The sequence below is a fragment of the Bos grunniens genome, chromosome 1 (genome assembly GCF_055505025.1).
Source record: "Bos grunniens cultivar Pamir isolate PY7600 chromosome 1, Bosgru_T2T1.0, whole genome shotgun sequence".
In the NCBI taxonomy this organism is placed as follows: Eukaryota; Metazoa; Chordata; class Mammalia; order Artiodactyla; family Bovidae; genus Bos; species Bos grunniens.
In genome coordinates, this window is record NC_141165.1 from 143,326,788 (window position 1) to 143,615,145 (window position 288,358).

The 288,358-nt window shown below is 36.5% G+C and overlaps 1 long non-coding RNA gene across 20 annotated transcripts; it reads right to left on the reverse strand.

The window, feature by feature from the left end:
* Positions 1–52,561: 52,561 nt before the first annotated feature.
* On the reverse strand, positions 52,562–155,560 carry LOC147380258 (uncharacterized). 20 transcript variants are annotated; one of them, XR_015135083.1, is made up of 6 exons: positions 154,439–154,797; positions 145,120–145,180; positions 97,288–97,341; positions 69,224–69,269; positions 67,762–67,902; positions 52,562–53,442 (listed from the first exon to the last, which is right to left on the reverse strand). It is a non-coding gene; the product is annotated as an uncharacterized LOC147380258 (long non-coding RNA). The 20 variants fall into 20 exon arrangements; XR_015135082.1 differs by lacking the exon at positions 52,562–53,442 and adding an exon at positions 63,805–64,109 and having other exon boundaries at positions 154,439–154,798; XR_015135088.1 differs by lacking the exons at positions 52,562–53,442; positions 67,762–67,902; positions 69,224–69,269 and adding exons at positions 73,053–73,200; positions 76,645–76,748; positions 146,269–146,308 and having other exon boundaries at positions 154,439–154,800.
* Positions 155,561–288,358: the final 132,798 nt, after the last annotated feature.

Genomic DNA, 288,358 nt, shown 5'->3' on the forward strand with positions numbered 1-288,358 from the left:
ATAAGAAAGCCTTCCTCAGTAAACAATGCAAACAAATAGAGGAAAACAATCGAATGGGAAAGACTAGAGATCTCCTCAAGAAAATTAGAGATACCAAAGGAATATTTCATGCAAAGATGGACTCAATAAAGGACAGAAATGGTATGGACCTAACACAAGCAGAAGATATTAAGAAGAGGTGGCAAAAATACACAGAAAAACTGTACAAAAAAAGATCTTCATGACCCATATAATCATGATGGTGTGATCACTGACCTAGAGCCAGACATCCTGGAATGTGAAGTCAAGTGGGCCTTAGGAAGCATCGCTATGAACAAAGCTAGTGGAGGTGATGGAATTCCAGGTGAGCTATTTCAAATCCTAAAAGATGATGCTGTGAAAATGCTGTACTCAATATGACAGCAAATTTGAAAAATTCAGCAGTGGCCACAGGACTGGAAAAGGTCAGTTTTTATTCCAATCCCAAAGAAAGGCAATGCCAAAGAATGCTGAAACTACAGCACAATTGCACTCATCTTACACGCTGAAAATTCTCCAAGCCAGGCTTCAGCAATACATGAACCGTAAACTTCCAAATGTTCCAGCTGGTATTAGAAAAGGCAGAGGAACCAGGGATCAAATTGCCAACATCTGCTGGATCATTGAAAAAGCAAGAGAGGTTCAGAAAAACATCTATTTCTGCTCTATTGACTATGCCAAAGCCTTTGACTGTGTGGAGCACAATAAACTGTGGAAAATTCTGAAAGAGATGGGAATACCAGACCACCTGACCTGCCTCTTGAGAAACCTATATGCAGGTCAGGAAGCAACAGTTAGAACTGGACATGGAACAACAGAGTGGTTCCAAATAGGAAAAGGAGTATATCAAGGCTGTATATTTAACTTATATGCAGAGTACTTCATGAGAAATGCTGGGCTGGAAGAAGCACATGCTGGAATCAAGATTGCCAAGAGAAATATCAATAACCTCAGATATGCAGATGATACCACCCTTATGGCAGATGGTGAAGAGGACCTAAAAAGCCTCTTGATGAAAGTGAAAGAGGAGAGTGCAAAAGTTGGCTTAAAGCTCAACATTCAGAAAACTAAGATCATGGCATCTGGTCCTATCATGTCATGGGAAATAGATGGGGAAACAGTAGCTGACTTTATTTTTCTGGGCTCCCAAGTCACTGCAGATGGTGATTGCAGCCATGAAATTAAAAGACCCTTACTCCTTGGAAGGAAAGTTATGACCAACCTAGATAGCATATTCAAAAGCAGAGATACTATTTTGCCAACAAAGGTCCATCTAGTCAAGGCTATGGTAGTCATGCATGGATGTGAGAGTTGGACTATAAAGAAAGCTGAATGCAGAATAATTGATGCTTTTGAACTACGGTATTGGAGAAGACTGTTCAGAGTCCCTTGGACTTCAAGGAGATCCAACCAGTCCATCCTAAAGAAAATCAGTCCTGGGTGTTCATTGGAAGGACTGATGCTGAAGATGAAACTCCAGTACTTCGGCCACCTGATGCGAAGAGCTGACTCATTTGAAAAAACTCTGATGCTGGGAAAGATTGAGGTCAGGAGGAGAAGGGGACAACATAAGATGAGATGGTTGGATGGCATCACTGACTCAATGGGTATGGGTTTGGGTGAAATCTGGCAGTTGGTGATGGACAAGGAAGCCTGACGTTCTGTGGTTCATGGGGTCGCAAAGATTCAGAAACGTCTGAACAACTGAACTGAACTGAAACAAACGTGATAAAATAAATCTATTTTCATACCTAAAAATCCTCTGAATATCTTCATAAAATGTCAGACTAACTTTGAAGGAATAGATTTTTTCCTAATTCTAATACTTCTATCTCTTTGGAGTATAAGGACTACAGATTTAAATTATATTGTCTCTGTTTAGGGAAAGATAATTAAAATCTATCGTTCCCAACTCCAATTCAGTGCTCTTCTCAACACATCTTTATAAATGTGTTTGTCTTTGCAATTCTGCCCTAGTTAACTGCCTGACAAATTGCATGTTCACCATGTGGGAAATGCATTTAAGAAATCTTTCTGAAAAGATAACTGTCTCCTTTACATATAACATTCTTAAAGAACAACAACCACAAAAACTCCTGTGAAGAATGATTTCCTTTTTTAGTCTTTAGATCACTTGGGTTTAGTGAAATAGATTCAGTATTTTAATCCCAACATAAACTACATAATCTTTTTCATCTCTGTTTTATTCCTCATTGCCCAAATGTAATTGACTAAAATAAAATTAGTTAGCAGATTTTTATTCAGATTGTTGAAGCTGCAAACCTTGATTCTTGAACTAATAGCATTTTTCATAATAATGATACAGATAACGATCAGCATCATTAGATTATGGAGTACAATTGCACAAATATTCTTAGAAAAAATAAATTGAAAGTGATTATTAAGACTATCCTCACTACAGTTTCTTGAAAACATCGAATATCCATTGCAAACTTGGATACAAACCATTACTTTGATATTAAACAATTCTAGTCTAAATGTCTATAGTTTAACATAATTATTATTGCATTACACAGGATGTTTATTTTATGTAGTATACAGCTCAACTTATTTTCTATTTCAAAAGTGAAACATAAATTAGAACTTCAATAGACAAAATGTACAATAATTAAGAGGAATTAAATCTTTGAATAAGTGAAAATTAATTTGACAAAGTCCTTTATGATGCTATCTGTTTTAAAGTAACTAAAATAATCAAAATAACTAAAATAAGTAGTCTCATCACAGAATAAGTCAGTTCAGAAAACACTATGAATGAAACACTTTAAAATATCAGCATATTTGCTGCAATTACTGATGAAGTCTTCGATGTATTCATTGTCGTTAAGAAAAAACTATCCTTAATTTAGTTGAGACACCAAATTATGAATATACTGAAGAGAAATATGAACACTGTACTATAGTTTTCTTACACTCAGGGACATTGCTTCAATTTGTGGCATAATTAAAATGAATTTCTACAAGTGGTCAGTCATTAATTTATTTTAATTTTACATCTCAGAGGAAAGAGAAAAATCTCCATAGCAGAGGTACTGTGTGTTTAACAAAATAGCCTAAATCTTCACTTTTTATATAAGTGGTCTTTGAAAATTAACATGAAACTACTTCTTCCTGTACCTGTTTATACATTTTGCTGAATAAAAAGCTAACTTATTTCAAGCATAACTGGTGTTATAGATTAAATTGTGTGACAATAAAGGCAGAGACTAGAGTTAGGCAGTTGCAAGCCATGAAATCCCAAAGACTTCCAGCAAACCTCCACAAACTAGTAAAAAGCAAAGTATGATTCCTCTTCAGAGTTCAGAGGGCTCATGGTCCTATGAGATCTTGATTCTGCACTTCGAGCCTCTAACACTATGACACAATAAATATTTACACTTTTAATCCATCCACTTTGTTTCTGAAGCCCTCGAAAACTAATAAAACTGTATTTTTAATTCCCATGCCTCAAAAATACTATGAAGTCCTATATAACTACCTACAAAATTGAAAGTGAAGTGATTTATTGCTATAGAAATGGTTTGCAATTCCTTTACAGAGATGTTTGTAATCAAGTTACCATTGCTATTGTCTCTTCTTGTGTTTCAGACCTAGCCTAGTACAAATGCTGCAGTAATAACATTTAGCTTCAATAGTCCATTGTTTGTGTCATTACTCCAAATCTCTCTCCTAAAGATAAGACTTTAAAATCAGTTGTATAACTGGTATCTTTATTTAGATGTCTATAGACGTCTCAAAGTCTAATGGATTTCTCAAAGTCAACATGACCAAAGCAAGATGTCCATACTTCCCTGATACTTCTTCATCATATCACAGTAGATTACATACTCTCTGCTCTTCTTCCTGCTCAGGTCATGAGAGCATAAAGGGCTTACTTCTATTTTCTAACTTCACAGGTTCACATTATTCAATATATTAAAAAATATTATTGGCTTAATCTGAAAATGTTATACAAAATCCCTTTTCTCCTGCAACTAGTACAATCCACCAATATCTCCCAATGGAATATCCTGATATTCTTGTAGCTGGTCTCTCTACTTCCTGTGTGCCATTTTTATTCTCAACGTATCCACCAGAGGGAACCTTTAAAATGGAAGGTTACTGCTGCTACTGCTGCTAAGTCACTTCAGTCGTGTCCAAGTCTTTACGACCCCATAGACAGCAGCCCACGAAGGCTGCACCGTCCCTGGGATTCTCCAGGCATGAACACTGAAGTGGGTTGCCATTTCCTTCTTCAATGCATGAAAGTGAAGTCGCTTAGTCGTGTCCGACTTTTTACAACCCCATGGACTGCAGCCTACCAGGCTCATCCGTCCATGGGATTTTCCAGGCGAGAGTACTAGAGTGAGTTGCCATTGCCTTCTCCAAAAATGGAAGGCAGGAGCCCTCAAGTCTGGGGAAGATGTCAGGGGCTCATTGCTTTCTGCTTGTCCCAATTAAGTATAAATCTTGGAAGTAATGCAGGAGAGAAGCAAAGAACTCCTCTGACAGTTGAGGGAAAAAGGTAAAAGAGTTAGAATGACCATCATCAAAATGTATAAAAACAATACATGCTAGAGAGAGCGTAGAGAAAATGCAATCCTCTTATACTGATGGTTAAAATGTAAATTGTGCAGCCACTATAGAGAACAGTATGGAAGTTCCCTCCCAGATTGAAACTTGAATTAATATATGATCTAGCAATCTTATTCCCATGCATATATCCAGAAAAAATGAAATCAAAAAGATATATGTACCACAATGTTCATAGCAGAACTATTTATAAGCCAAGACTTGGAAGTAAAAATAAATGTCCATCAACATATGAGTGGATAAAGATGTGGTATATGTGTGTGTATGTGTGTGTGTCACACACACACATACACACACATATACCATATAAAATGGTCCTTCCCAGGGGGTGCAGTGGTAAAGAATATACCTGCCAATTTAGGAGAAACTCAGGAGAGCCAGGATTTGATTCCTGGGTTGGGAAGATCCCCTGGTTTAGGAAATGGCAACCCACTCCAATATTCTCACCTGGGAAATCCCAATGATAGAGGAGCATGGTGGGCTACAGTATATGGGGTCACAAAAGAGTCAGACAAAATTTGGTGACTAAACAGAAACAATATATACATATATACCATGGACTATTACTCAGTCATAAAAGAGAAAGAAAAATGACATCTTCAGTAAATTAAATAGACCTAGAAATTATCATATGTGAAGTAAATCAGACAGAGAAGGACAAATATCAGATATCACTTATTGTGGAATCTTAAAAGGCAATAAAAATGAACTCTTTATAAAATAAATAGCTCACAGACATATAAAACAAATTTATAGTTGCCAAAGGGAAAAGGGCTGGGGGAGGAATAAAGTAAAAGTTTGGGATTAACAGATTCTCACTACTATATTTAAATAAGTAAACAAAAAAGGCCTACTATATAGCACAGTGAAATGTATTCAATAGCTTGTAATACTGAAGATTGTAATAAAGAAAATGACCTGAAAAAGCCTACATATATTTGTATACACACACACACACACACACGGCAAAGGAACAAGAGATCAAGCTGCCAATACCCACTGAATCACAGAAAAAGCAAGGTAATTCCAGAAAAAATATCTACTTCTGCTTCACTGACTATGCTAAAGCCTTTGACTGCAGCAAACAACAAACTGTGGAAAATTCTTAAAAGATGGGAATATCAGACCATGTTACCAGCCTCCTGAGAAACCTGTATGAAGGTGAAGAAGCAACAGTTAGAAATGGACACAGACAATCAACTGGTTCAAAATTAGGAAAAGAGTATGCCAATGCTGTATATTGTCACCCTGCTTATTTAACTTGTATGCAGAGTACATCATCAGAAATGTCAGGCTGTTCTATTTCCAGTTTTTTAAGGAATCTCCACACTGTTCTCCATAGTGGCTGTACTAGGTTCCTCCCACTGACAGTGTAAGAGGGTTCCCTTTTCTCCACACCCTCTCCAACATTTATTATTTGTAGACTTTTGGATCGCAGCCATTCTGACTGGTGTGAAATGGTACCTCATAGTGGTCTTGATTTGCAATTCTCTGATAATGAGTGATGTTGAGCATCTTTTCATGTGTTTGTTAGCCATCTGTATGTCTTCTTTGGAGAAATGTCTATTTAGTTCTTGGGCCCATTTTTTGATTGGGTCATTTATTTTTCTGGAGTTGAGCTATAGGAGTTGCTTGTATATTTTTGAGATTAGTTGTTTGTCAGTTGCTTCATTTGCTATTATTTTCTCCCATTCTGAAGGCTGTCTTTTCACCTTGCTGATAGTTTCCTTTGATGTGCAGAAGCTTTTAAGGTTAATTAGGTCCCATTTGTTTATTTTTGCTTTTATTTCCGATATTCTGGGAGGTGGGTCATAGAGGATCCTGCTGTGATGTATGTCAGAGAGTGTTTTGCCTATGTTCTCCTCTAGGAGTTTTATTGCCAGTCCAGGTTCAATGCACGATACTGGATGCTTGGGGCTAGTGCACTGGGACAACCCAGAGGGATGGTATGGGGAGGGAGGAGGGAGGAGGGTTCAGGATGGGGAGCACATGTATACCTGTGATGGATTCATTTTGATATTTGGCAAAACTAATACAATTATGTAAAGTTTAAAAATAAAATAAAATTAAAAAAAAAAAAAAGAAATGTCAGGCTGAATGAAACTTAAGCTGGAATCAAGATTGCTGGGAAAATATGTCAGTAACCTGATGTGCAGATGACACCAACTTAATGGCAGAAAGTGAAGAGGAACTAAAGAAACTTTTGATGAAGATGAAAACGGAGACTGAGACACCTGGCTTAAAACTCAACATTCAAAAAATGATTATCCCATCCAGTCCCATTACGTCATGTCAAATAGGGAAAAAATAGAAACAGAAAAACTTTATTTTCTTGTATCCAAAATCACTGCAGATGGTGACTGCAGCCATGGAATTAAAAGACACTCCTTGAAAGAAAAGCTATGACAAACCTATACTGTGTCTTAAAAAGCAGAGACATTATTTTGCCAACAAAGGTCCATCTAGTCAAATCTATGGTTTTTCCAATAGTCATGTATGGATGTGTGAGTCGGACATAAAGAAGGCTGAACAGTGAAGAATTGATGCTTTTGAACTGTGGTCCTGGAGAAGACTCTTGAGAGTCCCTTAGGAGCAAGGAAATCAAATCAGTCAATCCTATAGGAAATCTACCCTGAATATTCATTGGAAGGACTGGTGCTGAATCTGAAGCTCAAGCTCCAATACTTTGGTCACCCGATGAAAAGAGTTGACTCATTAGAAAAGACCCTGATGCCGGGAAAGATTAAAGGCAGGAGGAGAAGGGGACAACAGAGGATAAGATGGTTAGATGGCATCACAGACTCAATGAACATGAGCTTGTGCAAGCTCTTAGAGATGGTGAAAAAGACAGGGAAGCCTAGCATGCTGCAGTCCATAGAGTCGCAGAGTCGGACATGACTGAATGACTAAACAACAACAAAAAGGCTTAATACTGTTGCAGAAACTACAATAATTAAATGTAACAAAAATAATTATCAGTGGTTTTATTAAAATAGACACATTCAAAGATCAAATGTAGATCAAGAGATTTGATCACAAAAAGAGAGAAAATTGCTAGACAGAAATTAAACACAGCAACAACCTATAGGTGTTTTCACTGGAAATAGGAAAACATTTGGTATGAAATAGCATTGGTAATTTTTTTAAAGGAGTATATGTTGGCAAGATCTCATATATTTTAGTATTCATTAAACCATACCCTCAAATTTCTTCTAATGTGATAATAGAATAAAAGAATAAGAGAGCTACTATTCATAGAAATCAGATTGTCAAGAATCAAAAAGCTTTAGGGGCTTCTGTAGACTGTGGAGTCTGCCTTTCCTTTCTGTGTAAATTCAGAAATAGAAGTTCAGTACACTTGTGACCATCCTAGGTTGGAAAGCATCCTGTCTGTGCCAAGGCCAGTCTTCTTCAGCTACATGTTATTTTATTATTATACAAGTAAACCAAATACCTCAGCAATTACATTTGGATTATCTTCAAAATCCATTCCATTTAAGAAACATAAGTAAAATCTAAAATTTTATTTAAATTCATTAATACTCAATATTTATATGTGTAAATAATAAAAAATCAGATTTTTTACTTTAAAATACATTTACCATTACTTCATATAAAATTAAATTTTGTGAGTAATACAAGTAGGAGATTATAACAAAGTACATTTCACTACCAAAAGCACATACTGTTCCTGATGGACATGGAAGTAATAATAATATGGATCTAATAAGGGTAAAAATGAAACACTGACTCCACTGGTTCTTTTTCCTAACAGTATACATTAAAATGGAGTTCAAACTCATGATCAGCATGTCTTTAGCTTCCTATCAGATATTTTTAACTCCATGAGTAATTACATTCATAGTCTTTCTGTCATGCTTTATTTCTTTTTCATACTCAGTATATACTCAGTCACTTAGATGATTATCATTAGGAAAAAATATTAGCCATTAATATTACACAATGGAATTTGAATTTGAGAAATGACAACTAACATTTTAACATTGATCTATATTATTTTGCTTAGAAGAATACATTACAACAGAATTGTGTGCTTATTTACATAAGTCTACAAACCTAGTTGTAGCACTTTATCAATGGATTCTGGAGAAGTATCTTAGAAAAATCCCTTCTGTTATAAAATATGTGACCTTATTAATTCAGAAAATGTCAATTACAAATATTGCTATAAATAGAAATGTACCTGGAATCAGACATTTGATTTTCTCTTCAAAGAAAATCACTAACAGTACAGGCTTAATGGAATTCGTGAAGAAATTTTGCAACTTTGGTAATTATTAATTAACACTGATTACATTAAAAACTATATGGGAAATACTGGGTAGTTTTATGCATATAATCAATGAACTTCATCAGTCAAATTTACATTCAGTTGAAGATGAAAGTGCTCTGCAAGAATCATTATAAATTAATTAATGTTTAACACTTAATTAAAATGAACACATTGAAACTCAAATTTCATTTTCAGATAATAAGCTTAACAAGGTTTATTTGGTTTGCTGTTCTCTCTCCATTTTACTTCTAAAATATTTTTCAAAACTTACTCTTCAAGCTAAAATCAGATCATACTGTCACTTGGTTTTACCAATTTAACACTCACCACCACCAAATGCCCAATAGGCTATAGTGAAAATTTGGTTTATGAAAAATATGAAATCAAGGAACAACAACCCTAAAGTCTAATTCTATTTCCATAATTTATACTTCCCTCACTCAAGGCTTACAGTCATCTCTGTTTTCTTGAATTGGGCCTTTCCTACTCATTTAGCATGTGTAAGAAAATTCCTCCCAAATTTGCCTAATCGTTGGGGAAATTCAGCTACAAGAGGCTTATCTGATAAGATTTTATGATGTACTTGTAGAAACACAAGAAAGATTTATTACAAGAGAGTAGAAAGTGTTTTACCAGTTAGTGATATATTCAATTTCTAGTCTATGTTAGCTACGCTTATTTGTAATAATAGAGTTCAAGAAAGATTAATTCACTATAATGATAGGCATAATAATGGACACTGGAGAGTTCAACATAATCAGCCTTATGTTAGTCTTATCTCTACCAAGCCATACCTTCTCCACTGTAATTAGACCACATATAAAATCTAGGGCTCTAGGGTTATCAGATATTCTCATGGTATAATTCCAGCTGATTAAGCAATGTTTATTTGTACCAATGGTGCTTGAATAACTCAAACCCACTACAAGTGCAGCTTCAATGACAGCAACACAATTTGAGAGGCATCACCACAAAACCTGAGAATATTGAGAAAAAGACAGAAGTCCAGAGATTCAACTTGCAGTCTAGACATAGACTTAATATGAATCTTCCCCCTGCCACTTAGGTTTTCAGGGCCTTAGATTTTTCATTTGTACTATGAAGATATGCTTTCGATTATTTCTAAGACCTATGCAAATAAAAATCACATATCCTTTTTAGGGCTTCCCTGGTGGCTCAGATGATAGAGTCTGCCTGCAATGAAGGAGACCCAGGTTCAATCCTGGGTCAGGAAGATGCCCTGGAGAAGAGAATGGCAACCAGTATTCTTGCCTGGAGAATTCCATGGGCAGAAGAGCCTACAGTCCATGGGATCACAAAGAGTCAGGCACAGCTCAGTGACTAAGAATGTACACATGTTGTAGGGCAGTGACTTTTAGACGCATTATTTATCATGCCATGCAGTGATATTTATCAGTGTAAGTGATGTAGCTATCAAGTTGAATGTTTCACCAACTCCAGTGATTAGAAGATATGGAGGGGAATAAACTAAAATATTTTTCATTAGATAAATATTTTAGGCTTGATGATGTATTTCTTATTTTAATACCTATGAGATGCACACATACACAAACACACACACAATATTTCCAGCATTATTTTATGCACCTACATATTCTTAGCATTTTAATATTCTTACAATTAGGATTTCAAGGCATATTTCTTTTACAGTGATGCATCTTAAGTTTATTTCTCATTGAATTACAAATCAAATTACATTTTGCAAATAGTGAGGTGAACACTGGAACAATTTTTTGCTTGGAAATTGTAGCTCATGACTTTTACTGACTTCTGAGAATGAGACTAACAGGCTGCCTTACAAATAGTACTGCTTATTGATTTTGCCAAGGTTGGAACAGAAGAGGCTGTACTCTTTTCTGTAACTGTAACAAGCCCTACCTACCTATATTGATTACTTACTCTCCAGTGTTACAGTAAATTGCTATTGTGGAAACATAATGACGCTGAACATTTGTAGCCCAGATGATAGGGTAATGTTTAAACATAGTGTGCCCTGTTCTTTGTAGATTCACTAATAGCCTCTTTAATCATTTCTGTTCAAAATACCATGGACTCTGAAGCAGAAATCAGCCTAATGATACAGCTAATATGTGGAGCATAACATTTAATCATTTGGAAGTAAATCACATCAATTATTTTTCCATCCTTTAGACAGTGGGCCAAAATTTTTTGCTAATCCTATTCCTAATAAACCCAAAATAAATTCATAGAAACTTGCATTCTATTCCTGTCCTTTGGTTCTTAAACCAGAGTAGGCCAAGGTAATTGCTTCTATTGATATTTTATAACATGAATTATATGTTTAAAGAGTATTTTCCTATCTAAAGAAAATAAATATTTGATAAATAAGCACATTTAAAGATCTATCATCCCACATATAGTGCAATAAGGAGTCAATTGAAATAAGCTCAATATAGGGGATATAGAAAGATTATCATGAACAATATTATATCTTATTGTAACAAAATGTATTTTTTATAAAACACTCCTCCCTTCAAGAAGACACCAGTATCTCATCTGTTACATGGATTGAGTTCAAATAAAAGTGATTATTGAGGATAAATGCCATCCTGTAGATATGAAATACAACTGAGAAAGATTTGAGCAAAATTAGGAATATTATTAGAGCCTGTGAACACTGAAAGCAAATTTGAAAACTGAAAAAAATGATATAATGTTAAAAATTAGAATTTTTCATACCAGTATTCATTTCTATATGTGTAAAAGAATAGAAACTCTAGGTCATTTTCTAGAAGGAGCAGTCATTAAAATTAGCACTTTTTTCATTGTTTACTTTCTTTATTTTCTATTGAATAAAACCATTTAGAATAAAAATAATGACTATTTCAGCATCATCATGCCCTTGGAAACTAAAAATAAAAAAAAAGGTTTAATTATATTAACCTGAGCAACAAAAACATTTTTTTAATCACATTTGTTATCCTCAGTCTTACATTCATCCTTTCAAATTACTCATATTTTTAAAATTCTCTAACAGAAATATTAAAGAAAATATCTGTAGGGAAAAAAATAGAAATATATTTAATTAAATTTGCCTTAAGAATTCAGACCAAACTTCCAAGATAAGGTGATATTTAAGCTGACCTTTATTGTGCTTTTTCATTTATCAATTGTTTAATTTTCTATATTAGGCTAAGTGTTTGATATCTTCAAATTCATACAGTGTAATTTTCAAATGACTGCTTTTGTGCAGACTTCATAGTAAAACTGAAAGTGTTAGTCATTCAGTCATGTCCCACTCTCCAACCCCACGGACTGTAGCCCACCAAGCTCTCTGTCCATGGAATTCTCCAAGCAAGAATACTGGAGTGGGTAGCCATTCTTTTCTCCAGGGGATCTTCCCAATCCAGGGATCAAACCTGAGTCTCCTGTATTAGACGCAGATTTTTTACAATCTGAGCCACCAGGAAAATCCAAGACTTCATAAGACAATAGAGAGAGTTCCATGTAAATAATTGTTTTAGTATGTTTCTTAATGTACATGATATATTTGCAATTAATTTTGTGTGAAACTTGAATAATAAAATTAAATATAAAAACTGAACGTATGATGTGCATAGAATCATTCTTAACAATTTATATGGATTAGTTTTTAAAATTTTATACATTGTGATTATTATATACATTATTTGTTCAAAAGTTTTCTTCTGAAATATTGTTTTACATGATATTCAGCAGTACTTCTAACATGGATAATTATTCACCTTAGCTTTATAAGCCCTTTAACAGAATTTCCACTTTACACTGACAATGAAAGCATGTTGACATTATCATATTATATTGATGATTTTAATATTTTCTTTTTCTAGAGTGGTTTGAGGTTCACACCACAATTGAGCAGTAAGGTCAGAGTTCTCATAAACCACTGTCCCCACACATACGTAGCCTCTTCTATTGTCTATCCATTTTATCAGTTTATAAAATAGTCAATGGCTAAATGTTAATTTTTAAAAACTAGATTTTCCTCAATGATTTGATAGAACTATATATATAATTAAAATTCTAACACTAGAATGCCTATGTACTATATATAAATAAAACTTGCAAGTTGGGTGATTATTTATAGTCAAGGTGAATGTACTTAAAATTCAGTTCAACAGCTTCACCTGGATAAAATATCAAAATACATGAACCATTAGTAACTTTTCATTAAAGACACTTTGCATGTGTATTCATAATTTGATGGTTTGGCCATTCTTTTAACTATATGTTTCTTTTCACACTTGCATGTTTCTTGAGAAGTTCAGATATGTATAATCATTAGCATTTTTATATTGCTAAGACTCAAATATAAAATTCACTTTCTAGAGGCTTTTATTTATAAGTGAGTTGAATGGTAAAATTTTAATGCATGTGTGTAACTAGAAATTGTATATGATTAGAATTCTAAAACCAAGTAATGTCTATTAAAATTTAGTTAAGAACTTATCTCCAAAATGGAAACTGACCCACAGACATAGAGATCAGACATGTGGTTGCCAAGCGGGAGCAGGGAAATGAGAGGGATGGACTAAGAGGTTGGGGTTAGTAGATGCAAAATATCACATTTAGAATGGATAAACAAGGTCCTACTGTTTAGCACAGTGAACTATATCTAACCTCCTGGGATAAATCATAAAAGAAAATAACAGTAAAAAAAAATGTGTATACATGTAAAACTGAGTCATTTTACTTACTGTACACACAGGTTGGGACAACACTGTAAATCAGCTATACTTCAATAAAAAAAAAATTAAATCTATCCACAAAACATTTTTTATCAAATCTGCACTCTTCGCTCATCTCCTATTCAATGCTCTGTATTAATTTTGAAATGCTCAGTCGTGTCTGACTCTGCGACCCCAGGAATTGCAGCATGCCAGGCCTCCCTGTCCATCACCAACTCCCGGAGTTCACCCAAACTCATGTCCACTGAGTCGGTGATGCCATCCAGCCATCTCATCCTCTGTCATCCCCTTCTCCTCTTGCCCCCAATCCCCCCAAGCATCAGAGTCTTTTCCAAAGAGTCAACTGTTCGCATGAGGTGGCCAAAGGAGTTTCAGCTTTAGCATCAGTCCTTGCAATGAACACCCAGGACTGATCTCCTTTAGAATGGACTGGTTGGATCTCCTTGCAGTCCAAGGGACTCTCAAGAGTCTTCTCCAACACCACAGTTCAAAAGCATCAATTCTTCGGCACTCAGCTTTCTTCACAGTCCAATTCTCACATCCATACATGACCACTGGAAAAACCAAAACCTTGACTAGACCGACCTTTGTTGGCAAACTAATGTCTTTGCTTTTGAATATGCTATTTAGGTTGGTCATAACTTTCCTTCCAAGGAGTAAGTGTCTTAATTTCATGGCTGCAGTCACCATCTGCAGTGATTTTGGAGCCCCCAAAAAATAAAGTCAGCCACTGTTTCCCCATCTATTTCCCATGAAGTGGTGGGACCGGATGCCATGATCTTAGTTTTCTGAACATTGAGTTTTAAGCCAACTTTTTCACTCTCCTCTTTTTAGTTCCTCTTCACTTTCTGCTATAAGGGTGGTGTCATCTGCATATCTGAGGTTATTGATATTTCTCCCGGCAATCTTGATTCCAGTTTGTGCTTCTTCCAGCCCAGTGTTTCTCATGTGGGATTTGTAATAATATGTGAATTTTAAAATACAATTTATTCCATTCTTAATAGTTAATTTTTATTTCAAATACTGTTTTAACTGATCTTCACATCAAATTTTTACAAGATTCAGAATTCTACCTTTACAAAATATTGAAATTAAGCCTACCAAGCTTTACCTTTTATCAACTTCACATTATCTGTCATCCTAATATGCTTTACCTCAATTCCCATTCACAGCTCAAGCCATTGCAATCTCATTTCACTTATCGTTTATGTAGTTCTCAATAATGTCCCTAATAAACCCAAACATTTTCAATTTTTATTTGAATTTTGAGCAGATGCTCCATAGTGATCATACTTTTCATCTTCAAATTCTCTATTTATTTGGTTTCCATGTTAATTAAAACAACTCTTATTGATGGGGATTTTCAGGACTACAGTATAATATATGTGAGTCAAGTCTGACAAAATGTATATTTGACTGACCAACTAGTGTTTCACGTCTCCACATAAGCAGGGTAGACTGTAACTACTGATTGATTTTAAGAAACCCTACATACATCTTTTACATAGGCATCGGCCCATGATGAATCTGTATTTGTAAATGACTTTCTAGTTTAGCTCTTTCTGTGCATCAAGATAATGAACAGGTAAGAGTCAGTAAGATTTTTGTGTCTACATTTTAATGGTATTGGCAGATGGTTAACAAAATTGTTCCTCTTTTCCATGAGAATTTTATCTTCAGTCATATTTCCTAGCTTTGTTTCCCTTGAAAAGCAGGTAATGATGCTACTTGTCAACTAAGTTACTAAGTAACTGTGCTTATGGTAAAATGACTGCTTAATTGAGGACTGACTTAAACCAGGGGACTATAAATACTGGGCAGGAAGCCCTATTGTGAAATTCCTCTGAGTATGGAGACTCATAATTAGGCATGTACCTTGTAAGGTCAATGAAAGGTCTTTCTATGCAAATGGTACAAAAGATGCCTGGCCCCTTTGGAATGTGAAACTTTTAATCAAGTGTGGTCCCACACCTGTAGATCTGCACCTTTATACCTGAGCTGTTACCTGGGTAGAACGGAGCTCACCACGGCTCTATGGGTTTACAAGAACTACTCCAAGATTACCACTAAGAGGAATACCTCCTCAGATTCTCCTGGCAAGATGAGATTCCCACTGTATACATCCTTTCCATTACGCTGGTACGACTGAAATATTGATTCAATTTCCAGATGGTCTGATATTTCCAGATTTTCAGCATCTATGAAATTTCATTCAACATTTTCCTCTATGTGTATATTTGTATGTCAAATTTTCAAATTATAAAAAACCATAGTAGGGCTAACATGTTTAAACTCACACAAGAATAACAATACCTATTATGATATAGGGAATTTATTTAGATCACTATATTATGAAAACATAATTTTTCATGCAGATTCAGAGTTGAAACCTAGAAAAAGTAGGAAAGGAAACAGGAAAATATTACATCTTTCATCATATTATTGGGTTGGCCAAAACGTTCTTTAGGGTTTTTCTATAACAACCAGTTTTTAAGTCAACCCAATATATGAATTAACAGTCAATACCATGATTCATATGTTTTGTAGAAATGGAATCATGGTTTAATTTTCAATATCTAAATGCTAAAAATGCATTTAATGACTTCAAGTTTTTATATAAAATATACAATTTGCCATATGGCTGTTTCCAAATGTGCTTTATTAATTAAGTATATGATTCATTAAGTAGTCATTTATTTTTCTCTATTACTTTAAATTACAATTTGGAAATATAACATATGTATAAAGTCAAACACTTTCAGAGCATGTTTGATAACAACGTCAGAAGTAGTCAAAATCTTAGGCAATGAAATATTCACACTTGACATTATAAACTGAACATAAATTTGCCTACTTTTAAACATGGAGACAATCCTATGCTGCTCTAATTATAAATTAAACTTATTTTCAATATTTAAGATGCAAATGGCCTTTCTCCTAACTTTGATTTCAATATTTAAGATGTTTTATTAATACTTTCCCATTTGTTTTTTTTTTTTTTTTCCATTCTGTTTCTCTTATTTGCCTTCAGCCATTTTTTAAAAACAAAAATTTTTAGAGCTTGTTTATTTTAAGCTTATGGACTACATCAAGAAATATCCATAAACATGTCTATGCTTCATTTTGTGCATTTAATTCACAGTGAATAAAGACATATATTTGACAAATGCCTGGGTTGCTTGAACAATTATTTCTTTTCTCTTAGTGATTGTTTATGTAATTATTCTTTTGATATTATCATAACTGTCTTATATTACCTGCCCACAAGTTCTGCAATATTATTTTTTACTTAATTAATTACTTGATGCAGAGAGAACATCCTGGACTTCTGAAATGCAAACAAAGAAATAGAAAGTATGGTAGATTTCAAGTACAATATTTTAGAATAGCAAATGGTTTTTCACTCCCAGAACCCATTATAAAATAAAGATCCAAGGAACGTTACCAACCACACTGCCTGATAAACTTTTATTGCAGAGATAAAGAACTAAACTTAGATTCTAATAAACACAAATTTCATATTTTTCTTAAAGGTAAACTTTTGTTTACTTTTTCAACCTAATGTATAAAAACTAATGATATAATTAGCAGAGATTATATTAAACTCCTGGACCAAAATGTATGCAAAAGAATGCTTTCCAATCTGTTTGAATGTAAGTTAAGTGAATGTATTCAAGAGCAAATGATCCCTAGTTATAATTATAGTGGACTGTAATAGGTTTAATATATTATAACATAGTTTGTACTTGACTTCACCACACTTTAGTATCAATTTAAACAATCTTCAAAGAAATATAATACATTCTCTTTGAACTATGTGTAGTAGTAATAATGATAGTCTGGGCAAAGATACATGAATAGAAATTTACTAAGAATTTAACCACATATTCAAAATAAAACTATTGTTGGTAATAGCTTAAAAAAATAACTACTAAGGCATGGATGATAAAAGATGAATCCTCAAATAGTGTCTCATGTTCAATTTTTTTTTAAAAGTATGAATTACAAAGCTATGTATTCACGTTACCATGATCATATTCTAAAGAACAACTTAGAAATGGAAGTAAAAATCACCAGGGACTATGACAAATATGTTATGATCCAATGTGGGGGTTAATATTATGTCCAACTTGACTCGGAGAAGGCAATGGCACCCCACTCTAGTACTCTTGCCTGGAAAATCCCATGGACGGAGGAGCCTCGTAGGCTGCAGTCCATGGGGTCGCTGAGGGTCAGACACGACTGAGTGACTTCACTTTCACTTTTCACTTTCATGCATTGGAGAAGGAAATGGCAACCCACTCCAGTGTTCTTGCCTAGAGAATCCCAGGGACGGGGAAGCCTGGTGGGTTGCCGTCGATGGGGTCTCACAGAGTCGGACACAACTGAAGTGACTCAGCAGCAGCAGCAGCCAACTTGACTGGGTGTGTCTGCAAGGGTGTTTTTTTCAGGAAGAAATTAGCATTTGAATTATCAGACTAAATAAAAAAGATCCACGCTCACCAATGTGGACATATTAGTTGAGGGTCTAAACAGAACAAAAACGTGGAGAAAGGGCAAATTCTCTCTTAATCTTGGACACTATTTTCTTCATCCTGGGTCCTCCCCCACATTGTAAATTCTCATGTCCTTAGCCTTAGACTGGAAGTTCCAGCATAGATTCCCCCTTGTTTCTCAGGCCATTAGAGTCAAGTTTTGAATTATATCACCAGCTTCCCCAAGTCTCTAGTTTACAGTCAGTAGTAATGAAAGTCATTCAGTCATTTCTGACTCTTTGACATCCCATGGACTACAAAGTCCATGGAATTCTCCAGGCCAGAATACTGGAGTGGGTAGACTTTCCCTTCTCCTAATCCAGGGATTGAAGCCAGGTCTCCCGCATTGTGGATGGATTCTTTACCAGCTGAGCCACAAGGGAAGCCCAACAGTCATTAGATTATTAATACATTTCAGCTTCCATAAACCAGTTCCCTTAATAAATTTCTTCTCACAAGAATCTGCCTGCAATGCAGGAGGCCTGGGTTCCATTCCTGGATCAGGAAAATTCCCTGGATAAGGGAATGGCTACTCACTCCAATACCTTTGCCTAGAGAATCCCATGGACAGAAGAGCCTGGTGGGCTATAGCCCATGGGGTCTCAGAGTTGGACACAACTGAGAAACTAACCCTTTAATATTCTTATTTTTCTATGAAACTATCTTATTGGTTCTGTTTCTCTAGAGTATCATAACACATCCAACTACATCAGTTATCCAGTGCCCAGTTTCTAAACTGAAAAGGAACGAGACCAGAGTACTTCTGTATTTGTCTTTCAGCACATCTGAAGCTCTCTTTTTCTATCCTGGAGAACAAGATGACAAAATGTAAACTGGTTGATAGTACTGTAGACCAGTATGATGCTTTTGCTAAACAAGATATAACAAGTAATATTAAACTGAATGGAGACCTTCATTATGTGGTACAGGTTTCTATTATTGGTGATACATTTTTCTTTCTTTCTTTTTTTTTTTTTACATTTTATTTTATTTTTAAACTTTACAATATTGTATTAGTTTTGCCAAATATCTAAATGAATCCACCATAGGTATACCCGCGTTCCCCATCCTGAACCCTCCTCCCTCCTCCCTCCCCTACCCTCCCCCTGGGCCGTCCCAGTGCACCAGCCCCAAGCATCCAGTACCGTGCATCGAACCTGGACTGGCGACTCGTTTCATACATGATATTATACATGTTTCAAAGCTATTCTCCCAAATCTCCCTACCCTCTCCCTCTCCCACAGACTCCATAAGACTGATCTATACATCAGTGTCTCTTTTGATTTCTCGTACACAGGGTTATTGTTACCATCTTTCTAAATTCCATATATATGTGTTAGTATACTGTATTGGTGTTTTTCTTTCTGGCTTACTTCACTCTGTATAAGAGGTTCCAGTTTTATCCATCTCATTAGAATGGATTCAAATGTATTCTTTTTAATGGCTGATTAATACTCCATTGTGTATATGTACCACTGCTTTCTTATTCATTCATCTGCTGATGGACATCTAGATTGCTTCCATGCCCTGGCTATTATAATCAGTGCTGCGATGAACATTGGGGTACACGTGTCTCTTTCCCTTCTGGTTTCCTCAGTGTGTATGCCCAGCAGTGGGATTGCTGGATCATAAGGCAGTTCTATTTCCAGGTTTTTTAAGGAATCTCCACACTCTTCTCCATAGTGGCTGTACTAGTTTGCATTCCCACCAACAGTGTAAGAGAGTTCCCTTTTCTCCACACCCTCTCCAGCATTTATTGCTTGTAGACTTTTGGATCACAGCCATTCTGACTGGTGTGAAATGGTACCTCATAGTGGTTTTGATTTGCATTTCTCTGATAATGAGTGATGTTGAGCATCTTTTCATGTGTTTGTTAGCCATCTGTATGTCTTCTTTGGAGAAATGTCTATTTAGTTCTTTGGCCCATTTTTTGATTGGGTCATTTATTTTTCTGGAGTTGAGCTGTAGGAGTTGCTTGTATATTTTTGAGATTAGTTGTTTGTCAGTTGCTTCATTTGCTATTATTTTCTCCCATTCTGAAGGCTGCCTTTTCACCTTGCTAATAGTTTCCTTTGTTGTGCAGAAACTTTTAAGGTTAATTAGGTCCCATTTGTTTATTTTTGCTTTTATTTCCAATATTCTGGGAGGTGGGTCATAGAGGATCCTGCTGTGATGTATGTCGAAGAGTGTTTTGCCTATGTTCTCCTCTAGGAGTTTTATAGTTTCTGGTCTTACATTGAGATCTTTAATCCATTTTGAGTTTATTTTTGTGTATGGTGTTACAAAGTGTTCTAATTTCATTCTTTTACAAGTGGTTGACCAGAGTTCCCAGCACCACTTGTTAAAGAGATTGTCTTTTTTCCATTGTATATTCTTGCCTCCTTTGTCAAAGATAAGGTGTCCATATGTGTGTGGATTTATCTCTGGGCTTTCTATTTTGTTCCATTGATCAATATTTCTGTCTTTGTGCCAGTACCATACTGTCTTGATAACTGTGGCTTTGTAATAGAGTCTGAAGTCAGGTAGGTTGATTCCTCCAGTTCCATTCTTCTTTCTCAAGATCGCTTTGGCTATTCGAGGTTTTTTGTATTTCCATACAAATTGTGAAATTATTTGTTCTAGCTCTGTGAAGAATACCGTTGGTAGCTTGATAGGGATTGCATTGCATCTATAAATTGCTTTGGGTAGTATACTCATTTTCACTATATTGATTCTTCCAATCCATGAACATGGTATATTTCTCCATCTATTAGTGTCTTCTTTGATTTCTTTCACCAGTGTTTTATAGTTTTCTATATATAGGTCTTTAGTTTCTTTAGGTAGATATATTCCTAAGTATTTTATTCTTTCCGTTGCAATGGTGAATGGAATTGTTTCCTTAATTTCTCTTTCAGTTTTCTCATTATTAGTGTATAGGAATGCAAGGGATTTCTGTGTGTTGATTTTATATCCTGCAACTTTACTATAATCATTGATTAGTTCTAGTAATTTTCTGGTGGAGTCTTTAGGGTTTTCTATATAAAGGATCATGTCATCTGCAAACAGTGAGAGTTTTACTTCTTCTTTTCCAATTTGGATTCCTTTTATTTCTTTTTCTGCTCTGATTGCTGTAGCCAAAACTTCCAAAACTATGTTGAATAGTAATGGTGAAAGTGGGCACCCTTGTCTTGTTCCTGACTTTAGAGGAAATGCTTTCAATTTTTCACCATTGAGGATAATGTTTACTGTGGGTTTGTCATATATAGCTTTTATTATGTTGAGGTATGTTCCTTCTATTCCTGCTTTCTGGAGAGTTCTTATCATAAATGGATGTTGAATTTTGTCAAAGGCTTTCTCTGCATCTATTGAGATAATCATATGGTTTTTGTTTTTCAATATGTTAACGTGGTGTATAACATTGATTGATTTGTGGATATTGAAGAATCCTTGCATCCCTGGGATAAAGCCCACTTGGTCATGGTGTATGATCTTTTTAATGTATTGTTGGATTCTGATTGCTAGAATTTTGTTAAGGATTTTTGCATCTATGTTCATCAGTGATATTGGCCTGTAGTTTTCTTTTTTTGTGGGATCTTTGTCAGGTTTTGGTATTAGGGTAATGGTAGCCTCATAGAATGAGTTTGGAAGTTTACCTTCCTCTGCAATTTTCTGGAAGAGTTTGAGCAGGATAGGTGTTAGCTCTTCTCTAAATTTTTGGTAGAATTCAGCTGTGAAGCCGTCTGGACCTGGGCTTTTGTTTGCTGGAAGATTTTTGATTACAGTTTCAATTTCCGTGCTTGTGATGGGTCTGTTGAGATTTTCTATTTCTTCCTGTTCCAGTTTTAGAAAGTTGTACTTTTCTAAGAATTTGTCCATTTCTTCCACGTTGTCCATTTTATTGGCATATAATTGTTGATAGTAGTCTCTTATGATCCTTTGTATTTCTGTGTTGTCTGTTGTGATCTCTCCATTTTCATTTCTAATTTTATTGATTTGATTTTTCTCCCTTTGTTTCTTGATGAGTCTGGCTAATGGTTTGTCAATTTTATTTATCCTTTCAAAGAAACAGCTTTTGGCTTTGTTGATTTTTGCTATGGTCTCTTTTGTTTCTTTTGCATTTATTTCTGCCCTAATTTTTAAGATTTCTTTCCTTCTACTAACCCTGGGGTTCTTCATTTCTTCCTTTTCTAGTTGCTTTAGGTGTAGGGTTAGGTTATTTATTTGACTTTTTTCTTGTTTCTTGAGGTGTGCCTGTATTGCTATGAACTTTCCCCTTAGGACTGCTTTTAAAGTGTCCCACAGGTTTTGAGTTGTTGTGTTTTCATTTTCATTAGTTTCTATGCAAATTTTGATTTCTTTTTTGATTTCTTCTGTGATTTGTTGGTTGTTCAGCAGCGTGTTGTTCAGCCTCCATGTGTTGGAATTTTTAATAGTTTTTCTCCTGTAACTGAGATCTAATCTTACTGCATTGTGGTCAGAAAAGATGCTTGGAATGATTTCTATTTTTTTGAATTTACCAAGGCTAGATTTATGGCCCAGGATGTGATCTATCCTGGAGAAGGTTCCATGTGCACTTGAGAAAAAGGTGAAATTCATTGTTTTGGGATGAAATGTCCTATAGATATCAATTAGGTCTAACTGGCCTATTGTATCGTTTAACGTTTGTGTTTCCTTGTTAATTTTCTGTTTAGTTGATCTATCCATAGGTGTGAGTGGGGTATTAAAGTCTCCCACTATTATTGTGTTATTGTTAATTTCTCCTTTCATGTTTGTTAGCATTTGTCTTACATATTGTGGTGCTCCCGTGTTGGGTGCATATATATTTATAATTGTTATATCTTCTTCTTGGATTGATCCTTTGATCAGTAGGTAGTGACCATCTTTGTCTCTTTTCACAGCCTTTGTTTTAAAGTCTATTTTATCTGATATAAGTATTGCTACTCCTGCTTTCTTTTGGTCCCTATTTGCATGGAAAACCTTTTTCCAGCCCTTCACTTTCAGTCTGTATGTGTCCCCTGTTTTGAGGTGGGTCTCTTGTAGACAACATATGTAGGGGTCTTGTTTTTGTATCCATTCAGCCAGTCTTTGTCTTTTGGTTGGGGCATTCAACCCATTTACATTTAAGGTAATTACTGATAAGTATGATCCCGTTGCCATTTACTTTATTGTTTTGGGTTTGAGTTTATACACTGTTTTTGTGTTTCCTGTCTCGAGAATATCCTTTAGTATTTGTTGGAGAGCTGGTTTGGTGGTGCTGAATTCTCTCAGCTTTTGTTTGTCTGAGAAGCTTTTGATTTCTCCTTCATATTTGAATGAGATCCTTGCTGGGTACAATAATCTATGCTGTAGGTTATTTTCTTTCATCACTTTAAGTATGTCTTGCCATTCCCTCCTGGCTTGAAGAGTTTCTATTGAAAGATCAGCTGTTATCCTAATGGGAATTCCCTTGTGTGTTATTTGTTGTTTTTCCCTTGCTGCTTTTAATATTTGTTCTTTGTGTTTGATCTTTGTTAAAATGATTAATATGTGTCTTGGGGTGTTTCGCCTTGGGTTTATCCTGTTTGGGACTCTCTGGGTTTCTTGGACTTGGGTGATTATTTCCTTCCCCATTTTAGGGAAGTTTTCAACTATTATCTCGTCAAGTATTTTCTCATGGTCTTTCTTTTTGTCTTCTTCTTCTGGGACCCCTATGATTCGTATGTTGTAGCATTTAATATTGTCCTGGAGGTCTCTGAGATTGTCCTCATTTCTTTTAATTCGTTTTTCTTTTATCCTCTCTGATTCATTTATTTCTACCATTCTATCTTCTAATTCACTAATCCTATCTTCTGCCTCTGTTATTCTACTATTTGTTGCCTCCAGAGTGTTTTTAATTTCATTTATTGCATTATTCATTTTATATTGACTCTCTTTTATTTCTTCTAGGTCCTTGTTAAACCTTTCTTCCATCTTCTCAATCTTTGTCTCCAAGCTATTTATCTGTGATTACATTTTGATTTCAAGATTTTGGATCAATTTCACTATCATTATTCGGAATTCTTTATCAGGTAGATTCCCTATCTCTTCCTCTTTGGTTTGGTTTGGTGGGCTTTTATCCTGTTCCTTTGCCTGCTGGGTATTCCTCTGTCTCTTCATCGTGTTTAAATTGCTGAGTTTGGGGTGTCCTTTCTGTATTCTGGCAGTTTGTGGAGTTCTCTTTATTGTGGCATTTCCTCGCTCTGTGTGGGTTTGTACAGGTGGCTTGTCAAGGTTTCTTGGTTAGGGAAGCTTGTGTCGGTGTTCTGGTGAGTGGAGCTGTATTTCTTCTCTCTCCTTTCGAGGACTTGGGTTGCTTTTCTGGGTGCCTGATGTCCTCTGCCGGCTTTCAGAAGTTGTTTTGTGGAATTTACTCGGCGTTTCAATGTTCTTTTGATGAATTTGTGGGGGAGAAAGTGTTCTCCCAGTACTACTCCTCTGCCATCTTCCCAGCCAATGAGCTGGTGATACATTTTTCTAAAATGTTCTTAATAGAATTTTTGTAAAATTATCCTTTCTTACTGTTTTTAGAACAAAAGGGAAAATAGATGAGTAGTCAAATCAATAGCTAACACTGTGGCCTTGTTAGTCTTTCATGGCCCTAACACTCTTCATTGGGTCCAAAAGTTCAAAACTATATACTTAATATTAATAGTACTTGGACATTATTTACCTTTAGGCTCTCGTTCTCTCATTAGTGCCAGTGAACATTTCCAGAGGCTGCAATAGTATGTGATAAAATGCAAATACTTTTGATAACCCAAATTTCTTATATTAAGCATTATATACAGGAGATTTGAAAAAGGCAAAGAGATAGTATGGGCTTCTCTATTGGTTCAGAAGTAAAGAATCTGCCTGCAATATAGATGATGTGGGTTTCATCCCTGCGTCAGGAAGATCCCCTGGAGAAGGAAATGGCAGTTCACTTCAGTAATCTTGCCCAGAAAATCCAGTTGACAGAGAAGCCTGGTGGGTTACAGTCCATGTGGTCACAAAAGAATCAGACATAAATGAGTGACTAAATAACAACAACAAAGAGATACTGCTATTCTCAATTATTTTACTTTCAAAAATACAATCATCTTCAGGGGAAAAGGTATTATCCATGTTTATGGGAAATAAGATTATTGTTATGTTTAAATCAAGTAAAATTAATGCTTTAAATTAATAGTTTTACTTTCTAATTTAGTAACTACTATTAGAGATAATCTACATAAACAGAATCTTTCAGAATTCTCAAAAATATTTAATTATTCTGGTTCCTGAGAAACAAACACTCTATGAAAAGATAATGTTTGAGAAAAAATGACTTAACTCATTAGATTTATAATTTATAATTCAATAATATCAAAGTAAGAATGATAGCAAAATGTCAGTAATGTCTAAAGAGCAATTATAAAGTCTCATATATGTAGAAGACCAGGGAAGTAACATCTATGCTCACATCAGGTACAATCATAAGATTACATGTTTAAATACATAATTCCTGTCAGGATTCAAGACACCCATTACTGGACTTTACAGGTGGTACTAGTGGTAATGAATCTGCCTGCCAAAGGAGACTCAAGAGACAAGGGTTTGATTAATGGGTCAGGAAGATACCCTGGAGTAGGGAATGGCAACCCATTTCAGTATTCTTGCCTGGAAATTTCCATGGATGGAGGAGCCTGGTGGGCTACAGATCAGCGGCCCGCGAAGAGTCAGACATGACAGCAACTGAGCACATGTTACTGAAATTGAATTAAATATAGATTCTCTGAACTCCAAACGTATCTGATATGCTATATATCACTAGAATATCATTTCTGAATTATTTAGGGTCTCACACTTTTTAGCTGAAGTGAAGTGAAAGTCACTCAGTTATGTCCGACTCTTTCCTAACCCATGGACTGTAGCCTGCCAAGCTCTTCTGTCCATGGAATTCTCCAGGCAAGAATACTGGAGTGGGTAGCCTTTCCCTTCTGCAGGGAATCTTCTCAATCCAGAGATTGAACCCATGTCTCCTCCACTGTAGATGGATTCTTTACTATCTGAGCCACCTGGGAAGCCCAAGAATACTGCAGTGGGTAGCCTATTCCTTCTCCAGAGAATCTTCCTGACCCAGGAATTGAACCAGGGTCTTCTGCATTTCAGGTGGATTCTTTACCAGGGAAATCCCCGCTTTTTAGTTAAGGTAATGTTTTTGAGAACTCTTATTAGTCTGCATTAACAAATTATGACAAAAATAGCATCTTATAACATCACACATTTATCATGTCACAGATTCTGTGGGTCAGGAATCTGGGCACAGCTTAGCTACATCCCCTTCTTTAGACTGTCACAAGATGCAGAGTCTGTCATCAAGAGCTGGCCTCTAAACTGAAAGATGGCCTGGAAAAGGATCCACTTCAAAGTGTATATTGTTGCTGACAGAATTCAGTTCCTAGAGACTGCAGACTGCTGTTTCTGATTCTTGGAATGCAGGGAATGAAGATTGCCCTCAGTTCCTTGGCATAAGGACTTCTCCAACTTTGCTTCACCAAACTGGGTAGCCAGGAAAGCAACAGGGAGTCTTAGAAAGTCACAATCTTCAGGCTAATGGTCTCCCAATTGAGCTATTTCAGTCACATTATAAAGTACAACCTTATGTATCCCAATTACATATATGATATCTTATCCACTGTGCCATATTTTATTGCTTAAAAACAAGTCACCAGACAGCCAACTCAACTCAATGCAAACAGGACGAGATAAAACAAGGGTGTAGATACCAAGAGACAGGGATCACTAAAGTCACTTTAAGTAAACCCAGTAATACCTGACTATATTCCCGAGCATGGGGAAAAAAACAAAAACAAAAACAAACAATCTCTGGTTAATACAAAAAAAATGTTTTAATTTATACATACATTTTATGATCAATTTGGTGATAAGTTCAGTTTATGATATGATTTAGGATGAAAAGATGGCCATGCATTTACTTCCTATTCTACATAAATTTGAATTTCCTAGATGAAAAATAATAGTAAATACTCTTTTTCAGCAATTCTAATAACATGCTATTGGTCCACTCAGGAATTGTGTATCCAGTTTACTGAGGTCATTATAAAGGTGGCACTATAATTAAATCATGGAGGACTAAGGAACATTATGAGGTAAAAAGCTGTCTTTGAGAAATAAAGGCTGTCAAGTAGATTCACAGAATGAATTAAGTCAAAATTTCCTGGAAAGTGCATCACTGGGCTATATCATTGGATGGGTTTGTCAAAGTTAGGAAGGGACCAGATCATGAAAGATGTGTCTGCTAATAAAAGTCTTTTAATCTTTTCACCTGAAAATTATTGAGAAATACAGCTTTAATTATGATGTTGTATTTTCACAATGCAATCCATCAATCAATTAATGATAATATTTAAGGATACTATAATGGAGTTAATGGTATGAAATTATTTGAGGAATTCAGATTATTATCAGCTAAATATTAAGAGGCCCTCTATAAGTATCCAGGTGAGAACTTTTGAAGATGTGAAGATACAATATCAGAAAACAGAAAAAAAGATCACATAAGGTAGAAAAGATCACATATTTCCAAAGTGGACTATGTTAATTAATAGGTATTTGAGATGGTGGTAGAATAGTATACACAGTTACCTTCCCTTAACTCTGAAGTCAGTGTAATCCCATTATCAGATCAGATCAGATCAGTCACTCAGTCTTGTCAGACTGTTTGCGACCCCATGAATCGCAGCACGCCAGGCCTCCCTGTCCATCACCAATCCCATTGTAGTAAACTTTTATTTTATTAAAATCTGACTTTATAGATCTGAAGTAGGACATGATAGTCTCCATTTCTAACAAACTCCAGGCAAGAGAGGGCAAGAGTAAACATGGACATTTCAGAAATCAGTGAACTAAAATGGATGGGAATGGGTGAATTTAATTCAGATGACCACTACTCTACTACTGTGGGCAAGAATCCCTTTAGTAGAAATAGAGCAACCTTCATAGTCAACAAAAGAGTTTGAAATACAGTACTTGGGTGCAATATCAGAAAAAAAAAAAATTGACAGAATGATCTTAGTTTGTTTCCAAGGCAAACCATTCAACAGCACAGTAATTAAAGTCTCAGTTCAGTTCAGTTCAGTTGCTCAGTCGTGTCTGACTCTTTGTGACCCCATGAATCGCAGCATGCCAAGTCTCCCTGTCCATCACCAACTCCTGGAGTTCACTCAAACTCACATTCATCGAGTCGGTGATGCCATCCAGCCATCTGATCCTCTGTCGTCCCCTTCTCCTCCTGCCCCCAATCCCTCCCAGCATCAGAGTCTTTTCCAATGAGTCAAGTCTTCGCATGAGGTGGACAATAAAATCTATGCCACAACAAATAATGCCAAAGAAGCTGAAATTGAACAGTCCTATGAAAACCTATAAGACCTTCTAGAACTAACATTGGAAAAAAAAAAAAAGATGTCCTTCTCCTCATAGGGGACTAGAATGCAAAAGTAGGAAGTCAAGAGGTACCTGTAGTAACAGGCAAGATTGGCTTGGAGTAAAAAATGAAGCAGGACAAAAGCTAACAAAGTTTTGCCAAGAGAAGGCACTGGTCTTAGCAAACAGCCTCTTTCAACAACACAATAGACAACTCTACACATAGACATCACCAGATGGTCAACACTGAAATCAGATTGATTATATTCTTTGCTGCCAAAGATGAAGCAGCTCTATATAGTCAGCAAAAAACAAGACCTGGAGCTGACTGTGGCTCAGATTATGAGTTCCTTATTGCAAAATTCAGGCTTAAATTGAAGAAAAGTAGGAAAAACCGTTAGACCATTCAGGTATGACCTAAATCAAATCCCTTATGATTATACAGTGGAGGTGACAAATAGATTCAAGAGATTAGATCTGGTAGATAGAGGGCCTGAAGATCTATGGACAGTGGTCCAGAACACTGTACAGGAGGTGGTGACCAAAACCATCCTCTAGAAAAAGAAATGCAAGAAGGCAAAGTGGTTGTCTGAGGAAGCCTTATAAATAGATGAGACAATAAGAGAGGCAAAAGGCAAAGGGAAAAAGGAAATATATACCCAATTTAATGCAGAATTCTAGAGAACCAAAACTTCCCTGGTGGCTCAGATGGTAAAGAGTCTGCCTGCACTGTGGGAGACCCAGGCTTGATCCCTGGCAGGATGGGGAAGATCTCCTGAAGAAGGAAATGGCAACCCACTCTGGTATTCTTACCTGGAGAAGTCCATGGACAGAGGAGCCTGGTGGGCTACAGTTCATGGGGTCACAAAGAATAGGACATGACTGAGTGACTAACTCTTTCACTTATTTTTTTTTTTTTTCCTAGAGAACAGCAAGGAGAGATAAGAAAGCCTTCTTAAGTGAACAAAGCAAAAACATAGAGGAAAACAATAGAATGGGAAAAACTAGATATCTCTTCAAGAAAATGGAAGATACCAAGGGAACATTTCATTCAAAGGTGGGCACAATAAAGAACAGAAATGGTAAGCACCTAACAGAAGCAAAAGAAATTAAGAGGTGGCAAGAATACAGAGAAATATACAAAAAATGATCTTCATGACCCAGAAAACAATAATGATGTGGCCACTCCCCTAAAACCAGACATTGTGGACTGTGAAGTCAAGCAGGCCTTAGGAAGCATTGCTGTGAACAAAGCTAGTAGAGATAATAGAATTCCAGTCGAGCTATTTTAAATCCTAAAGATGATGATGTTAAAGTGTTCAATATGCCAACTGGTTTAAAAAACTCACCAGTGGCCACAGGACTGGAAAATGTCAGTTTTGATCCAGTTCCAAAGAAAGGCAACGCCAAAGAATGTTCATACCATTGCATTCAAAAGGTATCTTTGGTGAAGTGTAGTCTATTTTACTACTTCCATTGGTTCAAGAAAACTAACTCCTCATTAATCTCTATAACTGAAAAGGACCAGGTTAATACTGAGAGGTATACTGGAAGGAGAAAAACAATGCCCGTGGCAAATGGCAATTACACCTTTGATTAATACAGTTCTAGCTTGTTTCCTCAATTTCTATAAAGTGGGATTCAAATAAAACTCCAAAAAGAATGGTAACAATGGAATGACTAACGACTATGAGGAAAGACTTAAACTTTATCCATCGAGGAGAATGGAAAAGAAAAGGTTGACTGAAAACAACTGTTATTAGAATCCACAAGTAATGTACATGTGGCTATGGATTCAACTTGTTGTAGCACCAGTGTACATAGCCATTTAAATTTATTTTCCCCTTTTAGAACAAATGCTTTTTCTTTTTTCTACCCTACAGTCCTTCTTTCCTGAAGCAGCAGTATTCCTTTCATTCTGGTAATTGTGCTTTCTTCTTGCTCCAAATATATCAATATTTCCTATGTGTGCTGTGCTTAGTCGCTCAGTCATGTCTGACTCTGTGACCCCATGGACTGTAGCCTACCAGGCTCTTCTGTCCATGGGGATTCTCCAGGCAAGAATACTGAATTGGGTTGCCATTCCCTTATCCAGGGGATTTTCCCAACCCCGGGACTGAAGCTAGGTCTCCCACATTGCAGGCAGATTCTTTACCATACCAGGGAAGTCCAATTATTTCCTATATGATCTGTTACTTTTGGATTCAACTATTTATTGGAGACAGTTGATTAGGTATGGGATTATTGATTTGGTGTGGGAATCTTTTCCTGGAAACTTCTAAACTGAAGCTTAGATTGCCTATTCTCTGCTTGGATTTCTAATATGTATAATTTGGAACATTGAGCTCCATCAGTTGACAAATTTGGTTAGAAATGAGTGAACAGAGCCAATATGCAAAGAAAACCAAGAGGATGCAATTTGATATAAATATACATTGAAAGGAAAGTGAAAGCCTCTCAGTTGTGTCTTACTCTTTGCAACCATATGGACTATAAAGTCCATGGAATTCTCCAGGCCAGAATACTGGAGTGGGTAGCCTTTCCCTTCCCCAAAGTGTTTTCCCAAACCAGGGATTAAACCCAGGCCTCCCGCATTGCAGGTGGATTCTTTAACAGCTAAGCCACAAGGCAAGCCCAGATATGAATTAGGTATTCTGAATTATTCTGCCACACTTTGGCTTTCTTAATCTCCAGGAGTTTTGCTTATCAAATATTTCCAACACTTCAGGCATATCATCACCTCTACCTCCTGAAGTCTATACCAGGGCTGTATAAAAATGTATGGCAGTACCTTTTTTTTTTTTTTTTCCAGTAAAGAAAGGTATGACAAATTCAATCTCAACATTATTCACAGTAAAATACAAAATAATATATTTTCCATTTCTTTCCTTTTCTCAATTTTGTCATAGGCACTACTCTATAGGGTTCAATAAAGTTCATTTTTATGTCAACCAAACTTTATTGATTCAGTTCAGCTTCATGAGTTTACACTGAACTACTGCTCACCCTCAAAGAATGCTAATCAAGTAATTTCATGACATCTATATAACCTTGCAGTAAAGGCACACCAGTGTAAAGGTGGGTGAATTACAGTCTATTTGATGCTTGATTTACTCTACAGCTGTCTCCAGCAATGAAATATAGCAGCTAGGAACTAAAGGTTGGGTGGTTTTCAAACAGATTAGGAATTATATGGTGAAGAGGGTAGATCCCTGGGGGAACACTAAGAATGAATTGGCTTACTTAAAAACTCTTGGTTTTGTCAGGATCTGGTTTACATTTGGATTTGTTTCAGACTAAAATAAGTTAGAAATTGGACAGGCACACACATTTGTCTTTCTTTGCTAATCTACTTAGAATAACTAAGAAACATTTCATCTGACTACTGTAGGAAAGGTTAATACTTAAAAATCTTTACTGATACAAAAGAAAAATAAGATGTGCTTAACATCAGCAGAGAGCCAGTTTCTACGCGTGCCACTTCCACTTAACAATGCCACTGAGGCACTGTCCAAATACCCCTGAAGATATAGTTGCTCTGAATATTTACTGAAATGAATTTATTTTTGAAAGTGAATAATATTGTCATATTATTATTAAAAAAAGAGGCAAGCTTCTTTTATCTTTAGGTCAAGTTTAGAAAATTCAACAGCGATATAGTTTTCTGACATTGCTACAGTAATAACAATGAAAAAGGTACCGTTATAATATCCAACCAGTATACGAGACAGCAAAAGAGACACTGATGTATAGAACAGTCTTTTGGACTCTGTGGGAGATGGAGATGATTTGGGAGAATGGCATTGAAATATGTATAATATCGTATATGAAAGGAGTCGCCAATCCAGGTTCGATGCGCGATACTGGATGCTTGGGGCTGGTGCAATAGGACGACTCAGAGGGATGGTATGGGGAGGGAGGAGGGAGGAGGGTTCAGGATGGGGAACACATGTATACCTGTGGCGGATTCATTTCGATATGCGGCAAAACCAATACAATATTGTAAAGTTAAAAAATAAAATTAAATTTAAAATAAAAGAAAAAAATAAATAAATATTTATAATCTGACATTTCAAAGTCTTATGCAAAATATTGGTTTGAAATATCTATTAAAAAGTAATATGGCATAATTAATTTAATCATATACAGAACAATGAGGCCATGTACACTTTGTTTTATTATGCAGTGAAAAGGGAATTTAATAGTAATGAATCTAAAATAGTTTTCTTCCCAAGTATCAATTTAGAATCAATACTTATACTTTTCTATAGTTCATCATTTTATACATAGAATAATAGAATTTGCTAATTTTGATGAAGCATATACAATTCACAAAACAAAAAGCAAGTTTAAACATGAACTATTAATATATGATTTAAAAATTGAGGAAAGTTCAACTTTTAATATATTTGCAATTCTACCAGGTATCTGAAAATACAGCATTTGGTGTGTAGGATACATGGGTAGTACTATAGACAACAGGTCATTATTCAACAAAAGAATGATTAAATATGTAAAAGGAGATATAACATTTAATATTAATATAAGATAACCAAGTAAATCATTTAAAGATGAAAAATAGAGGTTATTTTGAATTTTAATTGCACTATAATTTAAAAGAGTCTGACATTATACATGTCAGTTAGGCTACCATCTCCTCTTTCTTCCTTGGGTCACATCACCCTTGTTCTTTATGGAATGTGCTGCATACTAAGTTGCTTCAGTATCCAACTCTGTGTGACCCTATGGACTGCAACCTGCCAGGCTCCTCTATCCATGGGATTATCCATGCAAGAATACTGGAGTGGGTTGCTGTGCCCTCCTCCAGGGGATCTTCTCAACCCAGGGATTGAACCTGCATCTCTTATGTCTAACCTGCATTGGCAGGAGGGTTCTTTTTTATTTTTTTGGCAGGAGGGTTCTTTACCACTAGCACCACCTGGGAAGTTACCTAAAATTATTTCTACTTTTCCTTTCCTATTAACAAGAGATGAAACTTTTTTTTTTTTTTTCTTAAAGTGGCTTACAAATGCTTTTATTAACTTAATAAATTCAAGTTCCCTCCTTTAGAGGTCACTAGAATTAGTGATTGTACTTCATGATTATTCAAATTATTGTAATCATCTGAAGCTAATTCTTTGCCAGTAGCTGATCCTTGGTTTTATTTGGGATAGTTCAGAACTGCGTGACCTATTTTCCTTCAAATTTTAGGTTTCATAATCTCTATTGGCCAATTTGGCTGCATGAATAAGTGTTTTATTAATAATACTCCTGATGTAAGAGTATCTGCAACTGCTTTGTGACTAAAATATAATCTGCATAAGTTAAAAATACTCTGAATAAAACTCTTTTTTCTTAATAGATCCTTGGCAATGTAAATTTGTCTAAACATTTCAGAATCAACCTGTTTATGTGACCTTTTGGGTAATTCAAACAAACAATCCACATTGGCAATCTGTGTTATTTAATTGTTTGAATAAAATGAAAGAATGTGGATACCCATAAAGAAGGATCTCATACCCTGCTAAATTATTCAGGAGTATCTCAAACATCCCACCATAAATAAATTGTGGTTTATCCATATGAGAAGATATACCTCTGAAATTAAAAACATGATTAAAATATTGATACATGAAACAATATAATAAATCAAAATAGTTATGCTGAGTGAAAGAATCTATGCAAAAAGATCACAGGTTGTACAAAAATTCAAACTGATTGACAGTTCCAGAAATCATAGCAGTGATTATCTGAATTATCTGATTATCAAGGAAAGACATGAGAATTCTGTACGTGACTGACACACCATTAAGTTGACATTTTGATTCTAGTGACCGCCCCCTCAGACCTTCTGTTTTTCACTGGGCTCTGGGTTTTTCCATGAACATGCAAGATCTGTCAGAAATTATTTCAACCTCTTTACAGCTCTCAGAATTCTAAAATCTACTCTTTCAATGTCCACATGTTCTGTAACACCTGAACCTGGCTAATAAAGTTTTTATTATTTAAACTTGGGGAGAAGATGGGAAAATGGTGACAAATTTGCCTTACTTAACATAAGACGTAGCAGTCCCTCATGAGTAAATAATTCTCTATTATCCAGTGTATGGAAATAGTGGTGCTAAATAATGCACTACATTTTAAAATATATTATTTGTATCAGGGAATTATCTAATTTCATGCCTCTATAACCAGAAACAGAGCTCCATGAAGCTTTATTTTTACCTATTATAAATATTCCCTTAACTATCAAAGTTTAAAATACTGTGCAAAATTGTCAAAATTATGCTTGTTCTTTTCAAAAGATCAATCCACCCAACTATCTCTATCTACCCTCCTTTATCATAATTTTTAAATTAAACTGCATGTGCTTCCTGAAGGAAGAAGTATAATACTCTTTGGAAAAAGACACCCAAAGCATCAGAAATATTCAGTCTTTCTGGTGGTTGCATGGCTACACAATAACTAGAGACTAGGTTGCATTCAAGGTCTTCTGTTGGACATACTTCAACGGGTTGCTTTGCTACCATTAAAGCAATGATAACATAGAATAGACAGGGATAAAGGTTTACATGTGTCCAAATGATTATTTTAAGAGTCTTAGCTTGGCAAATCATGTTCTATAAATCAAAAAACTTCCACATATACATAAAGAGCTTTTAGAAGATGACAGAGCATTTGTATTTTTAACAGAATGATTGTGTCATGAATGACCATATTCTAAAAACAAAAAGATAAAAATGGAAAAAAAAAAAAAGATGACTTATCTAAGGAAAGTGAACTTATTTTGGTAGCGACAATGACTTTATCATTGAGAAATAAGAATTTAGTCCAAAGCCAAAATGAAACTGTATATTAATTTTATGATTTTACTTTTACACTTAAATTAATTTCATAAACAGATATACTATATATTCAGTTCAGTTGCTCAATTGTGTCCAACTCTTTGTAACCCCATGAATTGCAGCACACCAGGCCTCCCTGTCCATCACCATATATTAGTCAATGATTATATTTTCATCAGTAGCTTTACTGCGCTTAATAATTTTCTTATTTCATTTGGATTTGCTTCATAAGAAAATAGCAACAGCTTTCTATTCTCATCTCAGACTAAGTAATTTCAGCATATATGCTATCTCAAAATGAACCTAACAAAATTCAAATTAGTACTATCACCCACAATCCTTTGCACATAGACATTAGTTAACATATAATTACAAAATTCTTAAAAGTACTCACGTCTAATGTTAGTAACTTAGAAGAGATATACAGATATCTAGACTTCTATCTCAAATCACTTTCTGAATTCAAATGATTTCTCACTCTTTTCATCTCTCTGTCCAGTCATCTCATGTTCTTTCTCAAACAGAATGTTTTTCAAACACTGAACCATGTAAAAATAAATAATATCACAACCTTTTTGACAGTCAGAGTAACAGACAGAACTATTTCCATAATAAAGGGATATTAGCTAAAATCTGCCTGCTGTGCCCTTGAAAGAAAGGGTACAAAGTAAAGTGCTGATTTTCTTGTTTGACAAAGGGAAAAAAAAGGTTAAATCTGTCAAGCAAACTATCATCTTCACTTTTACTAGCAGCATTTGTGGTTATTGATTTTGATAAAAACCCTTTCAAACTGAGAACAGTTATGTTCAGTTGCCCAATTATCCTTTGGAATTCAGATGTTTTCCCATTAGGGATGTTATAGAAAAATTCTTGTAAAGAATAGTTGTTGTGTGAAATTATTTCCAAGTGAACATCAATACCTATATTTAGTAGGAAGTTCAGATACCCTGGTATCAGCCTTATCTTCTCCAAAACTAAAACATTCCCAGCAGACATTCTGTTCACATTATTAATTCTTTAAAATTAAGTTTACAGACTTTCTAATATCCTTTTGTATTGAATAATCATCACAATCAAATGATCCTATCAAGATTCATTTCCTGTTTAAAATGCAATTTCTGTGGCCTTCTTATATGGCTTATTGACTCTACGATCCTATTATTTTCTTTAAAATGAGAAATTACAATTTTCTTTTAAACCAACCTATCATGTTTACATTTTTTTATATACACATATGTTACAAAAACATTTACTTTTATACAAATATTACATAAAATCAAGATGCAATTTCTCATTTGTTTACCATTTCCTGTGGTTTAGTTCATCCCTAATTTTAAAATACATGCAATACTTCATTGAAAGAAAAAATCTTCTACTATTATTTTTAAAATATTCTTAGGAGAAATGATTATCAAGAAGAGTGGGAAAATGGAAAGTAGATGAAGAATTGGAAGAAACAAAGTAAAAATAAAAATATGTATCTAGAAACAAGTGCTTATTTTTTACAAGTTTTGGGCAGTGTTCTATGAGAAAATAACAGTAATGTTATTCTACCTTTTCATTATAATAATTTATTACTAGGCAGGAAATTCACATACAAATTATGAAATTGTTGAGATATCACAGTATAAGTAATGGATAAATTCAAGTCTTTCATCCACTAAAATGTCTAAAGTAGGAAAATTAAGTCTATAATCTTAATGTGCTTGATAAAGAAATTATGCATATTTATAGTGAGCTTGTTATTTATGTAATTCTGGGATGATTTATTTCAGATGCTAGACTGGCATAGATAGATAGATTTTTTTTTTTAAGTTTTATTTTGTGATTTCATTGAAAGAAAACATTGTTAGGGAATAGGAGAGAGAAAAACAAGCAACACTAAGAACGTATTAAGGAGGTAATTTAAACTATAAATTATTGCTGAAATACCTATAAAGAATGAATTACCAAAAATTATATCCTACAATTCCACACTCATGTGACTTCTTTCCCCAAGTGGCTAATTTTTAATTTGAATTTGAATGTTATTTTTGGCTACATATTTTATTTTTAAATTAAAAATGGTGACATCTAACTTGCAGACAGAGTGTGAACAATTAATTGTATGAACAGAGAGTCTGAGCAGGGTTTGAAATTTTGATTTAAATCTCAATAAAACTATACTTCCAAATTGTTAGAAACTATGCTTCCAATATCTGCTGATATTTTTTTATTCCATTGCTTTGAACATTAAATAAAACAGAGAATAAAATTAAAGACAAATCCATTTCCCCCTACAGCATCCAAATACTAATAGAAATTTGTTCACACTAAAGAGTAAAATGTCTTTGAAAAAGATGTGAACTATATATTTCAAAGTAAATTTTAAATATAAACTCTAAAATACACTTGGCTACTTTTATTTGCCTTTCATTGTTTTGGGAAAGAGTGTAAGTATAATCTATTTAACAACTCAATGGACTTCTAAATTGAGAATTCTAAAAATTATATCCAAATAAACCTAACATTCTTTTTGCTTCTATGAGAAACTGAATTATAGTGTTAACCACAAAGTAAAGCATTGTTTCTTTGGTTTTGCTTAGAACATCTTTTCAGACTTCCATGATCAAAACACAACTAATTTCATAAATTCATAGCCAATCAAGGAGTCAATTTATGTCAGATAGACCTGGAAATAACCTCAGGTATGCAGATGACACCATCCTTATGGCAGAAAGTGAAGAGGAACTAAAAAGCCTCTGGATGAAAGTGAAAGTGGAGAGTGAAAAAGTTGGCTTAAAGCTCAACATTCAGAAAACTAAGATCATGGCATCCGGTCCCATCACTTCATGGGAAATAGATGGGGAAACAGTGGAAACAGTGTCAGACTTTATATTTTTGGCTCCAAAATCACTGCAGATGGTGATTGCAGCCATGAAAGTAAAAGACACTTACTCCTTGGAAGGAAAGTTATGACCAACCTAGATGGCATATTCAAAAGCAGAGACATTACTTTGCCAACAAAGGTCTGTCTAGTCAAGGCTATGGTTTTTCCAGTGGTCATGTATGGATGTGAGAGTTGGACTGTGAAGAAGGCTGAGTGGCAAAGAATTGATGCTTTTGAATTGTGGTGTTGGAGAAGACTCTTGAGACTCCCTTGGACTGCAAGGAGATCCAACCAGTCCATCCTAAAAGAGATCAGTCCTGGGTGTTCTTTGGGAGGACTGATGCTGAAGCTGAAACTCCAATATTTTGGCCACCTCATGTGAAGAGTTAACCTATTGGAAAAGACTCTGATGCTGGAAGGGATTGGGGGCAGGATGAGAAGGGGACGACAGAGGATGAGATGGCTGGATGGCACCACTGACTCGATGGACATGAGTTTGGGTAAACTCCAGGAGTTGGTGATGGACAGGGAGGCCTCGTGTGCTGCGATTCATGGGGTCGCAAAGAGTCCGATACGACTGAGAGACTGAACTGAACTGAACTGAGACCTGGCTGAATATTAAGAAGACAGATAAATTCTTCAAGATATTTTCAAAGCATTCCAGTGTATAGTGACTATCTTAAGCAAGGTAAGGGAAAACACAACTTGGCTTCCCACCAAGTAAGAGTATTTCTTAAAGATTATAAATATTCTAATTTGTTTTATCTCACATTGAAGACCATGAGAAATATAAGTAGTGTTCTGAATGGGAGAAAGTTATAGGATAAACTGAAATCTGTCTCTCTCCATTGATGCGATGTGTCTAAGATAATGACAATGAAATACATAGATGAGAGAAGGAATATAAACTAGAATGGCCCTTAATGAATTTTTCTATAATTTTATGCTTTTTGCTCTAATTTTAGATTTTATTAAAAAAAATAAATCCAACAATATTTATTTAATTAACTAAAAAAAATTTACTGGTGTAAACAACTAAATGCTAAGATGGGGTTATTTTTAATTTCTTTTAAAGGTTATTTACAAATCATACCTGAGATTTCAAGAAAGTAGGGAAAATTCTCAGTTGCCAAATAGGAAGCATTTATAAGAATTCAAAGTGGGTACTGAAGCCAGGTTTTACCACTGGACAACTACCAGTCAGAGTGTCACAATAGGAAAATCTTCCATGATTGTTCTGAAAACAAATGAGGTATAAGTCCAGTTTATAAAAAGCAGTTGATATGTACAAGAAAACTCTCAGTGAAAGTCTACCAGAAAAAACACAAAATCAAAAAACAAAAGTGACATGTTCAAAAAGTGATAGAGAAGTGACAGTGCCACTAGGTGATGGGTGAATGAGATGATTCTCTCTGACAATCCTTAAACAGGGGTTGGGACTCACGAATTTAGGATTAGAATTCACACATAAGCACATGCAAAATGTGACATGTTATGACACAGTTATCTAAAAGGGATACAGACAGTCCACAACTTTATTCAAAATTTTTCTCTAGAATAGTAACTCCTCAAACAGATTTGTTAGAGTTTTCTAGATGGAGTTCATATAAACATGTTTGCAAACAAGCAAAAAACCAAAAAACTCATATCATGAAATAGGCTGACATCCATTATCAATTCAGCAAACATTATTTGAGTACTAACTATATTCTAAATACTTTTCAAGATTCTAGGCATCCTCTGGTAAACAACAAAGGAAAAATAACCCTTACATTCACAGGACTTCTGTTTTGATTAAGGAGAGACAGGAAATTCAATATATAGCTGCATGATATAGTATGGTTAAAAATAAAAACTTCTATGGGAATCAATGAGTAAGATAAATGGAGAGTATAGATGTGCTGCTGCTGCTAAGTTGCTTCAGTTGTGTCCGACTCTGTCCAACCCCATGGACGGCAGCCCACCAGTCTCCCCCATCCCTGGGATTCTTCAGGAAAGAACGCTGGAGTGGGTTGCCATTTCCTTCTCCAATGCATAAAAGTGAAAAGTGAAAAGGGAAGTCGCTCAGTCGTGTCCAACTCTTAGCGACCCCATGGACTGCAGCCCACCAAGCTCCTCCATCCATGGGATTTTCCAGGCAAGATACTGGAGTGAGGTGCCATTGCCTTCTCTGGTATAGAGGTGAGGGAGTATCATAATGAATAAGACACAGTAGAAACCAACCAACCAAAATGACCAACAGTTCTCCAGTTAGCCTTCTGTTACCAGTGATATTAAATAGAAGAATTAACTAGCAAAAGTTGCAAAAGTTTTAGGGCCCACAACAGATTTCCCAAACTGTGAATTCAGCAAAGGAACTGAGAACCCTCAGAGAATTTGACTTTGAAGGCCAGTGGGATTTGATTACACAACTTCCACAGGGCTAAAGAAACACACCCTTAGACGACACAACAAAACCTTGGGCACACCAGGACCCAGGAGAAAAGAGTAGTGACCCCACAAGAGACTGAGCCAGACTTGCCTGTGAATGCCCAGGAGTTTCCAGCAGAGGCATGGGTTGACAGTGGTCTGCCATGGGGTCAGGGGCACTGACTATAACAGTCCTGGGAGCCACAGCATGCTGGCATAAGTCCTTTTGAAGGAGGTCATTACCTCCATTACCACCATTACCCTTACCATAGTTAGGCCTCAGGCAAAACTACAGGGAGGGAACACAGCCCTACCCATCAACAGAAAATTGGTGAGCATGGCCTGCCTACCAGAGCAAGATCCATTTTCCCAAAAGCTAGTCACTCCCATAAGGAAGCTCCACAAATCTCATCCTCATCCATCAGAGGGCAGACAGAATGAAAACCACAATCACAGGAAACTACCAAACTGATCACATGGATCACAGCCCTGCCTAACTCAATGAAACTAAGAACCATGCCATACAGAGCCACCCAAGATGGAAGGGTCATGGTGGAGAGTTCTGACAAAATGTGGTCTACTAAAGAAGACAATAGCAAACCACTTCATCATGCTTGCCTTGAGAATCCCATGAACAATATGAAAAAGCAAAAAGTTATGACACTGAGAGATGAACTCCCTAAGTTGGTAGGTGCCCAATATGGTACTAGAGAAGAGCAGAGAAATAGCTCCAGAAGGAATGAAGAGGCTGAGCAAAAGCAGAAATGACACACAGTTGTGAATGTATCTGGTGGTGAAAGTATAAAGTCCAATGCTATAATAAACAATATTGCATAAGAACCAGAATGTTAGATCCATGAATCAAGGTAAAACAGAAGTCATCAAACAGCAGACGGCAAGATGAACATCAACATTTTAGGAATCAGTGAACTAAAATGAACTGGAATGGGTGAATTTAATTCAGCATTACTTTGCCACCAAAGTCCAGGTTTTCCAGGAGTCATATATGGATTTGAGATCCCCTCACTGTCCAAGGGACTCTTAAGAGTCTTCTCCGGCACAACAACTCAAAAGCAATCAATTCTTTGATACCCAGCCTCCTTTATGGTCCAACTCTCACATCCATACATGACTACTGGAAAAACCATAACTCTGACTATATGGACCTTTGTCAGCAAAGTGATGTCTCTGTTTTTTAATATGCTGTCAAGTTTTATCACAGATCTTCTTCCAAGGAGCAATAGTCTTAATTTCATGGTTGCAGTCACCATCTGCAGTGAATTTTGAAGCCCAAGATAAAACAGTCTCTCACTGTTTCCATTGTGTCCCCATCAAATTTCCAGGAAGTAATGGTACTGGATGTCATCATATTCACTTCTTAAATGTGGAGTTTTAAGCCAGCTTTTTCACTCTCTTTCACCTTCATCAAGAGGCTCTTTAGTTCCTCTTCACTTTCTGCCACTAGGGTTATGTCATCTGCATATCTTAGGTTATTGATATTTCTCCCAGCAATCTTGATTTCAGCTTCTACTTCATGCAATCAGAGTATTTTACAGTCATATCAAGTGGACAGTGCAGTGGTGGTTTAAGAAATTTTGTAAAGGAGATGAAAGCTTTGAAGATAAGGAGCACAGTGGCCAGCCATTAGAAGCTGACAATAATAACTGAGAGCCATTTTTGAAGTTGATCCTTTTACAACTATATGAGAAGTTGCCAAAGATCTCAACATTGACCATTTTATGGTTGTACAGTATTTGAAGCAAACTGGAAATGTGAAAAAGTGCAACAAGTGGGTGCCTCATATGCTGATTGCAAATCAAATAAATCATCATTTTGAAGTGTCATCTTCTCTTATTCTATGGAACAACAGCACACAATTTCTTGAATGGTTTGTGATGTGCGACAACAAGTGGATTTTATACAGTTAGCAGAAATGACCAGCTAGTGGTTGGACTGAGAAGACACTTCAAGCATTTCCCAAAGCCAAACATACACCAAATAAGGTCATGGTCATTGTTTGGTGGTCTGGTGCACTCTGATCCACCACATCTTTCTGAATCCTGGTGAAACCATTACATCTGAGAAGTATGCTCAGCTAATTGATGAGGTGCATGCCTTCATGCAATGCCTTCAGCCAACACTGGTCAACAGAAAGGGCCTAATTCTTCTCCATGACAACGTCCAACTGCGTGTGGCACAACCAACACTTCAAAAGTTGAGTGAATTGGGCTGTAACATTTTGCCTCATCTACCATAATCACCTGACCTCCCATCAATGGACTACAACTTCTTCAAGCATTTGGACAACTCTGTGCAGGGAAAACACTTCTACAACCAGCAGGAGGCAGAAAATGCTTTCCAAGAGTTGGTAAACCCTAAAATACAGATTTTTATGCTACAGGAATTTAAAAAAAAAAAAAAAAAAACCTTATTTCTCATTGACAAATATGTGTTGATCATAATGGTTCCTACTTTGATTAAAAAAGATATGTTTGAACCTAGTTATAATTTCAAATTCATGGTCTGAAACCACACTTATGTTTGCACCAACCTAATATGATTTTCTTTAAAGACTTCAGTTTTTTTTTCATGTGATGATTTTATCTGACCCTTCATTTAAACATTTGTTCTAAATATTATTATGTCTATGTTGTATCTATCTGAATACACTCAAATATTTTTAGTGTGTAAATGATGGTGTACTATAGATCTTAGGGATACACTATTTGTTATTATTCATTTTGAAGATTATTCAGAAAGAGAAGTTAATGATATCCATCTTCACAGATATTAAGGTTATTAATGCTTTAAAATTTTGTAAATTGAAACACAGAAAACTAACAACTTACATTTCTGCCAACAGTGTACCACTGTCATCTGTTTCATACTTAAGTCAATTAATATATGCATTAACATGTTTCCTTTTCATATTTTGCCAATTTGAGAAACTTAAAAAGCTTTCAAGTACTATTCTTTAATTCTGATTGATGTTGTCCATTTATACTGCTTATTATTGGTAGACACTGCTTTTAAATTGTCTAAACAATTCAACCTAAATGAAAAGATTGTAAATACCATATCCCAGGCAATTTGTTTGAAACATGTGAACTGTAATAGAGAGATATGAAGCACATAAATGAGAAACAAAACATTTAATGACTCATTACCTGTTTATATTATGCTATTAACAAGAGAAAATACTAAATGAGAAAAATAAAGCAAAATGAGAAAGGTGTTTATACAACTTGCATGCAAAAAATATAGTTTTGGAGAAACTAGAAAGTTACCCCATTTTATGTTAACAAGAGAAGGCCCTTTGAGGGTTGACAGAATATTCAGAAGTTTATATGAAACTTCAATTCAATGTTTTACTAATAATAAATTGAAAGCAATGGGTAGAATATTCAAATTACTATTGGCATTATGAATGTAACACAATTAGTAAATATTAAGATGTTAATAAGTAACTACATCAACAGTTATATCAATAAATATGCCAATAGTTAAAAAACTTATATATGCATAAATTTTAAATTTTGAAAACTGCATCTATATGGGTTAAGCCTGCCATAAAATGCACTGAAAAACTTTATGATGTTTATCAATTACTTAAGAGTTTATGTCTACATCTAAATGGATAAAGAGCAAATATCCTTATATTTCAAGTTTTGTTCTCTAAAATGGCAACATTTGTTTACAATAAGTTCAGTTTCTAGCCAGATCTAAGAAAGAAAAATAAATGGTTTTAATAGTTAAAAAATATTTATGGCAGTAATTTATAATTAATATATTGAGAAACTATAGTAAATTAGCTCATATTTTTAGTAAACTTTTTAGCAACTCATAGTATTCTATTCACCATGTATTTTTCCACATTAATTTATTTAATATGAACGTAGAAATATTTGTTTTGTTTAACATGTTTCATGGATTGCTATGAGAAATCACAATTGCAGACGCTTTTTTCATATGGTTCCACAGGACCCATAGGAATCTCAAAATAAAGCAATTGAAATGGAGTCACTAATACTGTAACAATAAACCCTAATTCTTTTAACCTGCATATTTATTTAACATTGTGGCTGACAGCATGCAATGATTATAGTTATCATTTCCATCCATGGAGAGATTATTTACTTATGTTATAGTCTACATTTTCAAACGGAGGGATTAAGAAAGATGTTATGGCCAAATGCACATCATTTCCCATAAGCTGCCTGGATAAGTAAATAAATCAAACAGTTATTTCCTAACATACTAGCAAAGATGAATAGCTCAAGAAAAATGAATTAAACAAAAAATCACTACCATAGGCTAGATACTTAATTTATCATGATAGCAGTAGGAAATGGGAGTCTGCACAAAGACTCAGTGAAATAGTGTATAAAGCATGGCCAGTAATAATCTTACTAGAATAATGCAATAAGAAAAATGTAAATGGTATAGGTGAATTATCCAAGAAGAGTTATTAGTGATTTTATACGTAGAATATATAGTACAAAAGTAGAGTGAGTCATTTTTGATATTTTAAATGAAATTGTGTTCAAAATAAACATTGTCTCAATATATCTGTATCCTCAATATAACTGTAGAATTTTATTAAAATTAACTCTACCCGTCAGGCATTGTGCTTTCCTCAAAATCACTTTGGTAAGAATATTAAACACAATCTAGTTCAGCAAATTAAAAGCATCCAGTAAACTCTCTCCATCACATAATATTCCTTAAATGAAAAATTGAAAATAAAAATCTGGAAAAAATTGCAAGCATTAGGAAATTTTACTATTGAAAATGTGAGTGAAATTGTATTTAATTATACAATATTTATCAGTGAAAATGGACTGGAATGGGTGAATTTAACTCAGATGACCATTATATCTACTACTGTGGGCAGGAATCCCTTAGAAGAAATGGAGTAGCCATCATGGTCAACAAAAGAGTCCAAAATGCAGTACTTGGATGCAATCTCAAAAACGACGGCATGATCTCTGTTGGTTTCCAAGGCAAACCATTCAACATCACAGTAATCCAAGTCTATGCCCCAACCAGTAACGCTGAAGAAGCTGAAGTTGAACGGTTCTATGAAGACCTACAAGACCTTTAGAACTAACACCCAAAAAAGATGTCCTTTTCACTATAGGGGACTGGAATGCAAAAGTAGGAAGTCAAGAAACACCTGGAATAACAGGCAAATTTGGCCTTAGAATACTGAATAAAGCAGGGCAAAGACTAATAGAGTTTTGCCAAGAGAATGCACTGGTCATAGCAAACACCCTCTTCCAACAACACAAGAGAAGACTCTACACATGGACATCACCAGATGGTCAACACAGAAATCTGATTACATTCTTTGCAGCCAAAGATGGAAAAGCTCTATACAGTGAGCCAAAACAAGACCGGGAGCTGACTGTGGCTCAGATCATGAACTCCTTATTACCAAATTCAAACTTAAATTGAAGAAAGTAGGGAAAACCACTAGACCATTCAGGTATGACCTAAATCAAATCCCTTATGATTATACAGGGGAAGTGAGAAATAGATTTAAGGGCCTAGATTTGATAGAGTGCCTGATGAACTATGGAATGAGGTTCGTGACACTGTAAAGGAGACAGGGATCAAGACCATTCCCATGGAAAAGAAATGCAAAAAAGCAAAATGGCTGTCTGGGGAGGCCTTACAAATAGCTGTGAAAAGAAGAGAAGTTAAAAGCAAAGGAGAAAAGGAAAGATATAAGCATCTAAATGCAGAGTTCCAAAGAAAAGCAAGAAGAGATAAGAAAGCCTTCCTCAGCGATCAATGCAAAGAAATAGAGGAAAACAACACAATGGGGAGGACTAAAGAGCTCTCCAAGAAAATTAGAGATACCAAGGGAATATTTCATGCAAAGATGGGCTTGATAAAGGAAAGAAATGTATGGACCTAAAAGAAGCAGAAGATATTAAGAAGAAGTGGCAAAATATACAGAAGAACTGTACAAAAAAGATCTCCACGACCAAGATAATCACGATGGGGTGATCACTGACCTAAAGCCAGACATCCTGGAATGTGAAGTCAAGTGGGCCTTAGAAAGCATCACTACGAACAAAGCTAGTGGAGGTGATGGAATTCCAGTGGAGCTATTTCAAATCCTGAAAGATGATACTGTGAAAGTGCTGCACTCAATATGCCAGCAAACTTGGAAAACTCAGCAGTGGCCACAGGACTGGATAAGGTCAGTTTTTATTCCAATCCCAAAGAAAGGCAATGACAAAGAATGCTCAAACTACCTCACAGTTGCACTCATCTCACATGCTAGTAAAGCAATGCTCAAAATTCTCCAAGCCAGGCTTCAGCAATACGTGAACTGTGAACTTCCAGATGTTCAAGCTGGTTTTAGAAAAGGCAGAGGAACCAAAGATCAAATTGCCAACATCTGCTGAGTCATGGAAAAAGCAAGAGAGTTCCAGAAAAACATCTATTTCTGCTTTATGGACTATGCCAAAGCCTTTGACTGTGTGGTTCACAATAAACTGTGGAACATTCTGAAAGTGATGGAAACACCAGACCATGTCACCTGCCTCTTGAGAAACCTGTATGCATGTCAGGAAGCAACAGTTAGAACTGGACATGGAACAAGAGACTGATTCCAAATAGGAAAAGGAATACACCAAGGCTGTATATTGTCACCCTGCTTATTTAACTTATATGCAGAGTACATTGTGAGAAACACTGGGCTGGAAGAAGCACAAGCTGGAATGAAGATTGCCAGGAGAAATATCAATAACCTCAGATATGCAGATGACTCCACCCTTATGGTAGAAAGAGAAGAGGAACTCAAAAGCCTCTTGATGAAAGTGAAAGAGGAGAGTGAAAAAGTTGACTTAAAGCTCAACATTCAGAAAACTAAGATCATGGCTTCTGGTGTCATCACTTCATGGGAAATAGATGGGGAAAGAGTGGAAACAGCATCAGAGTTTAATTTTGGGGGCTCCAAAATCACTGTAGATGGTGACTGCAACCATGAAATTAAAAGATGCTTACTCCTTGGAAGGAAAGTTATGACCAATCTAGATAACATATTAAAAAGCAGAGACATTACTTTGCCAATAAAAGTCCATCTAGTCAAGACTATGGTTTTTCCAGTGGTCATGTATAGATGCAAAGAGTTGAACTGTGAAGAAAGCTGAGCGCCAAAGAATTGATGCTTTTGAACTGTGGTGCTGGAGACGACTCTTGAGAGTCCCTTGGACTGCAGGGTGATCCAAGCAGTCCATTCTATAGGAGATCAGTCCTGGGTGTTCTTTGGAAGGACTGATGCTAAAGCTGAAACCCCAATACATTGGCCACCTCATGTGAAGAGCTGACTCATTGGAATAGACTCTGATGCTGGGAGGGATTGGGGGCAGGAGGAGGAGGGGATGACAGAGGATGAGATGGCTGGATGACATCACTTACTCGATGGACATGAGTTTTCGTAAACTCCGGGAGTTGGTGATAGACAGGGAGGCCTGGCATGCTGCAATTCATGGGGTCACAGAGTCGGACACAACTGAGCAACTGAACTGAACTGAACTGATACAATATTTACATATACACAAGCTCACTCATCAAAAAAGTGAAATATGATCTCGAAGTAATTTGAGTTAATTTTTTATCACAAATTTTTGATTATGAGGAGCTAGGAGAATAAGCTAATTCACATAGTGAATTAATTAACACTAATTCATTTAGTGTTACTAGTCAGAGTATGACATGAAAGAAAGTACCTAGTTGCAGTATTCAAATCAAGCAGGAAAAAAAAAAAGTATATACTACAGGTTATGAAAAGGAGTGGTAAGTAAATGTGTAGTGGAGAATGTTGAGAAAAGGGAACCCTCATACACTATTGAAAGTGAAAGTCATTCAGTTGTGTCTGACTCCTTGCAACCCCTCTTGGAATTCTTCAGGCCAGAATACTGGAGTGGGTAGCCTTTCCCTTCTCCAGGGGATCTTCCTGACCCGGGAATCAAACCAGGATCTCCTGCATTGCAGGTGGATTTTTACCAACTGAGTTTTCAGGGAACCCCAAAAATTGGGAGGAATATAAATTGGTGCGGCAGACACTACAGAAAACTGTACAGAGTTTGCTTAAAGTAAAAATAGAGCTATCATATGATCCTGCAGTCTCATCCTTGGTATATAACCAGAAAAGCTACATGCACCCTAGTTTCATAACATCAGTATTTACAAAAGCAAAGACATGGAAGCAGCTCAAGTCCCCATCAACAGGTTACTGAATTAAGATAATATGGTGTAGGTGGGAGGGAGGCTCAGGATGGGGAACACATGTACACCCATGACTGATTCACGTGAATGCATGTCAAAAACCTCCACAACAGTGTAAAGTAATTATCTGCCAATTAAAAAAAAAAGATAATGTGGTGCATATTTACAATGGAATATTACTCAGAAACAAAAAATTATACTGCTCTTTGAAGCACCATGGATGGACCTTGAGAATATAATAACAAGTAAAGTAAGTAAGACAGTGAAAGACAAGTACTACATGATAGCACTTACATATGTAACCTAAAAAATAATACAAGTGAATGTAAAAACTCAGGTTTGATGCAGGATACAGGAAGCTTGGGCTGGTGCACTGGGATGACCCAGAGGGATGGTATGGGGAGGGAGGTGGGAGGGGGGTTCAGGATGGGGAACATGTGTACACCCGTGGCGGATGCATGTTGATGTATGGCAAAACCAATACAATATTGTAAAGTAAAAAAAATAATAATAATAATTAAAAAATTTAAAAAAATAGATATTGTAAAACTTGTGATTACCAAAGGGTGAAGAAAAGAGGAACAGACAAATTGGAGGTTGGAATTAACCTATAAATCTTGATAAGCAACAAGAATACACAGTATACTAGACCAAACTATATTCAAGATCTTGTAATAATCTATAATGGAATATAACTTACAAAAATACTGAATCACTATACTGTACACCTGAAACTAAAAACAATCCTGTAAAACAACTCTATTTCAATTAAAAAAGAGTAATATCTGAATTAATGCAAATTTGAAACATTTAATGGGAATTAATGATAAATTTTTGATCAATTTTCTATAAAATATGATATATGTAACCTTAGGATATGTATAAAATAATTTGTAATTCAATCATAATATTAATTAATTGTCACAATCTTTTCCCACATTCTTCCCTCATTTCTTGCAATGTGGAACTGAAAGGACCATCTCTTTCTATTTTCTTAATTTCTTTATTTTTCATTTTTGTAATTATGAATTGTTCTAAAAGGAGTTTCCAAGTTAAACACCTCATTTTTTCTTTGCCTCCATTTTTATTTTTTACAGAATGCAACAGTATAATGCTTTTAAAGTTTTTTGTTTTTACCGAGGTCTTAATTTGAACACAGGATCCTGGTTGTGATGACTATTCATTTCAATTACACTTAAAAAGCTGAAACTCTTTCTTAATAAGATATATTAGTGTCAAAATAAGCAACACATTATTTAAGTGGAAGGTATTTTAAAACTTTATCACATTAGATTCAAGTAAGAACCTGAACCAAACCAGTTGATCCAAGCTACAAATTAAAAAAAAAAAAAAAAAAAAAACAAAAAAAAACGGTAGGGAAAAACAAAAACATTGTCTAAGAAAAGAAATATTTTAGAATAACAAAAAATAATTATATAAAGGGATAGGAGAAAAATATTTTAAATGATACATTTGCCATTTAAAATTTAAAAATTGAATTCATGTGATATGTTACAGACAAAAGCAACTTAATGAAAAAAAATTGCCTACATATAATCAAATATACATTCACAAAACACATTGGATAAGATTCATTACAGATGGAAGGAAATGTAGCAACATTTACAGAACAGTTAAAAATTAGTTTAGATCCTACATATAGGAAAACATATGACTGCTGCCTGCCAAGTCGCTTCAGTCATGTCCGACTCTGTGCGACCCCATGGACTGCAGCCTACCAGGCTTCTCCGTCCATGGGATTCTCCAGGCAAGAACACTGGAGTGGGTTGCCATTTCCTTCTCCAAAACATATGACAGAGCTAGGTAAATTTTCCAAATGAATGACTTGAAGGCATGTGTCTAAAGTATGAACTTCATCAGGAGAAAACTTTTGAAAAATGTTTTTAAAAATGATAACATAATTATAAAATATGACTGAATTTTCTAAACAGTTCTGAATATAACAAAATTTTCTAAACAATTTTTTCAGTTCAGTTCAGTTGCTCAGTCATGTCCGACTTTTTGCAACCATGAACCGCAGCACACCAGGCCTCTCTGTCCATCGCCAACTCCCAGAGTTCACTCAAACTCATGTCCATTGAGTTGGTCATGCCATCCAGCCATCTCATCCTCTGTCATCCCCTTCTCCTCCTGCCTTCAATCTTTCCCAGCATCAGGGTCTTTTCAAATGAGTCAGTTATTTGCATCAGGTAGCCAAAGTATTGGAATTTCAGCAATTTTTTAGAATGTGGTTAACCTGAGGTGGTAGAATCTGGGCAGTGGACAGACTGGTAGAAGTGTGCATCATTTATTCTATATATGAGTTTGGGAAATTGTTAAACCAAACTTATTTTCAAATAATTTCCTATTTTCAAATAGGAAAAAAACTGAGAAAATCACATAAAGTAGTATATTAAGAATATAAATAGGATATAATTTTTTAAAACCATATTATTATTATGCAGCAAAGAGCAAATTGAAACAATGTGAGATAGCATACTACATAAAAATTTGGAGGGTAGTATGCTAAGTTGGGAAAAGAAAGTCTCTATTATCTCTCATATGGAAACTAAATCCATACACACATACATAAGAAATAGATATAAGCTAATAGAGAGAACAGATTGTTGGTTACCAGAGGCATACGGTGGGGGTTGGGTGAAATGTGCAAACTATTTCAGTTTAAATAAGTTGAATAAAACAAATAAAACATATAGTTAAATAAATATTTGCAGGAAATGCTGAAATGGAAAGTTCAGGCACTGATGCTAAGAGATGAAATGATATAGCCATTTCAGAGAGCAGTTTGTCACTATTTAGTGAACCTTAAACTCACAAATCTACTCGTGGTAATATACTGTATAAAACTCTAACACAGTCATGAGAACAGACTTGTGGGGGAACATTCTTTATAAGATTATGTGTGATAATGAACACTTGCGAAAACATGTTGATCATACTGAAAAAATAGATAAAACATGGTCAATGCACACCATGTAGTATTATAGCTTTCAAAATTAAATTGATTAGGTTTTCTCAGAGCAATTTTGAATGGTCTATAGAAATGTTGAGTGAAGTAAATGAGAAGCTGAATAACTCAGCACAATTCATCTACATATCAATCCAGCCTACACACATAAAAAGGGCTTCACAGGTGCCTTTAGAAGTAAGGAACCTATTGGCCAATGCAACAGACACAAGAGACACCAATTTGATCCCTGGGTCAGGAAGAGCCCCTGAAGGAGGGCATGGCAACCCACTCCAGTATTCTTGCCTGGAAAATCCCATGGACAGGGGGGCCTGGTGGGCTACAGTCCATAGTGTTTCGTGCAGTCAGACATGACTGAAGCAACGTAGCATGCACACATACATACACATAAAAGCAAGATATAACAATGCAGTATTTATAGAACTATCATTAAGTAAAAATGTAGCAAATTCTATACAAATATCATTATATGAATGTAGTTCCTATTGGGAAGAAGGTATATTTAGGTTGAAATATATGCATATTGAAAACTATTGTTTAAAATGCTAAGAACTATTTTTTTTATCTTGAGTGTTTTTTAATAAAATGACATAATTTTTCCTATTGGAAACGGAGTTTCATCTTGATATTTTGGAAAAATTTTTGGGGGGACAAGAGCAGAATACTTCAAAGTGGAAAATCTAAAAAAATGTTTTTACCGTGTTTGAATACGGCATGTTAATACTGATGCCTTGTGTGAAGTGCATGTGAATTTCAAATCTTAAAGGAACATGAAGAAAATGAATCCCTGCAGATGAATACAAAGTTACAGGCATTTGAACATTTTAGCAGCTATGAAAGTTATCGCTGTTGTGAAGCCTGCTGTTTTCTCTTACAACATAATAATAATGTGTAAGTTAAATTGCAACAGGAGTGTGTGTAATAGTATACTATCTTAGTTGCTTTTCATGCAGTGGTAAATGAAAAATGTAAAAAAAATATACAGCAAAAATTAAAAAGGTATTTAATCAGCTTAAACCACTTAAAATTAACCGCAGGTGAATAGAAACAATTTAAAACATCAAATCCCTATTTTCAAGACAATAGGAAGTCAAGAGATACACTGCCTAGTATATAAATTTCAATACAATTAATGGATGTATTTTTACTCACTAATATATTTCTTATATGTTAGAAAAGTGATTCTGTTAAGTTCAGTCGCTCAGTCGTGTCCGACTCTTTGCAACCCCATGAATTGCAGCATGCCAGGCCTCCCTGTCCATCACCAACTCCTGGAGTTTACCCAAACTCATGTCCATCGAGTCGGTGATGCCATTCTGCCATCTCATCGTCTGCCGTCCCCTTCTCCTCCTGCCCCCAATCCCTCCTAGCATCAGTCTTTTCCAATGAGTCAACTCTTCGCATGAGGTGGCCAAAGTACTGGAGTTTCAGCTTTAGCATCGTTCCTTCCAAAGAACACCCAAGACTGATCTCCTTTAGAATGGACTGGTTGGATCTCCTTGCAGTCCAAGGGACTCTCAAGAGTCTTCTCCAGCACTACAGAAAAGAGATTAGAATAGTCAATTTGGTACTTTAAACTTAATAGACTATAAGTGAGTATATGGTGAAGTGGTTTCTCCTCATGAGATGGATTTTGCAGGTCTGTGCTCTCTGGAAAATGTGCTAAGATAATGACTTTCTCTCTGAAATACATTAAAATTCGGCAATCAAATTCTATTTTCAAACTACTCCAAAGGTTATTTCTTGATACAAAATAATTTTTATAGCATAAATTATTATTCTCTAAAGTTGATAATTCTGTAGAGTTGTTTGGCATTATAATCTCAATTTTTAGGTAGATTGATGATTAAAGTAATTAAGAAAGTTGGCCATTATCCTTGAGAAAGTCAGAAGAATAGATACACAATTATTTGTTGTTGTTGTTCAGTGGCTCAGTCATGTCTGACTCTTTGAGATCCCATGGACTACAGCACGCCAGGCTTCCCTGTCCTTCACTATGTCTTGGAGTTTGCTCAAACTCATGGCCATTGAGTCAATGATGCCATTCAACCATCTCATCTTCTGTCGTCTCCTTTTCCTCCTGCCGTCAATCATTCCCAGCATCAGGCACTTTTCCAGGAGTTGGCTCTTTGCATCAGGTGGCCAAGTACTGGAGCTTCAGGTTCAACATCAGTCCTACCAATGAATATTCAGGGTTGATTTCCTTTAGTATTGATTAGTTTGATCCCCTAGCCAGCTGTCCAAGGAACTCTGAAGAGTATTTCCAGCAAAAAAGAGATCAAATATAATGATAAAAGCAAAATTCCCTGGGAACAATACAGAATGTCCATTATGATTCCTTGTCTTTGCCAGGTCATCAATAGAAAATATATCACCCTGGATAAATACTTACTTAAGCATTTGTGTATTCCCTCACAGCAGCAGATCCCTGGAATACACTGACACCTGTTTGACACCTGTAATAGTAGGTACTAACTCAACTTGATCTTCCACTGTGTTCAAAATGCTATTTTGGAACACAGCCTCCAAAGAATTAAGGGACTGATTGCTCTCTATGCCCCCATAGTTAGGTCTGCCATGTTTAACTTCAGGAATTATAATTGAGCTTGATAGGTTCTCCCTTTGATTCACTTGTTGAGCATTTTATAGCTGCTTTGTGACATAGCTGCAAAAAGGAGGCCTACCAAATAAACAGAGTTCAAGGTTTGATGAAGAACTCTTCATGGGACTGCTGTTGCTGCTGCTGCTGCTGCTAAGTCCCTTCAGTCGTGTCCAATTCTGTGCGACACCATAGATGGCAGCCCACCAGGCTCCCCCGTCCCTGGGATTCTCCAGGCAAGAGTTAAGCAAATGAGAGATTGGGAGAAGAAGGAAAAAGTAATAACTATCCTTGGGTATCTTGATCAGAAGGGTTCTATGAGACCAAAACTATCTCACAATACAGCTAAGATGTCATTTGTATTATTAGCCTTTAAATCCATGTTGAAATTTGGTTTGATGATGTAAAAGCAATGAGGGGAGTGGTGAGGGGCAAAACGTTGGTTCTCAAAGTAAGGCATTCATAAGATGACCTAGTAGTCATGATCTTCGACATTAGATATAAAAAAATTAAAAATCCAGTTTCCATAACAAATGACCTTGATGCAGCAGTAAATATTAATTTTCTTAAGTTGTTGCTTTTTAATGTTTCATGTGATGAAATGAGAAATACACATGACACACTTCTGGTTCCTATAAGTGTACAATAGTTGCATCAAGAAAAAGTACTTTTGAAACAATGACTAACAGTGATTGCTCAGATTGGATATTTGGTAGCTATTTTCAAAATGAAGGAAGTGATTCAACGGAAACAACACATCTGTTGTCAAAAATAAAATGTGAGTTTTCAAGTTCAGATTAGCATTTTGGAAAACTTGCATCTGCCATCTTAAGCTTGACGTGTTCTCAACACAAAGAATTGTCTGATGACATTGGTTGTGATTAATAAATGTTATCTTGATGTTATCTAATGAAATACATCGGCATTTGGAAAATCTGTGGAAGCATTAAACAATATTTTTAAATTATAAATTAATGGTATTACACAACCATACATTACAAAATAAGAAACTCTGAGAGACATAGATCAATAACTTTTAAGGAAAGTGCAAAATGTAGACGTCAAATTGAAATTGATGCAAACTTCAACTAGTCAAGAAAACTTATAATATTAAAATAGATATTCATAACCATATTAGTTTTAAATAATCCCTCTTCCTCAGTGTCATGAGTGAGCATATTTTCCATATATTTGAACAAATGCCATATTGAAACATTTTGAATGTAGAAGATTACAAAAATCCAGCTGTTTTCTTTCTTTCCAGTCATTTTATAGTGTTACATGTTTAGTAGTGCTACCCTTCACACTAAATTTTGACTGGAGAAAGTATATTTTCCTAAAGTATATTAATAATAAGGTTAATTTTTTAAATAATTATTTTATTTCTGTTTTTATTTGTAATATGACATATATTAACAGACATGCCTCACATGAAAAGGGCATTTTGGGATCTTCAATAATTTTTAAGAGATTAAAAATTGCTGAACCTAAATATTTGAAAATTTCTGCCTTTCATTACCAGAGGCATCAGAACCCCTTAATAAAATTGTCTGCTTGCTGCAAGTTTCTACCCCTTGTGTATCAAACTGACTTTGCTTTATACCTTTATGTATATGTACTAAGTTGCTTCAGTCATCTCCGGCTCTTTGAGACTCCACAGACTGTAGCCTGCCAGTCTCCTCTGTCCATGGGGTTGTCCAGGTAAGAAGACTGGAATGGGTTGCCATTTCCTTCTGCCTTATACCTTTATAGTTAATCCAAATTGTTCTGTATTAGTAAAATGCTGTTTGGAAATAAATATTCAAAGGTAACTTTGAGGAGAAGTAACATTTATGGTATAAAATTTTCCCAACCTGATTCATTTTTGTAATATTCTTCAATAAGTTTTGTCTTATTAATGGAGATTTTTGTCTCATTTATATTCAAGACTGCAGATATTTTTGGTTACTGAAAATGTAAAATGTTTCTGTAATAATGTGGATACATGTTATCAGAAGAGAATAAAATGTTACTTTTGAATAGTTATCTTTAATTATGTTACAAAAATCCTTTATTAGTTTTATTATTTAAGCATTTTTATACTTTCATTTAAAAAAATATTCTTCTAGTGTGAAGAAGTATTCTGTTGAATGTTCTCATGGTAATTTCAGTTTTATTAAGTATATTCAGTTGATTGTATTATCTTGATAATGATCACTCATAAATGATTACAATAGCACATGTCCTCCAATTCCTGATTATCATAGATAATTTTTTTTTAATATTTTACAGTTTAGGTTAATAATTACTCAACTATTGTTTAAAAATCTTTCTAGTATTTAATCTTTCATTTTAATGAGTTTGCCTGAGAAATATCAGCATTTTTAAAGAAAGAGTTTGAAATTCTTTAAATAAAATTGGAACGTTTAGTTATTAAAAGGTAAAAGGATATTTATCTTGAAATTTCTCCTAAGTTAACTCAAACTTTATCCTGACCCTTTTTATTTTGATGTAGTCACCTCTTTTGGAGAAGGCAATGGCACCCCACTCCAGTATGCTTGCCTGGAAAATCCCATGGGCGGAGGAGCCTGGTAGCTGCAGTTCATGGGGTCGCTAAGAGTCGGGCACGACTGAGTGACTTCACTTTCACTTTTCACTTTCATGCATTGGATAAGGAAATGGCAACCTACTCCAGTGTTCTTGCCTGGAGAATCCCAGGGATGGCAGAGCCTGCTGGCCTGCCATCTGTGGGGTCGCACAGAGTCGGACACGACTGAAGTGACTTAGCAGCAGCAGTCACCTCTTTTTCAGCCAAAAGCAATTTGAAATTATGTTAGTTACTTCTCCCACTGAGTTATTTATGACCATAAGTAAATGCAAATCATTTGGTATTATGAAAGTGGAAGTGTTAGTCGATCAGTCATGTCCAACTCTTTGCGACTCCATGGACTATATAGCCAACCAGACTCCTCTGCCCATGGGATTCTCCATGCAAGTATACTGGAGTAGGTTGCCATTCCCCTTTCCAGGGGATCTTCCCAACCCAGGAAGTGAACCTGGGTCTCCTACATTGCAGGCAGATTTTTTACCATCTGAGCCACCAGACAGTATTATAAGTATGGTATTGTGAAAGTGAAAGCACTTAGTCGTGTCAGACTCTTAGCGACCCCGTGGACTGTATTCCACCAGTCTCCTCCAACCATGGGATTTTCCAGGCAAGAATACTGCAGTGGTTTGCCATTTCCTTCTCCAGGGGATCTTCCTAACCCAGGGATCAAACCCGGGTCTCCTGCATTGCAGACAGACGCTTTACCGTCTGAGCCACCAGGGAAGCCCAAGGGTATTGTAGGTCTTGCTTATATTTTTTTCATTATAAAGTTTATCACTATGATGTCTCTTTAGATTGCTACTTTTTTCTAAAATTCTACCTTCTGTGGTAAAAGACAATATTTTTCTTTTTCATTTGATAAACTAAATATTTTGCCCATGATTTTACATGGATGCTTTATCAATTTAAGTCCATATATTACATGTATACTAGATTTGATATATCTTTTTAATCCAGTTGAAAAACTAATTTAGATTTTAATTGAAGAGCATTTAATATGATGGTGGTTTTGATGTCTTGATTGTTTGAAATACATAGGAAGCAACTGAGCAAGCAAACTGTAACAAAATACATTTTAGATACAAGTTTGAGTCTCTGAATGATTTTACCTAGAAGAACAGAGATTTCAAACAATGATAAATTCCAGTGTAGTTTTTTTTTTTTTTTAAGTTAGTGGCAAAGATGATATAGAAATAGAAAATACCACTAGACATAAAGAGCTCAAGAAACTGAAGATTCAGGGTAATGGTTTGCCTATCTCATGTATGTTAACGTCCCCAGGGACAATGTAATAGTGAGTACAGAAACAAATTTCTGATTTAAGTGCCACAAAATAAAGGAGGAATACAGGTGAGGAATCTTGATCAGTTGACTGTGGTGAACCTGGAAATTTAAACATTAAAGTCATTACTATATTTTGGATATACTTTTATTGGCACCATTTAGTACTTACAAACTTATCTATGTCTTTCACTTCCAATGCTTTTGCTTTCAATGAATTGTGCTGTGCTCAGTTGCTCAGTCATGTCCAACTCTGTGACCTCATGGACTATAGGCCCCCAGGCTCCTCTTTCTATAAGATTCTTCAGACAAGAATACAGGAGTGGGTTGCCATGCCCTCCTCCAGGGCATCTTCCTAATCTAGGGATCAAACCCACATCTTCTGCATTGGCAGGTGGATTCTTTACCACTGAGCCACCCTGGAAGCCCATCAGATGAATTCAAATTATAGTTCTAGACCATAACTGCACATTTAATAAAAGGTATTTTTACTTATAATAATTATCCTTAATTTATACTAAGTTAGCTTGAAAATTGCTGTTATTTTGTAATCCTTAGTATGACAAATACTACATAACTTGTGGAGTTTAGTCCAAGTGAAAATGTAAGACCCCTTTGTTCTAAAATAAGTTCGAAACAGTGATAATAGAGCATTAAACCAAGTGGGACATCCTTTTGATCACAGGCTCTTTACAAAAACACAAGTGGTTGCCTATGAAGTCAGCTAGTTCCAAGACGAATATTTAAGAGAATTTACATTGCATTTTGTTATTTCGATGCTTCAGTGAATTGTCTGGTTTTTGTTTGCTTGTTTAAAATTACTAATGCTTGTATTCCTAGCCCATGCATCTAACACTAGTCACTTCTACTTAGGGAAAAAGTTTTCATAGCAGAGTAATAGAAAGAGAAGAAAAGATAACAATCTGGGAATTTTACTGCTGAATACATACTATGTCTTGAGCTATCACTTCCTCTAATTGTCAGAAATCTGATAAAAAATAAAAATAAAAACACTCCAGTTGTTTAAAGAGCGAGAGAAAGTTAGAGGAAAGAGGAAATAAAAAGGTTGCCAGTGGTGAGAATCTCTGAGCAGAAACGTTTCCCCCTGACTACATGAAGTTAGCTTCAAGTGTAATGACATATACAGCAGACATATTTGGGGAAATAGGGTGCTAATGGTAAGAAACCTGCTCACCAGTGCAGGAGATGCAGGTTCAATCCCTGGGTCAGGAAGATCCCCTGGAGGAGGGCATGGCAACCGACTTTAGTATTCTTCTTTGGAGAATCCCATGGATGGAGGAGACTGTTGGGCTACAGTCCATAGAATCGCGAAGAGTCTGACATGACTGAAGCAACTTAGAATATAAAACAAACAAAGACCAGACCAGTGCCACAGTTTCCCTTTAGGGCCACAGTGTGACTTGAGATTTCTAGAGCAAGGCTGACAAAGTGTTAGAGTACCCTCTAAGGATTGAAAGAAGTGGAGTGATTCCCAAATTCTTCCATAAGGCTAAGGAAAAAACAAGGGTAAGTGAAGCTTCCTTGGCCTACTAAGTGGCCTGAGAACTAGCTAAGTGAGTATATTGTCTGAAGAAGGCTACTTTTTGAAAATGAGACACCTCCATTTAAATTGTTTTAACCACTTCAGATACCCATTCTTAGAGTAGGCCCTTTGACAGTTACCAACATGGAAATATGGTGATATCTGAGAAAGACAGGGAGTCTTTAATATTCTAGTAGCAGCTTCTTCGGAACATATTAAGACACAGGAGTGGATACCTCCTCTCCAGTGATGGTACCGACTTGATAAGACTTTAGTGTTTAAAACTAATCCTAGGAAATCCCACGGACTAAGGAGCCTGGTAGGCTACAGTCCATGGGGTCGCAAAGAGTCAGACACAACTGAACGACTTCACTTCACTTCTAAGAAGGAAATGGGAATAATGCTTAAAATGACTATTTTCTGGAGTTTTATGAATACTTTTTCTTCCTCCTGGAACAATTAATGCTCATCAAGTTAAAAAATAAAACAAAACAACAACAACAAAAAAACACTTTTCTCCATGTATATTTGAGGGTTTCTTTAAAACCTGTACTCAATAAACTAGCATTTGCATTTTTTGTCCACAAAAATTTGTACTTTAGAAATAAATTATTATTTATGTCAATAAGAACAGGAATATTAATATTTTAATATTAATATATTAAAAGTATTTTCAACATCATTCATGAAAGAATCATACTTTTATAAAACTTAATTACTAAATACATTTTAAATTGTTGATATAAATGGCTTATCATGACAAATTGTTAGAGTTATTACATTGATAACATGCTTCTATTTTTGAACAACCCAACATGACATATTAGGAAAAACACTTTTTAACCTCGGGGAACAAGTTCTCATATTACTTTTTTCATATTTCACCGTGTTTTGATTCTCTTATGCCAAGGGCAAATAATAGAACATTTGCAATTTTTATTTGTTTTCTGTTTGCCATCTCTATTTTGACAAGACTCAAAGTTTTAATATATGGGACTATCATGTTCTAAAATGGATCTAAACTGTTAAAATGTTGTGAAGGAAAAGTGATTGTGTGCAATATATGTTCAAATCATCAAGGTACACTGATTTTCTGATTTGTGGCATAAAGTCAATAGAAGCAGCATATGTCTGTCATGGAATCCTTTCACAATTTTGAATTTAACCATCTTTCTTAAAATATTTATTCCAATCACTCATATTTAATATAACTATATTATACAGTAATATAACTATATTATACATTAATATAACCTCTATTTATTAATTACAATTACTAATAGTACCTGTATTGGTTTTCTACAGTTGCCATAAAGAAATTTACAAACTGTGGGGCTTAAACAACAGAAATTATTCTCACAGGACCACATGGCTTTCAAACTGCTGAAATAAGCCTTGAACACCCTGTAAAATATGGAGTGATGAGTGGGAAAAGAGGAGAAAGCTAAATTCTTCTTATTTTTTATCTTTACCTCCTTTTGCATAGAATTTTATTTTAAAAGCCCAGGTCTCAAGAATGATTAACTGGCATAAACCCTATGTTGACATAAGAAGTAGCCATGACTCTTTCATGTTTTTTAGCCTTAATTTAATCCTTTATTTGATTTTACAGATAGAGCCAAACACTGAGCTTTAAAGAAAGGAAATTGCTACTGAGAAGGCCTAGTAAACTTAAACATTTCAGCTCTAATTCTGGCTCCTGAACTGAGAAAATAGTATTAAGTGTTCCCCATGCCTAGCAGCTATTCTCCACAAGAGATCCTATATGACCTTAATTTTGACTAAACCTGTGCATCCTGCAGAAGATTGCATGATACTAACTTAAACAGTACAGAAATTAGCACCAACAAGGCTATTTTAGGTAAGGAAATTTTTGAAAATAAGTTATGTTAAAGTGGGTATGACAGACCTAAACAGTGTATTATAAAGCAGAGACATCACTTTGCCACCTAAGGTCTGAATACTCAGAACTATGGTTTTTCCAGCAGTCATGCATGGATGTGAGAGTTTAAATATAAAGAAGGCTGAGCGCCAAAGAATTGATGCTTTTGAACTGGTGCTGGAGAAGACTCTTGAGAGTTCCTTGGACTGCGAGGAGATCCAACCAGTCAATCCTAAAGGAAATCAGTCCTGGATATTCATTGGAAGGACTGATGCTGAAGCTGAAGCTCCAATACTTTGGCCACTTGATGCAAAGAGTTGACTCACTGGAAAAGACCCTGACACTGGGAAAGACTGAGGGCAGAAAAAAGGGGCAACAGAAGATGAGATGTTTGGATGGCATCACTGACTCAATGGACATAGGTTTGAATAAACTCTGAGAGATGGTAAAGGGTAGGAAAGCCTGGTATGCTGCAGTCCATGGGGGTCACAAAGAGTTGGACACAATTTATTGACTGAACAATAAAAATTTTTAATTGTTAACTGAAGGATGAGATGCTCTGATCTGGTGATGATGGAAAAATGGAAAGTTGCATGAACAGAAATGTAGTCAAAGAAGCTCTTGATATGTTCAGGAAATCATGTGTAGTTGAGTAATGTTAATGCAGGACAATTAAAGACTTGGGGCTGCTGAAGAAATTACTGATTAGGTAATGATTGACCTTGATTATGTGTGACTTAAGCACCAAAGTAGTTAGTAACTTATTCAAATTTATAGGTAGGAAGAGAATCATTTATGAGGTGTTTGAATAAATAGAAGGAAAAAAAACACAATTCTGTTATAAAATACAGAAGTGGAAGAGGGATAGAATACATGGTGATATTCAATAGTTATCTAAGAAACAAGATAATGAGAATCTACTGCACAGCACAGGATTTAAAAATGCACAATCTATTTCTAGGACATATATTAAGTTAGCCTTAAACATGCATTCTGATATACAATAGATACAGAAAAATTCTGTTTGACTCTATTTACACAAGGTACCCAAATACAGTCAAATCATAGAGTCGGAAAGTACATCAGTAGATGCCAGGGCCTGGGGGTATGGTCAGGAATAAGTATTTAGTGTTTAATGGGGACAGAGTTTCAGTTTTGGAAAATGAAAAACTCAAGAGACCCAGCACAGCCAAAAATAAACACATGAAATTGTAAAAATAAAAAGACAACTGGAGACTGAAGTGGTCGAGTAATGGTCCCTAGTCTATCACTATTCAGTAGCAGAATCTGCATGCCAGATTCTGTGCCCTTAACTAGAGTCTACTGTTTATAGCCATCCAAACACCAGTGAAAGAGGTAAAAAAATGTTGATGTAAAAGTCAACTGTTGTCTAATAGCTTGCAAAGCACATAATCAAATACAATTATTTAAAAATAAAGTTACAATATCTAGAATCTATTTCAATAATAATTTCTCAGTCATTTTCAACTATCCTTTCCCATATTAACTTCACCAAAATATATGTGAATGCCTAATATTTAAAAATAATACTCCTCTATTTTTTTTTTAAACTAAAGAGAGAATCCAGAGGCTCTTAGGCTCTTATCCTTTTATTGCTTCTTTTCCATGGATTGTAGCCTGTCAGGCTCCTCTGTTATGTGATTTTTCCAGATGAAAATATTGAAATGGATTGCCATTTCCTTCTCCACCTTTTCTGGTACCCTAAAATAACTGAGAGAAATGAGCTCTTATGGAACATTCTTTCCCCATGATTCATTTAGTTAGATAATGAAGTTAAAAATATATTTTATTCAAAGAAAGTATTTGGGATTTGAAGTCTAAATAAGCCTTTATGTAGTACCAAAAGTAGAATATAATGAGATCTATCAGATTAGAAGCCATCACATAATATTCTAATTTCTGATTGGAGTATAGCACATTTATAATAGAGAACAGTGTCTTCTCATAATACTAACTTCTTTATATCCCCTTTATATTGGCTGATAGCCTAAAATATTAATCTCTCCAATAAAAACCTTTTATTAATTGTTACCTGATATTCTGGGTAGTATTAAAGCAAAGCAAACACGAAGTGTTATAAATGTCAAAATTCACTAGAAACTGCCTTTTTATTTTTAGTTGCCCAGTTCTTTATTGGGTTTACTTTTTTTTTTTTTAAGTACTTATTTATTTGGCTGCACGAGGTCTCAGTTGCTGCATGAGGATCTTCAGTCTTATTTGTGACATGCAGGATCTTTCAGTTGTGGCAGGTGGGATCCAGTCCCTGGACTAGGGATCAAACTTGGGCCCCCTGCATGGGGAACATGGCATTTTAGTCACTGGACCATCAGGGAAGTCGCATACTAACTTCTTTATATTCCTTTATATTAGATGATGGCCTTCCCTGGTGGTTCAGTGGTAAAGAATCTGCCTGTGATATAGAAGAATCAGGAGATGTGGGTTTGATCCTTGGGTCAGGAAGATTCCCTAAAGGAGGGCATGGCGACCCACTCCAGTATTCTTGCCTGGAGAATCCCATGGACAGAGGAGCCTGGTGAGCTACAATCCATGGAGTCACAAAGAGGCAGACAAAACCCAAGCAACTGAGCAGGCATGCTGGTTGACAATCTAAAAAATTAATCTCTCCATAAAAACCTGAGTAGTATTAAAACAAAGTGAATTCAATTCAGTTCAGTCACTCAGTCGTGTCCAAATCTGCGACCCCATAAATCACAGCACACCAGGCCTCCCTGTCCATCACCAACTCCCAGACTTCACCCACACTCATGTCCATTGAGTCAGTGATGCCATCCAGCCATCTCATCCTCTGTCATCCCCTTCTCCTCTTGCCCCCAATCCCTCCCAGCATCAGAGTCTTTTCCAATGAGTCAACTCTTCACATGAGGTGGCAAAAGTACTAGAGCCTCAGCTTTAGCATCATTCCTTCCAAAGAAATCCCAAGGCTGATCTCCTTCAGAATGGACTGGTTGGATCTCCTTGCAGTCCAAAGGACTCTCAAGAGTCATCTCCAACACTACAGTTCAAAAGCATCAATTCTTCGGTGCTCAGCCTTCTTCACATTCCAATTCTTACATCCATACATGACCACAGGAAAAACCATAGCCTTGACTAGACGAACCTTTGTTGGCAAAGTAATGTCTCTGCTTTTGAATATGCCATCTAGGTCGGTCATAACTTTCCTTCCAAGGAGTAAGCATCTTTTAATTTCATGTCTGTAGTCACCATCTGCAGTGATTTTGGAGCCCAGAAAAATAAAGTCTGACACTGTTTCCACTGTTTCCCCTGTTTCCCCATCTATTTCCCATGAAGTGATAGGACCGGATGCCATGATCTTCGTTTTCTGAATGTTGAGCTTAAAGCCAACTTTTTCACTCTCCACCTTCATTTTCACAAGACGCTTTTTAGTTCCTCTTCACTTTCTGCCCTAAGGGTGGTGTCATCTGCATATCTGAGGTTATTGCGATTTCTCCCAGCAATATTGATTCCAGCTTATGCTTCTTCCAGTCCAGAGTTTCTCATGATGTACTCTGCATCTAAGTTAAATAAGCAGGGTGACAACATACAGCCTTGACGAACTCCTTTTCCTATTCGGAACCAGTCTGTTGTTCCATGTCCAGTTCTAACTGTGGCTTCCTGACCTGCATACAGATTTCTCAAGAGGCAGATCAGGTGGTCTGGTACTCCCATCTCTTTCAGAATTTTCCACAGTTTACTGTGATCCACAAAGTCAAAGGCTTTAGCATAGTCAAAAAAGCAGAAATAGATGTTTTTCTGGAACTCTCTTGCTTTTTCCATGATCCAGCAGATGTTGGCAATTTGACCTCTGGTTCCTCTGCCTTTTCTAAAACCAGCTTAAACATCAGGAAGTTCACAGTTCACATATTGCTGAAGCCTGGCTTGGAGATTTTTGAGTATTACTTTACTAGTGTGTGAGATGAGTGCAACTGTGTGGTAGTTTGAGCATTCTTTGGCATTGCCTTTCTTTGGGATTGGAATGAAAACGGACTTTTTCCAGGCCTGTGGCCACTGCTGAGTTTTCCAAATTTGCTGGCATATTGAGTGCAGCACTTTCACAGCATCATCTTTCAGGATTTGAAATAGCTCCACTGGAATTCCATCACCTCCACTAGCTTTGTTCGTAGTGATGCTTTCTAAGGCCCACTTGACTTCACATTCCAGGATGTCTGGCTCTAGGTCAGTGATCACACCATCATGATTATCTGGGTCGTGAAGATCTTTTTTGTACAGTCCTTCTGTGTATTCTTGCCATCTCTTGTTAATATCATCTGCTTCTGTTAGGTTCATACCATTTCTGTCCTTTATCGAGCCCATCTTTGCATGAAATGTTCCCTTGGTATCTCTGATTTTCTTGAAGAGATCTCTAGTCCTCCCCATTGTGTTGTTTTCCTCTATTTGCATTGATTGCTGAAGAAGGCTTTCTTATCTCTTCTTGCTATTCTTTGGAACTCTACATTCAGATGCTTATATCTTTCCTTTTCTCCTTTGCTTTTTGCTTCTCTTCTCTTCACAGCTATTTATAAGGCCTCCCCAGACAGCTATTTTGCTTTTTTGCGTTTCTTTTACATGGGGATGGTCTTGATCCCTGTCTCCTGTACAATGTCATGAACCTCAGTCCATAGTTTATCAGGCACACTGTCTATCAGATCTAGGCCTTTAAATCTATTTCGCACTTCCACTTTATAATTATAAGGGATTTGATTTAGGTCATACCTGAATGGTCTAGTGGTTTTCCGTACTTTCTTCAATTTAAGTCTGAATTTGGCAATAAGGAGTTCATGGTCTGAGCCACAGTCAGCTCCTGGTCTTGTTTTTGCTGACTGTATAGAGCTTCTCCATCTTTGGCTGCAAAGAATATAATTAATCTGATTTCAGTGTTGACCATCTGGTGATGTCCATGTACAGCATCTTCTCTTGTGTTGTTGGATGAGGGTTTATTATGGCCAGTGCATTTTCTTGCCAAAACTCTATTAGTCTTCGCCCTGCTTCATTCCATATTTCAAGGCCAAATTTGCCTGTTACTCCAGGTGTTTCTTGACTTCCTACTTTTGCATTCCAGTCCCCTATAATGAAAAGGACATCTTTTTTGGGTGTTAGTTCTAAAAGGTCTTGTAGGTATTCATAGAATTGTTCAACTTCAGCTTCTTCAGCATTACTGGTTGGGGCATAGACTTGGATTACTGTGATATTGAATGGTTTGCCTTGGAAACTAACAGAGATCATTCTGTCGTTTTTGAGATTGCATCCAAGTACCGCATTTCGGACTCTTTTGTTGACCATGATGGCTTCTCCACTTCTTCTGAGGGATTCCTGCCCGCAGTAGTAGATGTAATGGTCATCTGAGTTAAATTCACCCATTCCAGTCCATTTCACTTCGCTGATTCCTAGAATGTCAACATTCAGTCTTGCCATCTCTTGTTTGACCACTTCCAATTTGCCTTGATTCATGGACCTGACATTCCAGGTTCCTATGCAATATTGCTCTTTACAGCATCGGACCTTGCTTCTATCATCTGTCACATCCACAGCTGGGTATTCTTTTTGCTTTGGCTCCATCTCTTCATTCTTTCTGGAGTTATTTCTCCACTGATCTCCAGTAGCATATTGGGCACCTACTGACCTGGGGAGTTTCTCTTTCAGTATCCTATCATTTTGCCTTTTCATACTGTTCATGGGGTTCTCAAGGCAAGAATACTGAAGTGGTTTGCCATTCTCCTCTCCAGTGGACCACATTCTTTCAGATCTCTCCACCATGACCCGCCTGTCTTGGATTGCCCCACGGGCATGGCTTAGTTTCACTGAGTTAGACAAGGCTGTGGTCCTAGTGTGATTACATTGACTAATTTTCTATGAGTATGGTTTCAGTGTGTCTGCCCTCTAATGCCCTCTTGCAACACCTACCATCTTACTTGGGTTTCTCTTACCTTGGGCGTTGGGTATCTCTTCATGGCTGCTTCAGCAAAGCGCAGCTGCTGCTCCTTACCTTGGACTAGGGGTATCTCCTCACCACCCCGTTTCTTGACCTTCAACGTGGGATAGCTCCTCTAGGCCCTCCTGCGCCTGCGCTATTAAGTGTCAAAAACATCAAAGTTCAGTAGAATCATTTTCCCTGAGTTCGAATATTAACACTGATACTGCTGCTAAGTTGATTCAGTCATGTCCAACTCTGTGCGACCCCATAAACGGCAGCCCACCAGGCTCCCCGGTCCCTGGGATTCTCCAGGCAAGAACACTGGAGTGGGTTGCCATGTCTTTCTTCAATGTATGAAAGTGAAAAGTGAAAGTGAAGTTGCTCAGTCGTGTCCGACTCTTAGCGACCCCCTGGACTGCAGCCTACCAGACTCCTCTGTCCATGGGATTTTCCAGGCAAGAGTACTGGAGTGGGGTGCCATCGCCTTCTCCAATTAACACCCATGCATTGAATATAATTCCTTACAGCCTATTCAAGAAAACACTGGTCATGCAATATTCATGCTATTGCATTAATAGTTGACATGATCTTAAAGGCCAGAAGATTTTAAGTTGAAAACAATTATAGCCATATAGACAAAAATGTTCTTAAGGCATTAAGTAAAAGAAGAATATTATATCAATCTTCACTGTCTCCAAAACCAAGAGTATGGAGACCAAGATAAAAAGAATTCCTCCAGGCCTATTATGCTTTGGGCATTTTTTTTTTCTTTTCATTATCATAAATTAGTTTATATAATATCAAAACAGGGGTTTCCCAGGTGGCACTAATGGTAAAGAACCCACTTGCTAATGCAAGAGATGTAAGAGACTCAGGTTCAATTCCTCAGTCAGGAAGATCCCTTGGAAGAGGTCATGGCAACCCATCCCAGTATTCTTGACTGCAGAAACCCATAGACAGAGGAGACTGGTGAGCTGTGATCCATAGGGTTGCAAAGAGTAGGGCACAACTAAAGCACTTAGCATGCATGCACAGAGTATCAAAACAATCCTAAAAATACATTGTTTTTATTTTATATGTAAGACTCTGAAGCACTCAGAGAATAACAACATGTACAAGACTATATAAAACTGGGCTCTTTCATAGCTGAGGTGTGAACCAAAAATTCTGGTTTCAAAGGGTGAGATTTTAATCATTATGCTCCTTCAGGAAACAATGGTAAATTATGAGGCTCTGTGAAAAGCAGATGCAACTCATAAGACAAAGCAATTCCAATTTTGAAAGAATACTAGCACAATTTCATTTATTTCTTATGTTTTTCATACATTTCCCATAAGTGAGACTATATAATTAGTTTTATTTGATAAGTGAGACAGGCAGAAGTAAATCCATGTATGCCCCACAGTTACTGTGTGGAAGCAGAAGTGAAAAATTAATGTTTTCATTGTGAATTCAGTGTTATTGAATCACATTACCTTAAAGCCCATGCCAATAGCTGTTCAGGCCCAAAGCACAAGCATGCTGTTAATAAGAAGAGAATGTGAGTTAAAAGATTTTATACTTTGTCTTTCCTCTTGACATATAACTCCATGAACTTGACATCTCAAAACTTCTCTCTCACATCTTGATTTCATTTACAACAAAGTTTAGATTTCAGTGTGTTTTAGGGCTATAGATTCATGGTTACACTGAGGTAAAACCTCAACTCCATGATTAACTATACTTACAAAAAAATTGTAATATAATCTTAGCTTTAAAATTATAAGCAGGGTTTTATAGCCATCTTTGATCTTTCCAGCAATTTGCTAATGAAATCGATAAACTTGAAGAACTGAGATTTTTCCAAAATAAAAAATAAAAACTTGTAAATAATTTTAATTGAATTCATTACACTAGCATCAATAATCCATTGTTTCTGCTATGGGTAATTAGCACATGTTATTTGTTTACAGATGTTAGGTTAAATGTTCATAAAAGCCAAGGTTTACTATAACTGTCTTTTGTTATTGATTTCAGAAAAATTTAACTCAGATATGAAGACAGATGAAACAGTTTTGAGGTGAGGATAAAAGGTAATAATAACCACATCTATACACACGCACAAAAGATTTGAGCACAGATTTGTGATCGAATCAAACATTATGGCAATTAAAGTTCCTAAATAAACTTATTTTCAATTTTGTGTTTGTATTGCTTTATCTGAAAGTTAGCCAAGTATAATAATAAAAAGTTTGATTTGTATACTTCCCCTTACTTGGCAATTTTTTCAGAAATATGTCTATATTTCCCCATATTTAAAAAAAACATTTTACAAATTTATGTGATTTAGGGAGGGTAATCCAGTGCTCTGTGACAGCTTAGAGGGGAGAGCTAGGGGGCATGGGAAATAGAAGACAGAGGGGATATATGTATGCTAATGGCACTTTCACACTTTTGAATGGCATAAACCAATACAACATTGTAAAGCAATTATTCTCTAATTAAAAATAAATCATAAAAATTTAAAGAATCACATAAGTCAATTAGTTGCATAAATTTTATTTTTGTTAACTTTGTATTCAATCATTTGGAGTTTATATTTATTAAAAATGTTAAAGCAATATATCCATTCCAGTTAAATAAAAATATTAATTTTCAGTAATAAATTTATAACTTTTTCAGCTAGGCTCACTTCTCTAAAAAGCAAACATGTTTTTGAAAATCAGTATTTACCACACAGTTTCTCCTAAGTACTTTCAAACTTATTTACAAAGCTTGAGACACCCACATGCTCCATTTCACTTAATGGCTTCTGTGAAAAGTTTATTTATATCAGGGAAAATCTGCTTCATCAATCTAGATATTTAAACCAATCAGAAAAGAAAAAATAATTTCTACTAAATTCGTTCTCAACATGGGAAGTTAATTGCAAGAAAGTTCAATGCCTGTGGAAAATTTAAGAAGGAAACTGAAACTTCAACATTTTTCTTAATTTAAAAAGGCTCATTAATTTTGAGTTGTCAGCACAATAACCTAAATATGTCCACCAAACAATAAAGTCATTATCATAGAGCTATGTGTAAATCTGGAAGTAAATATCTACCAGTAAAGCAGATTTCCTACAGTTACTTTTTCCTTCTTGTCCCTAACCATGAATTGAGAACTTCTTTCACTTCTACATAAGGATTAAAAAAAAAAAAAAAAAAGAAAGAAAAATTTCTTAGTTTATTGTTTATAAATCCAGAGATTAGACTTATGCAAATTAATAACATTCTATAGTTATAACAACTAGCACCAGGAGGAACCATCCTAGTTAAAGATATTTTTATGTAAAATGACATTAGTTTAATTCATTGAGGTACAAATTATATTCTATTAGAAATAGACATTAGAAGAACCCATTTATTAATTCATGTACATGTTTTCCTAGGTTATATATGGAAAGAAGGGGTCAAGAGGGTGAGTTGAAAGAGTCAAGAGTTCAGTTCCATTCAGTTCAGTCACTCAGTCCTGTCCCACTCTTTGTGACCCCATGAACTGCAACACGCCAAGCCTCCTGGTCCATCACCAACTCTCGGAGTTTACCCAAACCGGTGTTCATGGAATCGGTGACACCATCCAACCATCTCATGCTCTGTCATCCCCTTCTCCTCCTGCCATCAATCTTTCCCAGTATCAGGGTCCTTTCAAATAAGGCAGCTCTTCCCATCAGGTGGCCAAAGTATTGGAGTTTCAGCTTCAAAATCAGTCCTTCCAATGAAGACCCAGGACTCATCTCCTTTAGGATGGACTGGTTGGATCTCCTTGCAGTCCAAGGGACTCTCAAGAGTCTTAAACACCACAGTTCAAAAGCATCAATTCTTTGGCACTCAGCTTTTTTTACACTCCAACTCTCACATCCATACGTGACTACTAGAAAAACTATAGCCTTGAATAGATGGATCTTTGTTGGTAAAGTAATATCTCTGCTTTTTAACACGCTATCTAGATGGGTCATAACTTTCCTTCCAAGGAGAGAGTGTCTTTAATTTCATGGCGGCAGTCACAATCTAAAGTGATTTTGGAGCCCCTCAAGATAAAGTTAGCCACTGTTTTCCCATCTACTTGCCATAAAGTGATGGGACTGGATGCTATGATCTTAGTTTTCTGAATGTTGAGCTTTAAGCCAACTTTTTCACTCTCCTCTTTCACTTTCATCAAGAAGCTCTTTAGTTCTTCTTCACTTTCTGCCATAATGCTGGTGTCATCTGCATATCTGAGGTTACTGATATTTCTCCCAGCAATATTGATTCCAGCTTGTGCTTCATCCAGCCCAGTGTTTCTCATGATGTACTCTGCATATAAGTTAAATAAGCAGGGTGACAATATACAGCCTTGGCATACTCCTTTTCCTATTTGGAACCAGCCTTGTTCCATGTCCCATTTTAACTGTTGCTTCCTGACCTGCATACAGATTTCTCAAGAGGCAGGTCAGGTGGTCTGGTATTCCCATCTCTTTCAGAATGTTCCACAGTTTATTGTGATCCACACAGTCAAGGCTTTGGCATAGTCAATAAAGCAGAAATAAATGTCTTTCTGGAACTCTCTCGCTTTGTCAATGATCCAGCAGATATTGGCAATTTGATCTCTGGTTCCTCTACCTTTTCTAAAACCAGCTTGAACATCTGGAAGTTCATGGTTCATGTATTGCTGAGGCCTGGGTTGGAAAATTTTTAGCATTACTTTGCTAGCGTGTGAAATGAGTGCAATTGTGCAGTAGTTTGTGCATTCTTTGGTATTGCCTTTCTTTGTGATTAGAATGAAAATTGACCTTTTCCAGTCCTGTGGCCACTGCTGAATTTTCCAAATTTGCTGGTATATTGAGTGCAGCACTTTCACAGCATCAGCTTTCAGAATTTGAAATAGCTCAACTGGGATTCCATCACCTCCACTAGCTTTGATTGTAGTAATGCTTTCTAAGGCCCACTTGACTTCACATTCCAGGATATCTGACTCTAGGTGAGTGATCACACCATTGTGATTATCTGGGTTGGAGATCTTTTTTTGTATACTTCTTCCGTGTATTCTTGCCACCTCTTCTTAATATCTTCTGCTTCTGTTACCTCCCTACCATTTCTGACCTTCATTGTGCTCATATTTGCATGAAATATTCCCTTGGTATCTTTAATTTTCTTGAAGAGATCTCTAGTCTTTTCCATTCTATTATTTTCCTCTATTTCTTTGCACTGATCACTGAAGAAGGCTTTCTTATCTCTCCTTTCTATTTTTCGAAGTCTGCATTCAAATGGGTATATCTTTCCTTTTCTCATTTGCTTTTCACATATCTTCTTTTCACAGCTATTTCTAAGCTATTTCTCCTCAGATAGCCATTTTACTTTTTTGCATCTGTTTTTTCTTAGGGATTTTCTTGATCCTTGTCTTCTGTACAATGTCATGACCCTCCATCCATAGTTCATCAGCCACTCTATCAGATCTAGCAAAAAAAAAAAATAATAATCAAAAAAAATAATAACAAGCATCTCAATTACAATTTTGGTAGAGGAATTACACACAAATTTTTCTGAAGATATACAAATTGCCAACAGGTACTTGAAAATATGCTCAATTTCACTAATCACTAGGGGAATGCAAGTTAAAACCACAATGATGTACACTTCACAACTTGAAAAATGGCTATCATAAAAAATAGTACTGTTGAGGAGGAAGAGAAAGGATATTCTTGTACACTGGTTGTGGGAATGTGCAATGGTGTGGCCAGGATGGAAAACAGCAAGGAGATCAAAAACTTAAAAATGGAACTAAATATGATCTAGAAATTCCATTCTTGGATATATATCCAAAGGATGTGAAAAGTTTGTCAATAGATCAATTGATTAAAAAAAAAAAAGATAAATGGATGAATATACAATGGAGTGTTATTCAGTCATAAGAAAGTCCTGCCATTTGTGATAATATGATTAGATTAGGTGGTTACACTATGTTAAATAAGGCAGAAATAGATGAACAATGCATGGCAACAGTTTTACACAGAATCCAAAAAAAAAAAAAAAAACTCATAAAAGAGTAGAAAGGTGTTTGCTATAAGTCCTGAGAGTTGAAAGTAAAGCAGTTACCATAGTTGATACTGTATAATTGCAGTTTGCTAAGTGAATTAGAACTTCAGTATTCTCAATGGCAAAAAATATAAATATATAAGGTGATGTGTCAATTAAATACATGAGTTAATTCTTTACCAATTTAAATATATTCAAGGATGAGAATAAAGCAATTCAACTTCTAGGAAAAGCAGAAGTTAACCAATGGAAATTTTGTGAGAAAACTCAAACATAGAGTGTTTCACCTACTTTGAACTTAACTGGAATAAGTGTCCTATTGTTTTCCCATATTCTTCCAAAAATCTTATAAGCAGAAAAGTTTTTCTACACAGATGACCTTGAATAATACAAGGGTTAGGGGCAGTAGCACCTGGCAGAAAAATCATTTCCTATATAATTCAAGTAAGTGATGGTACCATATATTTGTGTCACTGGAGATACTGACATGACCAGTTAGGACACTTTAACTTTTTGGAATGCTTTTCCACATTGTAACAGTGATTAAGGCAAGAGTTGTCAGTTTCATCAGTCCCTACCCACTCTGCCAAAAGGGACTTGGAATAGAATCTGGATTATGTGTTTCAGGTTTCTAGATGCCTAGGATGGAAGATAAAAACCTTGAGGCTAATGGTTTTATTTTCATCTTCAAGAGAATGAAATTTAAACTAGAACTGAAGAGATGAGAGATGAAATAATTAAATGGATGATGAAATACATTTCTGGACCAACAGCTTGAACAATTTGTTTTCACTGTCCTATGAAATCTTGGGAGAACGTGTTTCAGAATGAAGACTTACTGAAGAAAGGGTAAAAATAAGAGGAGCAATGGGTTTGGCAAAAGAATGCCATCACTGGGAATGAGGTTATAAGATGATTTGTAAGAGATTCTTCCATAAAGAGTCATTAAGTCTTTTTCTTTAATTTTCATTCATTTTCAGAGCTCAAGAGTGGAAGGGCAAGTAGATAGAAGGTCCCTATTCATTTAACCCCCTCTAGACAGGGTAATTAGACCCTGGGCACTGCTGGTTAGGATGGGAGTTGAAGCTCCAACAGTCCCTTTCCCACTATGGCTCTATCTTCTTAAAATACAAAAGCATGAAAGACCTTCTCATGGGGGGTCAACTTTTTTGAGATTGGGGCCCAACTGTGTGCACCGAAAATTTTCTGTTCAGATTGTTGTAAATTCCTAGAGATTCTGGTGAAAGCTGAGATCAATTACAGCCCTGATGCTCATCACTATATAGCTACGTTAGAAGCAAGCAGACTCTTGACAGTACACCTCTTAACACTATACATATGCACATATGTGTGCATTTATGGAGATAGTTAAATATTTGAAGTTGAATATAATTCATGAAATCTAAGCACATGTCAAAGAAAAACCACACTGGACAAGAGTTAAAGCAGTGAAAACAAATTTTACTCAAGACTACTATAATAGAGGAAAAAGGTCTCAATATAGAACCAGGTTCAGTTCTAGAAAAATCAAGCTGGACAATAGTTAAAACTGTAAAAACAAATTTTACTCAAGACCACTACAACAGAGGAAAAAGATCTCAATACAGAAGCAGGTTCAATTCTCAATATAGCATGAATAAATAGAAATTTATATCCATACAAGAGGACAGAGATCAAGAATGGAAAATTACTAAGAGGCGACATCTAGGAGGGGGTATGTGAAATTCTGTCTATACCAACCTGATAGGATTATTTCCTAAGACAGACCAAGCTGATCAGGCATCACCTGAGGCATGGTGGAAGATGAAGAACACAATTAGATATGCAGGGTGATCAGACATCAAGGGTGGATGTTCTAGTTAAACTGAGTTAGCAGGGGTCTTGCTAAAAGTGAGTTTTATAAGAGAGTGCATAAATGGCTCCAGAAAAAACGTTTAGAAGTCTAAGTAAATTTCGTTAGGCAAAGGGGCTCCGTAACATGTTAAAAGGAAGCATTCAGGTGCTTCCCTGGTGACTCAGTGGTAAAGAATCTGCCTGCAAATGCAAGAGACATGGGTTAGATCCCTGATCTGGGATGACCCCACATACTTGGAGCAACTAAGCTGGTGCACAACTACTGAAAGACTCTGATGCTGGGAAAGGTTGAAGGCAGGAGGAGAAGGGGATAATAAAGGATGAAATGGTTGGATGGCATCACTGACTCAATCGACATGAGTTTGAGTAAACTCCAGGAGTTGGTGATGGACAGGGAGGCCTGGCATGCTTCAGTCCATGGGGTCACAAAGAGTCGGACACAACTGAGCCAACTGAACTAAACCACAGCTACTGAACCTGTGCTCTAGAGCCCAGAATCTGCAACTACTGAGCCCAGGTACTGCAACTACTGAAGAGTCCATGCTGTAGAGTCCACAGAGTCTACAGTCTATGCTCCACCAGAGAGTCAACACTCCCTAGAGTCCACGCTCTGCCACAAAAGAAGCCAAGGTGATAAGAAGCCTACACACAGCTACTAGAGAGTAGCCAGTCCCTGAACGCTTCAACGAGAGAAAAGCCTTTGCAGCAATGAAGACCCAGCATAGACAAAATAAATAAAATTATGAAAAAAATAAAATAATAAAAGGAATCATTTCAAAATATGTACAAACTGTCTAATAAATGCAAGTTGTGGTTGTTCCAGTTTTTGTTTTTAATATTTGAAGAAAAGAGTAACCTAAACATAAAATGTACACTTAGTTATATATTTGTTTTGTTATGTTGTGTGTGTTCAGTCAGTTGTGTCTGAGTCTCTGCAACTCCATGGACTGTAGCCTTACAGGCTCCTCTGACCATGGAATTTCCCACGTAAGAATACTGGAATGGGTTACCATTTCCTACTCCAGGGGATCATCTTGACCCAGGGGTTGAACCTGTGCCTCTCTCACTTCCTGCAATGGTGCCTTCCCAGGTGATGCAGTGATAGAAAAGTGACCTGAAAAGCAGGATATGCAATTAGATCCCTGGGTTGGGAAGATGATTTAGAAAAGGAAATGGCAACCTATTTCAATATTCTTGCCTGGGAAATTCCACTGAGAGAGGAGCCTGATGGGCTACAGTTCATGGGGTCAGAAAGAATAATTATATATTAGCATCATTAAATTTAAAGAAGTATATTGAAGTAAGATTTGCAGCAATACTGAAAAATATGAGTATGGTTTTATATTACAAATTCATGATTAGGGATTTAGTCATGCATGAAATTCACAGTAATAAAATATTTTTTGCAAAGCAGTATGACCTTTGGATGTCCAATTCCCTCTCCCATAGCATCCTTCCATTTAACAAATTATGGCAGAGAAATATTATTTTAGCCCCTAAAAATAAGTATTTTAGACAGCCCTTTTGTAGAAAACACACACACACATACACAAATAACCCAAACCAGCTTAGGCACAAGATACCATCTCAGAAGGATTTGGTGATATTGTTATTCACAATAAAAATATTTCAATAGGGGAAAAAAACTGTTTTTAAATTTAATTCAATACCTCAAAAACTGGTAAATTGTGGTAGGCTCTGTAAGTGGGTGCTAGCAAACATTGGGTCCATTTTTGTAGTGACAAAGTGGTACATCCCATTACCCCGTTGGGGCAAACTAAAGGGAAGCTCTGAGAAGACAAGCACTCTAGTCAAAGGACAACATGAGTAGCTTCCATAATGGCTCACAAAGAGTGGCTGCTATTCAGTCACTCAGTCATGTCTGATTCTTTGGTACACCATGGGCTACAGCACACAAGGCTTCACTGTCCTTCACCATCTCCTGGAGTTTGCTCAAACTCATGTCCACTGAGTCAATGATGCTATCCAACCATCTCATTCTCTGTCGTTCCCTTCTCCTCCTGACTTCAATCTTCCCCAACAACAGGGTCTTTTCTAATGAGTCGGTCCTTCGCATCAGGTGGTCAAAGTATTGGAGTTTCAGCTTCAGCATCCAATGGATTGGATGGATGAATATCCATCCAATGAATATTCAGGGTTAATTTCCTTTGGGATTGACTGATCTGATCTCCTTGCTGTCCAAGGGACTCTCAAGAGTCTTCTCCAGCACCATTGTTTGAAAGCACCAATTCTTCAGTGCTCTGCTTTTTTATTGTCCAGTTCTCACATCTGTACATGATACTGGAAAAAGCATAGCTTTGAGTATACAGATTTTGGAGGCAAAGTAATGGCTCTGCTTTTTAATACACTGTCTAGATTTGTCATTGCTTTTCTTCCAAGAGGCAAGCATCTTTTAATTTCAGTGTTTAAAACAACTCATTTCTTTTTTGCACAATTACAAACTTTATTTCAAAAAAATAGTTTTAAGCAAAGCCTAACAATTAGTCTTCATTCTGTATCTGGAGCTATGCCAGGCAATTGTCCATTACAATATTATGTCTTCAAGTATGTGAAGATGTATTCTACATTATACATCTTATTTTTTCCTCACTGTATTCACATCCCAATATCGTGCTTCTTTTCCACTTGAATGCACTTTGCCTTAATATCATATCCATTAAAATTGACACAGTTGGAACTGAATGGACTCCTCTAACTATGGAAAGTAAATATGAATCAGAATGGAAGAATGAATAGAATACTTCTGAAATGACACCATTTCTTTTTGCAGTAAGAATTTACAATTATCTTAGTAGTCATATGAATTTCCATTCTTAAAGTAAATAAGCATGTACCTTCATGTTAAAATACAGTCTTTACATCTCTTAAATGAAATAGTAGCAAGCCAAGTCCATATGGTGAATTGGATCTACTGCCGTTGCTGCTGCTAAGTCTCTTTAGTTGTGTGCAACTCTGTGCAACCCCATAGACAGCAGCCCACCAGGCTCCCCCGTCCCTGGGATTCTCCAGGCAAGAACACTGGAGTGGGTTGCCATGTCCTTCTCCAGTGCATGAAAGTGAAAAGTGAAAATGAAGTCGTTCAGTCCTGTTCAACTCTTAGCGGCCCCATGGACTGCAGCCTACCAGGCTCCTCCATCCATGGGATTTTCCAGGCAAGAGTACTGGAGTGGGTTACCATTGCCTTCTCCGGAATTGGATCTACTTTTCCCCAAATGAAGAATTTCGCATCTATTCATTTTAATTGTGTGAATGCAGTACTCAAATTGTTGAGATTTTTATATATTCAAATTTTAATTATACCCCTTTCATCATTTTTTCCTCTTATTATCAATTATATGAATAAGAATTCTGTTAATGCCCATCTAAGAGTGTGGCTAAGATCTATACTTGAAATTTACATTCTGCTATGTAATACTTAAGTGTTTGCAGCTAATTTATAATACATCAAGTGCAACTTTAACTTGATTGTTTTCACTATAGCACATTCAACATTTTGAAGTATCCTGTAAAAATAAGATATATTGGTTCATACATATATATACACCTACATAATTTTACAAATGTAACCATTTTACAACAGTATGTGGTAACTATATGTATATTTTAGTCAATCTTTGCTGGACCTTAGTAATCACCTCTAAATATTTAAATAACACATTCTATCCTAAACAGTTAAATGTCCAACAACTTTGAGGTATAATTTGAAGAATTTGCTGTGTTCTTCACTCTGTGGAATATTTTCCTCTATTTTAGCTAGTTAAGCAGTACTTCTCAATCAATACACTACAAAGAGGCATTCTAGTTACTTGATATGCTGATGTGTGTGCATGCTAAGTCACTTCAGTCATGTCCCATCTTGATGCTTTGCCACACTATAGGCTGTAGCCCACCAGGCACTTCTGTCTATGGGGATTCTCTAAGCAAGAATACTGAAACAAGTTGCCCTCCTCCAGGGGATCTTTCTGACCCAGGGATCAAACCCAAGAGTAGCCATTACTTTATCACTAGCACTGCCTGGGAAGCCCTGTGATATGCTGAAAGTAGAGTTAATTTTAATTTGGAAATATCACCTAAAGTAATTGCTTACTGAATTATTTCTTGAATATTTCTTGAAATCTTAGTTATGATTTTTATGTCATTCTCTTCAGATTTCAAATATTGTCCCATTGTAGTGTAAATGGCCTGAAGAGTGGTTGAGAATTTTTGCCAGTAGTATGTCTCTTGTGAATACAGCAAATTCTACTTAAACATTATTTACACTAAACAAATTATTCTGTTGAAAGCACTATCTTTACTTCACAAATGCATTAATGCTAATATATTTTGCTGTACCTAGTGTATTTTCTGGTCATTCTTGTTTGAGTTTTTAAGAATTACAGTATCATTTATGAGTTCATATCAAGTAATTTGAACACATCCAATAATTTCTAGTACATCATGAGAAACGCTGGGCTAAAAGAAGCACAAGCTGGAATCAAGATTGCCAGGAGAAATATCAATAACCTCAGATATGCAGATGACACCACCCTTATGGCAGAAAGTGAAGAGGAGCTAAAAAGCCTCTTGATGAAAGTGAAAGAGGAGAGTGCAAAAGTTGGCTTAAAGCTCAACATTCAGAAAACTAAGATCATGGCATCTGGTCCCATCACTTCATGGGAAATAGATGGGGAAACTGTGGAAACAGTGTCAGACTTTATTTTTCTGAGCTCCAAAATCACTGCAGATGGTGACTGCAGCCATGAAATCAATCTGTCAGACGCTTACTCTTTGGAAGAAAAGTTATGACCAACCTAGATAGCATATTGAAAAGCAGAGACATTATTTTGCCAACAAAGGTCCATCTAGTCAAGGCTATGGTTTTTCCAGTAGTCATATATGGATGTTAGAATTGGACTGTGAAGAAAGCTGAGCACCAAAGAATTGGTGCTTTTGAACTGTGGTGTTGGAGATGACTCTTGAGAGTCCCTTGAACTGCAGGGAGATCCAAGCAGTCCATTCTATAGGAGACCAGTCCTGGGTGTTCTTTGGAAGGAATGATGCTAAAGCTGAAACTGCAGTACTTTGGCCACCTGATGTGAAGAGTTGACTCATTGGAAAAGACTCTGATGCTGGGAGGGATTGGGGGCAGGAGGAGAAGGGGACGAATGGCATCACCGACTCGATGGATGTGAGTCTGAGTGAACTCTGGGAGTTGGTGATGGACAGGGAGGCCTGGCGTGCTGCAATTCATGGGGTCACAAAGAGTCGGACACGACTGAGCGACTGAACTGAACTGAGCTGAAGAATTCCTCTTTTAAACTTCTGAGTTCATTAGCCACTTCATTTTGCCATGATGAACTTTAGAGTTTTTCAATACTTAAATAATTAGAGAACCCCTAAACTTAATAACTATTCAAATTTAATCTCTAGGTGGATGGTTGTATTTAGTGAAAAAGAATCAGGTGTCATATTTCTACTACCACCACTGCTCCAAATCCAGTCCTATACTACAGTTTCAACATATGGTTATAGGAGGATTAAAGAGGAAAAGAAGGGGACATCAACAAAACAAACATGTCACATGCACACACCAACTATTGCATTAAATAAGATAACAAATAAGGTAAAAATGTAGTTTTACTTTTTAAGAAAAATAATGTTTCATCTCTAGGCAAAAATTTTAGAAGTTTCCTGTCTATTCAAAATATGTCATGAAACTTTTAAAGCACTGAAAAGGAAACACAGTGATATGGATTATTTTCCACTTGTACTGTTTTTTCTTATCTTCCAAGATTTTTTTCTCAGTCTTTTTCAAGTTCTTTTGATCACTAATGAGGTTCAGACATTGCTGCAGTACATTTTTTACTTGCCAAGTAGATCCAGGTTTTAAGCTATCTTCAGAATTCAAATAAAATGTGCTATTCTGCTGAGTCTGGCTCTATGTTACTCTTTATTAGTAAAAATGCCTTTGTAAATTATGTAAAAAAAGTAATTCACCTTACATAATTGCTAAAAGTCTCATTAGTAATTTTAATAGTCATTTTTATATTCCTTAAGAAGGGTTTCCTGTTATATTTTAAATATTCTAAGTTGATATTTAAAAATTTTATGGAATTAAATATGTACTATTTGAGTAAAATTTATTAAGAAAATTACTTGATTTGAGGTAGGATAATAAGACATCATTGCCATGTTATGTGTTGTCATAGAATGCCATTACCATTGGTTTATACACTAAAACCTTGTAATAGACTTATTACAAGAGGTCCACAGGTTTTTCAGTCTGATGGATGTGTGTTCAATTTATGTCTCTACCCTTTATTAGCTCTGGTATAGCTCTTGACGTAATTGTAAAATGAAGTTGAATTTTGCTCACTAAATTATGGGAATTTAATGTGATATGTATTAGTATGCTTTCAATGTAATTTTTTTTGTATTTCCTAGATATACATGGACAAATCTTTCCCTCTCTCTGTCTCAAAGAAGTTAAAATGCATTTTCCTTTCTCTACTAATTTTATAGGGCTGCCATAACAAAATACTAAAAACTTGGTAGCTTAAAAAACCCTGAAATGTATTCCCTCAAAGTTCTGGAGCCTAGAAGCCTGAAATCAAGGTATTGAAGGGTCATGCTCCCTCCAAAGCCTCTAGTAGAGAATCTGTTTCATGCCTTTCTCTGTTTAATCCTTGGTTTTCTTTAACTTTCAGCTAGCTAGGTAATGCCAATCTTTGTTTAGGTTTTCACATGGCTATTTTTCCTCTGTGTTTCTGTTTACATGTGTCTTTCCTTATAAGGGAAATCCATCATATTGGATTCAGGCTCCTTCTAATTATATTTTAATTTGATTGCATCTGCAAACCACATTTTTAAATAAGATCATATTTACAGGTACCAAGGATTAGGACAAGATAGGTTTGGGGGACATAACTCAACTTGTGCATGTGTGCTCAGTTGATCAGTTGTGTCCAGCTTTTTGCAACTTTCTGGACTACAGCCCGCCAGCAAATGGGTTGCCATTTCCTTCTTCAGGAGATCTTCCCAACTCAGGAATCAAAGGGGCAAATTCTTTACCACTGAAACACCTATGAAGCACCAATTCAACCTGTAACACTTTCTATTCCAAGAAAAGTACCACTATCCCAACTAATACTGTACTCTTTCCTTTCCTCAATGTATATATTCTCTGACCCCTGATTTAAAAAAAAGATAAAGCTCCAAAAATTATAGAAATGCTACACTTACCATTACATTATCATGTAAAATTTTTTTCCGCTTTATTCATTTTTAAGTACACAATACAGACAGAAAAAAATAAATAAAAGCATGACATCAATGAAATTAGTTTATTAAGCTTCAAAGTGTTAAGACATATTAAATACTATAGAATCTAAACTTTGGTCATTTCTATCAGTTGTTGATGGGTAAAATAACAAAACAGTCTTTCAGTTTTTATATATTGTGTCCTTTGAAGCAACAGTGAAGTGAACCATTTAAAAGTAAATCACTCCACTGAACTGAAAAACAGACTCTGATTGGGAAAACTAATGCCTTAGGAAAAAGCAGGTTTTGTAATCTCTGTACTCATGTCTCTTTTTGTCTTTGATAGATGATGAAAAAAGCTACATTCTAAACAAAACTGCTACAGTGACTGCAAAACCATTACTTTTTGTTTTATATATCAAGAGAAGTTTTAGCACCTCACCCCAGATGCCTACTAAATGGAAAGTGACAGGACAATGAGAAAAACAGCCCTATCAAATTTACCATTTTATAGTTCATTTCCTGATGACAAATGAGACATCTATTTTACAGGCCTTCAATTTATTTGACAAAATAAAAGGGGGAAAATTTGCTCTTGGATTACTCATAGTTGTTTTGCAACATAAAATTTTACTATAATTCATATTTAATTTATATATCCATTTTGACTGTTTGGTTTATGTCATGTTAATCATAGAAACTTCTATAAGATTCATAGAGGAAAAGATATCTTCTGAAGGTTATTTATTAATAAAGCAAAGGTTATTTATTAATAAAGCAAAGGAGTCTACTTGGAATTTGTTGGCTGGGAAAAGTAGCCTCACAGACAAGCTTAACTTGAAAGGCAGATAGTGCTAGACTATATGCATGACCCCAAGTGTGCAACTTACTTAACCATGCAATCAATGAAAGAATTAGAGCAAGGTAAAGGGGACGTTCTAAATAGGGCAGGAGCATTTGAGAATTTTAAGGAAAGTAAGTAGGGCAGAAGTGACTGAAGATAAAATCTGAGCAAAGGTATAAAGAAAGTTATACAATTGGCCAAACAGAAATCCAAGGCAAGAGTTTCCCAGGCAGGATAACCAGTTAGAATAAATGTCCTAAAGCAGGAGTGCCTAGTTTACATGAGAGAAAGCAAAGAGATTAGGGAAGCAAAAGTAAGGAGGAGAGAAGAATAACAGAAATGACAGGCACAAGGTATCACAGAACTTCATAGACTTTTGATTATTACTTCACCAGTAATAGCCCCTGGCATGGTGTTGTGTGGAAGGGAGAGCAGCATATTATTTTCCCTTGCTTAAAGTGGGTGACTCTGGTCATGATGATGGGAACAGATTACAGGAAGCATGGGCAAAAAAAAAGGCATAAAAACTATTGGATGCAATTTAAAACATCCTCAAAAATGTTGATGGTTGATTGTACTACCAGAGTAAGTGATGAGCAGCAGTAGATTTCTGGTCATATTTTGAAGACAAAATTGGATGATTTTGTGATGGATTACACATGCAATCAGAAGGAGGAAATTGTGTGTGGTATGGGAGGCAGAGAGGGAAAGGATAGGGGAGGGTAAATGATAATTTTATTCTAGAATTTGAACCTCATTAGCTGGAAATATTAAATTATCAATGAATTGAACCTGGACTGGTGATTCGTTTCATATATGATATTATACATGTTTCAATGCCATTCTCCCAAATCATCCCACGCTCTCCCTCTCCCACAGAGTCCAAAAGACTGTTCTCTATACATTTGTGTCTCTTTTGCTGTCTCAGGAGGAGGGAGGGGGGTTCAGGATGGAAAACATGTGTAAACCTGTGGCGGATTCATGTTGATGTATGGCAAAACCAATACAATATTGTAAAGTAATTAACCTCCAAAAAAAAAAAAAATTATCAATGAAGAGGGATAGGTGTGTGGGTATATTCAATGTGAGTGCATGTATGTGATTCAGGAAAAGGACTCTCCAGAGTTCAGTTGGAGGTCAATTAAGTTAGAGATATCTATTTGTCATGCTTTTAGCAAAACTAAATGATGTCAGAATGTTTTACCTTTCACTCATCTTCTCTCCCAATGTCCTTACCATAGACAACTCAGACTGGGAAGCAGAGATATAGAAGTATAAAGTGGGACAAGACAAGAAGGCAGAATCCATCTTCTCTTTCCTACTGCAGATTGCAAGTCAGTCATTAGTCTAATTTAATGTTGAAGAAAGATATAAAGTTTAAATGGGATAAGATATGAAATCCAACTGAACTGGATTAAGCAAAAGAAAAAAGATGGTAATAGTAATAAATGTGGAGCTCAACTTCCTACACATCAAAGACACATCATATATATAAAGATGAACCAATAAAAAAAAAAGATAATTCAATTGCCCAGATAAAAAGCAATCTAAAAACAACGACTAGCTGACTAAATGACACAGAAGAATGAGAGTTATCTGGAAGATAGAATAATGAAAATCTTCCAATCAGAATAGCAGACAGAAAGACAAATGAAAAAATATAATAAAAAATTATGAGATCTATGGGAAAATACAAAATGTGTCAATCTACGTATTACAGGGTTTCTGGAATGAAAATAGGGAAGGAGATAAAAATGTATTGAAGAGACTATGGTTGAAAACTTCCCAAACCTAAAGAAGGAAATAGACATGCAAGTACAGAAAGAACAGAAGGTCCCAAATAGGATGAATACAAAAGGCCCCATGTCAAGACATATCACAATTAAAACGGCAAAAGTAAAATATAAAGAGAGAACTCTAAAGGCAACAAGAGAAAAAGAGTTAAAAATGAAGTCCCATAATGTTATCAGCTGATTTCTCTACAGAAACCCTGCAGGCAGAAGGTATTAGAATTCTACATTTGAAGTCCTTGAAGAAAAGAAAAAAAAAAAAGAGTCCTGCAGCCTAAGAAATCTATCCAATAAGAGAATCATTTTGAGTAGAAGTAGAGAAAGAATTTCTCAGACAAGCAAAACATGTAAAGAAGTCAATACTAAACCTATCCTGTAAGAAATGCTGAAGTGTCTTCTCCACATACAAAAGAAGCAAGAACCTCTAGTAAAGAAGAAATCACAATAGGAAAGACAAATATATAAAAGGGTTGAAGAACATTTAAATAAGCCTGTATTATAAAATATTAATATTTAAATATTTATTAATATTTAAAATGCAAAAATAACTATAAAAATAAGCATTAATATGTAAAATGGGACAACAAAGTCACAAAATATAGGAGAGTAGAGTATTGGTATTTTAGAATGTGTTTGAACTTGAACAACTATCAGTTTAAAGTAAGTAAATATGGTTTTGGATCAACATCCATGAACTCCATGGTAATCACAAATTAAAAACATGAAATAAATTCACAAAAATCAGGAAGGAAATCAAACATGTTACAAAATAAAAATCAAACCACCAAGGAAAAGATAAAAGGAGGAAATGACTAAAAAAGAACTACACAAACTAGAAAACAAAGTCTGCTGCTGCTGCTGCTAAGTCGCTTCAGTCGTGTCCGACTCTGTGCGACCCCATAGACGGCAGCCCACCAGGCTCCCCCGTCCCTGGGATTCTCCAGGCAAGAACACTGGAGTGGGTTACCATTTCCTTCTCCAGTGCATGAAAGTGAAAAGTAAAATTGAAGTCGCTCAGTCATGTCCGACTCTTAGCGACCCCATGGACTACAGCCTACCAGGGTCCCCTCTCCCTGGGATTCTCCAGGCAAGAACACTGGAGTGGGTTGACATTTCCTTCTCCAATGCATGAAAGTGAAAAGTGAAAGGGAAGTCTCTCAGTCATGTCCGACTCTTAGCGACCCCATGGACTGCAGCCTACTAGGCTCCTCCACCCATGGGATTTTCCAGGCAAGAGTACTGGAGTGGGTCACCAGTGCCTTCTCTGAGAAAACAAAATCTAAAATGGCAGTAATACATATCTGTCAATAATGGTTGTAAATGTCAACAGAGTAAATGTTTATATTAAAAGACAGAGTGATTGATTTTTATAATAATATAAGAACCTTCAATGTGTTGCCTACAAAAGACTCACTACAGGGTGAAAGACACAGATCCAAAATGAGAAGATGGAAAAACGTATTTCATGCAAATAGAAATGACAAGAAATCAAGGGTAACAGTACTCTCACCAGACAAAATAGACTACAAAACAGGCCATAAAGACAAAGAAGGGTACTATATAATAAAGGGAGCAATATAAGAAGTGGATATTACACTCATTAACATATGCATCCAATAAAAGATCACCTAAATATAAAAAGGAAATGCTGACAAAGGGAGAAATTGACAATTATTCAATGATAGAAGATTTTAACACCACATTGCCTTCGATGAAGAGATCATTAAGACAGAAAAGACAACGGAAGTCCTAAATACCACAACCAACCAGTTCAACTTAATTAATATCTACAAACATTATGTTCAAAAGAAAGTACAGAATGCACATTCTTTTCAAGTGTACATGAAAATTTCTTCAGGATAGACCGCATATCAAGTCATGAAACAACCCTCAACAAATTTGAGGATAGAAATTTTATCAAGTATTATTTCTGATGATAACAATATGAAATTAGAAATCCACTACAGAAAGAAAAGCTAGAAAAGGACAAAAACATGAAGATTAGACAACAGGCTACTAAAAAAAACAAGAGGTCATTGATTAAATCAACAAAGAAATTAGAAAAATGCCTTGAAGCAATTTAAAATAACACTACAAAATCTATGGGATACAGCAAATTGAATTTAGAAGGGATTTCATACAGGCCTTCCTCAAGAAACAGAAAGAATATTAAATAAATAACCTAACCTAACACCTAAATAAATTAGAAAAAGGAACAAAGTGAAAGTCCTCAGAAGAAAATGAACAGTTATATGCTAATAATGGACAAGCTAGAAGAAAAAGACAAGTTTCTGGAAACATACACCATGCCAAGATTGAGTCAAACAGAAATTTTGACCAAACTGATCACTAGAAGTGAAATAAGATTTGTAATAAAAGAATTTCCTGAAAACTAAAGTCTAGGACAGAAAAGTTTCAATAGAAAATTCTACCTAACCCATAAAGAAGAACTTATACCTATTCTTCTCAAATTATTCCAAAACATTGAAGACTAGAGTGTACCACCAAACACATTCTATGAGACCACCATCATCCCGATACCAAAATTAGACAAAGGCATGATAAAAATAAAATTACATACCAGTATCTTTGATGCACAGAGGCAAAAACTCAACAAAATATTTGTAAACTAAATCCAGCTATGCATAAAAAGGACCATACATCACAAATAAGTTGGACTTATGTCAGAGTTACAAAAATGTGTCAACAAATGCAAATCAGTATGATATACTACATTAGCAAAGGAAAACAAAAGTCATATGAACATCTCAATAGATGTAGAAAAAGCATTTGACAAATTAAAATTCAACATACATAAATAGTAAAAACTATAAAAGTAGGTATAGAGGGAACATATTTCAATATAAAAAGGCCATTTATGACAAACACAGAGCCAATATAATACTCTATGGTGGAAAACTGAAAGCCTTCCTGCCATATTCTGAAACAAGACAAAGATGCCCACTCTCATTCCTTCTATTCAACATGGTATTGGCAGTCCTCACCACAGCAATCAGACAAAAAAATAAGAAAAAAGTATTCAGATTAGAAGGGAAGAAGTACAACTCACTATGTGCACATTACATGAAACTTTGTATAGAGAAACCCTGATGTCTCCCCCACAGTAACCATTAGGATAAATGAATTCAGCAAGGTACCAGAATATAGGAGTAGTATACAGAAATTTGTTGTTTCCTCTATACACTAACAATGAAATATCAAAAAAAAATAAAGTAAGAAAAATAATCACATTTAAACTCACCTCAAAACAATAAAATATCTAGTAATAAATGTAATCAAGGAGGTGAAAGCCCTATATGCTGCAAATGACAAAACACTGACAAAGAAATTAAATATTACTCAAACAATGGAAAAATATTTTGTGTTCTTGGATTGGAAGAATTAATATAGTTAAAATAACCATACTATCCAAGGTAATCTACAGATTTAATGCAATCAAAATACCTGTGACATTCTTCACAGAACTAGAAAAAAAAAATTCTAAAATTTATACAAAACTACAAATGCCCTGAACTGTCAAACATTCCTGAGAAACAAGAATAAAGCTGGAGGTATAATCCTCCCAATCTTCAGCCTATACTTCAAAGCTACAGTATACAAAACAGCAAGATTCCAGCACAACAAATATATAGATTAGTGAAATAGAATAAAGAGCCCAGAAATAAATCCAAACTTATATGGTCAAATAATCTATGACAAAGGAAGCAAGAATATAAAATAGAGAAGAGAGCCTCTTCAACATGTGGTGTTGAGAAATCTGGACTGCTTTCATAAATCAATGAAATTAGAACATTCTCTCACACCATACACAAAAACTCAAAATGGCTTAAAAACCTAAATATAAGACATGACACCAAAAGTCTCCAAGAATATAAGTGAAGTATTCTTTGACATAGTTGTAGAAGTATTTTCTTAGATCAGTGTCTCAAGGCAAAAGAAATAAAAGCAAAAACAAATCAATTGTCCCAATCAAAGTTAAAAGTTTTTGCATAGCAAAGGAAATGGTGGTGGTGGGGGGGAACCATACAGAATGGAGAAAACATTTGCTATTGATACGACCATAATGGGTTGATTTCCAAAATGTACAAGCAGCTCATATAACTCAATAAAAAAAAAAAAGCCCCCACCCCCAAACAAAAAGAAAAAAAAAAAAAAATGAGTAGAAGGCTCAGAGATTTTTTCGAAAGAAAACATACTGATTGCTAACAGACACATGAATAGTTGTTCAACATCACTAATTATTAAATCAAAACCACAAAGAGGCATTACCTCACACAGGTCAGAAAAGCTATCATCAAAAATCTACAAATAACAAATGTGGAAGGAGGTATAGAGGAAAGGGAAGCTTCCCACCTACTGGTGAGAATGTAAATTGGCACAGCCACCTACAGAGTTCCTTAAAAAAATGAAAATTAGAGCTACAATATGATCTAGCCATCTCACTCTTGGGTATATACCCAGAAAAAAATGGAAAATCTAAACTGAAAAAAAAATACATGCACCCCAATGTTCATAGCAACACTATTTATAATAGCCAAACATGGGAGCAATCTAAGTACCCATTGACAGATGAATAAAGAAGCGGTATGCACACACATATGCACACACACAATGGAGTATTACTCAGGAATAAGGATGAAATACTGTCATTTGCAGCAACACAGGTAGACCTAGAGAATATTATGCTTAATGAAATAATTCAGGCAATGACAAATACTATATTATATCTCTCATATATAGAATTTTAAAAATACAAATGAAGCTATACACAAAACAGAACTGACTTACAAATATAGAAAGCTAACTTAACGGTTACCAAAGGGGAGAGGGTTGGGATGAGGGACAAATTAGGAGTATCAGATTAACAGATAAAAAGTGCTAAATAGAAAATAGATAATCAAAAATGAATTTATTGTACATAGCATAGGGAATCATACTCAATATCTTATAATAACATATAATGGAATATACTTTATATAGAAAAACCTAACAAATGACTATGCTACACATTTGAAATTATCCAAATACTGTAAATCAACTATATTGCTGTTGTTGTTGAGTCGCCCAGTTGTGTCCAACTCTTTGCAACCCGATGGACTGCAGCACACTAGGCCTCTCTGTCCCTCACAATCTCCCGAAGTTGGACCAAGTTCATGTCCATTGTATTGGTGATACCATCCACCCATCTCATCCTCTGATGCCCTCTTCTCCTTTTGCTCTCAATTTTTCCCAACATCAGGGACCTTTCCAGTGAGTCAACTGTTTGTATCAGATGACCAGAATACTGGAGTGTCAGCTTCAGCATCAGTCCTTCCAATGAGCAGTCAACAAAAACAAATTTAAAAATTCAACTCCATTACTTTTCTCACATTGTAAAGTACTGGAGGCTTTGCTTTAGATAGTATTAAGTATGGGGGCTTCCCTCACAGCTCAGTCGGTAAAGAATCTGCCTGCAATGCAGGAGACCCAGGTTTGTTTCCTGGGTTGAGAAGATCCCCTGAAGGAGGTAAGGGCAACCTGCTCCAGTATTCTTGCTTGGAGAATCCCATGGAGAGAGGAGCCTCACAGGCTACAATCCATGGGGTCCACAAGAGTCGGACATGATTTAGCCACTAAACCAACCAACCAACCAACTATGGAGATTGAGAAAACAACGCTTGCTTAGAGCAATACTATAAAAAAATATTTCCCAGTTTATACAACATCAGTCAAATTGCCAGGTCACTTAAACACTTTTTGCTTTGAGTACGAAGAAAAACTAAGGCCCTCCTTAGAAATCGTATTTTCAGGTAGGTTGATTCCTCCAGTTCCATTTTTCTTTCTCAAGATCGCTTTGGCTATTTGAGGTTTTTTGTATTTCCATACAAATTGTGAAATTATTTGTTCTAGCTCTGTGAAGAATACTGTTGGTAGCTTGATAGGGATTGCATTGAATCTATAAATTGCTTTGGGTAGTATACTCATTTTCACTATATTGATTCTTCCAATCCATGAACATGGTATATTTCTCCATCTATTAGTGTCCTCTTTGATTTCTTTCACCAGTGTTTTATAGTTTTCTATATATAGGTCTTTAGTTTCTTTAGGTAGATATGTTCCTAAGTATTTTATTCTTTTCGTTGCAATGGTGAATGGAATTGTTTCCTTAATTTGTCTTTCTGTTTTCTCATTATTAGTGTATAGGAATGCAAGGGATTTCTGTGTGTTGATTTTATATCCTGCAACTTTACTATAATCATTGATTAGTTCTAGTAATTTTCTGGTGGAGTCTTTAGGGTTTTCTATGTAGAGGATCATGTCATCTGCAAATACTGAGAGTTTTACTTCTTCTTTTCCAATTTGGATTCCTTTTATTTCTTTTTCTGCTCTGATTGCTGTGGCCAAAACTTCCAAAACTATGTTGAATAGTAATGGTGAAAGTGGGCACCCTTGTCTTGTTCCTGACTTTAGAGGAAATGCTTTCAGTTTTTCACCATTGAGGATAATGTTTGCTGTGGGTTTGTCATATATAGCTTTTATTATGTTGAGGTATGTTCCTTCTATTCCTGCTTTCTGGAGAGTTTTTATCATAAATGGGTGTTGAATTTTGTCAAAGGCTTTCTCTGCATCTATTGAGATAATCATATGGTTTTCATTTTTCAATTTGTTAATGTGGTGTATTACATTGATTGATTTGCGGATATTGAAGAATCCTTGCATCCCTGGGATAAAGCCCACTTGATCATGGTGTATGATCTTTTTAATGTGTTGTTGGATTCTGATTGCTAGAATTTTGTTTAGGATTTTTGCATCTATGTTCATCAGTGATATTGGCCTGTAGTTTTCTTTTTTTGTGGCATCTTTGTCAGGTTTTGGTATTAGGGTGATGGTGGCCTCATAGAATGAGTTTGGAAGTTTACCTTCCTCTGCAATTTTCTGGAAGAGTTTGAGCAGGATAAGTGTTAGCTCTTCTCTAAATTTTTGGTAGAATTCAGCTGTGAAGCCGTCTGGACCTGGGCTTTTGTTTGCTGGAAGATTTTTGATTACAGTTTCAATTTCCGTGCTTGTGATGGGTCTGTTAATATTTTCTATTTCTTCCTGGTCCAGTTTTGGAAAGTTGTACTTTTCTAGGAATTTGTCCATTTCTTCCTCGTTGTCCATTTTATTGGCATATAATTGTTGATAATAGTCTCTTATGATCCTTTGTATTTCTGTGTTGTCTGTTGTGATCTCTCCATTTTCGTTTCTAATTTTATTGATTTGATTTTTCTCCCTTTGTTTCTTGATGAGTCTGGCTAATGGTTTGTCAATTTTATTTATCCTTTCAAAGAACCAGCTTTTGGCTTTGTTGATTTTTGCTATGGTCTCTTTTGTTTCTTTTGCATTTATTTCTGCTCTAATTTTTAAGATTTCTTTCCTTCTACTAACCCTGGGGTTCTTCATTTCTTCCTTTTCTAGTTGCTTTAGGTGTAGAGTTAGGTTATTTATTTGACTTGTTTCTTGAGGTGTGCCTGTATTGCTATGAACTTTCCCCTTAGGACTGCTTTTACTGTGTCCCACAGGTTTTGGGTTGTTGTGTTTTCGTTTTCATTCGTTTCTATGCAAATTTTGATTTCTTTTTTGATTTCTTCTGTGATTTGTTGGTTATTCAGCAGCGTGTTGTTCAGCCTCCATATGTTGGAATTTTTAATCGTTTTTCTCCTGTAATTGAGATCTAAGCTTACTGCATTATGGTCAAAAAAGATGCTTGGAATGATTTCTATTTTTTTGAATTTACCAAGGCTAGCTTTATGGCCCAGGATGTGATCTATCCTGGAGAAGGTTCCATGTGCACTTGAGAAAAAGGTGAAATTCATTGTTTTGGGATGAAATGTCCTATAGATATCAATTAGGTCTAACTGGTCTATTGTATCATTTAAAGTTTGTGTTTCCTTGTTAATTTTCTGTTTAGTTGATCTATCCATAGGTATCAAGACAGTATGGTACTGGCACAAAGACAGAAATATAGATCAATGGAACAAAATAGAAAGCCCAGAGGTAAATCCACGCACATATGGACACCTTATCTTTGACAAAGGAGGCAAGAATATACAATGGATTAAAGACAATCTCTTTAACAAGTGGTGCTGGGAAATCTGGTCAACCACTTGTAAAAGAATGAAACTAGAACACTTTCTAACACCATACACAAAAATAAACTCAAAATGGATTAAAGATCTCAACGTAAGACCAGAAACTATAAAACTCCTAGAGGAGAACATAGGCAAAGCACTCTCTGACATACATCACAGCAGGATCCTCTATGACCCACCTCCAAGAATATTGGAAATAAAAGCAAAAATAAACAAATGGGACCTAATTAAACTTAAAGGCTTCTGCACATCAAAGGAAACTATTAGCAAGGTGAAAAGACAGCCTTCAGAATGGGAGAAAATAATAGCAAATGAAGCAACCGACAAACAACTAATCTCAAAAATATACAAGCAACTTCTACAGCTCAACTCCAGAAAAATAAATGACCCAATCAAAAAATGGGCCAAAGATCTAAATAGACATTTCTCCAAAGAAGACATACAGATGGCTAACAAACACATGAAAAGATGCTCAACATCACTCATTATCAGAGAAATGCAAATCAAAACCACTATGAGGTACCATTTCACACCAGTCAGAATGGCTGCAATCCAAAAGTCTACAAATAATAAATGCTGGAGAGGGTGTGAAGAAAAGGGAACCCTCTTACACTGTTGGTGGGAATGCAAAGTAGTACAGCCACTATGGAGAACAGTGTGGAGATTCCTTAAAAAACTGGAAATAGAACTGCCTTATGATCCAGCAATCCCACTGCTGGGCATACACACTGAGGAAACCAGAAGGGAAAGAGACACGTGTACCCCAATGTTCATCTCAGCACTGTTTATAATAGCCAGGACATGGAAGCAATCTAGATGTCCATCAGCAGATGAATGGATAAGAAAGCTTGGTACATATACACAATGGAGTATTACTCAGCCATTAAAAAGAATACATTTGAATCAGTTCTAATGAGGTGGATGAAACTGGAGCCTATTATACAGAGTGAAGTAAGCCAGAAGGAAAAACACCAATACAGTATACTAACGCATATATATGGAATTTAGAAAGATGGTAATGATAACCTTGTATATGAGACAGCAAAAGAGACACTGATGTATAGAACAGTCTTATGGACTCTGTGGGAGAGGGAGAGGGTGGGAAGATTTGGGAGAATGGCATTGAAACATGTAAAATATCATGTATGAAACGAGATGCCAGTCCAGGTTCAATGCACGATACTGGATGCTTGGGGCTGGTGCACTGGTATGACCCAGAGGGATGGTATGGGGAGGGAGGAGGGAGGAGGGTTCAGGATCGGGAACACATGTATACCTGTGGTGGATTCATTTTGATATTTGGCAAAACTAATACAATTATGTAAAGTTTAAAAATAAAATAAAATTAATTTAAAAAAATTAAAAAAATAATTAAAATCAAAATTCATAAAAAAAAAAGAAATCGTATTTTCAATCCCTATCCTTGATTTGGGGTTGCACTCAGACTGAAACCTAAATTCACAGACCTAAGTGGTTGTTGGGAAGATCCCCTGCAGAAGGGATAGGCTACCCACTTCAGTGTTCCTGGGCTTCTCTTATGACTCAGATGGTAAAGAACCCACCTGTAATGAAGGAAACCTGGGTTCAATCCCTGGGTTGGGAAGATCCCCTGGAGGAGGGCATGGCAACCGACTCCAGTATTCTTGCCTGGAGAATCCTCTAGGTGGGCTACAATCCATGGGGTCACAAAGAGCTGGACATGACTGAGGGACTAAACACAGCACACTGCACAGCAAGTGGCTGTCAAAAATGATTCTGCATATGAAAATACACCATCAGTTGGGCTACCGGAACCCTGGCAGATTCATGTGTAAATCCTCAAAGAAATTTTAGAAACTATCCTCAAATAGAAGTTATATGTAAATTTTCAAGAAATATAAACTCCTAACCATATATCACTGACAAACATTGAGAAAGCAAGCTCACATAGGTTAAATGGAAGCCTATAGAATCAGACCTGAATTTAAATTTGTTTAATAAAAATAAGGAATTTAAATATGAAGGAGAAAGAAGAAATGAATAAAATATACCCAGGACATTAAGAAAGAGAGTGAATCTTTAGAATTAGATACACAGAGATAGACATACACATTCTGGAATGCAGTTCCATCTGTGCTCTGTTTCAGGTTGTAATAATCCAAAAGGATGTTAAAAAAGCCTCCATTTTTACTAAAACAAAATGAAACAAAAACAGTAGATAAATCGAAACACTATTTTCTGTAGACTGCTTTTTTCCTCTCAAAATTCATAGGTTGAAACTTGCTGCTGCTAAGTCACTTTAGTTGTGTCTGACTCTGTGCGACCCCATAGACAGCAGCCCACCAGGCTCCACTGCCCCTGGGATTCTCCAGGCAAGAACACTGGAGTGGGTTGCCATTTCCTTCTCCAGTGCTTGGAAGTGATAAGTGAAAGTGAAGTCGCTCAGTCCTGTCCAACTCTTAGCGACCCCATGAACTGCAGCCCAACCAGGCTCCTCCGTCCATGGGATTTTCCAGGCAAGAGTACTGGAGTGGGTTGCCATTGCAGTCCCCAATATAATGGTATTGGGAAGTGAGGCCTTTAGAAGTTGTTAGATCATGATTGTGGAGCCCTTATAAAAGGGACCCCTGAGAGCCCCAGGCTAGAAGGCTGTCCCTGAAACAGGGGAGAGGTCCTGACCAGACATGGACTGTCAGCACCTTAATCTTAGAATCTGCAGCCTCCCCATACTATTTTGATCATCCCATCCTTCATTCACAGTTATATGTTGAGTCCATCGTGGGAGAGGGCAGGGAAGTTGGGTAACATCTCTTTTACTGTCTCAACCATTTCACTAAGAAGCTACACCCAAGGGTCTCATTCTCATCTAAACTTTTAAGGCAGGATCAGTGTTACAATAAGATGAAACTTCGGGGATCTTGGGAAATCCTGAGTTTGTATGTCATTGAAATGTACAAAGGTTGTAAAAGGTGAATTATTGGGGACTTCAAGTGACAAGATATACTAGTCCTTCCATAGAGAAACAGTTTCTTTCCCTTTTACTTAAACCTTGCCTTAACTTGTAATGAGTTTGTCCAGAGTGTCAGCAATCCTCTGCCAGTTCTAGACCTAGGTTTTAAGAGTCATGGCTGTTTGTTTTCACCTTGGACATGTGATTTATCTGTGAAGAGAGTGTCCTTTCCTGAGTGAGAGAACAGAAGAAGAATGTGACCTGGCAAGTCCTCAGGTTTTCCAGTTGAGGCAGCTAGGATATCAACATGCTAACTTGCATTCAGGTTTCATAAGTGCTTTCAGGTGACCCATGCCTCAATCAGCAGCAGTTCAAATGACAGTTTAAACACTGCCTCTGCAGATAGATGAAAGGCTCTAAGCCCTGGACTTTTAATTTTGAATCATACAATCTTTGTGATGTGCCTATCACCACAAAGATGGTATGATTTTTTAAATTTTGAATCATACAATCTTTGTGGTGTGCCCATCACCACAAAGATTATTTCTTATACCTCTGATGTTTCAGCATTGTCTTTCTTGGTTTCAAAATCGATTATCTAGAGACATGAATTTATTTCAGAAAGTTCCCCCCCCCCACGATTTTAACAAGAGATGTAATAATTACCAACAAGATGAGGTAAGTTTTTTGTCTGTTACCTCAAAGGTTTCCAGTCTGTGGGATATAATGCCTGATGATCTGAGGTGGAGCTGCTGCAATAACAACAAAAATAAATGCATTTATTTTACATTACACAATAAATGAAATGTGCTTGAATCATCCTGAAACCATCTTTCCCCCAACCATCCATGGGAAAAATGTCTCCCTAAAACCAGTCCCTGGTCCCAAAAAGGTTGGGGCCCACTGTCTATTCGATCAGATGGATGTTTATCCTAACACCTTAGTAAATCAGAACAAAAACCAGACACTCGTGCTTCAGAAGAAGTCCCTGTGGCAAATGTCTCAGTGTTTATCAAAGTAGTATTTTATTATTTCAAATAGCTGATTTTTCTTTTTACTTTTCTTTTAGTTTGTATAATATATGCATATAAATAAATGCAAACATTGAATAAATTCACACACTCACACTTATGCACATATTTAGATTCACAAATCTCTTCAGAGCATATACCTAACATCTCTTAAGAGCTCTCAGGTCAGGGTAAGTAAGAGTAGCATTATATTGGGATTGTGAGTAGGATTTTAGTCTTCCTCTTGTCAACTTTCCTGACATTGGGGAATATATGCCTGCCTAAGTTAAGGGTGATCTGTCTGCAGATTATATTTTCTGTCTGGCAATTTTCAGTTTCACTTCAGATTTTAGGAATATTTGATCATACCTCTGAGGTATTTTTGTGTTTCATGGATAAATGAGATAAAGGAATGATATTACCCTTGGCCAAGTAGTTTACTAAAACAGGGCCAATACAGGGGGGGAGCCTGTAGAGAGTGTTGAAACTAGACTATGTAATGAAGGAAGTTTATCTGATGATAAAGTCTGTGATTTGCTAGGGTCTAACCCACAGTTTTAATATTGGCACACATAACACTTCTTCCCATCTGACATTTCTTCTAAGTTCAAAACAACTGGAGAGTAGGGAAGAATTTAGATTACTACAATAAAGCCCAACTTGTTTGAACTGGCAGAGTCTAGGCTATGATGATACTGTTCAGATTAGTTATGCATTTAACTATTTAACTATTCCTTTTCTGCATGTTGGTCTTACCTTAGGATCTAAGAGGAAAATATATCGAGAGGATCAATCATAAATCCTAAGTCCTGTGGAACATTACCTCTTTCTATGATTTTATTCTCAAGAGACAGAATTTCCTTTGAGGAGAGCTGGCATGGCTGGCCCCTGGGATCCTATTAGAAGATTTAGGAGACTACTGACGTTCACAAACAAGTTTACAAGCTCCCCAGGGAGGCACTGTAATTCAACTTTCACCTGTATATACTCAGATTGAATTAAATTGAATATTCAGAAGTCACAAGAATCCCTAAGCAGAACATGTCATTTGTTTTTTGTTCCTTATCAAGGTAAAATACTCATTCACTACCGGAAATGAGAATAATTTCTCTCCATCTAATTTTCTGATTAGCTTCAATCTATTGACAAAACAGTAATTGACTTTTTTGTCTTTTTAACTCTTCCTATATATATTGTACCAAAATTTCCCAGATGGCTCAATGGTAAAGAATCCACCTGTCAGTTCAGGCGACACAGGTTCAATCCCTGGGTCAAGAAGATCCCCTGGAAAAGGAAATGACAACCCATTCTGGTATTCTTGCCTGGGAGATCACATGGAGAGGGAGCTTTGTGGGAGTGGCAACAATTGGACAAGATAAAGCAACTAAACAACATATATCACACCACTCTATGTGATGTAGTATGGGAAAAATCAATTTAAAATGAATTCAGGCTAGCAAAAATTATGTTTAAAGTGCTTTCTTGTGTTTCTGAAAAACACAGTTAACACTCCATGAATAATCCCGTTGCTCAAAAATAGGTGGCAAGAAAAGGTATCACGTGGAAGGCCTTGCACCTTCACTTTAACACCAGCAGGGGGTAGGTAATGGGGATTAAAGTGTGCAAAAATTGGAGGGAAATTTTGGAAAATATACACATTATAAAAAATATTAAGCTTAAAATATTCTAGGTATGTGCTTTTTAAAAGGACATAAAGTTTCAAGAAATGATGAATATGATGGAGGATAAGCCTGTGCAAAGTAACATTCTTTCTGATGATAATCATGTATTGTTCATGCCATTCTTTATAATGTAGTTTATAAACTTCTAGAGTTTACAGGTCAGATGCTTGCATAATTTTTCTTAAATAGGGAGAGACAGAATTACATTTTCCTCGGATCTTTTCCTTAGCATGTTTTGGTAGCTAATAAATCTGTGAATGTTCATTGTTTGTTCAGTTGGTTTGCTTTTAGGTCAGCGTGTCACAAGTAATTATCTGCTTCCCATCTATAAATAAGGGCATAATTGCTCATTATCTGAACAAATATATCACCTTTAGTCCAGGGATTACTGGAAAAGCTTATTTGAGTTAAGCATCCAGATCAGCATGGCCATTATCAGAATTTTAGGAGGGATAAACAGTGTGAGGCAAAAATATAATAAAATCTTTCATGCGATTTGAAGCAAGTATTATCTAAATTATTTTGGGTTACAAATACATATTTACAATTGGAAAGGCAACTATTAATGTAATCATAAGCTTTAATAGAATTAGAAATACTTCAAAATCTTTCAAATCCATGACAGTTCTATTAATTTGACAAATACACATCATTTCATTTAGTCATAAATGAAAAGGTTAATGGGGAAAAATAAGGTATAAGCCAGTGACAATTATGAGAGGAATCATTTCAACTATATAAATATAAAATATATTCAACTATCCCACCCTGACAAAAGATGTACGCTCAGTTTTTTGTTGTTGTTCAGTTGCTAAGTCATGTCCCACTCTTTGCAATCCCATGGACTGTAGCATGCCAAACTCCTCTGTCCTCCACTATGTATTCCAGAGTTTACTCAAGTTTATGTCATTAAGTTGATAGTGCGATATAACCATCTCATTATCTGCTGCCCCCTTTTCCTTTTACTTTTTTTTTTTTTTTAATTTTATTTTATTTTTAAACTTTACATATCCTTTTACTTTAAATCTTTCCCAGCATCAGGGTCTTTTCCAATGAGTCACTCTTCACATTACATGGCCAAAGGGTTGGAGCTTCAGCATCAGTCCTTCCAATGAATATTCAGGTTTCATTTCCTTCAGGACTGAGTGGTTTGATCTCCGTATAGTCAAAGGGACTCTCGAAAATCTTCTCCAACACCACAGTTCAAAAGCATCAATTCTTCAGCACTCAGCCTTCTTTATGGTCCAGCTCTCACATCCATTCATGACTACTGGAAAAACCATAACTCTGACTAGACAGCTTTCCAGCTTTGACTGGAAAAACCATAGCTTTGTCAGCAAAGTGATATCTCCACTTTTTCATATGCTATCTAGATTTTTCATATCTTTCCAAGGAACAAGTGTATTTTAATTTCATGGCTGCAGTCACATTCTGCAGTAATTTTGGAGCCCAAGAAAAGAAAATCTGTCACCACCTCCACTTTTTCCCTTTCTATTTGTGATGAAGTGTTGGGACCATTTCTATGAAGACCTAGAACACCTTCTAGAACTTACACCAAAGACAGAGGTCCTTTTCCTCATAGGGGATTGTGTTTAATACTTGATAGGAAATGCAATATTTAATTTCAAGCATAAGATCATGGCATCCAGTCCCATCATTTCATGGCAAATAGATGGGGAAACAGTGGGTGACTTTATTTCTTTGGGCTCCAAAATCACTGCAGATGGTGATTGCAGCCATGAAATAAAAAGATGCTTGATCTTTGCAAGAAAAGATATGACAAACCTACACAGCATATTAAAAAGCAGAGACATTACTTTGCCAACAAAGTTCCATCTAATTAAAGCTATGGTCTTTCCAGTAGTCAAGAATGGATGGATGTGAGAGCTGGACCATAAAGAAGGCTGAGTGTCGAAGTACTGATGCTTTTGAACTGTGGTTCTGGAGATTATTGAGAGTCCCTTGGACTGCAAGGAGATCAAACCAGTCAATCCTAAAGGAAATCAGTTCTGAATATTCATTGGAAGGACTGATGAAAAAGCTAAAAGTTCAATACTTTGTCCTCCTGATGCAATGAACTGACTCATTAGGAAAGTCTCTGATGCTGGGGCAGATTGACAGCAGGAGGAGAAGGGGACAACAGAAAATAAGATGGTTGGATGGCATCACTGACTCGATGGACATGAGTTTGAGCAAGCTCTGGGAGTTAGTGATGGACAGGGAAGCCTGGCATGCTGCAGTCCATGGGGTTGCAAAGAATCAGACCTGACTGAGAGACTGAACTGAACCGATTCCCTATATTGCACAGAATCATGTTAACTAGGGCTTGAACATATTAAAATTTTATCCCTCAGATATCCCCAGGTGAAAAAAAAAGGCACATGAATATTAAAACTAAATATTTACAAATATAGACCTTACACATACTTAGGTAACATTTTTAATTAAAATGAAAACAAAGGTAATACTAACATCATCTAAGATAGTATTTTGACCAGATGTCAAATATAGTTGGTTTAGGTCCAGACTATTTATAGCATTTGATAAATACTATAGCAGCTGAATAAGCATACCCTAAGATGAGCAAGAAAGAATAGATAAATACAGTACCATTTGGTCTTTGTAATATAATTTAAGTAATCAGTAATTATATATAGAAACTGAGTGAAATTATCAATAAAGTTTGCACTATCAGTTGAAATACGCCTAGACCACTGAACTTTCCATAAATAAAAACATTCAACTAAATTGTCATGTAAAAGACTCATTATAACCTTAAAAGTTAAGAAAATCACACCATATCAGTCAAATAATCAAGTTACTAAATCATGAAAGGGCAAAAAAGCTGACAACGTTTTCCCCAACAAAAATGTGAAATAATATAAAACAACATCAATCCACAATTATGTTAAAGAGGGAAAGAATTTTTAAAAATCTCTACAAGTACTAAGCTTCCTCTCTGCTCAGAACCAAAAATCATAGAGGCATATGCATTTACCACTTTAAAATCTAAGAGAAATATAAAGAAGTAGTAAGTTTCAGAATTAACTAAAATAGACAGGATGTTGGTATCAAATTGACAGACAAGATTCACGTGTTACAAAACTATACTTTGTATAACATAATAAATATATTCTTAAATTTGGAAGTCTCTAAAATATAATTTTCTTCTGATACATTTTATATATTACCCTTATACAAATTTGTAGATTAAATGAATTCTCTAAATTTCAAACAGTTAAAGTTTTTTCAATCTGTGACTTTAATTTTGGCAACATTGTTCATGTAACATGTATTCAACTTCTGATCATTTCTAGTTAGTTCCATGTATTTATAGCTACACACAAAATTATCTTCTAACCAGAAGTCTCAATTCATCTTTATTCCTTTATTCCCCCTGCTATAGACTGGATGTTTGTGCTCTCTCCTCACACAATTCATATATTGAGACCTAAACACTTAATCTCCAATGTAATGGTGTTTGGAGACACAGCCTTTGGGAAGTGATTAGCTTATGATGGTGGACTCCCCGTGAATGAGATCAGTGTCCTTAGTGAAAGGAACCCAGAGACAGCTCATTCATCACATTAGAACACAGAGGAAAGGCAGTGGTCTGTGAATGAGGAAGCAGGTCCTTTCAAGACACGCAATGTGCAAGTGTCTTGATCTTGGATTTCACAGTTCCCAGAATGATAAAAAAAAAAATTTCCAGTGTTTATAAGCCACTCAGTCTGTGGCATTTTGCCACAGCAGCCAAATAGACACAAACATTCCCTCCCTCCCCTATCTAATGATGGCAATCTTGAAGCATCGGGATGGAACAGGAAGGTTACAATCTTAAACTTATCTTTGTGGCAGGGGCTAAATATAAATGGGGCTCTGCCATTCAGAAGCTTTTAAAATGGCATTTCTACTACTTGGAGTCTTAACAAAGCAGACTTTATAAATCCTTTTCATCAAATTTCTTGACATTGTCATTTTTTCTTATTATAAAGAGCCAATTCTTTCCTATTCTTTGCATTCTGAAAACAATAGACACTCTCCCTGTTTTTCAGACTTCAAGTATCTTGACATGCTCTATTGTCTGTCCTTTCAGTTTGCAAATAAACCAATTCTTATTGTCTGAGCTCATTTCTTTCTACTTTAAAGACAGTCAGTAATAATCAATCCATATTTCTAACATTCTGCTTTCCAACCCTATTCTCAAATCTGCAAACTTGATAAAAATCTTAGCTGAATACCAAAAGGGATAGTTTTACTAAGTACTTTGTTATTGCATAGCATGAAGCTACTAAAGTTTGTATATTCATATTCTTAGAGGAAACACATCTCTGGACCAGATAACAGACCGTTAATGGAGCATCATATGTTGGTTTCCCATGCACATTCCTCCACAAGGTTACGTGCACCTATGTGTGCAGTTGTTGTTGTTCAATCACTAAGTTGTATCCAATTCTTTGTGACTCTGTGGACTGCAGTGTGTCAGGCCTTCCTATCCTTCCATGTGTGTAGTAGTGTTGCACAAAAGGGGTGAAAGTGAAAGTCGCTCAGCCGTGTCTGACTCTTTGTGACCCCATGGGCTATACATGTCAGAACTTCTCCAAAGGCCAGAATACTGGAGTAAATGTTTCCCTTCTCCAGGGGGCTGCCCAACTCAGGGATCAAACACAGGTCTTCTGAATTGCATGTGGATTCTTTGCCAGTTGAGCCACAAGGGAAGTACAGAACAGGAGAGGATCTTTCTAGAGCTGGTAGCACAACTGCCCACTTCCTTTCTGGAAATAGAGACCATATCTTTTCTTCTGGAAAGTAAGCAAAATATCTCTAGGAGGGAGAAAAAAAAATGGCATCAGGGGATTTATTATTCTGGACTATGAGCATGGCTCCAGGGGCAAAAGTTGAGAGCAGGGTAAAGATATAGATATTCTCTGTATTTATTATAGTTTGTCTATTTCCTTTGCTCAGAAGGCTCAGACAATGCAGAAATATTGAGAAATAAAGAGAAAATTGTCTCCCATTAGGTTCTCTATCTTTCCAATAGATCTTATCATCTTCCTCACGGATCACTATTCTGACCTCTAAACCAAAGCCTTGAATTTCAGGTTTTATTTATGGCAACAATCAACCTCAGCGCATCGCTTTCCATTTGTTCAAATGTCTATAATTCCTTCAACTAAGGAAATAAGAAAAATCTGTAGTTCAATTAAACAGACATTTCTTGTTAATATAAATTCAAATTAGATTGGAAGGGGCACAGTGTCTCAATTCCATGAAGTATTCAGGCACCTGGTAAGATGATAGAGTCTGTTATCTTCAACACAAGGATTCATGGATATCCGCACAGCAATATCTTGGGGGAAAACAAAGAATTGTTTATGGAGAAATATTTGGTCTGGGCATGGAAGTACGTAAGATATCTAGTACACAGAAACTAAACAGAAGTCCTATTACCATACCTAACCACAAGACAACTTGGAAACATTGAGAATAAGAGGTAGGTCTGCTTATCATCCAGCCAGTCTCTCCTGTAGTTCTATCTCCGCTTTCATATTTGCCTCCTTCCAAGTGATTGTGAACATCATTTCTCACCAAAAATACAAGACCAAACTTCCTAGTGGGTGATTTCTGATACCTAAGATCTATTTGTTTTTAATTTCCAATTAAGTTTGTTTCATCAAATACAAAGTTTTGACAGATGAGGATACTATAACATTTTTATGCAAAATTACACATTCTAAGGGATTGTTTTTTCTAGCCTCTATTCACTCATTGTCCTTTGTAGTTCAAAGATATTTACATTTAAGTCCCTGGGCTGGTTTTCATAAGTGTCGTCTCTGTTCTATCAGAGGACTAATAACTGACTGATTTAAACCTGTCAATTTTTACCCCTGGGCTTCTAAAATAGATGTTAATGAAAGTTGGCTAACGGCATAGCCCTTCATATTGTTATTGCATACCTATCAATATAACATGCTTTCATGTACAAATTAATGCATCTTGTTCTATCTGTACCAAATTCCAATCCACCTCTTATAAAAATCTTAGTAACTTTAATGTGACAGTTAAAACCTAATTAAGGAATCCTAGAATAACATAATTTGCCTAAACAAAACAGGTTATTACTAATTGCTTTGTTGGTGTTGCCACTTAGTCGTTAAGTCGTGTCTTACTCTTTGTAACTCTTCATGGACTGTAGTCCTCCAGGATCCTCTGTCCATGGATATTTTCAGGGAAGAATACTGGAGTGAGTTGTCATTTCCTCCTGCAGGGGATATTCCTGACCCAGGAATTGAACCCACGTTTCTGGCATTGCAGGGGAATTCTTTACCACTGAGCCATCTGGGAAGCCCACTAATTGTTTTAGTGTTACACTAAAAGAAAGAGTCATGATAAAAGGGTTAGCATGTGAGTGGAGAAGGAATGTGAGGCAAGAAAAATGTATCACCGACGCATGTATGTAGGGCAGGCCACCCCAAGCATGAAGGAGTACATTTGTTCTTCATAATGGGGCAATTCAGGCATAATACCTCTAGGAACCTCTGAGGAATAGCATATATTTTAGGGTTGTTCAATAAGGGCTAGCAGAATGGAATACTTAATTGTGAACACCAGTCCTCACTGGTCACAGGTTATAACAGAAGTCTAGCATGTTTATATTCCCCCTACATCATTATTTATGTAATGTCCTTCTTTATCATTGATAATTTTCCTTGTTTGTTGTTCTGTCTGAAATGATGATAGCTTCTCCTGCTTTCAGTTGGTGTTAGCTTAATACATTTTTTCTCCTTCCAATTACTTTAAGTTTGTATCTTACTTTAAAGTGGGATACTTGTAGGCAACATATCTTTTGATCTCATTTCTTATCCCTTCTTATAAATCTGTCTTTTAATGATGATGGTCAAAGTCGTTACTGACATTGCTAGATTAGTATCTAACATATTTGTTACTATTTGTTGCCCTTCCAACAGTGAAAGATACTATTTTATCTTCCACTGCTTTCCAGCCTTTGTAGTTTTACTTGAGCATTTTGTACGATTTCATTTTCTCCCATTTATTAGAATATCATTTATACTCTACTTTTTAATGGTTGACCTAGAGTTTGCAATATACATCCACAGCTAATCCAAGTCTACGTTTGAACACTATACCACTTTATAGTAAATGCTTTATATTAATATTATCCCTGAGAGCTCCCTGGTGATCCAGTGGCTAAGACTTCATGTCCTTAGTGTAGCACACCCAGGTTTGAATCCTGGTTAGGGAACAATATCCAAAATGCTGCAACTGAACATCCCATTTGCTACAACTAAGACCCAGCTCAGCCAAATAATTTTCAAAAATTATCCTAGTTTTTCCTTCTGTCCCTTGGATCACTGTCATTCATTTCACTTATACATAATAATAGGCGCATATATACACAAACAAAAACAAATGAGGATGTTGTGGTTCAGGTCCTAAGACATGTCTAACTCTTTGGAGCTCCATGGACTATAGCAGCCAGCTTCCCTGTCCTTCACCATCTGTGGGAGTTAGCTCAAATTCATATCCATTATAATGGTGACACTACCTAACTGTTTCATCCTCTGACTCCCACTTTGTGCCTTCAGTCTTTCCTAGCATCAGGGTATTTTCCAAAGAGTTGGCTCTTCATAACAGGTACATAAACATGATGGAAATCATCATTACTTTCAGCTGTTATCTATTCAGTTCAGTTCAGTTCCTCAGTCATGTCTGACTCTTTGAGACCCCAAGAACCGCAGCCTGCCAGGACTCCTTGTCCATCGCCAACTCCTGGAGTTACCCAAATTCATGTCCATTGAGTCAGTGATGCCATCCACCCATATCATCCTCTGTCATTCCCTTCTCCTCTTGCCTTCAATCTTTCCAAGTATCAGCATCTTTTCAAAGTAGTCAGCTCTTTGCGTCAGGTGGCCAAAGTATTGGATTTTCATCTTGAACATCAGTCCTTCCAATGAACATCCAAAACTGATCTTTAGGATGGACTGGTTGGATCTCCTTGCAGTCCAAGGGACTCTCAAGAGTCTTCTCCAACACCACAGTTCAAAAGCATCAATTCTTTGGCACTCAGCTTTCTTTATAGTCCAACTCTCACATCCATACATGACTACTGGGAAAACCATAGCCTTGACTAGACAGACCTTTGTTGGCAAAGTAATGTCTCTGCTTTTTAATATGCTGTCTAGGTTGGTCATAACTTTCCTTGCAAGGAGTAAGTGTCTTTTAATTTCATGGCTGCAGTCATCATCTGTGGTGATTGTGAAGACCCCCAAAATAAAATCAGCCATTGTTTTCATTGTTTCCCTATCTATTTGCCATGAAGTGATGGGACCGGATGCAATGATCTTAGTTTTCTGAATGTTGAGCTTTAAACCAACTTTTTCACTCTCCTCTTTCACGTTCATCAAGAGGCTCTTTATGAAAGTTCATCAAGTTCCTCTTCACTTTCTGCCATAAGCGTGGTGTCATCTGCATATCTGAGGTTATTGATATTTCTCCAGCAATCTTGATTCCAGCTTGTGCTTATTTCAGCCCAGCGTTTCTCATGATGTACTCTGTGTATAAGTTAAATAAGCAGGGTGATAATATACAGCCTTGATATACTCCTTTTCCAATTTGGATCCAGTCTGTTGTTGCATGTCCAGTTCTAACTGTTGCTTCCTGACCTGCATATAGGTTTCTCAAGAGGCAGGTGAGGTGGTCTGATATTCCCATCTCTTTCAGAATTTTCCACAGTTTGTTGTGATCCATGCAGTCAAAGGCTTTGGCACAGTCAATCAAACAGAAATAGATGTTTTTCTGGAACTCTCTTGCTTTTCCCATGACCCAGTGGATGTTGGCAATAACATCTCTCTTTCCTCTGCCTTTTCTAATCCAGCTTGAACATCTGGAAGTTAATAGTTCATGTATTGCTGAAGCCTGGCTTGGAGAATTTGAGCATTATTTTGCTAGTGTGTGAGATGAGTGCAACTGTGCAGTAGTTTGAGCATTATTTGGCATTGCCTTTCTTTGGGATTGGAATAAAAACTGAACTTTCCCAGTCCCATGGCCACTTCTGAGTTTTTCAAATTTGCTGGCATATTGAGTGCAGCACTTTCACAGCATCATCTTCTAGGATTTGAAATAGCTCAACTGGATTTCCATTACCTCCACTAGCTTTCTTTATAGTGATGCTTCCCTAAGACCCACTTGACTTCATTTTCCAGGATGTCTGGCTCTAGATGACTGATCACACAATCGTGATTATCTGGGTCATGAAGATCTTTTTTGCATAGTTGTTCTGTGTATTCTTGCCACCTCTTCTTAATATATTGTGCTTCTGTTAGGTCCATATCATTTCTGTCCTTTGGTGAGCCCATCTTTGCATAAAATGTTCCCTTTGTATCTCTAATTTTCTTGAAGAGATCTCTAGTCTTTCCCATTCTATTATTTTCCTCTATTTCTTCGCAGTGATCACTGAGGAAGGCTTTCTTATCTCTCCTTGCTATTCTTTGGAAGTCTGCATTCAGGTGCTTATATCTTTCCTTTTATCCTTTGCTTTTCACTTCTCTTCTTTTCACAGCTATTTTTAAGGTCTCCCTAGATAGCCATTTTGCTTTTTTGCATTTCTTTTCCATGGGGATGGTCTTGATCCATGTCTCCTGTACAATGTCATGAACCTCCATCCATAGTTCATCTGCACTCTGTCTATCAGATCTAGCCCCTTAAATCTATTTCTCACTTCCACTGTATAATCATAAGGGATTTGATTTAAGTTATACCCAAATGGTCTAGTGGTTTTCCCTACTTTCTTAAATTTCAGTCTGAATTTGGAATAAGGTGTTCATGGTCTGAGCCACAATCAGCTCCCGATCTTGTTTTTGCTGACTCTATCAAGCTTCTCCATCTTTGGCTGCAAAGAATATAGTCAATCTGATTTCATTGTTGGCCATCTGGTGATGTCCATGTGTAGAGTCTTCTCTTGTGTTTTTGGAAGAGGGTGTTTGCTATGACCAGTGCATTTTCTTGACAAAACTCTCTTAGCTTTTGCCCTGCTTCATTCTGTACTGCAAGCCAAATTTGCCTGTTACTCCTACTTTTGCATTCCAGTCCCCTATAATGAAAAGGATATATTTTTTGGATGTTAGTTCTAAAAGTTCTTATAAGTCTTCATAGAACCATTCAACTTCAGCTTTTTCAGTGTTACTGGTCAGGCCATAGACTTGGATTACTGTGATATTGAATGATTTGCCTTGGAAATGAACAGAGATCATTCTGTCATTTTTGAGATTAAATCCAAGTACTGCATTTTGGACTTTTTTGTTGACTATGGTGGCCACTCCATTTCTTCTAATGATTCCTGCCCAAAGTAGTAGATATAATGGTCATCTGAGTTAAATTCACCCATTCCAGTCCATTTTAGTTTGCTGACTCCTAGAATGTTGACATTCACTCTTGCCATCTCCTGTTTGATAGCTTCCAATTTGCCTTGATTCATGGACCTAACATTCCAGGTTCCTATGCAATATTGCTCTTTATAGCATTGGACCTTGTTTCTATCACCGGTCACATCCACAATTGGGTGTTGTTTTTGCTTTGGTTTTTTCCCTTCATTCTTTCTGGAGTTATTTCTCCACTGATCTCCAGTAGCATATTGGACACCTACTAACCTGAGGAGTTCATCTTTCAGTGTCCTATCTTTTTGCCTTTTCATACTGTTCATGGGGTTCTCAAGGCAAGAATACTGAAGTGGTTTGCCATTCCCTTCTCCAGGGGACTACATTTGGTTATCTATTAAATCTATTGAAATTAAATTAAAATATTCTTTGTCCTTGCAAGAAAAGTTATGACCAACCTAGACAACATATTAAAAAGCAGAGACATTACTTTCCCAACAAAGGTCCATATAGTCAATACTATGGTTTTTCCAATAGTCATGTATGGATGTGAGAGTTGGACCATGAAGAAGGTTGAGTGACAAAGAATTGATGCTCTCGAATTGTGGTGTTGAAGAAGACTCTTGAGAGTCCCTTGGACTGCAAGGAGATCAAACTAGTCAATCCTAAAAGAAATCAACTGTAAATATTCATTGGAAGGACTGATGCTGAAACTGAAGCTCTAATACTTTGGCCATCTGATGCAAAGAGGTGAGTCATTAGAAAATGCTCTAATGTTGGTAAAGACAGATGGCAGGAGGAGAAGCAGATGACAGGGGACAAGATGGTTGGATGGCATAACTAAGTCAATGGACATGAATTTGAACAAGTTATTGGGGTTAGTGAAGGACAGGGAAGCTTGATGTACTGCAGTCCATGGTGTCGCAAAGAGTCGAACACAACTGAAGGACTGAACAACATTAGATTCATAAATAAAAATTAGTTTTTCTGTTATCTTCACTTACTCTTCTTTCACTGTATGTGACATATTAAAATAAATAAATAAATAAACTGATGTAAATAGGCCTTCAGTAAAGTGGAAACAGTGGCAGATTTTATTTTCTTGGGCTCCAAAATCACAGTGGATGGTGACTGCTGCTATGAAATTAAAAGATGTTTGCTCCTTGGAAGAAAAGTTATGAAAAACTTAGACAGTGTACTAATAAGCAGATATCACTTTGCCGACAAAGTCTGTATAACCAAAGTCATGGGTTTTCCAGTAGTCATGTATGGATGTGAGAATTGGGCCATAAAGAAGACTGAGTGCCAGAAAATTGATTGCTTTCAAACTATGGTGCTGAAGAAGCCTCTTGCAAGTCCCTTAGACAACAAGGAGATCACAGCAGTCAATCCTAAAGGAAATCAACCCTGAATATTCTTTGGATGGGCTGATGCTGAAGCTGAGGCTCCAACACTTTGGCCACCTGATGTGAAGAGCTGACTGAAAAAGATGCTGATGCTTGGAAAGACTGAAGGCAGGAGAAGGGGACAACAGAGGATGAGATGGTTGGAAGGCATCACCGTCTCAATGGACATGAGTTTGAGCAGACTCTGGGAGGTAGTGAAGGACAGGGAAACCTGGTGTGTGGTAGTTCATGGGGTCACAGATATTCAGATATGACTGAATGACTGAACAACAATAAAAAGAAGCCCAATCGAAAGCTGCATAAGTCATTCAAACAAGAGAGTGGCTAGTGGTAGCAGTGGAGGTAGTGAAGACCCATTTAATGTGATGTCAGTTTTGGAAGTAGGACCAACATGAAGAGTGGAGAGAAAGTAAGACCATAAAACTGGCCCTGAGTGTTTATATTTTCTCACTCAATTAAACCAATTTTTTGGGGGGGTTATTTACTAATGTGTAGAAGATTGATATAAAGAGGTATATGTGAATGTTGAATTTAAAATTTCCTCTTAAGTCTGTGAAAGATGCTTATTTAACTGACATTCAAGTGCAAATGTTCAGGGAAAAGTTGTATACAAAAGTAAAGCTTCAGGATAAATTAAAATTGGAGTTTATGAATTCAAGAAGAGTCACTAAATAGATCTTAATTGAAGGGAATTTGATATCACTACAAAAGAGTGAATATAGGGAGTAAAGAACATTTCTGAGATAAATTCTCAAAGAATCTTAGTATTTATAAAGTGGCAAGAAATACTAATAGGAGGATGATGGACGGAAGCAGTGTATTGATGGAAATGCAGAAAACATCCTTATCTCAGAAATCAGGTAAAGAAACTGCTTAATACGGGAGGCACCAATCAACTTTTTCAAATACTGTTGAAGGGCACCAAGTTTACTGTAGGAATTTTAAAAATGGAAGATTGACAAGAGTGATTTCAGTGATTTGACCTTGCTGACTGTTTAACTGCAAAGGCTGAGAGAATGAGAGAAGAGTCAACAGAGATAATGAGTTTATATGTGTACATGTCTTAGAGACAGGGACATATGTATGGCGTACAGTTTTCCTTTAATAAAGAAGGACAAAAGTGCAACATACACATTATTTTAAATTGTGTTAGTATAAACATCAAGTTAATTAGCAATAGAAAGAATCCAATAAACAATTTAAATGTGAAGGTAGGAGGGATAAGAGATAACTACCAAAACAGGGATTAGGCATAACGGCATGAGATCCAGTGAACAAACAGGGTGATGGCTTTAGATGTAAGAGAGCAATGAATCCATTGCAACAGAAGGCAAGAATGGATGTATCTACAAATTTGGATAAACTGGTAAGATGAGGAATTTACTTCAAATTGTTTCTATGATAATGTGAGTTTTGAGTGAGTGGGGAAGTGAAGAAATTTGAGAAGTTCACTGATTGACTAAGTGAATTCCTCAGGAAATATGAAAATTTTGTTAACCAATCACAAGGGCACACCTGATGTCTGTGTTCACAAATTCAAAATGAGACAATTTCCTATGATTGCAGATACTACATATGTGTGTGTATGTGTCAGTCCCATTCAAATGCAATAACCGGTTTATAGAGAAATACACTTATCCAGGTATGGGGTTTGCTCAGGCCAAGTGCAGAAAACCTGAGGTTATCTGAGAGATAGTAATTATACTAATATACCACAAAATCTAAGCTGAGTAACAAGGGGAGGATAAACAGTAGAAAGGAACTTCCCAGATGGCTCAGTGGTAAAGAATCCACCTGCTAATGCAGGAGATTCAGGAGACACAGCATCAATCCCTGAGTCAGGAAGAAACCCTGGAGGAGGAAATGGCAACCCACACAAATATTCTTGCCTGGAAAATGGGCAGAGAAGGTTGGCAGGCTGTAGTCCATGGGGTCACAAAGTCAGACACGACTGAGCAGCAGCAAAAAGTGGAAAAAGTGATAGTTAATGCAACCAAGTTCAAGACAAGGTCATATTTTGTTCTATTTCCTTACACAAGTGAATTAAAAGAATAATCTGGAAATACAGAAACTGTAATTCATAGCAGAAGGTCAGTATACTTCTAAGGACTGCAACAACTGGCAATGATAAGCACTAATGTATGAGAAAACTAAAGTATGGAGTGTGGAAGAAGAAAATTTTACCACTGATGAAATTAACAAGAATTGAGAGGTCAGAGAGTGGATATGGCAGTTATGAAAGAGCCTTGATGTATTGTGATTCCTATCTTCTTTGTGGCTCTATGTGCTCACAGAAAAAATATGAAGTAGTGCCTTATTTATTCTTTGATGCTAGATTACAAGAGTACAAAGTCATTCTTAAAGAAGTAGGGTTTCTTTCTCCAATGGTTTATCTGTGATGGCTATGTGATTTTTCAACCAATGTTGTTGTTCAGCTGCTAAATCATGTCCAACTCTTTGTAACCACATGAACTGCAGCATGCCAGGCTTCTCTGTCCATCACCGTCTCCCTGAGTTTGCTGAAACTCATTTCTTTTGAGTCAATGATGCCATCCTACCAGCCCCTTCTCCTCTTGACTTCAATTTTTCCCAGTATCAGGGGCTTTTCCAATGAGTCAGCATTTCACATCAGGTGGTCAAAGTACTGAGCATCAGCTTCAGCATCAGTCCTTCCAATGAATATTCAGGACAGATTTCTTTAGGACTGACTGGTTTGATCTCCTCACTGCTAAGGGACTCTCAAGAGTCTTCTCCAGCACCACAGTTCAAAAGTATCAAATTCTTCAGCACTTAGCCTTTGTTATGGTCCAACTCTCACATCCATACATGACTACTGGAAAAACCATAGCTTTGACTATATGGATCTTTGTCGTCAAAGTTATGTCTCTGCTTTTTAATACACTGTCTAGGTTTGTCATGGAGAAGTAAATGGCAACCCACTCCAGTGTTCTTGCCTGGAGAATCCCAGGGATGGGGAAGCCTGGTGGGCTGCCGTCTATGGGGTTGTACAGAGTCGGACACGACTGAAGCGACTTAGCAGCAGGTTTGTCATAGCTATTCTTCCAAGGAGCAAGTGTCTTTTAATTTCATGACTGCAGTCACCATCTGCTTGATTTTAGAGCCCAATAAAATGAAATGGGTACTGTTCCCACATTTTCCCCTACTGTTTGCCATGAAGTGACTGCAAAATTCATGTTAAAATTGAAGAAAATAGGAAAATCCACTAGGCCATTCAGGTATGACCTAAATCAAATCTAATATGATTATACATTGGAGGTGACGGATAGATTCAAGGGACTAGATCTGGCAGACAGAGTGCCTGAAGAACTTTGGAGGGAGGTTTGTAATATTGTAGAGGAGGTGATGACCAAAACCAATCCCAAGATAAAGAAATGCAAGAAGGCAAAGTGGTTGTCTGAGGAGACCTTACAAATAGCTGAGAAGAGAAGAGAGGCAAAAGACAAAGGAGAAATGAAACATATACCCATCTAAATTCAGAGTTCCAAAGAATAGCAAGCAGAGATAAGAATGCCTTCCTAAGTGATCAATGCAAAGAAATAGAGGAAAACAATAGAATGGGAAAGACTAAAGATCTCTTTATGAAAATTGGGGATACTAAGGGAAAAATTCATACAAAGATAAACACAATAAAGGACAAAAACAGCAAGTACCTAACACAGGCAGAAGATTAAGAAAAGGTGTCAAGAAAACACAGAACTATACAGAAAAGCTCTTAATGACCCAGTTAACCACAATGATGTGGTCACTCACCTAGAGCCAGACATCCTGGATTCCGAAGTCAAGCCCACTTTAGGAAGCCTTACTATGAACAAAGCTAGTGGAGGTGATTAAATTCCAGCTGAGCTATTTCAAATCTTATAAGATGATGCTGTTAAAGTGTTGCATTGATTATGCCAGCAAATTTGGGAGACGCTGCAGTGACCACAGAACTGGAAATATCAGTTTTCATTCCAATCCCAAAGAAGTGGAATGCCAAAGAATGTTCAAATTACTGTACAATTGCACTCATTTCACATACCAGCAAGATTATGCTCAAAATCCTTCAGCCAATGGGACTCTAGCAAAAATGATAAAAGCAAAGACTTGAAAAGTATTTGAACACTGATTTTTACCCTATTTCATAATGTTTTTAAATTTTCAACTACCAGAAAAAGAAGCCCTAAATATCTTCCCTGATAATAAGAGACACATGGCCTGCTGCTGCTGCTGTTAAGTCGCTTCAGTGGTATCCGACTCTGTGCGACCCCATAGACGGCAGCCCACCAGGCTCCCCCATCACTGGGATTCTCCAGGCAAGAACACTGGAGTGGGTTGCCATTTCCTTCTCCAATGCATGAAAGTGAAAAGTGAAAGTGAAGTTGCTCAGTCGTGTCTGACTCTTAGCGACCTCATGGTCTGCAGCCTAGCAGGCTCCTCCGTCCATGGGATTTTCCAGGCAAGAGTACTGGAGTGGGGTGCCATTGCCTTCTCTGGACACATGGCCTATTTTTCCAAGAGCCTACAATATACTGGTCATGTAACTAGTTCATCACAAATTACCCCACTATTAGCTGACTGGCCAGTTGCATAAGCTGCCACGAGAGAACAGTGAAGAAAACTTTCCCAGCCACACCACAGAACTAGCTAAATACATGATTACTGTCTCATGCCACTGACAGTTTGGATGTTGTTATACAGCAATATGTAATTAATAGAAATGTTGCACTTATGTCATTGATCTGGAGAATGAGTGATGGCGATGGCTAGAAAAAAGTGAAGAAACTATTAAGCAAGACTGAAAAATGGTGAATCATCTGTTCATGAAGGATACAAAAATCAATGAGGAAATTATAGCAAGCTGGAAAAGGATGGCCCGTATTATTTTGTAGTAAAACATCTGGCAAAACTGTCACCTACTCTAACTGGTAGGCTGAAAGCTTAGGTGTGATATACACGTCTAGCACATCCTTCTATGTACTGTCTGTGGAGGAGCGATGCAAGTAATTTGTCTCTCTAGTCCAGTAGAAACACTACCAATACTGTTTTTAATATGATATTTAGATCAAGATTTTGTACTTCAATCTTAAGGGCAGAATTTTATGAGATAATTTAAATCTCTGGGGCAAGATTGAGTATATTTTCCATATGAAAGAAACAGGAATGAATTATAGCCAGAGGATGGTTGTACTTGATTACCAAATTTCCACAAATTCCTTCCTTTCTATGAATATTGTGAAACAGTGGGGTGTATTGCTCCATCTCCTGCACCTGGGATAGCCATATAGTTTTTTCTTTGGCCAGTTTATAGTAAATGTGATAAAAGTAAAGTCTTAAGTACTTGTGTATTAGGGATGTCTTGTGTCACAGCTGTTATAACCATTCAATCACTACATGAAGAAATCCAAGCTAGTGTGCTGGATTATAAGAGCAAGTCAGATACTTCTCTTACCCCCATTCAACAGCTTACAAAAGCTGTACATGTGAAAGAGGGCACCGTTGCTCATCTAGGCACAGGTCACCCCCTGAGTTGACAACATGGGCAAGTTCAGCAGCTCTCAGCTGAGCTCTGACCAAACCAGCCAGCAGATTCACAACTATGAGCTCATTAAGTGGCTAACATTAAAACCACTAAACCTGAGAATTCTTCCATAGCCCCAAGAGAGAACTAAAATACTTTTCATCTCTAGGAAGCTCTCTGATGCAAGTGAGCTTGAAAACTGCCACCATATTTAATCCAACTGTAATCATAGAAGACTCTTTTGATAAAGACTTTCTAGTTTGCTACAATTGCACATTTAAAAAACAGGCATAAGAATTATAGAAATTTGCAGGTAAGCTCAGGAGAAATAAACAAATCCATTCCCACCTTTATTTGTATTATAAAATGTGTAATTTTTTCGGAAATTGTTTTAGGTATAACTTCTATGATCTGATTATGCACATAATTACAGTTTTATCTGCAGGTATTCTTCTTACTACATTCTCACTCTATCTCCTTAATAAAGATAATTCTTATCCAAGAAAATCACCAATACATTTAAGGATTTGTAGCATCATTACCCATCATAATTAAATGGGCTTAATACCATTTGAAATGATTTAAATGATTATATTTATGACTAATTTTATTTATATGAAAAAGAAAAACATGTTCATTCATATGTTGCAAAATATCTAGCTAACAGAACAAATGGTATGGGAAGTAGTACAGATAGATGTTGTTTCCTCATCCAAAGGATTCAAAAAATCTTTTTAAAAGATTCATTAGAACCTACTGATTTAAAATCCTAACAATTAGATTTCAAATGGTCAGGGATACTTTATTTCTTCTTCCTTTTCAGCACTGTTCACAGGATATGTTTCCAAATTTCTGCTACTTTCTCTTCCTGGAGGAACTAGTACTTTGGTTTTATATTGAAAATAAAATATTGGAAAATAAATTGACTTACTTTCTCTCTAAAAAAATTCAAAATTAGCAACACAATCTTAACAGAAAAATTGCCTGTAGAAGGCTGAAGCCTACAATCAGTCCAAAATCATTAGAAGCTACAGATATAGGGGAAAAATAAAAGACTACAAAATACCCCTCTGCTAAACCATGCATGCAATGTATATTGATCTCTCCTGATATTAACTGCATTATAAATAAGACATACAAGTTGTTTAAAGAGACTCTAACGCTTTTTTAATTCAACTGAAACTATCCAAACAAATTTACTTATACCTTTAAATTAGACCCCAAGCTTTATAAATCTGACTCAAAATGAAAACTAGAGGAAGAAAAAAAATAAGCTTTCATTTTATCTCCAACTTCTATATATGTATTAAGCCTGCACATTATTCTGAGCAATGGAGACAAATTTGATTTTATAATTAGCCAAGTAAAAAGAGTGAGGAAATTAATACTGGAAGGTGATGATGGAATTTAGTATTGATCAAGGAGTGCTCATACTGAACAGGAGAAAGGCAAGGCATTAATATTAGCTAATTGAAATAGAAGTTGAATTATTATATATAAAAAGCCAGGGTAACCTAGACCTTGCAAAAGGAGACAAAGAAAGGAGACAAAATAAGAAACCTAGCATAAGCTAGGAATGATGTATATTCTTTTAATCACAGGAATCAATGAGAGCCAAAAGCACTTTATTGTTCCTGCTAGCTGGAGATCACTGCCTCAGTCAAAGTTGTCACTGTATATATTCTCTTTCCAATACCCCTGGTGATGGGAACTTGAAATTATAGTGTCAGTTGTTGTCTGCTGTTTAGTTGCTAAATCATGTCTGATGTTTTGTGACCCCATGGACAATAGTGCTCAAGGCTTCTCTGTAATGAATGCATATGAAGTTGAACTTTAATTCGGATGAGAAATTCATATGAATCAGTTATCCCCACCTTGGAAGAAGTCATATGGGGTGTCTTTATAGTTCTTTGTCACAAAGAACAAGAATGGAGCCTCCAAGGAATGGATGTGACTAGACACAAAGCAGGTGACTAAAGTCTGAATATCCGAGAACCATGTTTTCTGAGCACAATCAATCTTTCTCATTTCCAACAGAAAGTCAGAATCAGTATTAAGTAATGATCACATAGTCTATATCTAATATCTATAATTGAAATCTACTCCCTAATTTCTTGTGGATGGCCTGCAGAAACTAGGACTGAGAAAGGAGACACGCTTCAGGTAATTTCACTAAGGACTCACTGAATTAGGGAGTCAATTTCTGGGTTTGTTCTCCACCTTTACTTTATCCCAAAGTCGTTAGCCCTGCTGCCAACCAAATTTGAGAAGCAGGCTAGCAGCCAAGTTTCTAAACTCCAAGGCAATTTGCAGGTGATGTGAGTTTTAATTCACATATATTTACCAAAGATTTTAACTTAAGTTTTTAGATCATTTGCTCCAACACAAGGCAAGAGACACTCAAAGGAAGTGAACTTCCCTTTTACATGGGAACCTTATTCTCAACTCCTATTTACATTTCTATTATGTTTTCCACATTGCTGAGGCTTCTCTGAATGTACCACTAAAGTTGGAGTAGCCTTCTGAGACTCAGCAAATAACCACAACTGAAATAGGAATAAGTACTCCAAGAAAACACCAGGAGTATGATTTTGGTAATGTTCTATTTCTCTTTTAAACAAGAAATTTCTGTGTGATTCTTCCATTTCCTGGACAGTGTAATTTAGTTTTCCCTATGATTATTCTGATTCCTTGATCTCAGAATTTCTGTGTTATTGACTACATCAAAGCCTTTGACTATGTGGATCACAAAAAACAACTGTACTAATTTCTTCTGCAGATGGGAATACCAGACCACCTGACCTACTTCCTGAGAAATCTGAATGCAGGTCAAGAAGCAACAATTAGAACCGGACATGGAACAACAGACTGGTTCCAAATCAGGAAAGGAGTACATCAAAGCTGTATTGTCACCCTGCTTATTTAACTTACATGCAGAGTACATCATGAGAAACGCTGGGCTGGATGAAGCACAAGCTGGAATCAAGATTGCCAGGAGAAATATCAATAACCTCAGATATGCAGATGATACAACTCTTATAGCAGAAAGTGAAGAACTAAAGAGCCTCTTGATGAAACTGAAAGAGGAGAGTGAAAAACCTGGCTTAACACTCAACATTAAAAAAACAAAGATCATGACATCTGGTCCCATCACTTCATGGCAAATACATGGAGAAACAGTGGAAACAGTGGCAGACTTTATTTTGGGGGCTCCAAAATCACTGTAGATGGTGATTGCAGCCATGGAATAAAAAGACGCCTACCCCTTGGAAGAAAATTTATGAACAACCTAGACAGCATATTAAAATGCATAGACATTACTTTGCCAACAAAGGTCTGTCTAGTCAAGGCTACAGTTTTTCCAGTAGCCATGTATGGATTTGGGAGAATGGCACTGAAACATGTATAATATCATATGTGAAACGAATCACCAGTCCAGGTTCGATGCATGATACAGGATGCTCGGGGCTGGTGCACTGGGATGACCCAGAGGGATGGTATGGGGAGGGAGATGGGAGTGGGGTTCAGGATGGGGAACACATGTACACCCGTGGTGGATTTATGTTGATGTATGGCAAAACCAATACAATATTGTAATTAGCCTCCAATTAAAATAAATAAATTTATATTAAAAATAAAGAAAGCTGAGCACCGAAGAGTTGATGCTTTTGAATTGTGGTGTTAGAGAAAACTCTTGAGAGACCCTTGGACTTCAAGGAGATCCAATCAGTCCTTCCTAAAGGAAATCAGTCCTGAATGTTCATTAGAAGGACTGATGTTGAAGCTGAAACTTCTATAATTGGCCACCTGATGCAAAGAACTGGTTCATTGGAAAAGATCCTGATGCAGGGAAAGATTGAAGGCAGGAGAAGGGGATAACAGAGGATGAGATGGTTGGATGGCATCACCGACGCGATGGACATGAGTTTGAGTAAGCTCCTGGAGTTGGTGATGGACAGGGAGGCCTGACATGCTGCAGTCCATGGGGTTGCAAAGAGTTGAACACAACTGAGCAGCTGAACTGACTGACAGATCTCAGAACTCCTCTCCACAGTCCCCCTCCAAATTGTGACACAATTGCATTTACAGGAGTGCAAAATACAGAGGTCAGAAGGCATTATTAAAGGCATTACAGAGGGCACATAAGTGATAATACAGAGAACAGGCAAAATAAAACACACAGGTGTTGTAAGTAACTAAGAAAAAGACAAGCCTTGGTAAATTTTAAGGAAATAAAAAATAATTTATTTAAAAAACTATAAATCTTAATATGAAACACTATAAAATATGAGAATATCCAAGCTTCAGTTCAGTTCAGTTCAGTCGCTCAGTCGTGTCCGACTCTTTGCGACCCCATGAATCGCAGCACGCCAGGCCTCCCTGTCCATCACCAACTCCCAGAGTTCACTCAGACTCACGTCCATCGATTCAGTGATGCCATCCAGCCATCTCATCCTCTGTCGTCCCCCTCTCCTCCTGCCCCCAATCCCTCCCAGCATCAGAGTCTTTTCCAATGAGTCAACTCTTCGCATGAGGTGGACAAAGCACTGGAGTTTCAGCTTTAGCATCATTCCTTCCAAAGAAATCCCAGGGCTGATCTCCTTCAGAATGGACTGTTCAGAAACCATACTCACAGAAAACTAGTCAATCTAATCACACTAGGACGACAGCCTTGTCTAACTCAATGAAACTAAGCCATGCCCGTGGGGCAACCCAAGATGGGCGGTTCATGGTGGAGAGATCTGACAGAATGTGGTCCACTGAAGAAGGGAATGGCAAACCACTTCAGTATTCTTGCCTTGAGAACCCCATGAACAGTATGAAAAGGCAAAATGATAGGATACTGAAAGAGGAACTCCCCAGGTCAGTAGGTGCCCAATATGCTACTGGAGATCAGTGGAGAAATAACTCCAAAATGAAGGGATGGAGCCAGAGCAAAAACAATACCCAGCTGTGGATGTGACTGGTGATAGAAGCAAGGTCCGATGCTGTAAAGAGCAATATTGCATAGGAACTTGGAATGTCAGGTCCATGAATCAAGGCAAATTGGAAGTGGTCAAACGAGAGATGGCAAGAGTGAATGTCGACAGTCTAGGAATCAGCGAATTAAATGGACTGGAATGGGTGAATCCAAGCCTTAGGGGGAAAAAAAATCTCATACTACAGAAGTACACAGTTGTAGGTAACTTAAGGATTCTATTTTTAAAACTTTCAGTATTAATGATAATTTCATGATAATCAACAGGATGTTTTACATAAAGGCCAATAATATGATTTATCCATTAACAAGAAAATGCCATATGCTATTTTTAACAGATATAAATCATTTTGACACAGTATTCCAATTTATAATGTAAACCTTTTATCCTTTTAAAGGTATTAATTTAACATGTCTCATTAGTATACATGTTGGATGATGTAAAAACTTCAGGGACATCCGTTAATTCCAGAATTCATCCTATCAAACATTTCCTACTGATAAAAACTGATAAAATAAGGCACAATAAAGGTCCTCAAAAAATACAGTGAAAGCCAGATCATTTTAAAGATATATTTCATTTATTCTGATGATAATCACATCTGAGAGGAACAAGATAAATTTTTGAACATGTAATGATGTACAGTCAACTTAGAAAAATTATGGATATGTGCTCACTAGTGATATAACAATTGAAAAGACTGCCATGCATGCTTAAAGTAAACTCTACAAAATGTAAAACTTTAAAAATCAGGACTCATATGGAAAATAAAACCATGAAGTTTATTTCAGTATATAAAGTAACACTCAAATAGAATAAATGTTTCTAGGGGGGAAGGTCAGCAAGATAAGTTGTATAATATCTATAAGCTGATCTGTTATTCCCATTTAATTCCAATTATTTTGACTTCACAATTATACAATATATTCTAAAGACTGAATCCCCTGTTCAGTTTAGTTGCTCAGTTGTGTCCAACTCTTTGCGGCCCCATGGACTGCAGCACACCAGGCCTCCCTGTCCATCACCAACTCCCGAAGCCTACTCAAACTCATGTCCATTACTTTGATGATGCCATCCAGCATCTCATCCTCTGTTGTCCCCTTCTCCTCCTGCCTTCAATCTTTCCCAGCATCAGTGTCTTTTCCAATGAGTCGGTTCTTCTCATCAGGTGGCCTAAGTATTAGAGTTTCAGCTTCAGCATCAGTCCTTCCAATGAAAATTCAGGACTGATTTCCTTTAGGATTGACTGTTTGGAACTACTAGCAGTCTAAGACACTCTCAAGAGTCTTCTCCAACACCATAGTTCAAAAGCTTCAATTCTTCAATGCCCAGCTTTCTTTATAGTCCAGCTCTCACATCCATACATGACTACCAAAAAAACCATTGTTTTGACTAGACAGACCTTGGCTGGCAAAGTAATATCTCTGCTTTTTAATATGCTGTGTAGATTGGCCATAGCTTTGCTTCCAAGGAGCAAGTGTCTTTTAATTTCATGGCTGCAATTACCATCTGAAGTGATTTTGGAGCCCCCCCAAAAATAGTCTCTCACTGTTTCCATTATTTCCCCACCTATTTGCCATGGAGTGATGGGACCAGATGCCATGATCTTAGTTTTCTGAATGTTGAGTTTTAAGCCAACTTTTTCACACTCCTCTTTCACTTTCATCAAGAGGCTCTTTAGTTCTTCTTCACTTTCTGCCATAAGGGTGATGTCATCTGCATATCTGAGGTTATTGTTATTTTTCTTGGCAATCTTGATTCTAGTTTGTGCTTCATCCAGCCCAGCATTTCTCATGATGTACTCTGCATATAAGTTAAATAAGCAGGGTGACAATATACAGCCTTGATGTAGTCTTTTCCCAATTTGGAGCCAGTCTTTTGTTCCATGTCCAATTCTATATGTTGATTCTTTACCTGCATGCAGATTTCTCAGGAGGCAGGTCAGGTCGTTTGGTATTCCCATCTCTTGAAGAATTTTCCAGTTTGTTGTGATCCACATAGTCAAGGGCTTTGGCATAGTCAATAAAAGAAAAGTACATTTTTTTCTGGAACTCTCTTGCTTTTTCAATAATCCAGCGGATGTTGGTAATTTGTTCTCTGGTTCTCCTGGCTTTTCTAAACCCAGGTTGAATATCTTGTAGTTCACTGTTCACATACTGCTGAAGTCTGCCTTGGAGAATTTTGAGCATTACTTTGCTAATGTATGGGACGAGTGCAATTGTGTGGTAGTTTGAGCATTCTTTGGCATTGTCTCTTTGGGATTGGAATGAAAACTGACCTTTTCCAGTCCTGTGGCCACTGCTGAGTGTTCCAGATTTGCTGGCATATTGAATGCAGCACTATCACATCATCATCTTTTAGGATTTGAAATAGCTCAACTGTAATTCCATCATCTCCAGTAACTTTGTTCATAGTGATGCTTCCTAAGGCCCACTTGACTTCACATTCCAGGATGTCTGGCTTAGGTGAGTAATCACACCACTGTGATTATCTACGTCTTGAAGATTTTTTTTTTTTTTTGTATAGTTCTTCTGTGTATTCTTGCCACCTCTTCTTAATATCTTCTGCTTCTGTTAGGTCCAAAACATTTCTGTCCTTTATTGTGCCCATCTTTGCATGAAATATTCCCTTGGTATCTCTAATTTTTTGAAGAGATCTCTAGTCTTTCCCATTTTATTGTTTTCCTCTATTTCTTTGCATTGATAGATGAGGACAGCTTTCTTATCTCTCCTTGCTATTCTTTGCAACTCTGCATTCAAATGGGTATATCTTTCCTTTTCTCCTTTGCCTTTCACTTCCCTTCTTTTCTCAGCTATTTGCAAGGCCTCCTCAGGCAACCATTTTGCCTTTTTGCATTTCTTTTCCTTGGGGATGGTCTTGATCCTTGCTTCCTATACAATGTCGCAAACCTCTGTCCATTTTTCTTCAGGCACTCTATCTATCAGATCTAATCCCTTGAATCTCTTTGTCATGTCCACTGTATAATCCTAAGGGGTTTGATTTAAGGATTTGATGAATCATGAATGATTCACATGAACTAGATCACATGAATGATCTAGTGGTTTTTCCTACTTTCTTCAATTTAAGTCTGAATTTGGCAATTATGAGTGCATGATCTGTGCCATAGTCAGCTCCCAGTCTTGTTTTTGCTGACTGTATAGAGTTTCTCAATCCTTGGCTGAATTAAGAATATTGTGAACATGATTTCAGTATTGACCATCTAGTGATGTCCATGTGTAAAGTCTTTTCTTGTGTTGTTGGAAGACTGTGTTTGCTATGACCAGTGCTTCCTCTTGGCAAAACTCTGTTAGCCTCTGACCTGCTTCATTCTGTACTCCAAGGCCAAATGTGCCTGTTACTCCAGGTATCTCTTGACTTCCTAATTTTGCATTCCAGTCCTCTATAATGAAGAGGATATATTTTTTGCATGTTAGTTCTAGAAGGCCTTGTAGGTCTTCATCGAACCATTCAACTTCAGCTTCTTCAGCATAACTGGTCGGGTTATAGACTTGGATTACTGTGATATTGAACGGTTTGCCTTGGAAACGAAAATATTTCATTTTGTCATTTTTGAGACTGCATCCAAGTAATGTAATACACCTTTAATACCCAAGATAATTTGCTAAAAGAGAATCAAATACTACTCTCCTTTGTCTTATCTAGTTATCTTTTTTTCAATTTTAAAGCACCTGCAAACACTGCGGCCCAAACACACAAAGAGAAATACACAAATGAATAGGTCAGTAAAGGGGACAGTACAGAAATAAAATGGTGGTGATATAACAGTTATGCTCAGTATAAAAGTGGCATTTGTCATTGAGTTGAAGATTTAATATACAGAACCTGGCAGTGAGATTATTATCCTTTATAGAAAACAGGTATAATTAATACTTGTAGCATACAAAAATATCACAGAAAGTTAAATACTACCAAAAAACCCCACAAATGCATACAAGATAATTTTCTTTCCATGAGGGTTTAGAAAGATGAGAATTCTTACCTATCTTTAATAATAATAAATATCCAGAAATATGTTAATAGACATAGTCACTTTTTCTTGTCATTGAAAATCTTTGGTCACACATGAAACTTTCAGAAATAAAATATAGAACAGTCTTATGGACTCTGTGGGAGAGGGAGAGGGTGGGAAGATTTGGGAGAATGGCAATGAAACATGTAAAATATCATGTAGGAAACGAGTTGCCAGTCCAGGTTCGATGCACGATGCTGGATGCTTGGGGCTGGTGCACTGGGACGGCCCAGAGGGATGGTATGGGGAGGGAGGAGGGAGGAGGGTTCGGGATGGGGAACACATGTATACCTGTGGCGGATTCATTTTGATATTTGGCAAAACTAATACAATTATGTAAAGTTTAAAAATAAAATAAAATTAGAAAAAAGAAAAAAAATATAATCTACAGAATAAGTAGTGTTTCATAGGTGAGCAACGTATGTAAAGGATGTCCATGTTTATAAATCCTGTATAGCTGTTGTGGTTCAAGGATTAAGAGGTAGAGGAACAAACACACCAAATGTCAAGTCTTTTGGTAAAAAAACAAATCAGATGAACATTCAGCAAATAATGACCTGGTGGATCACATTTGATATTAGAGGAGTCCAAAATGAGGCAGGTCCACACACAGCCCCACACAAAGAGTCATACAGACATACTCACCCAGTGGAATATTACTCAGCCATACAAAATAATGAAACAATACTGTGTGCAGCAACATGGAGGAACCTAGAGAGTCTCTTTCTAAGTGAATTAAGTCAGACAGAGAAAGACAAAAATTGTATAATATTACTTACATGTGCAATGAAAAAAAATTGTACAAACGAATTTACAAAACAGAAATCGACTTACCATATTAAAAATCAGCCTACGTTTGGCAAGCAAAGGGGATAGCAGGGGGCAGGAAAAGAGATAAATCGAGAGTTTGATATTAACATATACACACTGCTATATATGAAATAGGTAAAAGCAAAGATCTACTGTATAGCACAGGAAATCCTAGTCAATATTTTGTAATAATTAAAATAGAAAAAAATCTGAAAGATATATATATATATATAAATGACATATAACTGAATCACTTTGCTACATACTTGAAAATAACAACATTATAAATTATACCTCAAAAATCCACACAGAAACAGTTTATGAAAAAAAGAATTCTAGGTCAAAAGTGTTGTCCTACTAAAATAAAAATGGGAAGATACTAAAGGACAGATACATTCTTTGATGCAATTAGTTTATGCTTGTTTCTATTTTATTTTCCCCCAGATTTGTAATATTGAATACTACCTATTTTTTCTTCTCAGGGAACTTTATATAAGTTATTCAATTATCATCAAAAAAATTGCCAGCCTTTGGCAGCAATTAGCTAAATACACTTAATTAAATCACCAACAATTTTTTCAACAGTCACAAAAAATTCTTCAATGTTCTTATATAAAAATTCAGTTACAATATATTTTCCCTAAACTCACAAAATATCAGTCTGCCATCATACTTTCTCTGGCCACATTCCAGACTCCGATCCTTTAACATCTGTAATATATCATAACTGAGAAGAAATTATGTAAATAAACAATGCTCTTAAAGTCTATTTTTAGACTAAAACTTTTATTAATAATATTTTGAAAGTTAAAGAAGCAGGTTAAGTTTAATCAAGAGCAGGAGGAGAAGGGCATGGCAGAGGATGAGCTGGGTGGATGGCATCGTGGACTCAAGGGGCATGAGTTTGAGCAAACTCCTCGAGAGAGTGCAGGACAGGAAAGCCTTGTGTGCTGCAGTCCATGAGGTCACAAAGAGCCACTCATGACTGAGTGACTGAACAAAAATAGTAACAAAGTCTAGTCAAAATAATTTCATATCCATGTTATGTCAGCAAGACTTAATATTAGACATTTTCAGAGAAGACAAATTATTTATAATGTCAAATAAATTTGATGGTAACATGAATTATTAAAGACAACCAGTTTGGATTTACACACTCTTAAATGTGTCATATGTTGTGTGTGTGTGTGTGTGTGTATCTGCATCTATGATTCTATTCAAATATATGAAATGAATTAGTGAAATGACTTTTTTAGGATACCTACAAGTAAATATTTACAAAATGTTTGGTTAAGAAATATTTTAAGAAAATCAGATGATTATTTCTGCCTCTCTTAGTTTTTAAATGGCAGATATTTCCATGCAAACTAGGATTATTTTAAGCCAATACACTTATCTATAAACAGAAAACAAATTGTGAAGCTGTGTCATCTCATGATAAGGGTATGGCTGTTTAAAACCGATGTGAAAAACATGCAACTCAAATAACTTTAGTGCAATTTAATAGCCCCACAATTCTTTTATATCCTTCGCCTCAAATTAAGTACCAACTTTCATACAGTACATAAAATCTTCATTGATTATACTTTTAAGTCTATTTCAATCTATTATTATTCAGCTTCAAAAGATCCTGCCATTCGTGACTACATGAATAAACCTGGAGTTCATAAATGAAATAAGACAAATAAAGAAAAATGTTGCTTAATCTCACTTATAGATGTGCTCTAACAAAAGTCAAGGACATATAGCGGGAGTTAGGGGAGATGGACAGAGGTGGGTCATAGGGAACAGAAGTGCAATTATGTCAGAGAGATGAATAAATTTAGAGATCTAATGTACAACATGCTGACTGACAACTAATAATGCTCTACTGTAGACCGGGAAATTTTCTGAGAGTTTAGATTTCAGATGCTTTCATTACACATACAATGTGAAGAGATGAATACATTCACTAGATTTACTGCAGTAATCATCTCATGACGTCTATATATCAAAATACCATGCTGTATACCTTGTGTTCACATTTTTAACAAATTAATGCTGCTGCTGCTAAGTCGCTTCAGTCGTGTCCAACTCTGTGCGACCCCATAGACGGCAGCCCACCAGGCTCCCCTGTCCCTGGGATTCTCCAGGCAAGAACACTGGAGTGGGTTGCCATTTCCTTCTCCAATGTATGAAAGTGAAAAGTGAAAGTGAAGTCGCGTCCGACTCTTCGTGACCCCATGGACTGCAGCCTACCAGGCTCCTCCTTCCATGGGATTTTCTAGGCAAGAGTACTGGAGTGGGGTGCCATTGCCTTCTCCGAAGAAATTAATAGTTTTTCCTAAAAAAAAAGAATTACTCAAACAATTAAAAATGTAAAAGTTTTTAATTCCATTATGCTTTAGTAAGGTATAAAGTGAAAGTATTTGTGTATATACCAATTTTATTTCCTACTAATACAGATTCCTTCCGTTTCATTTGTTTTCCCATGGATGTCTGCTGATATACTATTAAATTATATTAACAAGTGGGAAAACAAATCCCACCACCCATGATGCCCAGAAAGGTTTCACCTTCTCCTTGATTTTAATCTATATTTCACTTACCACTGTATTACTTCATTAGTAATTCAAAATAATATAAAACTAATTCAGAGTTTGATCTATTTTATTTATCCAAGTCACAGATATGTAGTAAATACTCAAATATTAATTCAGGGAATACATAAGTGAACTTGAAGGCAATATCCAAAGTAATCACAGAATTCTCATTACTAAAGATGCCTAGATAAACACAGTTCTTTATGAATTAACTATGAAATATTGATGATTAATGTCCTTTAACAACAACAACAAACCTGGCATAGTAACTGGCTAACTTTAATGCTTGAAAAGAAACAAGTAGTTAGCAATAAAATCTTTAAGCAAAATGATTTTTTTAAATTTATGAGGTCCATCAGGAAAGAGACTACTGAAGTTCTAATAGGTCTATGCAAACATTGATAACTTGAAATGTTCTAAAAGTCTAAAGAGGGCAACAAACATCTCACTAGCTATTTTCTATCTCAGCATGGAAACTTATAAAAACTATCTCCTCAAAGGTACCAAAAATATTAACACCAAGATAAAGTCAAAACTATTGAAGGTGAATAAAAACAGATTATTCAACATAATGTACATTTGAAGTATCATTTTATCACATAAAAATATATATCCACTGACAGACACTGTACATTATCATCAATAATATTGAATTATTTCAGAAATATGTGCCTAACTTCTGGTTTGAAGAATTCTACTTCATACCCTCTAGTTTCTGAGGTAAACCCAGAGAACTGAGAGTCAATAAGATTTGCTTAGGTAAGGGTTGGGAAAGACAATGCCCACATTAACTATAAAGATATCACTGAAAGTCTATGCCCTAAAACATTCCTGATTTAAAAAGGATACCCACAGGCGCTTACTTCTCTCTACTGGAAGGTTTAACAAAACTGCTATCAAGAAGATTATCCAAACCCTGAAATTAGATTATTCAAACCCTCTGTGGCCCGCGGGGTTAAGGGTAGATGTCTTTTTCTTTCTTTCTTTTTTTTTTTTTTTTTTTTACCACTTTCTGTGACTGGCTTATAAATTTTATTCTGCCCAGTAATTCCCATTCCTCTACCACTTGTGACAGAGTGAAATTCATTCTGTTGTGTGTGGGGGGAGGGGAGAGAAAAAAGGTAACAATCTCAAAGGAAAATCCCAACAAAAGATATTAAGGTTTAGTGTAGCAACCCATGAGCACTGAATTATAAACAAGCTAAACACTTCTTGTTAAAATATGATTCTAACTGAGGTAAAGGTATATAAAATACTTGAAAAGCAGAAATAAAATCATCTAAGGGAAAAACCAGATTTGGAAATAACATTCAAATTACTTGCAAAAAGATGAATGGGTTTTGTGAAAAGAATGGGTGCTATAAATACAATACTGGATATAGCTGAAGAATTTATTCATGCGCAAGGAGTTATATATCTCAGAGATTTATCTAAAATTAAATACAAACCAGTCACAACAGTCTATGCTGATTCTCTGTAAAATGAAATAGTATGCAGCAGAACACCATTTTTGCTGAGATTAAAGAGAAAATGATTTTTTTAATATTTAAAACTATAAAGGGATTTCAAGAAACAGTTGGGGTGAGAAGTTACTATGAAGAAAGAGAAGACTGAAGCCTCTAGGAGGAACATTTACATTTATCCAAATTTATATATTTTTAAATAAAATAAACAACAGTTTGCTTGTTTAGGGCTTCTCAGGTGGCTTAGTGGGTACCAAATCCACCTGCAATGCAGGAGACATGAGTTTGATACCTGGGTATGAAAGATCCCCTGGAGGAGGGCATCACAACCCACTGCAGTATTCTTGCCTGAAGAATTCCAAGGACAGAGGAGGCGGGCGGGCTACAGTTCATGGGGTCGCACAGAGGCAGACATGATGGAAGCGACTGAGCACGTGCACACACACAAACGTCATTTAATAAATATTCAGAGTAAACTGAATTCAAGACAAATATTTGTGGCCAAACACCAAGAAAAAGACTTTAAAAAACAAGTGATCCAACTACTAGAATAAGTGCACACATATACAAAACTTCAAAAACTTCAATTGTAAAAGACAAATTAAAAGTTGCAATTGATACATTAAATGTAATAAAGTAGTGGTTCTCAAAGTGGGGTGGTTTTCCCCCTTGGGAATATTTGGTAATCTCTGGAAATTTATATTACTATAATTAAGAGGAGACCTCTATGTTATCCATTGAGCAGAGGTTACAGATTCTGCTAAATATATTACATTGCAGGGGAAAACTCTCCCACAACAAAGAATAACTCATTCCCAAATACTGGTAGTCCTGAAATTGAGAAACCTTGAAATAAAGGAAATAAAGAGGAAATATTGTTTTTCATGATACAACAAAATGAGGCACATGGAAATGCTAAAACTGAAAATAAATTAATTGAAATTAAGAATTTTAGAGCTGAGTTACATCTCAGATTCAACAGAAGAATTAGTGAACTGGAAAGAGGTTAATAAGATATCCAAATGAGGTAGAGAGGCATGTAAGTTTTGACAAATTTAGGATAACATTGTCAGTTTTTATTTAAAAGTCTATAGAAAAGGGAGAGAAGCAACTTTAACCTATACAGAAATTTTGAAATAATTAAAATTTAATATCACATCATCTAACCCATAAGCAATGCATGACATTCTCTTTTCTTCTTTAATTTTTCCCAGCAACATTTTCTATTTTTCATTGAAGAGTCTTACATCTATTAATAAGTCTGTTCCTGCTGTGTGCTAAGTTGTTTCAGTCATTTTTGACTCTTTGTGGCCCTGTGGACTGTAGCCCATCAGGCTCCTCTGTCCATGGGATTCTCCAGGCAAGAATACTGGTGTGAGTTGCCGTGCCCTCCTCCAGGGGATCTTCCTGACCCAGGGATTGAACTCACATGTCTTATGTCCCCTGCTTTGGCAAGTGAGTTCTTTACTAGTCCCATCTGGGAAGCCCTGATGAAAACTTATTAAACTTGCTAGTTCTTTGGTAGATTTCTTAAGAATTTTCCTCATAAATTATGTTACCTACATAGTGATAGTTTTATTTATTCCCCTGTAGTCTGTATGGCTTTTTTATTAATCTTATTTGTGTGTGCTAGCAACTATTTCCAGAGAAGGCAATGGCACCCCACTCCAGTACTCTTGCCTGGAAAATCCCATGGACGAGGAGCCTGGTAAGCTGCAGTCCAAGGGTTCACGAAGAGTCAGACACGACTGAGCGACTTCACTTTCACTTTTCACTTTCATGCATTGGAGAAGGAAATAGCAACCCACTCCAGTGTTCTTGCCTAGAGAATCCCAGGGACGGGGGAGTCTGGTGGGCTGCCGTCTATGGGGTCGCACAGAGTCGGACACGACTGAAGCGACTTAACAGGAGCAGCAACTATTTCTTCAGATTTGACTGTCTTTACAAAAGCATAACAATCTTCTTATAGAGGTAAAATTTGTTAGTGAAGCCACATAGGACTGGAAGTTTCTGCATAGGAAGGTTTTTAATGAAGGCTGCTGTCTCATTAATATGTTTAAGATCATATAATGTTTGCCTTTGTTATATGAGAGATTTGTCTTTCCTCTGAATTGTTATCAGTCTAAACTTTTATAATATTTTAAATAAATGTTTTAATGTTTATAGAATCTCTTCAACTTCCATTTTTCACTCCTGAAATGATAGCTTCTGTTTTGTGTTTCTAGACTAAAATTACATTCAGCTGGTACCAATATTTTCCCTCACAAGATTCTGAATGTAAGAAACATTTTGAGTTCTTGAATATATTAAAAATAATTGCCTGAAATTTGTCTCCTAAATCCAACCACTTGGTCATCCTGTGGTTGCTTTCAATGTTTTTATTCTTGCCAGTGGGTCGCATTTCCATATATTTTATACGACCAGTAACTGTTGCTCAAGTACTAGATATACATAATACACTGAAGACTGATGCTTATCTTGCTTTAAATAATGTGTTTTATTCTAGTGGACAATTCATTTCGAGTTAACTCAAATATTTGTCAAACTTTTTCCTAAAGGGAGGTGACAACAACAGAAACTTTTCTGTTCCTTAATCTTGCCAGCTATTGTCATTAGCTGGGACCTTAGACTCTCCTTTGAAGATACACATTGTGGGATCATATAAGTAATTTGAACAGGGTTTATGAAGCTTTCCTTCTATGAACCCCCCTTTCATGGGATCTCAGTTTTAACTTTCTCATTCTTCCTTTTGCCTCAAAATTTACTGTTTGACTTCTCAAGTAAGACTGACTTTGATTCTATATACTTCATTCTGCATGGTATCCTGTGACTAAAAGTCATGTTTGAATTTTAACTAGTGTGTTTGAATGTAAACTTCTAGTTTATGACATGTTATTACTGTTTTTAAAGTATCTTAATCTTTTATCCAGGTTTTATTAATGTTATTGCAGAAAATTAAAGTTGCTCTCTCATTGCAAGATGCAAAATACCATTAAGTTTGAGTTCTATTTTATACTTTTATTGTTTTTTAAATACCTGAGAGACATAAGCTTTAAAATTTTACATCACCTAGGATGCATGTATATGTTTGAATAGCACTGCAGTAAAGAAAATATATATAATGATACTAAGAACACAAGATTATTACTCTTTTGAAAGGAATGGTTATGTGATTTACTTTTGAGGGAAAAAAGTAGGAAACAGAGCATCCCCTGTGTTATTGGAGAATATTTTCTGAAATAAAAAAATCTGAGTTCAAATACGATTTCTTCATTTTCTGGTATATTACCTGAAGCAAGTCATTGAACTTCTGACTCCAATTTTCATCTCTATTAAATGAGAATAATAAATATCTGTCACACTTGACTCATAAGCCATTATGAAGGTCAAGTGACATAAGTAAAATAAAAGAACTATGTTCATGTAACAATATATTAAATTAAATCTTTTGCAATTTTCATTTTGGCAGAGCTCCCAAGTCAATGTGCGTCAACTCCTGCAAGTTTCCAAATTCACCATGACACCACCACATTTCCCCTGCCAGAAGGTGAATGAAAGTGAGTCTTCTATTACTCTTCACCACAGAATTGTGAAAGGGTCCTCATGGATAGCAGATGCAAAATTTTCAATACAAGTGGACCTTGTATGTCCTTCACTCTCTATTAAGGGTAGCTATTGATGAAAGGTTTTATGCTCATCTCAAAAATCTGGAAAAACTGAATCAGTCTTTAAGGAGACAAGGGAGAGAGAGTCAATTGCATAAAGACTGGATTGCGGAGTGCACAAAAAGTTTCAGCTCATTCTTAAGGCTAAATCCAAGCACTGTAGATAGAAAAATTCTGCCTGGAGCAGAATCTATTGATAGCTCTGTTCAGAAAGTAACAACTTCTACAAAGTGATCCAAAGCTCTATTCCCTCTCTCTCAAGTGCTACGCCTAGTTATGAGAGTTTGTAAGAGACAGTCTCCATAGGCTTGAGTTAGCTACAACTATCATGGCCTCTGCAGTTTCTTCAGCAATAGTTCGGAGAGAGTTCTACTTAAGCTGCTACTCCTCAAACTTTCTGGCTCCTCCAGCAAAATTCAAGAAGGAATCACACATCTGAGTGTTCCCAGTGAAATAGCTGCCTTGACCTCCACCTCCACCACTGAAGAATTTAAGTACAGCTGCATTTCTGACTGCTTTTAAGGGTACTGCCCCAAACCTAAATACCTTTCCATCCCTGTCTGACTTAAAAATACTAAAATCACTTTCTGTATGCCTGTCTTTTGAGTTTATATACATCTTAGCAAAGAACAACCTTATTCTTCTGGTTGCACAGGCCACAATATTTCAAGTCATATCTCATATTTAATTTGCCAGCATATCCTGTCAGGTCTACAGTTAGAACATATTCAACAACTTCTCCCCACTTCTCCATATCATCTTGATACAACCTTCATCCTCATGTAGAATTTTGCCATAGCCACTTAACTCGTCTCCCTGTCCTATCCTTGAGTCCCTACTAAAGTGAAGTCTTACTCACTCAGTCATGTCCAAATCTTTGCAACCCCATGGACTGTAGCCTGCCAAGTGGCTCCTCTCTCATGGAATCCTCCAGGCAAGAATACTGGAGTAGGTTGCCATTCCCTTTTCCAGAGCATCTTCCCAACCTAGAGATCGAACCCCAGTCTCCTGCATTGCAGGCAGATTCTTTACCACTAAGCCACCAGGGAAGCCCTTGAGTCCCATACTACTTTTCATCAGAACAGTAGTAGAAAGAAAACTTTAAAAACACAATTGAGATGAGATCACTTGAGTAATCTTTAGTTTTCTCAGAGTTACAGCTGCTGGCAGAATCCTTTAACAGTGGTACTCACATTTGGCTGTATAGTATGCTAATTGGAGGTTTAAAACATTTTCAAATGCCAAGCCCTATCCCTAATTAAATCTCAGAATCTGTGGGGGATGTGGCCCATCATTATTTTTTCTTATGCATCTTGCTTGCAATTTGATCAACGTTACCTGTCTACATCATTTCAGTCAAACTGACTCTGCTCCAAACACACTGGCTTCCCCACTGGGTCTAAAACTCATAGGCCCACTTTTGACTGATATCTTGTACTTTTTTTTTTTTTTTAACTTCAGTATCTCTAGACTCTCAAATAGTTTTTCTCCTGTCTTCTTACTCCCTACTCTCTCATTCTCCAATTAAAGAAGTCAAACATTGAAGCGAGAAAAGGTATGCTGTTGGTGGGGTTAAAGTTAAAGATGAACCATAACATCCATTTTCAACAGTCTATTTGAGCAGACTTTTCTGGGTTTAAGAGGAAAAATTCAAAACCTGAAGTTCAGAATTATGATATTACCCTAAAGTGGACATAGCAAATTATTAAACTGTTTCTTGGAATTAAGTGACTTAAGAAAGTTTTATTTTCTTAAAGTGATGATAAGTCTCACGGAGCTTTGGATTTAATCCAGTGGGTCAGAATTAGATAGCAGGAGCAGTTAGAATAGCTGTTTTCTGATCCAAACATTCAAGTTCCACTTCAGAAATGGATTTAATAGTTAATATTACTGATGAAGTTATATTTTAACTTTGTGCTAAAAAGAAATAAGCAGTCATGATTTCTCTGATTAGCCTATTATAAACATTTTCAAAACTAGTACTTTCTTCTTTCTTTACAGTATGCAAAAATATTTACTCATAACATCTACCCAGATATAACTAATGTAGGTAAATTATTTAATTGTGATTTAACTATTATCAGACATTCATGAAAAGGAAGAATACTGGAGTGGGTTGCCATCTCCTGCAGGGGACCTTCCCAACGGAGGGATTGAACCTGCATCTCTCGTATCTCCTGCATTGGCAGGCGGATTTTTTACCACTAGGACCACCTGGGCAACACCATGAAGAGGAAGTAGAGGGGTGGGATGGGGTGGGAGGTGAGAGGGAGGCTCACAAGGAGGCGTACACATGTATACCTCTGGAAAATGAACACAATGTTGTAACTGTCCTTCAAGTAAAAATAAACAAAAATTTTTGAAAAGTTAAAAATGGAAGCAGAGTTTTGAGAAGAGTCATTTTATTATAGTAACTTTTTTCAATTTCTATTTTTTCTTCTTACCTCCAATTTTTACTTTTTCTTACAAAATGGTTTTCTTAATTTTACTTTAATATTGCAAAAGCAATTCCTGGTGTAAAGGTAACTTCATGGCTAAAGTTCTCATCTACTAGAAGTTTCTCCTTTCCTAAAGGATGAATTCTGTTTCTCCATTTAGTATTTTTTTTTTTTTTATGAAGCAATAGACCAACTTTTTATATCTTAACTGCTGCATGCATAAAGTAACCAAAAGGCTTTCCTGACTGAATGGGAACATTTTGCATTTAGACTCTTCTTTCTTCCCTACTTTAATGGGATTTGTTAGTTTCAGTCATACAACAACCACCAGAAAACGTGACTACTTTTACACAGAGAAAGAATAATCCTTCCACTGTGGGACATGATGATTCCATAAAATACGATGAGGAGAAAAAGGAAATCAGGACAGTTCTTCTATCTGATTTAGAGAGATTATTTTTATTGTAAAAGGGATATAGTTACTTTACAATGTTGTGTGGGTTTCTACTGCATAATGAAGTGAATCAGCTATATGTATATGTGTATATATCTCCTCCTTCATGGACCTCCCTTCCCTCTCCATGCCACCCATCTCAGTCACCACAGAGCATTGAGCTGAGTTCCCTGTTCTATACGGCAGGTTCCCACAAGCTACTTTACATATCAGTTCAGTTCAGTCGCTCAGTTATGTCCAACTCTTTGCGAGCCCATGAACCCCAGCATGCTAGGCCTCCTTGTCCATCACCAACTCCCAGAGTCCACCCAAACCCACGTCCATTGAGTCGGGGATGTCATCCAGCCATCTCATCCTCTGTCGTCCCCTTCTCCTCCTGCCCTCAATCTTTTCCAAATTCAGGGTCTTTTCATTTTTTTTCCCATATATTTACTTTTTATTGAATTTGTTAATAACACAGTTTTTGCACTGCCAAACCATGCCTGAGAATTCAAAGAAGGAAATGGTACAATGGACAGCCTCATCTACCCATCATACAGCATATTAAAACTTTATTCATGTGCACTTCGATAATTCCACGTATCTTTTAAAAAGTTGTAACAAGGGTTGGGATTTTTAAGTCTCCTTGCAGGTCTTTAGATTTCTATGCCATTAAATAACTTTTCCCATATATTCATCTCAGTTCCTCAATAACATAACCCCCAAGAAAATTTTGCTGGAAAAAATGCACTTTTCAGGGGATTTATGTGGCTCAAGGTCCAAGAGATTATTTGTTAAAAGATTTTTGTTTCCCATATGATGTCTTTAGATTAACCAAGAATCCTTTGTTTTTCAATCATCCAACCTCTCCTTGGCTGGCTCAGCTACTCACCCAAGCACATCAGAACATAGGCATCCTGCCTGCCACCTCAAGTAACTCCAACATTATTGCCCAGATACACTTTGCAGGTCCCATCAGGTGATTCTGTTCACTTCCCAGGAGTGGGATTCCTGCATTGACACTTTTATCAAGACTCTGAGTCAGCTCTTCACATCAGGTGGTCACAGTATTGGAGTTTAAGCTTCAACATCAATCTTTCCAATGAACACCCAGGACTGATCTCCTTTAGAATGGACTGGTTGGATCTCCTTGCAGTCCAAGGGACTCTCAAGAGTCTTCTCCAACACCACAGTTCAAAAGCATCAATTCTTCAGTGCTCAGCTTTCTTTACAGTCCAACTTTCACATCCATACATGACAACTGGGAAAACCATAGCCTTGACTAGACGGACCTTTGTTGGCAAAGTACTGTCTCTGTTTTTTAATATGCTGTCTAGGTTGGCCATAGAGGAAAACAATAGAATGGGAAAGACTAGAGATCACTTCAAGTAAACTAGAGATACCAAGGAACATTTCATGCAAAGAAGGACACAATAAAGAACAGAAATTGTAGGGAGCTAACAGAAGGAGAAGAGATTAAGAAGAGGTGGCAAGAATACACAGAAAAACTGTACAAAAAAGATCTGCACAACCCAGATAATCTTGATGATGTGATCACTTACCTAGAGCCAGACATCATGGAATGTGAAGTCAAGTGGGCCTTAGGAAATATCACTACCAACAAAGCTAGTGGAGGTGATGGAATACCAATTGAACTATTTCAAATCCTGAAAGATGATGCTTTGAAAGCGCTGCACTCAATATGCCAGCAAATTTGGAAAACTCAGCAGTGAGTGGCCACAGGACTGGGAAAGGTCAGTTTTCATTCCAATCCCAAAGAAAGGCAATGCCAAAGAATGCTCAAACTACCACACAATTGCACTCATCTCACATGCTGGTAAAGTAATGTTCAAAATTCTCCAAGCCAGGCTTCAGCAATACATGAACTGTGAACTTCCTGATGTTCAAGCTGGTTTTAGAAAAGGCAGAAGAACCAGAGATCAAATTGTCAACATCTGCTGGATCATGGAAAAAGCAAGAGAGTTCCAGAAAAACATCTATTTCTGCTTTATTGACTATGCCAAAGCCTTTGACTGTGTGGATCACAATAAACTGTGGAAAATTCTGAAAGAGATGGGAATACCAGACCACCTGACCTGCCTCTTGAGAAACCTGTATGCAGGTCAGGAAGCAACAGTTAGAACTGGACATGGAACAACAGACTGGTTCCAAATAGGAAAAGGAGTACGCCAAGGCTGTATATTGTCACCCTGCTTATTTAACTTATATGCAGAGTACATCATGAGAAATGCTGGGCTGGGTGAAGCACAAGCTGGAATCAAGATTGCCGGGAAGAATATCAATAACCTCAGATATGCAGATGTCACCACCCTTATGGGAGAAAGTGATGAAGAACTAAAGAGCTTCCTGATGAAAGTGAAAGAAGAGAGTGAAAAAGTTGGCTTAAAGCTCAACATTCAGAAAACTAAGATCATGGCATTTGGTCTCATCGCTTCATGACAAAGAGATGGGGAAGCAGTGGAAACAGTGGCTGACTTTATTTTTTGGGCTCCAAAGTCACTGCAGATGGTGATTGCAGCCATGAAATTAAAAGACACTTACTCCTTGGAAGGAAAGTTATTTTACATAGTAGTGTATATATGACAATCTTACTCTTTCAATTCATCTCAGCCCCCTTCCCCCACATCATGTCCAAACATCCATTATACGTTGCATCTCCATTCCTGTCTTGCTGACAGGTACCATTTTTCTAGCTTCCACATACACAATATAAATGTACATCAACAGATGAATGGATAATGAGGATGTGGTATATACATATGTACACACACACACAAAATGGAATATTAGCCTCCAAAATGGAAGAGAATTGGGTCATTTGTAGACACGTGGATGGATCTAGAGCCTGTCACAGAGTAAAGTCAGAAAGAATTTGTTTTGACCACTGTGTGGGTATATATGTGTCTGTAACATGTCCAATGGTATCATATCTTTCTTGTTAGTGCTAGTGCAAACTTGTTTCAGTAGTATCTCACTCTTTATGGATTGTAGGCCTCCAGGTGAGAATACTGGAGTAGGTTGCCATTTCCTTCTTCAGGGGATCTTCCCAATGCAGGGATTGAACCCAGGACTCCTGTATTGCAAGCAGATTCTTTACCATGTGAGCTTCCAGGGAAGCCCCTTCTTTCTTAACTAGTCATTAAAATGAATAAATATTGCCATTAATGCACCCCTCAAAGAGTTTTGAAAAAGCTTAGTTATTGAGGAGCTTTAAACTCAGCCTGTGACTTTTAAGATAAATGTTCATTATGCTACAGAATCTCACCTCAGAGGTCTAGGTAAAGACATTACACATCTGCCATTGTGATACTGGGGGGTGGGTACCACCCCAATTCCTACTAAGACAGAGAGGTAAGTTCCAGAATGCTGTGTCGGGCATTGTAGTTGAACTGAATCGTGTTCCACAGTGAGATCACCATTTCTACATATATTGAATATGTAAAGAAGGAGACTGGAATGTATCAAATTTCCCCTAAATTCTCATGTAAAAGTGAGTTAAAGTTTCTTGGCATTGGTCATGAATATTAAAATATCTGATATGTCCATCATCTGTGGACAGACTTCAGGTTACAAAGCTGTGATCTCAGCCAATTATATATACATTTAATGGACCTGGGGTTTGAGATTTCTAGCTGTCTGGGCAGGTTCACACATTTGCATTGCTTCCAGTTTCCTTCTTACTGCCAGGTGCATTCCTCCTTGGTTATGCTTGGCAGGCAATCATGAATTTACAAATTTAACAGATGTCTCTAATCAGAAGCAGAAACACTGTATAGTCAAAGATGAGTCTGGGTAAACCGATCAGGACATGGGGAATATCCAATTTTGTTTTGTCAAAAAAAGTATAAATTTTATGTTTTCCTGTGAGAATTTTGCTTTTTATACTCAGGTAAACAATTCAAGTGAAACAAATGGATTTTTTTATAAATGCATTCAACTGAGAAATCTATCAAAAATTCAGCTTTTCACATTTATACTCTTTTAGTTAATTTGTATGAACTAATATAGTTTGAGGTAACCACTCTAGAAATGGCTTATTATATCTTTATTCTTACTGTATTTCAAAAACCTCATGAAGCTAGATGACCGCTGGGAAATGGAACATTGGAATGATTAGATATATTTATTTTAAATTATTCTTAATTGAAGGATAATGCTTTACAATATTGTCTTGGTTTCTGCCATACATCAACATGAGTCAGCCATAGGTATACATATACCCCCTCCATCTTGAACCTCCCTCCCACCTCCCATCCCTCTAGGTTGTCATAGAGCACCAATTTGACATAGAGCAAATTCTCACTGGCTATCTATTTCACACAAGGTAATGTGTATGTTTCCATGCTACTGTATCCATCCATCACGCTTTCTCCTTCCCCTACTCTGTTCACAAGTCTGTTTTCTATGTCTGCATCTCCACTGCTACCCTGCAAATAGGTTCATCACTACCATCTTTCTAGATTCCATATAAATGCATTAGTACATGATATTTGTTTTTCTCTTTCTGGCTTACTTCACTTTGTGTAATAGGAATAAGTTCATCCACTTCACTAGAATTGACTCGAAAGTGTTCCCTTTTGTGACTGAGTATTAACCCATTTTATATATGTACCATAGTTTCTTTATCCATTCATCTGTTGATGGATATCTAGGTTGCTTCCATGTCCTAGCTATTGTAAAACAATGCTGAAATGAACATTGGGGTACATGTGTCTTTTTCAATGGGATTGTTGGGTCATAAGATATTTTTATGCCTAGTTTAAGGAATCTGCACACTGTCCTCCATAGTGGCTATATGTATTTACATTCCCACCAGTTGTGCAAAAGGGTAGTCTCTTCTACATACCCTATCTAGCATTTACTGTTTGTAGATTTTTAATGATTGCCATTCTGACCAGTATGAGGTGATAGCTCATTGTAGTTTTGATTTGCATTTCCCTAATAATGAGCAATGTTTAGCATCTTTTCATGTGTTTATTAGCCATCTGTATGTCTGTCTACATTAGGTTATCATTCTATGATGATGTAAACACTAATGTCCACATGGGGGCAACTGATACCCAAGCTGAGGATGGAATGGTCATTGCAGAAACACTCTCAGTAGTGCTGTTCCCATGTTAATCATACCCATGCACCCTAACATTTGCTGTTTGATTTATACAATTTTAGATTGTCCATCTGCAGCCTGTGCTTGGCCCCTAGCTGGAAAGTACTGACATTTCTCTGTGATGAATACTCCAAACTCCCCACATTGTCATCTCACATTATACTTGTCCTATATTACCTTGTTACTCATCCTATCTCTGCATGAAAATTTAATTCATACCTATACTTGCTTCACACATACACACCTTTGCTTATCATACAGAACTAACATACACAAGTACTTAGATATTTGCACATTAAAAAATGAAGCATTATAACCCATCATTTTAGAAAGTTTTTTTAAACTAGGATTTTATGTAATTCACTTGTGCCTCCACTCTTACTGAATCTTAATTCACAGACATCTCCCCAGACATACACAGAAATGAACATGTATACAGAATCAAAAAATAACAATTTCCATGTTAATCTGTTTGCATTATATAATAATTCCGTAAATCTCAATTATATGTTTGATAACACATATAATATCACATGTTTGACTATGTTAGTATGCAGTATAAGTGGACTTTAGTATCCACTTTATTGTATATTTATTTATATTTTGCTGTCATCAAAAATACTACCTGGGCACTAGCAGTGTGGCGAATTGCTCTAGGCATTGTGGACACAATATGGAAAAGAAATGCAAACAGCTTAAGTTAATGAAAAGCTCTCTAAATCATAGAAAAACATCTTTTAAATTTCTTCCTAAACTGTTCCTCTTATATTGAGAGGAAAACACCTGCTCTTTGGGTAGATTTTCTTCCAAAATATAACATCTATTTCCAGATTTACCTCTCTGAAAGTGTAATTTTCAGCTGTTTATACATCAGGCTGGACACAAAATGAGCAGGTAGAGCCCACTAAATCCTAAAGTATATAGTTATTGCTGCCAGTATTATACTATCATTAGCATATTAATTGCAGCATAGTGGCAAAGGAAATTCAAATGGTTTGGTTTGGCACAACTCCCTAAAGATCAGATGGTCTGTATTATTTCCTAAGATCTATGTTTTCTTATTTTCTTATTTTTGTCTCAGTTGTTTAACTATACCAAAAAGAAACCTTAAATATTTTTATCACTCAAAAAAGAATATAAAAATAATTTTTGGTATTTGGAGTTTAACTTTAGACCCAAATCCTTGTATATTTAAGTTTAATACTTTATTGGTGTACATTCTTATCCACTACTTCAGTTCTTTGTAAAGTTGCTGTCAAATGTATATATTGAATAAGTCAAAAAGATAGGGTCATTTTTCTTGAAAATCATGGAACGCTTTTTGAAAATTCAAATACCTTCAGAGCTTTTTTAAACCTATTACAGACTTTCCCATTACTTTGAGCAGTAAGTTAAACAGTGGTCCCTAAAATAACCCTCCTTTTTGCATGCCCCTCAGTCACTTTTCAATTCAGAAAATGAAATAAAAGTGGAGCAACCACCAGTCTAAAATAATATTTTTTCAAACCTATCTCTGAAAGTAAACAAAAGAGCCAAAATAAACAAACGGAGCCTAATTAAAGTTAAAAGTTTTTGCATAGCAAAGAAAATTATTGACAAAAAAACAATCTATTGAGTGGGAGAAAAATACTTCCAAATGCTATGACTAATAAGGGGTTAATATTCAAAGTATACAAGCAGCGCATATAATGATATGAAAAAAAGAACCAAGTTTTTAAAAGAGTAGAAGGTAAGGATGGACATTTTTCCAGGGAGGACAAACAATGCTCAACATGAAAACATGCTCAACATCATGAATCAGAAAAATGCAATATAAAGGTTCCTCAAAAAACTAAAAATACAACTACAATACAACCCAGTAAATCCATCAGTGCAAATATTCAAAGAAAATAAAAACAGTAATTTAAAAAGATGCATGCACACCAATATCCATAGCAAAACTATTTACAATAGCCAAGTTACAGGAGCAAAGTAAGTTATCACATACAAATGAACTTATAAAGAAAATTTGGTGTATGTATGCACACACACATACACACACACACCACTGAAGAGTACCACATAGTCTTAAAAAAAAAAAAGAATAAAATTTTGTCATTTGCAGCAAGATGGATGCCCTTTGAAGGTATTAATATAGTGAGATGACACAAAGAGAGACAAATATTGTGTGTTGTCACTGAGATGTGGAATCTAATAAATGAAATTAATGAATATAGGAAAATAAATAGACTCACAGATACAGAGAACAGGTGGTCCCAGGTGGAGAAAGGGAGGAGAGGAGGGGCAATGTAATGGTAGGAAATCACGAGTTACAAACTATTATGTATAAAACATATACGCTACAAGGGGGTATTGTACAGTATAGGGAATGTAGCCAATGTTTCATAATTGAATATAAACTACAAAAATTTCAAATCACTAAATTGTACACTTGAAACTAAAATTTCAATGCTTGGGGCTAGTGCACTGGGACGACCCAGAGGGATGGTATAGGGAGGGAGGAGGGAGGAGGGTTCAGGATGGGGAACACATGTATACCTGTGGCGGATTCATTTTGATATTTGGCAAAACTAATACAATTATGTAAAGTTTAAAAATAAAATAAAATTAGAAAAAAAAAACTAAAAAATTAAGGAGACCATTAAAAACTTACAGTAACTGGTACTTGGAGTATTAGCTGCAAGTAATACATTATTACAGAGAAGGCAATGGCACCCCACTCCAGTACTCTTGCCTGGAAAATCCCATGGGCAGAGGAGCCTGGTGGGCTGCAGTCCATGGGGTCGCTAAGAGTCGGACACGATTGAGCGACTTCACTTTCACTTTTTACTTTCCTGCATTGGAGAAGGAAATGGCAACCCACTCCAGTATTCTTGCCTGGAGAATCCCAGGGACAGGGGAGCCTGGTTGGCTTCCATCTATGGGGTCACACAGAGTCGGACACGACTGATGCGACTTAGCAGCAGCAGCAATACATTATTATGGGGCTTACCTGGTGGCTCAGAGGATAAAGCGTCTACCAACACAGTTTTAATTACATTGAGGTGAATCCCCTGAGGAAAAACATCAAAAGACATAAAAGTCTGATGTGGATTTAAGTGACTTTAAGAAAGCAGATCAAAGTAAGACTATGATGCTAGAGAATTGGCTATTTGTATATTCTATCAGAATGCTGTCCTCTTTTGCTAGTATTGCAGTGATAGCTATCAACTACCATTTATATTAACACGTAAATTCTTAATTTTGGAGTTGATTATCTGATAGTCAAAATAATTGAACAAGTTGAGACAAACAGGGACTCAGGTTGGAAAATATAACTTCAAATTAAGGCAATGAGAAATGATTACTAACTGTACGTGCATACTTGTAGCATATTTCCTTTCATTTTCTCAAGTAAAGAGAATACATACAGACTTTCAAAACTCTAGTATAAGCAATTTAATTGTTAATAAAAAAAATTGAGATTTATAAAACTTAAAATAGATAAAACTGAGAACTAATGAATTGACTCAATCTAGAAGATCTAGGTTCCATATGAGTTCAAAGTTAAAGATTTCCAATTTGAAAGAGATTTAGATAATGCTTTGTAAACAAACAATTCATTTTCACTAAAATATTTCTGCAGAAGTAAACTGAAAACCATATAAAGTGAAATACTTCAATTTTTTACCCAAAACTTAAGCTCTCACTGATAGAAAATCTCTTGTATTAATAGATCCCTTGAGAAACCAACACATATTTACCACTGAGAGACAAATATACAAAATTATGCAAGACTGAAAAAGAGAGTAGTGATGCTTTATATTTATTTTATTATTTTATATTTATATTTATATTATGACGATCTATAACTGTAACTATGTTACATAGGTCTTTTTTCTTCTTTTACTATTTTAACACTATTTTTTTTAACTCTACCCATCATCCTTATAATATAAATCACATATAAGACCTATATGAAGCAAATCAAGGAATCAATGAATAGAGATGGGATTTGTAGTATATGAAGGGATTTATCATTAAAATAATTATTGTATAAGTATAAAGAAGACTCATGTTTAGTAGGGCAAACACCAGTTTTGCAATAATGTTATTTTTAAAAGTATATCAGAAAATAGCACAATAGTGAGAAAAATCTCACCTCACTCTATCAGACAATCCCAGTGAATTCATGCCAGATCCTATATAATAGACAATAATTATATAGATCAATCTGAAATCTCCACCCATTGTTCTGAATATAAACAAGTGATAAAGATCAAAATTATCTACTATAAATATATCTGTAATGAGATGACATAGATTTTTGCAACTAATTATAAAATATAAATACTATGAGAATATATTCTCTTTTATGCATAAAGATCTTAAGCCAAATACATTTTAAGTAATACAACTAAGGTCAAATAGTATTGTTGGGGCTTGGGAACAAACTATGAAAAATATAAGTAAATTTATATTAGAAACAGACCTTTAATACAGTTAGGTTCATCATTTAGAGAGAAGATCTATAAGAAAAAATAAATACTGAAAAATTTCCAAAATTAAAAATGAACCACATAAAGTATTCCCCAAATTTCTAAAACAAAAAACCCTCATTGTTTTGCCCTGCTTGATAGACACCAAGACACAAAAGAGGAAACATTGAAAGCAGTATTTTTTATAAAACATACTAGATGGGCTTGTGCCTAGCAACAGAGCTTTAAAATGTATTCAGTAATAATTTATCAATACTCATTAAAAAACCAGAAGGGAGTGTCAGGTATTTCAAGTCTTTTAGTAACTTAAACAGCAAGAAAACACATACACACACACACACACACACCAACAATGTGAGAAAAGACTTTGATAAAACTATCAATAAAGTGACTTTATTGCAATTCACAGAACATTATCCCCTTTAACAACAAAGCATTATTTTTTTAAACAAATGATCACAAGGATTCACCATACTTCAAACCACAGTATTCCTGCACTTGAAATCAATAAGAGGTTTAGTTCTATATGCAAAATAAAATACCAGAATACATAGAGAAATTAGTTCTTTTTTTTTTTTTTTGGGAAATTAGTTCTTTAAATAAAAACTTCATTCTTCAAATACGAAAAATAGACAAGAAGAGAAAAAGGGAGGGAGGGGAAAACAAAGGAAAAGAAAGCTCAAATCTAAGGAGTTAAGTATCTATCTCAGTAACTGGAAAAAATGTAGCAGAATAAATGCAAACTGAATAGGAAATTTAAAAGCAAAACTTAATAAATTTACATTTTAAGATATAAAAGGAAAAACATTGAACATTGAAACTTTATGAAAACTATTACACTTCTAAAATTAAGAATAAAATAGGTACATTTGATAGGAAACAATATAAACATATATCCACCAGCATTGTAATGGTTAGATATAAGAATTTTATCTAAAATTGTAACAGTAATTCTGAGAACCATAGAAGTGAAATGCTAGCAAAACTGCTGTCAAAATATTGGAAAAACAAGAAAACTTAAGTAGACTTATTAAAAATGAGTCAATAAAATCCTTTTAAAAATATTCAACACATCAAACTCTCACCAGGCCACTTTGATGTTTTATGAATGTATCACACATTCACAAAATAATGCCAAGTTTACTTTAAACTTTTCTAGGGAATATGAAGAGATAATACTGCCAGACTAATATATGAACACTAATATTCCACACCAATTTATGAATGTAAGATAATTTTCTTACAAATACTAGGTAAGAAAATTAAGATTCAACTCTATGCATTGTTATGCTTTAAATGATTATTCTAAATAAATTACAAAATGAATTAAGCATTTTACAGAACTCTTATGTATCAGGACCAAATTGACTCATTCCTTGGATACAGATTGTTTTAAACATTAGAAATCATACTTTATATGATAATATAAATTATTATAATGTGGTAAATGTGATAATTTACCACATTAAGAAATTAAATGATAAAACATAATTATCTAAATAGATATTGCAAATGTGTTTGATATTATCTAAAATATACTAAATGAAAGACTGCTTTGTATACTATGGATGAAAGGAAACACCTATTGAAAGGTCTCTTATAAGCTATTATATGTGCTACTTCACTGAGAAATATTGAAATGACTGCTTTTGTATGTCATCTTAATTGTATGTCATATGAAAAAATACAGTGTTATTAGTTATTCTACCTTGTACTAAAATTATGTATACTTAAGAGCTACCCTGGTGGCTCAGATGGTAAAGGATCTGCCTGAAATGCAGGAGACTTGGGTTCAACCCCTGGGTCAGGAAGATCCCCTGGAGAAGGGGATGGCTACCCATTCTAGTATTCTGGCCTGGAGAATTCCATGGACAGAGGCACCTGGCAGGGTACAGTCCATGGGGTCACAAAAAGTTGGACACAGTAGAGCAACTAACAGGGGAATATAACAATAATGAATTTCCATATATAGGTTCATGCTTCCTTGCTCCTCACTACTAATAATGGAACACGGTTTAAGATAATAGAGCAGCAGGCTGAGTTAAACACATTCACATATACATACACACAATGCACACAACACATACTTGATATGCGCAGGCAATTTTCTTTAAATTGACAACAGGATGTTCAAAGATATAGGTTATTAAAATTGAAACTGGCAATTAAAATATATAAAACATATAGGAAAAACTATGAAATATATGGGATCTTTCATTGGAGAAACTAAAAATATACTATATTCTTGGATAAAACAAATCAACATTGTAAAAATATTAAATACTTCCTAATTTGATCTATAGATGTCTATCAAATTCCTTATATAATTCTGAGTTAACATTAAGAAACACATTCTTCTTGGAGAACACTTATTTTTTTATGAAGAAATTGTCTGTGGGCCTTCCCTTATCAGTGAATAAAATACTACTGAAAGCTTAGAGAAATAGAAACAAATTGACTACTAAAAACAAGAAATGGGTCCAAATATATGGAGATGCGTGTTTCCAAGTTGACACTTCAGATCAGAGTAAAATAGTTTTTGATGTTTACACACTACCAAATATACAAGGATCCCTACCTCACTCTATACATGAAAATTAATTCTTGGTCAACTACAGACAGTCATATATTATAAATTGTTAGTTTTCATTCAATATTCTTGTGTTTCACAATCAAATATTTATATGTTATTTAATGGCTTATTTCACTAAACCTGTATCTCTCGATATCTTCCTTGGTAGAAAATGATTTTTCTTTCATTTTATACTACTGCCCATGTTCCCTTACCTGATCTCCCCCAAAATTTCAACTTAAAGTTTCACTACTTTTTACATAATACATCATATTTCCTACAACTCAAGGAGGTATTCTATGGAAATTAGAGGATAATTATCAAGGGTGAATTTCAAATCAATGTAACTTGTTCTTTTGGAGTCCGAAATGCATTATTAATTTACCCTCTTGGGTACAGAAGTGCAGGAAAACATTCATTTCTATCATCTGAGATATTTCCTGGAGTTAGACTGAGGCCTCTAGAGCAGAGATTTCAGAAATAGCAGGAATTACACCTGGCTGCAGTAGGAAACAAGCAGCCAGCCATGGCAGCCTTGCACTTCAGTGTGGCTATATCTCAAAGCCCACTGAAGAACCTAAGAGGCACTGAGTGTATGGCTACATCAACACCATCTCCTCCCAGTTTATTATTTTCTCAACCACCCATGATGAGTTCCTTATACTTTCCCCACATAAACAGACAATGTATGAGTATGAACAGCTTAGTAAATAGCTCATCTGAGAAAGCAAAAAAATATTTCATTTTGCTTAAAATGCATTATTTGGTCCAAAACTTTAGGTATTAAAGTACAAATAAATCACACTGATAAAAACCTCACATATATAGCTTGGTTTTAAATTATTTTGTGAATAAAAATTAATTATATGATAATAAAAATTGAAGACTTGTGGCCTAAAGTACCCCTTGCCTTTCAGAACTTAAAATAGTAGTGTCAGGGAACATTCAACTTTAGAACTCCTGTTATGTTGTTTTCTGTTTCTTATGAACCCTCTGTTCCTTATCAGTTCCTGGTAGACAGGAACGAGTGGAGCAACACGCTGTTCCCAGGACTGAGGTCATGGGACGGAACACATGTATGGATTTCCTTCAGTAACCTTTTACCCTAAGGTAAAACTGTTTAGTCATGACCCTCTTACTCAAGATATGGATTGTCTTCTGGCCTTGTGACGATTGTTATTTCTTGTTATTCCTTTGGTAACAGTTACTATACGTCTGGTTTTTGTTCTTTGCTTAACATTATTTTTTACCTAAAGCTTCCTGGTATAACAATATATAAGCTCACACAAACATAAATAAAGCACCCTTGTTCCACTAGAGACTTGGGTGGCCTGTGTCTTTCTTTCCCTCTCTGGCTAGTTTTTTAGAGTGTGGAGGCCTGCCGGGCTCACGTTCCTGCCCGGGCTTTCAAGACCTCCTCGAGAGGACTCCCTGTGCCTTCATGCGTGGTACAAGCCCTATTCTAGGGCTTTATTGGTTTTCCACATAACCCAGGGAATGTTAGTCTCTCTCTCTTTTGCTTTCTTTTTGTTGACCCCGATCCACCAGGCCCTGGTCTGTAAAAAAGACTGCAACATACTAGTGTATTTGTCTCTGATGATTGCTGCTGCTTGTAAGATGCTTCAGTCGTATCTGACTCTGCATGACCCCATAGATGGCAACCTACCCGTCTCCTCTGTCCCTGGAATTCTCCAGGCTCTAATGATTAGATAATACTAATTACTGTGTCAGTAGATAAACTATTGTATGCATTACTGTTTAGGGTGAGAAAATAATGGGATCACAATTTGTAGACTATATTGCTGGATTTGTAAATATCTAAAGATGTGTCTTTGGCAGAACTGAATTTTTCATCCCATAAGCTCCTACACAGATACTAAAGCTTAACTACAATTATTTTATGCATATTTGGCAATCTTAGATTACTGTATATACCAAGAAGTAACAATTGGTTTGAGGTTCAGTTTTTGAAATTCAGTTTGAGACCCATATATTTTTTTAACACCATTCTGATAACATAAAATTCTAATTGTTCCCAACATTCCATTTATTCTTCTATTCCAATTATTATTCCAACTATTACTCTATTATCACAGATAACTAAAGCAATACTGTTTATTCTATTTCAATTCACATTGCAAATGAAACATACTATCTTTTTCATCCAATGTTTAGAAGTTGAAATCTTCAAATAGTAAAGATCACATCCATTGACCACTAGGCCAGTATTAACTAAATAAGGTTGTTTTTTCTAATCTTGTTTGTGTATGTTGAGTTTAAGGATAGGTGAATTATTTATTAATTTTGGTGGGAAAACAATCTCCACTGGTTTTACAGTTGCATTTTCTCTAAAAGTTAAATAAATACAATTGCATCAGAAGGATAGGGTATCAGAATGAAACTATGAAGAACTGTTTTCCTCTGATATATAAACTTACAAGTGAACTAAAAGTGAAGCAATGATAAAATATCACTACCTAAACAGATGAAGGGAAATAATCATACACAATCGACCCTTCAACAGAACAGATTTAAACTGCAGGAGTTTACGTAAGGGTGTCTCCGCCCACCACACCCCCCCAACCTCCAGCAATGGTAAGTACAACAGTACTGCACAACTCACAATTGGCTGTATCTGTATGGAACTGGGGATGTGGAGAACTATGTATATGACGGGCCTACTCAAAGTTATACTTGAATTTTCAACTGAATGGAGGCCTGGCACCTCTAATCCCAAGCTGCTCTAGGTTCATATAACTTCCTTCAAAACTTCAAACAAATGAACAGTTAGTGGGGAAGGACAGATTAGAAAAGCCTTATGACCCACCACTGTTTACCCCCAGAAGATGGATAGGCACATCAGCAAGATCCTGAGAATATTGGTATTGTCCCCCGATTTTGTGACAATAAGATAAGCTGATTATCACTTTCTCTTTAAGACTGAATAGTTTCTACAGAGAAACCAGTGAATTAAAATAAAATGATGAACAATACATATGACTTTAAATTACAGATGTAAAAGATCTATGATCATTCAAGGATTTTTTTAATTTTTTTTTTAAATTAGATTTCTGGCTGTCACATTATTAGTTTATTTCAAGAACATTTGATCAAGTTTCAATAAAAGAACAAAGACTGTGCTTCCTCATAAATCACATTGCCTTACTATTGTCTGCTTTCTTCATTTAATGTTTCAGCTCAATCAACAACAAACACAAAGCAAAAAAAATTAAAAAAAAAAAAAACTCTTGTTTTCAGTTGTCAAATATTAACTAGGAAATAAAACAAACCAATATCAGAATGCCAAGAAAAATCACCACATGCACATGTAAAGAAAAGAATGAAAATAATATCATGTGTTTTTTAAAAGTCAGATAGAAGGAAACAAATAAGGAAATATTTTCAGAGGGGTCTTAATTCTTAAAAAGCTAAATAAAAGCAGGAATACAGTGAAACAAAACCATAAAGGTGAATACACAAAATAATCATATGAAAGCAAAACTAAAGACTGAAAGAAATGTTTTTAAACCAAATAACAATATTTAATTAACAAATTTGAAATCACAATGAGGAGTGAAACCACTGAATTAAAAAAACCAGTGAATTAAAAAAAAAAAAATTCAGTAAAACTGCTGAATTTAAAAACAAAAAACAAAAAAAACAGACCTATTGAAAAGGATACAGTAAGAGCAAAAAGAATTTCAAGGACTTGTAGGCAACTCATTTAAGCAAACAGAAATCAAATTAATCCACCATAAATCAGAAAACTACAAGAAACACATGTTTTAATTATTGATGCTGCTGCTGCTGCTGCTAAGTCACTTCAGTCATGTCCGACTCTGTGCGACCCCATCGATGGCAGCTCCTCCATCCCTGGATTCTCCAGGCAAGAACACTGGCATGGGTTGCCATTTCCTTCTCCAATACATGAAAGTGAAAAGTGAAAGTGAAGTCTCCCAGTTGGGTCTGACTGTTAGTGACCCCATTGACTGCAGCATACCAGGCTTCTCCATCCATGGGATTTGCCAGGCAAGAGTACTGGAGCCAGGTGCCATTGCCTTCTACATTAATTGATAAGTTTTCTTAAATTAAGGAAAATTTTTCCATTTAAAAAATCTTGAAACATCTTGAAACAAAAAAGTTTAGAACTAAATTGTATTCAAGTATTGAAATACTCTTCAGCTTTGCTTTTTCCAGATATTTAATTACCATTATAAAATTATTTAAAAATAAATTAAACAAATACATTTAAATTTAAAATAGCACCTATACAAGCAGTTAATTTATCATGAGTATTTAAAAACTCTAAATGTTTACAACCCTAATGACAAATTCATAAAGAAACAAAACCTGATAGAACTGTACAGAGAAAGATTAATTCTGCAAAAAATATTTTGAGATTTTATTACTTACCTTTAACCATAGATAGATTAGAAATCAGTAAGGATATAGAAAACACAACTACAAATATCAACCAGCTGAACCTAATTAACACTTTTCTAGAATGTGCAACAAACAACTGTTGACTACAGATTTCTTTCAAGTATATACAGAAGAGTTGCCAAGATAGACTATATTCTGGGTCATAAAACAAGTCTCATAAATATAGCATTGCTCAAGTCATGCAACTAAACTAAAAATCAGAACAAGAAAGAAATATCTGTGCTCAAATGATAATTAAAAGGCAAATGAGAGTATTTTTTATGAACAAAAATGTTAAAAAATATATTGATATTTATGGAGTGCCACTAAAGCAATAATTGTGGGAAGAGGGGTTTGTAGCAATAAAGAACCATATTAGAAAGAGGAAAAGTTGGAAATAAATAACCAGAGCTGCTGCTGCTGCTGCTGCTGCTAAGTTGCTTCAGTCGTGTCCAAGTCTGCACAACCCCATAGATGGAAGCCCGCCAGGCTTCCCCGTCCCTGGGATTCTCCAGGCAAGAACACTGGAGTGGGTCGCCATTTCCTTCTCCAATGCATGAAAGTGAAAAGTGAAAGTGAAGTCGCTCAGTCGTGTCTGACTCTTAGCGACCCCATGGACTGCAGCCTACCAGGCTCCTCCATTCATGGATTTTCCAGGCAAGAGTACAGGAGTAGGGTGCCATTGCCTTCTCCGATATAATAAAATGTAGGGGGAGGGAAATCAAGCACTCCAGTTGTTTGTTTTTTTTTTAAACAAATATGATTTTTTCAGGCTCAATCACAGACAATTACAAATGTTATACCTGACAATCCTCAGGTCCCAGGGAAAATCTACTCACCCCATGGCAGTCATGGTGCTCACACAAACAGTGGGTTACAGCTTCTGAAGGGAATTGCATTCAAAGACTCAGGCCCCAAGGACTGTATTCTCATATATAGATGAATTCCTAGCTCAGGTGTCTCCATTTAGAGGTCTCTTCATCTGGAGTTTTCTGCAGAGGCCTTCCTCAGGAAGCTCTGAGGGAGACCTCTTTATGGGGGAAGAAGAGGGAAACTTGGATGACAATTTTACACACTGTAACTTGGTTCTTATAACTTTTCCACTCCAGAGTAACTCCTCCCTTCCCTTCCCTCACGCCTAATCCCATAAAACTGCAGCAGGTTTTTAAATTTGAGGGTACTCGGCAGTGAGATGGCCTCCACCTGTGTGCTAATCCTGGCGTTGGGGTGAAAATGGAGGAAGAAGGAACAGATGTGGAGTAGGGCTTTCTGCAGTTGAAAAGAAAATGAAAGTTGCTGAATCATGTCCGACTCTTTGCAACATGAACTATACAGTCTATGGAATTCTCTAAACCAGAATACTGGAGGGGGTAGCCTTTCCCTTCTCCAGAGCAACTTTACAACCCAGGGACCGAACCCAGGTCTCCCGCATTGTGAGCAGATTCTTTACCAGCTAAGCCACAAGGGAAGCCCAAGAACACTGCAGTGGGTAGCCTATCCCTTCTCCAGGAGATCTTCCTGATTTAGAAAGAACCAGGGTCTTCTACATTACAGGCAGATTCTTTACCAACTGAGCTACTACTAGGGAAGCCCAGCCTCTCCCTTATACTCCAGAAGTAAGTGAATACATGCCTGACTATAACTTGCATTTTGACTCTTTTTAATTAGCTGACCCACCACCCTCCAGCTCAGTGTGCTTAGTTGCTCTTTTGTGTGGAAATCTTTGCGAGGCTTTGGAATGTAGCCCATTAGGCTCCTCCGTTCATGGGATTTTTTAGGCAAGGATATTGGAGTAGATTGCCATTTCCACCTCCAGGGGATCTTACCCACCCAAGGATGGAACCTGTGTCTTCTTAGTCTTCTGCAGCACAGGTGGTTTCTTTACCCACAGAAACATCAGGGGAGCCCTCCAGCTCAGTAACTCCTAGGAAAAATACTATATTAAATCCAAGTAAGTAAAAGAAAATAATTAAAATCAAAGTGGAAATCTAGATAATAGAAAAACAAGTGTAACCAAAAGGTTCTTTGAAAACACCACTAAAGTTGATCAACCTCTAACTAGACTGATGGAAGGAAAGAATAAAAAAAGAAAAAGAGGAGAGACAGCAAAAATGACCTAGGTCTGAAATCAGAGAGGTGCTTTATTACAGATTATATAGACAAAAAAGAATAACAAGGGATATTATAAACAGCTTTTGCCAATAAATTTGACAGCTCATACAACAGGTATAAACTCCTTGAAGCACACAAGCTAGAGAAGCAACATCAAGAAGAAATGCATAAGATGACAGTATATTTATGAAATATATTAAACTTGTAGTTAAAATCATTCATACAAGGAAATCTCCAGACCCAGATTTTTGCACTAGTGCAAGTAGTAAATTTTATGAAGCATCAAAAGTAGATATGACACTAATTCTATATAAACTCCTCCAGAAAATTAGAAAGGTAAAATATTTCCCATCTCACCCTATGAGGTAATTATCCTTCTATTAAACTAGATCATGAGATTACAGAAAGTAAAAAATTTAAAAAGTCACAAAATAGCAGCCTTTGGGAAAATAGATACAGATGAATATTTTAGTAAATTGACTTCAACAACATAAAAATTATAATGCATCAAATGAAATCAAGGAATGCAAGAAGAAACAAAGTCATTCAGTCATGTCCTGCTTTTTGTGGCCCCATGGACTACAGTTCATGGAATTCTCCAGGCAAGAATACTAGAGTGGGTAGTCATTTCTTTACCAGGGGATCTTCCCTATCCAGGGATCAAACCTGGGTCTCACGCACTGCGGGCAGACTCTTTACAGTCTGAGGCACTAGGGAAGCCTGAAAGGCAAGGTATGCAAGGTTGATTACAAAATAAATCCATGTAATTTATCAAATTAATAAAAGATAAAAAAGTGATCATTTAAAAATTGAAACAAGGCAGTTGGGAAAATCCAGTGTCTATTTCCTTATAAAATATTTTAACAATTAGGAATATAAGGAATTTTTCCAACATGACAGACCATTTACCATGGCTCAATGGCTAACAAACTGTTAATGGTGATAGAATCAAGGGTTTATTGAAGGACGTCAGGGAGAAAAGTTGACCACAGTTGACCCAAAAACAGGATATGGGTCACCAGAAGCACTTCACTCCTCTCCTATCTTTGGAATGTATGTTCTGCCCACCATTCCCACAGTAGCAGCTATTTCAAAGACTAAGTCTTGACAGGCAACATGTTGCTGAGACCATCCAGAAGTTATATGTGAATGAACACAGTTATAGTCTCTGTATAAACTTTTAGGATTCTGGTGGGCATGAACATACTCTGCTTGTTTTGCATGCACCCACGAGAAGCCTCATATGTAAGTTTCCTTACTCATTCAACCTGACACTTACCAATCTAGAGTGGACTGCCTCTTTCTTTAGTCTCTCCTCGCCTTCTATACACAAGGATTCATTTCAGATTTCACAGGGAACTCCAGAAAAATTTGAACCAAGTGTTACTGGTAAGATCAGGAGTAAGACAATGATGGTTACTCTCACAATTCTCTTCATTGTATTGGAGATTCTAGCTGCAGGGGGACCGGGGGGTGGGGAGCAGGAAAAAAGAAAAAGATTACAACCCTAACCTGATTACAAAAGGAAGAGGTAAATTTTCTTTGAATGGACACAAAACAAGAAAGAACACAGTTGTGCTTACATATGTCCGACTCTTTGTGACCCCATGGACGGTAGCCTTCTATTCTTTGTCCATAGGAATTCTCCAGGCAAGAATACTGGAGTGAGTTGTCATGCCCTCCTCCAGAGGATCTTCCCAACCCAGGGATCAAATCAATGTCTATCAGGGATCTAACCCGCTGGAGACAGGGATTCTGTCTCTTTCACTGCAGGCAGATTCTTGCCCACTGAGCTACCTGGAAGGCCCCATAAAGGGCACCTACATGGCATCAACTATCACTAGATGATTATAAACCAAATTTACAGGAAAATATTTAGGTTAACTTTCAATCTGAGGTTGAAAGAAATACAGCTACTGATATGTTTCACTTCAAAAAATGTTTAGTACTTACCAAGCATGTGTGAGATAAGAAACTTGTTCTATTTTTTCATATATTTTAAATATTTATATTTCTAATTTTCTAACTTCTAAAAATACTACTATATAACAATATTACAATAAAATAGTTTCAAACATCAAATGACCTGTATTTTTCTATAGTAATACTCTCTCTATATAGGTTTTATTGTAAAGCAGAGTCAGTTTTGAAGTCTATCTGAACTGAATGCCCCAGGATCCTATGGGGCATTCTCAAGACAGTCCCTCCCCCTCTGCTATAGTTTCTCTCTGAAGTACCCTGATAATAGTATGGAATGCATGTTTCTTGAATTGCTCAGATGCTAAAAGCCACCACCAAATGGAAGAAGGGCTTCCCTCATAGCTCAGTTGGTAAAGAATCCACCTGCAATGGAGGAGACCCCGGTTCAATTCCTGGGTCAGGAAGATCTGCTGGAGAAGGGATAGGCTACCACTTCAGTATTCTTGGGATTCCCTTGTGGCTCAGCTGGTAAAGAATCTGCCTGCAATGTGGGAGACCTGGGTTCAATCCCTGGGTTGGGAAGATCCCCTGGAGAAGGGAAAGACTACCCACTCTAGTATTCTGGCCTGGAGAATTCCATGAACTGTATAGTCCATGGGGTCCAAGTGTCGAAAAGGACTGAGTGACTTTCACTTTCAAATGGAAGGAATTAACTGATGATAATGAGCACAGAGCCTGACCTAATGGAGCTTAAGGATTAATAATGTGACACCACCCATTTACCTCAACATCAACCAGTCAGAGAACTGAGCACAACAGATCACAGACCCTATGACCCTCTCCTCTTCCCTCCCCTCATCTTTATATATGCTTCCCTCAATACTTTGGGGCATTTGGAGCTTTTTGGGCATAAGCTACCTATCTCCATGCATGGCCCTACAATAAACCTTTCTCTGCTCCAAACTCCAACGTTTCAGTAGCATTTGACCTCAATGTGAGTCAGGCACAGGAACTTACATTCAATAGCAGATCAAAGATGATTATATGTAATACAATGAAAAATGTTTTATAGTAATAGATAACCTTCATATATATTTCAAACTTCATGGTCTCAGTATGTGATTTATGTATCATTCTTCAAGGAGAAAAAAAAAAAGAGAAAATCTTAAGCTCTCTGTTCACTTAACATTCATTATTTGGATAAACAGCTTTCTTTAAATTGAATCAATATATTAACCCAGATATTTATAGTACTAAATGAACCCTGTAGTAAGCAACACACAGAATTAACTTGGGAATATAATTACTATATGAATGAATATCATAAAATAAATCACTTTTAAAATTCAGCTTAGAAACAAGATTGAGTTTTCCACATTGATTGTTTTATAAGACAGAGCTTCCCAGGTGGCTCAGTAGGTACAGAATCTTGCTGCAATGTATGAGATGCAGGAGATGTAGACTTGATTTCTGGGTTGTAAGGATCCCTGGAAGAGGGCATAGCAACCCACTCCAGTACTCTTGCCTAGAGAATCCCATGGACAGAGGAGCCTGGAGAGCCACAGTCTATCATGTCTCAAAGAGCCAGGCCTGACTGAAGTGAATGGGCTTGCATGAATTATAAGAGTATTCAAAACAATGACTAGAAATGCATACAAAATAATTCATAAAATAAACTGATACACAAACAGTAATATTTTTATATTAATAATTATATTGGAAGATGATTTTTAATTATGTGTTTTCATACTGATGTTATCTGGTTCTGCTGCTTGGTAACACTCCATCACAATACCAGCTTTTTGTTCCAATAATCATCACCTAATTGCATTTACCAATTTTAACATTTCATCTTTCTTTCAAGATGAATTATTATCTCTGAGCATCTAAGGTTTCTATTTCAGGAGATTAAAGCAAAATGTAGTAACCCTCTTTTGTGTCTTAAAAGTCCATTTTATCTCCTTTTCTGATTACAAAATTTACATAAGTGAAAATGTTGCCTCATAGATAACATTAATTAAACATGGACATTTCAAAATAATTCTAGTTTGAAGCATTTGGAAAAGATGCTGTAACCTAGTCCATACACATTTAGCTCAGTCCTGGGAGTTTGTTTCAGATATTTTCTACACACACAAATGGACTCATCTCTCTCTCTCTCTCAGCCTAAATGCATCTTTGGCCAGAGGCAATTTCTTTGGTCCATATGCTCGGTAGACTGAAAGTGCCAGAGAGGAAATGACTGAAGAGAGATCTACATAATAAGGGGGAATACTTGGTGAATATGTACCAAAGTGAGCTTCCCTGGTGGCTCACTTCATAAAGAATCCACCTGCAATGCAGGAGACCTGGTTTCAATCTCTAGGTGGAAAAGAGCCCCTGGAAAAGGAAAAGGCTGCCCACTTCACAATTTTTGCCTGGAAAAACCCCATAAATAGAGCAGCATGGTGGGCTACAGTTCATGGGGTCATAAAGAGTTGAGCATGACTTCACAACTAAACAACAACATATACCCCAGCATCCTCTGCCCAGCAGCCATAATTTTAAGATACATTTTCTCAGTATTCAGCCAGTTCTCACAAATCAAACCCTATTAGAAGGACTGATGCTGAAGTTCCAATATTTTGGCCACCTTATGTGAACAGCCAACTCATTGGAAAAGAGTCTGATGTTGCAAAAGATTGAAGGCAGGAGGAGAATGGGACAGAGGACCAGATGGTTGGATGACATCACCAACTCAATGGATGTGAGTGTGAGCAAACTCTGGGAGATGGTTAAGGACAGGGAAACCTGGTGTGATGCAGTCCATGGGGGTCACAAAGATTTGGAAACTACGGAGTGACTGAACAACAACAAATCCCCTTGAAGAGATGTACTCATATGTGTATCCTCTGCATTTTCCTCCTTGTCCATCTCATTTCTATACTTCCTTATGAGACACAGGTTTACTGGGAGTTCCTTGTAAATATACTACTTGTATGTCTTCAGGGAAATCTAACATAAGGCTGCACTATGTAAAACAATGGACGTTCAAGAATGTTAAAAGTGCCGTAAATTCATGATACAATTATAGCTGAATCTGATTGTTTTAAAATGCAAACTACTTCTTCTTTTCCAATTTGGATTCCTTTTATTTCTTTTTCTGCTCTGATTGCTGTGGCCAAAACTTCCAAAACTATGTTGAATAGTAATGGTGAAAGTGGGCACCCTTGTCTTGTTCCTGACTTTAGAGGAAATGCTTTCAATTTTTCACCATTGAGGATAATGTTTGCTGTGGGTTTGTCATATATAGCTTTTATTATGTTGAGGTATGTTCCTTCTATTCCTGCTTTCTGGAGAGTTTTTATCATAAATGGGTGTTGAATTTTGTCAAAGGCTTTCTCTGCATCTATTGAGATAATCATATGGTTTTCATTTTTCAATTTGTTAATGTGGTGTATTACATTGATTGATTTGCGGATATTGAAGAATCCTTGCATCCCTGGGATAAAGCCCACTTGATCATGGTGTATGATCTTTTTAATGTGTTGTTGGATTCTGATTGCTAGAATTTTGTTAAGGATTTTTGCATCTATGTTCATCAGTGATATTGGCCTGTAGTTTTGTTTTTTTTTGTGGGATCTTTGTCAGGTTTTGGTATTAGGGTGATGGTGGCCTCATAGAATGAGTTTGGAAGTTTACCTTCCTCTGCAATTTTCTGGAAGAGTTTGAGCAGAATAGGTGTTAGCTCTTCTCTAAATTTTTGGTAGAATTCAGCGGTGAAGCCGTCTGGACCGGGGCTTTTGTTTGCTGGAAGATTTTTGAGTACAGTTTCAATTTCCATGCTTGTGATGGGTCTGTTAAGATTTTCTATTTCTTCCTGGTCCAGTTTTGGAAAGTTATACTTTTCTAAGAATTTGTCCATTTCTTCCACGTTGTCCATTTTATTGGCATATAATTGTTGATAGTAGTCTCTTATGATCCTTTGTATTTCTGTGTTGTCTGTTGTGATCTCTCCATTTTCGTTTCTAATTTTGTTGATTTGATTTTTCTCCCTTTGTTTCTTGATGAGTCTGGCTAATGGTTTGTCAATTTTATTTATCCTTTCAAAGAACCAGCTTTTGGTTTTGTTGATTTTTGCTATGGCCAAAGAACTAAATAGACATTTCTCCAAAGAAGACATACAGATGGCTAACAAACACATGAAAAGATGCTCAACATCACTCATTATCAGAGAAATGCAAATAAAAACCACTATGAGGTACCATTTCACACCAGTCAGAATGGCTGCGATCCAAAAGTCTACAAATAATAAATGCTGGAGAGGGTGTGGAGAAAAAGGAACCCTCTTACACTGTTGGTGGGAATGCAAACTAGTACAGCCACTATGGAGAACAGTGTGGAGATTCCTTAAAAAACTGGAAATAGAACTGCCTTATGATCCAGCAACCCCACTGCTGGGCATACACACTGAGGAAACCAGAAAGGAAAGAGACACGTGTACCCCAATGTTCATCACAGCACTGTTTATAATAGCCAGGACATGGAAGCAACCTAGATGTCCATCAGCAGATGAATGGATAAGAAAGCTGTGGTACATATACACAATGGAGTATTACTCAGCCATTAAAAAGAATACATTTGAATCAGTTCTAATGAGGTGGATGAAACTGGAGCCTATTATACAGAGTGAAGTAAGCCAGAAGGAAAAACACCAATACAGTATACTAACGCATATATATGGAATTTAGAAAGATGGTAACAATAACCCAGTGTACGAGACAGCAAAAGAGACACTGATGTATAGAACAGTCTTATGGACTCTGTGGGAGAGGGAGAGGGTGGGAAGATTTGGGAGAATGGCAATGAAACATGTAAAATATCATGTAGGAAACGAGTTGCCAGTCCAGGTTCGATGCACGATGCTGGATGCTTGGGGCTGGTGCACTGGGACGGCCCAGAGGGATGGTATGGGGAGGGAGGAGGGAGGAGGGTTTGGGATGGGGAACACATGTATACCTGTGGTGGATTCATTTTGATATTTGGCAAAACTAATACAATTATGTAAAGTTTAAAAATAAAATAAAATTAGAAAAAATAAAATAAAATGCAAACTACACAGTTTTGAAACATTTTGTGACCATTCCCTAATTCATCTACTCAGATAAATTTAAATATACTACAGTACACCAAGGAATATATTATATATATATATATATATATATATATATATATATATATAAACAGCTTGTGCAAAAAAAGAAAAGAAAAAAAATTTAATGAGCTTGAAGAATAAATCATAAACCACAAAAAATGGCAATATTTCACAATGCATTTTAAACTCTCTTGATCTGATCTTATTTGTTATTAAATTGGAGTGGATACTTCTAGAGAGATTTCTTTGGAGCAATGTGTCTTAAAAAAGATTTAGGAAATTAATATTTCATTTCACTTTATAAAGGTAAGACCAACTTTAGCATGGAGTGCAGTGCATGTTTGGCCTTTAAAGATAACAGGAAAAGTCCTTTTCCACTGGCCTTTCCAGCCACAGGACTATAAAAGATTAGTTTTCATTCCAATCCCAAAGAAAGGCAAGTCCAAAGAATGTTCAAGCTACTGCACAATTGCACTCATCTTACACACTAGCAAAGTAATGCTCAAAATTATCCAGGCAAGGCTTCAATAGTTGGTGAACAGTACAATTCCAGATATTCAGGCTGGATTTACAAAAGGCAAAGGAACCAGAGGTAAAATTGCCAACATCCATTGGATCATAGAAAAAGCAATAGTGTTCCAGAAAAACACCTACTTCTACATTATTTACTATGTCAAAGCCTTTGATTGTGTGGATCACAGCAATCTATGGAAAATTCTTCAAGAGTTGGAAATAATAGACCACCTTACTTGCATCCTGAGAAATCTGTAGTCAGATCAAGAAGCAACAGTTAGAACTAGACATGGAACAACAGATTGGTTCAAAATTGGGAAAGGAGTACATCAAGCCTGTATATTGTCACTCAGCTTATTCAACTTCTATTCAGAGTACATTATGCAAAATGAAGGGCTGGATGAAGCATAAGCTGAAATCAAGATTGCTTGGAGAAATATCCATAATCTCAGATATGCACCTGACACCACACTGTGGCAGAAAGTGAAGAGGAACTAAAGAGCTTCTTGATGAAAGTGAAAGGGAAGAGTGAAAAACTTGGCTTAAAACTCAACATTCAGGAAACAAAGATCATGGCATCTGGTCCCATCACTTCATGGCAAGTAGATGGGAAAATAGTGGAAACAGTGACAGGCTTTATTTTCTTGGGCTCCAAAAATCACTGCAGATTATGATGGCAGGCATGAAATTAAAACATGCTTGCTTCTTGGAAGAAAACCTATGAGCAACCTAGAGAGCATATTAAAAAGCAAAGACATTACTTTGCCCACAAAACTCCATCTAGTTAAAGCTATGGTTTGTCTGGTAGTCATGTATGGATGTGAGAGTTGGACTATAAAGAAAGCTGAGCGCCGAATAATTGATGCTTTTAAACTGTGGTGTTGGAGAAGACTCTTGAGGGTCCCTTGGACTGCAAGGAGATCCAACCAGTCCACCCTAAATGAAATCAGAACTGACTCATTGGAAAAGACACTGATACTGGGAAAGATTGAAGGCAGGAAGAGAAGGGGCAATGGAGTTCGAGATGGTTTGATGTCACCGACTCAATGGACATGATTTTGAATATGCTCCAGGGGTTGGTGATGGACAGGGAACCTTGGCTTGGGGCAACCTATGGGGTCGCAAAGAGTTGGACATGACTGAGTGATTGAACTGAACTGAAATATTTTATCCACTTCCAAAGTTTTCTAAACTTCTTCTCCTTACATTCTATTTGAAAATATATCCATTTCATATAATAGTCCGTTTTGGAGATAAGAAAGCCTTTGAACCAACTGAAGAATTAAATGAGGAATTTCATAAAATGAGAGAAACAACAAAAAAGATACTTAAAATCCAATTCTTCAGTCCTCACACTTAGACATAAAAAAGGAATTCCACATAACTCCATGCAAAAACAGAGAACCAGAAATGTCTTATAGAAGATAGTACCTAACCAATGAAGTTTATAACATCTAATGAATAAGCACAGACCCATCACACTGGGAGCCAGAGGCATCATAGTTTCATGAAGCCTATGTGAAAATATGATTAGCTAATGGCAGTCAATATGTCATATTTATTTTGTAAATATATCCTTATATTTTGTATGTAGTTTTCCTCTTCTTGTTTTTACAATTTTTAATTATTATTGAACTTTTATTTTGTTGATTTGGTTTTATCGAATGACTGGGCAGCAATTTCCTTTTACTATTATTAGCTATTTAATAAAGCAAAACTTTCATGAGAAGAAATTACCATAACAGATATTTAAGAGCCACCCTAAATTACTTCAACATTTTTGATGTTTTCCATTAAATCTAATGTGACCTTCAAACTATAAAGCAAACTCTCATTTGTTTATTTTTGCTTTTATTTCCAATATTCTGGAAGGTGGGTCATAGAGGATCCTGCTGTGATGTATGTCGGAGAGTGTTTTGCCTATGTTCTCCTCTAGGAGTTTTATAGTTTCTGGTCTTACATTTAGATCTTTAATCCATTTTGAGTTTATTTTTGTGTGTGGTGTTAGAAAGTGCTCTAGTTTCATTCTTTTACAAGTGGTTGACCAGTTTTCCCAGCACCATTTGTTAAAGAGATTGTCTTTAATCCATTGTATATTCATGCCTCCTTTGTCAAAGATAAGGTGTTCATATGTGTGTGGATTTATCTCTGGGCTTTCTATTTTGTTCCATTGATCTATATTTCTGTCTTTGTGCCAGTACCATACTGTCTTGATGACTGTGGCTTTGTAGTAGAGCCTGAAGTTAGGCAGATTGATTCCTCCAGTTCCATTCTTCTTTCTCAAGATCGCTTTGGCTATTCGAGGTTTTTTGTATTTCCATACAAATTGTGAAATTATTTGTTCTAGCTCTGTGAATAATACCGTTGGTAGCTTGATAGGGATTGCATTGCATCTATAAATTGCTTTGGGTAGTATACTCATTTTCACTATATTGATTCTTCCAATCCATGAACATGGTATATTTCTCCATCTATTAGTGTCCTCTTTGATTTCTTCCACCAGTGTTTTATAGTTTTCTATATATAGGTCTTTAGTTTCTCTAGGTAGATATATTCCTAAGTATTTTATTCTTTCCGTTGCAATAAAAGCAAAAATAAACAAATGGGATCTAATTAAACTTAAAAGCTTCTGCACAACAAAGGAAACTATAAGCAAGGTGAAAAGACAGCCTTCAGAATGGGAGAAAATAATAGCAAATGAAGCACCTGACAAACAACTAATCTCAAAAATATACAAGCAACTCCTATAGCTCAATTTCAGAAAAATAAATGACCCAATCAAAAAATGGGCCAAAGAACTAAATAGACATTTCTCCAAAGAAGACATACAGATGGCTAACAATCACATGAAAAGATGCTCAACATCACTCATTATCAGAGAAATGCAAATCAAAACCACTATGAGGTACCATTTCACGCCAGTCAGAATGGCTGCGATCCAAAAGTCTACAAGCAATAAATGCTGGAGAGGGTGTGGAGAAAAGGGAACCCTCTTACACTGTTGGTGGGAATGCAAACTAGTACAGCCACTATGGAGAACAGTGTGGAGATTCCTTAAAAAACTGGAAATAGAACTGCCTTATGATCCAGTAATCCCACTGCTGGGCATACACACTGAGGAAGCCAGAATTGAAAGAGACACATGTACCCCAATGTTCATCGCAGCACTGTTTATAATAGCCAGGAAATGGAAGCAACCTAGATGTCCATCAGCAGATGAATAGATAAGAAAGCGATGGTACATATACACAATGGAGTATTACTCAGCCATTAAAAAGAATACATTTGAATCAGTTCTAATGAGGTGGATGAAACTGAAGCCTATTATACAGAGTGAAGTAAGCCAGAAAGAAAAACACCAATACAGTATACTAGCACATATATATGGAATTTAGAAAGACGGTAACAATAACCCTGTATATGAGACAGCAAAAGAGACACCGATGTATAGAACAGTCTTTTGGACTCTGTGGGAGAGAGAGAGGGTGGGATGATTTGGGAGAATGGCATTGAAATATGTATAATATCATATATGAAATGAGTCACCAGTCCAGGTTCGATGCACGATACTGGATGCCTGGGGCTGGTGCACTGGGATGACCCAGAGGGATGGTATGGGGAGGGAGGTGGGAAGAGGATTCAGGATGGGGAACACATGTATACCTGTGGCAGATTCATTTTGATATATGGCAAAACCAATACAATATTGTAAAGTTAAATAAAGTAAAATTAAAAAAAAAATGAAGCAAACTCTCCTGAAGTTTTTAAAATTTGAAATTAAACTCATAAAACCCAGCATATTTAGACATTTGTTGAGTTCTTAAAGCTAAGTGTCCTTTCGAAGTGTAAAGTCTCACAGTGTTTGAAGTTTCAGACATTTTTGTAGTCCTTTCAAACATATTGTCGGCTATTTAAAAGGTTATGCTTTGCCCTCAGTCCAAGCACATAGAATTCTGATTGATGTCAATGGGAGCCGAGTGAGAAGTTTGTGGACACTGAGGTTTGAAACTTTATGGGTTTTTCAGAATATCTTTGAAGTCTAGTTTCTGTGGAAAAATATAAAGTTTAAAGAGTAGCTCTTCAGGGCTTATGCTTATCCACAGAGAATATGTTTAAATTGCCTGTTTTAAATGCAGAGCTAGGCTGGAATTCCATAAGTGTAATATGCTTATAAAGTGGCTGATTACAAGGATTATTTTCATTGAGTTCAATTTCTAGACTTGGAGATAACAGTGGCAAGATTTTTCCTGGTGAAGTGAAAGTCGTGTCTGACTCTTTGCGACCTCATGGACTGTAGTCTAGCACACTACTCCATCCATGGGATTTTCTAGGCAAGGGTACTGGAGTGGGTTGCCATTTCCTTCTCCACAGGATCCTCCCGACCCAGGGATCGAACCCAGGTCTCCCACATTGTAGGCAGATGCTTTACCATCTGAGCCATACCTTTTTATACAGTGACCATAAATTTGTTTATGCTGTACTAAGAAAGTTGGGCTCCCCTGGGGGCTCAGATGGTAAAGAATCCACCTGCAATGCAGGAAATCCAGGTTCAATATCTGGGTCAGGAAGATCCCTGAGAGTAGGGAATGGCAACTCACTCTAGTAGTCTTGCCTGGAGAATTCGATGGACAGAGAAGCTGAGCAGGCTATAGTCCATAGTATCGCACAGAGTTGGACATGACTGAAACGACTTAGCATGCAATATCTATTCTTAGCGTAATGTAAACGGCAGAGTCTCTAATGGATTTGTAAGATTATTCCACTCATTTTGTTGAAGTGCTTATAGATAAAAAATTAAGAATAAATCTAATTTTATCATTAACATGACCAGCAAAGTATAACTTTCACTGTGTGTGTTTTAGTTACTCAATTGTGTCCAACCCTTTGCGACTCCATGGGATTCTCCAAGTAAGAATACTGGAGTTGGTAGCCATGCCCTTCTTCAAGGGATCTTCTTGATGCAGGGATCAAACTCATGTCTCTAATATCTCGTGCATTGGCAGGCAGGTTCTTGACCACTAGCACCACCTAGGAAGCCTCTGATATTATTTTGTAAGAATTCTCTATTTTTAATTAGAGTTTATTTTTACAAATATGATCAAAATACTTAAAACTAAGTTTAAAAAGAATAATTTAAACCAATTTTCCAAAAAATCAGAATACATTGTTGGGTACAGGCTTTGGAGTAAAATTCTTATTACTTAGAAATAAATACAGTTTTATCATATTGAAATTGTTAATGTTGCAAAAATTATCCATGTTCCTATTTCAAGATACAACTATCATTTTACAAAATCAAATGCTCTAAATTATGTTTCTTAGATAACTATGGTTTTCATTTATAATTAATTTGTGCCTTAAATTCCTGAATCTGTGAGTCTTTTTCTGGAGCAATCTTTGTCATTTTGGTCTTGGAGACTTATTTGCACAATACAGGCTCAATATTCTTGACAGCTCATCCAATATGAGCTTATAATCTATCTTACTGTAACTGGAGAAAAGTGCTGAAGCAGGACTCAAGGATTGTGACTCTTTTCAAAGAAAAGCAGGCAGAGGAAATTCTTCAACAACTAAACAAAACTTTATTGTGGTGGGGATTTTAGGCTGACTAGAGGTCAGTATTAAAACTTTGAATATCAGAGAATAGGCAAAAGGTTAAACAAGGAAATAAGAAGACACTTTATGTATTGTACCGTGGAACATCTGCATTTCTGCCATTTTATGCGTTCAGTTGGTGACTAATAACTGAGGAACATAACTAGTACACAGGACTGCATTTTCAGTTTTTTCTTTGATTCTTCACATGTATTACAAACTCTATAAATCCATGTCACCCACTTCAGATTTGCAGATGAGCAGTCTAGCTTCTCTCCCATGTCCCTATCATTTCCACCAGAACAGCTCTGGAGGACATAATCAATTTTAACTCACTGAGAAAATTTAGAGTATGTTAGCACCTAAGACCATGAGAAGTTGTTCTATCACTGTCATGACTCATACAGGCATTATTATGTTTCATCTCCTTGTCTAAGGCTCTAATGGAAACTTCTTAAAATTTATATTTTTCTTCAATCATATAGGTCCATTGACTTCAAACTATCTTTTGCTAGTTTCCATAAACTTTGCTTGAATCAAAGAAATTTGGCATTCTGGCTATAGTTTTACAATTCAAGGATCACTGGAGAAAACACAGAGAGGATAACAAAAATATTTCATGTCAAATAATCCATCCACATGCAACAAAATCTACTGATTAACCTCAGACATAGAAGAAAGACTAACTTCCTGAATTACTGAATCAATTTCCAGTCCCATGTTTTGTTGGTAGCCAGAGTTATGTTGGGAAGGGAAAATAAATATGGTGAAATTTTAAAAGACTATGAAAGAAAATTGGTTTCACAAGGAGAAGTAATGAGCAATTCGTGATTTGCTGCTATTTCATTGTGTTTTTAATTGTCTAAATCTAACTTCAGTGGCACTATCCCCCAACCAAATCTGTTTGTTCCATTTCTATAAAATGAACAACCAGAGACTGTCTTAACAAATGCAGCCTGGCAGTCTGGCCATGGGTCATCATACTGAGTAAGAATAGTATTAACTATAACATGATCTAGAGTAACATTATCCAAAGCAAGTAAAGTCAGGTTCAAAATATGGAATTTAGAAAGATGGTAACAATAACCCTGTATACGAGACAGCAAAAGAGGCACTGATGTATAGACCAGTCTTTTGGACTCTGTGGGAGAGGGAGAGGGTGGGATGGTTTGGGAGAATGGCATTGAAATATATATAATATCATATATGAAACGAGTCGCCAGTCCAGGTTCGATGCATGATACTGGATGCTTGGGGCTGGTGCACTGGGAGGACCCAGAGGGATGGTATGGGGAGGGAGGAGGGAGGAGGGTTCAGGATGGGGAACACATATATACCTGTGGTGGATTCATTTTGATATTTGGCAAAACCAATACAATATTGTAAAGTTTAAAAATAAAATAAAATTTAAAAAAATTATAGGATTGTGGAAATAAAGACTATAAAAATAAGAACAATCAAAGAGTTTGGCTAAGAAGTGAGTCAGCTACTGTCACTTCTGTTTTGGCAGAAATTCCAAGGCAGACAGAGAAACTGGGAAGCTTTGTAAGGAAAAAGAGAAAAGTTTCAGGTATATGCTGAGCAGGGGCTTAGGGACAGAGAAGTTTTAGGCAAACTAACTAGAAGAGCAGCGTTGTATATGATTGGTTGGGGTGCATATTTGGCATTCTCCAGTGGCTCCTAAGTTGGAAACTCAGACATAACTTAGGGACTCTGTTAGTTATTGATCAAATCTTGGCCATTTGGAGTTGACTGTTGCAGAGATTACCTGTGCTGGTAACTAGAGACAGCAGTCTGACTTCCTGCAAGTCTAACTTATAGACAACCAACTTATTTTCTGGATTCATCACTTAGATAATCGGTTGGTTTATTAGGTTTGTTACTGTAGGTCAAATTTCTAGCTTTATATTTGGCTTGGCAATTGAATATCTGTATATTCAATGTCTCAGGGTATTTTACATGACTGCTTCAATCCTATACTTTCCTGATCCTATAATATAATAATTGTCTTTTGAAAAAGAGAGAAGGCTTATATGGTTGGTCATTCTGCTACTAAATTTGAGATCAGACTGTTTTTATATAAAATCTATGTTTCAGCTTTAATATATTACTAGCAAAAGAGGGGAGAAGGCAATGGAACCCCACTCCAGTACTCTTGCCTGGAAAATCCCATGGATGGAGGAGCCTGGTAGGCTGCAGTCCATGGGGTTGCTAAGAGTCAGACATGACTGACCGACTTCACTTTCACTTTTCACTTTCATGCATTGGAGGAGGAAATGTCAACCCATACCAGTGTTCTTGCCTGGAGAATCCCAGAGATGGGGGAGCCTGGTGGGCTGATGTCTATGGGGTCGCAGAGAGTCGGACACAACTGAAGCGACTTAGCAGTAGCAAAAGAGGGGCAATCTAGTCTAATGATTAGGCACATGCCTCTGGTTCTTGATTGTGACTTTTGATGTAACCTTGGGAAAATCATGTAATATCCAGTTCCATAGGTTCTTCATTGGCTATAGGAGGATAATCAGTAGCTATTCTATGATGTTGCTATAGAAGATATATAAATCAACATCTAAGCATTCAGAATAATGCATGGCACACATGTAATGGCATTATTTATAAAGAGAGTTTATAACTTAGAGAAATGGACCATAGAAAAGGAGTAAAGAAACTTTTGCTATACTGAAAGTGTTAACAATAATTTTATCCCCGGAATAATCAAATGAAATTCTCAGTACTGTTTTCATCATACATAGAATAAAAATGCTAAAGTTCCTTAAAACCATAATATTTTAAATTCTGAGTTTTTATTCTTGTGTCTTATTTTGCTTATCAAAATTCTAGAACAACAGAGAAGAACTGACTCTTGATCACTGATAAAGAGATGGATGTAGCTATAGATAGAGAATATAAATCTTCTTGAAGACTGAACAAGAACAGTTTTTAAGCAGAGAAGGGCAAGTCTTATATTTATTAACAAATGACACATTTGCTGTGTTACCTGGTTTCATTTGCCCTAACAACAATGACAGAGAGTCCATCCTCTCTGGATTTTATTTGAGATATAAATTTAAAAATAAATTTAGTAGTTGAAATTCTCTTCAAGTTTCCATAATTCTTTGCTTTAGCAGTTTTTTAGATTAGTTACAAGATATAAGGTAATTAAGAAGTCTTAATACTAGAGAAATTTGCTTGTAAGTGCAGCACTGACTGAACACAACATTACTGAGGAAATGTCTAAAAATACAAGATAGTCTATAAATCCTTGATATAAAAAGGACAAGTATGGTTATATCTATCATATATCCACATTAATCAGAGGATGGCTACCAAGGACAGAAATGGTATGGACCTGACAGAAGCAGAAGATATTAAGAAGAGGTGGCAAGAATACACAGAAGAACTGTACAAAAAAGAGTTTCATGATCCAGATAATCACGATGGTGTGATCACTGACCTAGAGCCAGACATCCTGGAATGTGAAGTCAAGTGGGCCTTAGGAAGCATCACTACAAACAAAGCTCATGGAGGTGATGGCATTCCAGTTGAGCTATTTCAAATCCTGGAATATGATGCTGTGAAAGTGCTGCATTCAATATGCCAGCAAATTTGTAAAACTCAGCAGTGGCCACAGGACTGGAAAAGGTAAGTGTTCATTTCAATCCCAAAGAAAGGCAATGCCAAAGAATGCTCAAACTACCACACAATTGCACTCATCTCACATGCTAGTAAAGTAATGCTCAAAATTCTCCAAGCCAGGCTTCAGCAATACGTGAACTGTGAACTTCCAGATGTTCAAGCTGGTTTTAGAAAAGGCAGAGGACCCAGAGGTCAAATTGCCAACATCTGCTGGATCATTGAAAAAGCAAGAGAGTTCCAGAAAAACATCTATTTCTGCTTTATTGACTATGCCAAAGCCTTTGACTGTGTAGATCACAATAAACTGTGGAAAATTCTGGAGGAGATGGGAATACCAGACCACCTGACCTGCCTCTTGAGAAACCTTTATGCAGGTCAGGAAGCAACAGTTAGAACTGGACATGGAACAACAGACTGGTTCCAAATAGGAAAAGGAGGTACGTCAAGGCTGTATATTGTCACCCTGCTTATTTAACATGTACACAAAGTACATCATGAAAAACACTGGGCTGGAAGAAGCACAAGCTGGAATCAAGATTGCCAGGAGAAATATCAATAACCTCAGATACGCAGATGATACCACCCTTATGGCAGAAAGTGAAGAGGAACTAAAAAGCCTCTTCATGAACATGAAAGTGGAGAGTGAAAAAGTTGGCTTAAAGCTCAACCTTCAGAAAACTAAGATCATGGCATCTGGTCTCATCACTTCATGGGAAATAGATGGGGAAACAGTGGAAACAGTGTCAGTTTTAATTCTTTGAGCTCCAAAATCACTGCAGATGGTGACTGCAGCCATGAAATTAAAAGACGCTTACTCCTTGGAAGGAAAGTTATGACAAATCTAGATAGCATATTCAAAGCAGAGACATTACTTTGTCAACAAAGGTCTGTCTAGTCAAGGCTATGGTTTTTCCAGTGTATGGTCGTGTGTGGACATGTGAGAGTTGGACTGTGAAAAAAGCTGAGCACTGAAGAACTGATGCTTTTGAACTGTGGTGCTGAAGACTCTTGAGAGTCCCTTGGACTGCAAGGAGATCCAACCAGTCCATTCTAAAGGAGATCAGTTCTGGGTGTTCTTTGGAAGGACTGATGCTAAAGCTGAAACTCCAGTACTTTGGCCACCTCCTGCGAAGAGTTGACTTATTGGAAAAGATTCTGATGCTGGGAGGGATTGTGGGCAGGAGGGGAAGGGGATAACAGAGGATGAGATGGCTGGATTGCATCACTGACTGGTTGGACATGAGTTTGAGTGAACTTGGGGAGTTGATGATGGACAGGGAGGCCTGGCATGCTGCAATTCATGAGGTCACAAAGAATCGGACACGACTGAGCGACAGAACTGAACTGACCTCCACAATTAATCAAAATGAATAAACACAAAAGTCAACCAAGCTGTCTGATGACCTGTCTTCCCATATGGTGGACATTAATGTATAACTCTTAAATGTCTCTATTTCTATTCATATGATCTTTTTTTTCAATATTGGATTGTGAAATAGACCTAAAACAACCAGACTGTAACACAAGATTGGAAGACATTTGGAGTACAGAAAATGATTTTAATTTCTCAAATGTTAAACATTACTGAGACAATTTTAATATTTGCTCTGCAATGTTTCTTTGTAAAAACAAAAGAATTAGATAACCACCATATTGACGATTACAATAGAGCCTAGAAAATAATATAAATCCTTCTGTTTTGTGTTCCTCAAGATTTTGAGAGAAAATAGACTTTGGCTATACTTTGTTCTTAAATACATTATAATATCCATTCTCGGAAACATTTAAGGATATTTTCAGTTCAGTTCCCGGGCTTCCCTTGTGGCTCAGCTGGTAAAGAATCTGGCTGCATTGCGGGAGACCTGAGTTCAATCCCTGGGTTGGGAGAAGGGAAAGGCTACCCACTCTAGTAATCTGGCCTGGAGAATTCTAGAGACTGTGTAGTCCATGGGGTCGCAAAGAGTCGGACAGGACTGAACGACTTTCACGGTCACGGTCAGTTCAGTTCAGTCGCTCAGTCATGTCTGGCTCTGTGCGACCCCATGGACTGCAGCATACTAAGTTTCCCTGTCCATCACCAACTCCTGGAGCAACTCAAATTCATATCTGTCGAGTCAGTGATGCCATACAACCATCTCATCCTCTGCCCTTGCCTTCTCCTCCAGCCTTCAATCTTTCCCAGCATCAGGGTCTTTTCAAATAAGTCAGTTCTTCGCATCAGGTGGCCAAAGTATTTAGAGTTTCAGCTTCAGCAATCAGTCCTTCCAATGAATATTCAGGACTGATGTCCTTTAGGATGGACTGGATGGATCTCCTTGCTGTCCGAGAGACTCTCAAGAGTCTTCTCCAACACTACAATTCAAAAGCATCAATTCTTTGGCATTCACTTTTCTTTATAGTCCAACTCTCACATCCATACATGACTACTGGAAAAACCAAAGCTTTGATTAGATGGATATTTGTTGTCAAAGTAATGTCTCTGTTTTTTAATATGCTGTCTAGGTTGGTCATGGATTTTCTTCAAAGGACCAAATGTCTTTTAATTTCATGGCTGCAGTCACCATCTGCAGTAATTTTGAAGCCCCCCACAATAAGTCTGCCACTGTTTCCACTGTTTACCCATCTATTTTCCATGAAGTAATGGACCCGATGCCGTGATGTTAGTTTTCTGAATGTTGAGTTCTAAGCCAACTTTTATGTTTTCCTCTTTCACTTTCATCAAGAGGCTTTTTTCATTCTTCTTTGCTTTATGCCATAAGTGTGGTGTCATCTGCATATCTGAGGTTATTGAGGTTAAGGATATTTTAGATTATTTTAATTGCTTCATTTACAAAAAGTACTTATTCTCTACATATTTTATGTGTATCAGAGTACACAGGACTTACTCATGTTTCTGTTTCTAATATACTGTTTGCATGTTGTTTGCAATTTTTCTCACATTGTTGTTCTTCTCTGATTTTATAGCTTTCATTTTAGACTTCTTAAAAACTGCAACCTAATGAAAATTTGAATGTTTGATGATATTTTTATTTTCATGTAAATTTCTGGTAAAATATGAGTGAAACACTTCTTGGTTTTATTTTGATTTCTTTTTAATTTGCAAGTATCCTTTGTTCTCAATAGGTGGTACCAATTTACACATTACTCTACAAACCTTTACTGAAAGAGAAAGTAAATATGAACTTAACAATTATAAGCATAACTTCACTCACTCGGAAAGATCTGTCTTAAGTAGAGCAATGGATTCTATTGCTTTACTTGAAACTGATACTATATCTCATCTACTTATGTATTACTTCTCTAAGCTGATAGGTTTTAAACCGTCTCTACTTTTTCCAGAAGAAGAATGTAAGTTGACAGCAGCCTACTTTGCTTTCTGTTGAATAGTATTTTCTCTTTTTTTATTAAAACTTTTGTTATCCATCTCTTCTTCTGGTACGTACACCTGCCTGTGTGTGTTAAGTCGCTTCAGTTGTATCTGACTCTGTGTGACCTTATGGACTGTAGCCTGCCAAAGCTTATTTTTATTTGGAGGATAATTGTTTTACAATATTGTGTTGGTCTCTGCCATACATCAACATGAATCAACCACTGGTATACATATATCCCCTTCCTTCTGAACCTTTCTCCCACCTCCCACCCCATCCCACCCCTCTAGGTTGTCACAGAACACCTGATTTGAACTCCCTGTGTCATCTTAGAGGGCAGGGATGTATCTTTATTTATTTGTATACAATTCAATATTCAATAAGTCAACATTTTGGGCTAAGAACTTGTAGTTCTAATTAAACATACAGATTCATATACATTCACCCTTATTTAATAGCATTATAAACTAAAAATATAAGTAAACTGGGTCTTACACTTGAAAATACCTCAACAGAAGCTCAAGGTATCTGCATTAAAAAATAAGGATGACTGTAGCTTGGCTAAATATTTCTTTGTACCATTTTAACTTATGTTTTAAGTTTCAGTCAGAATCAGGAGGCAGATGACCTTTTAAGCTTTGCAAGATTATTTATAAAACAGTGATTTCAAATAAGTTTCATCTGTGACGCTGCCCAGCACAACACTATGGGTAATTGAAAAATTACATCCTATGATAAATCTCCCAGGAATTTCCTCTATTACACTTTCTGACATTTCCACAATGCACAGATATATTTATAAGAAAACTTTATATAATAAAATGAATTAGATTAATGTAAGAAAAGAGGAGTCCTAATTCCATATAGGCATATTTTGTTGAATCTATTCCTGTACAAGTTCTTCTTGACAGAAGAAATTCTTTAAATGTCATGCTGGAACTATGAAGAACAGACTTACCCTAATTCTAGTTCTACTTATAAGAGTGCATTCCTCATCTGATCTTTAAAAACATTTACTGATCAATTGTAGAACATTAAATGCTATTTGAGTGATATCAAATTTAAGATGAATATTAGAAAAATGAATGAAATAAAAATCTACTTTGTTGTATACACTACAATGAACACATTCTTCTTTTACTAATGAATACTTTTGTACAAAGTGATCATTTTTTTAGGGACAGGATATGCATTATTGAAGAAACAGTTTTCATAGATTCAGAAACTATTAGATGAGGGAGAAATGACCACCTCTTTTTTAATGCATCTGTGTCTCACTGCTCATTATGGAAAGATTAATAATAAATTGCATTTAAATTTTTATATTGTCTTATAATATTTTTATATTTATGAAAAAATAACTATTTTGCTGATAGTTCAGCACTGTTTAAATATGGTCTTCACTTTCATATAACAAATAACTGATATATGTACACATAAAATGAAGACATGTCTCACCTTCTAAGTCATTAAAATTAGGATACTAGTAATACTTAATAATAGTGGTACTATGTGAGCTACTATAAACCTTTAAAACACTGACCAACTCATAATAAACACAATAAATGTTAGCCTGGGCATATTTTTGTTGTTATTGTTCTTGCTGTTGTTTTTATTACTGTTTAATTGTTGCAGATAGTGTTATAGAAAAAGCATTAACTTGGGAATAAGATGACCTTGATTTCAGATCTGACTTAATTAGCACTCAATTATCTGATCTAATATATATATATACACATATATACGTTGTACTTCTGTAGGAATCATTTCTTTCATCTACAACATGAAAACAATGGATTAGATGAGTTTGAATAATATCTCTTAACATAAATACCTGTCTTTCCCATAAGTCATTATTTAAACAAGATTTTTCTTAGTTTTACCTTGAAAGTAATGAGCACCTCATTAGGTATAGTTAAGTTCAATTTCAGTGGGGGAAGGAGAGGTTAGGAGAAATAGAGGAAGTAGCATTCACACAGATACACTATCCAGTGTAAAACAGAGAGCTAGTGGGAAGCGCTGTATAGCACAGGGAGCCCAGCCTGGTGGTCATGATGACCTATAGGGGTGGGATGGAGAGCGAGGCTCATAAGGGAGGGGAACTATGTGTATAATTATGACTGATTCACACTGATGTACGGCAGAGGAGCCTGGCGGGCCAAAGAGTCTGACAAAACTTAGCGACTAAATAACAACAACAAAATGTTGTATAAAGTGCTTCAAAATGTGAAAGAGAAAATAATGTCCCTTTACTGCATATATATACTGCGTATACAGAATAGTATATTGCTTGATAGTCCTATATTTAGTTTTCAGCAGACACTAAAACATATGCTGAAAAACAAATATGCTTTGCTTATCTCTTCCAGGGAAATTTACTCTACCACATCTATTAAACATAGTTTTAACCACGTTGTTCTGTTTATTGGCTGCTATACACTAATGACATTTATAAATTTTAATCTTGTTTAAATATTTCCTTGTTTATCGTTGTTGTTCAGTCTCATTTGTGTCTGACTCTTTGCAACCCCATGGGCCACAGCACGACAGGCTTCCCCGTCCTTCACCACCTCCCAGAGTTTGCTCAAACTCATGTCCATTGAGTCAGTGATGCATCCAACCATCTCATCCTCTGTCGTCTCCTTCTCCTCCTGCCTTCAATCTTTTCAAGCATCAGGGTCTTTTCTAATGAGTCAGCTCTTTGCATCAGGTGGCCAAAGCACTGGAGTCTCAGCTTCAGCATCAGTCCTTCCAATGAATATTCAGGACTGATTCCCTTTAAAATGGACTGGTTGGATCTCCTTGCAGTCCAAGGGACTCACAAGAGCCTTCTCCAACACCACAGTTCAAAAGTATCAGTTCTTCAGTGCTCAACCTTCTTTATGGTCCAATTTTCATATCCATACATGACTACTGGAAAAACTATAGCCTTGACTACATAGACCTTTGTAGACAAAGTAATGTCTCTGCTTTTTAATATGCTGTCTATGTTTGTTATTGCTTTACTTCCCAAGGAGAAAGTGTCTTTTAATTTCATGCTAATAGTCACCATCCACAGTGATTTTGAAGCCCAAGGAAATAAAGTCTGTGACTGTTTCCGTTGTTTCCTCATCTATTTGTCATGAAGTGGTGGGACTGGATGCTATGAACTTAGTTTTTTGAATGTTAAGTTTTAGGCCAGTTGTTTCACTTCTTCCTTGTTAATACTAATAGCTATATTCCCCTTTCCCTATTCAGCAGCAAAAGATAAACTCTTTGGTATTATTTCTCTCTGTCTTTCCTGTATTCCATGCATGTTCTACATTTTCCATTTTCACGTCAGATAACCTCTTTTCTATTTCTGTTTTATAATCATACATAATACATTAAAACCTATGTATCTTTGTCCAAAATTTCTAGAAAAAACTCTAAACATTGAATATATAGTTTGTTTACTAAAATGTGGTGAATGTACATAGGAAGTTTTAGAAATCCACAGATTCAGACAACAGTTTTAAGTGATTCACAGGAAATATGACATACATAGACAAACTAAGGATATTTTTAAATTATTAGATTTTACTCAATTGTATAGGCTTCTCATGTGGCACTAGTGATAAAAAAAAAAACTATCTTATTCTAGATTAGAAGGGAAAAAATAAAGGAAAGAATTTGAGGATGATTTTTTTTCCTTTATATGAATTAACACAGCTGCCATGCATGCCAAAGTATCCTTAAAAAAATTTTGTCTTCCTAGTTAGGTTTCTGGCTTTTTTTCACATGACAATACTTTCTTCCTCAGGAAAAATCATCCTGTTATTAGATAGGAAATACCAAGACTTGAGCCAAGATATAACTCATATAAATATAAATTTATTAGGAAACAAATGCATGAGATGTTTTCTTTTTTCTTTCTTTATCCTGGAGTAGGGAATGGTAACCCATTCCAGTATTCTTACCTAGAAAATTCCATGGACAGAGGAGCCTGGCAGGTTACAGTATATGGGGTCACAAAGAGTTGGACATGATTGAATGACTGAGCACACGTAGCCTCTATCTCAAGATAATTGTCCACTTGTTACAGTTAGAAAACAAAATGTAATTATTGTTATCACTGTCAATCTTGATAGGAAGAATCTATGATCTGATTATATTAAGAAAGTCTGAACCTAAATAGATGAAAAGTTTTTCCTAGAGCTACAGTGCTAAACCACAGGAAGAAATATATCCATAGTCTCTTCATCCTTCAAAAGAAACTCCAAAAAAGGGATATTTTGAGTTGTTTTGAAAGAGGTTTGAAACTGATATGGGTAATATAATATTAATATTCATTATTAGATAAAGAAAAAAAATGAATCATTGAATAAACAATTTTTGATTCTATCAGTTTTGAGTATTGCAGTCTCTGCCTTAAAAAAGAGTAGTCAAGTAATTAAATGAGGATCTTTGCAAATAGTCTGCATTCTCTCCCGATGTCTAGCCAAGATTTCCCTTAAAACACAATGACAATGATAAAGTAATCTAGTAAGTAAATACCACAGTATTTTGACTGCATTCAATTATATTTCAAAATAATTGTAACCATGGAAATAATATTTCCTCCAGGAAAATTATTCAGAGAAATAGAAATGTTAGCTAAATAATTTAATCATATTGTCTAAATTCTTCAAATGTGAAAGCAATGTCCCTATATGTTTCTATAGCACAGATTCAAATTTGGTGGGAAGAGAAACATCACAGGTAATAGAAAAAGAAAAAAAAAAAAGTCTGTACAAAATTAAAAAGAAATTTGAGTCTGTGAATCAAGAGCAGAAAGCTATGAAAAAAAAATAAAAATAAAAGTAAGGTAAAACAGGACATTTGGAAAATTACAAATAACACAATAATTGAACAAAAAAAAAGTTTTGTTGAAGTAGTTTTGCAGAAATCTCCTGATAGTATAACACAATGAGGGGAATGATTCTTTTTTTAATATATAAAGTGAAGATTCATGTGAGGAGAGCCAAGAGTTCTGAAAATACAACATTTGTAAGGAAATGTTGGTTATGTTGCTGAAATAAATGAAATGAGGTTTCATAATAAACTAGCATCACAAAGATCTCATACATCTGATTAATGAAAAGAATAAAAAAGATGTGTTTCCCAGCATATTTCCATAACATTTCAGGAAACTAGGATCAAAGATATGCTTATCAAAACTAATACCAGAATTTAAGGTAAAATGTATCTTACTAAGGCTACATTGCCTGAAAAAATATACAAATTATAAGAGCATTTTCAGATATGCAAGAGTTTGAATGTTTTTCCTCCCATGGATTTTATCTCAAGAAATTACTGAAGAATAAACTATATTGGTATAAGAGTATAGGAATTTGAGTGAAAATTCTACAGCCAGGCACTTTGGTTAGAAACCATGTTTCCCAGGTACAAGATGAATAATATACATAGATATTTTCTGCTAAACAATGGAGGCTAAATTAAATAAACAAATAAGTTTTATTTGTATACGATGTTTACATATAAAATTTCATACATTGTTTACCCATACACACAAACACACATATGTATAAATATATGAAACATATTTCTTAAATTTAACGTGGCTGTTAACTAAGTTAAAAAAATTAGGGAATATAATAATACTATAACTCCTGGGAAAAGAGAATATTATTGTGATCTTTAAGGCAAAGTCTGGTTCATAGAGAACAAGTGAACAATGGATTATGAGGCTGACTACTATTTACAGTAGTGTCCATAAGGTTTGAGAACCTACCCTTAGATTATTTTCCCAGTCAAAGAATGCATAGTGAAACTGAGGTCAGTAGCAGGCAACATCCCCATCTTGATTCTCTGATCTGTGATGTGTGAGCTATTCCCTAGGCAAATAACCACCCCAAAATACCATAAAACTGAGAAGACTTGGAGAAGTCAATGCCACTATCAAAGTTTTGAAATAACCTTGGAGTCTCATAGGTTCACAGAAGAACATCATAAATGTATGCATGCAGTTACTCCAATTGCAGGTGCTTTTCTAAGGATGGTCTCTTCACCTAACAAAATGACCTATTTTCTGACAATGGATAGGTATCATCTAATACTGGAAAATTTCTTTCCTTTCTATATGACCTCCAGAGCAGTTAAGGCTTCTCTTAAAGCCTAAAAAATTTGGAAAACTCAGCAGTGGCCATAGGACTGGAAAAGGTCAGTTTTCATTGCAATCACAAAGAAAAGCAATGCCAAAGAGTGCTCAAACTATCACACAATTGCACTCATCTCACACGCTAATAAAGTAATGCTCAAAATTCTCCAAGCCAGGCTACAGCAATAAGTGAACCGTAAACTTCCAGATGTTCGAGCTGGGTTTAGAAAAAGCAAAGGAACCAGAGATCAAATTGCAAACATCTGCTGGATCACTGAAAAAGCAAGAGTGTTCCAGAAAATCATCTATTTCTGCATTATTGACTATGCCAAAGCCTTTGACTGTGTGGATCACAATAAACTGTGGAAAATTCTGAAAGAGATGGGAATACCAGACCACCTGACCTGCCTCTTAAGAAACCTATATGCAGATCAGGAAGCAACAGTTAGAACTGGACATGGAACAACAGACTGGTTCAAAATACGAAAAAGAGAATGCCAACGCTGTATATTGTCACCCTGCTTATTTAAGTTATATGCAGAGTACATCATGAGAAACGCTGGGCTGGAAGAAGTACAAGCTGGAAATAAGATTGCCAGGAGAAGTATCAATAACCTCATATAGGCAGATGACACCAGCCTTATGGCATAAAGTGAAGAAGAACTAAGAGCCTCTTGATGAAAGTGTAAGTGGAGAGTGAAGAAGTTGGCTTAAAGCTCAACATTCAGAAAATGAAGATCATGGCATCTGGTCCCATCACTTCATGGCAAATAAATGGGGAAACAGTGGAAACAGTGGCTGACTTTATTTTTCTGGGCTCCAAAATCACTGCAGATGATGATTGCAGCCATGAAATTAAAAGACACTTACTCCTTGGAAAGAAAGTTATGACCAACCTAGACAGCATATTAAAAACCAGAGACATTACTTTGTCAACAAAGATCCGTCTAGTCAAGGCTATGGTTTTTCTAGTGGTCATGTATGGATGTGAGATTTGGACTATGAAGAAAGCTGAGTGCCGAAGAATTGATGCTTTTGAACTATGGTGTTGGAGAAGACTCTTGAAAGTCCCTTGGACTACAAGGAGATCCAGCCAGTCCATTCTGAAGGAGATCCATCCTGGGTGTTCATTGGAAGGACTGATGCTGAAGCTGAAACTCCAGTCCTTTGGCCACCTGATGTAAAGAGCTGACTCATTTGAAAAGACCCTGATGCTGGGAAAGATTGAGGGCAGGAGGAGAAGGGGACGATAGAGGATAAAATGGTTGGATGGCATCACCGAGTCAGTGGACATGGGTTTGGGTGAACTCTGGGAGTTGGTGATGGACAGGGAGGCCTGGCATGCTGTGGTTCATGGGGTCACAAAGAGTCAGACATTACTAAGCGACTGAACCAAACTGAAAGCCTAACAGCCTCCAAACAGCAATTGAGTCTACATTTAGGCCTGTGGATGCTCTCCCTTCTTCTGGATCTCCCTGACTCTGCTCAGGAAGAAAGAAGTTTCTGCAGGAGTTCATGGGGTTCCACTTTGATCCTTGTCTCCCCTTCCTTATCCTATAAACTTCGCACTGGCTTAGCCAGCCCCTGCAATTTTGTAAGCTGATCAGTTGTAATAAAGCGTCCCTCTAAATCTAAATGTGCATGTAATTACAGGGATACACACGCACACGTACAATGCTCCACTGATTTACTTCTTGAATTTAATCCTAACTGATGTCGGCTGTTATACAGAAGAGATAATTCATCGGATTAAGCAGAAGTATGATATTATCACCTGTGTGTGGAAGTTAGCAGAAATAAAGCAGATGGTATTGATGCCAAGTCAACAAACAGGTGGCCTATTCTGAGTTGATAGCTGTCAAATTTGAACTACAATATCCCACTTTTAAAACATGGCCTGCACTGCAAAGGAGAAGCCAGTTTTCATTTCTGGAACCCCCTTTTCCCAGAGTCCTAAATTAAAGTTTGCTGGTGAAAGAACTTGCCCAGGATTTGGAAGGTGGGTAGGATGAAAGGCTGTTATTTGGAGAGGTGGTGGGCATCCTACATTATAGTGAGTTAGTCACTCAGTGTTTTCTTTCCAGACATTGTGGTAGATGTGCTGGATCCTCTGACTTCTTTCAGCCACCATATCAGTATTTTAGTGGCCAGATAAATTGGCTTTTCAAGCTTATCCTCTACTTTCTTTTTTTTTTTTTTTTGGATGCCCTGGTGATCAAATGAAGTGGTTTATTAAGCCACTTGCCCCAAGTTCTACATTCCAGCCCCTTTCATAGCTCCATCTTCTCCACCTACTCCACCTGCTCCTTCAGGCTGAAGGAGTAAATGACTCACTATCCCATATCTCTCACTTGCATGTAAAACCCATTTCTTATAATAAACCAATGAACTACTGCAGTATTTCATTTGCCTGACTCAACCACAACTATCAAATTTATTCAGTCTTGGTTGTTATTAAATATTCTATATCCTTCACTTCTTTGGAATGATAATTGTGTGAAACTCACTCAGTCATGTCCAACTCTTTGCAACCTCATGGACTACAGTCCACCAGACTCCTCTGTCTAGGGAATTCTCCAGGCAACAATACTGGAGTGGGTATCTGCTCTGTTCTCCAGGGCATCTTCCCAACTCAGGGATCTAATACATGTCTCCTATATTTCAGGCAGATTCTTTACCATCTGAGCCACCAGGAAAGTCAATAATGATTAAGTAGTCAAAATAATCTGATTTTAAATGCTACAGTTTCATTTTTTATTGAACTTACATAAAATAATATTTTACTCATTCAAGTTACACAAATTCTCAAAAAATATGAAATAAATTTTTCTATTTTACCTAGGAAAGCTTTAATATTCTGTACAAAGTTCATAAAAGCTATCAATTCTTATTCAATTATGTGCTCATTAATTAGATATAATTTAGAATTAATCATGAATTAATTATGCATTTATATATCAATTATGCACACAGTTGTATATATCAACATATACAGTCAGTCATTTCAGTTTCTCAGTTGTGTCAAACTCTTTGCAACCTCATGGACTGCAGCATGCTAGACTTTCCTGTCCATCACTAACTTCCAGAGCTTGTTCAAACTCATGTCCATCAAGTCACTGATGTCATCCAACCATCTCATCCTCTGTCGTCCCCTTCTTGTGCTGCCTTCAATCTTTACAAGCATCAGGGTCTTTTCCAATGAGTCAGTTTCTCACCTCAGGTGGCCAAAGTATTGGAGTTTCAGCTTCAGCATCAGTCCTTCCAATAAATATTCAGGACTAATTTCCTTTAGGATGGACTGATTTCATCTCCTTACAGTCCAAGGGACTCTTAAGAGTCTTCTCCAACACCACAGTTCAAAAGCATTCTTCAGTGCTCAGCTTTCTTTATAATCCAACTCTCACATCCATACGTGACTACTGGAAAAATCATAGCTTTGACTAGACGGACCTTTGTTGGCAAAATGCAAAATAATATCTCTGCTTCTTAATGTGCTATCTTGGTTGGTCATAGCTTTTCTTCTAACGAGCAAGCACCTTTGAATTTCATGGCTGCAATCTCCATCTGTGATTTTGCAGCCCCCAAATATAAAGTCTCCCACTGTTTCCATTGTTTCCCCTTCTATGTGACATGAAGTGATTGGACTGGATGCCATATACAGTAGAAAACTGTGCATAAACATATATTTTTATAGATTTTTTATTTGTTACTTGATATACTATGACTTGCCCAGTGGCTGAGTAATAAGAGATTGCTTTCATATCTCTGCAACATGATGTGCTAGATTTCATATGTAATCTGAGATTCTGATGAGTAGAAAATTAAGACAATTGAGTAGTCTTAAGTAGATGTAAATAAAAGAGTAATTTTTCTAGCATTTCCATATTTGAGGGATATAATTCATGTAACTTTATGTTGATATAGATTGTTTTGTCTTTTATTTTTATTTCTAAAACTCTCAATTAAATGGGTTCCTTGAAATATAATCTAAGTCTTATAGAAAATTCTCTTTAAGTTATTACATTGAAAAAAGGAGGCTGGAGTGTGTGCAGTCATGAGACAGTGACCGTGTAACCAGAAAAAGGAAATTCTACTTTCAGATTTTAAAACCTTCTCATGTTTTAATGCCATTCTCCCAAATCATCCCCCCTCCCTCTCCCACAGAGCCCAAAAGACTGTTTTATACATCTGTGTCTCTTTTGCTGTCTCGCATACAGGGTTATTGTTACCATCTTTCTATATTCCATATATATGCCTTCGGACACGACTGAAGGACTGAACTGAATGCGTTATTATACTGTATTGGTGTTTATCTTTCTGGCTTACTTCACTCTGTATAATAGGCTCCAGTTTCATCCACCTCATTAGAACTGATTCAAATGTATTGTTTTTAATGGCTGAGTAATACTCCATTGTGTATATGTACCACAGCTGTCTTATCCATTCGTCTGCTGATGGACATCTAGGTTGCTTCCATGTCCTGGCTATTATAAACAGTGCTGCGATGAACATTGGGGTACACGTGTCTCTTTCAATTCTGGTTTCCTTGGTGTGTATGCCCAGCAGTGGGATTGCTGGGTCATATGGCAGTTCTATTTCCAGTTTTTTAAGGAATCTCCACACTGTTCTCCATAGTGGCTGTACTAGTTTGCATTCCCACCAACAGTGTAAGAGGGTTACCTTTTCTCCACACCCTCTCCAGCATTTATTATTTGTAGACTTTTGGATCGCAGCCATTCTGACTGGCGTGAAATGGTACCTCATAGTGGTTTTGATTTGCATTTCTCTGATAATGAGTGATGTTGAGCATCTTTTCATGTCTTTGTTAGCCATCTGTATGTCTTCTTTGGAGAAATGTCTATTTAGTTCTTTGGCCCATTTTTTGATTGGGTCGTTTATTTTTCTGAAATTGAGCTGCAGGAGTTGCTTGTATATTTTTGAGATTAGTTGTTTGTCAGTTGCTTCATTTGCTATTATTTTCTCCCATTCTGAAGGCTGTCTTTTCACCTTGCTTATAGTTTCTTTTGTTGTGTAGAAGCTTTTAATTAGATCCCATTTGTTTATTTTTGCTTTTATTTCCAATATTCTGGGAGATGGGTCATAGAGCATCCTACTGTGATGTATGTTGGAGAGTGTTTTGCCTATGTTCTCCTCTAAGAGTTTTATAGTTTCTGGTCTTATGTTTAGATCTTCAATCCATTTTGAGTTTATTTTTGTGTATGGTGTTAGAAAGTGTTCTAGTTTCATTCTTTTACAAGTGGTTGACCAGTTTTCCCAGCACCACTTGTTAAAGAGATTGTCTTTAATCCATTGTATATTCTTGCCTCCTTTGTCAAAGATAAGGTGTCCATAGGTGCATGAATTTATCTCTGGGCTTTCTATTTTGTTCCATTGATCTATATTTCTGTCTTTGTGCCAGTACCATACTGTCTTGATGACTGTGGCTTTGTAGTGGAGCCTGAAGTCAGGTAGGTTGATTCCTCCAGTTCCATTCTTCTTTCTCAAGATTGCTTTGGCTAAACAAATCTCCAGTCCAGGTTGGATGCAGGATACAGGAAGCTTGGGGCTGATGTACTGGGATGACCCAGAGGGATGGTATGGGGAGGGAGGAGGGAGGGGGGTTCAGGATGGGGAACACGTGTACACTCCAGGCAGATGCATGTTGATGTATGGCAAACCAATACAATATTGTAAAGTAAAAAATAATAAAATAAATAAATAAGTAAAACCTTCTCATGGAAGTCTCACAAAATTTCAAAATATTATCTGTTTATCAATTAGGGATATGTAATATCCATTTGTAATGTTCATTAAAATATTCTTGGGGAAATTAATAGAAGTAGTAGTCTTGTCCAGGCATCAGCAGCAATAATAGGTCATTCCCTAACAGAGATGCTGTTAGGTGTTCCATACCAAGCAGTTGACCTGCAGAAACAGTGAAAGTAGGTCTTGGAACGAAGAGATAAGGAAGTGTGTATGTCACAAGGATTTTCCAGGCAAGAATACTAGAGTGTGTTGCCATTTCCTTCTCTAGGGAACTTTCGAACCCAGGGCTTGAAATCCCACCACCCGCACAAGTCACAAGGACAGCTTCCCTTTTGACTCAGTTATGAAGAATCCTCTTGCAATGCAGGAGATGCAGGTTCGATCCATAGGACAGGAAGACCCCCTGGAAAAGACAATGGCAACACACTCCAGTATCCTTGCCTGGAGAATCCCATGAACAGAGGAGTTTAGTGGGCTACGGTCCACGACCAAAGAGTTAGACACAACTTAGTGACTAAAGACTAGCGATGCGTGCATTTAGCATAATAGCCAGAATTTTATTTGCATGAAAGTTGGTGATATTATCAGCTTGCCGCTTGCCAATAAAAGCAGGACTCCTTTGGGCAGCAATCTGAATTAATTCACCTGTGGAGCGGATGCATAGCCCAGGAACTGTTACTTGGGGATTCCAGATTGCTGTTCTAGGGATTCCCAGCATTGGTTGAATCTGACTGTAGGTGTTTTCCCTAATTTGGTGATGAATGTGTATATATATGTTTATATAATTATCTCTATTACTTGTATACAGTCAAAGCAATGGTTTTTCCATTAGTCATGTAAGGATGTGAGAGTGGGACCATAAGGAAGGCTGAGCACCAAAGAATTGATACTTTGTAACTGTGGTTCTGAGAAGACCCTTGAGAGTCCCTTGGACAGCAAGGAGATCAAAGCAGTCTATCTTAAAGGCAAAAAACCCTGACATTGTACAGAAGACAGGGATCAAGACCATCCCCACGGAAAAGAAATGCAAAAAAGCAAAATGGCTGTCTGGGGAGGCCTTAACAATAGCTGTGAAAAGAAGAGAAGCGAAAAGCAAAGGAGAAAAGGAAATATATAAACATCTGAATGCAGAGTCCCAAAGAATAGCAAGAAGAGATAAGAAAGCCTTCTTCAGTGATCAATGCAAAGAAATAGAGGAAAACAACAGAATGGAAAAGACTAGAGATCTCTTCAAGAAAATCAGAGATACCAAAGGAACATTTCATGTAAATATGGGCTCGATAAAGGACAGAAATGGTATGGACCTAACAGAAGCAGAAGATATTAAGAAGAGGTGGCAAGAATACACAGAAGAACTGTACAAAAAAGATCTTCATAACTCAGATAATCATGATGGTGTGATCACTGACCTAGAGCCAGACATCCTGGAATGTGAAGTCAAGTGGGCCTTAGAAAGCATCACTACGAAAAAAGCTAGTGGAGGTGATGGAATTCCAGTTGAGCTATTTCAAATCCTGAAAGATGATGCTGTGAAAGTGCTGCACTCAATATGCCAGCAAATTTGGAAAACTCAGAAGTGGCCACAGAACTGGAAAAGGTCAGTTTTCATTCCAATCCCAAAGAAAGGCAATGCCAAAGCATGCTCAAACTACCATACAATTGCACTCATCTCACATGCTAGTAAAGTAATGCTTAAAATTCTCCAAGCCAGGCTTCAGCAATATGTGAACCGTGAACTTCCTGATGTTCAAGCTGGTTCTAGAAAAGGCAGAGGAAACAGAGATCAAATTGCCAACATCTGCTGGATCATGGAAAAAGCAAGAGAGTTCCAGAAAAAACATCTATTTCTGCTTTATTGACTATGCCAAAGCCTTTGACTCTGTGGATCACAATAAACTGTGGAAAATTCTGAAAGAGATGGGAATACCAGACCACCTGATCTGCCTCTTGAGAAATTTATATGCAGGTCAGGAAGCAACAGTTAGAACTGGATATGGAACAACAGACTGGTTCCAAATAGGAAAAGGAGTACGTCAAGGCTGTATATTGTCACCCTGTTTATTTAACTTATATGCAGAGTACATCATGAGAAATGCTGGACTGGAAGAAACACAAGGTGGAATCAAGATTGCCAGGAGAAATATCAATAACCTCAGATATGCAGATGACACAACCCTTATGGCAGAAAGTGAAGAGGAACTCAAAAGCCTCTTGATGAAAGTGAAAGAGGAGAGTGAAAAAGTTGGCTTAAAGCTCAACACTCAGAAAACGAAGATCATGGCATCTGGTCCCATCACTTCATGGGAAATAGATGGGGAAACAGTGGAAACAGTGTCAGACTTTATTTTTCTGGGCCCCAAAATCACTGCAGATGGTGACTGCAGCAATGAAATTAAAAGCTGCTTACTCCTTGGAAGGAAAGTTATGACCAACCTAGATAGCATATTCAAAAGCAGAGACATTACTTTGCCAACAAAGGTTCGTCTAGTCAAGGCTATGGTTTTTCCTGTGGTCATGTATGCATGTGAGAGTTGGACTGTGAAGAAGGCTGAGCGCTGAAGAATTGATGCTTTTGAACTGTGGTGTTGGAGAAGACTCTTGAGAGTCCCTTGGACTGCAAGGAGATCCAACCAGTCCATCCTAAAGGAGATCAGCCCTGGGATTTCTTTGGAAGGAATGATGCTAAAGCTGAAACTCCAGTACTTTGGCCACCTCATGGCAAGAGTTGACTCATTGGAAAAGACTCTGATGCTGGGAGGGATTGGGGGCAAGAGGAAAAGGGGACAACAGAGGATGAGATGGCTGGATGACATCACTGACTCAATGGACATGAATCTAAGTGAACTCCTGGAATTGGTGATGGACAGGGAGGCCTGGCGTGCTGTAGTTCATGGGGTTGCAAAAAGTCGGACATGACTGAGCGACTGATCTGATCTGATCTGATCTGATTCATTGGAAGGACTGATGCTGAAGCTGAAGTTCCAATACTTTGGCCACCTGACGTGAATGGTCAACTCATTGGAATAGACCCTGAGGGTGGGAAAGATTGTACGCAAATGGAGAAGTGGGTGGCAGAGGATGAGACTGTTAGACAGCATCACTGACTCCGTGGACATGGATTTGAGCAAACTTCAGGAAACAGTGAAGGACAAGCAAGCCAGGCATGCTTGCAGTCCACGGAACTGCAAAGAGCTGGACATGACTTACTGACTGAACAATAAGAACAATTACTTGTCCTCATACTGTAACATGCTAGGGATGGGAGGGTTGTATGCTCAGTCATGTCTGACTCTTCAGCTACCCATGGACTACCCATAGCCCACCATGTTCCTCTGTCCATGGAATTTCCCAGGCAGGAATATTTAAATGGGTTGTCATTTCCTACTCCAGGGGATCTTCTCAACTCAGGGATCCAACTAATATCTCTTGTGCCTCCTCCATTGGCAGGCAGATTCTTTATCACTGCACCCCAGGGAAGCCCCCAACTGTTACTTACTACTATTGATAACATAATAAATTTCCTCATTTCTTGTGTATGTATGTGTAGAATGGTTATTTTCCTGTTGAATCCTCTAAACCTGAAGCCAAAAGTAAGTTTTTCAGCAGACTATAAATCTTTTGGCAGAAAAAATATCCCTGAGTATATCACTTAGCTTATATTTTATTTTCTTTAAGTTGGAAATATCCAATACTTTCATAATATTGCATAATTTGTATCAGTTCAGTTCAGTTCAGTCGCTCAGTTGTGTCCGACTCTTTGCGACCCCATGAATCGCAGCATGCCAGGCCTCCCTGTCCATCACCAGCTCCCGGAGTTCACCCAGACTCACGTCCATGGAGTCAGTAATGCCATCCAGCCATCTCATCCTCTGTCGTCCCCTTCTCCTCCTGCCCCCAATCCCTCCCAGCATCAGAGTCTTTTCCAGTGAGTCAACATACAATATTTGAATATGTCTAATTTATGTTATATACAACCTAGAAATCTGTGGTTGTCTAACTAACATATTTTCAGCCATAACCCTCCTTGTGCTAGCTACAACCTGACAATTCACTTTTGGAGTGTCACCTTAACAAGCCTGATAAATAATTGAAAATTATACAGACATTGTCAAAAACACATTCTTTACATTTTACTTTGAATTTGTATAAATATGAAACTAAAATAAAGGTATATCAATGACAAAATTACATTTTAAATCATGTTTTTTTATAATAATAAGAAAAGAATATATTGATTAAAAAAGGGGAAAGCATAAAGTACAATCAGTCAAAATAGTTACTGTTCATTATCTAAGTACTTTCTTTTTTTCAGAAAGCTCTTTAGGCTAAGCCTCCTAAAATTATACTGTTCAGTACTTTTACTTGTTAAAATCAGAGACCAACAGCTAAAATAGAACAAAATAACTATAAAAATAATTGTACTAAGAAAATTGCTTAATTAAGGTAATTTACTTTAAAAATACATTTTTTTGTGATCATTGCATTTTTAATTATTACCTAGCTCTATGTGATTTGACAGTTACAGTTATTTACTTTTTTAAAAAAATTTATTATTATTATTATTTTTACACTATGAATATAAAGTTATACTTACTGAAACTAGCCAAGTAGAAAGAACTATAAAATTCATGGCATTCAAATATACTTAATAAATTTTTCCAAGCATATTAGAAAATACTGAGAGAGCAAAATACTTTGCACTTTATTTTAGTGTTCACTTATATAACCCAGAATAAATAAGATAGGACACAATGAGTTTGTCTGTAGTGTAGGTGCTAGAAGAATTTTTATCTGATGCTGTTGGCACTATCAGCAAAAAATAACTTTTTTCTGTGTCATCTCCTGAAGTTTACATAAAATGACAGGAATTTATAAATAAGTAAATGCTACTATACACAGAGGAGGATTCTTCCAGCTTAGAATTTTTCCTAGTAAAATATGGGTATACCATGTAAATAAAAAGTAAAGGGCAAAACTATGTGTATTCATGAATATTCAAGTTATTTGATTTTTTTATTATTAAATGTTATACTCTAAATATAAACCAGTATTTATATCAAGAGATTTTGAGTGAAGGCAGATACTCAGTAATTAATAGTTTCTAGGTGTGTCTTTTATTTTTACTTATTAGAAGTAAATTATAATTATTAAACAATGTGGTAATTTAAAAAAGCAACACTGACACACAAATGACAATTGTATAAATAACAAGAGCAATAGGAATGGATCAGGAAAATAGTCTAAACAATTTTTGATTTCTCTACTTTATCATCTGTTTGATCAATGGACTTTGTTTCCCAAAATACAATAAACAAGTAAACAAAGATGTCTAAAACATAAGAATGTGAAAGGGAATACTAGCCAGAATTCTTGAGATGCATTCATCTGAGTTCCGTCAACTGAACATGGGGACCAATCTATCATGAGATGAAAAATATACCAAAACAACAATCACTGACCTAAGAGTGACAAAAATATGTATCTCACAGAAAGAGGTGGCATGGATCCCAAATCCTATTTTAATCAAACTTAATAATCCAGCTATTTCTTGCTCACAAAAAAAGGATGACATCAAAGACAACCAAGTCTTCCCTAGACAAGAATGTGAAATTGCTAGTATTTATAACTTTAATTTTACTTATTTCACCTTCACACTCATTCAAATGTAGAGATTAGAAGAAAACGTAGGAAAAAGTATACAGTGGAGGGATAATATTAAATAACTTGACAAGATTAGGGATGGTCAGGGATTCCCTGGTGGCTCACAGAATCTGCCTGCAATGTGGGAAGTCTGGGTTCAATCCTGGGATTGGGAAGGTCTCCTGGAGGAAGGCATGTCCAGGTGTTCTTGCCTGGACAGAGGAGCCTGGTAGGCTACAGTCCATGGGGTGACAAAGAGTCGGAAATGACTGAGTGACTAAGCACAGCACAGCACAGGGTGGTATAATAAGAGTGTCAATTGAGGACAAATGCTTGAACACATTACACGACATGCAAAGGAATGTGCATTTTTGTTCAGAAGAGTAGCACCTCTGGGTTCAAGTCAGGGGTGAGAGGGGTGTTGAAGACATAGAGTCTCAGATAAATGACACAAGAAAACAAATAAGTGTTAGTCCCTCAGTTGGGTCTAATCCTTTGCGAGCCTGTGAACTGTAGCCTACCAGGCTCCTCCGTCCATGAAATTCTCCAGGCATGAATACAGGAATGCATAGATATTCCCTTCTCCAGGGGACTCTTACTGACCTACAAATCGAATCTGTGTCTCCTGTATTGCAGGTGGATTCTTTGCCATCTGAGCCAACAGGGAAGCCCAAATGGCATGTAAAAAAGACTACTAATAAAACCATTAATTAATAAGCGGCCAACATGATCTAATGATAAGTGGAAATTGTGGGTAGGGCTGATGAATAGAGTGGAGAGAGGTCACAGAAAGAGGAGCAAAATGAAGATTAAAATGATGTTAGGATTACTGATTAATTAAACATGGTAGGTAAGGAAGAGAATGAGTCAAATTATAAGCATATATTTTATAGCCTAGGAGACCTGGAGAAACATATTATCATGATGAAAATTAAGAGGAACATGATGAGGTTCTAGTTTAAAGCATAATGTGATTAGGTCAGTTTCATCCATATTAAAATCAAGTTAATACTGGATAATAAGCTTAAAAATAGTCAAAGGAGAGTTGAAAAATTGGAGAAAGAGCACAGAAAGAACATCTGGGGTAGATAGGGAAAGTCTTAAGAAATATATTCAGAAGATAAATGCTGACAAAGTCTTGGAAAACATTCACTTGTGAGAACAAGATCTGAGGAATATAGAAAAGAAATGGAAATACAGAAAAGTAATAAACAAATACAGGTAAAGACCTGGGTACTTTAATATACCTGCATGTAGAAGAGGTAAGAATTTCAGAAAACTAATGTTTTGCTTCTCTAAATGCTCCTGACATGAATAGAAGGAATAAAAAATCATCAACCCAAAATGTGAATTTAACATAATAATGCATTCTAGAAATAGAGAAAAAAGGAAAGTTATATTTACTTTCATGCTAAAATAGTCATTTTTAAATTAGCACCAATGGCTTTAAAAAACACCAATTTCATGTGAAATGTGCCGTAATATAAAATTAATGATTCCCTTGAACAAATCTAAGAAAAGTTGGTTATTTGTTTCTAAAGTGTTTCAGATAAAACATACACATAGAAGTAGGTTGATTTGCCCTTTTTTTTTAATACATCAATTCCTCTTCAAGTTCTTTATCTTACCTTGAAAATTATTTATTGAAGCATATTTGTGTGTAGGAAAAATTTAATTCAACAGGCCTGGTTTGTTCATTCTTACACAGTCTCATGACAGGCCTGTCTTTGCTACTGACCTTGTTGGACTTCTGGGGGATGAGCTCTAAGCCTTTGAAATATTTTGCCTGATAATGTGTGTGTGTGTGTGTGTGTGTGTGTGTGTGTGTGTGTGTTTTGTCACCTGTGGTTTTTGGGCTCATTTTTTGTTGTTCAGTCACTTCAATCACTCGACTCTTCACTATGCCATGGACTGTGGCACATCAGGGTCATGCTCCCCAGCCCCACCCTGCTGCCATCCTCCACTATCTCCTGGAAGTTTTTCAAATTCATTTCCATTGTATCAGTGATGCTATATAACCAGCGCATCCTCTGTTGCCCACTTCTCCTTTTGCCTCTATCTTTCCCAGCAGCTGGTCTTTTCCAATAAGGTGGCTCTTTGCATCAGGTGGACAAAGTATTGGAGTTTCAGCCTCAACATCAGTCCTTCCAATGAATATTCAAAGTTGATTTCCTTTAAGATTGACTGGTTTGATCTCCTTGCAGTTCAAGGGACTCTTAAAAGCCTTCTCCAGCCCCACAATTTGAAGGCATCAATTCTTCCCCACTCGGCTTTCTTTATGGTCCAACTCACATCCATGCATGACTACTGTAAAAACCATAGTTTTCACCATACAGACCTTTGTCAGTAAAGTGATGTCTCTGCTTTGTAACATCCTGTCTAGGTTTGTCATAGCTTTCTTCCAAGGAGCAAATATATTTTAATCTCATGGCTGCAGTCACCATCCGCAACGATTTTGGGGCCCAAAACAATAAAATGTCACTGCTTCCACTTTTTCCCCTTTTTTTGCATGAAGTGATGGGAGCAGATGCCATGATCTTAGTTTTTAACTAAGTTGAGTTTCAAGTCAGATTTTTCACTTTCCTCTTTCACCCTCATCAAGAGGTTCTATACTAATCTGACAAGAGAGTTTATGCTACATTATCTATGGTGAATGCCTTATTTTGTTGTTGTTGTTCTGGGGGCTCCAGTCTAACAAATTGAGATAAATAATGTACAAATGATTAACCTCCAATAAATATGTTGGATATCCAGACTCAGATCAGATTTCCTGGTTAAGAACACTTTTGCATGTTATCGCATATCACTGCTGGGAGAAATAAACACAGTTCCACTTGGGGAGGGCAAGTGGAAGTTGTGTTTGGTTTCCCCCAAACTTTATCCCATGTGCTTTTTCTCTTTATTTAAGTCTGTACACTTTTACTGTATTAATATTGTATTTAATGTGTAACAGCTTCTTTGAGTCTTATGAGTTTTAATAAATCATTGAGTCTGAGGGTATTCTTAGAAAGTCTTAACACACTGCATCATTTATGCTTCAACTTTCTATCCTGTCTAGGGAGCATATAGGCCCTTACAGGGAATATGCCTCCTTGAGTTGTCTCCAAGGCAAACTCATCACAAAGATATTGTTGGTACAATTTCAAGATTTAAGTTTTTGTGAGAATAACAGGCCCTGGGGGAATTCTGCCTACAAGTCTCTTGGACCACCCCAAATTTGCCTGAATACTACACTTGCTGCATTGCATTATTTGCCTTTGTTAAATACTTATGTGAGTATGCTCTGAGGAGCACTGTGGATTATTTCAAATATATGAACCTGATTAACTTTTTATCTATATTACAGAATGAATGATTAACCTCATTATTAAAGCACTTAAAATATGAAGCTAAGGATTTGTGACCTAATAGCCATCATGTCGATAAATTCATGAAATGAAATTTGCAGAAATCTGATCAAATATATAAAATTAATATACAATCAATTCTGTTGTTACCAAAATATTTTCATTTTTAAAGAAGAAAAAGTGTATTAATAATTGCCCTTTGTTTGTAATTATTGTCAACAGGAATGGACCAAGATACTTAAGAAATATCATAGCAATTAAACTCATTGGAAGAAATTCAAAATTTCTTTATCATGGTCTTAAAATGTTGTTGTTTAGTCGCTAAGTCTTGTCTAACTCTTTTGAGACCCCTTGGACTGTAGGCCACCAGCCTCCTCTGTCCATGGGATTCTCCAACCAAGAATACTGGAGTGTGTTGCCATTCCCTTCTCCAGATGATCTCCCCAATCCAGAATCTGAACCTTCATCCCTGGCATTGGCAGGCAAATTCTTTACCACTGAACCACAAGGGAAGCAGTCTTAAATTACATGCATGCATAAAAATGAAACATTAAAAATCATAAAACTAAAAAGGGTTTGATACCAAGTATTGAATAATTTCATTATCATAGTGTTTTGCTGACCCATATTTTCAGCAGTGATTAAGGAGCACAGGTATAATCTAGTTATTTTGTCTTTAGTTTCTTAATTAGAATTTGTTTTCTAAGATTACCCAAAGTAGCTCTAAATGAAATAGAAAGTAATTAAGGGATTTCTTACTACTCCTGCCCATAGGAGATGAAAGCATCAAAAATTAATTGAATAATAAATATAACAACAGGGAAACAACGCTATTTGAATATCATCATCCTCCTGGCTGGAGTCCCAGAAGCAAATGAACTCATGGTTGTCTAAGACTGCAAAGTAAGTGATAGGTTTTATTTTAATTTTGTGTGTAAAAAATATATGTATATAAATCTTAGAACTGGTATTACAGAAGCATAATAAAATTTCTAAGATTTAGCATATTTTGAAGTACTATAAATAAGGTGAAATCAAGGTAGAATGGTATGTATTTATAAAGCATTGTTTAGACAAAACTGCTGTAAGAGATTTTTGGAATAATGGCTAAATAGGCCAATGATAACACATTTTGCACATATTTTCATAAAGCCACATTATGACATTTTTTACCATTGCTTTGTTAGCCCATCAGTTTTATTATTTCTTTAACTGGCTCCCAAAGGTATGAGAATGTTTCATATATCTTATGAAAGACACACCATCGTTCAATATTTTCATCAATAAAATGAATGATATTATAGCATACTGATTTAGTTTGCAGACACCATTTCTTTTTGAAAACAGAGACTTGAAACATCTGTTTGAAGTTGAAGGTTAGAAATCAATTAGAGCTGAACAGGCAAGTACTGAGACCAAGACATCAGAGTTAAGTTAGTAGGAATCATTACTGGAGGCAAAATCACAAGACATAGGGAAGGTACAGCGATCATTCCCTTTAAGTAAGAAGCATCTTTAGGTACTTGAAGAAAAGAGAAACCACCACAGATTCATCTCTTCAGATTCTATGGGATCTGGGTCTTGCTTCTCTCTATAAGCCTGGCCTTAGCCACAACCACCTCAACAAAGCTCATTGTTCAGCCACAAGGGGTGATTCCATTCTTCCAAAGGGCTGTTAATTATAGCTTTTCCCTCACTTGTTGCTGTTGTTTAGTCACTAAGTTGTGTCTGACTCTTTTGGGACCCAGTGGACTGTAGTCTGCCAGGTTCCTCTGTCCATTGAATTTCCTTGGCAAGAATACTGGAGTCAGTTGTCATTTCTTTCTCCAGAGGATCTTTCCCAAACCTAGGGATCGAACCCAGTTCTGCTGCATTGGCAGGTGGATTCTTTACCACTGAGCCACCTGGGAAGCCCTCCTTCCTCGTTAACATATTGTATTCACTCATCCCTGTCACTCCATAAGGTATTATCAAACTCAAAGACTCCATGCTCACCCTGACAAGAGGTTTATGTCACAGTTTAGTGTTAGTATTTCAAAAATGTGTTCAGTGACCACACTTTCACCTTGTCTCATTTTTTCAGATGTCCTTTTTCAGTGCTTTTGTAAAACACTTTAATGCTTGCAATCATAGCCTGAACCATATGTTTTTATATTTGCTCTGATACGTGTCTTTTTATCTTCAGATTGAAACCTTCTGAGTGAAGTGAGTGTATTAATTCTATGTACTTTTCTAAAATTAATATCTAATGCAATGGCTGGTATTAAGCAAGTACCCAAAGTTTTTATTTTAGATTAAACTATTTAAATATTTTGACTTTGCTTTATTCAGCCCCTTACAGGATTCATTTTATTTTCAGAAATTTCTTCCCAAATTGTATAATATATACTGTAGGTAATGTAATATATACTGTAGGTAATGTTATATATAACATGGACTAGGAACATACACTTTATAATAGTTTTTCTACCTGTCAGACATAGATTTATAACTTATGAAATATTTACTCCAATTCCCACTTACCTAATATAGCATTAAAATGCTATTCTTTCATATTTTCAGACACCAAAATTATTGTAAATTCCTCCATTGCAAAACAATACATTATAGACTAATTATATTTCTTACTACCCTTGGTCTCCCTTTCCACTTGTTTCATATTTTCCCATAATATTTTATACATGATAAATTATTAAAGAACAATCCATAAAATTTATAATATTGGAAAAACTTTAACAAAGCCCTATAAATAACAAATAGGGCTTCCTTGGTGGTTCAGAAGGTAAAGAATCTGCCTACAATGCAGGAGACCTGGGTTTGGCCCCTGGGGTGGGAAGATCCCCTGGAGAAGGGAATAGCAACCCACTCCAGTACTTCTGCCTGGAGAATTCCATGGACAGAGGAGCCTGGCCAGCTACAATCCATGGACTCACAAAGAGTTGGATACAACAGGGCAACTAACACATAAATAAATAAAAAATAAGTGATTTCATTAATAATGTTTACCATTTTTTTTTTTATTTCCTCAGTGACCTAGAGACACCCAGCTAGCACTTTAAACACAGCATCTTGAAAATGATCTGAGGATACAAAGATCACTTTAGAACTAATCTGAGTCACTTAAATCAGCAGATCATTTTGCCAAAATACTGAACCTACAGGAATTCTTTCCATTTTCTCTAAGACCCAACTGAATCAAAAAGAATACTGACTACTGGCACTTCACTGGTGGTTAAGACTCCACATTCCCAAGTAGGGGGCCAGGGTTCAATCTCTGGTCAGAGAACTGGATCCGTATGCTGCACACGGTGACAGAGATCCTGTGTGCCGCAACTAAGGCCTGGCACATCCAAATAACTTCAAAATAAAACATATTACTGGAAGCAAATAATACACACTGGGCAAGAATATTCTCCCCTCAAAATCTACATTTGCTTCCTCTTTTAATATTGGATTCCTCACAGGATGGGTTACTACTATTAATTTAAAATGCAGGCAGCCAAATATTTCTGAAGGATCCTCAAAGATCTACTACTCAAGTACAGCATTCTCTACATTTTAATTCTAGAAATGTGCCACCCCAGGAAGAAGGATTGTGTTCAGCTAACTATTTTGGCCCAACCAGACCCAAAACACTCAGTGGTTAGAAAGTTGCATGGTTTTCCCTGAAGCACATTTCTCAGAGAAATTTTAATTAACTAGCAAATGAAATTACCAACTCAAGGGATTATTCTGTGCAACTGATATTACAATTTGATATCAATGAAGCATCAAACAGTTAATCAATATAAAATCCCTAAATGATGCATTCTCTTATATATTTTATAGCTTTGTGACCATAGCTGTCTACTAATATTACAATATTACAAAAACTGTGGTCATGAAAATTACAGATTCATAAGTGTGTCAGGCAAAGACCATTGTCAAGATTTTTATCAATACTGTATACAGTTATATTTTTTAGGACTGATTTGAAAAAAAGCGATATTCAGCAACAAATGTGTGTGCAGATTGCATGACATGGAGTACACAAAGACATCTTTCTGATAAAGTTGAAACATGAAGCTGTAAAAGGCACTCTGAAAATTATAGTGTGTGTGATCAGTCGTGTTTGACTCTTTGCCACCTCATGGACTGTAGCTGCCAGGCTCCTCTGTCCATAGAATTTTCCAGGCAAGAATATGGAGTGGATTGCTATTTCTTTCTCCAGGGAGTCTTCCCGACCCAGGTACTGAACCTGCATATCATGTGTCTCTGGCATTGCAGGTGGATTGTTTATCACTGTGCCACTTGGGAAACTCAAAAATCATACTAGAACACATTGGAATGTGAGAACTAGTAATATAAAGAACATCTAGAGACTGAAAGATTGTTATGAAACAGCACATTTTTTTAGCTTAGGATAATCATCAAAGGTTTTTCTTTAATTAACCATCGTTCCAATTTATACTAAAAATATTATGCTCTATGGTTGCTTTGGGAAGAAATGGCAGAGTGAAAAATTTTGAATTTTTATGACAAAAGATCAAATCAAAAGAAGAGTTCACAATATACTTAAATGTGACTGGAACAATCCAGTGTTTAGGCAAACTAATCATAGATTCCCAGATTTAAAGGAACATCAGGAGACATTCAGTACAACGTATACTTAGTGTAATAAGTATTGCCAGTGCTTCATAACTGAAACCCTTTTCTCACAAGATGACCCATCTCAACTGATGATTTTTCTCATTATTGCAAAGCTGTTCCTACCTTCAGCAGAAAACCACTTCCACAGCTTCATCCCCTTGGTCCGAGTCATGATCTCAGAATAGTAACTTCCCCTTTCTCTTGGGGTAATCTTTTAAATGTATGAAGATCTCTATTAGAGGGGGCTTCCCAGGTGATGCTGGTGGTAAAGAATGCAGGATACACAAGAGACGCAAGTTCAATTTCTGGGTTGGGAAGATTCCATGAAGTGGGAAATGGCAACCCATTACAGTATTCTTGCTTGGGAAATCCCATAGATGATCCTGGCAGGTTACAGTCCATGGGGCCACAGAGAGTCAGACACGACTGAGCATCTAAGAAGCAGTTTTATTGGACAAGATCATGGAGGAGATATGACTGCCAGTTGACCTAAGGGCTGACCCTTTCTGTTGTCCTTACAACATACCTGCCATCTTCTGTTCCCAAACTAGCAGCCAGTTCCAAGGCCACACCTTGAGACAGTTAGGTGTTGGTGAAAACTATCTGAATACAGACCCCAGTTAGGGGTTCTATATAAACTTTTTTAAGATTTTGGTAGCTTGGGGCAGAGATCCACTTCACGGACCCAGATCTGAAAATGCCTTGTGTGTAAATTTCTTGCTTAAGGAAACAGCTAAGGGCCAATCTGGCGTGGTCTGCCTCTTTCTTTGGTTTCTCCTTGCCCTCCCTGGGGCCAGTTGCAAATTTCACCTGAGACATACTGAGGTCATGAACCAACGGTCTCATTTAATAATTGTCGTTTTCAAATTTGTTTGGCTTTTCTCCCAGTGGGGCAGGTTGTTTCACTCCATCTAACACTAAAATTAGATTTCTAATCTCTTAAATAAGTTTATCTGACAATGTCCAGTTTTGCAAATTAGCTTTAAATACACAGTCAAGATATGATTCCCAGAAGTAGAACTTCAGTAGTTACGAATCCCAGACTTCTACTACCTAGCCTAGACTGCCTTTATTTTATGATGGCTGCTATATTTGTGAAATTATGTAGATTTCAGTTAACTAAAACCCTTGGTAGGCAGTCTGGTACGGGTCATTTATTTTTTGACTGAAATATGGTACTTAACCTTGATCCATACTAAATTTTAATTGCATTTCTTAGCCCCATAATCTTTGCCACCAAAACTTTTTAAAATCATGGTTCTGATTTTTATTTTATAGAATATCTCTTAGTATACACAACTCCTATGTTTTATTCCATCATTAAAACACACACATACACAAAAATGGATGAATTAAGAACTGCCTGTCAGAAAACTCAACTCCATTTATACTCAGAGAAAAATCTTTGAAAAGAAAAAAAATAAATAACAGAAGAAGTCACATATATTTTTGAAACTTTTATTTTTTATAAGAACTTATATTAAGCAAATTCTGAATTATTAAATTTGTCATGCATTTTTCCCTGATAATATACTCAATACATGTCTTTAATAGTTTAGCTTAATAAATTTATTGACTGAAAACTGGTCAAACAATATACTACACACTAGGAAGCTAAAAAACAGCAAACCAACAAACATAAACCTTTCTAATTTTTCTTCCAATTATATCCTTGGATGCTTTTTCTATAACAGATGCTTAAGAAATTTTTTCCTAGTGTTATTTATTTGTTTAGTGTATTTGTTCACTTAGAGCTCTTTTAGTTGGTATTTGAAAATGGGCAGTAGTAGGCACGATGCCTACACAGCTTGGATTTGGTGAAATTCCAATAGTATCCAATGGATAATTAAATGCACTGCATACAATTAAGCTGAAACTAATACCTCTGATGGAGTAATTAAAATTTCCCTAACATCATATCAAAATGCAGTCTTAAGGAAAATAGCAGCTCAGCTGTGCTATTTTTAGAGGATTTTTTTTTTTGTTTTTTAGGTTTGTGGCTTGTATTATTACAGGGAAAATCTGTTACTTTTTGTTTTTAAACCGTGTCTCATATGAAAATCAGCATAGACACTGTCTCCCTTTGCTTTCTAGAGCATTTGTATTATTGATAAAAAGGAATACACGTTTGGAAAAATTCACTCACGTGGGATTTAGTTTTGAATTAACAAAATAGCAACAATAAGGTCACATTATTACCAAATGGGATTGGTAGGGGACAGGGTTATTTTTTAGGATAAAAGCACCTCTGTGTTTTGAGCAAAATAAGGACAGCCACTAGGACAGATTTCTTTCAATAGCCTTTCCTTTAGTCATACTCTCTTGTAAAATAGATTGTTTTACAAATGAGACCCATGTTGGTTATTTGTCATGTAAACAGAAGGCTTAAGATGTGCTGACATTAATTGGAAAAAAATACCCAGGCCTTCTTTCTGGAGATAAATTTATATGTTGTCATTTTCCCAGAACAACGACTTTAATCATTACCTACAGAAAATAGTCTCCTGCTAATTTCAAAAGATATATTCATCTAAGCAGTGACTTACAGTGCTATTTTAAAAACAGACTGTCATTTTTAGACATATTAATAACATTTATTGATTGTAAGAATTCAAGGTGCACTCAGTTCAGTTGCTCAGTCGTGTCCGACTCTTTGCAACCCCATGAACCACAACAGGCCAGGCATCCCTGTTCATCACCAACTCAGGGAGTTTACCCAATCTCATGTCCATTGAGTCGATGATGCATGCTATCTAGCCATCTCATCCTCTGTCGTACCCTTCTCCTCCTGCCTTCAATCTTTCCCAACATCAGGGTCTTTTCAAATGCGTCAGCTTTTTGCAACAGGTGGCCAAAATACTGGAGTTTCAGCTTTAACATCAGTCCTTTCAATGAACACCCAGGACTGATTTCCCTTAGGACGGACTGGTTGGATCTCTCTGCAGTCCAAGGGACTCTCAAGAGTCTTCTCCAACACCACAGTTCAAAAGCATCAATTCTTCTGTGCTCAGCCCTCTTTATAGTCCAACTCTCACATCCATACTTAACCACTGGAATAACCATAGTCTTGACTAGACGGACCTTTGTTGACAAAGTAATGTCTCTGCTTTTTAATATGCTGTCTAGGTTGTTCATAACTTTTCTTCCAAGGAGTAAGTGTCTTTTAATTTCATGGCTGCAGACACCATCTTCAGGGATTTTGGAGCCCCTCCAAAATAGTCAGCCACTGTTTCCACTGTTTCCCCTTCTATTTCCCATGAAGTGATGGGACTGGATGCCATGATCTTAGTTTTCTGAATGTTGAGCTTTAAGCCAACTTTTTCACTCTCCTCTTTCACTTTCATCAGGAGGCTCTTTAGTTCTTCACTTTATGCCATAAGGATAGTGTCATCTGCTTATCTGAGGTTATTGAGGCAATCTTGATTCCAGCTTGTGCTTCCTTCAGCCGAGCGTTTCTCATGATGTACTCTGCATATAAGTTAAATAAGCAGGATGACAATATACAGCCTTGACGTACTCCTTTTCCTATTTGGAACCAGTCTGTTGTTCCATGTCCAGTTCTAACTGTTGCTTCCTGACCTGCATACAGGTTTCTCAAGAGGCAGGTCAGGTGGTCTGGTATTCCCATCTCTTTCAGAATTTCCCACAGTTTATTGTGATCCACACAGTCAAAGGCTTTGGCATAGTCAATAAAGCAGAAATAGATATTTTTCTGGAACTCTCTTGCTTTTTCTATGATCCAGCGGATGTTGGCAATTTGATCTGGTTCCTCTGCCTTTTCTAAAACCAGCTTGAACATCAGGAAGTTCATGGTTCTCGTATTGCTGAAGCCTGGCTTGGAGAATTTTGAGCATGACTTTACTAGCATTTGAGATGAGTGCAATTGTGCGGTAGTTTGAGCATTCTTTGGCATTGCCTTGCATTTTAATGCACACTGTTAAGAAAGGATTAATTAGGATATGGCCTACAAAGGCCATTCTCTGTGAAAATTAGTCAACAGCAATGGATCGGGACATGGCCATGACAAAATGAGACCACACTCAAAAGGGGGAAAAAAATCACACATTTTGAGTCAAAATCTGCAAAATGATTTATTAAATGTGCTCACAGAATATCATGAACCTAGTTAATATGAAATGGATTCAGTTTCTCCATACAATATCATTGAGTTTAGAAATTTAACATAAAATGTTTTACAAACAACTTTTTAAAGTTGGAAACGTTTGGTATATGCTACTTAGACTAAACAACTAATCTATGCATATATACGTACATAATAGTTCTAGCTAATATGTAACTAGACTAGACCAGCTCTATACAAGAGAATCAGAAGAGATGAAGAGTTTAAGCTATCATGTTTATAAGGGGACATGGATAAGGAACAGAGCAGGCAAAATTTTGTTTTAAAATTTCTATAATGGTAAGATTTATATGAAAAGTAATAGTATGCACACTTGTACCCTGACAGCTATTTTGGTGACATTTTAATGTAATAGTAATAGTTCTGTTTTATATTAATAATCCATAGTATTGGGTATTATTATAATGTGCCAAGTAAATGCATTTTTATTTATTTTGAAATTACTGCCTCTAGTACCACTTTCTCTTTGTAGAAAGAACATCATTAGAATATTGAGGCATATGTATATCTGTAGCTGAAAGTGAAAGTGTTAGTCATGTCCAACTATGTAATTTATGTACGTACAATTTATATGTACATAAATTGTACATATATTTATCAAATATGTAAAATTTATCAAATATGTGCATATATTTATAAAATACATAAAATTTTCTTACTTACTAAATTTAATTGTAAAAAAAAGTGTTAATCACTCAGTCATGTCCAACTCTTTGCCACCCGTTAGACTGTGGCCTTCCAGGCTCCTCTGTCAATGGAATTCTTCAGGAAAGAATACTTGGGTGGGTAGCCATTCCCTTCCCTAGGAGATCTTTGTGACCCAGGTAATCGAATCCATGTCTCCTGCATTGCAGGCAGATTCTTTACCATCTGAGCCATGTAATTTACATAAAAAATCTTCATTCATTATTCCACTAGCCTAATGCTTGCCATGTGTTTTATATTTTCATTTGAGTATAGTTGATTTACAATGTTGTGTTAGTTTCAGTGTATAGTAAGTTGAATAGCTATACATATATCCACTCTCTTTTAGATTATTTTCTGATATAAGTCACTATAGAGCATTGAGTAGAATTCCCTGTGGTATATATTGGTCCTTATTGGTTATCTATTTTATATATTTTCACTGCTTCAATTTCAAATTCCCAATTGTAATGCAAATAATTATACAATATTCTGCTGAGATAAAGTACAATACTACATAACATTCAATCCATCATCTAGAACCAGATATATTGAACTGAAATATTTTAAATTTTAATTTCTAAAATTTATTTTTGTTAAAATATAGTTGATACACATTATATTAGTTTCAGTTTTGCAACACAGTGATTAGATATTTTGTATGTTGCAAAACAATCACCAAGTCTACTTAATATCAATCACCTTACATAATTACACATTTTTTCTTGTGATAAGAATTTTTAAAATGTACTCTCCTGGAAGCTTTCAAATATGCAATACATTATTATTAATTATAGCTGCCATGCTGTACATTATATCTCCATGACATATATTTTATAGTTGGAAATTTGTAACTTTTTCTCCCTTCACCTGTTTTGCCCAGTCTTCAAACCCCACCTCTGGCAACCACCAATAAACTTGAACTGTTTTAAATTCTGCATATACATAGTTATTTTATGAATATTAAGTTTTGATTATCTTGATAATTTGTCTTTCATAAATATATAAAGAAGAGATGCCCAAATCTCACATGATAACACTTTGGGCCCCAAACTATCTTACCATATTGCTTTCTGTGGTATCCAAGAGTGACAAACAGTACTAAACTTTCACTGGGATAATGAAACACTCCACTGCTAAAGTGAAAGTGAAAGTGGCTCAATTGTGTTCAACTCTTTGGGACCCCATGGAATAGTCCATGGAATTCTCCAGGCCAGAATACTGGAGTGGGTAGCCTTTCCCTTCTCCAGGGGATCTTCCCAACCCAGGGATCAAACCCAGGTCTCCCACATTGCAGGCAGATTCTTTACCAGCTGAACCACCAGAGAAGCCCAAGAATACTGTACAGGGTAGCCTATCCTTTCTCCAAGGGATCTTCCTGACCCAGGAATTGAACCAGGACCTCCTGTATTGCAGGTGGATGCTTTACCAGCTGAGCTATAACATAGTATCTATTTCTATTTCCATTTATTTGCTACAATTTAATTTTCTTTTGTTACTGATAATAGTATTATTACCTATATTTGATTAACAAGAAAATTTATTATGAATTTCAATAAATATCTATATTAGGTATTTTCAAGTTATTTGTCATATCTAGTGATATGATAATATTTTTCAATTCTTCTAACTTGAATTTTGATGTATATGATTTCACTGAACAGGCATATACTTGTACTTGCAAATATTTCTCTGTAACAGAATTTTATTGCTTTAAAAGACAAAATAAATAACCTGATAGCAAACTTCTGACCAGGAATTTCTGTGCCTTTAAATCTGACATATAGATTTGATGGGCTCAGTGGTAAAGAATCTGCCTGCCAGTGCAGGAGACCCGGGTTCTATCCCTGAGTTGGAAAGATTCCCTGGAGAAGGAAATGGCAACCCACTCCAGTATTCTTGTCTGGGAAATTCCACAGACAGAGGAGCCTGGCATACTGCAGTCTATGGGGTCGCAAAGGATTGGACAGGACTTAGTGACTAAAGTACTATAACAACAAATGGATGTGATGCATGAGTAATGATTAAAAATTTGTTATTCTTTTTTATAAACATTACTACACTTTCTTTAGTTAGATATTGTCTATTTTCAATTAATTACTGATCAGGACTATTATAAAAGTGAGTTTCCCGTAATTTATATATTAATGTTACCATGTGTATACTATGTACACTTTATTTTAAAAATGCATTAACTATAAAAATAGTTTATTATACAAATGATTATTAAAAATAAAAATTTTAAAGACATGTGTTGACAAATGTCACTTAGCTTGGCATGCTATTAATATGGATATAAACTTACTGGATGTTAAAACGACAGAGACCTATATTCTATATTGGTACATATATATATTTTTCAGATGTTTCCTATGGAAAATAAGAGTATAGATTTTCTATGTAATACACTTTTACTATGAGGACAAAGAATTGGAAATTAGAATGTTTTTAGAGTGTGTTCCTTGTTGTTGCTTCATTTGTTATTAACTATAATATCTTGGGAGCAGGCATAAAAGGAAATAAGGGAGAGAATACATAAATTCAGGAAATGCAGCACTGCAAGAGACAACTGCTTCTTAACTCCAAAGGGAGATAGGCCACAGTAAGATCTTTAACAACAAGAAAAATTCAGTTCTGTCTTGAGGCAAAGATGAGACTGGCAAAGCTACTGGGAAATCTCAGAATTGTCAGTGTAAAATCAACTAGTGTTTGACATCTGTGGTGGTTAATCTTATGTGACAACCTATCTGGCCCAAGAAGTGCCCAGATATTTGATCAAAGACAACTCTGGGTATTCTTGTAAGGGTGATTTTAGATAAGATTAATATTTAATATAGACTGAGTAAAGAAGATTGCCCTCCTTCATGTGCATGACCCTCATCTAATCAGTTGAATGCCTAAAGGAACAAGAAACTTGACCCTTTATCAAACAAGAGAGTGTTCTTCTTACCTGATTACCTTCCAACTGGGGCATCAATTTTTTTCCTGCCTTTGGATTTGAACTGAATTGTGGGTTCTTCTTGCGTCTCAAGCTGCCCACATTCATATGTGAATTATATCATTGGCTTTCCTTGTTCTGACCTCTGAACCAGTATTGAAGCTAAACCAGCGGCTCTCCTGGATCCTTAGCCTGTTGGCTGCCAATTCATCTGAAGATCTTGAGACCTGCCAATACTTCCAGCTTCCATAATCAGATGAACCAATTCTTTATAATAAATCTCTCTCTCATTCTCTCTCTCTCTAGATAGGTACAGATAGATAGATCAAGATATACTAAATAGACACATCACTATATTCATATATATATATATACAGTGAGACAATATATATCATATGACTGTCGCAGAGTCGGACACGACTGAGCGACTGAACTGAACTGAATACTCCTAATACACTACTTAATCATTTCAGTAGGAAATAATTCTCAAAGAAAATAGACTGAAGCTTTTAATTTCTTCTACTACTTGATAGATTCAAAGTGCAAGCAGTTTACGTTGTTCTTCAGTCACCCAGTCATGTCTGACTCTTTGCGATCCCATGGACTGCAGCAAACCAAGCAATTTATATGAGCAGAGAAGTATGGATGCATGAAACAATGGTTCTAGATGGCACTATAGAAAGAGATAAAAAATGAAATTCAATTAGAAAATGGGTCTGTTTCACCTATTTACATCATCCCACCTAGGAACTGATGGCATTTTGACAGGGGAGGAAAAGTTAAAGGGGAAGAAAAAGTGAATGTGAAGGGAATGATTATAGTTTTCTGATTATCCAAAAGATTCATGAAAAACTATAAAGCTTTTGGATAATCAGAAAGTGTTTCTTTTAGTACCTTGTAGAATGTATTGATGGAGAAAGAAATGGCAACCCACTCCAGTGTTCTTGCCTGGAGAATCCCAGGGACAGGGGAGCCTGGTGGGCTGCCATCTATGGGGTCGCACAGAGTCGGACATGACTGAAGCGACTTAGCAGCAGAATGTATTGATAATAAGGGTTTTAAAGGTTTCCAGTTTAAAACATGTTTAAAACACAATGCAGGAGTATTTCTGATTTAGCATGACATGATCTATGTAAAAGGTTAGAAAACTATATGAAGATGTTGACAATCATGTCTTCCTCATTAATTATCTATGAGACTGTGAAAAGATATTTAATTTTTTTGTGTCTGACTTAGCAGATCTGTAAAAGTAGGAAATGAGATTAATTATTCATGCTTTCTGCTTCTGTTTTATGTATAAATTGTTTATTATTTTTATTGCTGGACAGTATTCTGCCTGTCACTATATCATTAATTGTTTATCCATTTATCCATCTCCTGCTCATGAACTTCTAGATGATTTCTAAATTTTTGTTATTATTTTATTTTATATACATATATTTTAAATATAACATGTGAATAAATTTTATCACATTTACTGCAATAAGAGAGGATTCTGCACTGACAGAGTTATAATATTGTCTCTAAATGGAAAACAAGAAAGGATATTTAAAATTTTCTAGGGCTTCAGCTGGTTGATTTTAAATCTGGTTTTGCAAGGCAGAAAAGTGAAAGAGATTATGCAAGGTCTGTGACATAATAGCTTTGAAATAATGGGCAGAAGAGAAAGTCTTGAAGCAAGTCCTGATGGACAAAGTTGATCAAAAACATCTAGATGTGCTATTTAATCCAGCAAAACCGTATGTTGATCAAACAAATATAGTTTATCACACTGGCAATAGTAAAGTTGGATAGCAAATTAACTATCTTACTGGGGTCTCAAAATGGAAAATGAGGGCAACATGTTGTTAAAGATTTGGAACTTGGCCTAGATTGTTTTTAGATCCTTGGAGTAATGCAAAACAAATTGTTATAACTGAGTAGAGTTTATAACATCATAGCTTTGGGTTTGTGTATGCCATAAGGAGAGGAGCTTGAAACAAGTCATGACTAGTAAATTGTTATTCTTGATAAGTAAGTTATCCAGTAGATTGATGTGTATTTGCTATATCCCCCCAAAAGGTATATTGGGGGCTTCCCAGGTGATGCTAGTGGTAAAGATCCTACCTGCCAATGCAGGAGACATAGGAGACTAAGGTTTGATCCCTGGGTCAGGAAGATCCCCGGGAAAAGGAAATAGTAACCTACTCCAGCACTCTTGCCTGGAAAATCCCAGACACAGGAGTCTGGTGGGCTACAGTCTATGGGGTTTCAAAGAGTCGGACACAACTGAAGCAACTTAGCACTTCAACATTAAAAGGTATATTAAAGTCCTAACACCCAGTATCTGTTAAAGCGATTTCGTTTGAAAACAGTCTTTAAAGATGTAATTAGTTCAAATTAAGTCATAGTGGATTAAAGTAGGTCTTAATCTAATTACTGATACTTCTATAGAAAGAAAGAACAGAGACTCAGACTCCCAGAGAGAATACCATATGACAAAATAAGGCAGAAACTGGCATGACATACCTTCAACCAGCAACAACAAGGATTTCCTTCAACGACCAGAAAGATGAGTCAAGGAAGGATCCTTCTCTGGAACCTTATAAGGATCATGGCCCTATTTGATTTTGGACTCTGGCCTCCAACACTTTGAGACAATAGATTTCTAAGATTTAAAGTCACTCAGTTTGTGACACTTTGTTATAGCAGCCCCAGGAAGCTAGCACATTAATTCACAGTCTTGTTTTCTAGGAGGAGCTATATCTTGGAGAAAGTAGGTAATTTTTCTCAGTTCTAGCACTTTTTAATACAGGAGTAGAGAAGTATGTCAATGCCCATATTGTTGAACACAGAGGAGAGTTAATTATGCTAGTTTCAACTGTCAGTTATTCTACATTCTCTTCACAATCAAAATGTAATTTATTTTCTGACAAAGTAGTATGTTCATAAATCAAGCACATAAGGACATATTTACAACATATCTATATGTATATATACATATATGCATATGCATATATATTTTATATCACATACTAAATATATGAAATAGATTTTTTTTAAATTTAAATTTATTTGTTTTAATTGGAGGCTAATTACTTTACAATATTGTATTGGTTTTACCATATATCAACATGATTTATCTAGATAAAGTTCATTCAAAAACCCAAAATATTTACTTGGAAGAGCCATAATATTAAAAGTAGGTTGAATTCAGTTCAGTCACTCAGTCATCTCTGACTCTTTGCAACCCCATGAATCGCAGCATGCCAGGACTCCCTGTCCATCACCAACTCCCAGAGTTCACTCACATTCATGTCCATTGAGTCGGTGATTCCATCCAGCCACCTCATCCTCTGTCATCCCCTTCTCCTCCTGCCCCCAATCCCTCCCAGCATCAGAGACTTTTCCAATGAGTCACTTCTTCGCATGAGGTAGCCAAAGTATTGGAGTTTCAGCTTTAGCATCAGTCCTTCCAATTAACACCCAGGACGGATCTTTAGAATGGACTGGTTGGAACTCCTTGCAGTCCAAGGGACTCTCAAGAGTCTTCTCCAACACCACAGTTCAAAAGCATCAATTTTTCAGCACTCAGTTTTCTTCACAGTCCAACACTCACATCCATACTTCATCACTGGAAAAACCATAGCCTTGACTAGATGGACCTTTGTTGACAAAGTAATGTCTCTGCTTTTTAATATGCTGTCTAGGTTGTTCATAACTTTTCTTCCAAGGAATAAGTGTCTTTTAATTTCATGGCTGCAATCATCATCTACAGTGATTTTGGAGTCCAAATAAATAAATAAATAAATAAATAAAGTCTGACACTATTTCCACTGTTTCCCCGTCTATTCCCCATGAAGTGATGAGACCAGATGCCGTGATATTAGTTTTCTGAATGTTGAGCTTTAAGCCAACTTTTTCACTCTTCTCTTTCACTTTCATCAAGAGGCTCTTATTTCTTCACTTTCTGCCATAAGGATGGTATCATCTGCATATCTGAGGATATTGATACTTCTCCCGGCAATCTTGATTCCAGCTTGTGCTTCTTCCAGCCCAGTGTTTCTCATGATGTACTCTGCATATAAGTTAAATAAGCAGGGTGACAATATACAGCCTTGACTACTACTTTTCCTATTTGGAACCAGTCTGTTGTTCCATGTCCAGTTCTAACTGTTGCTTCCTGACCTGCATAAAGGTTTCTCAAGAGGCAGGTCAGGTGATCTGGTATTCCCATCTCCTTCAGAATTTTCCACAGTTTATTGTGATCCACACGATCAAAGGCTTTGGCATAGTCAATAAAGCAGAAATAGATGTTTCTCTGAAATGCTCTTGCTTTTTCCATGATCCAGCAGATGTTGGCAAATTGACCTCTGGGTCCTCTGCCTTTACTAAAACCAGCTTGAAACCTGGAAGTTCACGGTTCATGTATTGCTGAAGCCTGGCTTGGAGAATTTTGAGCATTACTTTACTACCATATGAGATGCGTGCAATTGTGCAGTAGTTTGAGCATTCTTTGGCATTGCCTTTCTTTGGGATTGGAATGAACACTTACCTTTTCCTGTCCTGTGGCCACTGCTGAATTTTCCAAATTTGCTGGCCTATTGAGTGCAGCACTTTTACAGCATCATCTTTCAGGATTTGAAATAGCTCCACTGGAATTCCATCACCTCCACTAGCTTTGTTTGTAGTGATGCTTTCTATGACCCACTTGACTTTACATTCCAGGATGTGTGGCTCTAGGTGAGTGGTCACACCATCGTGATTATCTGGGTCATGATGATCTGTTTTGTACGGTTCTTCTGTGTATTCTTGCCACCTCTTCTTGGGTAATGCTATTTGACTGATTTATCTAAACAGATTTATTTTATTTCCACAGACACAGAATAATTTATTAAAGAAAAATAAACATATGTCACTAGAAAAGAAGGCCTAATTTTTAATATGCATCCACTTCTGAAACAATTGGACAGAAGTATATATTCACTGGTTGATAAATATTGTACTTTATGTATTCAGGTATAATAACAATCTCTTGCTCAGATATAAAGCTGAAACAGGGATTGGTACCTGACCCAAAATCAGCCACTGAGAACCTGAGAGTTCCAAAAATAAGGTCTATTTTCAACATTCTCTTTAATGGGAGCACTTTCTGGTAGATTCATTGGTAACAGCAATAACAGAAAGTAAATAGTGTAGATTCCAATGAAATACAAGAGAAAATCAGAATGAAGCAACTAGGATGTTGGGTAAAATTATTATTTATTTTTGTCCTGATAAAGAAATGGACAGATGATAAATCACCAGTTTGCTCTTAGGGAAGATTACTAGAGTAGGGAAATGAATTGATGTGTGTCCTTAGGGAGACAAAGCAGAGTTATATCTGAAATGTATTATTGTAGTTTCTATATTAAGGACTTAATCCGAGTGGCATATGAATGTACTGGCTTGTTCTCTCTCTCCCAAACTATCTGTCTCTGTCTCTCACTTTCTGTCCGTTATATAATTATTCAGCTACTTAATATATGTGACAATGTTTCTTATGCTTTTTCCAACGAGGAGGAAATTTCTCTTTTTCTCAGTTCTTTTGCTTGGTCTAATAATTAAATTGATACAGGACAGACGAATAGGAGGAAAAAAGTATGATTCATAGATATGCAGGCCTTACAGAAATGGGACCTAAGAGGTGAAGATTTAGTAACTTTTACACACACAAACACACACAAAGAACATGTGAGGAATTGACTGAACAAAGAAATTTAGGCTTTGTTGCTCAATTAGTGAAGAATCTAAGCAGGGTTTGGGCTTGGGGTAGAAAATTAATAAAGAAATAGCAAAGCTTATTTGTACAAGCTTCTTGGCCCTGAATTCCCTATTTCTGGAGATAAATACATTTTTTTCTTTCCTCCTGGTACAGGGAGGGGCTCTTTAACATGAGCCATTTATTTTTTGCTTTCTGGGGGACAGAGAGGAGGAGGATCAGAGTGTTCTTTCTACACTGACTCTTTTCTCAAGTAACTTTAATTCAAAATAGTCAGTATGCCACTGTGGATATTTTGAAGTGGGCTGCTCTGAACCCCTACCCTTGTAAATAGAGGAGCCTAATAAGAATACAGTTGAAAGCAACTGTCAGATTTTGGGATGTGTGGAAATTTTAGACTGTATGAAAACAGTAAATATAAATCCTTGGCCATATAGTGAATTTTAGTGAATCAAATCATGTTTTATCAAAGTTCCAAAGGTTTGATTAACTAATTAGAATTGAAGACTGATTCTAAAAAAAGAACATAGTTATATACTGGAAATAAAATAAATAGTGATATTACAGTGGGATTTATATTTCATATCTATGTTTTATTGAAGAAAGCACAACAAAGAAAAAATTAAAAAAAAATAGGCAGTTGCATTTCAACTTTGAAGAAATGATGGATGGGAAAGAGAAATGGTGGGATGGCAGATGATGACAGAATATGAGAGGGTTGATTTACACTCATTTTGGAAATTGAGAGTAAATGAATCTTGTAGTAGTATTGGCTGGAATAAAGTCTGAATTAAACCTCAAGATTCTTGAGATTTTAAAATGACCCATTCAATGACCCATAGATCTGTCCTAGCTTTTCTGTCCTCCACAGCCTAGTCCACCTCCTCTCCTCCTTCTGCACCATTCACTGTATTCAAAAGACTTACCTGTATGAACTTTATCAACAGGATTTCTTTTCTCCTGGCTTTGCATTAATTTTGGCCAATGGAGAGCCCTGAACAGTAATCAGAAAACATATGAGTTCATTATGTTTCCCTTCATTTTATTTCTTAGGTTTCCATCAGGAGGTGAATGTATCACCACCCTGGAAAAGGACCTTTCCACACACTCACTTCTCAAGCTCATTATCCACTCTTTGTTTTGATTTTCCAGACTTAAGGATAGTAATTTGTGCTATAACTAGTTTAGGATACTTAGGGCTTCCCTGGTGGCTCAGACAGTAAAAAATCTGCACTAAATGCAAGAGACCTGGGTTCAATCCCTGGGTTGGGAAGATCTCCTGGAGAAGGGAATAGCAATCTACTCCAGTATTCTTGCCTTGAAAATCCCCATGGGCAGAGGGGCTTGCCAGACCACAGTCCATGGGGTCACAAAGAGTTAGACACAACTTAGTGACTAACCCCCTCCACACACACACACAAGATACTGTACTGTTTCATTTCTCCCACATTCTATCCACATAACTGTAAATAGTACCTTTCTTAATTTATTTTCTCAGCTTTTTTGTTTCCCACATTACTTGAGTAATAATTGACATATATATAAGGTTGAAGTAGACAATATGATGGTGTTGTTCAGTTGCTCATTCGTGTCCAACTCTTTACAACCTCATGGTCTGCAGCCTACCAGGCTTCTCTGTCCTTCACTATCTCCCACAGTTTGCTCAGACTCATGTCCATTGAGTCAATGATGCCATTCCACTATGTCATTCTCTGTCACCCTCTTCTCCTCCTGCCCTCAATCTTTCCCACCGTCAGGGTCTTTTCCAATGGGTTGGCTCTTAACATCAGATGGACAAAGTTTTGGAACTTCAGTTTCAGCCTCAGACCTTCCAATGAATATTCATGGTTGATTTCCTTTAGGATTGACTGGTTTTATTTCCTTGCCATCCAAGGGAATCTCAAGAATCTTCTCCAGCACGACAGTTTGAAAGCATAAGTTCTTTGGCACTCAGCCTTCTTTATGACCCTACTCTCAAGGTCAAGATAGTGAATACATCTTTTATCACATTTTAGTTAACTTTTGTGGGTGTGTATGGGTAGTGAAAATATTTAAGTAACTTCTGAGTATACAATATTGCATTAATAACTAGAGTTGCCATGTTGTACATTAGATCCTCTAAACTTCGTAATTAGCTGCTTCTTTCTGGATCCTGAGTTAGAATCTTGAACCATTTAGTTAAAATTTCATGGAAATTTTGGTGTTTTTCCTTAAAGGAATAATAAATTTAAAAGGCAATAATGTTTTTAAGACTGAGCTGAAAAAATACAAGAAAACTTGAGACTTCCATGAAACATTTTTGTTGTAATTTTTATTTATAAGAAGTACTATTTCAAATGTAAAGATATCACAAGTGCACATTTGTTTAGAAATAGAACATTATCTTCTCTTTATAAGAATCCTAGATTAGGGGGGTGGTGAAAGTTTATTCATAAATATTTACTTTCCTTCCCAAACTACCTTTCTCTTCCTACCATCTACATTTTTTACCACTGCTTTATGGGCTTAAGAGACACTTCTAGATCCAACCAAGTGCCCCATATATTTTTACACTTTATACATAGATTTTTACCTCTGTATACATAGCAAATAAAACAAATATGATTCCCATTCAGGAAATTAAGATGAGGATACTATATAAACTACATAACATGTTCATTTTATACACACAAGAGCAAATAAAGTGATTGCAAAATTGAAAAAAGAAACAAAGATATTGGAGAACTAGGAATCAAACAAGAGCATTAAACATGGGTTCAACCCTCCTGTTTCCTTAGCAGTGGATTTACAAGGGATCAATGCAGCCAGTAGTCTGACTTTAGTGGGGTGATAAGAACCAAAATCATCTCAAATGAAATGGGTGACTAAAGTAAGAATCACTGCAAAGCTGTGTGGTTTATTTCTGCTTAACAAAGGCATGTTTTGATATCCAAACTATGGAACCAACTGAGAGGTGATAACAGCTGGATCATTTCAGCATAATATATGAACCAAAGGAAATATTAATGAAAGATGCTAGAATTAAACAATTAATGCCAAATTTTCCTTTGTGTTAATTTACCAACATGCTTTGCTTAATAAAGTTAACATACAATTACTTAGACCACATAGTTACAAAGTTTCAGAACTAAAAAGGCTATGAACAATTGTTATGTTAAACATATTTTCAAGATCTCATAGGTAATTAATAAAGAAGACACAATTGCAAGTGTTTTACTTCAGTTTTCCCATCTTTTGCATCGATCATCTTGTGCTTTCTTTAATATACTCTAAGTACAGACACTTACATGAGACTTTTCTCACTTCCATAGCATAGCTGTCTTCATTCACCACATAGCTGACAGAAAATTTGCCAGATCTGTCCTAAATTTTTGATAAACTATCAGTGAAATAAATATTTTAAAAGTTTAAACAATCAAGTAAGTTTTTTTTTTTTTTTGAGAATGTGCAAGTAAACATGGGTCAGTTAAAAGTAATTCATTAAAAAATTTTACTTGTCCATTGCTTATTTACTTATCAAAAAATGTGTTAAGTCCTTATTATGCACCTGATACAGATTCAGATGCTATTGGCAAAAATATTGAAGAGAGAGATTCAAAAATAAGATAATTTCAGATACTGATAAGTGAACTAAAGAAATTAAAATGTTAATGAGCCTCAGAAAAATCAAAGCCAAGGAATCCTAGTTGATCAGATAAAACATTTTTTGTTATATGGCAATTGAGTTCTCTATGTGTTCACTTGTGTCTGACAATTTCCGACCCTATGGACTATAGCCTGTCAGGCTCCTCTGTCTATGGGTTTCTCCACTCAAGAATACTAGAGTGGGGCTGCCATTTCCTACTCCAGGGGACATTATCCACCCAGGGATCGAAACTGCATCTCTAATGTCTCCTGCATTGGCAGGTGGGTTCTTTATTACTAGCGCCACCAATAGAACAGAGATATACTTGGTGGGAGAGTCCAAGTCAAAAGATTAAAATAACAATGTCTCTTTACTGAGTAAAAAGAAAAGTAAGAACTAGTGCAGGGACAAAAACTTAGTGTAACCTGAGAATAGCAATACAGACAGTTTGGGTGCAGCAAATTGAGAATAAAGATGATTTCATGTAGGAAATTATAGACTATTTTAAGGTTATATGGGTAGTGTTCAAAGTGCTAAATCTTTGGATTTTTAAAAATTTTATTTTATTGCTTTTTCTTAAAAAAATAAGAGTTGAAGAACGCATGACTGGGGGGTTTGAAAGACTGCTCTCTTGTACGTCTTGAAAAAAATAGACAGTACAAGAGAAAGCAATTACCAATAACTTAAATGTTATGATGTATACAAATGGTTGAGAAACTTATGAAAAGTTGAACTGTTGTATTAGTCATCAAGAAGATGCAAATTGTGGTGAATAGGGCATGACCAGTATTCAGAAACAAGGCATTTGGGAGTGTAAATTTGCAAGTAAGTTTGCAAAATGACTAGTAACCATTTAAAAGTTCATATTTGTAAATAATCTGCATGTTTGCATGCTAAGTTGCTTCAGTCATTTTCAAGTCTGTGCGACCCTATGGGCCATAGCCCACCAGGCTCCTCTGTCCATGGGATTCTCCAGGCAAGAATACTGGATTAGGTTACCATGCCCTCTTCCAGAAGATCTTCCTAATCTAGGGGGTGAACCCACGTCTTTCATATCTCCTACATTGGCAGTCAGATTCTTTACCATTAGCGCCACCTGGGAAGACCATATGTATAATCTACACCTTTGCCAAAAAATACTTCTAGGTAACACTCCACAAGAATAAGCAGAAACATATACTAGTGGATATATTCAAAAATTCTCAAAACAGCCCTATTTATAATATTTACAATAGAATTCACTGGAAACTACTTTAGTGTTCATCAATAGAAAACAGATATGTATACTATGTTTTAATGACAGAATGAGAATGAATAAACCTTTAATACATCTGGCACTTTTGCATGGCTCTCACAAACATAAAGTTGAGTGAAAGATGGCCCACAGAATGGCACCACTGTTTCAATTCACATAAGGTTCAAAAAGAGGCAAAGTGAACTTATGTTGATAGACATGGGGGAATCTTTTGGTCACTGGATACTGACTATTTCTGAGGTCATTTTATATTATATTTGTTGATATGGGAGGTTGCTATATGGGAATATACAGTTTAAAAATTCATCAAGTTGTGCTCCAACTTTGTGTGTTTTCTTTTCTAATGGCCAAGAAATAATATTAGTAGGATTTCTAGATGGTAATAGACTTTATGTGGAGTCAAAAGAAGACATTGCTGTAATTAGGAATAATAACGGTTGCATACACTAGAAGTGGGAGTGGGTGAGATTGTTGCATTCATCATATATTCTGGAGGGGAAACATTTTTTTAACAGGTTAACTATAATTATTTGTAAAACTGAGTTCAGGTCTTATTTCTATATATGTATAAAAAATGTCTCAGGAATAAAATAAAGGACATAAGGATAGAAACTAAAGTTCAGAATTTTATTTATGATATGTCAAAAAAAATCTGAATTTTCTTTCAAAAAGTCCATCTTTTAAATTATCTATAGTATTAGAAATAACAACATTACAATTCCTAATTTGGTCTATAATTTCATAAAAAGTGGTTTCTTTTACACAGTAACCAGCTTAAGAAGATTATCATTTTAATTATCTTTCCCTTCTTCTATATGGCATTTTAACTATTCTTAGCATCTTCTTTATGAATTGTCCTCCAAATGGGGCTACTTAATATAGCTCAAAAGTCAAGACATTCCACATTAGGAACAGAGGAGTCAGGAATAATAGTTTAGGTAATGATCTATAGCCTGCCAAGTGTCATGTTGCAGAAAAGCCCAAAACATGGTCATGGAATGTTAATAGAAAGAATCGTAGTAGTTTCCTTTCCCTTCATTCATCTCTGTCCTCATGACATAAGCCCTTCAATGTGTCTGAGTCAGTTTCTATTCCTAAAACAAACTTAGTACCTTCAAAAAACATAAATTCAGGGGAAAATAATGTATGTGCAATTATGGCTGATTAGTGCAGAAAGATAGGACACTGAAAGATGAATTCTCCAGGTCGGTAGGTGGCCAATATGCTACTGGAGATCAGTGGAGAAATTACTCCAGAAAGAATGAAGAGATGGAGCCAAAGCACAAACAACACCCAGTTGTGGATGTGACTCTTGATGGAAGTAAAGTCCGATAATATAAAGAGCATAGGAACCTGGAATGTTAGGTCCATGAATCAGGACAAATTAGAAGTGATCAAACAGGAGATGACAAGAGTGAACATCAACATTTTAGGAAGCAGTGACCTAAAATAGACCAGAATGGGTGAATTTAAATCAGAAAACTGCTATATCTACTACTATAGGCAAGCATCCCATAGAAGAAATGAAGTAGCCATCATAGTCAACAAAAGAGTGCAGAATGCAGTACTTGGATGCAATCTCAAGAACAATAGAATGATCTCTGTTCGTTTCCAAGGCAAACCACTCAATATCAGAGCAATCCAAGTCTATGGCCTGACTAGTAATGCTGAAGAAGCTGAAGTTGAACAGTTTTCTGAAGACCTACAAGATCTTCTACAATTAACACACACAAAAAGATGTCCTTTTCATTAAAGAAGACTGGAATGTAAAAGTAGGAAGTCAAGAAATTCCTGGAATAACAGGCAAATTTGTCCTTGGAGTACAGAATGAAGCAGGGCAAAGGCTAATAGAGTTTTGCCAAGAGAATGCACTGGTCATATCAAACACCCTCTTTCAACAACACAAGAGAAGACTCTACACATGGACATCACCAGATGGTCAATACCAAAATCAGATTTATTATATTATTTGCAGCCAAATATGGAGAAGCTCTATAAAGGCAGCAAAAACAAGACTGGGAGCTGACTGTTGCTCAGATCATGAACTCATTATTGCCAAATTCAGACTCAAATTTAAGAAAGTAGGGAAAACCATTAGACCATTCAGGTATGACCTAAATCAAATATCTTATCATTATATAGTGAAAGCGACAAATAGCTTCAAGGGATTAGATCTGATGGACAGAGTACCTGAAGAACTATAGATGGTTTGTGAAATTGTACAGGAGGCAGTGATCAAGACCATTCCCAAGAAAAAGAAATGCAAATAGGTTAAATGGTTGTCTGAGGAGGCCTTAAAAGTAGCTGAGAAAAGAAGAGAAGCTAAAGACAAATGAGAAAAGGAAAGATATACCAATTTGAATGCCGAGCTCCAGAGAATAGCAAGGAGAAATAAGAAAGCGTTCTTCAGTGATCAACGCAAAGAAATAGAAGAAAACTATAGAATGGGAAAGACTAGAGATCTCTTCAAGAAAATTAGAGATACCAAGGGAACATTTCATGCCAAGATGGGGTCAATAAAGGACAGAAACGGTATGGGCCTAACAGAAGCAGAAGATATTAGGAAGAGGTGGCAAGAATACACAGAAGAACTGTACAAAGAATATCTTCACAACCCAGATAATCATGATGGTGTGATCATTGACCTAGAGCCAGACATCCTGGAATGTGAAGTCAAGTGGGCCTTAGGAAGCATCACTATGAGTGGAGGTGATGGAATTCCAATTGAGGTGTTTCAAACCTTAAAAGACGATGCTGTGAAAGTGCTGCACTCAATATATCAGCAAATTTGGAAAACTCAGCAGTGGCCACAGGACTGGAAAAGGTCAGTTTTCATTCCAATCTCAAAGGAAGGCAATGCCAAAGAATGCTAAAGCTACTGCACAATTGCACTCATCTCACATGCTAGGAAAGTAATGTCAAAATTCTCCAAGCCAGGCTTCAACATATGTGTACTATGGACTTCCACATGTTCAAGGTCGATTTAGACAAAGCAAAGGAACCAGGGTTCAAATTGCCAACATCCATTGGATCATTGATAAAGCAAGAGTTCCAGAAAAATATCTACTTCTGCTTTATTGACTATGCCAAAGCCTTTCACTGTGTTGATCACAACAAACTGGAAAATTCTTCAAGAGATGGGAATACCAGACCACCTGACCTGCCTCCTGAGAAATCTGTATGCAGGTCAAGAAGCAATATTTAGAATTGGACATGGAACAATAGATGGGTTCCAAATCGGGAAAGGATTATTCCAAGCCTGTATATTGTCACCCTGCTTATTTAACTTATATGCAGAGTACATCTTAAGAAATGCTGGACTGGATGAAGCATAAGCTGGAATCAACATTACTGGGAGAAATATCAATAACCTCAGATATGCAGATAACTGACCCTTCTGGCAGAAAGTGAAGAAGAACTAAAGTGCCTCTTGATGAAAGTGAAAGGAGAGAGAAAAAGTTGACTGAAAACTCAATGTTCAAAAAACTAAGATCATGGCTTCTGGTCCCAAAACTTAATGGCAAATAGATGGGTAAACAATGGAAACAGTGAGAGACTTTATTTTGGGGGACACAAAAATCATTGCAAATGTGACTAGAGCCATGAAATTAAAAGATGCTTGCTCATTGGAAGAAAATCTATGACCAACCTAGACAGCATATTAAAAAGCAGAGACATTTCTTTGCCGACAAACGTCCATCTAGTCAAAGCCTTGGTTTTTCCAGTAGTCATGTATGGATGTGAGAGTTGGATTGTAAAGAAAGCTGAGCGCTGAAGAATTGATTCTTTTGAACTGTGGTGTGGGAGAAGACTCTTGAGACTCCCTTGGACTGCAAGGAGATCCAACCAGTCCATCCTAAAGGAGGTCAGTCCTGGATGTTCACTGGAAGGACTGATGCCGAAGTTGTAACTCCAACTTTTTAGCCACCTGATGCATTCCTTTCTTTGGAAGGAATGATGCTAAAGCTGAAACTCCACTACTTTGGCCACTTTATGAGAAGAGTTGACTCTTTCAAAAAGACTCTGATGCTGGGAGGGATTGGGGGCAGGAAGAGAAGGGGACGACGGAGGATGAGATGGCTGGATGGCATCACTGACTCAATGGATGTGAGTCTGAATGAACTCCGGGAGTTGGCAATGGACAGGGAAGCCTGGCGTGCTGCAATTCTTGGGGTTGCAGAGTCGGACACGACTGAGTGACTGAACTGGACTGAACTGAACTGATGCAAAGAACTGACTCATTTGAAAAGACCCTGATACTGGGAATAACTGAAGGTGGGAGGAGAAGGGGTCAACAGAGGATGAGATGGTTGGATGGCGTCACCGACTCAATGGAGACGAGTTTGAGTAGGGTATGGGAGTTGTTTGTGGACAGGGAAGCCTGTTGTGCTACAGTCCATGGAGTTGCAAACAGTCAGAAATGAATAAGCAACTGTACTGAACTGAACCGAACTTTTTGCGGACATCATCACAACAGTATAAAGCAATTTTCCTCCAATTAAAAAATAAATTTTAAAAAGAAAAGAAAAAAACAGAGTTCATTAATTCAAAGTTTCTCTGCACAAGATGTCTAGGCATGATATGGCTGGTTCTCTAAAAATCTGCAAAGAAGGTGTCACTCAGGGCTGGGTTACTATCTCAAGGTTCTATTGGAGAGAAATCTGTTCCATGCTTACATGTGTTTTTGGTACCAATCTGTTTCTTGAGACTTTGGAAACCAGAGCTTTAGTTTCTTGCTAGCCGTAAGCTAGAGGCTACTCTCACTTATTTGTCATGCAGACCTTCCAGCAAGGCTCTTGGCTTCATCAAGGCAAGCAAGAGAGTGAAAAGCTCTACAAAATGGGTACTACAATCCTATGTAAATTAATCACATGATCCTTCCTGACATTGTTTCATTTTGATATATTCTATTGGTTAGAAGCAAGTCACAGATCCTGCTCATATTCACATTGAGAGAATCACATAGGGGCTGGAACACATGGGAGCTATCATGAAGGCCACTCTAGAAGACTATTCATCCCAGTCCATCCTCTGATCTTCAATGATTCACATTTGTACCACATGCAGATTACACGTGCCTTCTTCTTGCAAATGCTCACCAAGAATTTTAGTCCAATATAGTGTCTGCTCAAAAATCCAAATCTCATCACTGTGATTGTATATAAGCAGTGTTATCTGCTTGCTTACTGGGAATTAAAGTTGGGGTATACTTCTAGTTCTTACTGTCCTTGTCCCTTCTGGCTCTGTCAGTTTTTCTGTTGAAATAATTTTCTCAAAAACTCTGTGTATCCCCCATGGAATCAATTGAGATTCATTCTTTTCACAAAATCCATATTAAGGGGTCATTTTGAGGTAAGCTTTTCCTTATCTTGACCTGGCTGAGCTGGCTAAGTGACATTACTCTTGCTTCCTAGAGACACTATGGTTTAACTGAGAGATTTTATGAGACACATCCTTCATCTGTTAAAAGGAAATTTTACATGATTAAATATTCTCACATTTAAACTTTCTGACTATTTAGGAACAGTTTATACCATCATGCTCTTACTATTTCTCTAGGCATGTTTTCGTGACAATGCTCAAAAGCCATTTCTAAATTTTAATATTCTTTCCCATTGGGAGAGGCTGAGACTGTCCAAAATTGTTACATTCTAGTTTTTCTTATTTAACAGATCTTTATGAAATTTATCTTATTCTTCTTGAATTTTACTATAAGCATGAAAAAAAAAAAAGTGGGGTCACAAAGAGTTGGATACAACTTAGTGACTGAACTACAATGAAAAAGAATCCATTCTGCTTGGACATAACCTTAGGTAGGTCACTGAATTAATTAGACTCTTTTACTTTCCACATTGTTGCAGACAATAGCATTCTGCTAAGGTTGCTAAGGTTCTACAAGTGTATAATAACGTTTATCACTTTTTTTTGTTCCAACACCATATTTTGCTTCCTCTGTAAGATGATCCAAGTTCAGATCTGTATAGTCAGTGAGCCTTCACAATCTGCATTTTTAAAGTACATATTTCTAATAATCTATCTAATATGATTTAGGTTTTGTCCATCAGAGTCTTCAAAATACTTCTAGCTTCCATCCATTGCCAATTTTCAGAGTTATTCCTAAAAGTTGTAGGTATCTGTTATGGCACTACTCCACTTCCATGTATCAGAATCTATATTAGATTCATTTTACTCAGTACGAATTGCTACATATTGAGGTACTTAAAACAACACATTTACTTATAGTTTTTGAAAGCCGTATGTCCAGATATGGCCTCACTGCAAAGAGGCAATAAACATATTGGTTTGGGATAAGTTCTCAACTGAAAGCTCAAATGTAGAGGAATATGATTACAAACCTGCATTGTTGTTAAGAGTATTACTTTTTGGCTTTTTCTGGAGGCCATCTTTTGTACCTAGAGGCCACCTTAAGTTCCTTACCATGTGGGTCTCCATTATGCCTAATTTCTTCTTAAAAGACTGGAAGGAAATGAAGCATTCCACCAAGATGAATGCTACACTTAAATAATGTAACTATATCATCAAATATGCATAATCACTTATGTCTTGTCAACTTTGTCATATTCTATTGGTTATAAGCAAGTAATAGCTTTAAATACACTCAGGAAGTGGAGATCATGGATATAAGAGACTACCAAGAGGTGGTAATCATGGAGTCCATCCTAAGAATGAATCTACCAAAAGGTTTACCCTAAAAACCTCCTTTGAACCCTGATCCTGATATTTTCTTAGGGACAAGAATTTTATGTGTATTATTTACTTTAGTTCTTTACAGCAATGTCTAATCACATGTCATGTTTTTCTTCTTTCACATGTGAGAAAATTTTTGTTGTTCAGTTGCTAAATCGTGTTTGACTCTTTGAGACCCTGTGGACTGCAGCACACTGGGTCCTTCTGTCTTTCACTATCTCCCAGAGTTTGCTCAGACTTAGGTCCATTGAGTCAGTGATACCATCCAATCATCTCATCCTCTGCCATGCTTTTCTTTTACTGCCTTTGATCTTTCCTAGCATCAGGATCTTTTCCAATGAGTTGGCCCTTGGCATCATGTGGCCAAAGTACTGGAGCTTCAGCTTCCACATCAGTCCTTCCAATAAATATTCAGGATGGATTCCCTTTAGGATTGACTGGTTTGATCTCTTCATTGTCTAAGGGAGTCTCATGAGTCTTCTCCAGCATCATATGTGCCAATGGTAATACAAAGAGTATGTGATCATATCTAATTTTGCGTTTAGTACAATGTTTTGTAAGAATTTAAATTATAAAAATGAAGGAAGATATAGCTAGGCTTATTCAGAGAGCTCAATATACATTGCTTGCGTTGTTGTTACTGTTGTTCAGTTGTTAAATCTTGTCCGACTCTGTGAACGCGTGGACTGCAGCATGCCAGGCTTCTCTGTCCTTCACTACCTCCCAGATTGCGGTTATACTATTCATGGAACATAAATGCTACATTATCTAATTCAGTTGATATTTGAAGTCTGAGATGAGATGTCCCGCATTGTTTTGTTCAGGTCTGATGCATTTGTATTTTATGTGTATGGTGAAAGGTCAAAACATAAGCTGGAAATGCTACACTTTTAAACAATAAAGTATCCCCCCTCAACACTCTTTATTGTCACACCTTTACAATTTCCAAATAACATCCTTCTCTTTCCAACTAAGATAATATAGTCTTCAATACATTCTGATTCTTAGTACTATGGCAACAATCAGATCTTGAATATAAGAATGCAGAGCTCATAGCCTTCCCAATTCTTTTATCTCCCAAAGAGCAGCATTTCATTGATAAAATAGGAAAAATTCAGAAACAGCAGGCAAGCCTGATTTCTTTCAAGATAAATAAAGCCTCACCAGAATGACTGATCACAAAGTTCATGTCTTTGGCAGGTCCTCTCTATATTCTTTCATTGATGGCAGGTACGTATGATTTTAGAAGAGTTCAGTACTATAAATAACTGCTATAAATATGGCAACCCACTCCAGTGTTCTTGCCTGGAGAATCCCAGGGACGGGGGAGCCTCGTGGGCTGCCATCTAGGGGGTCGCAAAGAGTCAAACATGACTGAAGCGACTTAGCAACAGCAGCAGCATAAATACTAATAGTAGTCTACCACTATAAATAGTATGGTCACTTGCCAAGTATAATAAATTATTCTGAGTTCTTACTGATATCAATGTCACATATATTCTTTAAAATTTTTACCAAAGATAGAAAATTCATCAAAAATCTTATTCCTCTTCATTTATGTAAGATGATCTCTTATGTTTCTGTGTGCTAAGTTGCTTCAGTGGTATCCAACTCTTTGTGACACTATGGATCATAGCCCCCATGGCTCCCCTGTCAATAGGATTTTCTAGGCAAGAATGCTGGACTGGGTTGCCATGCTCCCTTTCAGGCAATCTTCCCGACCCAGAGATTGAACTGGGCATCTCTTATATCTCCTGCATTGGCAGGCAGATTCATTATCACTCCTCTGTCCATGAAACAGAGGAGGCAGGAGGGCTACAGTCTGTGGAGTCTCCAAGAGTCAGACAGGACTGAGCAACTTTCACTTCACATCACTTCTTTACCACTAGTGGCACCTGGCAAGCCCCAAGATGGCCTATTATTATCTACTAGATATAGAGGATGCATATTATATAAAATGTTGCAATATATTTTTATAATTTGCTTACCAATAAATAACGGTGCCTTGTATTTAAATGATTTAAATACTGGGTTGGCCAAAAAGGTCATCCGGGTTTTTCTCTAAGATCTCACAGAAAACCCTAAATGAAAATTTTGGCTAATCCAATATATAGATCCAAATTTTTTTCTCTGAATAATATTACTTGCGTTTCTCATATATATATACAAATATATATATATATATATACAAATATATATATATATATATATATATATATATAAAACTGTACTCACAAAGTTTGGCAATCATCACCAGAAATTACGTTTCACATCAGATCAGATCAGATGAGTCGCTTAGTCATGTCTGACTCTTTACGACCCCATGAATCGCAGCACACCAGGCCTCCCTGTCTATGACCAACTCCCGGAGTTCACTCAGACTCACGTCCATCAAGTCAATGATGCCATGCAGCCATCTCATCCTCTGTCGTCCCCTTCTCCTCTTGCCCCCAATCCCTCCCAGCATCAGAGCCTTTTCCAATGAGTCAACTCTTCCCATGAGGTGGCCAAAGTACTGGAGTTTCAGCTTTAGCATCATTCCTTCCAAAGAAATCCCGGGGATGACCTCCTTCGGAATGGACTGGTTGGATCTCCTTGCAGTCCAAGGGACTCTCAAGAGTCTTCTCCAACACCACATTTTAAAAGCATCAATATTCGGTGCTCACCCTTCTTTACAGTCCAACTCTCACATCCATGCATGACCACAGGAAAAAACATAGCCTTGACTAGACGAACCTTTGTCGACAAAGTAATGTCTCTGCTTTTTAATATGCTGTCTAGGTCGGTCATAACTTTCCTTCCAAGGGGCAAGCGTCTTTTAATTTCATGGCTGCAGTCACCATCTGCAGTGATTTTGGAGCCCAGAAAAATAAAGTCTGACACTGTTTCCACTGTTTCCCCATCTACTTGCCATGAAGTGATGGGACCGGATGCCATGATCTTCGTTTTCTGAATGTTGAACTTTAAGCCAACTTTTTCACTCTCCACTTTCACCTTCATCAAGAGGCTTTTTAGTTCCTCTTCACTTCCTGCCATGAGGGTGGTGTCATCTGAATATCTGAGGTTATTGATATTTCTCCCGGCAATCTTGATTCCAGCTTGTGTTTCTTCCAGCCCAGCGTTTCTCATGATGTACTCTGCATATAAGTTAAATAAACAGGGTGACAATATACAGCCTTGACGAACTCTTTTTCCTATTTGGAACCAGTCTGTTGTTCCATGTCCAGTTCTAACTGTTGCTTTCTGACCTGCATACAAATTTCTCAAGAGGCAGATCAGGTGCTCTGGTATTCCCATCTCTTTCAGAATTTCCCACAGTTTATTATGATCCACACAGTCAAAGGCTTTGGCATAGTCAATAAAGCAGAAATAGATTTTTTTGGGAACTCTTGCTTTTTCCATGATCCAGCAGATGTTGGCAATTTGATCTCTGGTTCCTCTGCCTTTTCTAAAACCAGCTTGAACATCAGGAAGTTCACAGTTCACATATTGCTGAAGCCTGGCTTGGAGAATTTTGAACATTACTTTACTAGCATGTGAGATGAGTGCAATTGTACGGTAGTTTGAGCATTCTTTGGCATTGCCTTTCTTTGGGAATGGAATGAAAACTGACCTTTTCCAGTCCTGTGGCCACTGCTGAGTTTTCCAAATTTGCTGGCATATTGAGTACAGCACTTTCACAGCATCATCTTTCAGGATTTGGAATAGCTCAACTGGAATTCTATCACCTCCACTAGCTTTGTTCATACTGATGCTTTCTAAGGTGCACTTGACTTCACATTCCAGGATGGCTGGCTCTAGGTCAGTGATCACACCATCGTAATTATCTCGTTGTGAAGATCTTTTTTGTACAGTTCTTCTGTGTATTCTTGCCATCTCTTCTTAATATCTTCTGCTTCTGTTAGGTCCATACCATTTCTGTCCTTTATTGACCCCATCTTTGCATGAAATGTTCCTTTGGTATCTCTGATTTTCTTGAAGAGATCTCTAGTCTTTCCCATTCTGTTGTTTTCCTCTATTTCTTTGCACTGATCGCTGAAGAAGGCTTTCTTATCTCTCCTTGCTATTCTTTGGAACTCTGCATTCAGATGCTTATATCTTTTCTTTTCTCCTTTGCTTTTCACTTCTCTTCTTTTCACAGCTATTTGTAAGGCCTCCCCAGACAGCCATTTTGCTTTTTTGCATTTCTTTTCCATGTGGAAGGTCTTGATCCCTGTCTCCTGTACAATGTCACAAACCTCATTCCATAGCTCATCATGAGAGAGTCATTTCCTAGGCAGGTTGATAGGGAGTCTAGGGGTCCCCAAGGAGAAAGGGGTCAGGAATTCTCAAGGAGGAAGAAAGGACAAACTTTTTTTCTTTCTCCACATTCCTTAGGATTATATAACAATAATGTATCTTGCCTAAGGACAGTCTCTGGATTAAACCTTCTGTTATCTTAAAATGTTAATTATGGGAGTAGACCTGGTCTTTACAAGGATGTATCTTGCCTGAGGACAGTGTTATCTTAAAATGTAAATTAGAGTAGGTCTGATAAGGTCTTTACAACCTCCAGACATTCTTTGGATTATATAACTTCATTGTTAACACTAGCAAGCCTGTACTCTTTCTGCCCCCCTTCTGATGCCTATGTCAGAAGCTTTCTCTATCTTCTTTATACTTTAATAAAACTTTATTACACAAAAGCTCTGAGTGATGAAGCCTTGTCTCTGGCCCCTGATTGAATTCTTCTCCTCTGGGGACCAAGAATCCCGGTGTCTTCATGTGATTCAACAACAACCTTTCAATCAGGCACTCTATCTATCAGATCTAGGCCCTTAAATCTATTTCTCACTTCCACTGTATAATCATAAGTTTAGAACACTTTAATTACCTCAAGAGGAAACTCCTTTCTTTTAACAATCACTTCCTATTCCTATCAGTCTAAATCCTAGGAGACCACTATTTTCTGTTTTTAAAGATTTATCTATTCTGTATATTTCCTAAAACTGGAGCAATAAATGTGTGATCTTTTATTATTGACTTCTTTCAATTAAAATAATTTTGTCAAACCCTGGTGACTCAGATGGCAAAGAATTTGTTTGCAAAGTGGGAGACCTGTCTTTGATACTCAGGTTGGAAAGATCCCCTGCAGAAGGGAATGGCAACCCATGCCAGTATCCTTGCCTGGAGAATTTCATGGGCAGAGGCTATAGTCCATGGAGTCGGACCCAACTGAGTGACTAACAGTTTCACTGATCAAAACTTACCCATATTTTATCATGTGTCAGTAGTTCATTCCTCTTAATTGTTGAATAATATTCCATTATAAGAATAAAAAACATTTTGCTTACTCAGGTATCTGTTGATGGGCATTTGTGTTATTTCTACTTATTTAACTTATGTGCAGAGTACATCATGAGAAATGCTGGGCTGGATGAAGCACAAACTGGAATCAAGATTGCTGGGAGAACTATCAATAGTCTCAGATATGCAGATGACACCACCCTTATGGCAGAAAGTGAAGAGGAACTAACGAGCCTCTTGATGAGATTGAAAAAGGAGAGTGAAAAAGTTAAAACTCAACATTCAGAAAACAAAGATCATGGCATCCAGTCCCATCACATCATGGCAAATAGATAGGGAAACAATGGAAACAGTAGCTAACTTTATTTTGGGGGGCTCCAAAATCTCTGCAGATGGTGACTGCAGCCATGAAAGTAAAAGATGTTTACTCCTTGGAAGGAAAGTTATGACCAACCTAGACAGTATATTAAAAAGCAGAGACATTGCCAACAAAAGTCCATCTAGTCAAGGCTATGATTTTTCCACTAGTCATGTATGGATGTGAGAGTTGGACTATAAAGAAAGCTGAGCGCCGAAGAATTGATGCTTTTGAACTGTGGTGTTGGAGAAGACTCTTGAGAATCCCTTGGACAGCAAGGAGATCCAACCAGTCCATTCTAAAGGAGATCAGTCCTGGGTGTTCATTGGAAGGACTGATGTTGAAGCTGAAACTCCAATACTTTGGCCATCTGATGCGAAGAGCTGATTCATTTGAAAAGACCCTGATGCTGGGAAAGATTTAAGGCAGGAACAGGAGACACAAGAGGATGAAGATGGCATCACTGACTGAATGGACATGAGTCTGGGTAAACTCTCGGAGTTGGTGATGGACATGGAGGCCTGGCACGCTGCAGTTCATGGGGTCGCAAAGAGTCGGACATGACTGAGCGACTGAACTGAGCTATAATAGTCAAAGAATTCTGCTGTGAACTTCTATATAGAAAATTTTGTGTTAGCATATGTTTCCACTTCTCTTGGACATATACTACTATAAACTAAATGTTTATATTCTGCCAAATTTATATTATAAATTCTAATAATGCCCAGTGTAATAATATTGGGGGGACAGAGCTCTTGTGAAGTGATTAGGTCGTGAAAGTGGATTCCTAATGAATAGGATTAATGGCCTTATGTAAGAGTTCCCAGAAAACTCTGTTATACTTTCTGCTATGTTAGAATGCAGTGAGAAAATGTCCATCTGTAAACCAAAATGTAGGTTCTCATTAGACACTGAATCTGCCTGTGCTTTGATCTTGGACGTTCCCAACTCCAGAACTGTGAATAATAAATATCTGTTTTTCATAATATATCCAGTCTTTCACACTTTTTTAACAGTAGCCAGACTAAACCAATATAGCAACTGGCACCAGGATTGGAATGATAAGCTACCCCTAGTGTCAGGTTGGTTACACTGAAGTATGTCCATCATTGGAAGAGGTATTTTGTTTTTATTGAAAAGGACACATGCTCAGGATATGGATTTGCCATCCTTGCACCAATACTTCATCCAAAGCTATCATTTTTAAATTTATAGAATATTTAATCCACTTTCATGGTATTCCATACAGCATTGTTTCAAATAAAGGTACTCATTTTACAGCAACAACAAAAAGAATGGAAATGAGCCCACGATTATGGAATTTACTGGTCTTTCCATGTTCCTTCAAAACACAATGACCTTCTAGAGACAGGAATACAAAGAGATATGCCTAGAGAGAAGATGTGAATAAAAATGCCAATCTACAAGTCAAGAAAGAACATTATACAGAAATGATAAAATTTATCCATATATAAAAATGAATATGGAGCTGAAATACTTAGAAAAATATCATACTGGTATGTAAACCAAAATAAGCATTGAGATTAATGAGTTAGAAAATTGAGGGACTACTTTCAGATATTAAATAAATTATAACTACATTTCATATGTAACTTTCAAATATGTTTTTATTGCCATTTTCTGAATGCTGACTTATCCTTTCATTTCATAAGTTCTAAAGATGTATCTGCAAAGAAGTTGGAAGTTGTCTATATTGAAAAACATATGAAAGCATCTATGAGTAGATTCTGAGATTCACATGTAGATTATTCATGATTACTTCACCTAGATTGCCATTAGTATGTTTTTTAAGTTGTTTTGTTCTCTCTGAACAAACATCATGAATAAAAAAAAGTTTGAAAATCACAGGGGGGAGAAAATACACATATGTTTAACACACTGTTTAAGTATATGTTTAGAAATATTATGTTTAAATGCTGGCATATATTATTAAATCTTAAATAATAGGATTGCTATGCAACCATTTCCGTTTTTTACAGTAGTGGAAATGAATAAAAACATTTAGTCTGTGTTACGTCACCATTATTGCTCATTAGTGCTGCCTATGTATACTTTTCTAATGCATGAAATATCTTGAAAGAATTCTCACAATTATCTTAAATAAGATTCAAAACTGACTCATTTTGCCTTATTTTTATAATGATTGTAAATGGAACAGATGGCAGCTTATTTGTGCCACATTATGTTAGAAATAACACATGGAACCATTTAATTTGTGGTTGGATATCAACTTTAAGATAGAAAATGTTAAGTTATTGATATAATTTGCTTATTTTTGTCTTTAAGACATAATAATTATTATAAATCCACTATTTGAAATATAAATATGACATTAGAAAAGTTAGTTATAATCAAATGATGTCTAAGATATCTTATGTGTAAATTCTATACTCATGACCATCATTTTAGTTAGAAAAAAGTATAAGGACTCAGACCATTAGATTTTGCCAACCAAATCTATATAAATGCTATATAAAGAATGAATCCTATGAGCAAATTTGTTTCAGGTTGCAATTCAAATAATGAGATGAAAAGTTAAATATTTTTAATACTGTGCTCCTTTATGACCATGAATCAACCAAGTATCGTTCATGTTTTTTTTATTGACAGAGTTAACATTTCTTTACAGATTGACAAGGGTAAACTTTGAACTGATGACTTGAGAAATTAGAATTAATCAAAATTTTTGATAAATTGTTTGATTTAAAGAGGACCCAGATAGGGAATTGTCTAGCTTCAAAATTGGCATGGTTAAGATATTTATCCAATAGTGAGCAGAAGAAATTGTTGAGGATCCTCCACATACCATCCTCCATGACAATTTCATCAAGGCTACAAGGTTAAAATTTTTCTAAAGTGTCCCAATATTAAGTAAAAAGGTGTCTTCTGCATACAGATAAGACACAGAATTTTGACATAGGGTGCTTTTTTTTTCTTCCTTCACTCTGAGATTTTGGAAGTCTCTTATGGAGGTAATTTATCAATCTAACTCTATTTGAATACAGCATACAATAAAAAAATACAGGTCCTTGGATATTTGAAATTGTGTTCCTTCTTGCTCTAAGATAGATTTCTAGTGAACAATCTTTCTCACATGTAAATTCCCCTAATACTGCAATTCCAAAATGTTCTTGTTTAAGAACGTCAGTTACAAAGATAAATACATTCCTTAAAATCACTAAGAAGACATGAAGGACACATGTAAATGACCCACAGGGCATGCAGACTTAGAGAAGGTCCCGTGAAAATGGCAACAGTCCCTAAGAATGAGGTATGTACAATCATGTATCACTGAAACTTGACCAGATGCTAACTGCCACTGACTATGATTTTCTCAAATTCACACCTTTGAGATGAAGGAACTATCAACTGCAGTTCTTAGAGACAAAACATTAGGAGAGACAGAGTGCTTATAAGAAATGGGAAAAAAATATCTTAAACAAAAATATTCCTAATTTTGACCCAAGTATGTTGCTCTAAATTGATGCTTTTGAACTGTGGTGTTGGAGGAGACTCTTGAGAGTCCCTTGGACTGCAAGGAGATCCAACCAGTCCATCCTAAAGATCAGTCCTGGGTGTTCATTGGAGGGACTGATGTTGAAGCTGAAACTCCAATACTTTGGGCCACCTGATGTGGAGAGCTGATACATTGGGAAAGACCCTGATCCTGGGAAAGATTGAGGGCCAGGGGAGAAGGGGACGGCAGAGGATGAGATGGTTGGATGGCATCACCGACACAATGTACATGGGTTTGGGGGGACTCTGGAAGTTGTTGATGGACAGGGAGGCCTGGCAAGCTGCGGTTCATGGGGTCACAAATAGTCGGATATGACTGAGTAACTGAATTGAACTGAATGTCGCTCTAAGGTACGTTAAATTCATCAGCCATTGTTGTTGTTGTGTAGTCATTAAGTCTTTTCTGACTTTTTTGCAAATCCCATAGACTGGAACCCACCAGGCTCCTCTGTCCATGGGAATTCCCAAGCAAGAATACTAGAGTGGGTTGCCATTTCCTTTTCCAAGGGATCTTTCTGATGCAGGAATCAAAATCCTCCTGTATTTCACATAGATTCTTAACCATTGAGTTGCCAAGGAAGCCCCATCAACCATTAAGTCAAACGCAAAAATGAAATCACTGAGCCAATGCTCATTTCTTCCTCCTAGACTTTCTTCTGAAGAAGGAGATGTATTTAATGACATTTAACACATCGGCATCCACAATGCTAACAGACAATAGAAAATTCAAATTAGAAAGCTAAAACTCATATTTTATCAAGGAACAATACAACCATCAGAATAGTTCTAGGATCTAAATATAAACCTAGCACTGATATCTCTATGGAATAATCTGAATTCAGATTCAGGAAAAAAAAAAAAAAAAAAAAAACCACTACCCATTTCTGGGCCAGCTACTTTATTTATGGGGTACAAGGTAAAATAAAATGCAGTGACCCTTTGTTGAAAAATCAAGAAGAAAAGTGTTCTATAAGGTATTAAATTATATCAGATTCTCTTGAGGCTTCTTATGGTGCCTATTTACTTGTTACTTAATATCATTCTAATTAAATGAAAATTAAAACTTTAAATTACTAGCATGAATTTCACTTTTCCTCCTTGTATTGTGCAAAGCCAGTTTTAGAAACTAATATAGCATCATTTATCTTGCATATAAAATTATCCAAATCACACAATTCATATTTATAGCTAGTGGATGCATATGTTCTTGACACAATAGTGGAGATGTTGCATTAAATTCAACCATATGTTCTTTATTTCACACCTTGATATGTGCACATTCTACCAAAAATTTCTACCTTTAATTTACTATCGAATTAGGTAATACTAACAGGAAAAGGAACTAAGTGTTCCCTTATCTTCTCCCTTTCTTCTACATCATGGTTTTTTTTTTTTTTTTTGCATAAATGGCTGAAAAAATAAACAGAAGTTAACATCTTAAAGAAAGCTTAGAGTTCCTTACAGAGAGTTCCTTACTTATTCATATTTCTCAGACTGTTGCTGTCTCCTTTCTGTGTCCAGAGAGTTCTGGTTCAAGAGAAAAATGTGACCCCTTTGAGTTCTCAACACCTCAACTTAGTCTTAGAGGCAACAGATGAAAAAGGCAATTTTTCTATTCAATTCGAGTACTGTTTTTCATAAAGGGTTTACTTTAGAAAATTTGTGATTGTTATTTCTTACTCTGGCCTTTTGAGATGTGAATTATAAAGGCTTTGTCAACTTTTTTTTTTTTTTTACTTTTGAACTTTTTTATTTTGTATTGGCATATAGGAGATTAACAATGTTGTGACAGTTTCAAGTGAACAGTGAAGGGATTCAGCCATACAAAAAGCTTTAGGACACTGAACTTGGTAATGATTTCACAAACAATTTCCTGGATACAACACGAAAAGCACAAGAAACAAAATTTAAAAATGAATAAGGATACCTTTTCACTACTTTTTACTAGAAGTGGACCAGTTTTAGGAGACACACTTTTGATCTCTGGGTCAGGAAGATTTCTGGAGAAGGAAATGGCAACCCACTCCATTCTTTCTTGCTTAAAAATCCCATGGACAGAGGAGCCTGTTGGGCTACAGTCCACTGGGTCACGAAGAGTTGGACCCGAGTGAGAGACTAAGAACACACGCAAACAGTTTTAGGTCTTATGCTGCTACTGTTAAGTCACTTCAGTCGTGTCCGACTCTGTGCGACCCCATAGACAGCAGCCCACCAGGATCCCCTGTCCCTGGGATTCTCCAGGCAAGAACGCTGGAGTGGGTTGCCATTTCCTTCTCCAGTGCATGAAAGTGGAAAGTGAAGTCTCTCAGTCGTGTCTGACTCTTAGCCACCCCATGGACTGCAGCCTACCAGGCTCCTCCGCAGTGGGATTTTCCAGGCAAGAGTACTGGAGTGGGCTGCTATTGCCTTCTACTTGTCTTTAACTGATTTTGAGATTACTTTTGTGTGTGGTGTAAGATGGAGTATAATTTCACTCATTTATATATGAATAATCAGTTTCCCCAACATCATTTGTTAAAGAGACTCTCCTTTCCCCATTGTATGTTACCCTTCAAAGATAAGTTGACCATATATATATATATATATGTCAATTTATTTGGGGGCTCTCTGTTTTGTTCCATTGGTCTATATGTCTGTCCTATACCAGTATCATACTGTTTTAATTTACTGAAGCTTTGTTGTAAAAGTAGAAATCTAGAAGTGTAATACCTCCATCTTTGCTCTTTTCCAATATTGCTTTGGCTATTTTGGGACTTTCATGTTTCTCCATGAACATTAAGATTGTGTTTTTCTATTTCTGTAAAAAAAAAAAAAAAAATGCTGGAATTTTGGTGGGGATAGCAAAGAATTGGTAGATTGCTTTGGGTAGTGTGGACATTTTAACAATATTGAGTCTTCCAATCCATAAATATAGGATGTCTTTCTATCAATTTGCATCTGCTTAAACTTTTTTTCCACAAGTGTTTTACCATTTGTAATATACATCCCTTCTTTCACTTTCTTGCAAGTACTTTATTTTTTAGATGTTGTGTTAATGTTGTTTTCTTAATTTTATGATTGGGTAAGTACAGAAATGCAACTTATTTTGTATATTCATTTTGTCTCCTGTAAATTTACTGAATTCATTTACTAGTTCTAACAGTTTGTGTGTGTGTGTGTGTGTGTGTGAAGTTAGTATTTTCTACATATACAGTCATGTCACCTTCAGAGATAATGTTACCTCTGCTGCTGCTGCTGATAAGTCGCTTCAGTTGTCTGACTCTGTGCAACCCCATAGATGGCAACCCACCAGGCTCCCCCATCCCTGGGATTCTCTAGGCAAGAATACTGGAGTGGGTTGCCATTTCCTTCTGCAATGCATGAAAGTGAAAAGTCAAAGTGAAGTCGCTCAGTCATGTCCAACTCTTAGCGACCCCATGGACTGCAGCCTACCAGGCTCCTCCGTCCATGGGATTTTCCAGGCAAGAGTACTGGAGTGGGTGCCATTGCCTTCTCCAATGTTACTTCTACCTTTCTGATTTCAATGCTTTTTATATACTTCGTCTCCATAGGCGCTGACTTGGGGGCTTGGAATTCTGTATTGAATAGTAATGGTGAGAAGAGGCATCCTGATCTTGTTCCTGGTCTTAGAAAAATGGTTTCAAACACTCTTCCTCAAGTTCAATGTTTGCTGTAGACTTTACACACATGGAATTTTTTAAATTGAGGTAAAAAGAGTACGTCAAGGCTGTATATTATCACTCTGCTTATTTAACTTATATGCAGAGTACATCATGAGAAACACTGGACTGGAAGAAACACAAGCTGGAATCAAGATTGCGGGGAGAAATATCAATAACCTCAGATATGCAGATGACACCACCCTTATGGCAGAAAGTGAAAAGGAACTAAAAAGCCTCTTGTGAAAGTGGAGAGTGAAAAAGTTGGCTTAAAGCTCAACATTCAGAAAGCAAAGATCATGGCATCCGGTCCCATCACTTCATGGGAAATAGATGGGGAAACAGTGGAAACAGTGTCAGACTTTATTTTTTTGGGCTCCAAAATCACTGCAGATGGTGACTGCAGCCATGAAATTAAAAGATGCTTACTCCTTGGAAGGAAAGTTATGACCAACCTAGATAGCATATTCAAAAGCAGAGACATTATTTTGCCAACAAAGGTCCATCTAGTCAAGGCTATGATTTTTCCTGTGGTCATGTATGGATGTGAGAGTTGGACTGTGAAGAAGGCTGAGCGTTGAAGAATTGATGCTTTTGAACTGTGGTGTTGGAAAAGACTTTTGAGAGTCCCTTGGACTGCAAGGAGATCCAACCAGTCCATGCTAAAGGAGATCAGCCCTGGGATTTCTTTGGAGGGAACGATGCTGAAGCTGAAACTCCAGTACTTTGGCCACTTCATGCAGAGAGCTGACTCATTGGAAAGGACTCTGATGCTGGGAGGGATTGGGGGCAGGAGGAGAAGGGGACGACAGAGGATGAGATGGCTGGATGGCATCACCGACTCGATGGACGTGAGTCTGAGTGAACTCTGGGAGTTGGTGATGGACAGGGAGGCCTGGTGTGCTGCAATTCATGGGGTTGCAAAGAGACCGACACGACTGTGCAACTGAACTGAACTGAAGTATTCTCTACGGGTGTGTGGATTTTTTAATCACAAAAGAGTGTGACATTTTCTTAAATAATTTTTCTGCATCTATTTAAATGATCATATGGTTTTTATCCTTCATGTCATTAATGTTATATTATTCAATTTAAATGTGTTGAACCATTCTTATATCCCAAGGATAGATTCTACTTGGTTTGGGAGGAAGATCCTTTCAGTGTGTAGTTGAATTCACTTCACTAGTGTTTTGTTGAGAATTTTTGCATATATGTTCCTTAGGGATACAAAATAGAGCTATCATTTCTGGTAGTGTCTTTATATGCCTTTGATATCAGTGTAATGTTATACCTATAAAAATGTGTTTGGAAGTGCTTTCTCACTTTCTTTTTCTTTCTTCTTCCTTTCTTCTTTTATTTATGTATTTGTTTGGAAGCCCAGAAGAAAGTGGAAAGTTTTGTAGGTATGCTCAGGGAAATCTGAGTGCACTGCTAGAGATAGTAGTAGGTCAGAAATTGCATTTGCATGAACTTTTAATAGGAATCTTTGGTTAAAAAAAACTACAATTATGTGATTAAACATTCCCATAAAAGAAAAATCAAAAAATGATTTATTGCAACATTTGACTAGTAGCTGAGATACATGTAAAACATACTATGGGATATTGATTATAGTCAGGTTCATTCAAATTTTAAAAACATTTAAAGAATTTCCTAGCAATAGATTATGAGGATTAATTTGGTATCATAATCTATTATTTAACACATGAAAGTATTGGCAATCTGTAGGATAAACATCATAAATATCCTTATTAAGGTAAATGAACAGAAAAGAGTATAAGCACATGCATTACGCAATTGATATCTAGACTTCATCCAGTTAATGATTATTTCCAGGTTACTACTGCAACCTAAACAACCAGTCATTAATGTTTCACTAATTTTTTGAGTTAAATTCAAATTCTTTAATCATTCTTATTCAAGTTAAAAAATAATGATTTTGGTAAGAAGTTATTTTACCCATACAAGTTATACTCAGAATATGTGAATAGAAGATATGCCACATTTTCTTAATTACTGAAAGGAGATCAAATAATGTTAGCAGAAATAATAATTATAATAACAGGTTCAGAATTATAATAATCACTATAATAAATAATTACATAGAATTAAGAATCTAATGTTAAACTTGTTTAAAAAAAGAGAAAGAGTTACTAAAAAAAAAAGAAATATTATTTGCCTTTAGTACATAAAAGGTCTGAAAAGGAAAATGTTTGTGACAGAAAGTGAATTTTACCAACATCCTATTGATGAGATAAAATATTCACTAATATTATTTTGAAAAAGAGAAAAGTATTATTACAAAGCTGATATATACACATTTCATATGATTTTTTGACATTTGAAATAATGACAAAACCAGTATATTGAACCAAGCTAATTGGTGATACACATTCTACCATGATTATTAATGTGTTTTCAAAATTAAAATTCTGGTGCTTTGTACACACCAGAAGAAAGCTTTGATTTTTATTGTGAAAAAAATCACCCATTTTCAAAATGGTATCATAGTCTCAAAATTCTGTTACATAGTATATATTCTTTATAGGCTTATTTTGTATATTTTTTGTCTGAAACATGTACAAGTGTCATTCTGAGGCTTTATTTACTTCAAAGAAGTAGCTTAAGTTCCAGTAGAATTTTCATGGTATAAGTGATGCCAATCCTGGAAATTGTAAGTTTAACATACTGACAAACCACACAATTTGAATTTCAACATGTATCTCAAGAATCTTATATGTCTCAATCATGCACATAATTTAGGTATAATAAAAATTATTTGGTGATCTTGAGACCAGATAAGATCAGTTGAGAAAAGATAGCTTCAGCTTGAGTGTGGGTTTATGAAAGATGGAGCAAGTTCAGTAATTAATTGATATAGAAACTAAAGCATTTGATGATTTATTTCTATGAGTGGAAATGAAGAATACTATGATAGTTTAAAATTTTCTGATTTGAATAACTTGCTGAAAGGCAATTCCATACACTAAGACAGAGAGCATAAGAATAAAGAACTGAATCTGGGAAAAAGAATAAAAATATGTTCAAGATACAGGCATTAAAAATGAATTATACATCAATTTATACAAAAATATAAATTTAATGATATTATGATTCACATCCTTTCTGGGGATATGGTAGGAAATAAAGCAGATAAAACCTCTTATTTTATGGAACTTACACTTTAGGAGAACAATGAAACTTTCACTCCATTAAAAAAAAAAAAAAAAAAAAGATATGAAGTGGTGTCTAATGCTATTTATCCAGGAGAGTCAAGGACAGAGGGTGGTTGTAAAATGTGGAATGGAGGGATGCTTTCAATAGTATAAATGCAACTTACCAATCAAGTAAATATTACTCTTACAAAAGCACAAATACTAAACGTTTCTACAAAACAGAAACAGACTTACAGATATCAAAAACAAACTTATTTACCAAAGGGGAAACTTAAAGGATAGAGGGAAAGTATAAGCCAAGAGCTTGGGATAAACACACAAGCTATTATACAAGATAGATAACCAACCAGGACCTACTGTATAGCACAGGGAGCTCTACTCAAAATTCTGTGATAACCTACATATGAGAAAAGAATCTAAAAAATAATGAATATATGTATAAGGATAACTGAAGCTCTTACCAGGTGGCTCTAGTGGTAAAGAACCACCTGCCAGTGCAGGAGACATAAGAGATACAGATTTGATCCCTGGGTTGGGAAGATCCCTTGGAGGAGGAAATGGGAACCCTCTACAGTATCCTTGCCTGGAGAATCCCCATGAACAGAGATAGCCTGGCAGACTACAATCCATAGGTTCAAAAAGAGTCAAACACAACTGAAGCGACTTATCACACATAACCAAATCACTTAGCTGTACAACTGAAACTAACACAACACTGTAAATCAATTATATGGCAATATAATTAAAATATTAAAAAATAAAATATAACAAACATGAATACATTCAGAAATCATGAGGTCATTAGGGATCTCTGAGGGGGAAAAAAAAGATTAAGTTTAAGAATTAAAGAGATCTAGTGATTCCAGTCTGGGTGTGGTAGGAGAAATTCTTTCATGAAGTGGAAAAATAAATTAATATATTGAAAAGTACTATCTTTAGGATCAGTGCAGACCGTATCTCAGTGGAGCTTCAGAAAAACTGGACATAAAAAGACCACCTAGTAGTCGTGAAGTCGCTCAGTCGAGTCCGACTCTTTGCGACTCCATGGACTGTAGCCTATCAGTCTCCTCTGTCCATGGGATTTTCCAGGCAAGAGTACTGGAGTGGGTTACCATTTCCTTCTGCAGGGGATCTTCCCGACCCAGGGATCAAACCCAGGTCTTCTGCATTGCAGGCAGATGCTTTAACCTCTGGGCCACCAGGGAAGTAAAAAGACCACCTAAATAAGAACAAAAGAAAGCTATTCATTCAGAAGTTGCTGAAACAAGGAAATCAGCCAACATTCCATCTATTTGTCAGAGACTTCAGGGCAGTCAGAGTATAGAGATAATTCCCAGGTGGCACTAGTGATAAAGAACCTTCCTGCAGATGCAGAAGAACTAAGAGATGTGGATTCAATTCCTGGGTCAGAAAGATCCCCTGGAGGGGGAAATGGCAACCCACTTCAGTAGTATTGCCTGGAAAATCCCATGGACAGAGAAGTCTGGTGGCTAGAGTCCATGGAGTTGCAAAGAGTCAGAAACGACTGAAGCAACTTAGCACAAAGGAATAGAGAAAAAGAGGGAATGTCCAAGATAGGCTCTAATTGGAATTTTTGGCAGGTGTGGAAATAAAGATCACTCAAATGAGAACAAAGAGAGCCTATATGTTCAGAAATTGCTTTCACAAGGAGTCATCCACCATCAATTTTCTTGTTAGAGTCTCAAAGTCAGGCAAGGGTGTGAAGAAGATTTATGGTAAAAAGAAAGGGAAGGCTTCATATATGTTCTCTTTGGAGTTAGCATTAGGGAGCTGGAGGTGGGCTAATTACAAATGGGCATTTCATATGGCTTGAGGAGCTTATATGGCTTTCTCTTGGTCAAAAGTTGTAAGTGAGGATAAAACAAAACAAACAAACAAACGAAAACCAGAAGCTGACAGTCATTAACCAAGTCCTGACTTCTGGGCCAATAGCTGTAGAGGTCTTGACTTGGCTTCCTGGGCTTGTGGCTGCAGAGATTGTAGATGGAGTTCTGTGACCATCTGTGGTCTTGCCATTCTTCCTTTATACATTTACTTTCTCACTTGTGTTGTGTGACAATGCCCAGAATCCCCTGAACTGAAAGAATTATTCTTAAGTCTCTGTATTTGTCCAGTGTCATGCTCACATCCACATCTTCTTCCACAGAAGCACCCTACATCTCATTATTGTTTGTCATGCAGTTATAAAGGCCCAGACCACTTTCTCCAACTCAGGAGATGTTGAAGTTACATCTTACTTTCAGAGCACCCCAGCGGTTGTCAAAGGTTATGTTATGACTGAATCACACCTCCAATTTTCTCTTAACTCAATGCTGCTTCTTTCATTCTACTAGTTGTTGATCACAAGACCATTCTGGATAAACTTCCTTCAGGCTTAAATGTTCCCAGGAAACTTGACCTCTCACATTTAATAATATATTTACCGGTTAAGGATGACGGTTACCACAATTCTCAGCTAGAGATAAAATGGTCTTTTTGACCACACCAACTTAAAAATTTGAAATTACCATTAACAGGGTTATTTTGAAACACGTGTTTATAATTTCAATTAAAATTATTAAAATATGATGTATCTGTGCTTACATTTAAATTCAGAGAAAATAAATATTTTTGTGGGTTGGAAGACTTTGCATTCTCTTAAGCAAGTGTCTCAATTTCTCTCCCATATTATATTCTAAAATTCTATGACTTTTTTCTTAAACAAATTACTACTTTTTTCTCTTCTTTATCATGTTGTTCATTTCAAACTCTAATACACAAGTTTTGTTAACTTAATAGTTTCTAACTCACTTCATATCTCTCAATTATAATGTAGTGATACCTCCTTATATTTTTGTTTAGTTTTGCCTTTATGAAGTACAAAGTATTTGGCTGGGCTACACTGAGAATTCTACATTATGCTGTCTCTTCTATTCTAGCAATTTAATGTTTATTATGACCATCAGTTCTCATGGACTAAAAGAAGTAGTAAATATTTGTTTAATTATAAAAAGTATTTACATAAGCCTAAAATCTGTTGGCAAATGTTCTCCTAAAATATTCATAGAATTAATGTTTACATCTCAACAAATGTCCATCAACAAGAATGGAATTACCAGACCCACGGAAATACAAAATTTTCTTAAATTCGTAGAACTCATTGGAGACACTCAGAATTAAAAGTGATAATAGAATCTATAAATAATTACTAAAGAATGCCCAATCAACTCGTTCATTTTTTTTTTTTTTTACACAGTGACTATTTGATTGTGATGGAATAAGCAAAGAAAAGGAAAAAAGCTTAAAATGGATTTACTCTTCATTTAATAAAATTGTGTTTCTTAGCATTTATAGATATAGCATACCATTTGCCAAACATTTCACAAACAATACCTTGTTTATATCAACTACCTCTAATGGTGAGCAAATAGTAATACATACTTTTGCAAATGCAGTAACTAAGAAACAGAGGTTTGCCTAGTTACCATGCAGTGTGTGTGTGTGTGTTGGTTGCTCAGTCGTGTCCAACTCTTTGCAACCCCACAGACTGTAACCCACCAGATTCCTCTGTCCATGGAATTCTACAGGCAAGAATACTGGAATGGATAACCATTCCCTTCTCTGGGGTATCTTCCCAACCCAGGGACTGAACCAGGGTCTCCTGCATTGCAGGCAGATTCTTTATGTCTGAGCCACCAGGGAAACCCATCATGCTGTATACCTGGTGATTAAAACCAGGTCTGTCTAATGACAAATCTATGCTTTTATTATTTCCACCACTTTGCTTGGGGCTTTCCCTGGTGGCTCAGATAGTAATGAATCTGCCTGCAATGTGGGAGACCCAGGTTCGATCCCAGAGTCTGGAAGATCCCCTAGAGGAGGAAACAGTAACCCACTCTAGTATTCTTGCCCAAAGAATTCCATGGACAGAGGAGACAGGTGGGCTACAGTCCATGGGGTCACAAAGAATCAGCCAAGACTGAATGATTAACACTTTCACTTGCATGTTGCTTCTTAATATATTTTCAGGCATTTTTACATATTAGTTATATTTTGGCCCTATTATTCTCATACTTCTTAAATAAAAATCTTGAAACGAATAATATTTGTAAGGATACATTATTTTTAACCACACCAAAGAGTGAATCTCTACAATATTCACAATCATTTCTCATTCACATCACTGATGCCAAGCAATGAATTTCACTTGAGTTCCCCTGAATTGGTTTCAAAATGTAGTAGCTTGTAATTAATCTTTTCTTTGCCAGTATTTCTCTACTTTATAATACCCATTAACTTTAAATAATGTGCCCCAGGACATCAGCTTTTATGCTTTTGTTTTGTTTAAGAGTTTGAATAAATTTAATTACAGCATTCTTTCTCAGTATCTACAGCTTTGGTAGATACTTCCTTTCTTTCATTATTTTTTATTCACAGATCGTACTGAAGACTACAATTTCTAGGATATTAGCCATATATTTATGCTCCCCTTCATGGGATATGTAAAAACAGATGTCAATCTTCTCAACTCCTAGAGATTTTGCATACATGAAAATATTAAAATACCAAGTATTCACAGTAACAGTTTTATTCATTTTGTTTATCAATAAGTATATTCATATGCATATGTTCTAATCTTTCACCAAAAATGATGAAAGCTTTATTATTTTTTTCTTTAACACATAAATATTTTTCATTATATTTCTTAAATATATTAAATAAAATAAGAGAGCCGGATAAAGGACACAAGGAGATCAGATGTGACTACTATTCACCACAGTAATTCACATTATTTACAAAGCCCCGAATCTTAGCTGAACTGACCACATTTCAAAAGAAGTTGCTACAAGAAACACTTAATTTGCAAACTCTCACAAAATTTGCCCTCCTGAAAATTCTTGCCTTTGAAATAGAAATTAAACACAAGCAAAAGAAAAGTTGACTTGCATTCTGATCACCTAGAACCATCTCTTGGACCAAGGAAAAGGAGAAATGTCCCTAAGGAATGGACACACCCGTGAGGACACATAGAGGGTTTCTTTTAGTTCCCTGTCATTGATGATCTATTTTGCCAGCTGCAATGATAGATGCCTTTTGAAAATAGCAGTGCAACAAAATAGAGGGAAATGGAATTTGTCACACAATGGCATTGCCATGTCATTCTAGCACCGCTGAATACTGGATTGCCATGAAACAGAGATCCAAGTTTCTAACGTATTTACTTTATCAATATATGTTGATTATTTGGTGCTGTGGTCGAGAATGTGTATATGTATGTATTTAGGTACGTGTTCAGTCCGCCGCAAAGACCGACTCTTTGCAATCCTGCAGACTGTAGGGATGGACAGATCCCTTTGCGACCCAGGGATTAACACCAGTCTCTTCTATCCATGGAATTTCTCAGGCAAGAGTACTGGAGTGGGTTGCCATTTCCTTTTCCAGGGGATCTTCCCCACTCAGGGATCGAACCCCTGTCTCCTGCATTGGCAGGCAGATTCTTTATCACTGCATCACCTGGGAATCCCTGAGCCTGTCTCCTATAATGCAAAATTTTGTCTTTACAGGTAAAGCCTTTGGGACATCCAGAAAAAGCAAACAGAAGTGATTCCCTCAGGAAAACAAAAAAAAGCAGCCAAAGATAACCTTCCAATAAAAATTATAAAAAGGAAGAAATGTACAGCAGAGAAGTCATGTTCCCAGCAGCTTAGGGAATTAGTTTGTTCTCTTTTGAAAGACTATTTTAAAATTTGTTCACAGTGGCTATGCTCAGTGAATGCAACATCTTTCTGACAATCTCAAAGTAAAATAAGCATTGTATTTGAATGCATAAAAAAAGAGGACCAGGTGAACTTTGATGATAACTAGTTTGACATGTAATCATATGACACAATTTTGATTTTTAGAGACTGAAAATCAGCATTATCATTTTTCAAAAAGATGGATGATCTATATTCAGAGAAATGATATGAATCATTATACCATGTAAGGTGAATATGTATATAAAAAAACAAATCTTCAAAACAGCATCAAGTGCAAGTTGAGACGAATGGGTTAAGTAGAATACTAAAAATTCAATGTATACATTTTGATTGCTTTCTGCCCTCTGGGGAACAAGACAAGTTCCATCAGAACTAGTTGTTTTGGTACAAATATTGGTTATGAGAGTGCCATTTTATCCTCCAAGGTCATAGCAAAATCTCTGCCGGGTGCCTTATCAGCACTTCTGAAACAAGCGACACTCCACTAATGGTAGCCTTGTTGCCTAATCTTCTTGTTAAAATGAGTCACAAGTTTATTACTTGCTAAAAGGTGAGCTCTAAGGAACAGAAGAAAGATTCTTTGGAGATAAAAAAGACTAACTTTATAAAGGATCTAGAAATTAAAAATAGTAGAACAGAAAAAAGAGAAGAAAGAAAATAAACAAGAATGGAAAAAAAAAATCCATCAGCCACATCAGTTCATTTCCTTAAAATGTTAGTTTAAGGTGCAGACGTTCATTTTAAAAACATTAGCTAGTTTGAATCACAGCTTACTGAGTTTTCTAATTACTCTTCTCCACTTGTACTTCCTTGAAAGGCTAGAGAGCTCCCATTACTGCCTCAGGTTTAATTAATTATGTATTACCAATTAATGACCCTGTTTATCTGTGTGCAAACTTCAAACTCCAGCTAAAGCACTTCTCATTGAAACAGTGAGTTTTGAATATTTTTAATAAGTTTAAAAAATTTGGTGCACTTTCTAGAGTCCCTTACATCCTGTCTCCCTTATTCAATGATAATGTGCGTTTCCTGCAGAGCAGGAGCTATAAATCGCTTAAAACAAAGTCAGGATCAAGCGAAAAATGTAATAAGTGAATATGTTTCCTAAATTTTAAATGATTGTTTCTGATCTGAACATTATCTCATCTAAACTTCAAATGAAAAATTGTTTTGCCTCATAAGGAGGCTCAGATACAGTCTGATTTACTCTATCTGATGGTTTTTAAGAACCCTGCTAATTAGGCTTAGTGGGGAAGAATAGTTCTCTGCAGAGACTGATAAAGTGAGAGGAATGAGGGAGACTGCCAGGAGCATGGTGATGCAGGAAAATGAGCTCCTGAAACTGTGCCCTGGTCGATATTTTGATACTGTAATAGAATCCAAAGTGGCAGAAAAGAGAGGGCAGTTGGCAAGAAACAAATGTGCTATAAGAATGCTGGTGAATTTCAGAGTTACCCCCTTTTAATGGGCTCAATGTGTTCACCCAAAACTCATGTTAAAGCCCTAACCTTCAGTGCCTCAGAATGTGACCATATTTGGAGATAGGATCTTTTTTCAAATAGACATTTTTTGAAGTATAGTTGCTTTACAATGCTGTGTTAGTTTCTTCTGTACAGTTATAGGTTTACATATATCCCCTTTGTTTTGGATTTCCATTATCAAAAAAATCTACCAATAATAAATGCTACAGAGTTTGGGAAGAAAACACACACTGTTAATGGGAATATAAATTGATACAGCCACTATGGAGAATAGTATGGTGGTTCCTTAAAAATAGAACTACCATATGATCCTGCAATCCCACTCCTGGGCATATACCCAGAGAAAATTCAAAAAGATACATGCACCCTAATGCTCGTTGTAGCACTATTTACAATAGCTAGGACATGGAGATAACATTTCTAAAGTGGTAATTAATATAAACTGGAGTCACTAGGGTGGGACATAGTTGAATTAGCTGTAATTTAAATTTCTGTTGTTTAAACTACCCAACCTGTGGTATTTTGTTACAGCAGCACTACCTAACTCACAGACACCCAGATTTCCACAGAGGGTATAGTAACTTATGAATCAGTCTACCTAAAACAGGTAAATAGTAGAAGTTGGGAAAAATAAATAGACTGAGCAACTCTTCCAAACTGAACAAATAATAATTGAAAAATAACATTACACTTCCTTCCTTCTACATTATGACATACCGCCCCTGGGACTGCTCTTGTTTTCATTCTGTTCAAGTAATTCTAAATTGCTTTGTATACCAACTAGCAATTCCCAACTGATGTTAGTTTTTATTACAAAGAAAATAATAACACTTAAGGAATTTCAGGAGACACAAGAGACATGGGTTCAAACTCTGGGTCAGGAAGATTCCCGCAGAGAAGGGCATGGCAATCCATTCCAGTATTCTTGCTTGGAGAATCCCATGGCTAGAGAAGCCTGGCAGGAAAACAGTCAGACATGAGTTGAAGCGACTTATCACACATAGCATTGGTTGTGATCCTGTTGTTGTTGTTCCTGCTCCTTAGGAAGGCCTTACAAATAGCTGAGAAAAGAAAAGATGTGAAAGGCAAAGGAGAAAAGGAAAGATATACCCATTTGAATGCCGAGATCCAAAGATTAGCAAGGGGAGATAAGAAACCATTCCTCGTTGATCAATGCAAAGAAATAGAGGAAAACAATAGAATGGGAAAGACTAGAGATCTCTTCAAGAAAATTAGAGATACCAAGGGAACATTTCATGCAAAGATGAGCACAATATAGGACAAAAATAGTATGGACATAACAGAAGCAGAATATATTAAGAGGTGGCAAGAATACACAGAAGAACTATACAAAAAAGATCTTCATGACCCAGATAACCAAGATGATGTGATCACTCACCCAGAGCCAGACATCCTGGAATGCGAAGTCAAGTGGGCCTTAGGAAGCATCACTATGAACAAACCTAGTGGAGGTGATGGAATTCCAGTTGAGCTATTTCAAATCCTAAAATATGATGCTGTGAAAATGCTGCACTCAATATACCAGCAAATTTGAAAACCCAGCAGTGGCCACAGGACTGGAAATGGTCAGTTTTCATTCCAGTCCCAAAGAAAGGCAATACCAAAGAATGTTCAAACTACAGCACAATTACACTCAGCTCACATGCTAGCAAAGTAATGGTCAAAATCCTCCAAGCCAGACTGCAACAGTTTGTGAACCATGAACTTCCAGATTTTAAGCTGAATTTAGAAAAGGCAGAGGAACCAGAGATCAAATTGCCAAAATCCATTGGAACATCAAAAAAGCCAGAGAGTTCTGGGAAAACATCTGCTTCTGTTTTTTTGAATATGCCAAAGCCTTTAACTGTGTGGATCACAACAAACTGTGGAAAATTCTGAAAGAGATGAGAATAGCAGACCACCTGACCTGCCACCTGAGGAACCTGTATTCAGGTCAGGAAGCAACAGTTAGAACTGGACATGGAACAACAGACTGGTTTCAAATCAGGAAAGGAGTATGTCAAGCCTGTATATTGTCACCCTGCTTATTTAACTTAAATCCAGAGTACATCATGAGAAATACTGGGCTGGATGAAGCACAAGCTGGAATCAAGATTGCCAGGAGGAATATCAATAACTTCAGATATGCATATGACACCACTCTTATGGCAGAAAGTGAAGAGGAACTAAAAGCCTCTTGATGAAAGTGAAAGAGGAGAGCGAAATAGTTGGTGTAAAACTCAATATTCAAAAAACTAAGATGATGGCATCTGGTCCCATCACATCATGGCAAATAGATGGGGAAACAATGGACTGACAGACTTTATTAATTTAATTAATTAACTGACAGACTTTATTTGGGGGGGGGGGCTCCAAAATCACTGCAGATGTTGACTGAAGCCATGAAATTAAATGACACTTGTTCCTTGGAAGAAAAGTTATGACCAATTTAGCATATTAAAAAGCAGAGACATTACTTTGCCAACAAAGTTCCGTCTAGTCAAAGCTTTGTTTTTTTCCAGTAGTCAGGTATGGATGTGAGAGTTGGACTGTTCAGCAGACACAGTTCAATCCCTGTGACAGGAAGGTCCCCTGGAGGAGGAAATGGCAACAGACTCTAGTATTATTGCCTGGGAAATCCCATGGACAGAGGAGCCTGGTGGGTTACTACTACTGATTCTTATATCCAAGGAATGATTGGCTTACATCTATATTGAATAGCCATCACTTGTGAGAAAAGTAAAAGCATGAGAGGACAAATTCAGAAATCTTATATAAGCTCTTTATAGCTAAGTGATCATTGCAGTCATGGTAGTAGAGCTTCCTGAACCTAAATTATGAGACATATTTTGAGTCTAATTCTGATAATGGGAATATGACTTAAAGTATGAAAAATTAAAGCTTATTGCTGAAGGACATGATACAATATGTAAGAATTTAACATGATAAAGTCATATTTTCATACTGATTTAATAATTTACCACATAAAGTTGGAAAACTTTGCAATGTATTATGCACATGGTATTCAGCATACATGGAATGAATGTGTATGCATACTCAGTCATGTCCAGCTCTGTTCTACCCCATGGACTGTAGCCCAGCAGGCTTCTCTGTCCATGGAATTTTCCAGGCAAGAAGACTGGAGTGATTGGTTGCAAATTTGGTTGCCATTTGGTTGCCACTTGGTTGCCATTCAGTTGCCATTTCCTACTCCATATGGAATGAAAATATGAATTAATAATAAATAAATTATTAAATAAATCCTAGATAAGGAACATTAATCAGGATAATAACATATTGCTGTCAGTTCTAAAAACACAGACATTGATTACTAAATTTTAAGCAAATTCCTTCTTAAATTACGAAACAAGTCTTTTACTAAATTTATTAGCATTTGATTTTTTGGAGAGATTAGTAATTGATATCTAATGGGAATAAATATAGGTGAATAGTGAATCTGGGAAAGAAAAATGTCAGTAATGTTTCTCCTAATAAATAAATAAATAAAAGCTTCGTGGGCACTTACTATATACTGAACATTGTGTTAGTTACTAAGAGACTAAAAAATTAACTAAAAAGTAAACATCCCAGTCTCCTGGAACTTAAAACAGAGAACTAAGTATTTCAGGACACACTTTCATTTTGAAAGGGGCACCACCACACATGTGTGTGTACTCAGTTACTTAATTCATGTTGGACTCTCTGAGACCCTATAGACTCTAGCCCATTAGTCCTTTCTGTCAATGGGATTCTCCAGGCAAGAATTCTGGAGTGGGTTGCCATGCCCTGCTCCAGGGAATCCTCCCCACCCATGAATCAAATTCATGTCTCTTATTTTCCTGCATTGAAAGGGTCATACTACAGAAAAATAATAATAACAATAATAATGAGCAGTTTTTTAAATAGAATTTTGAAAAATGATCTAGATTGATTGAAAAATCATAATTTAAACTTAAGACCCAAGTTTGACTAGCAAAGAAAAATAAAAATGAAAAAGAAAGACAAAGAGCACTTATTGACCAGAATCACATAAAAATATTTTAAAATGTAAGCATATTTTTTAGTTTCCATTTTGTTGATAGGTAATTTACATAGGATCAATCTATCAGAACAATTTGAAAAAAAATAATGGAGTAGTTCATTAATTGGGTTTCTAGCTTTGTTTCTAATATACTTGGTTAAACATACTCCTTATTTAGGCATCAAATGTATGAGATAAGAAAGTAGTATGCAACAAAATATTCCCAATATTTATATTCAAAGAATCAACATAGCTCAAAGGTATACACATTTCAGACAGTATATTTATAGCTGAATAATTGTTTACTATTTCTCTAGAGGGATTTTATTGTAAATCACACATTTCTGCTTCTTAAGAAAGTTATGTATTCATTGAAAAAATGTTTCAAATTCTGATTCTGAATCAGTTGGTATAGCTTGCAGCAGGTCAATAATAACTAGAAAACCCAAATAAAAGTATAAAAACAGTCTGCTTTTTAAAAAATAAGATGAATACCTAGGTAAACAGGACTAAGGTCCAAGCTACTGAAGTTAAGTATTTTCAGAGTAGTGAGCTGGTATTCTTTCTGTTTTCCCTTGGGTAATTTTCAAACTGAGTGGGCAAAACATTGAAAATTTACAAAAAAAAAAACAAAAAAATAACAACAAAAAAAAAGCAAATCAGATGCAAAAAATAAGCACAGCTTTTAACAACATTGCAGAGCTAGGAAGATAAAGTTGAATATCAGAACAGATTAAACAACCAGAACTGAAACAGCCCTGATAGTGGGAAGAAGCAAACTGAGAATTTACAAGAGAATAGAATGCTATAATCAAGAAGGATGAGAAGGTTAGCTTCTTTAATGACAACGGAAATCAGAATTGAAGCTGAGAAAAGTCAGTATATATCTGGAATAATAATTTTAAATAAAAAAAGATAGCTAGTGGGAAGTTGTATAAAACAGTGAGGTCAGCCTGATGCTCTGTGACTACCTAGAGGGGTGAGATGAGGTGGAGTAGGAGGGAGACTCAAGAGGGAGGGGATATGTGTGTACTTGTGGCTGATTCACATTGTTCTATAGTGGAAGCCAGCACATCATTGTGGAGCAATTATTCTCCAACTGCAAATAAAATAAACTAAATATATCCATTCCATCATATAAAATTAATATAGAAGGATAAATAAACACTGCTTTGCCAAATTTTAATTAACTATGTCAGTAATTACATTTGAATTTTAAGTCAGTTCAGTTGTTCAGTCGTGTCCGATTCTTTGAGACCCCATGGACTGCAGCACGCCAGGCCACCCTGTCCATCACCAAATCCCAGAGCTTGCTCAAACTCATGTCCATTGAATTGGTAATGCCATCGAACCATCTCATCCTCTGTCATCCCCTTCTCCTCTTGCCTTCAATCTTTCCAGGGATCAGGGTCTTTTCAAATGAGTCAGCTCTTCTCATCAGGTGGCAAAAGTATTGGAGTTTCAGTTTCAACATCAATCCTTCCAATGAACATTCAGGACTGATCTCTTTTAGGATGGACTGGTTGGATCTCCTTGTAGTTCAAGGGACTCTTAAGAGTCTTCTCCAACACCACATTTCAAAAGCATCAATTTTTCGGCACTCAGCTTTCTTTATATTCCAACTCTTACATCCATACATGAATACTGGAAAAACCATAGCCTTGACTAGATGGACCTTTATTGGCAAAGTAATGCCTCTGCTTTTTAAATATGCTGTCTAGGTTGGTCATAGCTCTTCTTCCAAGGAGCTAAAGTCTTTTAACTTCATGGCTGCAGTCACCATCTGTAGTATTTTTGGAGCCCAAGAAAATAAAGTCTGTCACTGTTTACATTGTTTCCCCATCTATTTGCCATGAAGTGATGGGACTGGATGCCATGATCTTAGTTTTCTGAATGTTGAGTTTTAAGCCAACTTTTTCACTCTCCTCTTTCACTTTCATCAAGAGGCTCTTTAGTTCTTCTTCACTTTCTGCCATAAGGGTGGTGTCATCTGTGTATCTGAGGTTATTGACATTTCTCCCAACACTATTGATTCAAGCTTGTACTTCATCCATCCCAGGATTTTTCATGATGTACTCTGTATATAAGTCAAATAAGCAGAGTGACAATATACAGCATTGATGTACTCCTTTCCCAATTTTGAATCAGTCTGTTGTTCCATGTCCAGTTCTACTGTCGCTTCTTGACCTGTGTACAGATTTCTCAGGAGGCAGGTAAGATGGTATGGTAATCCTATCTCTTGAATAAGTTTCCAGTTTGTTGTGATCCACACAGACAAAGGCTTTGGTGTAATCAATAACGGAGAAATAGATGTTTCTCTTGAATTTTAAAATCCTACATATAAAATCAGCAACAAGAAAGCAGTCATGCTTAGCTAGATACAATGTGTGTATGTGTGTGTGTGTGTCTTTTAATATGCAACTGTTTGCTTTTAGATTTTTTCAAGTTGAAAATATTTTGCAAGAATACTATTATAAGTTGCTTATTTTATAAATAATTAGAGTTTTCTCTTGCATCGTCCTCAGTTGCTCAGTCGTGTCCAACTCTTTGCAGCCTCATGGATTGTAGCCAGCCAGGCTGCCGTGTCTAATGGGGTTTCCTAAGCAAGAATATAAGAAAATATGTATGGTACTTTAGACATTGATGAGTGTTTGCTTTCTAGTTCCTGGCTTAGAATTTGAATCGGGGGAAAAAATAAATTGAAATGTACTACCACATAAAGTGAAAAAATACATGTAAAACCCCTTATATATGGAGTGAACATAAAGTTTATCATCCAAAATGGAGTGAGAGTGAAAAGGGGCTATTTATCACCATGACAAGAAGTCAAGCATCTACTGGACTGTCACAGAAAACCCAGACTTATGATAATCCAATGCATAAACCTCTGTGACTTAACCGAGCACAGAGTTCATAATTTATTGTTCTATAAATATTGACTACAGCTGATTCTAAAAGGAATAAAGAAACTGAAGGGGAATTAAGAGTTTCATCTTGAAATTGAAGAAAAATCAGAATCTTTGTGGATCTGTAGGAATCAGTTCAGTTCAGTTCAGTTCAGTCACTCAGTCATGTCTGACTCTTTGAGACCCCATGAATCGCAGCACGCCAGGCCTCCCTGTCTATCACCAGCTCCCAGAGTTCACTCAAACTCATGTCCATCGAGTCGGTGATGCCATCCAGCCATCTCATCCTCTGCCATCACCTTCTCCTCCTGCCCCTATTCCCTCCCAGCATCAGAGTCTTTTCCAATGAGTCAACTCTTCCCATGAGGTGGCCAAAGTATAGGAGTTTCAGCTTTAGCATCAGTCCTTCCAATGAACACCCAGGACTGATCTTTAGGATGGACTGGTTGGACCTCCTTGCAGTCCAAGGGACTCTCAAGAGTCTTCTCCAACACCACAGTTCAAAAGCATCAATTCTTCAGCTCTCTGCTTTCTTCACAGTCCAATTCTGAAATCCATACATGACCACTGGAAAATCCATAGCCTTCACTAGATGGACCTTTGTTGATGAAGTGATATCTCTGCTTTTTAATATGCTATCTAGGTTGGTCATAACTTTCCTTCCACGGGTAAGCATCTTTTAATTTCATGGCTGCAATCACCATCTGCAGTGATTTTGGAGTCCCCCAAAATAAAGTCTGACACTGTTTCCCCATCTATTTCCCATGAAGTGATGGATCAGATGCCATGATCTTCGTTTTCTGAATGTTGAGCTTTAAGCCAACTTTTTCAGTCTCCTCTTTCACTTTCATCAAGAGGCTTTTTAGTTCCTCTTCACTTTCTGCCATAAGGGTGGTGCTGTCTGTAGGAATACTGTTTCCTATACATTGCCTGTTATGGTGAAATTATAACAAAAATTATTTTAATGGAGTAATTAATATTAGGTGGTGTGAAGAAATAGGCCTGAATTATGTCTGCCTTCTCAGTCCTGCCTAACTCTTTGCAACCCCATGGACTGCAGCCTGCTAGGCTCCTCTCTCCATGGTATTTCCCAGGCAAGAAGACTGGAATGGGTTGCATTTCCTTCTCCAGGGGATCTTCCCATCCCAGAGATGAAAGCTTCATCTCCTGCATTGGAAGGTGTATCCTTTACCACTGAGTTACCTGGGAAGCCCCAAATAATGTCCACCCAAATCTTATCTTACAGTGAATATGCTTATAATTTCTGTTTATCATTCACTTTATCTTCCAGATCTTCATCAGTAACATATCACAAAACTGTTAGTGGATTTTAAACACAAATTCTTTCCTCTTGTTTTATCATAAGTGACACGTGAACCAGAATATTTTCTATACTAAGTACCCAGATTATAATTGATAGCTTGAAGTATGGTCTTTAGAATATTAGACAGACATAATCATCAGTACTTTATAAATATTTCAAAGTGACCTTGGAAAATTTTTTAAAAAGAGCCAAAATTCTAAAAGTTCCTTTGAGTAAATCATGGTCAATCAAAATATGATTCCATTTTGCATGTCTGAGAAGACTGAAGTACAAGAGGTTAGGCAAAACTTGTTAGTTTCTGCCTACCTCAAACTCTGCCCTGCTTACCCAAGGCTGTAAAAATTCTGACAAATCTGAGATCTGTAGACTTAGCTGTCAGTCTCTCTACTGAGTTAGTGGATGTACCACTTGGCAAGGTTGGCAGCAACACCATCAGAAGGTAGGCTCTCATCTCAATCTGGTTTGTCTGGCGGAATTGTAAAATAAAGTTCTATGATAGATATGAAATTTCACAGTTTGTATCAACCCCTCACGTGTAGACTGGCAATGTGAGAGAACCTGAAAGAAAGTCTAAAAAATCAGTTTAAAATTAAGCTGTATGTTCTATATCTGATCAGTTACAAATTTCTTAATACTCCTGTTTTGGCTGAAAAACACATGACATAGTATTACTATACAAAAGACATCAAAACTGCATCTGGTGTGATGATGATCAGTATTTATTTCTATTAAAAATCATGATTATTTTAACCAAGTGTGCTGTGAGTAGGGTTTTTGCATTCCATGCAAGCATCACAGCTCATTTTACAGTTTGGGATATGTATAAATTTTAATCAAAGAATATTATAGACTTATTGATGTGAGTCCTAATTATTCCTTAATCTACTAAATTTGCATAAATAATTTCATAAACTTCCCATTTGCTGAAATAAAGATTGGGAATTAAAAAGGAACTGATGAATTCCAGCATCAATTTCAAGAAATCCCCTCTTTGGTTTGTACTCAGGAATGTGTTGTTAAATGTTTAATAATTAGTTCTCTGGGAGATGAGGGGAAACCCTGACTTTTAGGATTTGTTGATTCCCATGATGCAAATACAACCATGATAGCTGACTATAAGCTATCTGATAATTTAACTGTCAGTTCCCATGAGCCAACATGAGCTGATTCTAGCACAGTACTGCTTGTACTCTTCCTTTGGAGGAAAGACATTACATTAATTAATGTTAATTAATTTGCAGATCCTTCAAACCCTTATGAGAGCAAAAGTGAAAGTGAAGTCGGTCAGTCGTGTCCGCCTCTTTGTGCCCCCTGGACTGTAGCCAGGCTTCTCCATCCGTGGGATTTTCCAGGCAAGAGTACTGGAGTGGGTTGCCATTCCCTTCTCCAGGGGATCTTCCCGACCCAGGGATCGAACCTAGGTCTCCTGCATTGCAGGCAGACGCTTTTCCCTCTGAGCCACCAGGGAAGCCCTCTAACCCCTATACATTAATTTTAAAATGTTCACATTTTCTTTTTCTGTTGTTCATTCCCTAAAATGTTCTGATTGCCAATGCTGTTTCCTGTGTACTTCTTTTTTTATTCAATACGGGTGTTCCTTGAAGAAAATTACCATCTACTTGATTTTTTTTTTTTTTGCACTTTCCCAGAATCGCTAGTAGACATACAGAAATTTGCAACATACAAATAAATCCTGTTGATGGTGATGACTCTATAAGGATAAAGTTCTGCTTATTCAAGACTGAAACTCTGCAGACTGAACTCCCATCAAATGAGTCACCCTGCAAGGATTCACAGAAATTGACCCCAACAGGCAATTCCAGGTTACAACCAGGATTAGGCATCAATGCATTGATTATTCCAAGAGTGGAGCTGATGCTTTCCCAAACACAGACATCAACCTAGAAAAAGAAGGTTATTGTGTAGCTTTGACAACATCATAGTGGTGTTATAACCCAGACACTAATCTCAGCAGTCTGGGTGAACTCCAGGAGTTGGTGATGGACAGGGAGGTCTGGCGTGCTGTGATTCATGGAGTTGCAAAGGGTTGGTCATGACTGAGCGACTGAACTGAACTGAACTGAATCTCAGCAGAAGAAACTACTGCTTTGTTAAGAATTCAGGTGAAATATCACACAGACTTATGGTCACAATCTTTCTCCTTAATTCAGAGGTCCTGCCTTGCTATATCACTGCATAGTATCACCTAATGTGATGGAGCAAAAGGGATCCTGACAACATGCTGGTGTTTCTTTCTAAATTAGCTTTCCCAATAAGTGAGAAGATCTGACTTTTGCATTTTGTGGGCATTTGCAAGACCCTATATTAGAGTGTTCTATGAGGAATATTATCTATCATTTTGTTCATGGGAGAAATAGAAATGTTGGTTATCTCAAGGCTCTAATTTGAAAAAAATATATATATATAGCACATAAGATGTTATTAAAATATTAATAGAAATATTTCTCGGGAATCCACTTAGAATATATGGTTTGTTTAAATTCTAAATTTAAAAAAATCGAATGTGTTGTACTAATTGACCATACCCTTAGGAATTAGAACCAAAGACTTTTAGAAAGCAAAAGATTTAATTGGCCATTTAGCCTACCACCTTAACATTAACATTGCAGAAGTAACTTACTAATTGCCAGCCAATATAGTGTAGTGCTCCAGAAAATGAGATGCTCTTCTACTTTACTACCTTGTTTCTGAAATTTATTCTCATCAAGGATACTTGAAGAGTTCATTGCTGTCTCTGAAAGAAATTTAAGAAATAGGCAACAATTGCCTAAGTTTTTATTTGTTCATAAAAAAATATATAGAATGAAACATTATATATTTTTTCCATTTTAGATAATCAGTTGCACCTAACTTGGCTTTAGCTTACCCTTGACTTTGAAATATGGTTTAAAAATTGTTTTCAAATGAGCACATTATCCTTGATTTTGTTCTGAGAGCAACTAAGTCCTTTGAAATGTGTACTGCTATTTAACCTAAAGGCATATTTTCTTAATTGTATCATTTCTATTATACCTATTTATGTTTCTTTGGTCCACAGGATATGTTTACATGTCCTGAATTACTGTAATTACTCAGTGACTACTCAGCTTATCTTTTTGCATGCACACACTGCACCTGGATAGTTTATTTGCACATTAGGACATTTTTCCCTCCCTTGCTGTTATAAACTGGGACAAATACAACGTTATCACAGGGGAGAAGAATCATCCTTCCTTTATCCCATTAAATGCTGGTCTGTTAAACTCTTCAGCAGACCCCTTGTCTCTACTGAAATATTTTTTCCCACAATAATCTAAAGAAAAGTTATTCTGTAGTTGGCACCATAATTTACTTGTGGCTTTTGTCCAGCTAAACAAGAAAGAGAGAGAAAAAAAGGAAGAAGAAATATTTTTAACCCTGAGGCATATGTATGATATCCATTGCAAATACTGTCTTTAATATGAGGATGAGATCTAAAGAAGATTTATTTTGCTAGACTGAACCTTGGTTTGGGGAGAGAGAAGTGTATTTTAAATGTATTGTTTGAATATGTTCAGCTGAGATTTTGTCTCTAAAAGTAATTTATAAACATTTCAATTTACTTTTGTTTCCTTATTGAGAAAGTTGTAGAGATACAATTTAATTGAGCAAAACTCATGACATTTTTATTATCTCAAGTAAACATTTACTCCTTTTCTTTTGGGAAGAAATTTACTTTAAAAATATTTTTTTTGTTGTTACAGATGAATGAGGTAAACAAAATAAGCTGGTTTTTATTGTTTGTTTGCTTGCTTTTAGAATTCTTTCTACATTCTTAACTAAATAAATCATATTCTGACTTGAAAAATTCTGTCCTAATCATACTTTCTGATAAAAGTGTGTCATTATCACATGTTACTTTAATCTTTCCTTCAGTTAATGTCCTATAACATAAATGGCCTCTGGTGTCTTAACATTTCTTATGGCTCTCCTTTTACATACTTGTCTATAAAGGAATCAGTATTCTTGGGCTTCCCTGGTAGCTCGGCTGATAAAGAATCTGCTTGCAATTCAGGAGACCCTGGTTCGATCCCATGGAGAAGGAAACAGCTACCTACTCCAGTATTCTGGCCTGGAGAATTCCATGGGCTGGATAGTCCATGGGGTTGCAAAGAGTCAGACACGACTTTCACTGTGGAACAATAATGGAGGACTTTGGACACAGAAGACTTTGATTTTAAAGCCGAAATTTGAACTCTGCTTTTGACGTTCACTAGCTATATAACCTTGGAGAAGGAAATGGCAACCCACCCCAGTGTTCTTGCCTGGCGAATCCCAGGGACGGAGAAGCCTGGTGGGCTGCCGTCTATGGGGTCGCACAGAGTTCGACACGACTAAAGCGACTCAGCAGCAGCAGCAACAGCTATATAACCTTAATAGCAGTTACATTATATCTTTGCCTTTTAACTTCCTCATTTAATGATACTAACTAACACAAAACAAATTTGTTGGGTACCGAATAACACTGGGGACATAGAGATAAGACACAGGCTCCACTTCCAGCGGGGTGGAGGCGGGGGGGAATTGCATGACATAGACCCAAGGTCTTTAGACCCAGGCAAGATAAGCTTGAACCCAGGCAAGATTGCTAACTCTTCTCCAGCAATACCAACGTGCATGGCTAGGAGACCACCAGGGCAATGAGGTGTGTCCTTCCAGCATCTCTCTTCTAAACCTTTCTCTGGGTACCCACTATTCCAGAACTTTCTCTCCAACATACTGGCGGTCACATGCAGGGCACGCATAATCCTTTACTGTGTCAATTCTTCTAAAAGCAAATGTACTAATGTTGTGCACCCACAAGCCTGGGAAATGACCAGATGTTACTATTTAAATTTTTTTACTTTTTAAAAATGTTTTAAATTTTATATTGGAATATAGCTGATTAACTATGGTGTAATAGTTTCAGGTGGACAACACTGAACTCAGCTATACATATATGTGTATTCATTCTCCCCCGAAGTCCCCGCCTATGCAGGCTGCCACATAACATTGAGCAGAGTTCCCTGTGCTATACAGTAGGATCATGTTGGTTATTCATTTTAAATATAGCAGTGTGTACCTATCCATCCAAAACTCCTCTATTCTCTCACCCCATCTTTGCCCCCTGACAACCATAAGTTTGTTCTCAAGTCTATGAGTCTGTTTATGTTTTGTAAATAAGATTACTTGTATCATTTCTTTTTAGATTTCATACATAAAGGATGTCATATATTTCTCCTTCTCTGTCTGATTTACTTTACTCAGTATGAAAATCTCTAGGTCTACACTATTTGTAAAGGGCATAGATAAAGTTGAACTTATTGGCTGGCTGCTCAACTACATATATGAACTCTGCATGCATACTCAGTTGCTCAGTCATGTCCAGCTCTTTGCAACCTCATGGACTATAGCCCATCAGGCTTCTCTGTCTATGAAACTCTCCAGGCAAGAGTACTGAAGCAGGTTGCCACTTCCTCCTCCAGGGATCTTCCTGACCTAGGAATCCAAATGGCATCTACTACATTGGCAGGCGGATTCTTTACCACTGCACCACGTGGGAAGCCCATATGAACTTTTGTCCAATATTAAGCTCTAAATCCCAACTGAACTCTGGCAAGTACTAAATAAGAGTCTGATTAAAAATAATATCTAATTCAACTTAACCTGAAGTGGTCAGGGAAGTCAATTTCTTTTGGGTAGAAACAATGCTTAATCTTAATTTTGATGCATAAATGTAAGGTACATAGTCAAAGTGTAGAGGCTAGATCAGTCTAAAAAGATACAATGTTAATACAAAGCTTCCTGAGAGTCAGGTTAACATGGGGAACAATTTAACAAAACCATTTTATAAGTTTTAAAGAGAAGTTTGCATTTCTATTTGCTGGATCAAAGGTGTTGTTTTTAAAATATTATCTGCTATGGTATTTATCCACCTTCCCTGGTCACTCAAATGGTAAAGAATCTGCCTGCAATGTAGGAGATCCAGGTTCAGTCCCTGGGTTGGAAAGATCCCCTGGAGAAGGCAATGGCTGCCCACTCTGATGTTCTTCCCTAGAGAATTCCACGGACAGAGGAACCTCATGGTACATACACTCCATGGGGTTGCAAAGAGTCTCAAACTACTGAGTGACTGACACTTTCACTTTTCATGGTGTTTATTTCCTTTTGTTTGGCTTCATGGCTTTCTGTTTTGCCCTTCAAGGAGGAGAAAGAAGAAAACCAGCAGTGTTGCAAGCATATATTGCTGAATTTTAATCACTGTATAATTCTTTCTGGAAAGATTATCTAAAGCTTACATATCCTTTCAAGTAACACTTTTAAAGGTCTATCAAATCATGAGGCCAAAGGGCTATACAAACAAATACTTTATTAATTCAATTTTTCAACATGGTTGAAATGTGATCTCACAGTTTCTTGCAAGCAGATTAAAGTCATAAATCTGAGTTTATCACAGCACCTTGGAATTAAACAAGAAGCAAGAACTTCCCTCTCGATATGAGGACAAGGAATGGGAAAGTTAAGCATGTCAGAGACCAAACAGAGATTTCAAAGAACAAATTTCAATCCATGAATCAATCTATGCAATAGTGAGGGAGGCAGAAATGGAACCTGGCTAAATCTTCTCTGACTTGAGAGGTCATGTCAAAGATGAGTGCTTACCAGACAGTGCTTTAATGAGCACATAATGAAACCCATTGAATTACACAACCTGTGCAGAGGTCACATAAAGATGTGAAATAGAGAGTACATTTTTACTACTACAAATTTAACGTAAACAACATTTGAGCATGTGTAGAGTGTAAACTTTGAGCTCTAGTCTCCTATTTACTTTTCTCAGATAACTGTCCATTTTCATTTCCAGACCCATGAATAGTTGTTATTTTGAATGGACTACTGCTTAAAATATTAGATTAACTCTACTCTTAGCACTTTGTTTAAAATTTAGCACAAAACATTCAAAATCAAGGAAACAAGAAAAATAAATGTTCCCACTCAACCCTTAATAATAGAGAGTGAAAAACAACAAAAGCTGTAGTCTTTGGCTTGGTTTTTACCTTGATGATGAGGAATTTTCTTTGAAACTCCAATTAGAACTTTGAACTTTAAATTATTTTTTGCAATGAGTTTCAAAACTGTGTTGTTTCTTTTAGCATTTTATTTCACTATATTAATTTTAGTTACATTTATTTAAGCTCTTATTTTAAAGTCACCCTATACTTAATTCTGAGTCTATGATATACAAAGTCTGACACAAACATAAAAAACAGAAGCAAGGAAATGTTCACCAGAAAAATTAGGACAGTATTCAACTTTACAGAGCAGGGAACTGTGATTAGAAAGAAGCATATGTCAGCCCTTCAGGATTCTGGCAATATTATTTTGCCTTTAGTTACAAGACTGTAACATATTTGCTTTATAATGACTACATGATGTGTACAATTTATTTTATACATTTTTATTGATATATACTTCATTTCATTATAAAAAGGATAAAATCTATTTTGTCTACTAAATTATGGTGCTTCTGCAATAGGATTATATTGACTTTAATATAGATTGTATATAGATATGTTAAACTACTTTGTAAATCCAGGTAAATTTTGATGATGATGTATTTTCCCCTCCATGGAGTTCCTGAGGATGTTTATTCTGTTCAGGTTAACAGTAAATCAGCTAAAATTTAAAATAAGAGCTGCTATACAAGATCTGAGGAATCGTTCAGAAATCACTTAGTCTCAGAATACAAAAAGACCATATCTGGTCCCATCACTTCATGGGAAATAGATGGGGAAACACTGGAAACAGTGTCAGACTTTATTTTTGGGGGGCTCCAAAATCACTGCAGATGGTGACTGCAGCCAGGAAATTAAAAGACGCTTACTCCTTGGAAGGAAAGTTATTACCAACCTAGATAGCATATTCAAAAACAGAGACATTACTTTGCCAGCAAAGGTCCATCTAGTCAAGGCTATGGTTTTTCCAGTGGCCATGTATGTATGTGAGAGTTGGACTGTGAAGAAAGCTGAGCACCAAAGAATTGATGCTTTTGAGCTGTGGTGTTAGAGAAGACTCTTGAGAGTTCCTTGGACTGCAAGAAGATCTAACCAGTCCATTCTGAAGGAGATCAGCCCTGGGATTTCTTTGGAAGGAGTGATGCTAAAGCTGAAACTCCAGTACTTTGGCCACCTCATGGGAAGTGTTGACTCATTGGAAAACACTCTGATGCTGGGAGGGACTGGGGGCAGAAGGAAAAGGGGACGATAAAGGATGAGATGGCTGGATGGCATCACTGACTCGATGGACGTGAGTTTGGATGAACTCCAGGAGTTGGTGACGGACAGGGAGGCCTGGAGTGCTGCGATTCATGGAGTCGCAGAGTCAGACATGACTGAGCGACTGAACAGAACTGAACTGAACTGAAGTACCATTTGAAAACATTCTGATCATGAAAATGGAGCACCATATATTAACAGAAAAAAAAAAAAAAACCTATATTAAAATATAAAATTTTATAAGAATAAAATATTCTATAAATATTTCATTATAACATATAGTTCATTACGTATAGTATTTATACATTATATATAGTATAGTGCATGTACTCAGGCTCTTAGTCATGTCCAAATCTTTGCAGCCACAGGGACTGTTGACTGCCAGGCTCTTCTGTTGACACAATTCTCTAGGCAAGATTACTAAAGCAACAGGTTGCCATTTCTTACTTTTTCTACTGCATTGGCAGGTGGTTTCTTTACCACTAGCACCACCAGGGAAGCTCCATATTATAGTATCACATATATAAGTGAAGTTGCTCAGTTGTGTCGGACTCTTTGTGACCCCATGGACTGTAGCCTGCCAGGCTCCTCAGTCCATGGGATTTTCCAGGCAAGAATACTGGAGTGGGTAGCCATTTCCTTCTGCAGGGGATCTTCCTGACCCAGGGATAGAATCTAGGTCTCCTGCACTTCAGGCAGACTCTTTACCATCGTTAGCCACCAGGGATATATAGGCCTATATTATAGTATAAAGTGACAGTGAAACTATTAGTCGCTCAGTAGATTCAGACTCTTTGTGATCCCATGGACTATAGCCCACCAGGCTCCTCTGTCCATGGAATTCTCTAGGGAAGAATACTGGAGTGGGTAGCCATTCCCTTCTCCAAGACCCAGATAAATATCCCAGGTCTCCTACATTGCAGGCAGATTCTTTACTGTCTGAGTCATGCAATGTCTTGTTGCTACAATAAGATAGCAGAGTAGAAGGACCTGTGTTCATCTTTTTCTGTGAGGACTCCAAAATTGCAACTCACTGCTGAAAAACTATCCAAAGGAGAATGTTGGATCCCACCAAAAAAGATACCCCATCTCCAAGGGCAAAGGAGAAGCCCCAGCAAGATGGTAGCGGGGACAAAATTGTGTTTAGGATCTAACTCCATACCCACCAGAAACCCTCGGAGGGCTCAAACAAACATGCTCATCAGGACCCAGAGACCTCACAGAGACTGAGCCAGAACTGTATCTGAGTGTCTTCTGTGGAGGTCGCAGTCAGCAGTGGCCTGCTTCAGGAGTAGGGGCTCTAGGTGCAGCAGATCTGGGTGTGGTATAAGCTCTCTTGGAAGAGGTCACTATTAATCCCACCATCAGTTCAGTCGCTCAATCGTGTCCGACTCTTTGTGACCTCATGAATCGCAGCACGCCAAGCCTCTCTGTCCATCAGCAACTCCCAGAGTTTACCCAAATTCATGTCCATCGAGATGTTGATGCCATCCAACCATCTCATCCTCTGTCGTCCCCTTCTCCTGCCCCCAATCCCTCCTAGCATCAGAGTTTTTTCCAATGAGTCAACTCTTTGCATGAAGTGGCCAAAGTACTGGAGTTTCAGCTTTAGCATCATTCCTTCCAAAGAAATCCCAGGGCTGATCTCCTTTAGAATGGACTGGTTGGATCTTCTTGCAGTCCAAGGGACTCTCAAGAGTCTTCTCCAACACCACAATTCAAAAGCATCAATTCTTTGGTGCTCAGCTTTCTTCACAGTCCAACTCTCACATCCATACATGCCCACTGGAAAAACAATAGCATTGACTAGATGGACCTTTGTTGGCAAAGTAATGTCTCTGCTTTTGAATATGCTATCTAGGTTGGTCATAACTTTCCTTCCAAGGAGTAAGTGTCTTTTAATTTCATGGCTGCAATCACCATTTGCAGTGATTTTGGAGCCCCCAAAATAAAGTCTGCCACTGTTTCCACTCTTTCCCCTTCTATTTCCCATGAATTGATGGGACCAGATGCCATGACCTTAGTTTTCTGAATGTTGAGCTTTAAACCAACTTTTTCATTCTCTTCTTTCACTTTCATCAATAGGCTTTTCTGTTCCTCTAGGAAATGGCAACCCACTCCAGTATTCTTGCCTAGAGAATCCCATGGATGGAGGAGCCTGGTGGGCTACAGTCCATGGGGTCCCAAAGAGTTGGACACAACTGAGCGAATTCACTTCACTTCACTTTCTGCCATAAAGGTGGTGTCATCTGCATATCTGAGGTTATTCATATTTCTCTTGGCAATCTTGATTCCAGTTTGTGCTTCTTCCAGACCAGCGTTTCTCATGATGTACTCTGCATAAAAGTTAAATAAGCAGGGTGACAATATACAGCCTTGATGTACTCCTTTTCCTATTAGAGTCACCAAAACTTACACAGGACTGGGGACACAAGCTCTTCAAGGGCACAACAAAACCTTGTGTTCACCAGGACCCAGAAGAAAGGAGAAGTGACCCCACAAGAGACTGACCAGATTGCCCATGAGTGTCCAGGAGTCTCTGGTGGAGGCATGGGTCATCGGTGGCCTGCAGCAGGGTCAGGGGCACTGAGTGCAGCAGAGCATACATGGGACCTTTTGAAGAAGGTACCCATTATCTTCATTACCTCCACCAAAGTTTGGCCTCAGGTCAAATAACAGGGAGGGAACACAGCCCCAGGATTCCACAGAAAATTGGATTAAATATTTACTGACCATGGCTCCCCCCATTAGAACAAGACCCAGTTTCTACCTCAGTCAGTCTCTCCCATCAGGAAGCTTCCCTGAGTCTCTTATTCTTGTCAATCAGAGAGCAGACAGAATGAAAACCACAATCACAGAAAATTAACCAATCTGATCACATGAACCACAGCCTTGTCTAACTCATTGAAACTATGAACCATGCCATGTAAGGCCACCCAAGATGGATGGGTCATGTTGTAGAGTTCTGACGAAACGTGGTTCAATGAAGAAGGGAATGGCAAATCACTTCAGTATTCTTGCCGTGAGAACTCCATGAACAATATGAAAAGGCAAAAAAGATAAGACACTGAAAGATGAACTCCCCAGGTTTCTAGGTGCCCAATGTGCTACTGGAGATAAGTGGAGAAATAATTTCAGAAATAATGAAGATACAGAGCCAAAGCAAAAACAACACCCAGTTGTAGATGTGACTGGTGATAGAAGTAAAATCTGATGCTATAAAGAGCAAAATTGCAGAGGAACCTGGTATGTTAAGTCTATGAAACTGCCACAAATTGGAAGTGATCAAACAGGACATGGCAAGAGTGAACATTGACTTTTTAGGAATTAGTGAACTGAAATGGACTGGAATGGGTGAATTTAACTCAGATGACAATTATATCTACTACTGTGGGCAAGAATCCATTAGAAGAAATGAAGTAGCCATCATAATCAACAAGAGTCTGAAATGCAGTACCAGGATGCAGTCTCAAAAACAACAGAATGACCTCTTTTCATTTCCAAGGCAAACCATTCAATATTACAGTAATTCAATATATGCCCTGAAAAGTAAGGCTGAAGAAGTTGAAGTTGAATGGTTCTATGAAGACCTACACGACCTCCTAGAACTAATACCCCCAAAAGATGTCTTTTTCTTTATAGGGGACTGGAATGCAAAAGTAAGAAGTCAAGAAATATCTGGAGTAACAGGCATATTTGGCCTTGGAGTACAAAATGAAGCATGTCAAAGGCTCATAGAATTTTGCCAAGAGACTTCACTGGTCATAGAAAACACCCTCTTCCAAGAATAAAAGAGAAGACTCTACACATGGACATCACCAGATGGTCGGCACTGAAATCAGATTGATTATATTCTTTGCAGCCAAAGGTGGAGAAGCTGTATACAGTCAGCAAAAACACACCAGGAGCTGACTGTGGCTCAGATCATGAACTCCTTATTGCCAAACTCAGACTTAAATTGAAGAAAGTAGGGGAAAACTACTAGACCATTCAGGTATGACCTAAATCAATTCTATATGATAATACAGTGAAAGGAAAAAAATATATTCAAGGGGTTAGATCTGATAGACAGAGAGCTTGAAGAACTATGGACAGAAGTCCATGACACTGTACATGAGATAGGGATCAAGAACATCCCCAAGAAAAAGAAACACAAAAAGACAAAATGGCTGTCTGAGGAGGCCTTACAAATAGCTGAGAAAAGAAAAGAAGGGAAAGGCAAAGGAGGAAGTGAAAGATATACCCATTTGAATGCAGAGTTCCAAAAAATAGCAAGGAGAGATAAGAAAGCCTTCCTCAGTGATCAATGCAAAGAAATAGAGGAACATAATGGGAACTATCAGAGATCTCTTCAAGAAAATTAGAGATACCAAGGGAACATTTGATGCAAAGATGCTCACAATAAAGGACAGAAATGGTATGTACCTAGCAGAAGCAGAAGATATTAAGAAGAGGTGGCAAGAATATACAGAACTATACAAAAAAGATCTTCATGACACAGATAACCACAACTATGTGATCACTCATCTAGAGCCAGACATCCTGGAATAAGAAGTCAAGTGGGCCTTAGGAAGCATCACTGCAAACAAAGCTAGTGGAGATGATGGAATTCCAGTTGAATTATTTCATATCCTTAAAGATGATCTTGTGAAAGTGCTACACTCAATATGCTAGCAAATTTGGAAAACTCAGCAGTGACCACAGTACTGAAAAAGTCAGTTTTCATTCCAATTCCAAAGAAAGGCAATGCCAAAGAATGCTCAAACTACTGAACAATTACACTCATCTCACATGCTAGTAAAATAATGCTCAAAATCCTCCAAGCCAGGCTTCAACAATACACGAACCATGAACTTCCAGATGTTCAAGCTGTATTTAGAAAAGGCAAAGGAACCAAAGATCAAATTGCCAACATCCGCTGGATCATCAAATCAGCAAGAAAATTTCAGGAAAAAAAAAAAAATCTACTTCTGGTTTGTTGAGTATGCCAAAGGCTTTGACTGTGTGGATCACAAAAAACTGTGGAAAAATATTCAAGAGATGGGAATACCAGACTACCTGACCTGCCTCTTGAGAAATCTATATGCAGGTCAGGAAGCAACAGTTAGAACTGGACTTGGAACAACAGACTGGTTCCAAATTGGGAAAGGAGTACGTCAAGGCTGTATATTGTCACCCTGCTTGTTTAACTTTTATGCAGAGTACATCATGGGAAATGCCAGGAGGGATAAAGCCCAAGCTGGAATCAAGATTGTGGTATTCTACACATCACTTAGTTCCTGGACATTTTGCAAGTATTCATCTCACTCATCAATCAATTCTGCTTATGCTTAATTTATATAGATTGGCTTTCTTTTTGGTTTCAGCCAAAGACTAACTTGTAAAGAAAGAAAACATTCTTCAGCATTGTATTTTACTGTACCATGACATATTTTATCCCATTTATTGTATGTGATCATTTATACCTGAGATTTTTTTTTTTTTTTTTTTTACTATATAGGTGCTTCTTCCTTTGTGTTATACACAATGGTAATAATCACTTTCTTTTGCATTGTTACTCTTTTTCAGAGTGGTTATGGTTTTTTTAAGGGTGTTTGTATTTCAAGAAAGAACTGCATTTACTAAGTAAATGACATGTAATTTATTTAACCTTGTATAATTTTAGTGATCAAAATTGAGGAAAGCTCTTGAGTCAAGAAGACATGAGAAAGACCTTACAAGAGTTTCTTTGTGATGCCTGCAAGTAGAGAAACCTGAAAAGTGCAGTTTTCACTGGTCTTCCATCCACAAGGATGAAAGACATACCATCTGCCTCCTCTTTTGCATGAAAAATAATAATCACACTTTTTGCAGAACAGAGCCAATGCAGAACAAATTAGAATGGAATTGTGTCATAACCAAATAATTACCAGACAACCTGAAAATAATGTAATGTAGCAATTGGAAATATTTCCTGTAGAAACAGATTTTGCCAGATATTTTGAGGCAGACAGCATTTTCAACAGTTTCTTTTCTTAATATCTATGATTATATGCATAGAAATTAAATTGTAAAACTTATTTACTATATTCATTTTCTCAGAGAATTATTAAAAGTATATTTCAGATCTGAATGAAGACCTTCTGTGAATCTACACTAATTCTGAGACTGACTAACCATGTTCCTGATGGTATTCATGGCAAGGTTCATGTATAATGCAAGCTCTTTAACTCAGAGTATAATTACAGATAGAAACAAACAGAGAGGGATAAAGTAATTCTCTTTTTGAACAAAATGAATCTAAAAAGTCTGTATTATTACAGCTCTTTTATAGAACTCTTAATAATAAATTGAGCAAACTCTAAGAGCTTTTATACATTCAGTGGGGAAGGTGAACTTTGGCTAATAAATGTGTTTTAAACTTTGTCCATGGGAAATTTAGTGCTGTAACAATGCTGTTATCTAGATGAAAATTTCTAAAGTTAATTTTAAAATGACTGCAAAGTAATAGGTCTAATAAATAAGAGGCAGTTTTGAGCCATTCACATGAAAGAGAATCAGATAACATCTTCAATCAGTCTAATTAGTGTTAGCGGATCCCATGTAAGTACACTAGCTATGTAAGTACACCTATTAAAATATAGAGGAAAAATCAAAGATGAGGAAATAAAATAATTATATTTTAGATGTTTCATTCTCAGTTTATTTCTATCAGAATACAATTTTCTCAAATGAAATTGAGTATGATTTGTTAGGCATAATTAAGATTGAAGTTAATTTTTATGGTTAAAAAATTAACTTATTTCTGACATTGTTAACCACATATCTAATTTCAGTAAGAATGCAATCAGGATGCTTTAACATATTAAAATTGCCATTATCAATTATCTCACTAATTATGATTCATATATATATATTCCATGATTCTGTTATTTCGTATGTATAGGACACTCTTCATGAGATTGACCTCTTATGCAATGTTTTATTTATGTCATTATTTTCTGTGGGTTATACCTCTGGTTAAAAAAGTGCTTATTTATATGACAAAAAGTGGATCCAGACTTTGCAACAGTTCTATGAAATATTTGGTATGTTTTAAGCATACACACTAAAGAACTTTAAATCGCTAATGGTATTGAATTTTACTTCATACATTCTTTTTGATCTGCAATGAATTAAATATGTAGCTTGCAGTTCCTATACATGAATATTTTGCTTTCTAAGAAAATATGTAGAACTTTAAATGTTACATATGAATTGCCACAAAAGATGGCATATGGGCATGTGGAAGATTTTAAATTGTTCTCCTATGCAATTTTTAAAAATTGTTATAATATCATGTATGAAACGAGTCACCAGTCCAGGTTCGATGCACGATACTGGATGCTTGGGGCTGGTGCACTGGGATGACCCAGAGGGAGGGTATGGGGAGGGAGGAGGGAGGAGGGTTCAGGATGGGGAGCACGGGTATACCTGTGGCGGATTCATTTTGATGTTTGGCAAAACTAATACAATATTGTAAAGTTTAAAAATAAAATAAAATTAAAAAAAGAGAAAAAATAAATAAATAAAATTACAGTAAGTCATCCACAAAAAAAAAAAAGAAAAAAATTGTTATAATCAGTTTTACAATTTAAAAGTATTAAATTTACAAAAGAGTATAACCCACAAGGGTTCCCTGATAGCTTGGCTGCTAAAGAATCCACCTGCAATACAGGAGAACCCAGTTGTATTCCTAGGTCCAAAAGATCTGCTGGAGAAGAGATAGGCTAACCACTCCAGTATTCTTGGGCTTCCCTGGTGGCTTAGCTGGTAAAGAATCCACCTGCAATCAGAAGACTTGGGTTCAGTCCCTGGGTTGAGAAGATCCCCTGGAGAAGGGGAAATCTACTGATAGTTTATGGTGAGTGATTCTTGATCTCTAAAGATTTAGCTTGGGGACCAGGACCAGGTTTGATTACTCAAGAGCTTTTGTGTAGCAGAGTTTTATTAAAATAAAAAAGGGACAGAAAGCTTCTGACACAGACATTAGAAGGGTGGCGGAGAGTGTCCCAGTCTCTAGTCTAAGCAAGGGAGTTATATACTATTTTCTATTAGTTACTACAATAAATCAAAAGAATGTCTCAAGGTTGTAAAGATCTTACTAGACCCATTCCCACAATTTACATTTTAAGATAACAAGATTAGAACTAACAATAGATAGATTTTACTAGACCCACTCCCATAATATACATTTTAAGAAAACAGGATTCATCAGAAGGTGTTCAGGAAGGATAAACTGTCCTCAAGCAGGATACATTGTTGATTGACTAAGACAAAGCAATGTAGAAAAAGAGCTTGTCTTCTCCTTTTCCTTGAGAATTCAAGAACCCTATCTCCTCCTTGAGAGCCCCAGACTTTTTATCAACCTGCCTAGGAACTGACTCTCTTACTACCCACTCCAATATTCTGGCCTGGAGAAGTTCATGGACTGTATAGTCCATTGGGTTGCAAAGAGTGGGACACAGCTGAGCGACTTTCACTTTCACCCAATTTGTTAAGTTTCATGCCTAGGACTTATGCTATGGTTGTGAGGTTTGTAACTTTTCAAAAGGAAAAAGGAGTTTTAGATAATATTGTTATAATATTGTTATGCTTTTCTTTCTGTCACAATACTTTCCATTAATTACATGCCTAACCAATAATGGGAAGAGTTGACTCATTGGAAAAGACTCTGATGCTGGGAGGAATTGGGGGCAGGAGGAGAAGGGGACAACAGAGGATGAGATGGCTGGATGGCATCACCAACTCGATGGATGTGAGTCTGAGTAAACTCCAGGAGAAGGTGATGGACAGGGAGGCCTGGAGTGCTGCAATTCATGGGGTCGCAAGGAGTTGGACACAACTGAACGACTGAATTGAACTGAACTGAATTGAAGTATGTGTGTGTAGTGCCATATGAATTTAAATTTTCTTGGTGACATACGACACTGAGCATTATATTACATATGTATTTGCAATCTATAGCATTTTGGCACAATTTTGGTAAATTTCAAAGAACAAAAATTAAAGAAAAAAATCACAGCTAATATAATTTAGCTACAATGCCATAAATTAGCTATGAAGCATAAGAAGCAAAGGCTTTTAATCAGGCATTAGTGAGTGAAGTGAAGTCGCTCAGTCGTGTCCGACTCTTTGCGACCCCATGGACTGTAGCCTATCAGGCTCGTCAGTTCATGGAATTTTCCAGGCAAGGGTACTGGAGTGGGTTGCCATTTCCTTCTCCACGGGATCTTCCTGACCCAGGGATTGAACCCAGGTCTCCCGCATTGCAGGCAGACACTTTACCATCTGAGCCACCAGGGAAGTCAATTAATCAGGCATTAATTGTATTAAAATTAGCAACATGTAATTAGCAGTTTCAACCACATGAGATAACTAAAAATAGGAGATGATAAATTTGTGCCACTTTATTGAATCTCTTCAGAGTACTTTAATGTGAGTAAATCTCACAGCCTTTGTAAGACATACTTTATAATACAGTAACTCTATTTATTTTGAAGGTCAAATTAATATTAAGTTCCTTTCCTAAGAGATGTCATGTACTGCTATGATAAAGGACTTCAGTTGGAACATAGCCTTTGTCTGGCTACTGATCTCTTTTTAACAAGAACTATTAAAAACTACTTGGCCTATATTAAGTTAAATACATATTTATAGAAGGCTAACAGCAAGGAGAAAGACATTAAAAAAAAGTCAAACTCACATAAAACATTTGAAGAAAGATTTCTTTATGATTTTAAGTTGTTCATTCATTCATATTTTACTCAGAAAAAATATTTTAAGTGTCTATTTGGATTCAGACACATTTAGAATTCTTCTTCTTTTTTTAATGATTAGGTTATCCAGTTCAAATATTATTGTATTTTTATTTCTTAAAAAATAGTGTCATTCAATTTATTATATATTTAAATATGTGTATTTAACAATAGATTACACAATTACTGTGTACCTAGTCCTGTTCTCCTGGAGGATGACATGCAACCCACTCCAGTATTCTTGCCTGGATAATCCCCATGGACAGAGAAGCCTGGCAGGCCGTGGTCCATAGGATCCCAAAAGAGTCAGACGTTTGGCATGCATACAGGCAGTCCTCGTCTAGGTCCTGAAAATTGATGGTAAAGACGCCAAAACCCCAACTCTTGGAAGTTTACATTTTAGAGAAAGAATAGGGATATAAATATGATTAATACATAAAATATGTATTATGCTACATGGTAATATATATTAGAGTATGGAGTTTGTATGAAAGATTTTTATCTTGTAAATATTTATATTTAACATGATGTCATGGGAAGCATTAATCCAAAAGGCAAATTTTCAGTAAATACCTAAAGGTAATGAGAGTGCTATCCTCATAAATATTTAGAGGAAGAGGAAGTGCAAATGTCCTGAGGCAGCAGTGTTTCTGAGGCCAGTGTAACTGATGTGGTCCTTCATGAGAGATGACTAGATAATGTCAAAGGGATAAGAACCCTACTGTTTCCAAACTGAGAAAGAAGACATTAGACGCTGAAGGATACAAAGGCAGACTCTGAAAGATTATATATTATTTTATATATATATCTATATAATTATATAATATATTACATATTATTTTACAGATTATATATTATTATACTAATAACATCACTACACATTTAATGCTTTGGTGATAGATGTTTTCTGGGCCAAAATTACTAGTGAATGAAAGAGTCACATGTGAAAAATCCACTCCAGATCCAGTGGAGTGGTTCAGTCGTGTCCGACTCCATGACCCCATGGACTGTAGCCTACCAGGCTCCTTCATCCATGGAATTTTCTAGGCTAGAGTACTGGAATGGGTTGCCATTTCCTTCTTCAAGGGATCTTCCCAGCTCAGGGATTGAACCCAGGTCCCCACATTACAGGCAGACACTTTACGGTCTGAGCCACCAGGGAATCCAGGAGTGCTACCGATTTGTCTCTGTTGCTTCAGTGAGTTGAGAAAGTCAATTCCTAGGTAGGTTGATAAGAAGTCCAGGGTCCCTGAGGAGGAGAAAGAGGTATGAGCTTCTTTTTTTTTTATTATTTTATTTTATTTTTTTTAATTTTATTTTATTTTTAAACTTTACATAATTGTATTAGTTTTGCCAAATATCAAAATGAATCCACCACAGGTATACATGTGTTCCCTATCCTGAACCCTCCTCCCTCCTCCCTCCCCATACCATCCCTCTGGGTCGTCCCAGTGCACTAGTCCCAAGCATCCAGTATCGTGCATCGAACCTGGACTAGCATCTCGTTTCATACATGATATTTTACATGTTAAGGGTCTGGAATTCTCAAGGAGGAGGAAAGGACAAACTTTTTTTTTTTCTATATTCGTTAGTAAGGATTATATAACAACAATGTATCCTACTTGAGGACAGTTTCTCTTTCTTGAATTCCTTCTCTGACTAATCCTGTTATCTTAAAATGTGTATTATGGCAGTGGGTCTGGTAAGATTTTTACAACCTTCAGACATTCTTTTAATTTATTTTAACAACTAATTTAAGAAAATATATAACTCCCTTGCTTAGACTAGCAATGGGGACACTCTCTGTCCCCCTTCTGATGTCCGTGTCAGAAGCTTTCTGTGTCCCTTTTCATACTTCAATAAAACTCTGCTACACAAAAGCTCTTGAGTGATCAAGCCTGGCCCCTGGTCCCAAAACTAAATCTTCTTCTTTGAAAATCATGAATCTGACATCATTCACTGTAAGCTATCAGAGTCTAAGCCACGATAATATCTAGGTTTTAATTAACCAACTGAAGTTAACTTTATCCATATCAATAATTACAACATTGTGTACATTTTCAAGCAAAATTTCAATCTTTGGGGTATAAAGTTGATGAAAGGAACATTTAATGTAGGCATTAAAACAGGAAAGAAAGATTATAGTGGCTATGGAATAAGAAAGCAACAAGAGCAACAAAAATGTCCCCTTTTAAAAACTGTGGCTACTCCGCCTGTGATCCGTAGCTGCCAAAGAATATATGACAATTTTATATAAATGCAACACTAATCCATACATTTAGCCTGTAGCTGTCATATGTTCTTTGGTTCCTAGAAGGGCAGGCATCCAAATATGGAAACTTAGGACCATGATGAGAATATGGTAAGTGTAGAATTTTTACAGCTCCTTGACCTTCTTAAAGTTGATTGTTTTCACAATTCTCAAAATAATTTAAAGTCACTTTAATAATTATATAGTGGCAGATAGAATGCATTGTCTAATTTCCTGTCTATAGATAATAAACTATTTTTTTTCCTATCTAATGAGGACTTGTTAACAATGGGGATATATAAAAGATAAACACAATGAGAGTACAATATGATGATCCTACTTAACATGCCACAAGTTCTGAAGCTGGAATGAGAAATGTCCACAACCACTGGGTATCAGGGATTTGGTGAAGAAAATAACTTCCTCTCTTTACCCAAGCTCCATCCTTATTTATGAAATTATATATATATATACATATATATATATATATATATATATATATATATATATATATACACACACACATAGAGGTGTGGGTGGGGTGCCCAAGGGGCTTCCCTAATGGTTTAGCAGTAAAGAACCTGCCTGCTGATGCAGGAGACACAGGAGACACAAGTTCAATCCTTGGAAGATCCCCCTGGAGGAGGACATGACAACCCTCTCCAGTATTCTTGTCAGGAAAAGCCCATGGACAGGGGAGCCTGGTGAGCTACAGTTCATGTGGGCACAAAGAGTCGGACACGATTGAGCATGAACATAGCATTTCTAAACTTTGTGGCTGCCCTGGTGGCTCAGACAGTAAAGAATCTGTTTGCAATGCACAAGACCTGGGTTCAATCCCTGGGTCAGGAAGATCCCTTGGAGAAGAGCATGGCAAACTACTCCAGTATTCTTACGTGGAAAATCCCATGGACAGAGGAGCTTAGAGGGCTACAGCACATAGGGCCACAAAGAGTTGGACACAACTGAACTGACTTAGCACAAAGGGTGTTATAATTCATAAGTATCCTTGACTTGAAGATTAAGAATATATGATTTCTTGTGACCAATATGGAGTAACAGAAACCAGATTTATGTATCCACTTGAATAATAAATAGGACAATATATATAAATAAGTAGCTCTTATGTCATTGGCTATTAGGCAACAAAGGGCACTGAACCATGAGAGAAAGGAAACAGACAAGGTGTGCCTAATAATTGTCCAAAGGTATCGCCTAGAGGAAGTTTATAGGCCAAAGGACAGAACGGTGGAACCCAGGATGTCTCTGGAAGCCTACCAGAGGTGAGAAGACTGAGGTGAGAGACCAAGGAAGCCAAAACAGTGAGCATTTACAAGGAAAAGTACAGGAGGAAAAAGCTGCGAAGAAAGAAAAGTCCAGATTTCTCTATTAAAAGTTCCACCCAGAGTATTCAGTTGAGTACAAATCAACACATGTATGTGAGGAAATTCCCTAAATCCAGGAAAGAACCACCTGAAAAGGTCAGAAGGAACAAAGCCTGAGATTTAAAGAAAAGGAATAAACTTTCTCCCAACAGCTGTTTTGCTGTTAGCTGTTTTGCTCTTAGCTGTTTTGCATTTGAGAATTTCTGTCTCTTTTTTTTTCATTTTATTTTTATTTTATTTATTTATTTTTTTTTCTTTTATTTTTTAACTTTACTATATTGTATTGGTTTTGCCATATATCAACATGAATCCGCCACAGGTATACATGTGTTCCCCATCCTGAACCCCCCTTCCTCCTCCCTCCCCGTACCATGCAATCAGAGCAGAAAGAGAATTTCTGTCTGTTAATGGCAAGTTAACTGAGCACAATATACATGGATCTCCCTTCAGTTTAGGCTCTGTTTCATTGTCTTTTGTCGTGTAATATAGCTGTGAAACATTAGGGGGAAAAAAAAAAGCCATCCTCTTCTGTGAAAAATAGGCATTTCTATATGATATATTATAACTCTGCTTATGATTTACTTTCTATAACTTGCCCAGAATATATATTTAATTTGAAGCTTCTAATTCAGTTTTATATGCTATGTGCTAAATTCTTGATTTGATTTTCATTTTAGATGGTTTCCTTCTATTATATAAAAATCATTGTATTTTCTATGTCATTTATTATACTGAAGACTGTTGGTCTCTCTTCCATATCACTTTCACTTGTCTGATTTCCTAGTCTTCTTCTAGTTTTTCCTCCATATTAATTGTATTAGTATACACATCCCCCTCCACACCTTTGATTAGATTTTCCCAATGAATTCTGCATTTTTGTGATTTCTATTTGGACTGAAATATCTATTTTCATCTCATCATATCTTTGGGTTAGCATGCATTTTAGCATGCATTTCTAATTTTATTATAAGACATACCTCAGGAAACTTTTCTGTCACTTGACCCTTCAAAATATATTCTTAGTCCTTCTTTTGCAAATTAATATATTTATCTTCTATAGTGAGTGTCTATAGTTGCCATATTATTTATTTTCAATCTATTTAGATTTAATCCAGAAATTTTTAAAGACTATACTTAGATATAATATTTACTTTAACATTGATGCACTAACATTTCCAATGTATAGCTATTTTACTTACCTACCTCCAGAACTATACATTTTGGGGAATAGTGTTGCTTTTGGTTTTTTCTGTTTCTTAGGAGTGGGAATGAGACTGGGAAGAATTCACTGGGAAGTACCTTTAAGTGTTATTTATAAATAAGGCTCTAAATTCTTTTTAATAATCTTATTAAATCACCTATGACAGCAATCAATGGGAAAATCTATCTTACTGCTTTGACTTTGCATTTGCATTCACAACTCAACACAGTGCTCTGTAAGATAAAGGAATCACTTTATACCATTCATATGGTATAAAAGTCTTTCTGCATTTGTTGACATTTGATATAGTTTTATTTATATAACTAAAGAAGTCTCAACACTTAAGCTTATACATAAATAGACATTATCTCTAATATTTAGAAATATGGATAAGGGTGAAGTATTTAAAACCAAATAATATAGTACAGATTGGAAACTCTTGACTCAAGAAAAATCTTAATAAAAGCAAGCAACTGCATACCATGGCTTGAACATGAAGATGTAAAGGAATGAATGATATATTTTTCATTACAAGAAACCCATAAAGTATAATTAAGCACTTATTTAGACTTCAGTGTCAATGCATTTGTATCTTCCCTTTGAGTTTTAATAGGGAGCTGATGCTGTGAACCATATGTACGTATTTATAAATAGCAGACATTAACTTGCTTTGCAGAAACTACTACCATAATGTTAAGTATAATTTTTATTAGTTCAGGCTCATTATCTTAACAGTTTCTCAGAGAACAATGTTCTCCATGAGATGATAGGAGCCTACATTCTATTAATATCAAACCTTAAAAATTTAACATATTAACTGAGCAATACCACTGCAGATATTTTTGTTGATCTTTCCTGTTGACAATCATAGCCTCAGAAATTCTACATATAATGGAACAACAGTGTCAAGAGATTAGCAAAGCTACACCATGGTATTGCTGCCTGGCAACAACTTTATTTAGCCAGTTGGGCTACAAGGACTTTAAAGTGACATTAACAGCCTTGTGTTAATACGCAGGTGAAAATACTAGCAGGAAATAATAGCCTGCAGAGATACAAACAAACGTAAGTTCTTGAGTGACTTTCCCAACACCCCATATAATCAACAGTTTCCTCACCCTCCCAGTGCCTTCCCTCTCTCAGCCCCATGCTCTCCTTAGGTAAGATCCTTAGGGGACCTACTGAAACCCCATTCTTTTGGTTTGAATTGACAATCAGGTCTTCCACCCAAGAATTCCAATCAAAGCATGTGTCCCAGGTCCTGCCCTTTTCTCTGTGTGTCCTTTGCCTGGACCTCCCCATGTGGCCCCTCAGGATATACTGTGTACTTTCTCTAGAATCTCTATTTCAAATTTACTTCTGGCATGTTGATGAAAAATGGCTCACTATACTGGATCTTATGCTCCACTTAACAAGTGTTAATTTGACAGATTCCTAGCAAACATAGAGTAGTCAAATAAATTATAGTTTTATGCTTTAAATTTAATAATAAATTTAGTTTGTGAGAAATACGAACATGTACATTTCTTTTTATGAACACGCTGCTACTGCTGCTAAGTCACTACAGTCGTGTCCAACTCTGTGCGACCCCATAGACGGCAGCCCACCAGGCTCCCCCATCCCTGGGATTCTCCAGGCAAGAACATTGGAGTGGGTTGCCATTTCCTTCTCCAATGCGTGAAAGTCAAAAGTGAAAGCGAAGTCGCGAAGTTGTGTCCGACTCTTAGCGACCCCATGGACTACAGCCTACCAGGCTCCTCTGTCCATGGGATTTTCCAGGCAAGAGTACTGGAATGGGGTGCCATTGCCTTCTCCTTTTATGAACATAAATTCTGTCAAAATATGTATATTGCTAAAGGGCAGTGTCCCTTCTTTTTGAAGCTATCTTTAATCTTTTTGAGATTAGCATTCATTTAAAAAGCATTCATAAAGATTAACACACACATATAATGCATGGAAAATACTGTTTGTTGGAAAACTGAAATAAAACATCAGTATTTACTAATTTGTATCAAATTTCCATCTATGAAGAATTGAAGATAATAAAGTAAAATAATATAAATTTGGAGTGTAAGTAGCTATATTAGTAAGACAGAAAATATAATGTCTGAGAGGAAGAATGATAGACAATTGTAAATGTCTTAATGAAGCTGGCAATACTTGGATTGAACACAAAAAAATAGAAATAGGATGTGGTTAAATATGAAAGTAGTGAAAGAAAAAAGTGTCTCCTGGTATTTGGGAACTGATTTGACCATAGCTCCTAGACCTCGGTGTTGTTAGAAGGTCCTTGGCACTCATAGATAGGTTTTAGGGTTCTCTTGTTGAGTGTGGACAATCTCACAGAACTGTCAACTAATTCACAGTGTGCAACATTAATGAAATGAGACCAAAGCTAAAACCTCAGATGAAAACAAATTCACTGTTCAAATACCTGAAGATACCAAACATTCACCTCTCCTTAAACTCTCCTCTTCTTCTTAATAGCACACACACAGAGCAAATCCTGCTTTAGGAACCATTCCTAAAGTCTCCTCTGCTGCTGCTAAGTTGCTTCAGTCGTGTCTGACTCTGTGTGACCCCATAGATAGCAGCCCACCAGGCTCCTCCATCCCTGGGATTCTCCATGCAAGAACACAGGAGTGGGTTGCCATTTTCTTCTCCAGTGCATAAAAGTGAAAAGTGAAAGTGAAGTCTCTCAGGCATGTCCAACTCCTAACAACCCCATGGACTGCAGCCTACCAGGCTCCTCCATCCATGAGATTTTCCAGGTAAGAGTACTGGAGTGGGGAGCCATTGCCTTCTCCAAAGTCACCTCACACAGCCCAAATTCTGTAAGCATTTCAAAAATCGTATCTGTTATATTTCTCATTATTCTCTATGGTGCATGTTCTTTCTTGCAGTGAACTATTATACCCAACTTTGAATATAGGTTTGTTCCAGTGTTTGTATGTCCAGAAGACATTGAGAGCATCTGGGAAATATTACTGAAGCTTTTAGAATGCTTTTAACAATGAGTATGGTATCACAGGGACTTCCTAGTGGCTCAGATGGTAAAGAATCTGCTGCCACTGCAGGATACCGAGGTTCCATCCCTGGGTAAGGAAGATCCCCTGGAGAAGGGCATGGCGACTCACTCCAGTATTCTTGCCTGGAGAAACCCATGGACAGAGGAACCTGGAAGGCTACAGTCCACCGGGTTGCAAAGAGTTGGAATGACAAGTGATTTAACACACACATATGCACGTGGTATCACTAACTGCATCACTATGGATTCTAAAACCAAAGGATGAAACAGTTAAGGATTAGAAAAAGTTAATGAAAGGATTATTTACTTCTGGATGATAAGAGTAGAGAAAATCAGATAGGGAATTGCAAGGCACTCTGGAATAGTAACATCAGAAAGCATTTATTACCCCCAGACTTGAAAAGGCAGTAAAAGCTATTTCTGGCCCCTAGTGCCAAGGATATAGGACATAGGATATACTGAAGCTATAGCCTTCAGTAGAGAAACTTAATCATTGCTGAATAATTCCTAGGTGACAAAGGAGAAGGACTGAAATATCCCTAACTCCCTTCTCTTATACAGTGTAATCACTGTCAGTACTTTTCATTGACCAGACCCTGCAGAAGACAAAGGCAAGAAAAAATGGGCAATTCTGCATGTAAATCATTAATTAACAGGGGCACATGAAAGTTTGGATGAGGTAGAGATTGTGGAGATTAGACATAGAGGATAAACAAAATATCCAGCAGTCTAATATAAGAGGCTTAAACAAAAGATGTTGATCTTTTCACCTATGTATAACTTTTCACCTATGTATAATTCTATTCTTTGGCAGACCAGCTTTCCTGAGTTTGTGACCAGTTCAGTCACGTAAGGCACCGCACTGAGAAGGGGACAGGTTTGGTTGAATGCTGTGATGTCACCATCTTACAGTTCTTAATAGTATATATATATATATATATATATATATATATATTTTTTTTTTTTTTTTAGAAAGTTTTGCTTTGAAGATGAAGTTCTATGGGACATGAAGCATGCAAGTGACTGCTGAAACCACACAAAATGTGTCTGTCTGTCACTCTGCCACCGCATTCTCTGTTATTTGTCACCCATTCCCACATGACATTTGTGAGGTACCCCAAAGTATAAAATTCCATTGCATCCACAATATGTGGGAGCAGGGAAGACAAGGGAAGCCTAAAGTATGTTAGACTACAATAAAGTATACAATTAAACTTTGTTATGTCTACAATTAAGGAAGGGTATTAATAGTCCAAAGAGGCTCCACTTTCTATCCAGGCAAGAACTTGCTTCAAATGCCAAAGGAAATCAATGATATACTAAGCAAGATATATGCCTAAGGAAACCTATCATATCTTTTCCACTCATGTCACCTTTATGATTATCCAACTATATACAATGAAATCCATATAGTCAAAGCTATATTTTTTCCAGTAGTCATATACAGATGTGAGCACCGAACCATAAAGTAGGCTGGGTGCTGAAGAATTGATGCTTTTTTGAATTGTGGTGCTTGAGAAGACTTTTGAGAGTCCCTTGGACTGTGAGGAGATAAACCAGTGACTCCTATAGGAAATCAACTCTGAATATTCACTAGAAGGAATGATGCTAAAGGTGAAGCTCCAATACTTTGGCCACCTGATGCAAAGAGCCAAGTCATTGGAAAAGACTCTAATGCTTGGAAAGATTGAAGGCAAGAGGAGAAGGGGGCAACAGACAACGAGATAGTTCAAGGGCATCATCGACAAATTGAACATGAGTTTGAGCAAACTTTGGGATATAGTAAAAGACAGTGAAGCCTGGCATGCTGCAGTCCATGGGGTCAGAAAGAGTGAGACACTACTAAGCGACTAAATAAGAACATACAATGAAAATAATAACATAGAAGAAAAGGGAAAGACAGAATGAACCATAGTTCTTTCCTTTCAGTTCCTTTTTTTACTCATTAGTAGGATGAAGAGTGAAAATGGAGAGTGAAAAAGTTGGCTTAAAGCTCAACATTCAGAAAACGAAGATCATGGCATCCAGTCCCACCACTTCATGTGAAATAGATGGGGAAACAGTGGAAACAGTGTCAGACTTTATTTTTCTGGGCTCCAAAATCACTACAAATGGTGACTGCAGCCATGAAATTAAAAGACGCTTACTCCTTGGAAGGAAAGTTATTACCAACCTAGATAGTATATTCAAAAGCAGAGACATTACTTTGCCAACAAATGTTCGTCTAGTCAAGGCTATGGTTTTTCCTGTGGTCATGTATGGATGTGAGAGTTGGACTGTGAAGAAGGCTGAGCACTGAAGAATTGATGCTTTTGAACTGTGGTGTTGGAGAAGACTCTTTAGAGTCCCTTGGACTGCAAGGAGATCCAACCAGTCCATTCTGAAGGAGTTCAGCCCTGGGATTTCTTTGGAAGGAATGATGCTGAAGCTGAAAATCCAGTACTTTGGCCACCTCATGCGAAGAGTTGGCTCATTGGAAAAGACTCAGATGCTGGGAGGGATTGGGGGCAAGAGGAGAAGGGGACGACAGAGGATAAGATGGCTGGATGGCATCACCGACTCGATGGACGTGAGTCTGAGTGAACTCCAGGAGTTGATGATGGACAGGGAGGCCTGTCGTGCTGTGATTCATGGGGTCGCAAAGAGTTGGACACGACTGAGCGACTGATCTGATCTGATCTGAGGATGAAGAGAGAGTATTGGTAGAGTGCGCACATGTCAAGAAGTGAAGTCCAAATTTCTAAGTTAGTTTTAAGCAAAGTTTTCATTTCAATGGTAAGAACAAAATAACAATGCATGTACAAGTTATGGGACATGAATTGTGTCATTTTAGTTAATGCAAATGCTAAATGCTATTATATTTGCAATTAAAACTGAAATTGTATAAAGAATAAATTGGACATGTCATGCTAAAAATTTTAAAGTTTTTCTTTACGTTAAATTAAAGTAGAAAACATCAAGACAATAATAGAGACTATGGGGGAAAGAGTAAACTTTATATTTTATTACTTTTAACAACACCTTTTTGCTATTTTATGAAGAAAGTAGTCTCAACTTTTTAATTTTTTTTTTTTAAATTATGCACTTGTTCAGTTGCTCAGTCACATCCAACTCTTTGCAACACCATCGACTACAGCCTGCCAGGCTTCCCTGTCCTCCACAATCTCCCAAAGCTTGCTCAAATTCTTATCCATTGAATAAGTGATGTCATCCAACCATCTCATCCTCTGTCATCTCCTTCTCCTTCTGCCTGCAATTTTTCCCAGAATCAGGGTCTGTTCCAATGAGTTCGCTCTTCACATCAGGTGGCCAAAGTATTGGAGCTTCAGCTTCAGCGTCAGTCCTTCCAATGAATATTCAGAACTGCTTTCTTTTAGGATTGACTGGTTTGATCTCCTTGCAGTCCAAGGGACTCTCAAGAGTCTTCTCCAACACCACAGTTCAAAAGCATCAGCTCTTTGGCACTCAGTGTTCTTTATGGCCCAACTCTTGGATCCATACATGACTACTGGAAAAACCACAGCTTTGACTATACTGACATTTGTTGGAAAAGTAACATCTCTGCTTTTTAATATGCTGTCTAGGCTTGTCATAGCTTTTCTTCTGAGGAGCAAGCATCTTAATTTCATGGCTGCAGTCACCATCTGCAGTGATTTTGGAGCCCAACAAAATAAAGTCTTTCACTGTTTCCATTGTTTCTTCATCTAAACGCAATGAGGTGATGGGACTGGATGCACTAGTCTTCAAAAATTTTGTAGCCAGCTCTTACAGCAGCTGCAAAAATGTATAGTATTTCTATCAGCTTTCTCATGAAACATGTGCCTTCCTTTTCCCTCATGTTTGTAATGTGATCATGGAAGTTCCAAGACTGTTTTCATTCAGAATTGACAAAACACAGGAAGAGAAAACTACTTTCTTCACATATGACTTTCTCTTCTATCAAGAGGAAAACTCTGTTTCAGAATTCTTCCAGTCATCCACCCCTTGCTTGCAGAAGGTGATTCATGTTCTAGTGAAAAGGAAGACAATAGTTTGAGGGCCTGACACTGTTAATTTCTATGGAGGGAGACTCAGAGCCATAAAAAACCAAGGACAAATTATTTTGAGAAACTAGCAACAGTGTGTGCCACATTATGAATACCTATTAACTTACACACTAAAATGGCAACTTGGCTGGTGATGTTAGCACTTTCTTTCAGTTGACTTTTCTTTTTTACCAATTGATAAGCACTATCCCTAGATTTATTTATATATTTAAAATCAGTGTTAAATGGCTTCCATCCACAATAAATAAATTAGAACTTTATCATTTTTATAAATGCATGCAATGCATAAACTTCTGAAAGTGCAAGCTTTTATAGGCATATCTTTCAGTCTTTATTACTTTCTAAATATTTTAATTTATTCAGTATCTGACTTTAGGGCTTCCCAGGTGGCTTAGTGGTAAA